Source organism: Dryobates pubescens, chromosome 6, assembly GCF_014839835.1.
Source record: "Dryobates pubescens isolate bDryPub1 chromosome 6, bDryPub1.pri, whole genome shotgun sequence".
NCBI classification, from domain to species: domain Eukaryota; kingdom Metazoa; phylum Chordata; class Aves; order Piciformes; family Picidae; genus Dryobates; species Dryobates pubescens.
The window spans coordinates 34,612,582-34,856,374 of record NC_071617.1 but is presented as its reverse complement, the minus strand read 5'-3'; the positions used below and the strand labels follow the sequence as shown (position 1 = coordinate 34,856,374).

The following is a 243,793-nucleotide window of genomic DNA, read 5'->3' as shown; positions in this document are numbered from 1 at the left end:
CCACAATGTTAGAAAAAGCTAAAAAAAAAAGGTTCACTCTGTCCAAGGGCAGTTAGGTGCCTAATTGTCTATGAAAACAGCATGAGCTGTTGAAGATATTGACAAGTGTGATTAATCTTAAGGGGACGTGACATTCTCCTGCATTCTCACAGCTTCTCCTAAACCACGACCCAATATTGCTGCTATGACCTATTCCACAGGCGGCTGAATTATCACGCAGATAAGCTATGCGCCAAACACTCTGCGTCAGCAGTGGGATATCACGTTTTATAATTCCCATTCAGCAAGGTGGCTTTAAAAAGGAGTTATTAAGGAGCCACAAGTGGAATACTTGCATAAAATGACTATAGGTAGGGTGGGCCCAGCCACTGACACTGAGGAAACTCAAGATCAGAAGTCAATCAGCAGAAGTCAACCAGTCCAAGGTGCCAGATGGAAAATATGCTCAGGAAAACAGAGAAATCAAGGCTGCCCCAAAGGAAAGAGCAAATCAAGAGAAAGGTCAGGAAACCAATGAGATTACACTGCAAGTCTTGGATAAAGATAAGTTAGAACTAAAATGAGATAAGGCAGGTTAGTCAAGAAGTCAGGAACCATGCAGAACCAAAGGGGATGCAAGGCAGTGAAAGTAGTTTGTGAGGCTGCCCCTTGTGCCTCAATCAGAAACATATGCAACACTCAGATGTTAAGGCTTTTCAGGATACTGATCCCCCAGGAGAGTACTGAGCTCCTGGATACAAAGCTTGGCTGCTTAGTCAAAGCCTGAAAGAGAAGAACAGGTGCCTAACCCAATGCAAATAATATTTGTTCATTTAGGACAGCTATCTCAATTCAGAAGCAGGGAAATTTGTGTAACAGAATCACTAGATGTCTCAGGTTTCTTCTTTTCCATCTTATAAAACTCTGTGGATCATGTCTTGGGACAGGAAAGAGGTTGGGTTGTGATGGACTGTTCCATATCTCAGGCTTCCGTTGGCTCTTTGGCTGTGCTACATCCTTCATGCTTTCTGGGCACTCCTGCCAGATGTGTTCACAGATCAAGAAAAGCTCTGTATTCAGGGCTGCAAATCAGAACTGAGTTTCTGTTACTGCAGTGACAAAGAGATCGTGCTTGCTGTGAAGAAGATAGGCAGGAATTGTTGCGTTTTTTTCTCAGTGTGAGACAAAAGACACGGATTACAGTCATTCCTGAAGTGTGGGCACATCAGAAATAGAATGCAGTCACAATATCTGTAGATTACAAGTAGATATACACTTTAACAGCTTGCTAAATTACAGGCTCTGTAATTGCCAGGGGACATTAAAAGGTTAGTCTGCTAGTTTAAATACAGCATACAATAGAAGTTAGGCAGTCATACTGGAGGAAAGATGTAATAATATCAGTAAGAATGTGCTTTATGCTGATATTGCTAGGTAACTGCTATCTGCAGCATGTAACTACTTTAGTTTTGAAAATCAAAACAAAACCTAGACACCTAACTAAAGTATTTTTTAATGGCATAAAATTCTGGACCAGAGGAAACAATAAGCATGCTATTTATTTTTTATGTCAGATCAACACCCTTTTCAGTTCTTATTAACCAAACAGTAAAAAAAGAAAAAAAAAGAAGTTGTTTTGAGTCCAAAATGTTACAGTTAGCCTTACTATTAGATATGTGGAAGGAATACATGTGAAAAATAAGTCTTAATCAAATAGAAAAAGTAATATGCCTGTTTTAAAAACAAGGCATGTGATGAGAAAATAAAAATTATTTATGAAGTCAAACGACTTTTAAATCTTTAAATTCCCCACATACCTTCTAGGATTATAGTAACCTGTGGAAGGTCATTATTGTTATAAGGGAAAAGATTAAATAAGCACTTAAGCAGACATAAATAAATCAGACAGGTTAAAAGCTATTAAATTGAACAAGACTAGAGGGGAAACCTAATCAGTGTTGCAAAGGAATCTAAACTAAGAAAGAAAGAAACAAATGCAATGTTGAGAATGGCTAATGGGTAGTTATGAAATCCCAAGTCATCTCTACTGCAGAAAGTTTTTGGGTTATATGGAGGAGCACAAAGAATTTATGACAGGAAAACTTCTGTAGCAAGTTCAAAACTTTTCCCCAAAATACCACAAAGCTGGAAATAAAATTTGCATAGAGATAATAAGATGATAAAGTTGAAAACTAGTAGCTAGAAAGAGGCCAAAGGGAACAGCCTGCCATTGTGTTTGCTTCAACAACTGCTCAGTTGGAGGGCCACACCCCTTCCTCTGACACAGCTATCCATCTGTCAAGGCAGAAAAATGGGTGGCTGAAAAAAAGGGCTTGAAAGTAGAGTGTGATTCAAGAGCAAGCATTCTTCCTAGAAAAAAAGTCAGAGTGAAGGAAGGCACCACCTTCTGACTTAGGAAACACTGAAAGGCAATCAGCCAGTCATTTGGATCAAGAGTGTGTGGGAAGAAATATATCTGCTGTAGGGGGTGTTGGGGAGGTGACGGAGATACAGTGGCTGCTGTGATTGTTGGGCTATGGCTAGACATGTAGCTTGATCTCTAAACTGGTAATCACATTTCTCCCAGGAAAAAAATAAATAGGCAATATGTGGAGAAAAAAATATGTTACAGAAAAAACCCCAAGATATATTTAGGTATTCTTGTGTTCCAGAGCTGGAGTCCACTCACTTCACTGAGGGATGTTTTTCCTAATAAAGCTTCTAAAATGAAGGATGGATTGTACTCCAAGTATGCATATTTCTAAATATGTCTGGCTTTATATATTTCTCAATATTTTCCTGACTTTTGCCTGAACAAAAAAAAAAAAAGGCAAACAAACCCATTTTTTTAACTCATTCTGTATGCTCTGAAGAGACAACGTGTGTCTTCTAGGGAATGAAAAATAGCATTTGTTGGGAAAAATTAATTACATACACAAGAAATTAAAAATGTTATGGAGGTTATGACTTAAAAAAATTACAGGCTGCTGTCATGCAAAGATACCTCTGCAACTTCATTCCCTATTTTAAATCCTACAGTCTACAAATTTGGATAAATGATAACTTGTAATGGCACCTGATGTACCAACAGGCATACACACCACTTAATTCAGCAACATCAGTTAAATGCAGGTCACTGCATTAATTAAGAGTGCATCTGTTATAACTGATCAATTTCTTCTCCCTAGTTTTAATAAGCGATTTTGCCAACATGTTTGCTGGAAATATTACAACATCTTCCTGCACTGAGAAAACCCAAAGGGCCTATTTATCTGGTTCAGCTGTATTCTTGTTTAAACAGAGGGTCATACTGAAACCAAAGGATTGCCTTTTTGCCCAGGAGACAGGTCTAAGATTTGACTGGACTACAGTGCGTCTGCAGGAAGAATTCTTTTTCACAGACCACTTAGTCATCCTGGGCGAAAAGAATACTAACATCAAAGATGACCCAAAGAATGACAATCACCTATGCTGTGACTGAATAACCCTGGATTCAGGAAAGGAAGGCTTAGTGTCCCGATTTTGTTTTCTGTGCATGCCGTGATTTGATTTGTAGTTAACCAACACGGGGCTTGGAATCCAAACAGTGTGAGTAAAGGAAACTACACTCTGGCAAAGAATGCTTTGTCCTACTTCAGATGTAGTCCTTAGGTGACCAGGCGTTGCATGCTTTTAATTTTACCACCTAAGGATATTTAAAAAAATGTTCTAAGAACAAATGTGTCTGAGTATTAAGCGTGACACAAAATGTCATGAATGCTTAAAGTTGCAGATCCTGTAGGGAGAGAAAGATGCGGAGAGGAGGGCGTTTTGTCAGATCCAGGGAGAGATGTCCCGGTATAAACAACAGGCTCGGGATTGGACGTCGTACTAAGGAAGGGAAGGTGGCGGGGAGCAAAAGAAAGAAGGTTCGAACTGCCCACCAGGTTGCGAGATTAGAAGCTGGCAGGGAGGAGAGGATCTGCAGGCGAGCGGAGCGTGTGGGGCGGCGGAGGGGAGGCGGGCGGCGGGAGGGCAGGCCGGTGTGAGCTGTTCGGCCACCGGAGCCAATCGAAAGCTGGGGCTTGATCCTCTCCTCGGGCAGTGGCTGCGCGGAGCCAGTGCCGAGCTCCCCTCCGCCGCCGGGAGCCGGCAAAGCCGCCTCGCGCTCCTCGCGCACTGCTCTCCCCCGCTGAGCGCCTATGGGCATCTGCAGCCAGCGAGGGCTTCGCACCACCGCCATCAGCAGCAGCAGCGGCAGCAGCGGGCGACGACCGCCACCCCGATTCATCCCCCCTTGGGATCTATAGCTGGCTGGACAGAGCGCGCTACAGACCCTTCCCCGCCTCCGTGCAGGTATGGGGCGGTCGGGGGGCGCCTGGCGTCCTGATCCGGCAAAGCTTCTCTTGCGGCCGGTTTGCACCCTTCCTCCTCCTCCCCTGCCCTCGTACATTGATCGCCCCTTCGCAAGGCAGCTGTGCGGCTCGCCGGGCGGGCGGCGGACAGGGCCCGCGGGCGCTGTGACAGCACGGGGACGCCCCGTAGAACCTCTGTCTGCCGCAGCCCCGCCACGGCACCGCTGGTAGCCCCGTCGCTCCGCACCCGTCATGGTGACCATCCTGCCCGTCCCCACGCGTGATGCCGCCGGCCACAGCGCTGGCGGCGGCGGTTGTGGACGCCTCGGCGGGGAGTAGCGCGCCCGCGCTGCTCGCCCGTGGGGCGTTCCCAGGAGCACGGAACTAAATGAAGGACAGCCGGCTCCCCTCTCGGCTGCGCCTGAGTCGCGGTGCTTTGCGCTGGCAGCCTCGGAAGTTACCTGAATGGCCGAATCTCTTTGGGTTTGAGGCGCGGTGCGCACAACAGTAAAAAAAAATAAATCACCTGGGGCTTAGAACCTGTGCCCCTTTGTACCTTTTTTCTTTGCTTTGGGTTAATAATGATGGTTTGTGATTATGAAACCCCACGAGGGATCAGCTCCAAGCGCAAACAGCATTACTTTAATTCGTGAATTGGAAAAACAGGTATATATGTGTATAGATACACTGGGGTGGCTTTCTGTTTGTGTGTGTTTGTTTGTTTGTTTTTTCCTTTGCAAACAAGGATTATAATAATACATACCCACAGCAGCCTTACAAGGAGCTCCTACTTGACTTTCTGCTAAAGCTAAGGAAATACTTGCACTTCCACAGGTCCACAGAATTGGAATCACAGGTCTTATAAAAATTGCAGTGGCGTTTGGCTAAACAACTCTTATTTTTAGCATACTATTGTGAAAGCGGTTATATAACTTTCTGTGGATCTTTGAGGACAAAACTAGCAGCTCATTAATAATAAGTTAAACCCTTATTTTTTTGTTCCTAAAGGAGGAGATAGAAACTGAATGGAAGTCCAGTGAATAGAGTCAGGAGAACTTCAGCCTCATAAATAATTTCCTAACGAAGAAGCCCAGATTAAGAATCCCACAGTCCTGAGAATCACAGAGCAGCAGGTGCAGGACCAATCAGTGGCTGTGCAGAGCCACAATTAGCAAGCTGGTTATCAGACCACTTCAAAGCTATTTCTTGCTAAACCAGGGAAAAATCAACATGATATTAGAGTCTTATCTTCTCACTACTGTCAATGCAATACAGATACTGTGTTCCCTTAGGGAATTAGTTTGTTGCTTGAACTCCAAGAAGTACATATAGCCTGAAATACGTGCTTGGTGCTTAGTTCTCAGCCTGGCCTTTAGTCATTTATTTCCAAAAGCTGAAGAATAATACCCTAAGATTTTAAAGAAATACCTTGAGAAAATTATTGAGGAACAGCAATCTGTTTATTACTGAGACCCAGGACGTGAGGGTTGTGTGTCAGTATTCAGACTCTGAGCAAGGGATCTCTTTTTCACTTTCGCTGCATGGTTGTCATGAGCTGCCATTATCTAAGGCATACAGTGAAATCCTAAATTCTAAACATTTGTGCACAGTGCATCTGAAGAGAGCAGGCCACTCTGCTTAATCTCTGTTGTAGAATACATGAGAAGCTTAGCAGGTAGAATTTTGCTTTCTTGCCTCTCTTGCAGCCTAGTGTTGGTGCAGAGCTCTTGTGCACAGGGAGAAGGTATGTCTGGTTTGCTCAGCCTTCCATTGCAGCATGATAAGTAAGTGAAAGATGTGCTAGTGCAAAACATCAGTAAGACCTGTAAAAGAGTGCCACACAAACAAATGCCATTAGCCTAGATTTTTGAACTGGTGGATTTAGCTGACCTATTTGCTTCTTTTAATCTTTCAAGTAGACTGTGCTGTCATGAAACACGTCTTTCAATGTGAAATAGGGCAATGGTATGAGAAGTTGAAGAACTAAACTCTTGAGAGTTTTGCTTCTTTCCATAGTTAGCGGGGGAAGGTAAAAACTAATATCTGAATTGCCCACTGAACTATTTCAGTGCTTGGTTTCAGTCACTGTTTGTCAATGCTTATGAAAGTGTAAATCATATAGCTCCTTATCACCCTCTTGTATAATAAATAATTTAGTCCTGCTGTGGTTTTGCTTGATAAATACGATGTGGTAGATTCCAACTGCTCCGTTTCATAGTTCTATATGCTACTACTGAATTCATGTTGAAATAATTCTAATTCCAGCATCAGAAACTGGTAAGTTCCAAATTTTCCCAAATTTATCAAGTAAAATCTACCAATTCTAAATTGTAATTTATCAGTTTCTGACACTCGAGGTAGAATTACTTCAATGAGCAGTTCAAGTCACTGAGCAGGAACTCAGAAGTTCAAGTTGCTGTGTAGTTTTACTGACACCCAAAGAGTCTCTTCAAAAGTGACGCGAAAAGGTCTTTTCCACTCCGCTCTCACAGATGCTCATGGGTGTGGTTGTGCATTTATGTTACTGTTGTGGTTTGTGTCAGGACTGTACGTTTGACGTGAGTCTTCCAGTTGTTCCTACTTACTGCCCATGTCTATATACCTCATGGTGGGCCAGCTGGATTCCTTTAAGATGAAGATGTGCTTGACTCATTGCTGGAAATTTAGTCCCTGGGACCAGACCAGGGCTAGCCTGGTGTAAAACCATGTGGTGTCTTCTGCTCTTAAGTATTTTGTCCTGTGTGTCTGTTCCTGTTGGGCTGTGCTAGCTGCCAACATAGATCTGGTCCGTTTGCAGCAGACTAGTGCTGATGCACCTATTGCGCAGTTTGAAGCTAATCCTATCCGTCTTTTCCAGTGGTGTGTGCTATCCCTGCTTCTCTCACCACTGCCTGCGCATGTGTTACCAAGAAACTCCCATCTCAGGAGAGCACAGACCTACTGTGGCTGTCCTACTTGTATATACCCACATTGAGATCTCTTCAATTCTAAATAAAGATGGCCAATTATTTTTTGATAGTCTGGCATGCAACTGTAGACTACATTTTGAGTGGGAACATTTGATTACGTAGCCTTGTGCTTGTCTACTGAATGTGAATGCAGCAGTTGCGTTTAGGAAAGGACAACTGGTGCTTCTTCATGGTTGTTTGACTATAGTAGTCCTTTTGCATATAAAAGTTCACAAGGCTGTGTTTACATTCCTCATTGCGTTTGGGAGAGGGCAGGTATGTTGACGTCAGACTTAAGAACTGTCATTTAGAAACGCTGTGCTGTGTTTCCTGGGTGCAGCATTGGTGCAGACTACATTTCCCACAAGACACCAGAATTGCCACTTTTGAGAGGGTGTTGCCTGTGGTGGCAGTTCTGGGCACATGATGGGAAACATGCTCTGGCCCTGGAGTCCAGCTGCCCCGGGCAAGTGGGAGTGTGTGATGCCCATGGAGATGTCCAGAAACATCCACTCAAAGCTTCTAACTAAAATCTTAAACCACCTTTTTTCCTGCAGTTTTCACTGTAAAGCAAAAAAAGAAAGAATAATTCCATTCTCTGTTGTTTGGTGATCTGGCTGAATTTTTGCAGTTTCATGTTTTTCTTTAATTTACTTCTTCTGGGGAAAATTCTTCTAAATAGAAAAAATTAATTTGCTAATTATAAATTATTATCCTTTGTATGAAAGCATTTCTAACTAGAAAGCATGTTACTGGAGCAATTAGGGATCTGATTCTTCATAGTAAGAGCAGATGATCATCACTGCTACAGAAATTTGGCTTCTTACTGGTTCTTCAGTTTACACACATTTTCACAGGATGGATCGTGATGGAAGTCATGGAGCTGCATGTGTATAGCAGAGATCCTCCTTGTTCTGGGTCATTCTGAGTGCTCCAAGACTGCTTTTAGATCATAGAAAATGTTGCGCTATTTGGAACAGCAGGAACTGAAAAAGAAGAGAGCTTTTCCTTCTCAGATGACTCTATTGCTAGAGGTTGTCTGCTTCAAACCTTATTCCAATGCATAGCTGGTCTGTGTGAAGGAGTGTAGATTTTAACATGAGTTGCATAGATTATGGCTGTATCACTTGAAAGGCTAGTATACCCTGTTCTCACTGCATGAAACCATTTATTGATATTTTTTTAAAGAAGCATTTTGAAGCCTATTTCAGAAAGGGAAAGGGACCATAAGAATCTTTGTCCAGAACGTCAAAACAGAGGGCACTCGATATCTTTCCATATCCAATGTGATACAATCATGGCAACTTCACTTGTAACCTACCTTTGTCAAAAACTCGTCCTACAGCATCTACTTTTCATATCCCTTTTTTTTTCCCTTTGGGCATAACTATACTTGTCTGTGAGATTCTGCTTTGTTTGTTTGTTTTCCCTTTGTGGTTATCTACTTCATATCTGTTACACTGATAGCAGCATATTTTAGATTATTCATAAAGCTAAGGAGGATTAAATAAGGTCAGTTTTTCATAGGGGCTACACTGCCATATAGAATTAGTTATCCTCCATACAGAAATATTCATGCTGCTGTCTTTACTACAAACCTCTTTATAGAAAGGAAAAGGTAAACTTATCTCTCATTCCAAGCTGTTTAAAAGTCATTGTTGTTTAGGAAGTGAGTATTTTACGAAACCATAATTTGTAATGAAACTGAGAGGAGGTTAAAACTATGACACACTGAAATACAAAAAGTCTCATAACGATTTAATTTCTGCCAATTTTGTGTTAAGGAAGTGGGAAAAGTACACTGGGAATAGAAAATATATTATTTACCCTCCAAATTTCATTTTGAAACCATTTTTTATTGAGTGTGATGGGCAATACAAAAATACAACACCAGACTGTGGATTTAGCACCAATAAATCTTTAATATTTCCTGAATTTTTAGATTGTCTTAAAATGTGGGAGCACCATTTGTACAGCTCAGAACATGTTGTTGTCCTTGTACTGTAAAAATGCTTGCTTGAGTTGGAAAACTGTATTGAGCTGGTGCTACAAGTGAACTAGCTGCTCTCTTCACTTCTGTGCAGTTTTATTGTGGTTTCCTGCCACGTCTAGTCTATCTTATTTACTCTGCTTAAGTGCTATTATGGTAATGCCAAATACCCTGATATTCTAAATATTCTACAGTAGCGACAACAACAGCAAAAAAAACCCAAACCACCACCAAAACACCACCAAAAAACCCCAAGAAACCAGCATTGGTAAATTTCTGCATGACCATTTCTGGCATGAAAGTGCAGGTTTTGTCCGGGTGCAAATCTCAGACCTAATCTCATTTCCAGTGAGGCCAAAACACTAGATTGGCTTACAGTTAAGTGAGATACTGACCATAAATCTGGCCAGTGTCTATACAGATAACATCTGGAAAGCTGTCATTTAAAAATATGTGGGAGAGTTTGGGATAAGGGTGTAAATAGTGGGTCAGAGCTTCTATCCAAAAGGAAAACATCCCAGCTCTCAGATGTCAGACATCCTTGCTCCAGGCATGTTTTTTGTTATGATCCATTTATCGTTTGTCAGTTTCTGTTCTGTCAACATAATTTGAAGCTTAGTGTCCTTTGCAAGGAACAAGGGGAGGCTGACAGGCAAAGACAGGGAATATGTGAACATGTTGAATGACTTAGTGGATACATCCAGTAAAGCCTAATAAAGAGAAATGGCTGTCACTTCTATTACCATTTAATTTGTTCTCTGGCTGACACCTTTCAGATTACTGTGCACAATGACTTTATTGATTTTGGTCTATGTTCTTCATTAATGAAGCCCATGGAAATTTTGTCTGATGCTTCAGTGAGAAAAGCTTTTGATGAGATATTCTTAAGAGTAAGTACTTGCAAAGTAAACAAAGTATCCGTACTTTGGGTGCTATGTCAGTAGGGAAAGATTGTTGATCAGCCTCTTTAGTATTTCCATTCCTTGCTGAAGCTGAGTGTTAAGTGAAGTCATAGCCTAGAACCTGTGATTTCTTAAGGCTGGCTGAGGCTGAAGATTCATGGCTGGACTCGGTGATCTTAAAGGTCTTTTCCAACCAAAACGATCCCGTGAAATGATTCTATGATTTAAATACCCCATAAAGTAATTGTTAGGAAAAATGTATGGTTTTATTAAGGAGTCAGAGGAGGTATATGGAAATAGCACCATTGTTTGCTGTTTTTGTTACATGTACCTTTTTTTCTTATTTGAGTTCTGAAGCAAGCAAGAGAAGTGCACACAGTTGGCAATTGAGCTAGTTTCCAGTCATCTGAAACTGTCTTACGTTCAAAGTGCTTCCAAAGTCCCTTCAGTCACCTCCATGAAGTTATTCAACAGCCCACTCCATGTTATTTTTTTTTTTTTAACTGAGACAATTCCCACCTTTGTCTGCCATAAATTTCTCTGAAATGGAGAGAAGTTTTAAATACAAATTGTACCATAATAAATACCAGTTGGTTTTCTTTAGCCACCTTACTTTTCTTTTTTAAAGTCGTCTGCACTTGATGTTCTTTCTTCCAGAAGAAGAAAAACTCCTTCACCATCCACAGTCTGCTGTTTTCTGAATTCTACATCCAAAATGCCAGTTGCTTTATCCTTCAGCTCAGGTAGACTGCTTCCAACTAGAAAAGTATTTTTATGTCAGTGTTTCAGAGTAGCTGACCTTAGAAGTACCATACAGGCAAACACTGTTTTCAGTACCTATCAGAAATTGCCAACCTGCTCTTTATAAAAATAGTCACCTTCTTATTTTATTTTTTCCCCCTCAATATAAAATCAAATCAAACTTAAATTTCTTTGGAAGCAAGTATATTGTGTCATTCCAAGTTGGGCCTATTTCTTTTCTGGACATCTCTAAGGTTTCTTTAAAAGAAGGATATGATATTACAGTAAGAATGTTACTCTTGTTTGCCAGAGAGCTGTGCTATGTTTACTATAATAAGAATAAAGGAAATCTGAAAGTCAATGCCAGCACAGTGGGAAACTGATAAACACACGTTGTACTCGCAGGAGCACTCTGCCCAGTGGTATTAGGAAATTTATCACTGTTTATTTAGCAGTTCAGACTTTATCCAACAAACAGACTTGTCCAGACTATGCCAGACATTGAAAGACTTAACAATATGAATGTGATTTATGGAATCTGAACTATTATCCTGGGATAGCCATCTCATGTGGCTTAACGTTGGGACTTTCATACCATGGACTCTCAAAATAAGGAGTTGGTAGCTTATGGATCCCATTGCTTTCTTAAGTCAGTGGTTTGATTTCTGGTTAGGTCAACTATTATAGCCACAATCATAAACAGTGATTTTCAGAATCTGAGCAAGCTAGACAAGGGTGTAGCTCCTTGGAAGAGTTATTCTGAAAGAGACAAATGCAGCAGTGGATCCGTATCTGGCAGGGTCTACTGTTGAGAAGCAATGGCTGTCCAGTCTTGTATTTACTAATGTTTGTTTATTTGTGCCTTGGCCAATATTTCAACTGGAGAGTGAATTCTGGAGAAAGAAAAGGGCACTTTCCATTCCTAAGTACATGTTAAGAGGTCATTTTTAAATGAACACAAATGCTGCGTACAGATCAGTAAACAAGAATGAAGTGCTGCTATAAAGTGCTGCTATGAAATGCATATAGGAAATTCTTACTGAAATATGAAGAGGGGAATGAATAATCACAATGCAACATATAAGATACTACTCTGTTTCCTTCACCTTGAAAAATGACAAATATCTTGCTAAAGTGGGTAGCCACTGACTGTGTACTTCTGAGCGCCAGAAAATGCCAGTGGACTATTCTTACCATGTGTTGGCAATTAGTAGGAACTGCAGGATAAAGTCACTAATGATTACAGATAGTCCTGGTGTGAGCTGTACATGCTGTATATGGTAATACAATTATTTGATAAATAAGTAGTTAGGGAAATTAGTTAATTTTTAAACTGCCCTCAGCTTTGAATTTTTTTTTCACTGGAAATGACCTTTCACAGCCAGCTGAGTTGTCATTTCAAAGTAGTCCATACCTCTCTATTGTAACCATGGCATAGTACAGTCCAGTGTGTTATGGAGCCTTTGAGGCTGCCAGTGACCACAGGAATTTTTACTTTGATTTTAGGGGGTCTGTTCAGAAAGTGCAACTGCAAATGCAAAGGTGTGAAGTCTATACCAAAGGTTTCCTGTCTTAGGGGAGGCTGTTGTGTATCTAACTCCAATGGCAGTCCGGGCTTCAGGTCATGGAAGGAGTGGGGGTGAGTTCTGCAGATCTCTCCTGGTTAACTTCACCTGCAGTTTGAAGGAATCTCTATCTTGCTTTATAGTTAGTTGAAACAGAATACTGACTATCTGAATTCTTCTGATCAGCTTCATACATACAGAGAGGCTGAGAATCAGAATGCTTGCAGTTTGCTCCATTATATACAAATAGTAACTCAAGGCTGCAGCAACTTGCCAGTTTATCTCTCCCCTCGGATGCCAGCCCCTTTACTCATATAAATTATATAACTGGATAGCAGACAAATGGGATTGTCTTATGCTGTTACTTGTTCTCAATGTATAAAATACCAAAATTCTAATGTCTTGCTCATTTTGGGTTCTTCCCCACACTGAAATTTAGGTGTATTTGTTGAGAGTATTGAAATGCATTTGTCATTGTTTTTTATCATAGGTTTAGATTTGTCTTTATTATTTACAGGAGAATGCAAAATTATTATTTTTTATTGTCAGAATAGGTATGAATAGACTTACTGTAATTAAAGAGAGGCTTAATTTCTTAATAAAAGTGAACTATAATTTAAGACACTTCCATTATCAAGTGTTCCAAATGAGATTTCCCCCCCCGCCCCCCCAAAAAAATAAATTCTTGTCGTTTGGGCCTTAGCTGGAGTTTAAGAGCTCAGATGATAGCAAACTGATAATTCCTCCCTGCCCTCCCCCTCCCCACTTTTCACAGATAAGGAAAAAGGGAAAGAAAAAAAAAAGGGGTAGGGAAGAGGGATGGAGGTAGATATACAAAAGAAGAAGTAATCTGGAGTCAGTTTGGAAATAAAGTACATTTTTAAACAATATATATATAGCAGTAGCAGGGAGGGTTTGCAAGGGTAAGGATAAATAGGAAAATATACAAAACCAAGCCTGGATGGCCTTGTATTTCCCTGGATGTTTGTGGATTTGAGTCCTTTTAGAGAAGCATGGATACAGCAGGGAGAGGCCAGGGCTGACCACATGGAAGAATCAGGAGACTGGCTACAAAGAGGGGCAACAAAGCTGGTGAGGGGTTTGGAGCACAAGCCCTATGAGGAGAGGCAGAGGGAGCTGGGGTTGCTTAGCCTGGAGAAGAGGAGGCTGAGAGCAGACCTTATTGCTGTCTACAACTACCTGAAGGGAGGTTGTAGCCAGGTGGGGGCTGGTCTCTTCTCCCAGGCAACCGGCACCAGAACAAGAGGACACAGTCTCAAGCGCACCAGGGGAGGTTTAGACTAGATGTTAGGAAGAAGTTCTTCATAGAAAGAGTGATTGGCCATTGGAATGGGCTGCCCAGGGAGGTGGTGGAGTCACCATCACTGGAGGTGTTTAGGAAGAGACTGGATGGCTTGCTTGGTGCCATGATTTAGTTGATCAGATAGCATTGGATGATAGGTTGGACTCGATTATCTCAAAGGTCTCTTCCAACCTGGTTAATTCTATTCTATTCTATACAGCTGTTGTCCTTTCTAGCAGGTGAGGCAGGACAAAGAGAGCAAAGGGGCAGCAGTGTCCTCCTTTTTATAGGCTTGCTGGACAGGAGGGGGAGTGGAATAGACCACCTTTGACCTGGGGGACTCCTCCTCCTGGGAGGGGGAAACCAAGTCCCTCTCCATTCACCTGGATCAGGTTTCTTTTAACCTTCAGGAGGGGAGTAAGGCTCTCTCAGCCCTCCACCCAGGATCGGTGTAACCCAGCACACCCCCCAAAATTCTTATTTTTCCTTCAAAAACGTTTGAAAACTGATGTGTTCTACCATGATGAAGGATAATGCCTTTGTTTGGGCATTGGTTGAACTGTAATATTTATGCTTCTAGATGTATGATATGAACTGTTAACATATATAGCAGTTAGTCAGATAGCAATGCTGTTGGGATTTTTTGGGTGAGAGTCTTGCTTCAGTTTTGCTTTTACATAAATACTGTCTTGATAATTGTAAACCCTTCCTAACATTTTTCTTGTGGGATTTTTCTTTCATTGCATGATCCTATTTTCTTTGATGTGGCAGAATCTAATAATATCTTAAAAGTACTAATGGTCCAGTGAGTATTCCTGTGTTCTCTTTGCGTTTCCATGGAACTTCATGTGCCTCAACTTCCATCCATTGCCCCTTGTCCTGTCATTGGGCATCACCAAGAAGAGCCTGGCTCCATCCTCTTGGCATTCACCCTTCACATATTTATAAACGTTAATGAGGTCACCCCTCAGTCTCATCTTCTCCAAGCTAAGACCCCCAGCTCCCTCAGTCTCGCCTCATAAGGAAGATGTTCCACTCCCTTAATCATTTTGTGGCTCTCTGACTCTCTCAAGCAGTTCCCTGGCCTTCTTGAACTGAGGGGCTCAGAACTGGTTATAACATTGCAGATGTGCAGATGCAGGCCTCACCAGGACAGAGTAGAGGGGAAGGAGACCCTCTCTTGACCTGCTAACCACACCCCTTCTAATACACCCCAGAATGGCATTGACCTTCTTGGCCACAAGAGCACATTGCTGGCTCATGGTCAACCTTCCATCCACTAGGAGTCCCTGGGTCCTTTTCTGTTTTATGACTCTCCAACAGGTCAGACCCCAGCGCATACTGATACCTGGGGTTCTTTCCCAGGTGCAAGACTCTACACTTGCCTTTGATTAATTTCCTTACAGTTCTCCCTGCCCAACTCTCCAGCCTAAGTCTCACTGAAAGAGAGGTCTAAACTTGTGCTGAAAGAGTCAATTTGCCTTTAGCTCTTCCCCTGGCCACTAGGTTGTTTCTTAATTCTGTTAGACTTTCTGCTGCCTGCTATGTTTAAAATGGTGCACTCAACATTTATTGGAAACTGGCTTAGAAACTGTGCTGTAAATGTTGACATAAATCACAGGATCACAGTGTTGAAACAACACTATTTCATCTGCCTGACAATGTTCATAAGTGCAGGCTCCTTGCATGGTGTCTTGAAAACCATATTAGTACTTGTCTGGCTTTAGTAATCTAGACAGGCTCAGCTGCTAAGTGTGGAAGATCTTTGAATAAGGTTACTATTTAAGAGACAACCTAAAGATCAGCATTCCCAAATTATCTGAACAATGAGACAGGCTAATAAGGGTGGTAAGACACTGGAACAGGTTACCCAGAGAAGCTCTGTATGTCGCATCATTGGAAGTGTTCAAGGTCAGGTTTGACATGGCTTTGAGCAACCTGATCTATTGGAACATGTCCCTGCCAATATCAGGGACAAAAGCAGTTGGACTGGATAATTTTTGAAGATCCTCTCTGATGGAAGCCATTCTGTGGTTCTATGATTGTATAATGGTGTCATCATTTGAACAGCGCCTTATGGGTTGCTTTAAAGGCTGTAAAAACTGTTTCTGTTGGTGAGCACTTTATAGTTAAAGAGAAAAGGGTCAAATGCTACTATTATAAACTTCTTATTGCAGTGTCATACATGTGTACATAAGCAAATACAAATAGTATGTAAAAGAGCTTGCCATGACCTTATGTGTACTGCAGAGCTGTTGTGGTTTAACCCCGGCCTCCAACTAGGCACCAAGCAGCTGCTCACTTGCTCCTCTCTGGTGAGCTAGGGAAGAGAATCAAAGGAGTAAAAGTGAGAACACTTGTGGGTTGGGATAAAGACAGTTTAACAGGTAAAACAAGAGCTGTGCATACAAGCATAGCAAAACAAGTAATTTATTCACAACTTTCCATGGGCAGGCAGGTGTTCATCATCTCCAGGAAAGCAGGGTTCTGTTATATGTAACAGTTATTTGGGAAGACAAACACTATCACTTCTAATGTCCTCCTTCTTCCTTCTTCTTCCCCCAGCTTTATATACACCTTTGGTCAGTTAGTGTCAGCTGTCCTGGCTGTGTCTGCTTGCACCTGCCTCTGCACCCCAGCCTACTTGCTGGTGGGGTGGTGTGAGAAGCAGAAATGGCCTTGACTCTCCACAAGCGCTGCTCAGCTCATCCCTGAATTGTCAACACTGTTTCCATCACGAATCCCAAAGGTAGCCCCACAGTAGTTTCTATGAAGAAAATTAACTCTATCCCAGCCAAAACCAGCGTAAAAGCTCAGAAGGATGTGAATTATAGCACACATTTACACACGTGGGATTCAATTAATTCCTGCACAGAGGAATGGAAAAGTCTATTGCTTCAAGACAATGCAAAAATACTTCTATAGTTTAAAAAACCTGGCATGTTAACCATACCTTCATTACAGTGGGAATTCATGCCCTTGGTGTATTACTCTGCTGTCTTCATGATTTGACATTTCTAACCTGTGACATTCAAAGCTTTTATCTGTGATTTACACAATGTCATCCATAACTTTTCCTTTCTTTTGGAAAAGAAAGGAACAACAGGAGCAGCTAATTGCCCTTATTCCATTCTCTCTTGAAGGAGCATATATACAGGTTGGACTTGATGATCTTTGAGGTCTTTTCCAACCTTATTGATTCTATGATTCTATTCTATATAAACCCAAGTACTGTAAAGTAGGGAAGAAAGGATTAGCTTCTGCTGAACTGATTTATTTCGTACATAAATTGTCTAGAATGTTTCAGTTAGACTTTTTACACTGGATGATTTTGGGGTTACTTGTGAGTTGACATTATATTTAGATGGTAGCTTTCAAAATGGTTATATTAGTGCTTAGATTTTATGACAAAATTCACATGATTAAATTCTGTAATTATTCCACCTTTTTTGTGACTTCAAATTAGAGTTAAACTAGACTAGCTTCTTTAAGATACAGTTAGACTATCAAAGATCTGTCCACTAAAGAGTTGACATTAGCACTCCAAAACTTCATTCTTTAAGAGTCACCTTTCAGCTCTAATTCTCGAGTGGCAAAAATATTTTTCCAGTAGTCTCAGTAATCTGAAATATCTGGGAAACCTCAGAGGATCCAGTTTTTCAAGAAGTTAGGAAAAATTAAGGGATGTTTATTTACAGTCTGCATTTCAGAGTATACAGCTGCTCTTCGCACGTTTTAGGAGGATTCATAATTTCTTGTTGTTAAATAGAATGTTTTAAACATCATAAGCAAAATTTTCACAGTTTGTAGGACAGATATCACACCATGCTAGGAATATATATGAGAATTTGAAAAGTATATTAAAGAAGAAAATCCAGACGGAAAAATGCTTTGCAAGTATTCACTGCATGTTAACTCTCAATAAATGAAATTGCTTATTCACTATTGACTTATCTTTGACAGAGGATTTACTTTGTACTGTTTAGTCATCTTCATGCTATGTTGGGACTGAAGCCTCTCCAAATCATCTTATGGCATGCAACTTCTTTTTCCCTGATAGAAAGTTGTAGTTAAAGGTCAGGGGAGGGAACCGGCAGTGGAAAAAGGAGAAAGACAAAAGCTGGCACCTTTCTAAATCTGTGTAGGCAAGGAGGAGGAATATAAAATTGTATCTTTTACTTGCTCCTGTTTATTGGGCTGCTCTCCAGCTAAGGTTGTGGGGAGAGACAGGCTAAATATTTAGCCTTTTTTTTTCTTTCACTGTTTTTGCTCATAGGATTGTGTTATTTTGCCCCACAGAAAAATAATGAGTCGAGAACCACCATGACATTGCCACTCAGCCAGGGTCACCTCATATCAGTTTATCCTTTACTTACATATAGTATGCCTGTTAGCTCAGTCTTGTGTGTGTGTATGTATATATATATTTATATGACTTGCAACAAAACCTTGACATATGTATAAGTTAGTGAAAGGAGCATTTTGCTTCTATTTTAGATATTTCAGTATCATCTCTGAGTAACTTAAGAAGAATCTAAATGTATCAGGCCCTTCTGGCACTGCTTAGATATGTGGAGGGTAAAAGTAGCCTTTGCCTTCTTTCCTTCCACCTATTTTCACTATGCAGAAGACTAGCCTATTATGAAGGTCAAATGAATTCTACAAATAACAATGTCTGGAGTGCTAGTTTGGGAACATGGAGCCACAAACTTGTTTCATGTTGGGCAATTCTCCTTAAACCTGTATCTTGGAGCAATTAGACTTTCCTCTGCTTAGGTTTACAAAGACTAAGAAGTTTGCAGGATCCTCACTCAGTATGTGAGGCCGTGAAGATAAATTAGTCTGACAGAGTCTGGACTTGAAAAGCCTTGCAGAGAAGCAGGAGACTAATAGCTAAAGTAAACTGTTTTGTGGTAACATGCATGTTTGGCTTCCAAAGAAATTGAAGTGCTCTGTGAACTGAACTGCAAAGTGTTATGGGAGTGCAAGTCCTGAGTTTCCAAAGCGGCTGCTTTTGAACATGGAACTGGCATCAGTAATTTCCATAATTACAGCAAACACCTTCACTGTTTGTGCTATGAATAGGGAGAGTTTGTGGATTAGACTTATGGTGTACCTCAGTCCATGTGCTGAGGTGTACAATTATTAAACTGCAGATAATATTGAAGAAATGAGTGTTTCCAAAGCCCTATCTCTCATGAGTGGAGGCTCTCACAGAAGTGTTGTGGGGAAAAAAGGTGGAAGAAAAAGAATCAAGAAGTGGTGCAAAATGCTGCTTAATGCACCATATTTGAAGATATCTGCTGAGATTTTCCTTCTGTAAGGAAAAGGTGCAACTGAAGGCTGGGTAGGATAACTGTGAGGGTTCCATGCATAGGTTAAATTACACTCTTGAACTAAAGGTGATAAAATCCTTAGAGCTATAAGAAGATGTAATTAGATCCAAAGTACAGCCTGGCACATTACCCCCTCCCCTTTACTGTCAGACCCATTACATATGGAATGGCCTGTAGTACCAGTAGTCAGAATGTCACAGTTCAGAGCTAGTGAGCCTTTCAGAGGCTGTTGGGATTTCCTAGAACTTTTGAGGATCATTGAATGGAATTTTACTTCAAGATGAGAAAGTTATGTACAGAACCAATTTTACAAGTCCAAAGTTCAGCTGGGAGCTGTGCATGCAAAGCAACACAGATACCAAATTCATTCTTGATACTGTATGACCATTGCATGCGGGGCCCTTCTTCGCTTAAATGATTTGCCTGGTACTGTCAAGTGTCGGTAAATAGGTCCTTCTAGCCAGGAAATTGTATCAAACAAGACACTTGTGTTATGAAGCCTACGATTAACGCTCATACTGAAAAGTTACCATTAGCTTTAGAAAAAGTTAGTTATCTCCACTGCTGAAACTGAATTTAATGACTTCAGATGGTCTGACATTTCTGAAGTAAACCTTGATCACATCTTAATTTGTTTCTAACCGGGAGAGTAAAGCAATGGGGTATGGCATGATTCCAATTACACTTCCACATTTCTTGCTTCAGAATACATGGCAGTCATGCAAGGAAGTCTTAATTTCTTTACATTTTGCCTGCACCAAAAGTTGTATTACAGCTCTTTCTCCCTCTTCCCCTGTGTCAGTATTTTACTCACAAAGGCCTTTCAGTGAGTTCTTACTTGATACCAGTACCTAAGGTTAAGGAAAAAAAGAACATTAGGAGGTAATTAACTGTGGTGTGTTATGCGTAATAATAGTTGGCTCAAACTTAGAAAGGCCCTTCTTGGATATCCCTTGTGAGCCTGCTGGGCAGCTCTGCTAAATCACGAAAGTAAGAAAAGGCAGAAAAGTTGAGTTTACCATTGTCTCACATAACTTTGCTGGCCTGGACATGTTAAGAAAGAATGATACTGTTCTGCTTTACAGACACTTTTGAGGAATACCTTTTTAGCCATGGTTTTTAGAAACTGTTCAGATACTGGTGTTCTTGTCAAACCAAGGGCTCCTGTAGCCTAGATTAGGACTAACTGGGCTGGGTTTATTTGGTGTAATACACTAGGCAGAAACAGACATTTGTGGAGGTTTCTCATTCCTCATCCCTTTGTCTCCTTTTATAGCTAGATGAAGTTTAATTAATTAAAAGTAAAATACAATGTTAAATTTGCAAAATAACTAGTGAAGAAGCATTATACTAAGTACAAGTGAAAAATAATTTGTACTGGAATTACAAGATATTCCTAGAACCTAAATGTTGTTAATCTGTTGTTTTAGATTACTTCTGGGTAAACTTTTCTGGCTTTTTTCATCTGTCTGCTGTGACAATAATTTTTCTTTAAGTGTTTGCTGATTACTCCAGACTGATTGTACAATTATTGGCTCCATTTAATTCAACTATTTTTTTCTATTCACTTTAATAAAGTATTTATAAGATAAATGCTCTGAATTAATTTTTTAATGCATATTTGCACACAGTCCTTCCTCCATACTTCCCACCCCCACCGAGCTTGCAGGAAACAGTGAAAAGGTGTTGGTAGAAAGCAATGCAATATTGTCTAGCGTGTGAAAGCCTTACAGCTTCTTCTCATCTGCTCTACTAATCTCTTTCAGGATTCTGTCTTGTATTAAACTTTCCTTTTATTTCAGTCCTACGGCAATTACTTGGCAATAAGTGATGTACTCTTTATTAGAGTCTGAGCATATCCATCTGATCAGTGCATTGCAGTGGGTTACAAGACAGTATAAATGCAGTATTGCTCTAAAGAACATACCAGAGTAACTGGCCTCTCTCAGGAATAGTAGCACTAAGAGATACTGTAGTATAGCTACTAAATAACATTAAATAGATAGCATCAAGAGTAAGTACTAGTAAACAAATAATCAGTATTGGTGTTGTAAGTTGATATTAGGTGAATGACTTTTCCCTAACTTTTAGGAAACCACACACAACAATATCACCCCACTTTTTCATGTAATCAGAAATATTTGACTATATCTAGGTAGGGGAGCAGTTTCTCACAGGGAAGATGCTGAGGAGATGCTTTTACTCTGTACATTAATTTTAGGGAATTAGCAGCAGCAAGTAAACCAAGTTTCAAAACTTGTATTGATTTGGAGAAGATAAAGAAAGCAGATTGGAAACTGGAATTTTATTCCAGTGTGCATTCAGTTTCTGTTTGAGGGCAATTTCATTTATTTATTTATTTATTTGTTGTGCTTTGTGGGAAAGGGACAATTGAACAGTGGATACATCTTCACAGGTTATTGCTTTGCTTGTAGGACAAATACTATAACTTCACGATGACAGCTGTTGACAAACGATTCCACACCTGTTAATTACAGATGTTACAAACAGAGAGGAATTCAGGTGTTTACTGTCACAAGGACAGTATAGATGTTTTAGTCTGTGCAAACCTCAGCAGTTTACCTTAGATCTTTGAGTATGCAGTTGTTTCTGGGTCTGTTCTGCCATTGAGTTGCTAGTGGTGGATTTTCATTGCAGCAGCACTGTCACCCACCATCTAGCTTAATTTGTCTGTCACTCTGGCTGTGAAGGGACCAGAAGAAAAAAACACGGTGTTAGCATGATACAATATTGTCTGCTAACACTGGTTATTTAAGCAGGTTTGACTTCTCTGCCTTGAAATCTGTCCTCAAAGATGGTTTAAAACTGTGCCCAAGTTAGCCCTATGTGGAAAACTGTGTGCGTGTTTTATAGGTATTTAAATATGTTTCAGGAACCTAATGTATTTTCTAATGATTTATTAAAGATATTAATCTTCTTCAACAAATAAATTAGGCAGTGTTTCCTCTAAATAACTTAAATTTTGGAAAATCCAGTACATTATGCAGAATTAGTCTTGGCCTCCTGCCAGCAGAGGAGCATTAAACAGATGTGTTCTGCCTACAGCAAAAGAAATCAAACTTAGTCATTAATCCTGAAAGCATCTGATACTATCTGCGTTATAAACCTGATAGGTTCACAGTTAGCAGATTGCAGAGTGTTAAACATAAGGCTGGCTTTGAGTAGCAGTTCAATGACCCTGTAGCAAATTTACCTTAAGCTATACTGCAAAAAAAGTCAGGTAATTTTCTTGTGATAGCAAGCACAAAACCTAAAACCTTAGAAAGATAAGAAGAGAGATGACAGAAAACCAGGCCAAAAGCTATTGCAAAGATGGCTCTTTGGAGGCCAATAATTGTTCTGTGTAATATATACATATATAAGTTTACTTAAAAGGGAAGTAAAAGGAATCTGAGAAGTCACCTGACTAATCTCTTGCTTTTTAGGATCCATCTGTGGCAGATGTGATTTATTTTTTTTTTCTCTTTTGCACCACTATCTTCTTAATAATTCTGATAAGTCTACAAACTTAGACAAATGAATTCCACTGTCTCTCTCTCTATATATATCACAGTCCTTGCTGATAGGAATATTATCTGAATTCTTCTTTGCTGACATTATTGTATTTGCATTCGTTAAGAGTAAAAACATACTGGTTCACTCTTTGCAATAAACTTTTATGCATTTGAAAAATACCAACATCAGTCCTCTGGCCTTTTCTGCTTTTCTTTAATCTTCCCACATTCAGTTGTAGTTTTTGTGCATATAAATGTTCTTGGTTTTCTTCCTTGCCTCCCCTCTAGAAATCTTCATGGCTTTCTTGAAGTGTGCTGCCCAGAACTGGCTCATAAGCTACTTCTTTCCATTCTGTAGTTCTGCAGCTATATTTTCAAATCCAAAACCAGAACCTTAATTTGTCCTTAACGTCCTTAGTGTTCCATCAACAATGTGTGTTGGGTGTAGATCTGCTGATAGATTTTTGTATCTTTTTTTTAGATTTACATGCTTATTGAGTTAGCTTTTAGATTATTTCCCCCCCCCCACTTTCCAGGTGCTGATGAATCTCTTGTCTTAGTGTGGAACACGTTCATACAGAAGGGTTACTATGGTGACCATTCTGAGAGACATCAGTACATAGAGACAAAATATTTCAGGGGGGAGGGTGACAACAGGGGATGATGTGTATGGAAGCTGATTTATCAAAAAGTGAAGTACAAAGCCTAAGGCTTCCTTTAAGAGAAATAAATATTGCTTGAGTCAGTTTATTAAAAGTAAGAGCTATACATTTGAGGTGGCAGACAGCTTGCTGTGTTTAAATGCCATCTGATCCAATCTGCAAAATTATCCAACCTTGGTATAATTTCCATCTCTTCATTTTAATTACAAGTTGGTAGGGTGTGTTCCCTGATGCTTTTGGCTTGCTGGTGTGCAAGGTATGTTATGCTTTTTGTTTAAGGTCTGGTAACTTCAAGCCAATTAAAGAAGCCAATTAAGCATTTGCTTAATTGCTACAATGTTAGTTTAAATCTGTCCTCTCTTAACCGGAGTCCTAATTACCTGAATATTGTGAACTCATACCTGAATGAGAGCTTAGTCCTGTCTATTGACCATTAGGCAGCTGTAGTTAACTGGAAGACATTCTCCCATGTGGTACTCAAAATCATCTGGGCTTTTGGAGAATGAAGATGACTTCATTCAGTGACTTGGGAGAAGCTTAATACACAGGTTCTGCACATAAGCCTATGACCTTTTGATGGCTAGTCACTGTGGTGTTTATCACTTTGACTAGGTGCTCTTTAGCATTGAAGGCTTCATCTTAGACCATGTCTGCTTAGATGCTGTTTCAGCTTTCTGCTGAATGAATGCTTTTGGAAAGTTTTGTCTCCTGTTTTGCTTGTTGAAGTACTAGAATCATCACTCCATTTCTTACCATGTCATACACACAACTTACACTTTTGCCTAATGAAGGGAAAAATCCATGTGAAGTCAATAACCAGAGCAAGTGGCCAACTTTTGTTACAGTTCTGGTACTTCTGGTGCTCTGAAAGGGAGGTTGAACAAATATTTGCATTGAAATTGTGCTATACCTTCCGACAGTTTTCTCCAGGTTATTAACCAACAGATTGGTTCTGTCTCATTAGCGTTATTGGCTCACCTGTTACCTGGAAAGATAATGGAAAACTATTTCCTTCACCTGCTTTCACCAAACGATATTACTTACTTGTTTGTTTGTCCTTAAATTCAGGTTTGCTTAATTATGCATTTGTCTGATTGCATGGGTACTTAGCATCTTCACAGAAAGGAAGAAAATCTACTTTGAAACAGCTGTTAATGGTAAAGAAGCATGGAGAATCCAGCAAGGGCAGGTGGTTAGGACAGAAGGGGTGAGTAGGACGTATGACTAGTGGAGAAAGAGTGAAACAGAGGGCATCAGCGCTTCATATATCATGTAGATTATTCCAGTGCAGCCTAACTAGTGGTTGTGTTTAATCACTTAAAACCCAAAATCCTTGGTGGTAGAAAGCTTTGCACTTACAAGGCAAGACACTCAAAAAGTCAGACAGTAGAATGAAGCACTTAGGAGTACATTTTCATGGTTGTTTTTCCATGTTTAATATTTACTTTTGCACTACAGTTGCAGAGCACATTTTCAAGATAAGATAAAAGATCCTCTTTTCAAGTACCCCATATCCATTGAGGACTTGAGATAAATGGTGCATACCGCTTTTGGAAATCTAGTCATAAGAATGAACTGTCATATTTAATATGCTTGCAAAAATCGAGTCTGTGTCTTTAGAGCAGAATGAGGTGGAAAGTTTGTTGCCTCAACAGATGTAGAGAGAATGAGGTAGAGAGTTGGTTGCCTTATCACTTGTGCCTGTTTGAATACTCCACATTGATCTGCTGGCTTCCAGTGGCCACTGTGGAGGAGTAAGTATATCCCATAAGGTCTATCTCTGATGTGCATATACAAACCTATTGGATGCCCTTGGGCATCATCATCTTGTATTTTAAAAAAAATCATTATTATTATCATTATTATCAATTCCCTCTCAGCACTGTGGTGCGGACTGTGATCCTAACACCAAGCCATTTAGATATAAGGACCATGCATCTTATATAGGAAGCAAAACCATGCAGTTCTGTCACTCAACACCAACTTATCAGCCACGCCCTTCCACTTACATTAGCCTCCTCCACCCTGAAACAGGTAAGTTGGGTGACAATGTTCCCAGGCCCCAGTTTTGAAGGAGTATCAGGGTGTGGCTTTGCAGCTGGTAGAAGGCAGCCTGCTTATAGGCTGGCACTGGCAGGGCAAAGCAGCCCAGTGCTGGCACAGGGGCCCCAGCAGCATTACTGATCCTGCAGGCAGCTGGAGAGCTGGCCCGCAAAACAAAAAAACCCCTTTTCGGCTGGATCAGCAAACTCTTCTTGCTGACCATGTGGCTGCATGGTTGTTAGTGCTGGCACAGAATGACCAAGGAGTGTGTGGGGCAGTGTATGCATGCATGCTTCGGTGTTGGGTTGGGGAAAGGTGGTGCCAGTGGGGGGCAGGAGCTGGGGGACTATGGCTGAGAGTTTAAATGAATCAAACTGCACCCTGGACTAGGTGACAGAACATGAGATTTACCTCAGAGGAGAATGGGTTGCAATTAGAAATATATCCAGCTGACATTAATTGCTGCTTTGGTTATTTCTCAAGATAGAGGGTTTCCTCCATGCCATTGCCTTACCTAAACAAGCAGTTGCACTATTCTGGAGTGAGTATGGAATATATACTTGAACCCACATCCTGCAGTATTCTTACCAGAATATAAAATTGAGAGAAAAAGGCATAGGTTTTAATTCTTTTGATGAGTGACTATTTTCATTTGGATTAAAAAACATAGTTCAAATGACCTTCTCCAATATGTTGGTGAAGATGATAAAATTGAGGGAGCTCCAATAAGGACCTCACCCTCTACAGCAAAGCTTAATCACAGAAAATAATGTTGGGTATGGTATTATAATTTCCTTCAAGTTCCAGGAATTTTATGTTTATGTGAGTCAAATTAACCCAAATTCACATGGATACTGAAACTCTGAGCTTATGTTCATAAATGAGGAAGATCTTGGTAATTGCAAGAAAGATAAGTATCATGCTCAATTGATTAAATTTTTGAATGACTGGTAGTAATTAATGCTGTTCATCCTCTATTGAGTGGTGTTGGTTGGGTGTATGGGAAACATATGTGATGAAGCAGGAGAATTGGGGAACTGTTAAGTGGCTCCCAAGCTTTGTCTTCTTTCTGTGTGAATGACAGCAGACAGCATTGCCACCTACCCAGTCAGTTGTATGCACTGTGCAGACGCACCAGTATGTAGATTCATAAGCAATGTCACAGCCTGAAATGAAACTTGAGGCTTTGTAGGTGTGGGAACGGGAATTTTCTGAATGGCTCATGCTGATTTAAGTGACATGTATGTCCCTATCACGTATTTCTAAAGTTTCTCTAAATCTCATCTCTGATTTCTGTTAGATGCTTTGCCCTGGATTTGGCAAGCAGCTTTAAACAAGTAATATCTGTTTTTTATAGGGGGGTGGAGTATGCTCATAGAGAGGACCTTGTTAAAACCACGGTATCTAGATGAGTTCTTTTTTTCCTCTGTACATCCCCTCAGTAGCTTGTGTTTTTGGGGTCTGTTTCTATTAATTCACATGCACCTCTCTTGCTTCCTGTCCTGTTTGTCTGCAGTACCATTGCGTAGTCTGCCTAAACCATATCGTTTAATGATTTAATTCCCACTCCTCTTTTTCTTTTTAGATAAGCTTAAGAGTCCTCCCCTTCAGCCTTAGAACAAATCTGTAGATATGAAATTGTGTACTTGCTCTGATGTAGCCTTTTATGTCATTCATATTGTAAAACAGGACTTTGATTTTAGGGGTGGGAAGTGAGAAAAAGAACCACAAATGTGTTCTGTGTTTTTAACAAGCAGAGTTTTGCCAAGTGGCAATTAGTACACCTCAGTGTTTGTGCCAATTAGGAGCTTCTTAGGGTCCTCTAAGAAAAACAGGTTTTGCAAGGTTAGCAGATTTTCAGACAGGTGAGATACTTTCAGCCTGATCTTTACTAGGTGCATTTTTAGTAGTGTATTTCCTAATTGTTGCTCTATTTCTAATTGACTCTGACATCATCCTTCTTGTTATGCTGCCTAAATCACTGGTCTGAGCTGTATGGAACTTCTCTACTATTTTGTGCTGAAGAAAAATTACAGAAGCTGAAATAATCACTCAAAGCAAAAACTGTTGTTCTGAAACTAAGGGAAGAGAGGAAGCACAGTCATGTTTTGCTAAGCCAAATTCTTTACTGAGCCTCCTTTCAAAACACAAGCATAAAAAATCCCATGAGGCTGTGGTTATCCTTGACTCATTAAGGACCATCATGCTGCAGGAATTGTGGTAACTGGCCCCAAGGGTTCAGATTTGAAACTTTTCTTTTTTTTTTTGCTGTGTCTGTCCACACAGCGGGCATGAAAGTTTTCAGGAGAAATCTTAGCTAGTATCCAACACTGTCGTCATGTCAAAAAGGAAGCTGTCATAGCCACTTTGCCTGGACAATTCATTACTCTCAATCAAGTCAAGCATTGATACCAAATAGAATTGTGGTATCTTTGCCCTTCTATGTAGTAACAAGAGGTCATCAAAGATTACCAGAAATGTCATCTCTCACCTCCAGATTCAAGGAATGGCTTATTAAGTCAGAGCTGGGAAGGGGCCTTGAATAGACCTGGAAAAGAAATGGAGCTTGCCATCTCACACTGAAATTTATAGCTGGATGTTGGCTAACTTTTTTTGAGATACCTCCCTGACATTTCTGAGAAGAGCTTTCTGAAGTAGCCAAAGAGAAGAATCTTCAGATTTCTTTTTTAACTTGCTGTCTACATCTATAGAGCATGAAAACATGAGTAATGGAAAAATATTCAAACCTCAACTGTAGTGACACAGTATGAATGGCTTATGACCTAACATCATAAAAAATCAAGGTCACATTAAGTTATTAAAGAACCTGTAGGTGCTGTTTATCTTCTGCTTGTGTTTATGTGAAAAGGGTCTCCAGTTACTACCAACCAAAAGAAAATCCCTGGCCCTAAGTCCTCAAATTGGAATCCTTCCATTCTTCAACATTGAAAAATGATAAATGCAACTGAGGTTTCATGACTACGAATGATCCTGAAATTGCCTACAGAAAGGGAGCTCTGGCTCTTTTCTGTGGATTTCTGAGCAGAAGTGATTGGTAATTGCCTCTATAGGCTTCTTCTCTTTTTCTGTATAAGGGGAAAATCCTCCCTGCCATTGCTGAAATGTATGGACTCATTCCACTCCAAAGTGCACCAGTATGATGTGTAATTCCTTGGCATTTATCTTTCTGGGTGTTAAAATTGGATTGGTCCATCAAACTCTGAAGGCTGAACTTTCAGATCTTGGTCAATTCATCTGTTTGTCACGCATCACTTCATTTCCCAAATCTTGTATTTGAATGTCAGCTGAGCTCTGAGACTTCATTAGCTCCACAGTTTAAATCATTGTTAAAGCTACCAAATGAAAGCTTCACCTTTCGAACAGTGACAAGCTACTTCTTAAACACCCATTGTTAGCTTTGCCTTTGATTTACTAGTCTAGTGGCACACTACTGAATCTCCTTTCATTCTGTGAAGAGAACCTGAAGAAACCAGCTTGTGTGTTTTTAATTATGTGTTTGTTCAGCCCTCTGAGGATGTCAGGAGCTGTGAACAGTAAATGCCAAGTGATTGCCAGGAAGAAAGCTGCTGACTGCAGTGCATCGTATACACAATCCTTCTGTGTAACTGCCACTGCCTTGCCATGCACATACCGACGATATCTGATTTTGATTATAGTCTCTCCTCTGAAGATAGTGCTGTCTCGGGTTCTCCTGCAGACAAAGTCTTGGTCAAGTGGAAACATAAGCAGCGGTGTAGTCAAGGGCAAAGTCAGTCTCCCCCAGATTCCAGCCTGTTGACTCTTTTTTTTCCTTTTCCTCATTTGAAGTGAACTGCAAGGCTAACAATCCTCCTTCAAATGATCATAACTTGCTGTATTATGTTAGTCTAGACAAAGGAAGTCAAATTAATTAGCAGAAAGACTGCAAATGTGCTGTGTAGGAGGACCTGTCATTAAAGTACCTCAGCCAGGCTCCTGTGGCTTGGTATGCATTCAGAATGATAGCTCTGGTCATCCTCTCAGCAGAAGAGAAATAGAATAATACTAGGCTTCAATTAGAGATTGAACTATAATTCAGTCATGGACAAGGACAGGGGGAGGTGAGTAGGAAGATTGCAGCTCTGCAAAGCCAAAGTCATAAAACATAAAATCCCAGTTTATGTGTGGCAACAGATCCTTCTGTGATTGAATTACAGCTTTCATATGCAATAATGGGCAAAATCTGTAAACCAGAATACAGACAGAACAAATATTTACATTATTTAGGCAACAGCAGAAGAATCACCAAGCAGAGCATGAATCAAAATCACAAGAACGTAGATGTGAGGCAGTCACGAGTTGCCATCAGTGTGAATTGGGAAGAATGGAGTAAGTTTCCAGTATTTAGATATGAATTTCCTGTAGTGCAGGTCATCTTGCAGCATTTCACTGAAAATTCATCTTTTAGTTAAGTGACACATACTGCCAATAACAGTGAGTAAACTGTAGTTTGTCCATTCATGCCATGTGCTGTACATTTTCCAGTGTCTCTAGAAAGTGATATTGAAATGTTTAGGTATTTAGCAATGTTTATGTTGTCTTGCATATCCAATTACAATTTATTTGTCTTCCTGACTTTATAGCACCTCATAAGTTCTGCACTTTTGACAGATGTTGAGCATCAGCTGCTGATACTTATTTTGGTCCAGCTGACATCTATGACAGTCATAAACATTACTGTCAATTTATAAATATCGATGGACATGTAGTGAAATAAGTAGAAATTCCTTTTGTTATGCTAAAAAAAACAGCTTAAAAACAAGGGTCAGAATAGTTCCACATTGAAGAATTTGCATCAAGACATCAACTGAGGCTAGCCAAGAAGCCATATATAATTCTGGACATTTTGAACTCCAAATGTCAACTTTGTTTATAGACTTGCAAATGCACATACACAAATAACTGTAAGAGCATGTAGTTGCTTTGCTTCTTACAGGTCTGAATTGTATTTCAGTTGCCTACCTAACTTTTCTCCTGTGATACCTTGAGTGAACAGACTTTCTTTTAGAGCAAAAGACCACAGCTTCATTAAACATTCAAAACAAAATGATTAAATGGGAATTCTGATAGACTATTAGTTAATCACAAAACAAAGTAACTGTAAAAATAAGATATGCCTGATGTTCTTAGGGAAAGAAGAAAGCCTCTTGCAACTCTCTAAGTTTGTGAACAAAAGGGGATACAAGATAATACAGGATCCACTCAAGGGTAATACCATGGGTGGCATGCAGCAGGTTACTGCCTGGCTTCTTTTCTACACATAGAGCAAATAAGTTTTTTGACTGTTGGGCCAGCTTAAACACTGAGCAAGATAAAATATTAAAAACTGAGGTGTCCCACTTGTTGTTTGAAGGTGTCTCATGTTACACATGAACATTCATTGCTCATGAACTCTGATTTTTCTATGGATGTGTTCAGTGTACAAGTCTACCAACCCTAAACATCATCGTCACTACTTACGCCTCCTGTGGTACCAAACTGTGATATCTTTGATTTATCCCCTCTTCCTTCCACTTCCTTGAAATGCTTTTCATGCCTTCTTGTGTAATGCAATAGGAGTTTGAAAAGCTGCCTTGCTGTCCAACTTGAAATATGGTCAGTGGATTAAAAAATGTGATTATGAGGAACTGTCAGAAGTCTAGCTGCATATTGCTTATTAACCAAACAAAATGCAAAAAAAAAAGATTTCCTAGAGAGAGCCTCACTGAGGAGAAAAATGCTTTTGTATAATGCTCTTAGTAACATATTTGAGAGATACAGACCTGTTTGTGGCTAACATGATGAATAGGCTTACTACTTGTTCTATTTACTCATTAGCATAGGTCTTCTTCGCTCTGTTCCCAGAACTGTGGTAAGTTTTAGTCAGGAGGACTGATGCTTTGTCAGGAAAATATAAAGAGAGACAAGTGTAAATGAAAAACTCTTGAATCTATGACATTTTTAGGACAACTTTATGATAAACAGCTACAATGGGCCTTGCAAGTGGTGTGTTGGGAAATAGTGGGATACACAGCTGAATTTTTGTCTGTGTGTAATAGAATAGGATATTGAGGTAAGAGCTATTCTTATTTGTGCCATTGGTGTTGCAGCTCTATAAATAAAGTATTGGCTTACAAAACCTCATAATATAAACACTACACCATTGTTAACATTCTAGATTTTTCAAACAGGAACTTGAATACTTAAGAGTCATAACGCAGTAACTAAGGATTATGTTCTGAATAGTGAGCTGAAAGAATACAAGCATCTGAATCTACCAGAAAATCTGGAAAATTTAAATTGCTTTTCTGTTGAATAATTTAGTGTATCATATATACAAGATTACATGCCATCTGTTGAATTTAGAAGTAATTGTATTTTTCTGACCTTTAAGAAAAGCAAGCAGAAATTCTTCTGAGTGCTTTTACGATGTCTTAATCTACAGGCCTTAGTTTTTTTCTAGAACAGATCTCATCAAAATGTTTGCCTAAGGGTAACAAATCTGGGTCATTCGGCGAAAAGAAGAACATTGGTGCCACGTGGTGCAATTGAAGGATGCTGGAAATGGTCCATTCTCGGTTAATTTCTGTCCACCAGTAACTCACTTCCCCTCAGTGCTCAGTTCTGTTCCCACCATATGTTGCTCACCAAGTTAGTCTACAAACACTTGAAGCTGTGTTGCTTAGTCAGACACTGGTCTTGGATGAGATTTCTGTGTTCTGTTGTAATGCAAACAACAAAAATATAATGGAGACTACTCATTGCAAAATAGTCTTTTGTAGTATTGATTCTCCAGTGAGGAAGCAATGAATTCAGCTATTGTATTTAAATGCTGAACTTTCCCCATTCTTGTGTTGACGGTCCTCTTTTCCAACAGGCTGAGGGATAGTCACAAATGAAGACATTTGCTTAAGCCACTGCTTCCCTTCAGATTTAGTTTTTAGTTTCCCAAGGGCAGAGTCTGCTGTTTTCTCCTGAATGAAATGTTGCCAAATGGGAGGGTACCAGCTGCCTTCTGCACAGAAGAATGAAGTTAATGTAGGCTATTATTGCTTGCTGGACAAAATGTTCATGTGCAAACAGAACTGACTTGCCTCTTTGAGACTCTTTATCTTGTGCTGAAAAGCAGAGGAACACTGAGAAGGAGATCAAGTATTTTTCAACCTGGTTCACTCTTGCAAAGAGCCATTTGTTTAGAGAGGAGTTCTCACAGGAAAACTAACTTTCAGACCTTTCCAAAAGGCTATTCTTGTATCCAAGGAGTTTTCTTTTATTTATTCTTTCTACCTCCTGGCTGTAGCATTCTCCAGAACTAGGTTGGGAGGATGAAAGTCAACCTCATGGAAGACAAGCAGAAATCTGGTTTTGTTTTATGGGTTTTTCCCAATTCCCACTCCCCGTTTTTTCCCCTGGTGTTACATGTGCTGCCAGTACTGATGACTACACAGACACTTCTGAGTAGGACATCTCACTCTGCTTGGGACAATTCACATGTGCTCACCAGGCAGACATTTTTCTGTGGTTGGCTCAAAACCCACAAGTTCCTGAAGCTAAAATTGCAACAAAATTTAAGAGTTTTAATCACGACAATAGTCCAAAAAGCCTTTGTCCAGCTACCTGTTAGTATTCACAGTTCTGTGTATGTGTGTTCCCCTAATAATGGCATTGCTGCACTACCAGAGCTACTGTAGGATGATTTCACTTTTACATTACTTTCAGCTTTTGTTCCTCCTCTGTATTTTACTTTTCCTGTGCTAAAATGATAGATGCTGACAGAGTTGTGGAATGAAATATTTGCTACTGATAAATATAGGGCAGAGTGAAGTTGATAACGTCTTGCTTCACTGTATTATCTGGCTAACATTTAGTGTGAAAAGAAAAGAAAACAAAGCCAACATTGGGGTATGGTTTCCTTCACTATGTTCTTCTAATTGAGTAATTAGTAATTGAATTTTTTATAAATGCATGTATTTTTTGGGGAAGCATTGGCATTTGTCATAGATATAAGTGTTAGTGGATGTATCTCAAAGAAAAATACCAGCATTGGCTTCACCAATACATGCCCCCTGCCCCTCCAGTCTTCTGAAACTCTGTTTCATATTGTGGATATAATAGATAAAAATCTATATCTCAGCTAATTAAATCTTCAGTGACTCTCTTCGCAAACTCCTTGTCCTGGCTTGAAAGCACAAGAAATCTTTCAATTCCTCCAATACTAATAGCACTTATAAAATGAAGCACAGGTTTAGAAGCTATGCAAGATAAGGATTCAGCCTGTAAAGAGCTTTACACCATAGATCAGTAACACAGTATTTAAATCAATATACTTCCTGGCAGGATGTCAGTGCAAAGAGGAGCATTGGAGTAATGTGATCTCTTAATTCTGGTGAAGTGAGCAACTGCATTCTACCCTGTTTCAAATGAACTTGTGTGAAGTTCCTGAAAGAAGGAACAATTCAATGGTTATATAAACATGGATTTCTGGAGGCAGTCAGGTAGATAAGAAAAGTAGAGAACAACAACAACAAAAAAAATTAAGGAAAAACCCATAACTGGAACTGGTTTTGTTTAGTGTCAAGGGTGAATGTACCTTGAAGTTTTCTTCATAGTTGTTCCTGCCTGAAAAATAATGTATCTTACGCATCACACATTGCTGGATATGATGGGAGTTATTGGTTGAACACTTGGTTGCTCATATTTTTGTCCATGGACCAAGATTTTTCTAAACTCTCAGCCTCTTCAGACAAAATTTGAGATAAAGCTCTTGGTTGTAGAAAATTTGTAGTGAGAGCTAAAATTAGTATGAAGCAACATCCTCTGAGTTGCTTTCGATAAGTTTTATCTTAGCATAGACTGTCCCCACCAATGTCTTTGCTGTAAGTACCTTGATTTTGTCTGTTTTTCAATATTTAAACTTCAGTGTCTTCAGGAACTGTCTTGACAAGGAAAAGTTCTAAGTTCTAGTATTATGAGGAAAATGCAGTCCTCTCCTGTGGACCGCCATCAGTGAAACCCAGCACCACCTTCCCCTTTCCAAAACAGAACAAGAGCCCTAAGAGAATAGTACAGTTCCTGAGATGTCCAGCATGCAAGAAAACCTTTCCTGCTTCCCTCACAGCCTCATGGTGTTCCCTGTAGGCATGCTTGTGCTTCTCTGGGACAGAGATGTTGGAGTAAGGAAGATGTAAAGATGGTTCTTCTTGGTGTGAGGGAGAGCAAATGATGGAGAAGAGGAAGATCTCCATGCAGGTCAGACTGTGAGGCTATAGGGAGTTTATTAAGTCTGAACAAAATATTTTCTCCCTCTGCTGCCAGAGTTTTAATGGAATGAAATAGCTTTCCTGCAAATCACTATAGAAGATTCTTAGAGGGCATGAATGGAAAAACTTCGGGTTGTAAATGCATTGATTTTTAAATTAATTTTAAAAAGCAATTCTCAGTATTCCTAGTACATGGTAACTCTACTCCCAAAATGCAGAAAATTTATATCTGAATATCTGAATAGCACATTCTTGTTCCACTGCTGGGTGTTCTGAGATTCTTAAGTTTGGTCCCCCCACTGCAGCCTCCTGCATGTTTTGTTGTTGTGGCTGGCCTCAGTCTTGGGAATTTAATCATGAGAATCTGTTAATAATGGTGTGATTTACTAGAGACATGTCTGCAAAACTAAAGATACAGTGCAGTGTTCAGTTATTGCTGACGTTGTAGGGAAACAGGAGCAAAGTTTCCAAAGAATCCTTGCAAGGGAGAAGTTAGCACCAAATACCTCCTTTGCGCAGAGATGCATCCTTTGTATAGTTTTTATTTGAACACTGTACCATTAGAATCATGCCTAGCCATTAATAAATTAAATAAATAGCATTTTTGGCTTTCTGGTAGAGAATCTGCTATTTTCTGGCTTCCCACACGTGCTGCTGAAGCCAAGTTTTAGTTCTTTGAAAAGTTACTGCCTGGCGTGTCTTCAAGGAACACTTCTTGTGTCCCATCTTAAATGCTGAGCACCGACCATGTACACTGTGTTCTTACATTAACATATGTACAACTGGTTTACACAGATTTATTTATTTTTTAAGTGAATCTAATACAAAAGTAAGCGGGTAGTAATGTATTTTTTTGTAACAGGGATTTCCACAATCAGCTGAATGGATGATCCTAAAGGAGAGCTCTGGTGTCTCTTGAGATTTGCCTGACGGAAACTGTAAAGAGTGACACAGGTGGTCAAATGTGACCACATATGTACCATGCTATAGAGTTGTACCTGATGTAACTTAGCCTGTAATTCCTGCCTTTTGCTGGTAAGTGAAGAGAAGCTGTTTTCCAAGGCAAACTCTTCAGCTGGTATCTAAATTAAAAATTTGGGAAAAGTAAAGTGTCTCCGAACTTATCATCTTTATCATTGGCTTTTACAATACTTTTGATAGATGGACAGCTTTATAGTACTGAATCTTCCACATATATTTACATTTTTATATTTTCATATTTATATTTCCTATGACTAAGGCTCTCAAGTTCCATGGAAAGACAGGCTTTGCAGATGTATATTTTTTCTTAACCTTTGGCTGTGGCTTTCTTTTCTGAATGGAAGGCTTGATGAAGAAGAGATGATTATGTGACAGAGCTGTGTCAGGGAGTCGGGTGCTTCCAGGAATGCTGATAATGCTGATTTCCTGAGCAGCTAACATAAAATATTACAGCAATCTCCCAGGTACCTCCCTCTCCCTGTCCACCTGCAACCACGAAGTACAAAACTGAATTTCCTAGTCAGAAACTTCATCCTGAGCTTAGAAACTGAACTCATGCCTTTGAAAACAAGAGGAAACAATGGAGTCACTCAGCACAAACAGGCACTGCCGTTACCTACTGCCCTGTCTTTCAGACTACGGCACCCACTTCTATGTTGGGGAACTGTTCCAGAAATGATGTACTTGAATTCTGAGGTCAAATCCAATGCTCCAATTGCCAGAGAAGGGACCTAACCACAAAACTATAGGCTATTTTTTGGGGTTACACTGCTGCCTGTCCTGTTCCAGAACTGGAATGCTTTCAAGAACGCATGAGTTACAGGGCCAGAATGTCAGTATGCAAGAGAGAGTATGCCTTGGTAGATACTTTATGTTACACAGTAATTGGATACAAACAAGTAATAAAGCAAAGGATTGACACAGTGATCCTGGATGTTCCTCTCCTAGCTGAATACCCTGACCTCTCTGGATTATAGAGCTGGATCTTGGCATTCTTGCCACCTTGACTGAATATTTTTTTTACTCCTGGGTACCTGATAGCCCAGATCAAGCATGACAGGTTTGAAAAGTTTATGAACTCATACGTAATGCAGATTTCCTTATCTGAAAGAGATTAAAAGTTTAGCATGTAAAATGTAAATGTATCTAGGCCTTGTTTGGTGTCTAGTCTAGGGTTATTTTCTGCACCAGATCACACAATGAACAAAAACCAGTGTGGGGATAACTGGCAGCAGCTGGCAATGACACTTGAAGATGCTGAAAAGTGTCACCCAGGAGCTTCCACTGGCTCTGCCATGGGGAGACTCCAGTGCAGTGGAAACAATGGGCCCTGACTGGCATCTGTGCAGGTTTCACTGACACTGGTCTCTTGAGGCAGTTCTCACTTGCCTGGTCTCAGCAGTGACATCTAAGTAAGACAGAACTGGCCTGTTCTTGCCAGAAGCCAGATTCTTCTCCAGTACATTTTATGTTTTTTCTCATCCAGCTCTATCTGCAAACAGGCAGCACTCACCATGTTGCTTTGCATTCAAGAGTGAATTCACCAAAGTGTTCTGTATTACTGAGAATACTGAGGTTTCTCGTCTCTTTGCATGTGAACACCAAAAACATATGTAGTCCTTGGCATGTTGCTGGCACCAGGTGACCTTGTTTGCACCCTTACTTGCTTGAATAGGGGGTTTGTGTGCCAGGGCTTAGAAAGGAGTGATTTGCAGGCTAGTAAGGGGTAACCTTGTGACTAGAAATTCCATGATCTGACAGGATGCACATTTGACCTGTTAGTGTAAAATAGATTATCCTATTGTGTAAAGATTTTTAAGGTACAGGTTTGATAAAGATCAATGACAGAAATAGATGATGCATTCCCACCTGTCTGTAGAAGGTGGGAATGCTAACATGTTCAGCAGCATTTATTTGGTTTACAACCTTACAATAGTGGCTTTGATTAATAATGCTTTATTAGTTATAAACATAGACTTACTGGGTAAATCCTACTTACTCTTGAACAGCTCTCCATGCCTACATAAAACTATTTCAGTAATTAGAAAGCTACTATAATATTTCTCTATATTGTAGATTTTAAGTTGTTTGTTCCCTGACAGCTTTCTTGAGTTCCTACATAGGATTCTGTTTGACCCCATCCTTCACACGACGGGGAAGCAGTTTCAACTTGCATTTTGTGAGGAGAAAGTGTGGGACAGAAAAGAAGGGGTGGAGGGAAGACTGCGTCTCTCTTTCTGATGTGTCTCTGGACCTGCACCAACATCATCTCTGCCAAGATCAGAGAAATGAGACTGGAGAGGCAATATCCCTGGTGAAAAGGACCAAACTCCCTCTCTGAAAGACAGTGGTTATCACAACTGCTTTGTGGGCTTGTGTTTCAAAAGATGAGTAGAAGAGTATGCCTGAGGAGTGTTGGCATAACTCACTTCTGTCTTTTTCTAGCATATAACTCCTGTCTACTCCTGTCTTTTTCTCCCCTTTCTATATAAAACACAAAGCTGTGGGAATCAGTTGCTTTATCCACTACTGAAATACAGCCATCAGTGCAGAATAACATGAGAACAGTTTGAAAGGAAACGTGGAACACTATATTCAACTGAAACTAATTACCTGATTAGATTTTGGCTGGCCGTAGTGGGTTGACATCCAATGGTCTTGGCGACAATACCTGCAAGCAAAGCCAAGTCTAGTCTTGCTTCATTTAAAGACTCTGGACAAAACATCTGGACTTGTGTGCTGAATGCTAAGCAGTGTGAAAATAGGCCACTGATTTAAAGTACCCATGCCTATAATGGGTATCAGTGGGCAGCTGGCATGGTTTCAGATGAATTAGCTTATTTGGGTTTTAGAAATACTAGTTTCCATTTGAAGGTGGTTCTGTTTCAAATGTGGTGAAATTTAATTCTGCATCAGAATATCCTATGTTCACAGTTAGAGGATTATCACTTCCCTTCCTTCCAGCACTCCAGACTTCCCCCCTTTTAAATTTAGTCAAAGTCTGACACCAAGATCTTGTAAACTTAGAAAATCACCTAAAGGGGATGCTATCTCACCAAGTCTGCTACAGTAGATCCTTCTCTTTATCTCCGTAGGGATTAAAGACATTAGGTCTGTTTCATTACATGAGAATTATTTCTTATTGCTGTTATTGTTTCCTCTTGCACCTTTCCCACTTTTTTGATCTCTTGATGTCATTGTTTGGAAAATGGCATGTTTTCATGTTAAGGATACTTATGTACATCTCAAGTGTCTATGGTGGTAGTTATATTTACTGGTGTGATTGTTGGTTTTTTGTATTGGCATCACTCTCATGGGAAAAAAAAAAGTTGAGAAGAGCACTTTTAAAAAACTTGGTGTCTTTGCCTCTAAACAGGAAGCTTCAGAGCTGCACTTACTTCTAGTGCCCTAGAGAGTCTCTGTTCTCCCTTCCCAGGGACAATAACATGAAAGGACTGGTCACAGTATCACAGTATAACCAAGGTTAGAAGAGACACCAAGGATCATCAAGTCCAACCTGTCCCAACAGACCCCACAACTAGACCATGGCACCAAGTGCCACGTCCAATCTCCCCTTGAACACCTCCAGGGACGGTGACTCCACCACCTCCCTGGGCAGCACATTCCAATGACGAACGACTCGCTCGGTGAAGAACTTTCTCCTCACCTCGAGTCTAAACCTACCCTGGCACAGCTTGAGACTGTGTCCCCTTGTTCTGGTGCTGGTTGCCTGGGAGAAGAGACCAACCCCTTCCTGTCTACAACTACCTTTCAGGTAGTTGTAGTGGGCAATGATGTCACCCCTGATCCTTCTCTTCTCCAGGCTAAACAATCCCAGCTCCCTCAGCCTCTCCTCCTAGGGCTTGTGCTCAAGGCCTCTCCCCAGCCTTGTTGCCCTTCTCTGGACACGTTCAAGTGTCTCAATGTCCTTCTTAAACTGAGGGGCCCAGAACTGGACACAGTACTCAAGGTGTGGCCTAACCAATGCGGAGTACAGGGGCACAATGACCTCCCTGCTCCTGCTGGCCACACCATTCCTAATACAGGCCAGGATGCCATTGGCCCTCTTGGCCACCTGGGCACACTGCTGGCTCATGTTTAGGCAGGTGTCAATCATCACCCCCAGGTCCCTCTCTGTTTGGCAGCTCTCCAGCCACTCTGACCCCAGCCTGTAGCTCTGCATGGGGTTGCCGTGGCCAAAGTGCAGCACCTGGCACTTGGACTTGTTAAATGCCATGCCATTGGACTCTGCCCATCTGTCCAGTCGGTCGAGGTCCCTCTGCAGAGCCTTTCTACCCTCTAACTGACTAACATCCGTTCCCAACTTGGTGTCATCTGCAAACTTGCTGATGACTGACTCAACCCCCTCATCCATATCGTCAATGAAGATGTTGAAGAGGATGGGGCCCAGCACTGATCCCTGGGGGACGCCACTGGTGACTGGCCGCCAGCCGGATGTGGCACCATTCACCACCACTCTCTGGGCTCGGCCCTCCAGCCAGTTCCTAACCCAGCACAGAGTGTTGCAGTCCAAACCACGAGCTGACAGCTTAGCCAGCAGTTTACTGTGGGGGACGGTGTCAAAGGCCTTGCTGAAGTCCAGGTAGACCACATCCACAGGCCTCCCCACATCCACCAGACGGGTCACCTGATCATAAAAGGAGATCAGGTTGGTGAGGCAGGACCTGCCCTTCCTAAATCCATGTTGGCTGGACCTGAGCCCTTGGCCATCCTTCAGGTGCGCAGTTATTGCCTCCAGGATAATCTGCTCCATCACTTTCCCTGGCACTGAGGTCAGGCTGACTGGCCTGTAGTTTCCAGGTTCCTCCATCCGACCCTTCTTGTGGATGGGCACCACATTGGCCAGTTTCCAGTCGTCTGGGACCTCTCCAGTGAGCCAGGACTGGAGGAAAATGATGGAGAGCGGCTTGGCCAGCTCATCTGCCAGCTCTCTCAGCACCCTAGGATGGATCCCATCTGGTCCCATGGACTTGCGAGTGTCCGAGTGGCTCAGCAGGTCCCGAACTAATTCCTCATGGATTTCTGGGGCTTTACACTGCTCCCCGACCCTATTACCCAGCTCAGGAGGCCACTCATCCTGGACTCCTGCCTTGCTGTTAAATGAGTTGTGGCAGTTCACTGGTGAGCACTTTGTGAGGAAGTTTAGTACATATATTCTGATGTCCAGAAAGTACATCAAGACACATTACTAAAATGAATTGGACAAGTCGTTGATGAAAAGCCAAGAGCTGGTAAGAGATGCTTCACAGAACAAGAAATCCTAATAGACAATCATAGGAAAAATGCTTTTGCCAACTGGCTTATGCTCTATCCTATTCCTTCACCTCTAAAATGAATATTTAATTCTCTTCTGTTTACAAACTTTCTTAAGCTGTTTGCCTAGGAGGCATCGTAGTAATGAAGCCCTCAAAGTTGTATTTAAGCATTTCCTCTTGCTGCAAGAATAAATCCATCAAGTTTTCATCCTCCTACAGAGATAACAAGTGCAATCCTGTAAGTGCCATAAAAGTCCCAAGGAGCTTCAGAAGCAATTAAAAAATAATTGACACTTTTGGAGACTACTTCTATGTGAAAAGAGGCTGAGCCACATGGGGGCTGGAGAGGTAGACTGGAGTTCTCCTTGCATAATCTGCTGTTCCCTTCTCCTCACCCCTGATATCTCCAGATTGGCAAGAGACTCCTGAGTCTTTACTAGCCCAGGAGTTTGCCCAGGTCTTTGGCCCAAGGTTTCACAGAGAAGGAGGAAGCTTTTCTGTCTGAAGCTTCTGTAAAATCACTACTTCATTGATCAAATTAGCAGTGTCCCTCCCTATTAGGAAAAAAAATTGAGTAACTGAAGAGCTTGGTGGGGGGTGGACAGGCACAGGTGAGGTGACTTTTCACAGGCCTCTTCATGATAAATAATCACCCCAGGTAAAGCTAATCTCCTAGGAAAAGTGGTGGGATTAGAAAGGCAGTAAGATCTCTACTTCTAAAAGCATGTGTAAAGTTCAACTCCACTACAGCTCTGTGGTTTGAAAGTGCGCCTCTTCTAACAGCTACTTCTGTTGCCGTTGCAGGATGATTTGGAAAGTTGCCTTGTCCATTTTTCTGATGGCAGTGCTGGTTCGAGTAACAGACACCAGGAAAAACCGTCCTGCAGGCGCCATTCCCTCCCCTTACAAAGACAGCAGCAGTAACCACTCGGAGCGGAGGCAACAGCTGAATAAGGAGGTACTGGCCTCCAGCCAGGAGGCCCTGGTGGTCACTGAAAGGAAGTATCTCAAGAGCGACTGGTGCAAGACACAGCCCCTGCGGCAGACTGTCAGTGAGGAGGGCTGCATAAGCCGTACCATCATCAACCGCTTTTGCTATGGGCAATGCAACTCCTTCTATATACCACGACATGTGAAAAAGGAAGAGGAGTCCTTCCAGTCCTGTGCTTTCTGCAAGCCACACAAGGTCACTTCTTCAACTGTGCAGTTGGAGTGCCCTGAGCTGGACCCACCTTTCCGACTGAAGAAAATTCAGAAGGTCAAGCAGTGCCGATGTATGTCTGTGAATCTTAGCTCAGGCAAACTGTGAGAGCCAGCATGTAGCTACTGCTTGGTGTTGCCCCCGTCAGATTTCTGCTGCCTCTCTTCTCCTGCCGAGCAGACTGTCCATTTTGTTGGTTTGTTTCTTCCTCCTATTTGTGTGTTTTGTTTTGTTTTCTTTCAGGAGGCATCTCTCCAGCAAGGAAAGGCTCCTTGTCACTTGCCTACTGGAATAATGCTTTTTAATGGGGTCTGTTAGGCACTTCACCATAAAGTTTCATTGTATTTCCAGTATCATCTGGCAGTTGAATCTTATGGAGTGAAGCGGGCTCCCAGAAGTTAGGACTGATCATCTAAGTGACCAATTGGCTGAATCCAGCATTAATTGTTTCCACTGTGTGGAGTAAAGCCCTCTGCCCTACACTCCAGTCCCCTCCACAAGACAAGAACACCTTCCTCGTGCTTCAGTCTGGAGCTTGCCACACCCACTTGGAAGTGCTGGAATGCTGCCCAGGACTGGGGGATGCAGATGAGGGAGAGTAATGAGGAGCAACGTGCAAAAGCAAGTGAGGCTCTCCGATGAGGCTCATCTCCTTAAGACTGCTTTAATTGTGCAATGACAAATGGTTCCTGGCTTGTTGTCTGAACAGCAGATAAGAAGCAATGGGGAGAGGGTGAGGCACTGGGTCAGCCACCATGACCACAGAGCAGACTGAGGGTGTGTTTTGATGCTGTTGTGGTTAGAGTATATTGAACACATGGTCTCTGCAGTGTTTATTTTGTAACCTAACTGTAGTAAACAGATGTTTAAAGTATTACAGACCTAGCCATGTATATTTTTCTTGTGGCAGAATATGACAGAGATTAAAATACGATGAGTAAGAGACTTGGTTGCTAGATCAGCTGCCTGGCTTAAAATGGACATGGTTTAACTAAGCTTTCAGTAGGTTTTTTTGTGTTAGATATGCGTGTGTATTTCTTACTCCAAAAAATTACAGCATCCATTTGTGACCTTATATTTATGCCTGCTCAGACGAGGGAAGATGGGAGGGTAATGGGAGAGGAGCTGAGAACACTGAAGGAATGGTGTTTCCCTTATGGTATAAAAACACTGTCACATAAAGGCCAAAATTTGGTCATTGCTGGACTGAATACAAAAGCCTCATCATTATCACCAGGTTTTGGGAGTGGTGTCTTGCCAATGATTGGAAACAATGTGTTAAAGGACAAACCCATCAGGCAGTGCTGCTGGAATGGGTTGCAGATGTAAGAGCAGGGAGAGAGTAAGTTGTAATTGCTATACTAGTGGTGGTCCACAGTTTTTGAGTCCTACATAATCAGTGTTGGTGAACACTTGCAGTTCATTTTAAGTCATACTATGTTGTTATTCAGTTGATGGAGTTTAGCATGTCCTGTATATCCCGTTTGTTATAGTTCTGATCTGTATTAGTCACAGCTGCATTAAAATCCCACGTCTCAAAACAGACCAGCCCCTTCTCCCAAACCAAAGCCCATGCATGCTCCATTGTCTGAAGCTTACAAATTAAAAATGACACGCCAGCTCCCTGATGCATGTCTCACAGTTCAGCATCTGCATCTAGTGAAGCCAGCTTGCTATGGGAGCTCTTTCCCATCAGCCTCTTCACATGTAGCCACTTCAAGGGGTTAATGTGTTTAGCACTCTCACCAGCCCGGGGTTCAGTGCCACAGGTCTCTATTATGTGAGACAGGCTGCTCTAAGAGGCTTTCAGGACTGAGCTCCACGAGAGCTCACCAAGCGGTTTATGGGGATTGGCACAGGCAGGATGAGGTTGGTCAGGTCTGTTAGTCCTATTACATGAACAGCCAGGGCTTTTCTGTTGTGATCTTTCAGTATGTCAGGAGTAGACAGGGAGAATCCTCGTGGAGGAATCGCTTTAGAGGCTGTTGCTGCTGTACTGCCAGTATTGTGCCAGCCACCAAATGGGAACCATTCCATCTAGGCTTGAGAATTTTGGTGTGAGTGGCTTGAGGGAAGGTGGCGATAGCTAGTCTACTAAGAGTCCAGGGATCTCAGTCTCCCCTTGAAAGAAATGAACTGAAAGTCAGGCATTTTGGACTAGAGAGAGAAAAGTACCCTAATAACTTCAGATAAGGAAAACGTGCAAGAATCTTTATAAACTGTGTCCTGCCTGTGTTTTTCACCAGTTTGCAATATGAATATGCTGCAGCTTAAAGCTCCTTTTAGGAGCTGTGTTTATGTAAAAACTAAGTTGAGCTTGTAATGGATAAAATTGTATTTAATTCTTGTTTTATAAATGAAAACAAAACAAAACAAAAAAAAAGAAGAAATGCTTTAAGTATAATGTAATTATTTTATAGGTCTACTATTAAATTATAGATTAAATAATAAAGCTACTTTAGGGTTATATGGCATCCGGTCTTTGCTTCAAGACTTTGTGTCCAGCTGCTCTCTGATCACTACATTCTCTGGCTTCCTTTTGACCCTACCAGATAAAGGTAAATGATGGCTAAACCTGACAGCTTGGGAAAACCTATCTCCTTCTTCCCTAGTCCCTTATTCTCCTCAAAAGTACCTGAAAGGCAAGAGGGAAAATGAAATTGCACGTGTCCTGGATTCTGGAGTTGATTCTGCATGTACAAATTCTGTTGGGTTTTTTGGGTTAGCTGACAAGAAGACAACCAAAGCTCCACCACTGGCTGGCGTGCTGGCATCATTTGTGGTAAGAGAAGTAACTATTACCCTGACTTAAAGGGTTTTGTTTAAAATATAGCTCGATCTTTGTGTAACAGGTAGGAAGAAACCTACTCTGGGGGAGTGGGAAAGGTGTATCTTAAAATACAGGGAAGCTTTAACAGGTGCTGTTGGCTCCTGAATGATGAGTACACTGTGTGTCTCTCCAGAGGCAGGGTAATGGTATGATGTTTTAATTTTTTTTTCCATTCCCAATCCAGAGAAAAGATACTTGCAAAATAGTCTTGAGGGAAAACTTCAGTGAGGAAAGGCAGTGCTCACACTGAGGAATTAACCTCCATGTGACCAGAAGAGATGCCTGTCATGGGTCTCGAAAGAAGCAGGAACATCTAGATTAGCAAGGGAGGGCTGTGTCCTTCACAGCACTGCAACTGACACCTGCAGGTGCTTTCTTCCCTTCCCCATCTGTTATCCAAATCCTCCCATGGTTCAACAATTTAGTGAGGTTTTTTGTTTGTTTCTGGAGGTTTGTTGTTTTTTGGGGGGGTTTTTTTGGTAGCTATTGGTTTTGGAAGTTACTGCTTTGCTTATCTACTGAAGTGTGCTCAGGGTCATCTGCTCAGAACAAACAACTGCCACTGTCAGTTGGCTCAAAAGGAGCTCAGGAAGCTATCTTCTCCAACATCCCTCTCTCATTCCCAACTGTCTTTTAGGCACTCTTCTGCTTCGCAGGTAGCTCATTGTCCAACACCTACCTGAAAGATTCCAGCTCTTGCTTCCTGATTTCTCAAACCTTCCTACCAGAGGCCTATGCACCGGTCCAAAAAACTCCCCCTTGTGGAAGCAATCCAGGAGCACAGCAAGTCCCTCGGGTTGAATGAAAAAAGCTTCAGATTAAATAGATCCTGTATTCCTTAAAGTAGAGTGCTGTTATGGGACAGGGCAAGCAGAGGAGCAACTAATGCTGAGCTCTACCACCATGGAACTGCTGCATTGGCAGGGCCTCAGTTTGGGGCGAGTGACAAATGAACGTTCTGAGAGCTTATATATTCAGATGCAAATGGGAATAAATGGGAATAAATGAGAAAACAAGTGCTGACAAAACAGGGAACTTTAGAAAGACACCATCTTTTAAGGCAATGGATTTACTGCTGAATCACAGGATCACAGTATGTCAGAGGTTGGAAGGGCCCCAAAGTGGTCATCGAGTCCACCCCTCCCCCTGTCGTCCCCCCCCGCCAGAGCAGGACCATACAATCTAGCTACAGATGAGCCTTGAGAAAGCCTCCAGAGAAGGATACTCCACAACCTCTCTGGGCAGCCTGTTCCAGTAGACTGTGATGCTTACAGTAAAGAAGTTCCCCCTTTGTGTTCATGGAATAGAATCATAGAATAGAATCATAGAATCAACCAGGTTGGAAGAGACCTCCAGTCTCCAGTCCAACCTATCGCCCAGCCCTGTCCAATCAGCTAGACCATGGCACTAAGTGCCTCATCCAATCTTTTCTTGAAGATCTCCAGGGATGACAACTCCACCACCTCCCTGGGCATCCCATTTCAATGGCAAATCTCTCTCTCTATGAAGAACTTCCTAATATCCAGCCTGAACCTCCCCTGGCACAACTTGAGCCTGTGTCCCCTTGTTCTGTTGCTGGTTGCCTGAGAGAAGGGACCTGGCTACAACCTCCCTTCAGGTAGTTGTAGAGAGCAATAAGGTCTCCACAGAGCCTTCCCCAGGCTAAGCAACCCCAGCTCCCTCAGCCTCTCCTCATAGGGCTTGTGCTCGAGGCCTCTCCCCAGCCTCATTGCCCTTCTCTGGACACATTCAAGTGTCTCAATATCCTTCCTAAACTGAGGGGTCCAGAAGTGGACACAGTACTCAAGGTGTGGCCTAACCAGTGCTGAGTACAGGGGCAGAATGACTTCCTTGCTGGCCACACTATTTCATTTCTGATGCAGGCCAGGATGCCATTGGCTCTCCTGGCCACCTGGGCACACTGCTGGTTTCTGTCCAGCCCGCTAGCTACTGGGTCCCTTTCTGCCTGGATACTCTCCAGCCGCTCTGTCCCCAGCCTATAGCACTTCTTGGGGTTGTTGTGGCTAAAGTGTAGAACCCTGCACTTAGCCTTGTTAAATCTCATCCCATTGGCCTCTGCCCACCCATCCAGCCTGTCAAGCTCATTCTGCAGGGCCCAGATCGACTCCTGCTCCTAACTTGGTGTCATCTGCAAACTTGTGGTGGAACCTCTTGTGCTGCAGCTTACATCCATTGCTTCTTGTCCTATCACAGGGAACAAGTGAGAAGAGCCTGTCCCCTCCCTCCTGACACCCAGCCCTCAGATATTTATAAACACTTAGTAAATCCCCTCAAAGTTTTCTTTTTTCTCAGACTAAAAAGCCCCAGGTCCCTCTGCCTCTCCTCATCAGTCACATGCTCCAGTCCCCTAATCATTCTCATTGCCCTCTGCTGGGCCGTCTCCAGCAGATCCTTATCCCTCTTAAACTGGGGAGTCCAAAACTGAACGCTTTTACAAGTAGCTTGAATGAACATCAGGAATAGCACAGGTACAGATGGGTCTGTTACAAACAAGAAAATGTCTTGTAAAACCGATTCTGTAAAGTGAATCCTATTTGATTGATGGGTGGCAGGTCTGAATGGTGTGGGGCATGGTTTTCTGTCCCCTTTGCTGACCCATTCATGCTATCTTCAGAAAAACCCAGCTCGATCAGTTTTCATGTATTCTGTCCATAACAGTTAAAAATTGGTGTAACCTAAGTCTGAGCCAAGTCCAGTGTATTAGCTACTTGACTTTGCTTGTTAACATAGAGTATGCAACAAAATAATTGTAATGCAAATACTTGCTAGATCTTCCCTCAATGAAATTAGTAACTGCTTTCAACTTTTTAAGGTGATCACTGAAAAACTAGACAAGAAAAATCACAGAATCACAGAATTTTAGAGGCTGGACGGGATCTTGAAAGATCTAATCCAATCACACAGTATCACAGTATAACCAAGGTTGGAAGAGACCCCAAGGATCATCAAGTCCAACCTGTCCCAACAGACCCCACAACTAGACCATGGCACCAAGTGCCACGTCCAATCTCCCCTTGAACACCTCCAGGGACGGTGACTCCACCACCTCCTCAGGGAGCCCATTCCAATGACGAATGACTCGCTCGGTGAAGAACTTTTTCCTCACTTCGAGTCTAAACCTCCCCTGGCACAGCTTGAGACTGTGTCCCCTTGTTCTGGTGTTGGTTGCCTGGGAGAAGAGACCAACCCCTTCCTGTCTACAACCACCTTTCAGGTAGTTGTAGAGGGCAATGAGGTCACCCCTGATCCTTCTCTTCTCCAGGCTAAACAATCCCAGCTCCCTCAGCCTCTCCTCATAGGGCTTGTGCTCAAGGCCTCTCCCCAGCCTTGTTGCCCTTCTCTGGACACGTTCAAGTGTCTCGATGTCCTTCTTAAACTGAGGGGCCCAGAACTGGACACAGGACTCAAGGTGTGGCCTAACCAATCCCCCTGCCAAAGCAGGATCACCTATACCAGATCACACAGGAACACATCCAGGTGGGTTTTGAATATCTCTAGGGAAGGAGACTCCACAAATCCCCCTGGGCAGCCTGTTCCAGTGTTTCATTACCCTCACAGTAAATTTTTTTTCTTCTCATATTTACATGGAACTTGCTATGCCTCAACTTCCATCCATTGTCCCTTGTCCTGTCATTGGGCATCACCCAGAAGAGCCTGGCTCCATCCTCTTGGCATTCACCCTTTACATATTTCTAAACATTAATGAGGTCACCCCTCAGTCTCATCGTCTCCAAGCTAAAGAGCCCCAGCTCCTTCCGTCTCTCCTCATAAGGAAGATGTTCCACTCCCTTTTTTTGTGGTTCTGTGCTGGACATTTTCAAGCCATTCCCTGTCCTTCTTGAACTGAGGGGCCCAGAACTGGACACAATATTTAAGATGTGGCCACACCAGGGCTGAGTAGAGGGGAAGGAGAACCTCTCTTAACCTACTAACCACACCCCTTCTAATACACCCCAGAATGGCATTGGCCTTCTTGGCCAGAAGAGCACATTGCTGGCTCGTGGTCAACTTTCCATCCACCAGAACCCCCAGGTATTTTTCCCCTTCACTGCTCTCCAGCAGGTCAGTCCCCAACCTATACTGGTACATGGGGTTGTTCTTTCCCAGGTGCAAGGCTCTACACTTGCCTTTGTTGAACTTCATTGCATTTCTCCCTACCCAACTCTCCAGCCTGTCCAAGTCTCAATGAATGGCAGCACAAACTCCTGGTGTGTCAGCCACTCTACACAGCCTTGCATCATCAACAAACTTGCTGACAGTGCTCTCTGTTTCCTCATCCAGGTCACTGATGAATATATTGAGCAGCACTGGTCCCTGTACTGACCTCTGAGGAACTCCACTAGATACAGGTCTCCAACTAGACTCTGTCCCATTGACCACAACTCTCTGACTTCTTTACTCCAACCATTTCTCAGTCCCTCTCACTACCTGATCATCCATACCACACTGCCTCAAGTTAGCTGCAAGGATGCTGTGGGAGACAGTGTCAAATGCTTTACTGAAATCAAGATAAACCACATGCACTGCTCTGACATCATCTATCCACCTGGTTATGTCCTCATAAAAGGCTATCGGATTGGTCAGACATGACTTCCCTTTGGTAAAACCATGTTGACTACTCCTAATGACTCTCTTGTCCTTGTTATGCCTAAGGACGTTGCCGAGGATAAGTTGCTCCATTACCTTTCCAGGGATGGAGGTGAGGCTGACTGGTCTATTGTTACCTGAGCCCTCCTTCTTACCCTTTTTGAAGATTGGAGTGACATTTGGCCTCCTCCAGTCTTCTTGGCCACCTGGGCACACTGCTGGTTCATGTTCAGCCAGCTGTCAACCATCACTCCCAGGTCCCTTTCTGCCTGGCTGCTCTCCAACCTCTGTCCCCAGCCTGTAGCTCTGCATGGGATTGCTGTGACCAAATCGACATGAATGTTCTTAGCTTCTCTTAAAAAACCAGACTGTTACTCTGAGTAAATCACATCTGCTGCTCAGGTACGAAAGCCTTTATTTAGCTGTTGCATTAAAGGTGTTGTAGTGGTCAGCAAAAGTTCACTTGTATGACTACAGCCAACTCAGAAGCATAGTATGCTTGATTTTACAGTCAGCAGTGGGAGAGAGGGGGCTGATGAGGTGTTTGATCTCTTTAAACACACAAACTAACAAAAGAACATTAGTCCAACCTTCTGCAATATCCTGAGTGTGGCATGGGGTAAAAAAAACAAAAACAAAAAGAGCAGCAGTAAAACTTATGCAGGGAATTGACTCTGAGAGTGCTATGATTCAACTTTCGTACTGCAGGTCAAGTTTAGTGTTGCACATATTGGGCTACTTTGTACGGAAATCTGAAAGCAGGCTGGAGAGGAGCTGTAGAGAAGAAATACAGGTTCAACCAATTAGGATGGGTCTGAGTAAAATGAAAGGGGAAAATCTATATAGCAGCTTGTATCTGAAGATCATAATCTTGGCACTATCAGCTGCAATCAGCCATTGACACTATTTTTCAGAGGGAGAGGTTTGCAAACAACTTTTGGCATCCATGTTGCAGTTGCAGTGAAACAGGTAGTATGTACATACGTGAAAGTCCTGCCAGGTTGCTGGACAACACTTTCATGATACAAAGCACATATAAAGACATTATAATATACAGATAATACTTTATAATGGATATTTTTGCCCAGATAGCAATTTCTTGAGATTGTTATATAGGCAGTGTTAGTAGGGCTGGTAAGTGAGCTCACTGTGGTCCACAACTTCCTCAATGAGGGCAGCAGAGGGGGAGGTGCTGATCTTGGTGACCAGCAATAGAACAGGAGTAAATGGAATGAAGCTGCATCAGAGGAAGACAGACTGGATTCCCCAGGGAAGTGGAGATGGCATCAATCTCGTCATTCAAGTTGCTTCTAAGAGCATCTAGATAATGTTCACAGTCCTGTTAGTTTTATGTAGTCCTATGAGAAGCAGGGAGTTGGATTCAATGATCCTTATGGGTCCCTTCCAACATGAGATACTCTGTTACAATCCTGAGCCAAATGCACAAATGAAAAGCATGCTCAAGCCAGAGAAGTGAATGATAGTCTGACTGGACAAGGGACTCCACCTCCTTCCTACCACCACCTGGGGAAAAGATACACAACATAACTGGGAATTACTGCCACTATGACTCCAAAAGGCAAGGAAAGGGAAGCTCTGTTTCCACCAATCCCTTCACAAAGGTTTTTCCTTGATCACAGAACCCTTGATGGGATGTGGTTCTTAGGAAGCAAATGGTTGCTAGCAAACAGCATAGTCTAACAGTGAAGAGATAAGTCAGTTATTTCATTATTATTCCTTTTATTTTCATATAAATTAACATTCTAAAAAAAATTGAAATAGAAACACTAAATACAGTATTGCACATAGTGATCTTTGTTAGATGATCTATTATTTCTTTTAGTATAGTAATATACATACTGTAGGTACTGAAGGGAACAGGAAGGCTACAAATTAAAACATGCTACTGAATCCTTGCAGTTAGGAGCAAAGTTAGGAGGAAAAGACTATTGTTTACATAAATACAAACATGGATTTGAATCGGTGCCATTAAAATAGTTTTATTTTTAAAAGTTTTTTACATAAGTTAGTTGTAACAGCAAATAATCTCTTCACTTCCCCAAATAGTAATGTTACTCCCATCAACGCAAAATCTTAGAACTTCATTCTCAGTAATTTATTTCCCTGCTAGGAATTATTACAAGTACAGATTTTCACACAGGTTTGTCAGCAACAGGAGACTTGCTTTTCACATAGTGAAAAAAAAACAACCATCTTTTCTAGTGCTCGGTATATGTGAAGAGTAACAGATTCCTGAGGTCATACTTCACGCTTCCTTTTATGACATTCTGTAGGATGTATTAGCCTCTGGACAGCTAGAAATGTCTCTTGATGTCCTATATTAGACAGGGAATAAGCCAATCCAGCACATCAGAGTTCATTTGCCATACCCCAGTGTTTTTTCAGGCTCCAAGGTTGTGAGCATGTGCATCCAATTCAGTTGTGCACACAGTCTGCTTTCAGGAAAAGTGCTCTTTGAAAGAAAAATGTTATCAATCAGGCCGATTGGTTTGGGGCTCTTAAATTAGAACAAGAAAAAGGGGTTGGTTTTGGTTAAGCAGATCAAAACTGATATAGTAAATTCTGCAGTGCAAAAAGGAATTAAACACATGGTCTAAAATGGAAGCCCTAAGTTATAAATTTCAATGATTAACCTCCTAGTCAGGCACACTGAAAGCCTGGAGGAAAAATCTGCAGCTCTGTTAAGTGTGAAATTGATGTCAATTAGTTGGTAGTCTATGTTCTGTCACTAGAATTTGCTACTGTTTTTCATAAATGTCAGTCCCCATGTGCATCTTTTAATGGCTCTCTAAAGGAGTTTTAAATTAACTGTAAAGCTAATTCTGAAAGGGAAGCCATGTACATGTGGCCAAAAGCCTGATTTAAGCGATCAGTAGTTAAATCTATACTATACCTTCTAACGTTCCTGTAAAAGTATTAGCTGCTTTATATATTAACAAACTATAATAGCCAAATATCATACTCTCTATCATACTTCTGTGCTTTCTGTATTTTCCTGCTTTTTACCTAATCATTTTCTTTTCTTTTCCTATTTGTTTAATGCTGGATTTCTGACCCCCATACCACCTGGCATTCACTGTCTGGCAAAAGATGAAGTAAAAGTATGCTGCTTTATTGATTTTAAAGATAGTTACAGTAAACATCTTGTTCCACAAATATTTAGTCATGGAGGGCAACCAAACAAGTTGGGAAAGCATTGATTATACTGTATAAACAGCACTTAACAATTCAAAATACAAACTACAAATGCCAACATGAAACAGATACACACAATTCACTAGGAGAAACATTTCTTTCCCTAATCTAAGTGCAGTGCCATGAAGTATTTGTGTTAGACAGATGTTGCCAGTAGGAATGGAACCGTTTTCCTGTGTAGAGTTGCATTCTTATGAAGTTCAACTTAATGCAGTTTTCAGCATGTTCAGAACTGATGCAGACACCACTTTTTATGCATGCTGACTTGGCCTATTTGTAATATACCATACACTTTACAAAATACAATTTTTGAGTGGCAGAGGAGATAAGAGTACAAGGAAGGTGTTTCTAGTCCATACCTAATCTATTGCTGGGCTCTCCATTAAAGTGATGATGTTTGTGAATGAATGTACAATAATACATTAATTGGTGGAAAACTCCAGAAAATAGAAACTGAATTCAAAGAGGCCAAGAAAGCAAACGATCACAATGATGTAGTTTCCTTCCCTCTCACTCTCCACCCACAGGCATGTCGAGTTTTGGTAATCAGGTAACAACAGCTTCTGCTTTTCTTCTCTCAGATTTTCATACTTATCTTTGCTTTCTGAAAAACAAAATAAATTTTAAAAGGCAGAAAAGTGAGTATAAATTAAACCGCCTCACACAAATACACAGAAAAACATAGGCTAATTTTCAATTATACTTCTTGCAGAATTGACTTTGCAAATAAATCAAAACTAGAACTGAGGCAGACTGCAGCGATATACTGCTTGTGTTTTGTTTACTTTCCTTTTAACTCTATCAAATTTGGTGTTACTGAAAAAGTCCCAGTTTCAGCACTAATAATAATAATGATACCAGAATAATTATGCCTATGGTTTTGGGGGGTTTGTTGTTTGTTTCAAACAATCTTGATGTCTCTGTTCAGCAAGATATAGGTGAGATAGAGAAATCCAAATTGAGAGTATTTTTTGTTTGGTTTGGTTTTGGTTTGGTTTTTTGTTTGGTTGGTTTCATGTGTTTTTTTTTTTTTTGGGGGGGGGTGGTGGTGGTCTGGTTTGGTTTTTTTGTGTTTGTTGTTCTTGTTTGTTTGGGTTGTGGGGGTTTTTTGTTTATGTAACATATTGATCTGGTTTTAAAATAAAGTCAAATCTAACTTATATCATTCCTAAGCAAGCTGATACTCCATTTACATTTCTTGTGGCTCCGCAGAGTCACAAGAGGGAACCTCCGGAGATCATCTAGTCCAACCCCCATGCTAAAGTATGTTCATGTAGAATAGGCTGCACAGGATGGCATCCAGGTGGGTTTTGATATCTCCAGAGAAGGAGACTCCACAACCTCTCTGGGCAGCCTGTTCCAGGAGACTGTGACACTTAACAGTAAAGAAGTTCCCCCTTGTGTTCATAGAATAGAATCATAGAATCAAACAGGTTGGAAGAGACCTCCAAGATCATCCAGTCCAACCTATCACCCAGCTCTATCCAATCAACTAGACAATGGCACTAAGTGCCTCATCCAATCTTTTCTTGAAGATCTCCAGGGATGGCAACTCCACCACCTCCCTGGGCAGCCCATTCCAATGGCAAATCTTTCTCTCTGTGGTACTGTGTCAACCTCAAAGCAAAGACAATTTTACCTATGTTCAGATAGTATTTCCTGTGTTCCCGTTTGTGCCTGTTGCCCCTTGTCCTGTCACTGGGCACCACTGGAAAGAGTCTGGCCCTATCCTCTTGATAACCATTCACCCAACCACAGCCAACTTTCCCTATATATTCAGAATAAGAAACAATAAGTGCAATATTATTTCTTCCTATTTCAGATTATGTTAGTTAAAATATAGTAAAAGTTACCACCTGACTCATCTCTAGGATGTTTCATAGTAACATAGCTATGACTACAAAGCACAAAATAATTAAATCATGCCTGGAAACAGATGGATGTGGACACAGGAAAAAAAATCATATGTTATAACATTTTATAAAATCTTATAAATTATATTTGTAAAACATAATCGGTTTAGATGCTTCAGGTATAATTTCAATGTGAGGTACCAGATTAATTTTTGACTAGAGGAGTATTTGTTATCTGTAAAACTTGTCATGATCCTAGCAATGCGTAGGCAATTGTAGTGGAAAATTTTCATTGACTAAAAGTACTCCTCTACTATCATTGAAGGTATTTATCTATTTTTGGAAGAATGATGAAAGGACAGTATTATTTTTTTTTAGGGTTTCTATTCCAAACAAATCCACATAAGTGGAGTAGAAGCCACTAATATCTGATACAAGGATTCAACTTGAAAAATGTATGCCTATCACAGTTCTTCATTATATTTTTTAAGTGTAGAAAACAGTGAATACAAGCTGAATAAGCTTGAAGCCTGGAACTGCCTTTCTGGCTTCCAGGTGCATCCCACATTAAGATTGAGATGTAGACAGATTGGCAGGATGAGGCAATAATACGCTGCTTGTGATGTATCTCTTGTGGAGGAACATTCACAGGCATCATTCAAGTTTTGTAATCTAACATCTTTCATGAAAATGTTAACATTAAACAGAAAAAACCAACCAAACAAAAAAACCAACAAACCAAAACCAATAAACAAACCCCAAACCAAAAGGGTACATCAAGAATAACATACCTGCAAATAAAATACAAAGAGGGGAAAAGAATGAGCTTTGGGAACAACAGTATTGCTACAAATTTTTACTTACAATTCCGGAGTCATGTTTTGGCCTTATATTGTATAGCGACTTCCCCTTCTTCTGTCTGCAGACTTCCTCTGCTTCTTTAACTCTGAAGGGAGACAAAATTTATAAAGATTCCAAAATAATTTTAAAAGGTAATGCAGTATATAACTAATAAATTTAGGCCTGAAGACACAAGAATAACTTTATTTCCCATATTTTCATTAGCACACTCGACAAAATAGCCCGTGTATTCTGTGGCTGTTGTTGCCATATCATCAGTCTCTGGCAGTTTCAAGGACAGGCATAATTGATGATGTGACTCTATAATCAATTGTAGTTACCAAAGTAATTGGTACTTACTGTATGAGGATTTAAAATACAGAGCCTTTATACCAAACACTATTAAGAAAGCTCTTACTGCTGCTTTAAAATCATTCATTCCCAAGCTCAGTACTTCAGTTTAAACAAAGTTTCTCACCAACCTATTTTCTCTTTCACCCATTTTTGTTTGCATTTAAAACAGAAAAATAGCTTTATCTAGATTTCCAGTTTTCACTCTGCAACTTACGAGTAAAAATGGAAAACTGCCACAGAGCATGATGTTTACAACCAAGGTGGTGCACTGTGCACGTGTCTTTGAGAGTAACCTGCAAGGCTTACAAGGACAACCAGAGATGGATGCACTTGGGATGTCTGGATGTGAATAGGAGAGCATATTCCAGAAGCCAGGTGCCACTTCCTAGTGTGTCCTGACTTGGCAAGTTGCACCAAATAAGGGCCTTGTGAAATGTCACCAAGATAAATGTTCTTTTTTTCATGTGGTTAAGCACCAAACTTTGATAGGCAGAGGATTATATTCAGACTGGGAGCCTACTAGAACCAGTCAGCACACAATAAAATCTTTTACCTTTTTACTCATTTTGTAGATAAAACTTACAAACATACCTGTTTATTGAAACACTATTAATACAGATTTAAGTAATGAAGCTTTAAAGACTTACACAAGACCTTTCAATATGATGGCATTAAATACTATGAGATGTGGTGTTTTTTTTACAAGATGACAATATTATTTACAAATAAGAAAGTAGAAAAGAAAAATGAAAATATTAAATTGGCCTGCTCTTGCCACCAATGCAGACTTCAGATGGCACTTTGCCTTTTCATCATTATCCAACAGTGAAAAAAAGAAAGAGTAAAATGATATTGAAGAAATTATATATCCTTGGCTAGGTCTTTGCGGTTCATCTCTTCCAGACTTGCATGTCTGCTGTTTCATTGAGGCTACACAGGGCAATGTGAGAATCAGGCTTTGTGTTACTATTTTTTTTTATATATTAGGGTTTTTTTTGTGTGAAAAGGGGCAGATTTTGAACGTAAGACTCCATCTGGGTCTGCTAAGTGCATTAGAAATAAAATGCCTTCACGTCCACCTCTCCTTTATCCAGCTTCACCAGACACACCTTGTTCTTTCCATAAGTTTCAAATTTATACTCTAAAAAATTAGTTTAACCATAATTTCTCTTCCAGCACTTCCAACAAGCTGCTCTCTTTGTTTGATGGCCTTATATCTAAGAAGACGTCTATGTGTGCAGGAGGAGGGGGGGAGAAAAAGCCTTTGAAATCTATTATTTTCAAGCTATTACACTTCTTATCTGTCAAATGTCAAATAGCCAAGTAATTCACCTTCAAAACATTTAAATAGATTCAGTAAAAGTGGCAGCCAAAATGTGGTGATAGCTTTAAACACATAGTTATTGGAATGACAGAGAGCGTAAGGACATAGCCTTTTTCCCAAAATGCCACCTTTTCTTGTGATTTGTGTCTACTTAGTCCCAAGCTCTTTTCCAATGAGAAACATTCCAGTCCATCAAAAGGCACTCTTACCAAATCAGATATAAAATAGCATGTCTATTATATAATTTCATTTTTTCAAACACAGCTACAACTGGATAGCTTCACTGTTAGACATTACTTAAATTAAAAACTGGAATGTTACTTTGGAGTAAATTAGTATCAAATCCTGGGGACTGCACAACTACTATTGAGGTTATCAAAATTACCATTTTATAGAAGCATTGTAATACATGCAGGCACTCAGACACATTGTGCAGATGACAGCATATATAACATTTAAAAAAAAAAAATAATATTTACCAAACCAGTTGAAACAGATCAAGATGTTATTCTCAGGAAATGTCAGGGAATCTTTAGTTCCAGTCTTTGTCCCATCTAAATATCCCTGTTCCAAGACAGATTATGCACTGCTGGCCTAAAAGACCAGGTTATGAGACAGCACAGCTCTCTGTAGGTCTCATGTTAATTCAAAACAAAAATCCTCACGTGGAATGGAGCCGTTGATAATGCAGTGATAGGGGTTATTTTTGAAAAGGCAGATCCCATTTATTGTCACTGTCAGCATAACATCTGTAAATGTTCAGCTTCTATTAGAAAAATAGCTATTTGGAGAAAAGCTGTTTCTGCTTGAAACAGCAAAAAGCTAAAAACAACGCCCTCAGTTTGAGCTTGAAAAAATGATACACATCTTCCAGACTGATAAATGAAAATTTTAGACTTGTACTACCCATTTTTCTGAGATTATGTAAGATATTCTGGTCTTACTAACATGGTTGCGGTCTTCAAGTTTCTTAGGAGAGAAACTTTTCTGAAATTCCTTGGAGTTTCAGCCTATTTATTCATACCAAAGTGAATTCAGGAGTATTACTCGTTAATGCACTGAAGACAAAGCTGGGAGCTAGCAGCCACTTAGTTCCAGTTCCAACCATATCAGTGACTCACTGTGTGGGTTTGGGACAGCTCACTGTCTCCAGCCTCCATCCTGATCTCAGTGCAGGAAGGTTCAAGTGGTTGGGTAGGGCCTCACTGAAGACAATATGACCTATACCTTTGTTTCTTCTGCAAGAAATGTCCTTAGAAATGTCAAGATAGCACACACCAAAGGCTCATTGCTAGGAGGTTTAGTTTATGACCATGTTAAAACTGGAATCATGGACATCTCTATAAATTTATAACTGTATCTATAGTTAAAGCCAACAGACTGATGCAAAGGCAGTCAGCAGCTTTCCACAGTGCTAAATCATAAACCAGCAGAACTGGTATTAGTTTCTATAGTGTGAAAGACTTACCAGTAACCTAAACTAGGCTTTTATCAAGTGTAAAATTAAAATAACCTAATCCTGAAAGAGCAAAAGGATCCTATTTTGATATGAACAACAGTACCCTTTAAACACCAAGATCTAGAGAAGCAAATAAAAGGTAACTTTTGAAGTAAGGGCAATAGTTGTAATTCAGTTTGAAAATAACTTTTGACTGCCACTGGCTTAGGCTTTTTTCACTGCCCCTGAATGATTTTTCATCGTCCCATCCAGGAAATTAACCAGATTTAGGTAAATTCACCTTGCTTCTGTCAACTCATGCCGAGTTCAAGTTATATTTCTTACAGTGGCAAACTCCTGTGTACCTTCCTCTTGCTCGAATTTTTCCTGAACTACTTCCTACTGGCCTCAGTGAGACCCTGATCAGTGTGGAGGTGCAGGATAACCTAAGATCAAAAGGTGCACAAATTGTACAAATGTTAGTGGTCATATCTGAGGAAGACTGGGCTAACTATTCAGCTATGATGAGTCATTAGAGTTTCATTAGTAAAATAATTAATCTTCCCTGAAAGTCCAGAGGAGGATATTTGTAGAAAACACCACAAGAGCTATAAACATGAGCCTCCCAAAAGGCATGAAAGGGGAAGCAATGGCAGACAATGACACACTTCCAAGCTCCAAGCCAAAATTACACTGCTGGCTCTGCCAGTGAAGAATACAGCTAGCTCAAAGAGTAGGAAACAGTTAAAAAGACATAAAAGACATTCCCAAGAAAGAAGTGAAGACTCAGTTGTCAGGCCCTCTGTGGAAAGACAGGCTGCCACAGAGGGAGATTATGGAAAAGGAGTTGAGAAGGTGGGTGTTCCCCATTTCCTTACACATAGGCAGGCATGTGCATACATTGATTATTCTGAAGATCTGTTTTCACTTAAATTATTATGTTCTATGTTACTAATATTTCTTGTTGTAAGGACTATTTGGACACTTTATAGTGTCGCTGCTCTTAAGTGCAACCAAATGCACAGAGGCAAACTCAAGCCATGATCTGAGAGTGGGTAAGGTGGAGGTGACAAAGGGACATGCTGTGCTCTTGAAGAAGCCAGGTGGTATGGTTAACTTCATAAATGTGATGAGACTAATTTTCAAGCTTACTGTGTGCTAGGCTTCTGTTCTAGAGTGATGTTCAAACTATCTCATTTAAGACTTTTCAGATGCTTCTCAAACTTTCTGTCAATAAACCACATTTGGTTCATATACTATCAACTCCTGTCCCAGCTCATGCCAATTCTGGCTTAAAAGTGAGTGTGTAAGTTTCATAGGAAAGATAACATCAGCTCCATTACATTTAGCAATTTTTGCACATTACTTATTTTCCCAACTAACTTCTTGATTTTATCTGAATGAGAACATAAGACAGTATTCTACAGCTTCTACAAATACTTAGTAAGAGTGGTCATAATCAAATCTGGACAAATATATCTCCTTAAATACTGGATTTAGCTTAAGTATTGCTTGCATTATTTCAGAAAGGATATTCTTCTAAACAATCCCAAAACCAAGGAAACATGTAGGGTATAGGCAAAGAGGCCATCCATATATTAGTTAAAAATACTTACAAGTGAATTCACAGTCACTCACTTGCCAAGCCCAAGAATTAAGGTCTCAAAATCTACTACTTAGTAAGATTCATTGAGTCTAAAAACTGTAATTGGTAACAAAGAAAGTAGTTTCTTATTTCCATCATAATAAAAACTCTTCTTCAGCACTTACTCCTCCTTCTACCTCACATTTATTGTGAGACAAACATATACAAACTATGATTTAGTATAAGGACAGTCTGTAAAATGAAGAAGCAAATTACACTTTGACATGCACACAGTAAAAAGGAACCAGACATCCTTACAAATGCGAAAGACTGAGTATCTTTATGTACCTTCTAGACCAAAAGTGAGCCTGGCCACTACCTTCTCAAGGCTTAAAGACTTTCTGTCATCATTCAATCCACTGATGGGGAAAGCCACTTTCCTGCCACTAAACCATACTAATTATGTCTGAAGTATCTGTGGCAGATTCATTTCCTCCTGGCTCCATCTAGGCTTGGTAGCCTTACACTTCACAAGCAAAACTGTGACGTGACAAGTGTAAGCACAGTGGGAAGGCTGAAAGATATGCCATAGACAGCAGAACTGCTCACAAAAACTTCAATGATGAACTCAGACATTCCTTCTACAGGTTGACTGCATAGTTTCTGAAACCCAAAATGCATTTTTATGCAGCTATTCTGAACTTTTTAACAAAAAACCCCCAAAGCTAAGGCCAATATCCTTACACTACTAAGTACTTATTATCAGATAAATAAAATGGGTGCTACCAAAGTATTTTATGTATGCTTCTCTGGGTTGGAAAGAACACATTTGTAATAATAATAGCAGTACCTTCACAAATAAAAATTAATTAAAAAATCCTAAGTAAAAATATCAAGTGCCAGACATCTGTAAGATTTCAAGAGCAGAAAACTTTTAAACAGTGTTTTGAAAGCTCTTCGAGTAATGTGCCTATGTTTTCTTCTTTGACTCAGTTACTAAAATATAAAAGGGTTTTTTTTGCTAAAAGAGTTTAGAAAAACAAATAAACAAACAAAACCAGAAAAGAAAATCACATTTTCCAGCATAGAAGTAGAGCAAAAAATGTGGAGTTTTTACTTTCGCTCCAACAAGGTTGAAGTGATGACACAGATATGATTCAGTAGCTGACTGCAAAGACTTTATACAGATAAGAAGCACATTGTAATGTACCTGGTCCCATCAAACTGACTGATGAAACCTAAACTCTGCCTACCAACAAAGAGATTATGTATTAGACTGTTCTCACATCCCTGCCAGCTCTTTGCGTGGTTACTTCAAGGACCACAAAGCAGACAATGGCTGTCTGAAAGACACAGAGGACCAAGGACAAATGGATTAAAATGTTTTAATCTGGCTATTTAACACAGACTAGCCTGTAGCAGGACGCTGAAAAAGGTCCCTCCTCTATCAACAGTGTAGAGCACACTTTGGGGAATACATTTCAGATTTTCTTCAGTATGCATCATGTCAAACCCTAAAATAAGACTTTGAGGCCAACTGAAATTGGCCAACTGAAATTGGCCAACTGAAGTGACAGAGCTTTCCATTTGCAGTCTTACTGTAATCCACAACACTTCAAAACATACTGAAAGAATTTCAGTTCAGAAGTACTCCGTTTCACTCAGTTCTATCTGGCAATCATATTCTTCTTGATCTAGGGATTCTGCTCTTATTTGTGCAGAACTACACAGATATGGAATAGTTTTAAAGTGGAAAACTCCAGTGTTAAAGAAAAATTCACTTTGAGAATGTAATAACATAAAACATTAAACTGTTATGGATGGCTATGATTCTAATAACATGTAAATGTGTGTATACCCACTTCAATACATTTCCTGACTTCTGCCATCAAATTAGGTTGGGAGTTTTTCCTGTTAAAGCAACCTGTATTTTAGGCTATACCTGGCTACCTTCAGGCAAGATGGAGATAACTTTTCTACAGTCTTTGCGTATGAAAATTGAGGTTGCTCTAAGAAAAGACAGTCATCACCTCCCATTGTTCTTCTTGGAGCTGAAGCTGGGTTGTTTTCCAAGAAGCTGGCTGCATTCTGGGCTATTTGTTTAGAAAATTCAACAGGAAGTGATAAGGGAAGGGAATAAGACTGGAGGAGAGTTAAAACCTGTAACATAATCAGCAAGCAAAGGAAAGGAAACTCGTGAGATAATGGAAATATGAAACTATATGCTTGCTGTAAAATATTCTTAAGCAGCAAGTGGGTACAAAAAGAAAAAAATGCAACCTGTAAAAAAAAAATGAGAAAAGTCTGTGAAGAGACTTCATGGAGAAGGAGACTTGCCTTAAAGAGGATATGGAGACATACCCTGGTCAGATGATTTGCTACATTTGGGTATGCTGGGGCTACTACATTGGAAAAAATTGATAAATTACAAGATTGACAGTATAAGCAAAGATTAGGATTGAGTGAACAGATCACTGGAAAAAAGATTGAAAAAGTGTATGTCATCTGGAAAGTCATAGTGCTAGAGATCTGCAGTGCAGGAAATGGAAAAATAGGAGGCCTTCAACTTTGCTGCATCTGGTGAAAATAATATCACAAGATGTCCATTCATAATTATGTAATGACTCAAAATGACTGCAGACAAAGTGAGGATTTTCCCAAAAATGTTAAAAAACTCCAGATCTGAGACTATTCTCTGTATTCATACCACATTATGTCATCTCCATGCACTAGTTTGGCAATCTCTCAGCAACCAAGGAATATATTCAGTAGTTCCGGATCAGTCTGGGTTACAGTAGGTTTTTAAGTCTTTGTAATAATCTCAAACTTTTGGGAACTAATTTAATGACAAATGCTATTCATGGGTAAAATATTCCAGTATTTTATTATAGCTCAAATGCCAAACTAACCACTTTGCCTAGGAATGAAAACATTTCACAAGTACACAAAGTGTAGCAACCCTTGTCAAAAATTCTGTTCAAAATCTTTAGTGGTGGTTTTTGTTTTGTTTTTAACCCCCCACCAATACACAAGTATCTATTGTATATGTTGAGCTCATTTTTATCACAAGCAATTGTCATTCTGTTTCTCAAGAAGTGGTAAATATGATAGGATTTCATTCCTACTATATTGTGTGTCATGTTTTTTTTAGTACCACACTATATCCTAAACTCTTCATGCTGAGTCTGACACTGCAACTATGAAAACAGGCTGCAAACTTCATTATGGTGTTTATCTCCATTTATGCACAACACACATACTAGGATGCAATGTAACATGCCAGCATAATACAACATCATCAGGTAAATAAACTGCTGAAAAACCCTTCCACTGTCTATGTGGTGGCCTTCTGGAATCTGGCCTCATGTAACTCAGAAAAGGTCACAGGTTTTGAGTTAATTTTTCACTAGATCAAGTTTACTACTTGTATGCACCACCTGACTTACAGTTTCAAATGGAAATATTTGTGCCCGCCTTATAAAACACAGTATTAATTAAAAATGTTAAACTATTTGAAAATAACTTACACCAAAGATCTACATTGAGAAACTTATTTCCAAATGCTTTATTTTTCCCAAAATTTTCCCCCAAAAGCAATGTTATAGATGAAATTTATTGCTCTCCTTTAACCAAAGGATTGCGTTTTCATCGAGAAAAGGACTAGTTGCCACAAGCGCACAAGGAGGGGGGGCAGGAAAAAGTACTGCAATGTTGGACAACCTTTCTCAGCTGGACAGCAAATTGTGTCTCTGTGAGGCACTGCTTCAAAGGACAGTTCCTAGCTTCCAAATCTGTCATGCATTTGGGCCTCATTTAAGTAGACCTTGTAACACTCTTAACAGTATTTTCTGATCAGAAAGCTATTTCAATTAAAATCTTGAAATGCTCTAAAAATTGAAGATACTTTTAATTATTCAATTCCAAGTCAGATAAATGACATTCTGTTTTAAAATGTCATTATGAGTTGTAAAACCAAGCCTACCAGTATGCAATTCAGTCTAAAGAGTAATAAAGACATCGAGATTAAAGTTCTCATAAAATGCATCTACCCACATTTACTAACATTAACACTTGGTAATTTTATTTCACATTAAAGCAGCATGCCAAGCAATATGTGTCCTTACTAAATAGATGCCATGTTCTCATAATTTCTCTCTCATGTTGCCACTCCGTATACATTTTTCTTCTCTGTCCTTCCATCTCCACATTGCTTTGCAAGAGCATATTCCCATGTCCTCTGATTTCTCACTCTCAACTCTGACTCACTGGTTCCTATTATAAGTGTTAACAAAATATCCCTTAAATTACTGAGAGGACATTGCTTGTGCTATGGGATTCAGTGCCCTCCTCTGCAAGCAGAAGTGGCAGCTTACCAATATGCTCCTCACTGTGCAACGTACAGATATCCAATGCCAGACTTTAAATTGCTCAACAGCAAGTTTTAAATCATCCTGCTGAGGAGTCTGTAGGGAGACATACCAGTCTTTCTGCAGAGGGAGATCAATGAGCTGTGGAGACATGCTGGCCAGGAATCTCCCTTTCATCTAGATATACACAGTGTGACACACCAGGTGCCAGCTTAGCTGCTATTCTTACGGGAATGGGCAAATTTTACATTTGAGGTATGAGTGCATTTTTTTGAGTTTGTAGATTATTTTTAATGTGTCAAAGATTTATCGTGGGAGTTAAAGGGTTGAATAAAGTCAGCCAAATGAAATTCTCAAGCTTAGTGTGATGCAAGATAGCAGAGACTTACAGAATTTTATCATTGTGTTGGTCCTGCTTATGAACTCTCCTCTGCTGACACCCCTGACACAGTGACATGCCTCTTTGTAAAGGCAAGGGCCAGAATGAGCTTGTAAGCAATATATACCATATGCACACATTTACAGGGAACCTCTATCTGTCCCTCTCTCTTTCTTTCTTCCTCTAACTGCCACCACTGTTTACAAGTACAAGGCTTTTTCCCTCGCTTAGATGAATATTTACAAGGTTGCCCAGGCTCTCTGGAACATTAAACATGAAGGAACAGAAACATGTCTATAGCTGAAGCAAACAAACAAGTGTCAGTACCTCACTTTTACCCAAAGAAAAGGAAGATGGAACTGTTCCCTTCCAAACATGTTTCCGCCTCATTAGTGACTTGAACCAGCATCTAAGGCCTAATGATATTAACCTTTGACAGCAATGTAACTTTTCTTTTAAAAAATAAAGTTCTTACAGAACTGACAGCGTTTTGTTACTGTGATGAGACAGGGCATATTTCATAGCTGTAAAGAAAAGATGAATTTGTAGTCCTGAAGGTGGATCATTGCTGTCCACCATTTTCTGATAAATCATTATACTTTTATACACCAAAGATTCACAAATTCCACATTTGATTGCCATGCTGAGCAGTTCCTTAACTTATTTTTACTTTTTATTAAATGGATCATAAACTTTCAAGAATTCACTCTGTATGGTTATATTAGGTGCTGCCTTTTGATCTCTCTTATCCTTTCTGTTCCTAGGACAGTCTACCTTTCCCTGGTTCCTAGGAAAAGCAGTCAGGTCTGGGCTATAGTTCTGTAGACCCAATGGTCTCCTAAGAGGAGTGTGTCCAGTAGAGCAAGGGAGGTTTTCTTCCCTTTCTACTCTGCCCTGGTGAGACCTCACCTGGAATATCGCATCCAGTTTTGGGCTCCTCAGTTCAAGAGGGACAGGGATCTGCCAGAGAGAGTCCAACGGAGGGTTACAGGAATGATTAAGGGACTGGAGCATGTGCCCTGTGAGGAGAGCCTGAGAGCCCTGGGGCTTTTAGTCTGGAGAAGAGAAGACTGAGAGGGGATTTACTAAATGTTTATAAATATCTGAGGGCTGGGTGTCAAGAGGGAGGGGACAGATTCTTCTCGGTTGCACCCTGTAATAGGACAAGGAATAATAGATAGAAACTACAGCCCAGGAGGTTCCACCGCAACATGAGGAGGAAATCCTTCACTGTGAGGGTCACAGAGCACTAGCACAGGCTCCCCAGAGGGGTTTTGGAGTCTCCTTCTCTGAAGATTTTCAAGACTCATCAGGTTGCATTCCTGTGCAACCTGTGATAGATTCTATGGTCCTGCTCTGGCAGAGGGGCTGGACTCAATGATCTGCTGAGGTCCCTTCTAACCCCTAATATCCTATGATTCTTTGCTGGCTGTGAAAAAAACCCCAGCTACTTATTTCTCTCACAAAAATACTAGAGTGGAATAGAGCACTCAATATTGAATCTCTCTACTTAGAAATATATAAAAAACACCAGAGTGTGTGTGGGTGTAAATAATGACAGAGATTAATGAGAAAAGAGTTAATATATGTATATGTAATTTCCTTAGAAGACACTTTCTCTAAGGAAGAAAAAAAAAAGTACTTGAAGGTTGGGGGTGTGATCCCTTAAGAGTTTTCCCAAGAAGATGCAACTTTCATACAACTGATACTGCAGCTGTGCATTATCTGACAATATGCATAGAGAGAGCAACATGCAGTAAATTAAATATATGTATAGATAATGAGGAATTTTTCCCCAAACAACACTGAAAAAAGTATTAGGGGGTATATGTCAGATCATCTTGGCTTTCTTATTGATGATATGTAAAGTGTAAGCTTTACCGTATCTTTCAAGAGCTTCCAAAGTATGACTGAAAAGCATAGATTATAAATGTTAAATATATAATGAAAGGACCATGTTAACAACAGCAACATTTTAAAACTCCAAAGATACCCTGTTAAGTTTGATTGTGGTTTCCCTTTTGTTGCTGTTTTGAAGGTTGGGTTGAGTGAGTTTCTTTGGGGGGGTTATGGATTTTGTTTGGGTTTCATTTCATTTGGTTAGTTGGGTTTTGTTTCTTTGGTTTTTGTTGTTGTTTGTTTTGCATGTTTTTAATATTTGGTTGGGGTTCTCTTTTTGTGGTGTATTTTTTTGGTAATGCTTCTTGATCAGAAGTTATATTAGAATATTTTCACTGAAAAGGATACAACTTTAGGATAGACACAGTATCAGAAATTTCAGCCTCCACAAAACATTTTTGAGAACTTGATAAATAACCCAGATAACTTCTATTGCAATGCTCGAGTTACCCTTGACTGCAGTGTGCACACACACACACACAAAAGTACTGTTTGGAAAACCTTTTGACAGATCTATGCTTCCACTGTAATTTTTAGGTGCATTTTTCTTATTATTGCTACTGTATTCAAAAGTTTGCCACACATAATTTTCTCTGCAGCTGCTGTTTTCCACTTCTGTTTTATTTCAAGTGAGAGAACTGTGTGAAAGCATCAGAAAACTTCAGAAAAATTAATTTGTTTTTAACCTTCCTCCGTTTTTCTTCCTTTCCCCTGCCATCTTCTTGTAACAAAATATGACGTTTGACATTGCATTGTTTATCTTTTGCATATAAATGCCAGGCAAACCAATATACAAGTCAGAAAGCTAAGTGAAAGGTGTTTAAAATAAGAATTAGGTGACTTTTTAATCAATTGGTATGAAAAAGTAGTATCACCTTAGGAAATACTATCTAGGAAAAGCTTTTGGGTAAATTATTGGAAAACATTGACACTCATATTGGCAGAGCCTAAATACAGGAACGGCCTCTATTAACAGTCCATATGGAAACCAGGATATAAAATATTCTAGAAACATGGATCACAGCATAGAACAAACACAAAAGAGGATGGAGAGAACTCAAAAAACTTGGTAAATCAACCAGGCTGTGAGAGAGATGATCAAACTAAAAAATGAAATTAAAATAAAGGTGTACAGTTTACAAATAAAATATGCTTCATGAGGCAGCAACCTGGTAAATAATTAGCCAAAGGTGGCATGCTGCAGTACTTCAAAAAGCAGTCTTACTGTATCTGTCACCTATTTTGGCACCAATGAAATTTAGTTTGATGATTGAAGTTCTATCCGCTCTTCTACTTTAGCAGCAGAACCCCCCAAAACTTTAATGAACATCAACTAAAGAGGGATATCTAGGTTCTTGAAATAATAATTTTTATTTTGGTGGAAACAGATGGATTTTAGATTTGTCGCCTACAGATCTGTTGAACTAGGTGGAGATTTCATATTTGTACATCGTATTTGTATATTCTTGCACCTTCAGGCAACACTTTTCTGTCAATATTTCCCCCTTTCAATTTCTCAGTATCAAGACACCTCCATATCTTAGCATCTTATCTTTCACTAAGGAAAGACAAAATTTGAAATCAAGTGAAAAAGCCTAAAACTTCAGATATCAGGTTGAGCTATGATCAGTGGACTTTCCTGATAAAGACTTTGATCAGTTGTTTTACAAAAGAAGAGTCTTCATTTTCAGCAAAATATTTTTTCTTACTTGAAAAATTGTTATTGCCAATTTGACCAAAGTATTTTAATTCTTAAAAGCCAAGAGAGATTGGCTTTGCCAAACCTGAAACAGCACTGTGCCAAACTTTTCTCAGAGGTGAGCACAAACCAAGACATCAAAAATTTTTGAAGTCTAAACCCTGTCTCAGCTGAACAAACAAAATCTATAGAGAGGAAGATTAAAACTTGATGAGACAAGTAAAAATTAAAATTCAAAGCAAAACTCTACCTGTGGTTTTCGGATGGATCATTTTCAGTCTTAATCTCAGTGATTTGTGGAGTGCAGTTTACAGTCCTGTTTGTCCTCCTGAAAGTCTCTTTTACTCCCATCAGCTCTGAGTCTGTATTTGGGTTAATTTACTGTTTTTCCTATTGATGTCTGAGTTGCATTTCTCACTGCAGGCCCTTTCCTACTGTTCTTCCCATTCCCCATCTCATCCTGCATCTAGAGCATTTTCTAGGTTATAGATGCTTAGTTCCTTCCAGGATGAAAACACCCTTACCCTAGATGGGACTAGTTAGCAGCCACTTGCTTTCTCTGCTACTTCCAACACATCCCCTTTGCATACCCATACACTGAACTGAAAGACAATGAAATGATTTTATCACAATCCCATTCTTCCCTTGAACTTCAGACCTATAAGAAAATAGGAGGAAGAGGTTTTGTGCTTATTTATCTAATGTCTTTCAAAGAAAAATATTTTGCAGCAAGAAGTCTTTGGAGGATTTTTGTTTACTTTTAGAAAAATAGCCTAGTATTTTGGAAATGAAAGGACATTTTACTTAAATTATTTTCTATAAAAATACAAGATTAAATTAACTTGTATTAAGCTAGCAGCTAAATCCCTGCATAGAAACCCAAGGATAGTATTTAACTGTCAAATCAATTACAAAGAGATATACTTAATTACATAAAATTAAGTCAGACAGTCAGTAAAATGAAACAGATCCCTAGAGAACTGCTGTACTGTGCTAACATTTGCACCACACTCTTGCAACAGGTTAATCCAATTTTCTTAACTGTGAGACTGCTCATTCCAAAATGCATCCATTACATTAAACATATATAGTATACATGATATTGATCACATATAGATATAGGTGACAAACGAAAAGTTTTTTAACTTCCTAAACCAATAATCTGATGTCTCTGAAGATTACATAGGGTGAGTAATCTTGTAAAAGAGGCCTGTTCTCGTCAATTTACCAAAAATGGATCAGTATCAACCATCCAGTGACCATAAGGCTTTGATCTTTTTAAGATTGAGGCTCAGAAGTAGCTTCATTATCTGTATACCAAGGTTGCTCAAGTTGCTAACAGATGTAGGATTGGATAACAGTGTTTACAGTTTTCGTGTTTATACTTGTTTAATTTGGCCTTATATGGCATTTCTTACTGATTTAATTTTTGGCACAATTTTTATAAACAAAGGGTGACCACATCACAATATCTGCATGCAGATGAAAGCAAATGCCAAAGCCTTCCTAATACATGGACCAGACATTACGGCTACTATTTCAAAATTACTGTCTCATTTCTTTATGCTGTATATACCACTTGGGCTCACGTCTGTGGCATGTGATTTGCAATACCGTTCAGTCTGAGTCTATTTTAATGCAGGGTCAACTGACTTCTCCCCCCCCCATCTTCCTGCTTCCCTTCCTTTTCCCCCAGCTACACTGGATAAATATTTACAATATGTCATGTCTTAATGCCTTGACTATAGTTTCATTATATATGCTAATGGAAAATCTTGTAATCACTTTTTAGACTGAAATGAGCCTCCCATTTCTTAGATTCATAGTGGCATAGTAGTTACATAATGTGTCAAAACCGTTTAGATAACAAACCCCAAAAATCTTTAACCTGAATTGATATTAATGTCTCATTCAAAAATTATTTGGGACAAGGGGAGAGAAGTTAAAAAAAAAAAAACACACACCAAAAAAACCCACACCAAAACCCCAAACAAACAATGACAACAAAAACAAACAAGCAAACAAACAAAAAAAAACCACAAAGAAAGAAGATCTGAGAAAACTCCAAAAGACATTCAAGAGGTTGTGTGCTAATAAAGTGAAGCTGACTGGTTTCTCTGCAATTAGTCCCAATAACATTCTCTGAGAAAAGCCTTTCAACGAACAAACAAATGTACCTTTCTTGGAGAATAAGTTTGTTTTCCTTTTTCCACAAGTCTTTGAAGTCAGAACTGAATTCATGCCAAATACTGAAGAAAGAATGTGGGGACACCTCTTTCTCTCCCATTTTTGGTTTCATGCAGAAATAGGCTGCAGTTTCCAAAAAGCTGTCAAAAAAAAAAGAAAAAAGCAAAACCAGCGAAGGTTTCAGTATCAGATGTCAAATAAATAAATAGAAAATGGTAACAGTTCTTTGCTCTTTGTATACAAAGACCTGGCATTTATCAGGTTCTGGTTTTGACCAAATTATTTTTCATTTCAAAAGCTAAAATAAGCGCACTGTCCACAACCACACATGCCCATGTAATACTTTTCTGTTGTGTTTAAACCCTATGAAGGACTGTAAACAAAGTTCACAATAGTGTAGATAGCTTATGTTGAAGCCTACACAGAAATGCCAGAACTCAAATCTGCTGTGTACCAAACAAGAAGTGAGGCAACAGAAAATTGGGCCAGGAGCAACTGAGCTAGAAAACAAGTACCCATCATGGTTCTACCAGAATGATCTGATGACTCCTGAGCACAGCAAGTAGCATAATAAACAAAAAAAGCTACACCTGATGTAAGAACAGCTGATGAAATGAAAAGGTTATATTTCTGAGTGAGGACAGTGATTACATTAAAAAATATCTGAGTTTGAAATGCTTCTATTTGATCTCAAATTTTAACACAAGTAGGAATGTCACAGGAAACTATGGAAGAATAATTTAAAAAAAATAAGTGCTTTATCAATACTTTTTTTACTTAAAGTTTTGTAAATGATGGATCTTTTAATATTTTTTCCATCTGATGCTCACATGGAAGACTGGAGAGTTGGTTATTTTACAGAAAATTCTATGGAAAGCTGTATCTTGAAATATAATGTAGATGCTTTGCTCACTGGTCTAGTACAACTCATTGACTCCTGTGATCACAGAATGCCAGGTTGGAAGGGATCTCATGGATCATTTGGTCCAACCTTTCTAGATGATAGCATAGTTTAAATGAGATAACCTAGCACCCTGTCAATCTGAGTCTTAAAACTGATCAGTGTAGGGGAATCCACTACTCTTACAAGATGATTCCAACGTGTAACTGTTCTCAATGTCAAAATTTTTCTTCTGGTGTCCAATCAGAATCTCCCCAGGAGTAACTTGTACCCATTACCCCTTGTATATTCCATGTGACTCCTTGTAGAAAGGGAGTCTCCACTGTCCTGGTAGCCACACTTTATGTACTGGTGTATGGTAATACGGTCTCCCACAAAACTTCTCAAGGATGAACAAACCCACTTCTCTCATCCCTTTCCTCATATAGCAGGTCTTCCAGTCCTCTGGTCATTGCCATGACCCTTCTCTGGATGCTTTCCAGCTACTCAGCATCTTTTTTTGTACAGCAAGGACCAAAACTGCACACAGTACTCCAGATGGGGCCTGACAAGTGCTGAGCATAATGAGACAATGACTTCTTTATCTCTGCTAGTAATGCCTGGAGTGTCGCTCTTTTGGATTGTCAACCTCCCCACCCATTTTGGTGTCATCTGCAAGTTTCATCAGGGTGCTTTTGATCCCAACATCCATACCATTTACAAATAAATTGCGGTGTTGGGGCCAGTATTGATCCCGGAGGGACCCCACTTGTGACTGGCTGCCAGGTTGAGAAAGAACTAGGTACTACCACTCTTGGCATACAGCCTGTCAGTCAGGTCCTCACCCATCACACAGGCCACCTACCTAGGCTATAACATGTCAGTTTCTCTAGAAGGAGGTTGTGGGGTTTGGGTTTTTTATGAAACACATATCACAGTTGTAATCACTTTAATTATGGGGGGGAAAAATGCAATTCCAGGTAAATGGATGAGAATGTCATTTTAGAGACAGAAGTTGTATCTTCATTCATGGACTATCGTAACTGGAGATAGAGTGCTTTGATAGTTGTAATTTAAAGTGTTTAATGATGACAATAACATATGAAGATTCAACCATTCAGAATGGTTAATCTCACAAAGACTCTATCTCAGTTCTCAAAACTCAATACTCCGTTTTCCCCAACATGAAACATAAATGCTTACATAAATTATCTAATTCCTGAATAAAAAAAAAAATTATCTGCAGCTTAAAAATTTAACAACAATTTACCAATCAAATTCTAAACACTTTCCCTGTTAATCTGCCATTCATTTTTCCATCTACTGTTGAGCCACAAAGATAAAGCACAGAAAAAAATAGGGGACAAACCCATCGTTTAATCCATTGCCCTCATACTCAAATGCCACCTCACCTGTGTGTACCATTTCTTCAGCTCTCTCAACCTACTCTGTTCTTTAAGTCAGTAATTGGTTAATAAATGGAATGTCTTTTTGTGGCTGAATTTTGTTATGGGCTTTTTTTTGTTTGTCTGCTTTCAAATGATTTAATAGATGGACAGTGATATTCAAAACTAAAAATATTCCATTTTACTTACCTATTTATATTTTCTCCATAGTTTTATACTGGTAAAAATATTGTGATCTATCCTATGGTCCCATAAAATCACTCAAAAAGCACATTCCTGGCATTTGTCAGTCAGCTGCATTGTATTTTAATTTTTCTGCCTACTTTCACTTATTTTCAACTTTTTTCTAGACTGTAAACACATCATGGAGATCTTTGAGAGGCAAGGGGAATAAGCTGTTTGAGAAATGTGAAAGAGCAGCAATGCAGCAAATTGTTATTGTTAATACACTACGCCTTTCTAATGCCCAGTAACAACACCCAAGACATCATCTGTAATACAGTAAGTCATCAGGGCACAAATCTCCATAAATCAGTTGTTTTTTTCTATATATGCAGATCAAAAGGTAAAGACAATTACTAGATTTTTTCCAATCTTACTTAGCAGTTAATTATCTTAAAGTACATTTAGAAGACATATGGAAAACTGCTTACTGTACATTTGATGCTGTCATTTTTGTACTACAAGACAAAATGGCATCATTCATACATGAAAAACAAAGCAAATAAAGTTAATCCAAATGCATCAAATAATAAGACATGCAGAGCAATAAATCCTCTATATTAGCACGCTCTTTAAATATCTGATTTGGAAATGTTTACGTATGTCCAACCAGGCATATTTCAATGCTGATTCCAGAAGGGGATACACATTTTAAATACAAAGAGAAATTTGGATGACATCGCCATAACCCCAAAACTAGATACCATCCTTTCAGATTTCAGCCAGGAAGCAAATACCTTTTCTCCAGTGCTTTTCACTGGGGCAGCCCATCCAAATTCTCCTGTTGATCCTTCAGTAGATTTTGAAACAAAACATCTGCAAATACCATTGATACTGTTTCTCACTATATGTGCAGGCACACTGACATTCTGAATCAAATAAGGAACCAGAGTTCAAGAAGGCTTTGATTCCTATATTGAAATTAATTTCTACATCATACAACCTTGGGAAACTCATCTGACCTCTCTGGGTTTCATTTCAGCTATCTGCAAAACAGGACTTTTTTTTTAAACCAAACAGATACTGCAAAGCTTGTTTAGTGTTCATTTCTTAAGTGAAAAAGCTCTTACTTTTCAATACACTTAGCAAGTGTCTTAAAAGAAAAGAATGTGCTTTAGAGAAGAGATAGCAGTCATGGAAGAGGGAAGGAAGGGCATGTGAATTATTTTCAGGGATTAAAGGAGGTAAAGGAGGTCACTGGCTTTGCTTCAAACAGCCTGACTTTTCAAGCATGATTAAAAATAAGGCAATGCTCACACTGTCTTATCCTGACATGGTAAAAGCCAGAATTCTTTAAATAGAGTTCAGGCTGGCTCTCATATACTTCATGCTGATTCTGAAGGAAAATTGAGTAACATTAACTCTCTCAAAACAATGGAAGCGTTGCTCACCACAGACAAGTAAAGAAGGAAATAAGATCAAGATAGTTCCTTTCCTTGTCTTCTAATTTTCTTGATTTAAGTATTTAATTCAGCAGAATCACTACAGACTGAGCCGACTGAACTAATTGCTTACTCTAATGTGGACAGCTGATGAATTAATCACTTGACATTTCTGTGTGCTCCCTTGTGTATAGCTATGGGACTATGTAAATGTTTCAGGGTTTTTTCTGTTTTGAGGGAAGGAAGGAATGGATGCATTATCAGCCAAACCAAATTTAATCATATGAGAAAGAAAAGAGGCCATTCACATTGCAAATGACTCATTGACAGTATTTCTAGCTAACAGAATATTTTAGAACCAACTATGGAATATTCAGGATTTTTTGTCATTCCATTCTGAAGCAGTTGCAGGTAATGATTCAGATTCAGGTCTGCTGCATGCACTGCATTGGGAGATTTATAAATGTGTACAATGTATGTTTGTATATATATATATGTATGTATGTATGTGAATGCATGCAGTAGGTTAACCAAAGGAAGAGGGAGAAGAAAGCAGCTGACAGCTACAAAAATACTTCCTTTAATAAAAGAAAAAAACATTTTAAAAAGTCAAATCAACAATACTAAGCAATGGACAGCAGTGGTTTCAGTATCATTTGATCAGGCTTCCTTTTCCTTGGCCAAACTAATAGCAAACTAACCACAGGCACAGACATGCCCTAGCTGACCTTTCTGAGAAACTGTGAATGCATGCACAAACACACGCATCTGGTTTCCCCATACAGTAAACTAAATCACCTACAAGAGTAAAGATTTGTTTCAGTGTGGATTTGAAACCAGAAAAAAATGTTTCTACAGCTTTTGTTTAACAGATTACATATTTTGGTTGAAGTTCAAACCCGGATCTTCCCAACCACTTGGGTTTGGCTTTATAAATTGCTACGCATAATTTATGTACAATTGTGATTAATAACAGATAGTAGTAGTACTGCATTAGCTTTGTGAAGCAATTGTGTTTCAGAAGCAGTGCTGAGTCAGGCAGGAGCTGCAAAGGTAAAATCACAAGTAAAACTTAGAACTAAGCATAGTCTACCAAAAGAAAGAAGGTTAAAAGGGCAGAGAAGACTATAGGTGTTTCTCAGTAATTTAAATCTGACAGGAGTTGTATTTAAAGCCTAACTGATTTGGCAGGTATATAAGCCTGTTCAGAGTGTTGTAGGATTACTTGAGTACAGTATATAGGTATACTTGCTTACCGGAAAATCTAATCATAGAAATTGTCATATTAATTCTTGTTTTGTTTTGTAAAGGAGGAAAAAGCTTTGTACATATTTTGTATTTTCAGTATCTGAAAGCATTAATGAGTGCTAGTATTGAGACAGAGTACCAAGCAGCTCAGCAAAGTCACACAAAATTTATATAAAATTGAACAGAACCAGCATAGTGGTTATTGATACACTATAAGGCTGTGAGGACATGTAATATGCACAAACCCTAAGGCGGCTCTCATTTTACGTTGACATATTTTCTTGAGGGTCCTTTCTGCACTATAGCTTTACATTACTTTCTCCTTCTTTTTTATTTATTTATTTTTTTAAATATCATTGCCTCTCCTCAGTGGTCTCTCTTGTCCTGCATAATAAGTGAGACGATACAAAAATAAGTGGAAAATAAAGATTTAAAAAGTGAGAAAATACAAAAATATCATTTTATGAATCCATGAATAAACATTCATTCAAAATATCTAGTACTTGTGCTTTTAAGTCCTCTTTTCATACCCATCTTTTTGTTTCCCCTTAATCTTTCTTAGATTAAAAAGAAAGTGAAGGTAATATATCAGTCATATGCCATCTTAAGGCAGCTGTCAGAATCATTAATCTTTTCTTTCATTTGCCAGTTTATATTGTGTAACTATGAATTTTGTAATTGTTCCTTAGAAAACAAAGGTCTCAAGAGATTTTTTTTTTCCTTTCCTCTAAAAAAACCTTGCCAAACATTTGTAATATTTTGAATCCTAAATCATCTCCCTCATCTCTAGTCCCTCGCCTCTCATAAATTCTTAATAAGCAGAGAAGTGTTTTATTGCTCCAACTAGATGAAAATTAACAGCTTCAACAACAAAAAAAACCCTCTACCTTTGAAGAGCCATTTTTTTTTTCCCAAAGCAAAAGCCCAACAAAAATCATCTAATGTGAAGAAACAGAAACTGTCTTGACAAGCCAATCTGCCCAGTTCATAAGGATTTTTACACCCTCCCCAATACTAGGAATGCTTCATATTTTTCATGTTCACCTGCAATGACCAACATTATCAGTTATACTCATTGATTAGTAAAACAAAACCACAACTTACCTATTTTATACTTTATGCCATACATGGAAGGTAGCAGATCCAGTAACAGAGCAGAACATATACTGTGACACAGTGTTAAAATTAACGTGTAATATGAATGTAACCTTGCAATTAAAACAAATATTTTAGGAAAGCTAAAGAGTTGTAGAGAACTGATAGACTTAACAATGAATAAAACTGTCACATATTAGATTGTCATTTCAATCTCAGCCCAAACTGTTATTCCAGGCCATTATTTTTACGTCTTTCAATGGGTGGGTATTTCCTCACTCCTGTCTTTCAGGAACAACGTCCCTTATAAGAGAAATAGCAAAGTAGCAAAATAGTATGGCCATAAATAATTTATATTATAGTTTTGTTGGAATGTGAATTTGAGCAGTGCAATTCTGAGAATTTATTTATTTTATAAATTAATTGTAAGATTAAGTCATATCTATTGAGTATGATGAAGAAATTTGCCAAGTCACTTCTTATGAAGTTAACACTACATCTTAAATTCATTCTTCATCACTTTCCTTTGCTGGTTTTATGTATATTTTCTTCATATTTTTATTCTATTCTCTAGAACACCAGGCTACCAGCTGGTCCCTTTATATCTTTGGTTTGGTGGTTTTGGGTTGTTTTTCTATTTCCATCATTCTGATGTAAGCAAATGCTCCGCTGATGTAATGATGCTTTCTTTTATCTGAGATAGCATAGGATTAGGTGCTAATTTACGTCCCAAGCAGGATAGAACTATCTTGGCAGACAGAACCCCTAGTGCTTAAAAAAAGCTATTCTGCACAGACTGAGTCAGCCTCCAGCCATTTGGAAATAAAAAATTCAGGAAATGTAAATTAGTGGTGGTTTTGTTATCTTCACTATATCATGTACAAAGTATTCATCAGCTATAGATCACCCAGTAATTTGGGTTCTTGTGAAGCCAAATTCTGTTATGCATATTTAAAGGTTATTTCTCTGTTCAATAATATTATTCATACTAAAATATGAATTGAGATAATACATTAGCAACCAAACTAAACTTGGGTTCTTTTTTGTCTGTGACAATTGTATTCTAACAGGCCACTCAGAGAAATAAAATAAGGTGTATTTTAGCATGACTCTTCTAATGCGTTCTTAATTTGCATGTGCTTTCTTTTGTCATTTTAAAATTACAATTTTAAACAGGTTTGAACTTCTTCAGCTATATTGATCTTAGCTACCATCCACTATAATCTACATACTTTACACAAATATGTAGGTTCTCTCAGATTTCAATGCTTTTAGTTTTATCTTAGTATGGTATAAGGTCCATGCTTGCCACCTAAGATGTTATGCAGACAAGCGGATAGCTCTGTGCTAAATTTGGCACATAGAGCATGAACATGCATATCATGAAATTATGTGCACTGGAAAGTCAGGCCAGTAACATATCCAAGAGGACACTATTTTTCTTTCTTAGAAAACACTAAGAAATAAGGTGCCAGTAGTCAGTGAAAGAATGAGTTTCGGCAGTGGTTTTACACACAAGCTCTAACCTCAGTGCTGTAAGAAACACCTAAATGCCTCATATTAAAGCCCAACTTGTCTCCAGATGTTTCTATTAGCACATCTCATATTTACTGTCTAGTTCAATGGAGGCCTTCTGAGAAGTCATTATAATTGGAAATGGAGAAAGTGTAACTGTTGTGCAGTAAAAATTGTTTTAAAACTTTTATAAGCTTTTTTCAGTTTATCAGTGTCAACTTCACTCTTCTAATCTGCCTGCTCCCACTCTATAGCTCACTTTTATAACTGAAATCCATGCAGTCAAGGTCAGAGTTATCTAGCAAAATAAGTAGTAATTTACCTTTAAACTAGAGTGAATTATTTAGAAATCACACAGATGCTTTACTGTATTTCATGTACATACTGTATTAACACACAGTCTAAGAATATAGCCCACCATAGATTAAATTCTATACACGCAGACTTACAAAAACAAACTCTAGAAATAAAAAGTGAGATGATTTGGAGTATTGTCATGTATTATTTATATTTTGTTGCTCAAGTCAAACTTCAGTTTCATGGAATAAAAATGCTGTGTAATTCTTGGTTATTATAGAATCTCCTAAGATTATAAATGTTTTCTGATGCGGTTTCATGTTAACCTCTTGGAATTGTTCTAAAGAGCATTCTTATTTCAATAGCTCTCTCAGCACACATGAACACAAGATTCCTTAATATTATGAAAAGCCAGAACAAACAATGAACAGAAGAAATCCAGCCTCTGGAGAAGACATCCAGAGTTTCAGAGCGCTTTCTTAGAGTCAATTACAAAAATATCCCAAGGAAGTAAATTGAAAGACTTCAAAATTTGGTTTGATGAAGCATCAGATTGGAAAGATCTTTGCATGCATTTTTCAAATGTTAGGCATTTATGATTGAATTTTTGACTTATTCCAATACATTCACTTAATTGAAGTGACAGTATCTTTGTTTAGCTGAGTAGAAAGAAAGAGTAAGGATAAAGTTTAAATGAAAAGATAGCAGCCACTGGAATTGGTGGAAAGACTGTAACAAATAACCATATCAGCCTGGATATGTGAATCATTGATATTCACTCCTTTGGCCCAAGAACACTTTTCCACATCTGGAGAAGTTTTTCTATCTGTCCCTTACAACGATTACATGAAGGCTTCATGGCATTTCAGTTTGGGGTAACCACTGTCCTAGGAGTTCCCTTTGGGATAAGAGGGAGCTTTTATCCTCTCAACAAACTGATTAAGATAGAACCATCTCTCAGACAGCAGCTGAGAAAAGAAGTGGGTACGAGTTATCCCATGAGTTTAAGACACAATGCAGAAGGAATCTGGCTCACTAAAACTATTTCTGAAGCTTGTTAAGGACAAGAAGAAACACGGCAATATAGCTGAGGATAAAACCAAGTAAGTAAAGAGGTAATACTATTTCCTAGTCAAAATCTCCATGTATGCAAAGCACAATGGGGTTTCAGCAGTAGGCAGATACAAACCACGTACTGTGGAGGGCTGACAGTAGCATTCCATCAGCTGGAAATTTTTACAGAAGGAATTACCTATATTGTACAAGTTATTACTGAATAGTTCCCACATGAGTTCAGGCAATGCACTTCCCTTCTGTTCTACTTTTCTATTTGCATATATGTGACATCAGCAATACAATAATCCATAAAACAAATCTTAAAACACTGCAAAGAGGAAAGCAGCCACTGTAGCAGCAAATCAACATAAGAGAACAAAAGCTGAAGCATTATCCATATTTAAGTCACCGTCATTGCAAATGCAAACACTGTACTGTGAAGTTCTTAGGACACAACTCAAGTAGACAATATGGTGAAAGAAAAAACCTACAGAACATGATCAGACGCTTATGTGAAATCAAGCAGCACTGGAGCTAGTCATACACAAGCATTTTACTTCAGCTGTACCAGCTCAAGAAGAGTATCTTGAATTTTTGAGGACCATTCAGTGAAACCACCTGCTGGACAAAACAATGTGCCATATTTAATTATTTTAATGTTTGTATTTTTAAGGTTTTTTTTTAATCCTGAATTTAAGACAACAGCATTAGGTTGGGGTATTATCAGATCCCAGTTATTTTAGTTATGTTGTTAATAGGATACTACTTTGCTGTATTGTTAACAGTGCTATTTAGCTGTGCAACTGTATTGGCACTGCAAGATAACATCCTTCATATTTTACTGTAAGATCTACGAGTTGGCCTGCTACATAAACTGTAGAATAAATTGCATAAAGATGAGTTTATGTGGCAGACTATTACCCCAACCTGTTTGAAGCTCTATTACCATTTGTTCATACTAGTACTGAATGTCAGTAAATGAAAACTGATTTGAAAACGACCATTTTAAAATTTCATTTTAAAGCATGTAGCTCAGTATCTTTAGTGGAAAAGATAATTCTCTTCCAGCAAAACTCAATTGTGCAAACACTCAAGGATTTGCAGTCATTTGGCATGTATTTTCAGAAAAGGATTTCATCTTTCATGAAAAATCAGTTACCCATATTTCAGAAGAGACTTTCTGACATAACTGAACTGCTGGCTATGTTTCCTTTACTGCATATTTACAGGTCTTGATATTGTGTGTGACATAGGATACTAAATTAGAATGATGCAATCTATTTAACAGTCTCTAAGCATCTTCAATACACATTTCCTTTGCACATCAATTATTTTCTTTTTGCTGATGCGACTAATGTATACCTACAGTCTGAAATGTATTACTATGAGGAATTAAAATCTGCATGCTGACAGCCACACAGTGAGAAAAGAGACCTAGCAGTAAAGGAACCAACAAAGGATAAAAGGCTAAAGACTGGTGAAAGAGGGAGTCCAATAGCACCGTTTTGCCTTTCAGTTAAAAGTGTTAAGAGTTGTTTTTTTTTAAAATCACATACCTTGCTCCATTCTGAGCTTTTCAGCATTTTACTTCAATGATTAACTGTATCTTCACTTTTGGAAACAATTCAAATCATTGTGTGCAGGATAGCAAGGCAGGAGTAGCATTTACTGTTTTAGAGGATTACCAGACTTAGGTGCTACGTTTCCAGGTGTTGCTTTTCAGCAGCGCCATTGTACCATACCTTCTTCTATTTCTCCAAGCGTCACTGACTTGCCTGCTAATAAACAAGTGTAAAGTTTTGTTCCTCCCTGAATCTCATGTTCAGTGAAGCCAATGGAAGTCTGCAAAGCGTTGTGTCGGGAATACATTCTTCTCCCCCCCCCCCCCCCCCCCCCCCCGGGAATTTAAAAGTAAACATTTATCTTCAAAATTAATGTCATTTGTTGCTACGGCAAAGAAAGCAACAATACAATGCTAAATGGATTATTAAAAGTGCTAAAAACAGAAGAAGTGCCTGGGAGACTGAAGTTGGGAAGCACTTTATAACATAAAAAGCAATGGAATGCACAAGCAAGGGGAAGGGGAGCAAACTATAAAATAAACTAAATAAAAATATCCTGGCATGAGAAGAGTGTTCCACACCCAGACACACACATCCTAAATTCACCAGTTCACACTTCTGTTAGAAGGCAGAAGCCCTCCTTTTTACTTCTTATAAAACAAATATATATCCTCCTCATGCATTGAGATTTACTAAAGAACAGATCAAATTTTTGTACTTGTTAAAGATCAGTGATATACACAAAACAGTCAGTGAGCAACATTTCTGCCTATCCAGCCCTCATTAGATATCAAATCAGTGAACAGTTTTCATGACTTATCACTTTCAGCAGGGTTATAATATCTAAAATGTTAGAAATAAAAGGACCTATAGGTTTTTAAGAGATTCTCAGCATACATTGCCTCATGTAAGAGTGCAGTATAAGTAAACTGAGCAATTTTCAGTGCTACTGCACAGAATTTAGAATCCAGTGCTGTATTATCTGAGAGAGAGCAGTAAGAACTGAGGATCATCTGACTGCATCACAGCTCTAAAATAAACATCTCCAATTCAATTTGTGAATGATTCCTGAGGTGTTATTCCAAGAAAAAGTTAATCATTGCAGGTAGGGTGGAAGAAAAAGATCATTGTAACTATTTCAGTGGGAGAGAGATTAGTGTTGTAGTTTGGACATATTTTCTTCTGAAATTAAGATTCTAATCTGGAAGCATTCCAAAGATGAAAACTCAATCAATAAGGGGTAATGTACTGTAAGAACGTAATAAAGCTACATGCTGTTCCTTCATAGTTATTCAGCTGAAGAGAATCAGGATTTAGCTTCACTGAATATTGTTTCTGGTACCTTTAGTCAGGTTGTTTAGCTATTGCTTCACCAGGAATTAAGTGCAAGAAAAGTAGTAACTAGCTCCTTTCTGTTTACAAACCACCAAGATTACATTGCTGCTATTGCTTTTTTGTCCTAGCACAGTAAACAAGGCATCAGCTATCCTATTACTTCAGACAACAACTTTGATGAAATCTTGATTCCTGCTTGCTGTGGATACTGTGATCAAACACTACTTTCTTCTAGTTGTATTAAGCATAACTGGAAAGAATAGTACTTTAAATTTTTTCCTTCCTTACAGGAAATCACATCTTGAAAGATTAGAAATATTTAAGGCTAGGTAAATGAAAGTACAGAAAACTGAGAACATATTTATTGCTTGGTGGAAAGTATGCTGTTTCCCTCAATTTCCAAAGATACTGAGCTTTACAACTGAAGTTGTTTAAATACTATATTTAGCTGTGTGAATAGTTATATGTTCTGGGACAGAGGACATAAAATAAAATTTAAAACAAACCAAAAGTAAACAAAACCAACAAAACCTGCCAAACTGCAGTCTCCTAAAATACAGAAGAGTCTTTTTCCCTCCTCCTTTCTCTCTCCTGTTTTGTTTCATTCCCCTCTCCCTAAACCAGTGTTTTTCTCTTTAACTTGTCAAGTATTTCACAGTTTCTCAAGTATTTAGCAATGACAATCTAATTGGAAAGCGCCAGGTTCTTTTTTATTACACTTTATCAATATTGTTAAGAGAATGATGTAATTGTTTGGGGTTCAGTGAAGACATTCCATGTCACTTCAGTGTTAATACCAGGCTGGAGCCTTCCTTGTCTGCCTTTGTAGGCTAGATAAACACAGACCTGTGTGCTTTCTTCTCATCTCAGGATACTTACTCAGAGAGATCTTGGAACATATGCCTATTGTGAGCTAAACATTTCACTTTTCATTTTATCCATGTGCCAGAAATCCATTCCTTGGATAAACACTTTACATACTGACACTCTTAAAGTCACTAAACACGATAAATAAAGAGAGAATACATCATTCTAAAACCGATTAAACATTTTCTCACTTGTGACAAATGAACAGCTATACACTGTGGAGTCCCTGGAGCAGACATTCCATTTTTTAAATTTTTTTTTTTTTTGCCTTTATTTTGTGTGGAAGATTAACTTTCCATTTCAGTTCATCTATTGCACAATTGAGCTTTTCTAAAATACACATTGCTGCGTTTTCCCCAAATCATTACTCATTTTAGAAACATTTTTGTTGTTATTCCTGCAAGAGCTTTTCTTTCAGCCTTTCATACTTTTATGGAGATATCAACTTTAATATTTTGTGCCAAACTAACAATTTTTTTTAAATAATAGTAATAAAAAACCCCACAACAAACCAAACCACCCACAGAAACAACTAAAACAAGAAAATTTCATTTTTTACTGGAAAGTAAAAAAATGCTATCATGGGATAAACTTGAGCTTATATATGGGCTGAAGTTATCCAGTTCATAAATTAAAATCCAAGCACATGATCACATTAATTTTGCTCCACCTAAGCCATCACTTTTCCTTGCACTGCATGCTTACCTAGTCACCCTACACATTCTACCTATGATTAACCAAATGTAACTAATATTTTATTTAGCTTCTTAAGCTCTCATCTTCTTTTTCACCTACCCTCCACCAGATAGGTCACGAGATCATAGCAAAATAAAAACAAATGGAACTAAAACTATACCATGTAATTGTCTTCAAAATTTTAACAAATACTACTGATCTGATGAAGAATTTCAGTGGGAAGGTGAAAGAGAGAGAAATGTTAGCTACATAACAGTAAAAATAACTTTGCATTAATGTTGTCCTAGCATAATTCCTCATGCATTCCACAAAAGGTTTTGCGTGTAATGTTACCCTTGCTAGATATTCACAGTAAAGAGGAACATTGGACCTGAATTTTCTTCTTTGGCAAGATATAATGTAAAAAGAGCTGCTGCACTCAACATAGAGGGAGGAGAATAAATTAGGACAAGTGACAATTCAGAAGATTTCTGAACAGATTGCAGATTCCCCTTGTCCTTGGAAATCTGTTAGCTTCAGACATATAATCTAACCCGTTTTGTACTGAAGAAACTTAAAAGAGTAGGCAGAGATTACAGAAATTTCTTCTCCTAATGGCCATTCCTTCTCTCAAGATTTTATTGTGAAGGAGATTTTTAAGGATAAGAATCATGTAACTCAGCAGTTAAACCTAAAAAATTACAGGAATGTCTTTCATATACTTGAGGAAGAGGTCTGATACTAAGCCAAGGCAATACACTCTTTGTCCCATTTTTTTCATCATGATCTTGCATCATTGATGTAGTACTCAAGGACCTACTATCTCTTTACAAGTAAGGAGAGTGCTTCTCCTTGAGTACTGTGTCCAATTCTGGGCCCCTCAGTTTAGGAAGGATGTTGACTTGCTGGAACGTGTCCAGAGAAGGGCAACAAAGCTGGTGAGGGATTTGGAGCACAAGCCCTATGAGGAGAGGCTGAGGGAGCTGGGATTGCTTAGCCTGGAGAGGAGGAGGCTCAGAGGAGACCTTCTTGCTCTCTACAACTACCTGAAGGGAGGTTGTAGCCAGCTGGGAGTTGGTCTCTTCTCCCAGGCAACCAGCACCAGAACAAGAGGACACAGTCTCAGGCTGCACCAGGGGAGTGATTGGCCGTTGGAATGGGCTGCCCAGGGAAGTGGTGGAGTCACCATCACTGGAGGTGTTTAAGAAGAAACTGGATGGGGCACTTGGTGCCATGGTTTAGTTGATTAGATAGTGTTGGGTGATAGGTTGGACTCAATCTCAAATGTCTTTTCCAACCTGGTTAATTCTATTCTATTCGACAGTGGAACATCAAATCTTCCCCTGGCTTCCTTTTCAGTTATTATCTTTACTACATAGCCCAAGGAAAGAAAAAATGTGTACAGCAAAGATGTCAACTGCATTATGGCACTAGAGCAGGTACCAAATTTTGACATGGGACCATAGAATTGCGAACCAACCATAGTAAAGGCTAGAACCAGTTACAGGGATATATTTTACTAGAATACTCTTGAGAGACTTTGCAGCTATGGAAATATATCATGAATATATTAATTAGCATATATTCAGTTGCAGCTGTAGGCAGCACAAAAAGAATATGCTATTTGTAATTAATTTTTTAAATTCTTTGTTTGTTTTTGGGTTTTGTTAGAAAAACAAAACCAGAATGTGAGTATCACTAAATCTGGTTTATGAATGGTCTGACACATATCCTGGTCTTTTGCTGGGACAGATAAAAATCTGTCTCATCTAAACGCTGCTTCTGAAGAACTTCTGCAGATCACTGCCAAAACTGTCAGAAGAAAACGCAAGTTGTGCAATGCAGTGAAGTTCCCAATTTTGAAAACTCTCTACTGCACACATCTGTAATGAAATTCATCAAGGTATTTTGCTTTTTGTCATAATAAACTATTTAAATATCTATTAGAAATTCTGTAAAGGAAGTCATATTTCATTATACATATAATTAGTATATTAAAAGACAGATTTCCATTCTTTATTTTAAAGCAGGCATAAGCACAGGAAGTGATACCTAATGAATAATAGTTGCATGGGGAATGCTATGTGTCTGTCAAATCCCTGTGATTCTGGTGTAGTATAAGCAGTTTTCTCTCAGTCCAAATGGTATATTCTTAATTTACATAAGGTACATACATTTTCAAAAAGACAGGAGTCGTGTGCAATACTTCTCTAAAGGTACGCTGCAAGTCTGTATAGCTTCAATTTTCTGAATTGTCAAATTAAGAATAGTAATAAATAAAAATCACTTGGTTTTCTGAGAGTGTTTCTTCCACTATTCAAAAATACAATAATTCTGGCTAGCAATATAGCAATTCTACCATAACACATTCTTTAAAGGAAGGTTTTGCTGCATTGTTCTTTCCTACCTTTTATGCGCTTCTGTCAGTGACTTCTCTTCATTTTCTTGGTCTATTTTAGCTGTAAAATAACAATCAAAGATTTAGCTAGACGGTAACAGATCAAGACATTATTTCAGGATAATCTTAATTGTAAATGTGTCACGTATAAAATGTACAGAAAACACGTGAGGATATATACATGTACATCAATTCTGAAAGAAAAACAAACAATCCCCCACCCCCAAATTCCAACACCTCCAACCCCCCCATAATTGCATGAAAAAAAAAAAAATCAAAACAAACCAAAAATCTTGCCATAATATAGACAAATAAATCATGAAAGTGATTTAAAAATAAATCTTGAAGTATGATTCTGAAAATTTAGAATAGAATAAACCAGGTTGGAAGAGATCCTCAAGATCATCGCATCCAGCCTATTATCCAACCCACCTAATCAACTAAACCATGCAACAACAAATCCTTCTATAAATATATTAATAGCAAGAGGAGGGGCAAGGACAACCTCCACTCTTCGGTGGACACAGAGGGGAATGTAGTAACAAAAGATGAGGAAAAGGCAGAGGTACTTAACACCTTCTTTGCCTCAATTTTTAATTGCAGGACAGAATGTCTTCTAGGCAACTGGCCTCCTGAGCTGGCAGATGGAGCCAGGGAGCAGCATAGTTCCCCTGTGTTCCAGGAGAGGTAGTTAGACATCTCCTCAGCCACTTGGATCCCCACAAGTCCATGGGACCGGATGGGATCCATCCTAGGGTGCTGAGAGAGCTGGCAGATGAGCTGGCCAGGCCACTTCCCATCATTTTTCAGCAGTCCTGGCTCACTGAAGAGGTCCCAGAAGACTGGAAGCTGGCCAACGTGGTGCCCATCCACAAGAAGGGCCAGTTGGAAGAGCCAGGGAATTATAGGCCTGTCAGCCTGACCTCAGTGCCAGGCAAGATTACGGAACAGGTTCACAAGTATGTGAACCGGTCTACCAAAGGGAAGAAAAACTGAGTGAAGAAAAGGAAGGTTTCATAGCTTCTGTAAAAGTTGTTTGATAGTTATAAATAATAGTTCTCTTCCCTCTCCCTGCACACACATCAGAGAGCCATAGTGGTTCCATATAGAAAAATCACTGGTTTTATACGAGGGAAATTATCATTTGGTCAAGTGAAGGAAATTTAAAATGCAAAATTTTCACCAATTTCATTGGTGAAAGAAAGGGGTCTATTTTCCATGTGTTTTCTCATACTTTGTTTTGTACATTTAGATGGGTATTCTGGAAAACATGAACATGTGTATTAACTTAATCATCATGAATATGAAGAGCAACACTACAAACTGCCACGTGCATTTGTGTTTATGTGAGATTTATACTTATCTAAGCCATTCAGATAGTGCAACTTAAATCCCATTTAAGTTCTGGACACTTCAGCTAAAAAATTTTTAGTCTGGAACCTGCTTCTCTGTTTTACTCTGCTGAGCTACTGGCCTGATAACTTGAAAGAACAATTTTAAGATTCCCAAGAGTTAGCAGCATTTGGGACACAAAAAAGCTTGGAGCTGTCCTGGAAACAAATGGTACAGAAGTCATACAGAAATCTAAATATTAAGAATAAACTTTTAAGCTATTTTTCATTCCACTTTCCCTACCTATCTTTACAATAAGAATTCATTCTTTGTCTGTGTTGTAGGCATACCACCTTTGAAAAAGGAAATATTAGTTTTAAATTTGCCAAAAATGAGAAATGCAAAGAAATTCAGGAACAAATATAAGAGCTACTTTTCTATTTAAATGTTTTGAAATCATCAGCACTTTATGAGCATACAATAACACTAATATAGACATGAAATCTGTAGCAAAGATATGTGAGTAAAGTTTCCCCATTATTTCCCCAATCAGAACAAGGATCAGAGCTATGTCTTATGCTTCAAATGCTTTTTGTTAGTAGTGGTCTGCTGAGTAGGGTGAGCAGTGCCTGGGTGTTTGCAGCCACAAACATTATATTTACTGATCATTACTTGAAGACTGAGACTCAATCATTGTTTTGCTGAAAGAAAAAAATTCCAGCAAACCACAAAAAACTTGAGGGAGAGCTGGGTAAATGTTCTCAAGGAAATTCAAGAGCATGTGAAGCCTGCCTGATTACAGGTTTCAATACTGACTTGAAACTCAGCCCAGATTCTTCAATAGCCTGTGAGAGCCCACAACCCTTTTGAGTGAACTTAGGCCCAGTGTTGAGTGAATCTGGGCTGACTTAGAGTTTTTCTTGAAAGCCTTGCCTTGCTTTGGATGTAAACCCAGGTGAAACCTGGCAGCTTTAACAGAATTTAATAATTGTTTGTTTTCTTCATACTTCAGTCCTGAAAGTTAAGGTATGATTTGTAAAGCCATATGGTGAAATAGAGAAGAAACTGCATACAAGCTCCCTGGATGACAGGAGATCTGGTATCTAAATCCACATAAACACTTTCACTAAGTATCAGTGAATACAACTTCTAGAATAATTATTGAAAAATGTAATTTTGACTTCTCTCAGTTAAACAATGGAAACATCATGTTCCAGCCTGCTATCCATACTTTACATAATTTCAGAGAGATTAGGTATTACACTAAAGAATCTTGAGAATCCCTGCATGATGCAGGTGAACGTAACAGCGTATTTTTAAAAATAAGCACATATTCCTAAGGCAGCTGCTATACCTACAGAGACGGATTTCATCCTGCATCTGTATCACTTCTTGGCATTAAACAAAGTCTTGCAAGTAAAGAATTTTCTCTATAAGAACTCCCTTATAGTCTGTTCCAAATAGGTGATGACACTTCTAAACCTTTTGCATATTATCAAAAGGATATTATTCAAGTGTAAATCTGACTTGCAATACATTTGCTTTCTCATTTTTCCAGACATAAGTTAAAGCACAGTAAGAAAACAATTCTGCTTTTACAAGCTGAAAAGGGGCACCAGTGAAAGTACAGATGCTATGTACACACAGGGGTCTGTCTCTGTGCAAAGAAAATATTCAGATGACTGCTTTTGGACTAGTCTCTAGCGAAAATCTGAAAACTGTGGACAATGGCTAGTCAAAGACACACATTAAGATTTATCCATCAGGAGAAGAAAGCCTCCTGTTATGAAAAACACAAAAGTCTTACTGTCACCTAGATAAATCTGAATAACTATTAGCTGTTGATGAAGCTGCAGGAACTGGCCACTAATGTGATCACTTGATATTTGTGGTTATTGGTATTTAGCTCTGTACTAATTGTGCCTTTCATAAACTTTTTTCAACTGATTTTTCTGTGCTTGAGCAAGGGAAGAAAAATCCTTCAGGGTTATAACAGATTCAGCTGAAGTGTCCCAGATCGCAATAGATTTTGCCATCTTATTCAGTATAGTCCACCTATACTGTCACGTTTTCCTCCAAAGCAGTTCATCCCAATGGTAAAGAGAATGCTCGAAAGGCATTTTTCCTTCTTGGCAGCCCCTATCAACTAAGTGTTAAGTACCATCCACAAAGTGTCCACCTGAGGAAAGCAGTCTTGGCAGAAAAGCGCATTTACAAGAGAAAACTCCTCCAAAAGGTACATTTAAAAAGGAGAAAATCCCTACCAGCTCAACAGTGATCCTGCCATGGCAATGGTTGATACAGGAAAATTGTTAATTTCCAGGGATACCATGGCAGCTGAGCATATTTGAGTGATCAGTTCTGCCACTATAATGTCTCTCTATCCTCAAGAAGGATGATTCAGAAGGTCTTAGTGATTTCTTTGAAAAACATTAAAATAAGTCTTGTAGCCATCCAGTAGCCATATCTGTTTTCATATACGTTTAGAATCTGTCAGCTTACTGTAACAGCAACTGCTTACAGACTTTTCTGACAGATGACACATCACAGTTCCTACTGTGGGGTCAGTTATCTTTCCCAAATGAAAATATTCCATTTTTTATTGATTAATTTTTTGTATCTCTGCCTGCATGCACTCAATATATTGTAAAGCTCTATATGCAGCTCTCATGACCCTGCAAATCTGCTTAAAAGAATGCAGTTGAAAAATAACCTCAAATCAGTGAAAAACAAGCTCAAGTCTTATTGCAAAATATTGCCATATCAAGAAAAGAACATTTTAGAATAAAAGTGACCTCTCATGCAGCAAACCTGCCTTATCTAGTATTTGAAATTTATACTGAATTAGTTACCTAAAAAGTTATCTTTATACTTTTTCTTTTGAAAGCATCTTTAATGCCTTCTTGTTGGATGATGTTCCACTATTTGCCTGTTTTTTTTTTTACTAGGATACCTTCAGATTATTTAAAGAAGATCTTCCTTTAGAGCAAGGTCTATACTTCCTAAATACTTTACATATGTGGTCAAAATTTACATTTTTCCTCCCTACATGATTCCTTACCAAGCACAAGGATGGTACTATATCAAATCCATTATTTTAACTACAGAGTATGTGGATTTTTTTTAAATTTTATTGACATCAGATGTTCTAATTCTAGCTCATCGCTGTTTTATATTCACTTAAGTGCACTGTTTGATATTTTTTAACCAGGGGATAAAACTCAATTTCATACAAGTCAAACTGAGCTTTCCAAAAAGCCCTTACATACAAAGTCTAATTAACTCAATTCACTAAACCTGTTAACAGCATATACCTGCATTGCAGCATGATACATGCCATTGTGTGTTGGCTCTTCCAGTTCTTTTAGAGTCCTGCAAAGATTACATATAAACACATGCAAAGGCACATAATTTAATAGCCACGGTAAAGTGACCAATGCAGTTATGAAAATCTGAAGCATCTCACAAAACTGAATGGGAGAATTATATAAAGGCATTCTAGACAACAGTGGTATTTAGAAGTACAGAGTAATTCACTTTTCTGCAAACAGACCTTTTTTTTCTTTTTAAGACCCCAGGAAGATGAAATGAAATTAAGAGGCCGTAAAAGCCATTTTTTGACCACAAGTTGTCTCCTCTGATCTCAATGGCAAGTGATATTTCAGACCTATTATGTTAAACTCTCTGCAGGAACCAACCCACTCTGTAAACTAAGAACACTGTCAAGTATCTTTAATTTTCAATCCAACAAACATTGAATATTGGTCTCCTCCAAATTTAACCCATTATGCCTTCTGCTTTGTCTGATTTTTATATTTTTTTTTTAAATATTTACAGGACTAGATCTACTTTTTGTATGTACAGACAATTTTCTCTATGGACAGATATTGCATATAGTATCTGTTGTTTCCATTATTGGTTGCTGCAATTTCTTGTTTAAAAGTGTGCCATCTAACTCTGTATTGTGTCTTCCAGAGGATTTTAAAATGTTAAAAAGTAAGACTAACTGGGAGGTCAAAGACTTAGAACACTGTTTTGGACTGGGACTATTTTGCCCCCATGCTACATACATACTACTGAAAAGCAGTGGAATTGTTATAAATTCTTTTTACTGAAAAAAGGAAGCAATTTCTAACACTTCTGCAACTCTTCCTGCATGTTTACCAGGATCTTTACACACGACATGCTTTTTTTTTTCACACTGATGTGGAGTGAATAGCAGCTGTGATTTCAAAAATATGCCAAGTATCTCCTCTGGTAGAGTTACAAACTTCAAAACAATCTCAACAAAATTAAAGTAAAAACAAAAATTGAGGGGTACATTTTCTTTCACAGTGCATGGAATGTCAAGCAGTTAATCTGTCAATGCTGACCTAGCTCAACTAGGATCTGAAGACCTCAGGTGCCTGACAGAGGCCACAAGGATACCTTTCGTAGGTATCTCATACTTGTGACTAGGACAGAATCTAAGTGAATATAAAGAGAAGAAATGCTGGATGAATAGCCAACCAAGTACAGTAGGTGCGCAGATATTAGAGTCTAAGGTTCAAGTTTACAAGCTCTCTTGACAGAGTTCTCCTTTAAATACCCCCAGAAAACACCAAAATAATACAGCTATTTTATTTGTCAGCCAGCATACTACCCAATATTTTGCTTTGAAATACTTTGAAATACCAAAACAGAAAAGCAAAGACAACAGGATCAATAGAAAGCTCATGAGAAAAATCCCTTTCCTTCCTGCTTTAGACTTCTGAATATGCTGTGTCTCATTTTTTAAATTATTATTTTGTTTTTTGTTCTCTCTGAATGTTTTATTTAATATGGCAAACCTGGTTGGGGACACGAGTGGTACCAGGAGGAACTAAGTAGCCAAATTAGATGCCAATCATCAAAAAAGAAAGCATATTTGATGGAAGATTGTAAAGGAAAGCTTAAGATGATCATTAATTTTTAAATAATGGCAAGGGGTCATGCTTAGTGGCTTTCTTAAAAAACACTTAAGCCTCAAATGAATATACAGTAATAGCAAGAATTTTAGGAGAAAAATACACTCAAATGTGTTTCTCTGTCCTTTTTGTGCAAGTGTCACAAAAGAGTTGACCCTTTGGTCACAATTCAGAAATTATACCAAGTAGACTTTGTACATCTACTCAAACTGCATTCAAATGTCCTCTCAGAACTTTTACTCCTCCAGAATACTTTGCTGTTGGTTTGTAATATGATCTTGACCCAGTGATTACCATCTGTAGTCACCACCTGGCCCCAAACCCTGCTGCAGTTTAAACTATTTCTGCTGAACAAGTTTCAAGGGGCTGTGAGTAAGAAAGTGCACTAAACTGCCATGAATTCTGATCTCCTGATCTCTCTTAAGGGAATAGCACATCTTCTCAGGTAATTGAATACAGGAATGATCTGAGTAATTTCAGCTGGAAGGCAACAAGAATTCTTTCATCTTCTTGTCTATGTCCTAAATCTTTTTGTCTTTTTCCTCTTTTTATTTAAAGTGTTAACTAGTATTTGTTTATAACTATGAATGTGCTTTCCAGTAACTTTCAAGTGGAGCCAGGTTTTGGGTTTGGGAGTTTTCTTTGACAGATAGAATGCCTTTTCAATGAGTCAGTAGAGTTATATTGTTAAAGTTTTGAGAATTTCTATTTATAGTTAAACAAATCATGTACATTTGGATGGTTTATTGTCAGGGACATTCGTGCTAAGAAAGCTCTGCAAGGGAAGAAAGATTTCTTCTGGGAATCTTAGCAAGATGCTGTGAGTGTGAGGAATACCCACTCCCTGTAGGGGAAGATTTGCCTTTGCTCAAATTAGAATTTGGTTGGATGTGTTAGAATATTATTTTGTTATTTTAACCTATTGTACACATTAATTACACACATGCCAGTAGAAAATAACCAATTAAGATGTGACACGTATGCTTTCTAAGAGAGCATATAACCTTGCTGTATAACATAATAAACATCTTTGCCTGGTAACATCTTGGCCTGAAAGCTGTGCTTGTAGTGACTCTAGGGTGATCAAATACCAAAACCACACTATAACAACTCCCTATCCCTCATTTTCTAAGATTTTCATCCATATATAAAAAGGACCATTTAAATGTTTCAGACTCTGATTTCTTGAAGATAACTGGGGATAGATCATCTAAGATGCTGGACATTTCCCTAGTTTTATTGTTTCAGGTTTTTGAACCCCTATGATAAGTTAAAGACACAAAGATTTATACTGATTCTAACCAATTGCACTTCACAATGAAATTACACTCTTACATAACAGGAGAAATTCAAATTATGTGGTAGCCCCATAGATTATGACCAGGATCTATGGAACCACAGCTTAAACTCTCAGTGAGTATGTGAGCACTAAAAGTTGATCATCATTAAAAGTTAAAAAAAATAAAACATTAACAACAGACTCTGTAAAAGACAAATGATTTTTTTAAAAATTAAGAACTATATTAATGTATAATAACAAAACCAAAACCTCAGCACTATCTACCATTCCTACGTGCTGTGTTTCAAGCCATGAACTCTCTCCCACAGTTTTCTATTTATGTCCTTTTAATCCATATCAGGCAGCAGTCTAGTTAGAAGACATGACATCTGCTGTCAACCAAATGGAGGGAGAAGTGGGACCCAGATACAACACTTTTAAAATGCCCAAACAATTACTGCAATCTCTCCATCATACTTAGTTACGTGCATTCAGCAACTGCTCACTATAATGCTGACACATTTCACATTCACAGAAGTAAATACATTGTCTTCCATGTCCTTGTCATGTGCAGCTTTGAGCTCCTCATATTCCTCACTACTCATTCTAAAATCCTACACTGCTCAAACGTCTCAGGACAGGACTAGGCACTAAAAAGATGTGCAGTTATGTAGCATACTTGGGACTAAATATATGTTAATAGGAGCTGTGAAGATACTGCAAGAGATTTCAGGTCTGATTTAAAAGGAAGGCTGTTCAGGTTTGAGCCTGGACTCCACAGTGTTGGAGAACATGTCATTAGAGCTAATGAAAAAGCTAAATACTTAAGCTTTAGTGTCTTAACTCTTGTTTTTCCTTCTCTATCCCAAGAACTATGTGGCAGAATCAGTATAATTTGAACACATTTTCAATTTGACTGGAAAAGAGACTTAATATGTTAATTTCTTCCCCACCCCATAACCATCCATAAGGTTTTCAGTAATTTGCTGCATTTAGTCACAGTAGAGTAGATGACTTATACCATACTATTGTGACAGTCATGCATTGATCTGTTGCCAAGTGATACCTTTTTTTACTATACCACACCTGTGCAGCCTGCAATCACTGTATTGATATAATTGTATTGAATACAAAAACAATTAAATGAGGCCCTATGCCAAAGGCACAAACTGCTGCCAGCCTCAGTCTTAAAGGTTTGGCCTTTCATGGACTTTGAGGCAAAGTGAAGCTAATTCAGTGAAGCCTGTTTAGTGCTGCAATCTGAATTAGGTTTATTATGTTGTAATGCACACCAACGGAGGTGCTGACATCTGAAGTAGCGAAAAGTTTATACAATACTGACATTAAACTATTTATTAGCATTAAGACGTCAGTATGAGATTTAAAAACTACTTTCGGCACTCAAAGAACAAGTTTTTAAAGCTTCTTCAATAATCCAACAAAAAGAATACTAACACAAAATGTAAACATTCATGGAATTAAATTATTTAAGTGTGCATTCCCGCTTCTTTTGTTCTAGTGATTTTTTTTTTGTTGCTTGCTCTTCATATCCTTCCAACACTTTTTTCCTAAAATAAAACCAAATTATTTCTTAAAATCTTAGCAACGGTATGATAACATTTTGATGATAATAATATTTAACATCTCCACAAAAATCTACCAATATCCAACTAAAAAAAAAAAAAAAAATTTGTATATATTCCTTATGTTGTTATAGTCACATTTTCTCAATTTGTTTTTAGAAATATTATGAAGTAGTGCTATGTTCTCTCTTAATCAAATTATAAAAGCAATGTTTAAAGAAAATAGAATCTGCAAAATCAATCATTCCGTGTTAGAAAATGCCAGAATTAAGATTACCCTAGCAGCATTCATTTCGCAACCATCTACAGTACTTCTGGAGCCAAGAACTGAACCCAGCCATCCAAGATTCAGTCTGATGCTTTAAACTCATTCACAATCCATCATCTGATGATGCACAGACTTTTGCTGTTTGACCTAAAAGAACAAGTCACAGCCAACTATCTGGTTGCAGCTACAGTGATAAATGCACGCATTTTGTGATTTATACATTTATTTACTAACAGTTAAAGAACTGGATTCCTGAATGCTCTTCCTGGCAAAACCAGAGAGATGGTTACAGACGGTTCACCCAAGAGGACAATTTTAGCATCTATATTCTGCAAGACCAGGATGATGTGCTAGAATTTGAGTCTGGAGAAGAGTCTGTGTTCTTTTGGTCCAGCAGAATGAAATGAAATTTTTCTAACAAAAGCAGAAATGCAGAATTTTGCAAAATAAGACTTGAAGGAACTAAAGTTTGAATGGCTGCTTACCTTGTGCTGCCAAACTTATGACTGTACTGGGATTGTTCCCAATGTTTTTAGATGAATTAGCTAAACAGCAGAAAATTATATTTTTACTTTGTCTTTTAAAAGTGCATTCTAGTGCTTGAGTTTCCTGCATCATAATGCTTTTTTAAAACTAATTACATTGGTTTGGCTTCTGAATAAGATACCTGATGACTTGCTCAGGGTTGTAGCCTTACTGAAAAAGCTGTGATCCCAACATATTGCTTCTTCCTGGTTACCAAACCAGACCTACTTTTCGGAGGCAGTGATAGTTGCTGCCTCCTATCATGAGTTTTGTGCCTTATCAGGCTGAAAAGAATGTACAGCCTAGCTGGTGTCCCAACAGAAAACATCCAAACACTACTTGTCACTGGAAAGTTAACCATAGTTAAGATGTGAGGACTGAGATTTATTAGTAGTTCATGCACATACAATTCTTTCAATGTGAGCTGACTATCCTGTCAAGTGAGGACATGGCTAATAAGGTTTCTAACTGCTAATGAAATTCCTCTATGAATTGCATTGTGCCATCGATATTTCCCCACCATCTTGTGGGTCAGACATAGATCTCTTGGGGAGGGGGGAAGTGATTTCTCTAGCTTTCAATACTGGTAATGTGATCCCTGATGCATTTGGGTCCTTATCTGTCCACAACTACATATGCAACAAAGGAGACAAGATTCCCCAAATGGTGTCTTCCTTTGCAATCCCTCATTCAAATTGTGATAAATTGTGGGGGCCAACTCAAAGACAATTGGAGAGATACAAATAGTACTTTTTAAATTCCTACAATTCGGTCTGAATAACTTTTAACTGGGAAATTCCACACTTGTATTTTGTATTACTCAAATACTGAAAGCCCTTAAAGAAATGGTTAGAAAAAGGTAGCAAAGAAAACAATATATGTTCGAAAGGTTGTATTCTCTGAAAAAAATTCTCTAACCTTGTTTATACCCATCCCATCTTCCTCTTCCCTATTTAAATCTTGTTGCTATGGAGAATCTAAGGAACAAAGTTATTAACGTGTGAAAATGAATGAACCATATTATATACTTTGTGACTGATGATTTGAAGTGCATAGGACAAAGAATGCCTGCAAATATCCACTAAGCCAGTGTAGAGAGGCTAGGACAGATAGTTTGATCTTATGTGAAGTAGAAGGATCATTCTATCAATGACCTATCTAGTCTATCAGGAAAAGTGCTGGCATCCTTTCACTGATTTTCATACTGTAACAAATATGCTGATTATTTATCTTACTGCCTAGGCTGGCAAGGCAAACAATGAACAACCTCAAATGTATGTATACCACTAGCATTTTTGTCTACAATGTTACAGCTCTGAACATATTTTCACACAAGAAAGCTAATCATACAAACTCTTTTTTCCTCTGATGAATCTAATAAAATAATTAATGCTTTAAAAAAAAAAAGTACTAATACATCAATAATAACAATCAGCTAGACTAGTTACAATTAACTTATTTCAAGTTATATAAGTGTGCCAGACAGTAACTATTCTTATAAAGCAGTGCCTTTCTAAGCCCTTGCCAAGGATATTTAATTTGATATCCAAGCTTTTTTGCCTATGGGAAAACCATTTTCCATTTTAGTTGCTAGCAAAAACCATAAGTGAGTATGCTGTAAATAACTAGCTACTTTGAACTTTTGGGTCCTGTTATGCACACAAGTTATCTACTCTGAAAAGGCATCATATAAACATGTCAAATTACTCAACTCTATGAAAAATGCTTTTCATCTGAATTAGAAGTTAAAACTTTTTCTGACTTTAGAGAAACTGGAACTTGAAAAGATAAAAACTTTAAGCTTGGTTTTTCTTTGCCCAGAGCATATGTTATATAAACACAAATCCCCAAAAGGTGCCAAGAATTGTCCCTCTGTTTTTCTAAATGATCATGTGTGCAGTCTAGCTGAAAAGACTCATCGATTATGTCTACATAAACAACAAAAGCCCTTAGAAAAAATATCTAGATCAAAAGCCTGTCAAACACTGAACAGGAAAGAGAAATCCTGCTTTAAACATGGCCTCTTTCAAGTCTGAATTCAATCCCATGAAGTAAAAACAAAGGATTTCATAATGAAAGGTATTTAAAATTACTTTATTTTTGGAACTTGACCAGGAATTCTTTTTTTCTATATGTTAACCTTTATCTTTCTTACATTGGGACAAAATTCTGCAAAAGGTACCTTATAGTTTGAAATAAATGCAGAAATTGTTTAGTCATAGTCCAGTGTTCATAGTACATACTTCTAAATATTTTCATTAAAATGTGAGAATTATAATTTACTGACATGATGAGTTTCTGTTTTTGTCAGCCACCCAATAATATCCACTGTTAACATGGGGACATAGCAAACTTCTTAACAGATTAAATGCATCTTTTATGTATTTTTTTCCCTTTTCCCTCACTTTCTTTAGATAGTGAGCATTCACAAAGTAAGCTGAAGTAAGGAGTCAGATACTTCTAAAAGTAGAGTTTCAAGAAGAAAAGAAATTTACCAGATATATATGCCTGATGAAATATAATCCTCATGTTTGATTTTCTACTCTGCTATTAAGGTTAATACACAAACATATGGCATGATTTACAGCATATCATTAGTGATGTCTTTCAGATGAAGTTGTGATTTGATTGTCCCATATCACTATATATATAAATAATAATATAAACCTAATGTAAAACACTTGTTACATGTTTAACCATCTCACTAATGTACATTTTCGTCAACTACACAATCGGAATCCAGTTTCAGAGCAGTTCATGCCTACTATTGCTGGTGACAACATCCTGTTTTCTGGGTTTGGCTAATGGATATTTGTCTTAGAAAATATCAGTTCCCATTTGATGTTTCAAAATGGTGGTTTTGCTCAATTTATTAATTTTAATTGGGAATTCTATAGCATGGATTGCCATATACTAGAATACATATACTCTCTTTCTTATAATACTCAGTGAGAAGTTCATCTTGGATATTCTAAGAAATAAATAATTGCGTACATGACTGGCCTCTCAAAGTACATTCAGCTGACAATGATTTCTATGCACAGTAGCTCACACCTCCACTGAATCAGCGCTAGAAACAAACTTTACACAAAACTTACCTGTTTAAATGTAGCGTCAAGGCAGGGAGCAGCAAAATGGTCAAGAAAGTCAAAATTATACTGGTGAACTCATCAGGCAATTGTTACCCTGATTCACTGAATTCACTTGTGTCAAAAGGTGAAGTGGTCAATACAGAGTGTGCTCTTTTAAAATAGTATTACAAGAGATGCTCTGACAGACAAAAAATAAAGTTATCCATTCCTCCTTGAAAAAAAAGGGTCTAGAAGAGCACTGGAAACAGTCTGATCATTTTTAAAGTATTTTCCTTCTGGCACTCAGGATGCCAGGTCATTGTGGATATTTCTAATATATTTTCTCTTGCAGTGTTTTCCACTAATCACATCCAAGTATTTCATATGGAATTGCCTTATATCTGGAAAACCTTTAACAACTTTTGCTATGCTTACTCCATGTTTTTGGCACGTACAAAAGAATTATCTCTTTGGAAAGAAATTAATGAAACAGATCCAGCCTCAATTTTTCAAGGAACAAAGGTTGTAAAATTGTGTTCTACTGGAATGTTGAACTTATCAGAAGATCACACACTCAAGCCAATAGCATTTGTCTTCACTGTCATGCAAAAGAGAATGAGTCACCTACAATACAACAGAATCATTTTGCAAATCTTTCAGAACTGTGTGGCATCTGATTAAACTAATCCACATCTTTCTATGATGCCAAAATAAACAGTCCCTTTCCCACAATGTATAAACATTGTTCCCATAACTTTCCTTTGAAATGTCATGAAAAGGTTAAGTGACGTTTCATTATTTACCTTGACTAATGAATTGCTCCATGCTGTTTTTGAAAGGCTGGAGGTGCTCCTCTAGTGATAGCTGATAAACTTTTGCTGCTTCTGTCTCACATACTGAAAATGAAGAAACAGATTAGTTTAAGATGACATATTATAATACAGATCTGCATATGGTAATAAAAGACAATGTAAAATTAATGCGCAGTCAGTGAAACTGGTGGAATACTTGCCTCAAACACACTACTTCAAACACAAACACTATGATATTCAGGAACAGTTATGTCCCCAGTCAAATGTTTTTGACCAAAATATACAGATAACATGGCCAGTATGTTAGTTTAAATGAACAGTCACAGAAACAAATTTATTTCATCGTCTTGAATGAGAAAGACAAATTTAAAGGATTGAAAAGAATGGGAGCAAATTATAAACTCAGATACTAGGGTCATGTTGATAAATCTGGCCCTAGGTGACAGTGCTTGAATTAAAAAAAAAAAAATTAAAAAAAAAAAAGGTGCAAAATCTGCACCAAATAGTAGGAAGGACCTCAGTTTAGTGAGTAAAACCAGATTAGGGGTTGCTGATAGAACTAGAGGTAGTGAAGTGCCTTGCATTACTGAGAACTAAAAGCACAAAATTGTTGAAGTAAATGATTATAAGAGTATATTTATCACATCTTGAAATTGAAATCAAACTAAACCAACAAACAAGCCAAAACCCCAACAACCAACCCCCCAAAAAATCTGTAATTTTTAAACAGAACTTGGTCTACACATCTGAAACAGGGAGGGGATACAAACGACCATGCATTTTCTTTCAGCATATGATGGACAAAAGAAATGGAGAAACTATGCACCATTCTGCAAAAGCAAGAATTTTGATGGTAAACAGACAGAATTTCTATTATTCTTTTCTCATATTCAGAGATAAGTGTCAGAGCTCAATGATGCTATAGAATCTACCATATGATTTAATACCACACAAATTCCACACCTTTTTCTAGAACAAAATTGTACTCTTGAATTAATGCCTACAGTTCATGATGAACTCCTGATCTCTCAGCTGATTCAAGATAAGATAGTATACTGTACTATACCCTTGCCAATAGACTGAAACAGTTCCTTTTCAAAGTCTATAGGAAAATGAATGGATATACTATCCTTTACATTCAACTTGCTGTGGAAAAGAAAACTGTGTAATACTGTCAGAATTAAATGTCTGTTCTTTAAATGTTCAAATATTGGAAGCTCTACCATGGTTGATTTGTTTGTGTGTGTATGTGGGGTGGTGAGGAAAGAGAAGACAGTTAATGTTTCTCCAGGTTTCGGTGGAGTATTTTGTTTGTCTGCTTGTTCCTTTCCTCCTCCTGTTAAAGACTAAAATCAGTGTTGTTCAGAAAAATTGTTGTTCAAGTCCCATTTCTGAGCCTATTCCCAAACTGCAAATGATGTCTAAGTAATTTAAAAAACATCCCTTTTTCTTGCTTTATACAAACTAAGATATCCTATGTAACATTCAACTTTTAAGAGAGATTCTGTCATTGTTACCATACTAGTATCAGTATGATGATGCCAATACTAAATTAGTTCATTGGATGCTTTCTTCGTTAAACAAATTAACAGGCTTGTAAGCTCTTCATAAGTTTCAAAATTCTCCTGGGCACCAAGACTGGTATTGTGAACTCCCTGCACAATTTGCTGGATATAGCACCTGTTTATCCTGTTCTGTAATTTGTCACAAGAATATAAGCGCTGCTATTTGGATGACATATTGTTATTCCTGACTGTAACTGAAGAAATTAAAGTACTGATCATATGAAAGGAGTACCAAACACTAGACTGCAATTGATATTTCTGCCCATGTGAAGGAGGTTTCACTTGAATTTTGGGCACAATGGTGCACTGGAACTGGATGCCCAGATAGGTTGTGGAGTCCTCTCTGGGGTCAAAAATCCACCTGGATGCATTCCTGCAGAGCCTGATCTAGGTATACCTGCTTTAGTGAAGGGGATGGAATAGATGGAGGTCCCTTTCAACCCCTACCATTCTCTGATTCTGTGAATAAGATACTTGAATAAATGTTTGTGTCAGAAGAACATTTAATAATTTCTAACCAATGTCAAAGCAAAACAAGCAATGGAAGGAAAAAAAAAGTGAGAATACCAACAGTCCAACACCAATTTGACTTTTTGTCTTTAGCTTCACAAACACATTTCTCACCATGAAATAGCCTAGATAAAAACCCAAGAAATGAAAGGAAAAGCCTGGAAAAGGGATCTACTGTGATGAGTTTGGGAAAATTTTGTATGAAACAAAAGCTTGTCCTTTTTTTTTTTTTTTTGGTAACAGACTCAGAATTTGCTCTGTCATCATCCCTCTTCTAACAGGGATGTATTCTCTCATCTTGGGAGACATGCACACAAATAAAAATCTTAAGCAAAGCAAGCATATTTCTAACTTCAGTTTATTTTAAGCAGATTTTAAATTTTCTTATAATGAAAGAACTGAAAGGTGTTCAGGCCACCACAAAGATGGTCATGTATGAAGTCAAAAAAGCCAAGTAGTAGGAAGAAGCTTATCTTTCAACATGGAATTGCCCAGACAGGAATAAAGAAAGATAAAATCTTCATAATGCTTTGAAGCAAGGTGAAAGTTTCAGTTCCCTGTATTTTCAAATACTCAGTTCTCATGCACTAATCTTATGGATTGACCTTCCTAAAATCTCAGATCTTAAACAGAAGTTGGTGTGGGCAGATAGCCCTCTTCTCTACCTCTCTAAATCGATTTCAACATATAGGCAGTATCTCAAGAATGGAAGAGAGCAGTAGTCCAACTAATTTAATGCTCCAAGAGATTTTTGCAGACAACCAATACAAGTGGATTGTTGTGGGAAGACCTTTTAAATTACGTACAAAGCTTTGTGCCTGTAGATAGATCTGTCAAATTTCTAGATCAGTAGCATTGATGTGAAAAATCTGTGTTCAAAACCCGTTGAAAGCTTTTTTTAAATTGCAATTCCAGCTGTGTTCATTATTTCAGGAATCTCATTCTCCATTCATATGTTAAAATACAATTAATTTCCATATTAAAGGTACTGCTAGCTTACTCATCCTCTATTTTTAAAAATTGTGTTATTTTAAGTCAATCTAAAATAATAGAAAATTCACAACAGCAAACATTAAGAGACATCTATACATAAAAGGAAAAGAAGAATCACAAAGTGTTCTGTGCATTGCACTAAGACTTCTAGTAAGCAATGCTGGGTAATGTTGCATTCAGTCTCGTGAAAAATAGGTGCTTAACTTTTTTTCAACAGGAGGGAAAAAAAAAGGTTCAGAGTACCTTTTTAATGCATGTTTTCCATCTAGTTCTGTAGGATACTAAATTTCAGCCCTTGAAAACAGATTTCTTCTAATCCTAAAATGTGTCTTTCATTCAACAAAAGATGATTAGCTGGTCCTCAAGCTTAATGTATTGTCCTTGGTCAGGATAATTATGAGCAGCATGAACTTTCTTTCAAATGCCCTCAAAACATTAATAAAAGAGCAAAAAAACTCCGAATAAACCAACCCAAAATCGGCAACAACAAAAAACCCAAAACTAAACACCACCAACCAAAACCAAACAAAAACAACCCCCAGCCCATTAAAAAAAAAAATAATACAAAAGCAAGCAGAAATGTGAATTATCTTGGATGAATAATTAACAAGACCACTAGGTTGTTTCAGTTAACCACTTCTGAAACCACTTATCTGTAGAAGTCCTATACAACTTAGGTGGATTTTGCAAGACTGTTTAAGGTATCTTAGAGCACAAGTTACACTGAGATTTGAAAGACTATTTGGTTTTAAGTCTTTAAGGAGGTTCTGAAATTATATCCTTAGTCTTCAGAGGTCCTGAGTACTCTTGAGTATCACAGATGATGTGCCTGTGTCCTTGCATGAAAAGTACAAAGCTGTGTAACCACTGTTCTTTGGGATTTCCTCAGTGTTTTCTGGAGTCCTTACAACTGCAACCTGTGACTTTAAAAGAAACCTTAAACTACCTAGAGGAAACAACAGTGGCCTCATCAAAAGACAAACTGATGAACTCAGCCATGAGTAGAGAAAGAGCTCTCAATTTTATTTATTTTTTGGGGGATTGTAAAGACTTACACTAAGAACTGCTGAATCTTCAAGGGCTTCCATAGACAGCTCCTTGTTTGGAGTTTTAAGGACAGTAAAATATGACTCAGATTGACTGAAAGCCTGGCTTTAGTTTACATCTGGTTTAGGTTTAGGAGTCTGCATGCTGCATAGCTGCAGCAATTAACCCTTTCAGTGACAGCTGAACAAACAGAATTTGTGGATGCACTGCTGTTATTGAGTAGGCAAAAGTAAAGATTTAATTTGGTTAAAAACCTACTTGTTTCTGTAAAGGTAGATTGTACAGATAACTGTAGGACTGACCAAAACTACTGTTGCTGTATTGTTTTGTTAATAAGCATCTTAAGAGATTTGGCATTTTATTATAAAGAATTTAAAACATCTTTTTATCAGAATAGGGATCTATGGATCATATAAGAAAAATAAAAGATGTATTTCTTAATACTGAAAAATCTTCATTTCTGTTTATATCAAAACTATTGACAAAGAACAACAGAAACACAGACACTGCAAAATATCTTAACAGAAAGTTTTTGGGACACTGATTTAAACTCTCTATGAATACAATTTTTTTTTCTTCATTTCAACTCCCTCTCCTCCACAGCTCTGCCTTCTTATCTTGAAACAACTTGGAATATATAGAAGTATATAGAGTATAGAAGTGTATTTTTAAAAATACTGGGGCTTCTTAAAACCTCATAGGATGGACTATATTTCATCAAATTTTATCAGACTAGGCTCAAGACCTTTCTCAATCAGTTTTAGGATAGCAATCCCTTGTTTTCTGTTATCTGTAGTGGGATCTGGATGGCTTAGGCAGTTTAACTTTGTTAACTGAAGTTGAAATTAATACTGCTCTTGCTCCTGCGTGAGAAGTGGCACCAAAACGTTGACAAAGTCTTAGTTCCATAGTCAGAACTGTGATGGAAAGAGCATCTCATGAACACGAGAAGAGACAAACATGTATGAAAAAGAAGGGAAGATGTGCAAACAGTATGGTGCCTTTTTTTTCTTTTTTCCCCTCATTGTAGCCTGCAAATCACAGAACTGCAGAATCACTATGGTTGAAAAAGACCTCCAAGAAATATTACTGTTACCCACGAAAGAAATAACAATGGGTGCAATCTTACTTTGCAAAGTCATCCATGTACCCCAGACACAGTGTTGGACACAACAAGAAAAAATCTCATGTCAAACTACACTTCAGCTGCACTTTTAGAGTCGGGGCCTCTTTCTAGGTGTTGGGGATAACAATTGCTGAGGCAAGATGAATAATTTCTCAAAAGCTGAAAGTTATAACTACATGAGAAATAGTAAGGAATCAAAGCATAGCATGTCTACTACTATCTCATCTCTCCAAATTGTGTTTGGAGTTGTCTCATTCTATTGCATACTATGGTATTTCCAATGCTCTGATTTACACAGCAGGTATTAAACCCTAAAGCACATACCAGCTCTACAACTACCAGATCCAAGTTGAATAGACAATTTTAGGTGACTATAAGCAGCACAGAAAAAAGAGGGATCTTGTATTTTCCCAAGTTACTGTGGGGCTTTTCTTGGAACATACTTTTTAAAATATCAAGTGTTCTGCAAATGCTTAATACTTTATAAACATTCTCAGTCACAATTATATCAAATCAGAGAGATGTACTGGACCACACATTCTAGCTTTTGATCGATGGAGGATTTTCAATGAGTTGTAAACACTCACAGTAGAAAAATAAATTGTCACTAAAAAAATATTTAATTATCATAATTATTATACGTAATAATTTTTCAATCAAATACATGGTATTATTCATCTCTTCAAAATTCCACTAGTTGCATTTATTTTCTGCCTGACATTGTTTCTATTTCTTTTAGCTGAGATTTGGTGAAAGTTTTGCAATAAGTGACAACTAATGAATTAGCTTTCGATTTGCAAGAATAAACTTACTGTTGTAAAGCTAAAATGTTAATAAGTAGCCAAACCCTAAACTCTAAACCGTTTTAACTTGCCATAAGCACTTTAAAATATTGTAACTCTCACTGCCATTTTAGTGTCCTAGTTCTTTCCTAAATTAAATACATCTTGAAGAATTTAATGGGCCACAAATCCAACATTTTCCCAAACTACAATTGTACCTCCACAAAGTGCCAGAGTAGAGACAATTAAAACATTGACTCAATACACATGATCTTCCACATCTTTCCACCCCACCTCTAGTATTCTAAGGCACCTAGAAAAATATACTAACAGATATACAACACAGGTTCTAATCAGTAAGAATCACGTAGCAATCTTATGGCCCTGGATACCCAATTTTCTTTACATGGTGAGTTGATTTAAGTCATGTGGCAAGCACTGAAGTTTCTTCTGTGGAATGACATGGGAGTAGAAGACATTGCTTGGCATGACTGCATCAAGGAACGCTGCTGACAGCTAGGGGAGATCAAAAGCAGATCAAGTTGCTTAACAAACTATGTCACTGAAGCAAAAAAAAGGCTAAAGTGAGAATCCTGGAGAGCTGTGAAATCTGGCAACAACAGATGGAGCCAAACTCATTTGGTTTGTTAGTAAAAGGATCTACCATTACTTGGTCTTCTAGTAAAACAAACAAACAAAGCAATAAAAACCTAGCATATGATCTTTATCCCTGAGGTGTATATTATTTTAAAAAATAAAACAAAAATTGAACAGTTTGCAAGTTTGATATTACACGGTTAGAGTAGCTTCCACTATAATCTTAAAGGGAAATTTGATTTCTCAGTTTCAGAACAAATAAATTGTAAATTTCTGCCTTCTTACTCTTGGAAGACCATGCTTTCTAAAGTTCTTTTGAACTTACACTTCAAATCTCATCTTTGAAGAGACTACAGTTCATAAAGTCTGAAAAATTAACAGAAGCTTCCACAGTCAAAATGAAGAAAGCAAATAAATTTGATCATCATGAATATTTTAACTTTTTAAGCAATCAGCGTAACAACATTAATACAAACAAAAGCCCAAACTCAGAACTGTGAAGGAGCATGACAATTATTTTACAGAATCATAATGATTATATTTGCATGTCTCTGTGTATGCTACTGACATATTTAGACAGAAAAGGAACTGCTATTGTTACAAAATGGGTTGGGATTATTTTTCTTTTATAATAGCCTTAGATATTTTGTTTGTTTTTTAAGCAGCTCCACAATTTTATGAAAGGAGCCTTCTGTGATGAAGCTTATGGAAATTTTTTTAAGACAGAATTAAAATATTTTCAGAAGCTTTTGTTCCTGGTGGACAAATAGCCCCTTCCTCCATTATAATGTGATCTTACTGTGCATGGCTTGCAGCATATTTTAAACTAACCTGTATAGAATACCCTTGAACTTTTAGTATTGCCTGTATCATTTGCCTTATATTCAGCCCAAAGCCCACAGGAAAAAGCAAAGCCTCTCCTCCCCACACCCCTCCCAGTTGATTAAATCTGCTCATGAAAACTTCCATTACTGATGAGAACAGGTCCAAGATTAGAGTCCCCATCTCAGTATAGTACTGGAATGCATTCATAAGCATCTATTTCTATGACTTTAAATTTAGTATTTCCCAGAAATACTCAATATTCATTTACTCTCACTGACTTCAAAAGGAGAGGATCATATTCAGGATTTTGTTAAGATTTGGTAAGCATCTTAGAGTCTTCTTCCTGCTCATTTATTGAGGCACTTGCTAGCTCTAGTAACTCATAAGGTTCCAGATGTGCATTGGCAAATCTGGTAGTGTGCTTAAACTAAATGCAGAAGAAACACACTTTGAAGACACTCACTTTGAAGTCATTTAATCCACTAAGCTAAAACTTGTACTCTCTTTAAAAAAGACCATCATTAAACTTGGCTATTCTGGCTCACTGAAAGCATTACAACAATTAAGCTACTGCATACCCAAAAGTTTTAGTGAATGCCCTTGCAGTCAGTCATAATGTTTTTTTAAACACAGATAATTTTTATTTTACAGTGGCACTGTCCTTTGGAAAATGCACAAAGCATTTTTACATGACTGAGGGCTAATTGGAATCAATGAATGAGACTGCAGACTGGTATTGAAACTGTTTTTTCATATCCAGGAGAGAATGCAGAAGGAGGCTGATATTGTCCTCCAAAAAGTTTATAGCAAAGGGAATAGGGAAAGAGTGATATCTGCAGTTATTCTTCAGTTTTGTTAACTACAGATCAGACTGACAACAGAAACTCCAGCTAAGGCTTGGACTGGAAGCACAAAGAATTTAACTGCAGTCCCATGGCAGAGCAAAGCGTGTAATTTCCATTTTTACAGAACCTCTGCTTTGATCACTGCACAGTGTGGATTTATTCCATAAGAGATTTATGCCTGCATGCAAATTTCAATCCTGATCTAAAAATATTTAGCCTTTTGTCTATACAGAAACATTTTTAGTGAACCTGTGAGGAATGATGTCTGCCTCAACAGATGTTCATAAACATGCATCAGAATTCCAGTACCTTTCTTCAATCAGACCTAAGCATCTTTCTTCTCTATATGCAAGCTGGAAGAATATCCCTCAGATTATCTGAAAGTTACAAGAGTACAGAAATATGAAAATATGATTTCATGGCTGAACTGCATGCCCCCTAGATTGTTCAGGGCAGAAAGTAGATGGTGCTGCAGTTTGCTCCTCAGTGGCTCACTTTGATACAACTTCAAACATTACCTCTAAATGGTAAAAATACATTTTAAAATATCCAAAAAAGAAAGCTCGATAAGGACAAGACAAAAAAAAAAAAAATCAGATATCATCTGGTAACTATATTATGGTTTTGTTCTAATAGAGAATATTCCATTATAGGTTGTTCATGAACTAATGGTTTACCAAACTGTTCCTTGGTCTCTAGATGCATGGCATTTAAAATCAGCAAGGTAACAAAAACATTTTAGTCCTTGATTTGAATCCTTGTCTCCAAGATTTAGCATAATGGATGATCAGAGGTTTGGAGCACATCTCCTGTGCAGACAGACTGAGAAAGCTGGGGCTATTCAGTGTGAAGATGAGAAGGCTCTGAGAGGACCTTACTGTGGCCTTTCAGTATCTCAAGGGGGTCTGCAAGAAAGCTAGCAAGGGACTTTTTAGGGTGTCAGTTAGTGATAGGATTAGGAAGAATAAAAAAAAAATAAAAATGAAATGGGTAGATTCAGATTGGATGTTTTCACCATGAAGCTGGTGAGGTGCTGGAACAGGTTGCTCAGGGAGGTGGTAGAAGCCTCATCCCTGGAAGTATTTAAGGCCAGGCTGGATGGGGCTCTGAGCAATCTGATCTAGTGTAAGGTGTCCCTGCCCATGGCAGGTTTTTGGAACTAGATGATCCTTGAGGTCCCTTCCAACCCTGACAATTCTAAGATTCTATAGCTGGCCAGTCTAGCAGAGATTTTTATCAAAACTAATGAAGATCATGGTTATTAGTCACTGTTTGTGCAAACTGCTCTTGCTTAATCTACGCACTGAGTTTAAGAAATGTATATGAGACACATGTTCTTTAATATAGTCCAGCAAATACATTTTTTTTTATGTTTGTTAATTGAAGTAAATCATTCCACAAGTAGGAGAAGAAATACTTCCTTTGTGTATTATTTTTAAGTCAAGTCAGATTATTTCAACTTTCTAACAATGTGCCATAGAGATTATCTGCTAGATAATATTTAGACCTAATTATCAACGTCCCTTTTTTTTCGGTCATGGTTCAACACTTTGTACTTCTTTTCATGAAGACAGACTTACATCAAGAAGGTTGGGGCAGGGGAGGAGAGGGGAGGATTGTTTTGTTTTGGAAAAAATATTTATCCTCACTGCCTTGACATTTTTTATTTTATAACCTCATACAAGCTACTTGCAGAAAATTATGAATTATTGCTTAAAATGTTATCAAAAAGTGATTTAGGGAAAAAATAGCTATCGAGGAGTCAAAACCACAAAACAACTCGTATAGTATCCTTGAAGTTCTCAAAATGATACAGACAACATCGTGGACATGTTGGTAACATATATTTATCACTTAATCTGAGTACCTCTCAAATCTTTTTTCATTTTGCGGAGATCTTTTTGAAAGTCATCAAACTTCAGCTGTGAAGCCTGAAAGAGATCTTGTGGGTCTGGAAGAGGAAAGATGCACTGTTCTTTTCCAGCGTCCTGACAAAAAACGTACAGAGTTACATGATGCTCATTACTTCTTAATGTAGTAACATATGTAACTGAAAGCATAAAGAGTATTTGTGCACGTTTCCTCATTTTGGCTAGTCAAAGAAAGAATTTTGCAATTTGATTTTTTTTTACCCAAATTTAAAAAAAAAATATTAATTCTCACCTCGTCGAAATTACGCAAATAGTAGGAGACAATGTAAGATAGAAGACTTCTGCTGTTGTCCTGTAGAGAAGAATAAAGTTTGCTGTGTTACTGAAACTCACCAAAAAAGAAAAAGAAATCAGAAATGATAATTCAAGTAAATGAAATATTAAGTGTCAAGTATAGGGAAATACTTTGCTGATTTGGTGCCTTAGTTAAAAAAAAAAAAAAAGGCACAAACAAACCAAAATAAACAAAACAAGATCCCCACAGAAGAAAACAAAACTAACACCCTGAAATGCCATTCAACAGAAAATAGAAGACATAATACACATGTAAGCTGTGCCTGATTTTTTAAATCTTAACATTCTAAGTTTCCCAAGGTGGAGAAGAGAAATTGTTTCTAGGTTGATGCGTGAAATTTGTTTCACAACATTGAGATTTTTTGAATCTATACAACCAAAACCAAGTTAAATTAAAAAAAAAAAAAGTTATTTTTCTAAATGAAATTTTGCTACTTCTGGCATTCTTTAGGGTAACTTCCTCATTCTTTCCCCTCTGTAATCCTTGTCATAAACTTCAGCAGGGAATTTTTAATTTGCCGAGCATTTTTTACAGAAGTATATTTTCAGACAGTTCATGAACACTGGTGTGTAATAACTTTTCTGACTGATCAGTAGCAAATAAACTGAAGATATTTCTTGCAATGCTAAGGTCAATGGTCATAATACTTTTAGCAAATTATGTACTAAAGACTTAAGTCATCAAAACAAATTTAATGTTCCTAAATGTTCCAATGAGTAGTTTTTTTAAAACTGGTGATCTATTCAGAGCCAACCAGAAGCTTCAGCTGAAGTAAGATGCCCTAAATGCATTGTATTAAGGCTTCATTCATATCATCAGTCCCTTAAGAAACCAGCATGCCAGAATGAACTCTAGGTCTAGACCTGTAAAGACTAACATGGTCTCAGCTCAGGTTAAACAACACTCTGCTTACAGTATCTAACCCAACAGCTAATGCAGGTATATTTATTGACTGACTAAGCAGGGTAACAAGCTGTTATTTTTCTGTAACTTTTACAATATCAGTGACTCATTAGATAGATGTAGGGACCAATATGAAGTCTCTAGAATTATTGCTACAAACAATTCTCATACCACTGGCCGCATACAGACGAGCGGTTTCATCACAATCATAGAGACTCAAAGATTATTGTTTCCTTGGAAATAAAAGCAGATTTTTGAATATAACTCCAATCTAAATAATCAAAGGGGAAAAAAAAAATCTGGCAATACATAAGCTCCAGTTTAGCACTGAGCAAGAAAGAAAACTACTTAAATGACAATACTAGTCATCTTAAATCAGCACATACTTGCTCTAACTACCCTTTGCTTGGATGGTTCCATGGTCCAATATGAAATGCACACTCTGCAATCATGAGGTATATAATGAACAAATTTTGGGTTATCCCAAATGCTCAGGAAGCCTACTCAACCATTTTCAGGAGTGAGCTGGGCTTTTTTTCTCACAAATATTTTGAATCTGCATCTAATCACAGTTAACTTTTCTATTCCAGCTTTTTCCACTTCTGTAATAAAGCTTTTAAGTGTAAGGATCATAGCATTGTTTCTGAATATTAAGAAAAATTAGAACTATACAGTGTAAGTTAAACATTATTCACTTTCTTTTTTCATGCCCACTAATGAAAAGAGGTAATTCTTTTCTGTATTTCTACAGAAGTACATTCAGCTCTAGAAGTGTGATCAGCTAAGCATGGTAAGGAAACAATTCCCTTTGACATCCTCCTTAAATTTCACATCATTTACTCAGAAATGACTAAGACAAAGTAATTTTCTTAGAATATAACATTCTCAAGTCTGCACAACTCTATGATCAGCTTACACTGCTTTTGACATCTTTAAGTTTTGGCAAGATATCTAGTCCAAATCCATCAGCTTGTCCTCGTGTCCTGTTTCCACCATTCATGTAATTTCCAAAGGCAAGAACCAAACCCAGGACCTGCATAACTCCTGACCCATTTTTCAATGTCTACAAAATAAAGAGAAACAAACCATTGTCCAAACTTACACTAATACTTATGGTCAACAGTATTATTGACAAGCAGATTGATACTGTGTTTAGAAATAATACTTTATATAAAGGCTGAAATAGAGGGAATTAATAACCTTCAACAGCAAGCGTAGAAGAGGAGTAATATCAATATGTAATTTGTTGTGACTGAAGAATGTTATCTCCAAAATTGATAATTAGAAAAAAGAAAATAAAAAATAAGGTAGTTATACAATACTATCAAAGATGAACTACTGAGCAAAGCAAAGTAATAATTCCTTAACTGATATGGATAGTGTGAACAGTGTATTTAATTTAGTAGAGGATTCTAGGAAAAGTTCATAAAAAAAGTCACACGAAACAATGAAAACATGAGTCGAATATTTCAAATCTTTCAAATAGTAAACCAAAGAAAATTATTCAAATAGCATTCAGCGATGAAAATACTGATGAAACCTGCATTTTAAAGCCATGCTTTTATTTTGCATGGGACCATAAAACGGTATCTTCTAGCTAGAGATAACTTTACTATTTCTAGCTGATTTTAGGTATGAGAGATATCGAGTTGCACACTACCAAAATCCAAGCAAATGCAAGGCGGACTGAATTGGTATTCAGGATTGAACTGGTATTCAGGATATTCACTGTGAAGAGTGAAGATTTTGCTGTACCAAAAGGAGAATATACACTATTTTCCAGAAAATTGTATACATTGATGGCATAAATAGTGTATTGTTCAAATACACTATTTTTGCGTATTATATACACAATAGTGTATTGTTCAAAAGCTAATCTTAAAATTTGCTTTTATGTTGAAGTCATAAAATGTTCTATACTGCAAACCTTCAGATATAAATTAAATAAAGTGAAAACTTTTGAAATATGACTACAACTTAACAAGATTAAATATCAGAAATTTAGCTCTACATTTTCACAGAGCATAACCTACCTCACAGAGCTTCTGTAACAACTGAAGTTTGCGCCGTATTGAACAAATGCTTTCTGAAAATGTTGATTGGAACAGAATGCAAAACACACGTTCTGAAAAGTTTGGAATTAGTGAAAGTTCATAAAGGAACCTGTAGGAGTGATTGAAGAAAATTACGAGAGACTGTCAGTAGGTATAGTATTTTATTTATTTAATTTTATAACATCTCTAGATAGTTTAATATAGCTGGGGAAGTTTCTGAAGTGAGCAAAACTGCTCTTTCATAAGTATGTTCTTACTGTTCAGGCTTATCCAAAGACTTGGCGTTTTCTTTTTCCTTGGATGACTTGCTATGCTTTTCTATTTTTTCTAATTCATCTGATTGTGCTCTCTGGAATAAAAGAAAAAAAGCAATTAAAAACTTTTCATTAAAAACCTAGTCAAACAATATAGATGAAGATGCCCCTATTAAGAAATCATATTCACAGATTTTTTTTTTTCATTCTAGCCATCATCTGCTTATGGTGCAACTACTTAGTACACAGAGTGCTTTTAAATATAAATACATGGAAAATAGAACAAATTCCAAATAATATTATCGACTACTAGTAACCTGCAAAAGATTTATTCATTCAACCATGCACTTAGATAAAAATCTTCTTACCCAATGACTTTTCTTTGGCTGTTTATAAAGTCCTTAGACCAAAGAACTCTCTTCTTGAGCTGTATTTCTTTTTCCAAATCTATTGGGCTGCATTTGAATGCAATCTGATCTTTAAATATGTATTTAAATAATATCCTTTCTAAAAAAACTAAAGGAAAATAGGTTTGTATTGTTTACTGCAACATGAATGTTATCCACTATTTAGAAAACACTGTGGAACAATGAAAAATAGTTGATTTATAATAGAACTTTAATACATACCAAAATACATGAGAACTACTGCAAGCTTCTTTGAAGTAAAATTATTTTCATTTTTATTTTAATAAGAAAAAAAAAATTGCATGTAAACTGTCTAGTTTCTTGGAGAACCCTGTAGCACATTGTGTGGTCTTTTCTTCAAGCTTCCAATCAAAAGAAACAGAGCCTCACTTCTTTATGTGCTCCATGCTACAGTGAAATTATTTTTTCCAACTGGAAAATGGAATGGCATGTAAAGGAATAAAAGTGGAATGGAAACTTCTCCTTCTGACCCTTCTTTCGACATATACAGTGGTTTTCAAAATAGATTCAAAACCTTAAATTGTGCAAGAGTGAAAAAAAGTAGTAAATATATCTACCTTTATCCCTCAAAGAACACTCTACACACATTTTTAACTTACTCAACCACAGAATATGAAGACAGCAGTGGAAAATCAACTACTTAAATAATGGCAGAGAAAAGATGCTGCATCTGCATTTTTCTTATATGCTTTTGCATAATTAGCAGAAGAGGTATGGAACTATCTCAAATAATTCTGAGAGCTCCATCAGCAATCCAAAACCAGAAAGTCAAGTTTGGATGGTTCTGAGGTTGTAGAACATCTTTCCACATGCAAATGGAGAAAATACTGACTTGAAACAGAAAGATTAAGGAGTTAGAAACTCAGAAAAAATAAAAAAAGCCCTTCAGAGTTTCTCTGATTATTTCAAGAAGTCTGGGAATGACAACAAGGTCATCTATCTTGAATATTACGGCATCCTAATACTTAGCTAGTATTTCTGTGGATATTCTCCAAGGGTCATCTTCTCTAAAACAGTCTGACCTTATTTATTAAATACTCCAAGAGACAGGAAATATTGCTAAACGCTTTTTTTGCACCAACAATAAACTTTGTTCTTGATGCTAATAAACTACAGTGGTGCTAGTAGTACCTGTATCACAGATTAATAAGAACAGCTGAGGTCTGAAAGGACCTTTGGAGCTCATCCAGCCAAGCCCTCTGGCACAAAGTAGAGGCAGCTAGAACAGGTTTCTCATTATTTCAAATCAGGTTATGAGTATCTCCAGGGATGGAGACTTCATGAACTCTCTAGGCAGCCTGTTCCCATACTTTGGACACTTGCAGTAAAAACAAGAGTTGTTTTTTTAAAATGTAATTTCCAATATATCAGTTTCAAGAGGCCCACTACCTCTTCTCTTTACATTGGGTATCAGAGTGCTCTTTACTCCCTCTCCCCAGTCAGATATTTGTACATCTTGATAAGTTTCCCCTGAGCTTTCTTTTCTCCAAACTGAATAACCTCAGCTCTCTTAGCTTCTCATTGTATGATACACTCTCCAGGTCTTTAAACATCATTGTGGCCCTTCACCAGACTTGCCTCAATATGTCCATGTCTGTCGCACTGTGGAAGCCAGAACTGAACAGAGCATTCTAAATGTGGTCTCATCAGTGCTGAAAAAAGAATAATCACTTCATTTGACCTGCTTGATACTTCCTTGATCTACCTGTGTATACTTTGTCATGTCTCTCTCAGTTAGCAAGGGCTAGGCTGAGACAAATTTGCTAGTTCTTAATTTCAGTATACTGGCAGTGGTCCATCCATAACACCTCAGACTGCAAACTACGAGGCAACTGCATCAGCACCAGCTAGCTCCATGCTGTGGTCTTCGGAAGAGAAAAGGGGGCTCCTGGACACAGAGAGATCAAGAAAGAGAGTGGGGGTGGAGAGGAGACCCAACACAACTTGGTATCTCTTGTGAGGGTGCCTGAGAGGGTGACATGGCTGGGGGCATTGCCAGAGAAGCCGTGGGGGATTTAAGCCCAGAGAAACTGAAAAAGGCTGCAAATTGTGAGGCCACCCACAGCCTTCTTGCTTGCTGGAATCCAGAGAGCAGAGCATGAGAGGGAAGGGGCAGACAGCTGGGAGCATGTGGCCCTTGGTACAGGCAGCCAAACACACACAGGGAGAGAAAACAGTGACTGACTGTGCCCTGGGAGCTCCTTTTGAGTCAGCTTGGTAGTTGGCATGAGCAGGGTGTGTGGGCAGGATGCAAAGTGCTACAGTTTTACTGAAGGAATGGTGGTGGCTACTCAGAGGAGGAAGATTGTTTCCTCTGCATCCACCAAAATGGATCCTGGCATCCACGCCACAGGCTGTGAGGAATGCCACAGCCTTTCACTGGCAACAGGGGGCAACACTGACTATGGGTGTGTGCAATGTGAGCAGGTTTTTGACCTGCTCAGCCAGGTGGCACAGCTGCAGGATGAAGGGCACCAGAAATCCAGGATGTTCCTGGAATGCACAGATGACAACTTCCTCCTCCAAATGGAAGAACTAACAAGAAAAGTTGTTCTGCTGGACCTTGTTCTCACCAATAGGGAAGGGCTGGTCATGAATGTGAGGCTTAGGGATAGCCTTGGCTGCAATAACCATGAAGCGATAGAATTTCAAGATGCTCAGGGCAACTAGGAAGATGCATTCCAAGATTACAACCCTGGACTTTAGGCATGCAGACTTTGATTACTTCAGGGATCTGCTGGGCAAATTATTGTGGGACAAAGCCCCGGAGGAAAGAGGGGCCCAGGATAGCTAGTTCAAGATCACCTTCCCTGTGCCCAGGATCAAAACATACCCACAAAGAGGAAGGCAGGAAAGAATGCTAGGAGACCTACCTGGATGAGCAAGGAGCTCCTGGACATGCTGTCACACAAAAAGAAACTCTAAGGAGTGGAAGAAAGGACAGCTGGAATGGGGGCATATAAGGAAGCTGCCTGAGCAGCAAGAGACCTGGTTAGAAAAGCTAAAGTTCAGTAAGAATTAAATCTAGCCAGGGAGATCAAGGGGAACAGCAAAAATTTCTGTAGGTATATTTATGGTAAAAAGAAGAGTAGGGAAGGTGTGGGCCCCCTCAGAAAGGAAACAGAGGAACTGGTGAGAAGTGACACAGAGAAGGCTGAGGTTCTCAATAACTTCTTTACCTCAGTCTTCACTGGCAAGGGCTCCAGCCACACTGCCAGAAAACAGAAGATACTGGCAGGGACTAGAAGAAGGAACTGCCCATGGTGAGTGAGGATCAGGTTTGTGACCATCTGAAGAACCTGGAAGTGTTCAAGTCCATGGGACTCAATGGGATACATCCACAGGTGCTGAGGAAACTGGCAGATGAAGTTGCCAAACCACTCTGCATCATATTCCAAAAGTCCTGGCAGTCTGGGGAGGTCTTCACTGACTAGAAAAGGGGAAACATAACCCCCATTTTCAAAAAGGGAAAGAAGAATGACCCAGGGAACTATAGGTCAGTCAGTCTCACCTCTATGCCGGGTAAGATAATGAACCTCCTGGAGGCACTGCTGAAACAGAAGAATAACAAAGAGGTGATTGGGCACAATCAGCATGGCTTCACCAAGGGCAAATCCTGCCTGACAAACCTGGTGGCATTCTAAGACAAGGTCACAACATTAATAGATGAAGGCTGAGCAACTGACATCATTTACCTGGAGCTGAGCAAAGACTTCAACGTTGTCCTGCATGACGTCCTGGTCTCCAAGATGGTGCAGTATGGGTTTGATGGATGGATTCAGTGGATAAAGAACTGGCTTGATGGCTGCACCCAAAGAGTGGCTGTGAATGGGTCCATGTCCAAATGGAGTCCCTCAGGGATCAGTATTGGGACTGGTCTTGTTTAACATCTTTGTTGGCGACATGGATAGTAGCATTGAGTGCTCCCTCAGCAGGTTTGCTGATGACACCAAGCTGTGTGGTGCAGCAGTCATGCTGGAGGGAAGGGATGGCATCCAGAGGGACCTTGACAGGCTGGAGAGGTGGGCCCATGACAACCTCATGAGGTTCAACAAGACCAAATGCAAGGTTCTGCATCTGGGTTGGGGCAATTCCACACACCAATATAGGCTGGGCAGTGAATGGCTTGAGAGCAGCCCTGAAGAAAAGGACTTAGGGGTGCTGGTGGATGAGAAGCTCAACATGACCCAGCAGTGTGCACTTGCAGCCCAGAAAGCATATCACATCCTAGGCTGCATCAGGAGAAGCATAGCCAGCAGGTCGAAGGAGGTGATTCTCCCCCTCTAGTCTGCTGAGACCCCACCTGGAGTATTGCATCCAGTTCTGGAGCCCCTATTACAAGAAGGATCTGGATGTGTTGGAACATGCCCACAGAAGGGCCCGGAGAATGATCAGAGGTCTGGAACACCTCTCCTATGGATGCAGACTGAGAAAGTTGGGGCTATTCAGTCTGGAGAAGAGAAGGCTCTGAGAAAGACCTTATAGTGGCCCTTCCAGTATCTTAAGCGGGCCTGCAAGAAAGCTGGTGAGGGACTTTTTAGGGTGTCAGGTAATGGTAAGACTAGGGGGAAGGGAGCAAAACCAGAAATGGGTAGATTCATATTGGATGTTAGGAAGAAGTTTTTCACCATGAGGGTGGTGAGGCACTGGAACAGGTTGCCCAGGAAGGTGGTCAGATCATGGAAATCTAGGTATGAGAATGATTTACAAGACCTATCCTATTCAATTTACACTTTATAAAACAAAAGTTCTCATGCAAACAGATTTTAAATTAAGTGCTATTATTTCTTGTCAACCTGTGAAGTATGTTCTCTGTTAAACTGAAAGCATGAAACTTAAAAATTTTTAATAACAATTAAAGAGGAGAAAACATTTTAGTAATGAATATAAACTTAAATGGTTCTTTGCAAATTCTTTAGAATAACAGCTAGAGAACTCTCTCTTCTGACCTTCTACACAGAGTTAAGTATTAGAGTGCTTATCACAGTGATCTTTATATACATGTATGTTCAAGTTGTTAATGTTTCTACACCAAATCCCATGGGCAAAGGTTAGACAGACCTACTATTCCTTATTGAAGCCATTAGTCTCAGATTGTGTATGCAAAGAAATAACAATTGGCAAGCATACAAAGGCTAAGCATGATCCAGTCATAGGCAGGCCTGAGAAAACCTTGAGAGATGTTTTATACTATCAAAACCAAGAGGGTCAAGATCAGAAATAAATCCAAGTTAAAGACACTAATTTTGCCTCTGATATCTAGAAGTATGTTGTATAGTTTACATTATGAAAGAAAAAGAATAAGGCTGACATGCCTTCTGCACAATTATGAAGATTATTTCTTAAATTTATCAGCTAGCTTTACAGTTGATGTTGAGGAAAGGAAAAAAACCCAACACTTCTCTATTACCTTCCAACATTTGTATTAAGAAACAACATATTAGCTAGATACTTCTTGTAAAAATCATTAATCTGATTGCATTAGCACCTCTTTTAGCACCACTTTATTTCCTTGAATTTTTACCTATTATATAGTGTTACATGTGGAATAAAATAGCATAGCAGAAGTGGAGATTAACAATATCTAAAAATCAGACAGCATAAATCTGAGGGAAATTACTGAAAAAAATTCCAGTGATCTATTTTCACTCTTTCCTCACTTTTTCCAGAATATGAACTCAACCTACATTTAGTCATACCAAAGTTCATAAAGGCCATTTTTGCATTTTGCAACACACATCATACTTTCACAGATCAATTTTGTTTTCTTCCAATAGAACCTTAGCTCTGAATTTAGATCAGTCTAAATGTGCGTTGGTTTTAAGGTTTTGGTGTGTATTTTCGGTCCACTTGATTTTCAAAGTTAACATTGTATAATTAAAACACACTGAGTGATGGTGTAAACAATATTGTCAAAAGTAACTGAAACAACAGGGATATACAGAGATGCTCAGGTAAATAACTATCATACTTTCTTAAAGCTGGGTGTTATATCAGAAATGAGGTACAATCTATAGCCTTTGCAGAAAGATGTTAAGACATCACATTGTAATTGCCATTTAAAAAACAAACAAAACCACCAATCAAAACAAAACCACCACAACAAAACAAAACAACAAATATTTCACAAGAAGGTCTGAATCTTAGTAGCAGTGGAGGCATGCTCTTCAGATTTCAGAATGGGTGCCTTTCACTCCATGTTTCAAAAGCACTGGCTTAAGTCTTTTAAAGCAGAGACAGGGTAGACAGTTTACTAGGGGTCAAATTAAGAAATTTCATTTTGTGATTTGAAATTTGTAGATCAAACATGAGCTTCTGATGCTATTTTTAATCTATTTTTATACAGTTATTTTCACAAATACAGTTAAAATGTAAGCAGGAGCAGGCTCATCTTGTTGTAAACAGTAATATTTTAGCTACCAACTCAGTTGCTAAAGGCTGTTTTCAAAGTAAACATTTGCTTATTTTCAAGTAAGTACATTTCTCATCACAATCAGTATGGGCTAACCACATATAGCAAATGGGCAATTGCACTGAATTTTATTTACCTTCTTCCTCTTTAACTAGAGCTGCCACCTGCAACCATTGCTATTAGGGAGTTTGTAAAATCACATTAAATAAGTGCTCCAAATATAATTTTATCTATTAGACTCTCCTATTAAAATTGTCTACAGTTTAATAGATAGCTCATTATCCACACATATTTAAAAACCTTTTTATAAATCAAACTACTCAACCATGTGTAAGAGCTATGTGACTGTACTATACAGAGCAGAGGTAAAGTCCTCACTTGATGCAGTACTGCTTAATGCTATTAAATAATTGAGGGCTTGAGTCTTTGTTGGGGTATGGGTTTCTTCATTTATAAAAAGTCACTAAGATGTATACAACAGCTCTGGGGTTTAACAAGACTTTAATTCCTCAGTAAACAGGAATTGAGCCCTCAGGACTGTGGCTTTTGAAATTAGGGTGTGTTTAGGTTTGGAGACTGCCCAAATTTCATTCACATTTAAGAAGGGAAAGCACCATGCCAGACACATGCAATCAGAATAAATTATTACATTCTGAGGGAAGACTGTAAAACAAATGCTCCCATATGTTCCATAGAGATCAAATAGAAAGGCTGAGAACTAGTGCTGTGGTATTTAAATATCCAGAAAAAAAATCCCAGTCCAATAAATAAATAAATCCTAAGAACTAAAAACTAATGGTTGTGAAGTAGCCAAATGAGACAAAGTTGTTCCCACTTACAACAGGATGAGTCTGAGAAAGAAGGGAGGAGTAAAACATGGCTGGCTCTCTGGTGTCACCCCTTGCTTACACTTTGTATTTCTTGAACAATCTAGTTTTAATTAGTGAAGCTACCAAGGGAAGCAAATGCAAGGTTTTGACCAGATGTAATGTAATAAAATAAAACTCAATTTAAAAAAAATATGGGTTTTGTTTGTTGGTTGTTTTTTTTCCAAGACACAGCTATATCAAGCAGAATCCAAAATTCAATGTCCTTATAAAGATTACTTCAAATAAACTGTTGGGGTTTTTTTTATGTTCTCTAAGTTTTTTGTTTTGTTTTGGTTCGGTTTGGTTTTTTGTCTTGTACCCAAGCAAATACAGCAATAAAGTGGGGCTGGTCTGTCTTCTATTCAAAGCAAATAAATATATTATTGTTATTCCAACTTTTGAGTGTCTTGCTTGAGATCAACACATGGTATTTTCCTCCATGAGGACAATATTTGCTAGACATTATCTGTAATTCATGAAGCTAATGACAAAAGTAACAGAATGGCATTTGGTCATTTCAACGAACCACAAATTTGTAGTTAATGCTTTGTACTGGAATACCAAAGCATATTAAAGATGACATTAATAAAGCATTGGAAAAGTGTCCTATTAGTACACTAGCCACACAGGAGGCCTATTTTAAAAAACTAAACTAAGCTTTGGGAAAAAAAAGACTAAAGGAGGGAAGTATGCAAAACCTAGTGAGGGCAGTATTTATACTAACTACTTCCCCCAACACAATCTCTCACAATCATGATACATAATATGTAAACAACTTTAATTTTTTAGATGCTAAAAAATATATGAAAAGAGACACAGCTGTGCTATGGAGCATACCAAAAATAATGTAAAATGAAGATGACACAGACCAAATCAGAATTGCTATAGTGTATGGATGAAAATTGCTTGAAGTGTAAAGATTTTGAGGGCGTTAGGTTTCCATTTGACAATTATCTTTCTGAACAGTGTTGAGTGAGTTAATTCTTCATGGTTGAATAAAGAGTAGAAGAGTTTTCTAGTTCTTGTCAGATTTTTGTTTTTTCATTTTACTTAGATGATTTTTTGTGTGTCTCTGTAAAGTGGACTAGACATTACTGTCTCTCTCTCTTCAGGCCCCAAAGTGGATTATTTATGAGAAATCTCACAAATCAACAAATAATTCTGAAGTAGGCCATAGAAAAAACAGAGTCTAAACCCCCAAGATCTGAAAGGTGTAAAAGCAATCAACACATTATTGAAACTATAATATCAGGGAAATAAAATCCAACACAGTATCATACATTGGCCTTCGATGCCATTTGTATTTTGCAGCAACCCTTTTCTTTTCAAAGAATTATAATTATTTCAGAGAAATCCCTGAAATAATAATAATTAAAAGATAGAGTTCCATTAATGGGATGATTGTTACTAAAACAATTTCTTTATTGTACAATATTGTTATATTAGTAAAGCCACAAATTGAAGCCCGAGACCTAAAGTGCAAGGTCTGACACCTACTGAACAAACACTGCCCCACCCAAGGTGGGGGGGGGGGGGGGGGGGGGGAGGCAACAAAACCAATTTCTGTATAGTCATTTAGAAGTTACATTACTTACATTAAAATGTAGGCATTATATAGAACACACAATAGCAATTAATACACTATCAATTATTAAATGCTTACTATTTTTGTTGCTTTGGGGAAGATAAAGTCAATTAAAAATAGAACACACTATATAAGCTTTCTGAATATTACTGATGCAAGCCAAAAATACTTTCAATATGGACCTAAGTATTCCTACATTATATGGACTTCCTCTGATTACTCACATTCTCATACAGGGCTTGAAGGGTCTCTAGGTCAACAACAGAGTTGTCCAAGTTCACAACAGCTACAAAAAAAAAAAAAAAAAAAAAAAAAAGACAACAAAAAAGACAAAAAAGAAATAGTTGTCAGGATGGTAATCCAGCTGTGAAAGACAGACTGAGCACAATACCCAGCAATAGATTTTATGACCTATTGGTTGTACAGCTTAAAGGTTTTAACTTTATTAATGCCTTGAATAGCGCCGTTCCTCAGACCGTAAGCTAGAAACCTGGTAGGGCCAGGTGTCAAGTGTTAAAGAATTCATCTCCCTCCCCCCAAACACACAAACATGATCCCATGAGTATGGCCATAGCCAGAGATCAGAGATAAGCTCTGCATCAGACTTTCATGGTCCAGCTGAAAGCATTATAAAAATTTGTAAATCTGCACCACAGCCACACACACACACTCACATAACAAAGCTCATTCCTGTCACTGGTCGGCTTCAGTATTAAACTGATTAATCCATAAGTCAGCCAGTTAAAACACTTCAAAACACCTGACAAGGGTCAAGTTTTCTGTGCACTAAGCCGACACGTTTAGTACAGATACAAAATATGCCTTTTCCTGTTCCCAGCCAATTCTGGTGCCACACACATACTGTATTTTTTCATCACCCAAAAGTCAATTCAACAGCACAGAGTGAGTGATTTGTCTACCTGACCAGGACTGAAAAAAAGATAAAAATAATTCAAACAAGCAAGCAAGCAAGCAAGATTCACACCTTTAGGAGCACAATTCTGACTCCCCACTTGTATTAAGAACATTTTATGTGGCATAGGAAATGCTGGTGCAAATTAGAAAAAAATTCTTCTCAGCTAATACAAAGCATTATTTTGAATGTAGTACTTTTTAGTCTTCCTCTATTTTCCGCAAGCTCACTGATCATTCAAAGGCCAAACAAATCCAACTTTCCTCATCCAGATTTTAAATCTTGAAAAAAAAATTTAGAATGTTCATTAGAATGTATGTGATCGTAATGAATAATTTTTATCACTTTATAATAGGCTTCTTCCCATTTTACACTTAATTTGTATTTATTTTCTTTTTCTTCTTTGTAATCGGGCTCTGCCTGTGTGTGCACTTGTGCAATAACTAAAATAATCCCCTAGGCAAGATTAATCTATAAATCATAACATTGATTAGCAATAGAAACCCACATTTAGGTTATTTTATGTTCTATAAATCCGTGTCATTAAACGTCACAGAGAAATTCTGTGTATACATATAAAAACTATAGACAATATAATTCATCCTCATGTGTTTCCGATTGCTCTAAAGCATTTAGATACCACTCTGGGTCTGGGATTCATCATCTTTCCCCTTTCCAGGCCTGAGACATAGTTTTAGTTACAGCATAAGAAAATTAAAAACAAAGAAGTGTTGATTAAACTAAGCAGGCTACACTATATCTCCATCCAGGCCATGAAGCTAACTCCTAGGATTGAAACAAAAAAATAATTAAGGAATTAATTAATTTTCATAAACAGTATTTCAAAGGACTTTGCCCCACTGTTTTTCCATTAGCAGAAAACAAGAGAATCTGAAAGATAATGGCTATGTAACAGTTATCATTTCAGGAAGCAACACACTTTTGTTTTGGCGGAGGTGACACATGCAAAAATCTGCTACTAATTATTTGTCATATTTTGAAACTCCTGGATTTTTGTTTCCCTGTGAGCGTAATAATTGTTGCAACAGAGACTTAAAGATGCTCTCTCAACATACTGTAGTATATGTTGTATTTACTAATCCCTGTTGCTCAATAGACTATCTGCATGCTTAAAACATGCCAGATTTGCCTTGTAGAACTGATGACTAAAATTAACATGCAAATAGAAACTGGATCCAGTTTGGTTTGAGAGTTCTAAGAAAACACATATGCCAAAGCATATATACAAAAGGCTTTATTAAAACCAGGATATATTATGAAACCAAATTTGTATTATCCCTACACTTCAGCACACTTGTGCAACATTTTCATATATGAACACATTCCCAATGCTTTAGCTATTTATTTTGAGTTGTGGCTGCCTTCTGCTGCCCCTCTCCCCCTCCCCTCCCTTCCAAAAATTGCCTTGCACTGAGAAATATGACACAGGTTCCTGCTCTGACTTTTGCTCAGTGTTAGGATCACACATGGATTACTCGAGGAGCAACAGAACACTTTTGTTTGAATGCTTGTAGGAGATAAGAGAACTCCTAGCAAACACAATGGTGCCAGGACTGTGTACTTTCAACAAAACAGGTATGCAGAAGAGTGTACATACTGCAGGGAGCTGCTTAAAACAAATCAGTCTGAGACAAGGACTTGGATAAATTAGATCCTAGTATATATATTTCAAATCTCCTCCTCCCAAAACCCAAAAATATATAAGTTCAGAAACACCAGTATAGCATTCCACAAGGATTTTTCAGTGTTCGATACATTATCCCCCTACTCCAAGGAACTGGGAGATGAGCTTCTGTTGGCAGTACTGCAACACTGCCAAGAAGAACATGATAGCTGGCAAAATAAATGATGAGAGTTGCATATCTAATTCTGTTATGTAGACTATTTGAATGGTAAAAGACAATTATGTTTCATTATGCAGTCAAGCTTACTAGCTAAACGTGCTCTCTCCCTACAAGCACCATGATTACACAAATATGTAATGGAAGGATTCCATATGTGGTGGCAAAATAATGAAAAAGAAAATAAAATATAGACAAACATTAATTTCCTCATATAAAAATATACTGATCTATGCAACAATGTCAGTATACTTTTATACAAATACCTGTAGAAGGGTTAATAATAATCTTGTAGGTGATTTCAAAAGAGTGATCTTTTTCTGACTTGTCATTGCCACTTCCTTGCCTTGACTAGTATGAAATGACCTTCAATAACCAACACATCATCCAGCCTTTTTGACACATTCATCAGATAGCAGTGAAGAATCTAATGACCACAACTTTCTTTTAATCACATCAGACTCAAGCATTTAGTTGTTGCTGTCAAGATTTCAGAGTTAAATTTTCTTGCTTTCCTTTCACTATTCACAGAATCATAGAATCAATAAGCTTGGAAGAGTCCTCAAAGATCATCAAGCCCAACCTGTCACCCAAGACCTCATGACTAACCAAATCATTGCTTCAAGCGCCATGTCTAATTCCCTCTTGAACACCTCCAGGGATGGTGACTCCACCACCTCCCAGGGCAGCGTATTCCAATGTCTAACAACTCTCTGTGAAGAACTTTCTCCTCACCTCCAGCCTAAATTTCCCCTGGCACAATTTGAGACTGTGTCCTCTTGTTCTGGTGCTGGTTGCCTGGGAGAAGAGACCAACCCCACCTGGCTACAACTACCCTTCAGGTAGTTGTAGACAGCAATTGCTGTAAATAAAGCCAGCACTAGTTTCAAGCCTTACTACTGTACACATATATAAAAATGCATGTATATACACACATATGTAGCTATGATTAAATATAATTTAAACTAAGTATGTCCAGATACACACACAAATAAGTACATAGATAATAAAAGGAAGTACCAATGATTTTTATTTTGTCTTAAGCAAGCACTGGTTAACAAATGATTACAGAATAGCCACTCAGGAAAGGGATCAGCAGAAGAGCAATCACCACAAAGAGTTGCTTGACACTATAAAGGGCAAAGATTTGGAAGAATTTGTAGCCAAACTAAAGGCTTCATGTTCTCATGATGTTCTCATGGTTCTCATTGGTTTTGTCACAAGCTACACGGAAAATTATACTGCTGTCTTTGAGACAGAAACTGTAGCTGCAAAATATAGAAATTTTGGCAAAATGGAAGTTTTCTATTTTATTCTGAATTTCTATGATAAAAATTGAATTAAAAAGAAAAACTGTGCAAACTCACAATAACAAAGGAAATTTAGGTACTAGTTTCAAACTGAAAGGCTGATAAAATATATGCTGAGAGACAAATAGTTACTATTCTTAGTGATATCAACTAATTTTGAAATCTGGCTAGGGATCTTAGAAGACACTTCACCTGACAGGAGGATAGTATCACTGATAAAAAAGCCAAGTAAGATTAGTATAAAGCACACAGGTATATTCAGAGGCATACTTGAACTCTGAGAACAGACAAACCTTCTCCCATACACATAAAGGCCACAGAACACAGACACAATTAAAAAAAAAAAAAAAAAAAATAAGACCAACACCATGAATAATCACCACATGTCTTCAGGGGAACCCGGTATGTAACCAACCCACCAACATGATCAAAGACTAGCCAGCATATATAATTCTGACGAAAAATGCATGAGAAAAAAACAGCAGGAAGCTGGACGATGCACAGTGTATTCTCAGGAAGCCTATAAAGGGGAGTAATTGTAATTTTAATTTTTTTTTTTATTGTGAGACAGACCATTCCTTTTGGTTATTGATATCTCTAGGAGCATGTGAACTACCAGCTACCATGAAAACGAAGCCAATATAGACACCAATCTATAAGCCGATACTTGTCTGAGGTTATCAATCTAAATCCACCAATAGTATCACTTAAACTGTTAGAGAAAACACAAATTCCTAACTCTACCTACTGCTTGGAAATTCTATTCTATTTGCAAATCCAAAACTCTGAAATTACCTTTTAAAATGAAAAGGCCAAAATTTGCCACACTTTCAGAAAACTAGTATTCCATCCAAATCTTCATCTTCCCTTTCCTCAGAACAATTTTAAAGTCATGCGCCTTTCCCTGGTCTTTCCAAGCACACTTCCTAAGCTTTTCTGAGTCTGGACTCCATCTAAAAATGCATGTCCTTTTCTCGAGACCTTCCAGAAGCACTGCTATTCTCCCCAAAACCTGACTGAGCAGTTTCCAAATCCTGCTTGACTGATAACAGATTACATTTTAATTCCTCAGAAAGAAGCAATAGGTGAAGCAAAAGTACCTCAAATCTGCAAAAGGAATTCTAAACTGATCCATGTTTCAGGGAGATGAACATGCAAGCCACCCACTCAAGTTCTTCATCTGATTTCCACCACAACTTCTCCATGACTGTATTAAAAACAAACAAACCAAGCAAACCAACCAAACCAAACCAAGCCCCTCTCCCCAACCTCCCCCTCAAAAAAAAAAAAAAAGAAAGGTAATATCACTCCAGAAGGTCACTCCTTTTTCCCTCTTGCACATATTTGGCTTTCCCTGTCACATCTGCTCTCTTTCTCCAGAAAAGCAACAAGAGTCGTTGCAAGACTTCATATCCCCTCTGACAAATGGCAGCAACAGACAGTTATACTGGCAAATTACAAACCACTGGCAAATTAAAAATCTGGATTGGTGGTTCTTCACTGAATGAAGGATATTCTGCTTCTACGGCAGATAATCACAATGTGGGTCTGTGCGGGGCAGAGATTTTGGACTTTCACAGATGCTCTGCCCATCATGCAACTCTAAACATGCAATACTACAGGCTACTAAGAAGTTACTAAATTCCAAGTCATCCATATTTTTTTTCCTGATATCCATCCCCAGATAATTCTACTCAGTGCTAAAATTAAACATCTATATCCCAAGAATATTACCTCCAAGTTGAAGAGTGAAAGAAACAGAAAAGTTATAAACCAGACTTAGTAAAAACAAAAAGTCCATTTTTGTTCTAAAACCCAGTATCCATATTATATAGAAACCATAAGATGTAAAAAGAGTCTCAAAATTACTACATAATTACTATAAAATTACTACCTAATTTTGAGGAAGAAATGTAACATTAAAAGTCATTCAGTCTTTTAGAAGGTTTTCAACTAACCGTACTATCAAATTTGATAGACATATTCCTTTTCAAATATCTAAGAAGGGTATTTGGAAAGAAAAAAAAAGACAGACATGAGCAGATGAATAGGTCAACTCTGCCATGCTATGATCTTCCTTGAAAAATTATTTCACCGTACACTAAAAGAAAAGAAAAAAAAGAAGCTGGTCCAAATATGACACGTGGATAGTAAACCTCAAATGGTCAAAATCTAACACAATTACAAAACTAACATACTTGGAAAACCTTAAGGAATTAAACAGTCTGGTACAAGGAACACATCAGACAAGATATGGCCTAATAAACTTCTGAAACGCATCATGGAGATGCAACAGAATGGAGAACAAGTAAACATGTTTGTTTATACACTGAATATAGAATGGAAGCCTTCACTGACAGTTATCTCTGGAAGAAAATACACCACCACCACGCAAGAAAATACAAGGAAACCAGGGGGGAAAAATTTAGGCAATGTCTCAATGTAGACAATTTCATCAGGTTCTTTGGAATGACTTGACAGCTGACCTACCTAGTTTACAAGAAAAAAATACCTGCATCAGTGTTCTCAACAAAAGAGCCAAGAGAACCTCAGAAGACAATCCAATTACTGTAGCTTCCTTTGATACTATGAAGATTACAGTATGATGTAATATCAAGTTATTTGCACAGTAAAGCCAGCTTTAAATACAACTTAGAATTTATATTTTAGAAATCAACTGAACTGCAAAATTTGCAGTCATTTATTGTAATATTTTATCGGTTAGACCAAATCCACATCTTCAGAGATTGCTGTCATTTGCTTCTCCGACTGCCCTGCATTGTGAGCTTATTGGCGTCATTCATTTAAGAGATACCTACCACACAAGGGTGTGTTTTTGTCTGTGATACTTCCAACTTCGTAACTACAGCTATTCTCTTGAGTTTCTTCTTTATCTCAAATAATAGAAATGTGAATTTCCTAATACAGAAAGTTAAATCTTTGAAATAAATGTTATGTTTACAAAAATATGGAAAACAGTGGTAAAAAACAAATGTTCCTGTGCTATTGGGAGCTGAAGCAAAGGATCACAAGAATCACAGTTGTGTAATTTCTAAAGAAAGTAAGTGAAATGAGAATTTTAAAAAAGGAGTATATGGATTTGCAAACTTGCAGGAAAAAAAAAAGAAAAAAAAAAGACAAAAAAACCCCAAATCCTGTTGCTAATGGGTAGGTACTGGGTAGAGTTGACATAAATGAAAACAATTTTGTGTTATTACCTACCTGCTTGCCCTCAGTACCTTTGTGATAAGTTTATCTATTAGCAAACACTCTAGCCTTCTCAGGATGAAAACATTAAGTGCACAAAGCACAATGGAGACTGGATCTTCAGCACAAGTACATGGATCAGAGGCAAGAAACAACACTTAGAACCACTTGCACACAATTTTACTGTAGCAGTAATTCACCTTGATCTAAAGCTTCTGTAAGAAACCAGCACAGTATACAAAATTTCCAAGCAGAAGCCATGGATTAAGTTTAGCTGTTGCTTTAGATTGGTTTTAGAGGATGTAATATTTTTGGTAATACACTCAAGAATATGCACTCAAATTTCTAAGAAGCAATAAAATAAGAATCAGTTAAGCAAGAATATGCACATGAAAAATTTTAAGTAGCAGAAGTAGGCAACTTCACCATAAAAAGGCAAAACTTTAGTATCATTTTGTACTGATCCTTCTTTTATAAAATCAATTCAATTTTTTAGGCATTTGTCCATAGCATTCCTATTCCCTAATGGTGCATCCCTAACACATAGTGACAAAATTGTATCAATGGAGGTTTTTTTACATATACAGGGAAACATACACCACCCCCTCCCCCAACCCCCAAAATATGTAACTAGATTTTATGTGTAGCTATGCATAGTAAATACAAACAGTTACCTTGCATACCTTTCAAACAACTGCCTACTATGTTAAGGACAGCAGTTACTGATTATGTAAAGTCTAACTTCATACACCTATACAGTTTGTTTATAAAAAGTGTGCAAGTTCAGTTCTTAGAGAACAAATATATTTTGTTTGACTCAGTATGTCGCCTTCTTGTCTAGGCAGGAAAAAAATGGAGAGCAATGCTGTAATCCTTTCAGAATAAAATGTTTAAATACAAACATGATTGCCATTGTAGACTGTTTAATTTAGAGAGATTGTATTTCAGCTCTGGTTTTGAGAGGTTTGCTGATTTGACTATGGAAAGTACTTCAATGCTTATCTTAATTGTTTAGATAAGATTTGTTTGAATTTGGCAGGTGAAAAAAACATGGGTGTGGGATATAGGATGGTTGAGAAAAGACTAGCATTTTACCAGTATATGCTTATTTTAAAACTGTAGTCCACAGAGGACCAACTGGTCTAAGTGAACCTACCAGGGGCCGATCTTTAGGGAGTAAATTTGAAGCACAAGATTGACTGGCAGAATTCAAGATTTTCAATAATCTGGAAAGGATTACCATGGTAACTCCCAAAATGCTACTTAAGGCTTAGCACAGTACACAAATGTGAATAATATGACACATCTAAGATTTAAAAAAAATTAAACTGTGCTTCATGCCTATAGTAGGGGGTTTGTTGTTCTCCAGGTAAACTTCCTTCCCTTAAATGTATTTTTAAAGATGTTTCAGAGTGAGATTTTAATACAGAATTAATTGTTGGCATATGACATGCAAGAAATTCTGCTAAAGAATATCAAATTCCTGCTACTAAAAAAACCTCCCAATGCTATTGGCTTTTACTTCAATATCAGCTTGTATTAAGTTTTTTCACCTCCTGGTTAAATTTGTACAACATGCCACAGGCATTCTGTTTAGAGGTTCTCAAAAGGAAACTTGCCACATCCTTCAGCTGTATTACTTTTGGTGGCAAGACTGCTAGAATAGGATATCCAAGGAATATATATTTGGGATATTTATGTGACAGTATGTATTTACAGCACACATTAAAAAAACAAACTGCACAAACACATCAGCTGCAAGGTACATATGTAGTATATCTGACATTGTGTATCAATCTGTCCTCAGACAGATGTGATTCACAGCTTTGTATTCATGAGTCAAGTGAAATAAAGTTTGGGGTTCCTGTGTACTAGTGTTTGTCTTTTGTTTTAGATCCACGCAGGCTCTAACGCTTTTAAATCTTTATTTCAATGGCATTATGCCAGGAGTTCCACCGACTAACTGTGGAACAAGTGATGATGCAACCATGACAGTCAAAGGACATATGCAAGTCAAACTTCAGAGAACAGGATAGAACTGTTACTAGGTGCATCTGGAAGAAGTTAGCAAGACTTGTTTGGAATAAAAACAAGGCTTCAAACTAATTGAGACTTAATTACGTGTGGATTTTGTCAGAATTTAAATTTGCTGGCTTTTGGGTTAATTCTACTTTATCTACTTTCATTAGAATAGCTCAAAGTGAACAAAGTCATGGCTAACTCACAAAGAGAGAGGCTTATTCTTTCATGTGTTAGAGAGCTCATTTGAAATGATTAAATGAAAGAGGAGGAGGTAGAGGGGTTTTGTTGCCCTTGTTTGTTTGGTGGTGGGTTTTTTCCCCAGCCACTTAAGAATTCACTGGAAAAGATGAAACCTAGAATTAAAGTACAGCAAAGCCAAGAATAAACTTAGGGTAAAATTATTCCAGCTGTTGGAATAGTAATTTATTGCTTATTCTAACATCATCATCATCACTGGAAGGATGTTAACTATTTCAGATGAGATAGCTCAACTATTTGCTTTACTCTGCGACCTGCAGAGTTCTGAACAATCCCATGTCTTTCCTTGTTCCTTATACCCGTTACACTCTCTAATAACTTTTCTAGTCCAGCACTGAATATCTTGATTTTTTTTCCCCTATTATATTTATTTGAGATGAAGAATTCATTCCTTATTATGTTCATAACAAAGGCAAGGATATACTAGTTTTATACAGTTCTATAACACTCTGAATAGCTGTTTGATAAAGATAGCAGGGTTGATACCATTTAAAAAAAAAAAAACAACGTATTCTATCACAGTATCACTAAGGTTGGACAAGACCTCAAAGATCATCGAGTCCAACCTGTCACCACTGACCTCATGACTAGACCATGGCACCAAGTGCCATGTCCAATCCCCTCTTGAACACCTCCAGGGATGGCGACTCCACCACCTCCCTGGGCAGCCCATTCCAATGACGAATGACTCTCTCGGTGAAGAACTTACTCCTCACCTCTACCCTAAACTTCCCCATTATTAAACAGCTAAGTTAGGATAGTAGCTCTTGTGTTCTGAGTTTATCCACAGTTAATATAGAGTAAATGGAGCTCCAGATATGTCCAGTTGACACTTTAGAATACTTACATTTAGTATTGACACTTAAGTAACTTAATGAGTTAACAACTGCCTAACTCATACACTTGATAATTTAATGGCTCATGAAACACTATGAGAAGAGTGTCTTCTGCTTCCAGAAATTGAACAAATCTTTACTACACCAAAATAAAAACTATTTAAATTCATTATTAATCCTCAGCAAAGTCCACACGGCAATGCTAACAGCAGAGCAAACTAAGCAAACTCAAAGAACTGTCTTGATTATACCCTCAGTAACCATGATCAATAAATAAGACTCCTTGTCTCTCAAGGAGTGAACAGAAGTCAAAACAATCTTCAGACTAGTTATAGCTGGTGGTCCAACAAAGGAAATAGAATAACCTCAAGAACATGTCTGTTGAGCCGCTTGATCTCTTTAGCTTATACAGAGGAAAGGCTTGATCTCTTCAGTGCATATGGAAGAAAGTTGAGAAGTACTTATATACATATGTGCATGAGAGGATATCTGAAAATAGATGGCTCTGTAGTTTTGCAGACCAAAAGCAGGACAATAATGAAGGATGTCTGTAAATTAATTTGACAAATTCACTATAGAAAGAATATTTTAAGTGCTGAAAATGAGGGAAATTTGTTTTTTTGAATAAGGTTTCATGTGATAACTTCTCCATAATTTAAACTGTTTGTATGAAATCCTAGATTCAAAGTCAATGGCAAAACTATCAGTGACTTCAAAGGAAAAGGCTGAAGGATCAGAATTTCATCTGGAGCTAAAATGACACTATTTTTACAGGTTAACTGTTGAAGTAGAAATTAGGAGGCAATATTACCCGACTTGCTTTAAACAGTCTAAAAATCTAGAGTTGAGCTGAATGTTTGTCCTTTGCCAGGTCCTTCTGAAATTCCCAACTATTCTTCTCTAACATTAACAAGATGAAATAATTGTACATAGACTACACTGAATATTGCCACGTTCTGATGATGTACAATGGAAAGTACTGCAAGTTCTTTTAGACAGGAAGACATGCACAAACATTCAGAGAGAAGCTCTCCTTACAGTTCAAGATAGCAAAGTTTGTATGATACTGATATCCATAGCAGTACAGATAGTTAGAAAACACTACATGGAAATTTACAGGGATTCAGAAATCAGGCCAAGCAAGACCACATTAGCTATCATTGCTGTACAGTCAACTTGCTGCAGTCACAAGTCAAAATACAGATTTTCTTGCTCAAGAATTAGAAATGAAAAATATTTGAGAGGTTTCCTTTCAAAAGCATCATTCTCTTTTTCTCTGTCAGATGGTAGACTCCCACTGAAATAAAATTACACGCTCTCAATTTTCTCTCTCAGTCAAATTAAAATTTTATTTTTGGCACAGCAGGGAGCAGTTTATATGTAGCCTGGTATTCTACATGTCTGCCGAGACTGATGTCTGCATAAACACCAGGGATTTAATCATACTAACGCACGTTAAGCCTTTCACCAAATACTCTGAAGTTACAGTATTAAAGAGCTACAGATGCTAAGAAAGTGATGTAATGATCTTGTGATATTTAGTCCATGTTCGAAGTGTGGTTGGATTACAAAAATAATGAAAAAAGTTTTTTTGGCTAGGTAAGTGACAGATGACACAGCTTTACTAATTCAAATCACAATACTGTGATAACTGAGGGCAGAAGGATGCATGTTTATGGTTTAAGTTCCATCTTTTTTCATGCACCAAAGTGTTTCTCAAAAGCTGGTATTAATAACTCACGGAAATAAGGGCTTGAATTGCAACAAAACCAAATGTCTTCATGTGTGGAAAACCAAAATAAATGCATTCTAAGAGAGAGAAATAATCATATGTATTTTGGAATCACCTATGTGTATTTATTTCAGTATCATGACTGGATTCAGCCTATGTTAAGATTACGAGAGATTAAGATTTAAGAGGACTTTTAAGATTACAAGAGGTACTCTATATTGCTTCAGTTCAATGTCACGGAGCTATGCTTTGTGTCCAGATAGATAAAGTAATCACAGCTTCCCTAAAACCGTAAAACGTGTTACACTGAAATAGACTACCAGGTATTGCTTGAGGACGTTTACTGTGGAACAGCAGAACAGTAGAAATAACCTTGACCTTTCCTTGTCTAGGGATTGTGACCAAACAAGAGAAAGAAGCAAGCAAAACGCAGGTACCTCGGAAAGCAACAGGTACAGGAACACACACAACGGCCTCAGTATGAGAAACAACAGGCTCTCATACTAAATGTTTCACAACTTTTGCAGTACAAAACTGTAACTTCCCCTGCACTGTTTCTTACCCTACCTACCATGAATGACGGATAGTTAACAGCGAACAAATTACTCTCCCGTTTTTGCACCATCCTTTCTCTTCCTTATGCAGTTTTTCAAGAAGGGCTATCCGCTGGCTGAGCAGCACGTCGACAAGCGGCTTCTCGGTCACAGCTGTATGAACAGTGGGGCAAACCCACATGGTCGAGCACCTTGTCCGTCAAGGTCGACACGGCGGCGTGGCGAGCTCGGGTCTGCCACCAGCCCGGCCGGCATCTCTCGCGAGCGGGGCGCGGGCCGCTATTGCCACCTGCTGCTTGAAGCGTGGACCCGGAGCCAGCCAGGGGCAGCGAGGCGCCCGGAGGAGCGCGTCCGGCCAGAGCAATGCACGGCAGAGGTGCGGCCCCTCAGCTTTCAGTGACGAAGAGGAAAACGGTGTGGCGATGAGGAGGGGAGTCCGAGTGTAAACTAGAGAAGACGAGTAAGAAAACTGACCCAGAGAAGCAAACCTCAACAGACCAAACCCATGCTGTGTGTATGAGTTGTTCCCGTATAGTTTCCAGACATCGCCCGTTTGCAGCGGGCAAATTCACATTTGCTGACGGATTTAATGGTTGCTCCAAACGTAACAGAAGACGACAATCGGTGTGACACTAATAATAGCGTTCTACATGGTGCCGTAACTGGTTACTGCAGAAGAGCAGTAACGAATACTGAAGAAAGCATGAGTTAAGATAAACTAGGTTGGCTACATTCCCTGTGCTGGGGGAGTTAAGTGTTATGTAAAGAAAACACAGTACCCAATTTCCAGTCACTCAAACATGTTAATCATGACTTCTAACTGTTAAAAGCTTTAAAATATGCAACACAGAAAACATAAGACCAGAATGTTTAAACTGTTAAATATACTTCTCAGGTATTATGTAGAATTCTAAATTTTAGGGTTTAACAAATATTTCTCAAAGCAGCTAGCCAGAAAGGCCAAAAGAGTAGAAGCAACACTTCATTTACTTCTGAATAGTGTACACAGCAATTGGAAATGCTAATGGTCTCAAATGAAAGTTCTTTACAGGATACTATGATACTATGGAAGGATTTTTTAAAATGACACCGCCTTACAAGGAGCAATTACATTAAAGCAGGAAGCCAGGTTAAAGGGTAAAAAAGCTTCAAGGTCAGAGGGAAGTTTATAGGCAATACATTAGAGGTTCAGAGAGCAAAAAAATAATTTACTGAAAAATCCATAAGCACTTTTTTTTTTTTTGCTCCCTAATCTTTTCACATCCCCAGTATTCCTGCTCAAAACCACATAGATGATTAAATGTAAAAAGCATGGGGTACACCTGTAAAGCAGAAAATCAGCCAAAGAAAATAGAAAAGCAAAATGTTCTGTAAGCTCAATGTAAATTGGTGGAGAACAAAAAAGTCTAAATCCAGCTTGCCAAACGCATAAAGCTAGCAATAAAACTTCTTTCAAACACATCAGATGTATGAAGCCTGACAGGAAACAGTTGAGCATGAAGATAATCTGACTGTAAAAGCACAAAAGAAAGAGAATAAAAAAAGGTTAAACAAAGCATTTGTGTTAGGATTCAGAACCACAAAAAAGGTCAGAGAGGTTCTCAGACAGATTCTGTTCTTCTTAAGTGAAACAGTTTAGGCACAGTCTCAAACTGAACAAGTTTCAGAAAAAACAAATAGAAATTTTAAGAGGATTCCTGAGATGATCCTGGAAATTACAAATCAGTCAGTCTGACTTGTGTGCTTGGGAAATATCTATGTATTATATGGAAGAACAGCTTTTTAGAAGTACATACAGATAAACTAACATAATGAGAAAGCAAGGTAGAACTTGATTTTGTAGTAGGTATTCATGAGCAACAAATTAAATAGTATTGCTTCAATGGACTCAACAAAGGCATGATGAGACACCAGATGGATATTGGATTTTCAAAAGGCTCCTCACAATCCTTACCTAAGGCTTCATAAGAAAATATGCTGTCATGTCATAAGAGGAAATACCTACTTTGATCAAGAATAAAAACTGTTCAACTGGAAAAATAAAATAGGAGATGAATTTCAAAAAGAAATTACCAGCTATCAAAGCGTGGAGTTGTAGCAGGGGAACCTTACCAGGATCTTTGCAGGTTCCTCTGCTGTTTAATCAATGTTAGGGAGTAATGCTGGCAGGTACTAAAAGCTAACCTCTTTAAAGATGGCCACAAACATGTTCAAAAGTACCTCTCAAATATTCAGTGTCAATATATTCAAAGTTAAAAATGAACCTAAACTGTAAAAAACACAGTGATGGATGTAAAATTAGCAACAACTGCCTTACAAAAGAGACTGATTTTTTTCCCCACACTTCTCTGAGAACATAAGCTGAACAATTAGCAACAGTTAAAAGGGCAATTTAAAAGTCAGCAACAATAAAGATAAAAATGGAGCCTGAGAAAGGAGATACGATACCATGGCGTAGGCATATGGTATATATAAATCTTGAAAACAACGAACAGAGTCTTGAAAACAACGTACAGAGCTAGTCACCTCATTTGTAAAGAGAACAGAACTATGGACCAGAGATTGCTGACAAGGGGGAAAAACAGATGTCAAAAGATATATATTTTTTATATATTTATATATATACACATACATGTATTTGGCATAACTTTCAAATTGAGAGAAAGACTGACTACTTCAAAACTCCATAATCAATATCCATTAAAATATTACATAACAAGCAGTCAAATGTCACTCATTTTGCCAGAGGTTGGTGTTTGTGTGGGGTTTTTAAATGTGCTTGTTTTCTGAATATCAGAAAGGTGACCAAGTACTTAGAATCAGATATTTGATATCATATATCTTTAACTGCCTCCTTCATAAGAGGAATTAGAAGGAGAATGGACTAAAACTAGGCTCACTAAGCATAAAAAAACCCAACACACAGAAAAACTAAATTGATTCACCTTGAAAGTCTTCCTAAATTCTCATTTTTACTGCTTTGTATTGAAATTAGATTTTAATGGCTGTATATATGTGTCATTAATTTTTTGCCTACACAAAAAAATTGTATAAATGTATTCAAGTCTAACACCCATCAACAAGTCACAAATGGATTGTTGTGGCAAACATCCCTTTCTTCTAAATCTTTTGACTTAATGAAAAAAATGTGTGATTGTGTTATTGGAAGGTCATAAGCAATCTAATATGCTTGCCTTAATTTTCTTAAAATCTCTCTGTAGTTCAGCAATTTATAAAAACATGACCACTGAAAAATATTTCTGCTATGGAAAGGAAACTAGGTGCCTTTTTTCTCTTTTTTTGCGTGCCACTGATGCTAATAGCTTTATGCTTAGAATGTTGTAATCATCTCTCTCATGAATGACTACATGGTACACAAATGAGAAATAACAATACTGCTTTTGGGAGGACAGAACTTTCCTGAACCTTCTCTCTCAAAGTTTCAAAGTTAATCAGACTTCCAAGAAAGAAAGAAAAAATAATAATAATAATAAAAAATCCAACCACCAAACCAAAACCAAAAAACAAACAAAACTGTTTCAATTGAAACAACAGACAAACAACACAGCTACAGATTCTTACAAAACTCCCTATTAAATTACATTCATATGTTCTTTACAACAACAAAAATCTCTAATTATCCAAACTATCCAATGTGGCAGTAATTAGTCTTTGCTGATTCAAATATTGTGAAAAAACTCAGTATGATTTTCCTCCTTAAAAAAAAAAAAAGAAATTAAAAGTCTTTAAATGTAGTTTATACTATGGAAAACTACTACTACTATGGAGCTGCCAAACAGAGAGGGACCTGGGGTTGCTGATTGACAGCTGCCTGAACACGAGCCAGCAGTGTGCCCAGGTGGCCAAGAAGGCCAATGGCATCCTGGCCTGCATTAGGAATAGTGTGGCCAGCAGGAGCAGGGAGGTCATTGTGTCCCTGTACTCTGCATTGGTTAGGCCACACCTTGAGTACTGTGTCCAGTTCTGGGCCCCTCAGTTTAAGAAGGACATCGAGACACTTGAACATGTCCAGAGAAGGGCAACAAGGCTGGTGAGAGGCCTTGAGCACAAGCCCTATGAGGAGAGGCTGAAGGAGCTGGGATTGTTTAGCCTGGAGAAGAGGAGGCTCAGGGGAGACCTTATTGCCCTTTACAACTACCTGAAAGGTGGTTGTAGCCAGGAAGGGGTTGGTCTCTTCTCCCAGGCTACCAGCACCAGAACAAGGGGACACAGTCTCAAGGTGTGCCAGGGGAGGTTTAGACTCGAGGTGAAGAGAAAGTTCTTCACTGACCGAGTCATTGGTCATTGGAATGGGCTGCCCGGGGAGGTGGTGGAGTCACCATCCCTTGAGGTCTTCAAGAGGAGATTGGACGTGGCACTTGATGCCATGGTCTAGTCATGGGGTTTGTGGCGTCAGGCTGGACTCGATGATCCTGGAGATCTCTTCCAACCTGTGATAATTTTTTATTTTAAATTTATTTTTAAATCTAAATTCCCAAAGGATGTGTCACATTCAGTTCCTTTCTTGGTGATATGAATATTTCTGTGCTTCATTATCTTAATATATTGCATGCATGCTTAAATAAAATGATAGCTGGTGTTTTAGTCTTTCTTTAACAACTGCAGCTGTTGTTTTATTGGCCTTTGGTCACTGTGAACTAAGCTTCAGAAAATATCAGAGGACAGAAAGTGGACTTGAGGCAAGCTTTCAGTACTGGCTTTCAGGGCCTTCATCCACAAGTCAGGAGCTACATCCATTAGAAATTAAATCTACCTCCAAGAACCTTCATTATTCTTCTTTATGAGCTATCTCTGGCATGAGTCACCAGACAAGGGCTCCATAATCACTTTAGGCTCCTCAGTACATGGGGCACTCTAACTCTAGTCTGTTTTTTAACAGTTATTTTGTGTATTCTATTATTTTCCTTACCAACAATTTCACAATCTGAGTTTGTAAAGTATTTATAACCAAATAAAACATCTAAGCTTACAATGTAACAGCAGGTATAATGTAATGAATATGGTAGTGCAAAGGTAAGAAGAAACAGGAATAAAACTGAAGATTATGGTGTGAAGTTTCAAGGAAGTGCTAGTTCATAGGACAGAAAAATACTGAACTAATCAATCTCCCTGGTTCTCAGAAGAATCAAAATACATTGGAAAGGCTGTCAAAGGGAAGGATTTACCCTTTTTAGGTGTGTAAATGCACAATATTTGATCAAGAAAAAAATAAGGTTACAGAAGTTCAATTCTCAATTAATAAACCAGAATAACAATTGAAGTAATTAAATACCAACAAACCCAGACTTGTTACCTGACAGAAAAAATGTTCTATGTATCTTCCTTTATCCAGGATTGTTTTCACAACTTAGTAGGACAGAAAATACAATTTGGGGCAGCTGAATTACCTGGCAGTTCAACAATGCCCAAAGAATTTGATCCAATCTTGTTTTGTCTTCCCAGCTCCTTTAAACAGCAAAATGTCTTTTGGAAAGATACTCATTCTTGATAAATATTTCAGTATTATGACTTTCAAATGATTATGCTTATACACATGTATTGATTTAAAAATAAATAATGCTCAGATCACATCTAGACATTCCATAAGATAAATTATCATGAGTTATTTTTCTAGATATTAAGTCATTCTTTCCTGATTGCTTTCCATTTAGAGTATCTCTTGGACCTATGATCACTGAGACTGTGATACTTCAATGTGTGAAGAATTACTCTACAGAACATTTAAATAATGCAGCATAAAAGACATTTTATCCACCCCTTCCAGTGAAATAAGTCAGTTAATATTTGATGACATCTCTCCTAGCACACAATTTCTAGGTGTCAGTGTAAGAAAACAAGAATCAAGATTTTATCATGTTTCATTGTCATCCATAGTCAAATACTGAAGAATAAGCATTTATTTTGCCCACTAGCATTTAAAGTATGTTCATTTCCTGCACATCTGTCGGGAATTTAGGTCAGAAGACCTGTCTGTTGTTTAAAGTTGTACTTCTGATAGCAGAGCAAGTTTTGCAGCAAATACAACTTTCAATAAAATTATCCAACATCCAGACTAAAAAGCTGGTCTGTTACGCAGATCTTCCCACCCTTTCCATAACTACTTTTCCTATTACATTCCTTTATATAGACTATGTAGCCAACAATGAGCTGAGGGCTGTAATAAAAAGGTAGCTTCGTAAATTCTGTAGATTGCCAGTGTCCAGAGAGGATGGAAAATTTGCTTATTATATGATATGACAAAGGTGGTCCATGAATTCAGAATTAGGAATCTCCAAACTGTTTCCAGCAGAACCAGGGCAACTACAAGATGCTATGCAAAATCTTAAGGAAATACAGTAAGAGTGTTGCAGCCATGCCAGAGGTAACACAGTGCCTGAAGTGACAAACCTTATTAAGTGAAAACTACTGGATTGGAAAAGATTACAGTAAACTTACAGATAATTGCATACACCATTTTTACAAGACTAGATAGAGAATTGAATATGGCATTACCATTTCAAGGTAACTAACATGGTTTTGATGAACAGAAGACTAGTTCCCATGCTGGAAACAAATACTAGATATGTATTTGACTGCACTGTAAATGTAGTGTTTATCTTACATTAAATATAAAACGTTATTTTCTTCTGCCTGACCTCTTCAGTTTAATTTTTGTCTTCTATTTTTACATACAGAGAACTTTTTTTGCTATTTCTACTGCAATTGTTGAGAGCCATAAAAGTTTAAAGCAGAGAGGAAGATATGTTTTATTTTTATAACTAAGGGGATTGGGAAAGGCATTAAACAACTGTTATATGTATGTTATCTCTCATGTGATGACAGTATTAAAAAGAGGGATCTGGGTTTTTTTTTAGAGATTGATGCAGACATAGGTTTAATTTGCAATTATATATTAATGTATGGGGTGTCCACCATAGATTACTATATGCCATTAACTGGAATATTGTTGCAGCTCTAATTTTAGCACAAATCATTTCTCTGAAATATTAAGAGAAAACCTGAACTACTAGTGTTGAAAACAGAATCTTTTGTCTCGAAAGAAAATTTGGGCTAAAAACGTAAGTACTTGATTGGCAGTTCTCAAGTGCTGGGTGTATCATGTAGCCAAATTTTCAGTGGGAATGGAACACTGGATAAGGGACATTTGTAATACAGTGAAGATAAAAAAAAAACCAAGCAAAATGGATGAAGTGTTTTGCACAGTAGAGATAGAGGATTGTAAAAACAAACACACACACAAAAACGAGATCAGTAAAACCCTCTGTGAAACCAGAGAAACCATAGGAAGAGGACCCGTTTTTACACTAATAACAAAGAAATTGCACTGCAACAGTTCTTACAGTTCTACCCTAGACTGCATAAAACAGCTCGCAGTTATCTTAGCAATCAAAATATTCTAAAAAATACCCCAAACAACAAGAAAGTCAACCTATTCTCCTTTTCTAGTATACTGTTAGAAATGTGTACTAGCATTCAGTACAAACATGCTCCCATTACTAGAACTGTTCTTTCCATACTAAAAGTATTTTTGAAAGCAGCTATGGTTGTAGAGTTTATGTTACTAAATCTATTTCAAAGTCAGGAACAGACAAATGTAATTCTACATGCAGATACTTAACTGGGATATCATCACCATCAAAGAAAGCTATTTTGCATATAGTACAATCTTTGAGATATTCCATTAAATGCATCTGATCACACATGCATGAAAAAGTAGCTAAGTGTTCCAGATTAGTTAACAAAATATCATAAATGATTCAAAATTCCAACTTCCCCAAAATTCCCAAGTTCTTTAGTCGAGGATTGTGTCTTTCAGACAATATTTCACCAGTGGTTTGTATCTTAAAAAGTAAACAAACCCCCCACAAAAAAGTCCAAACAAGCAACAATTTACAGGGCATTAAATACAATATTTGACCAAGTTATTTTAAGCACTTCAGTTAAACACTATATGAATTAAACCTTGAAATTCTAAATGTATCACGTGAGTCAATACCTAGAGCAACTGTTTTCTCTTTTGTTCCTATAACACTTCTGAATTTATCTAAACCATTAGAAACATAAAACACAATAACATGCAAACCAAAGAATGGACTGAATACCACCTGACAGTAACAGTTTCTCCCTCTTTATATGCAATATAGGGAATATTTACAGAAAGCCTATAAAGAGAGTTGCCTAGTACGACAAATTGTCAGTGTGTGGGGAAAGTTTCATTTGACTGCCTTACAAATTAATGAAAAAAAACATTTCTTGTTTTGCACCCAGTGAGGTGTGGCTAAATGCTCATGCACATTAAACATGGCAGAGCTCAAGACCACCACTAAAGTCCTGAGCCAAGGGACAAAACACAGTGATTACATTTTTTTGCTGTAGATATTGTCATACCTCTTACATCTTAATGCATAAAGGTGAAAATACAGTAACTGTCTAGATAGCTAATGTGGGCATTCTTTTAAATTATTTTAATTTTTAATAGTACTTTCTTACTGCTGCATGGAAATTGCAACAGATAAACCAGCAAGCTATAAAACTGAAAAATGTGTAAAACTTACTTTTTAGCAAGCAAGTAAAAATAGCTCACATGTAGAACTGAAACTAAACACTTGGGCTTGTGACTTTATAATTTCTCCACAGGCTTTATGTTTAGATCACTCAGAGAACTCTGCGTGGAGTGACCTATGCCAGAAACAGTTGCTGAGATCTCTATTTTCCTTACCCACACCACACAAATTTCTTTCCTGCTCCTCAACACTTTTCCTCCATGCATATTTTATGTTTGGTAAAAAAAAAAAAAAAAAAAAAAAATTAACACCAGGATGTTCCAACCATTTCCACAAATTCCCTCACCAGACAAAAGTTCTCCCATGTTTGTTCAGTCTCTTCTGCACAAGAGAATAAGAGCACTATTAAATTCCCCCTTGCAAAGTCTTGGTTTTAGAAAACAGCTATTGAAAGAGGAACATAGAAAAATCTGCACAGAGCTCATAGATGATTATGTGTGATTAGTATTGTAATAGGATAAAGGTTAAGCATAATATTGTTTGACCCCTTCAACTACTGACATTCATGCCATGTTATTGTTAGTGTTGCATGTTAAGCAAGCAAATTTTCAATGAACTTGTGTTGGCTTTACCACAGACACAGATGTTAGGCGGACTCCTTTGTTCATAAGGTTCTCATTATTAACTGAAACCAAATTGAATATTTGACTGAAGGAAAGGACCATATCATTGTTTTCAGATTTTGCTCTATGACTTAACTGAACTACATCTGCCAGCTTTAGAAATACCAAGTACTTCTTGGCGCCAGTACTGGCGCCTTGCTCTATGACTACCATCTTAAGTGCTTCAGCTTGAGGAAGTCTAGCAACCATCAAAACAGTTTAATAAAAATTTAAAACTGTGATTAAGGATTACTCACCAGCTGACAGAGTGCTTTGAAATTTGTTCTATTTATGAAAAATATCACAAAATAAGCAAATCATAGTAAACTGAATACATATCTGTAAATACATAGCCTAGGAAGTTCACAAGATGTTTTTGTGATTTATGAAGTCTGTGTTATACTTGAAACCACATTTATTTAATAGATAAGCTGGCACTTCACAGGATAATTCAATCTGCTTCAAATCTAACTAAAGCCTTTGGGAAACATAAGGGATGCTCTGAATATAAATGCAATTCCACTTTTCACCTTTTTTGTACTACTGTCTCTATACATAAATGTGAAAAGTATTACACTCCCCCCAAAGAACTCCCTTCACAAAAAATGCTGTTCAAGATGAAAGAATTCCACAGTTTGTGCTAACCCAAACAAAGGAGCTATTATATATGGCAACTCAATTAAATATTGTAATTCACTTCTCTGGATATGTACTAAAGCCGGTTCAAAAATCAACAACACATCACACTTTCTTCTTCAGTAACACCAATATCGAAATGTCTATATTGTGTACAGCTTAGATAACTGAAGTCAAAAGCTGTAGCTGGCTGCAAATAAACATTTTATCTTCTATGGAGGATAAGGAAATATGTAACTAGCATAGGGAAAATAAATGCTGGAAGAAAATATTTTCATAATAATAGAGTGCAAAAAAAAATCCTCTTACTAATCTATTTTAGATATCAAAAGATAGACTTAATTGACATTTTCAGATTATTAATTATGTGATCTGAGCCAGAATCAATAATATTTCTTTCACTTACCATGCTGAATGTCCCTCATGTCTAAGTGAAGGCTAGACATTAATATTCCAACAGCTTGAGATCTTTTGTTACTTAACAACTTGACAACCTGCCAAAAGAAACCCAACTATTAATATTCATCTGCAGGGAAATGTACAGGATAATTCACGTTACTAATGACAAGTTCAAGAAATAGGACCTTGTAGTCTATATATATACACACACATATATTTTAAAATGAATAATTTTATTAAGTTTGTTTTTCCTGCATATATCCATCACAAGTGTAAGTAACTGTCATCTGGCTGAATCTTAATCTTAGAAAAATCACTATAAAATTTACTTTCATTAGGATGATCTTTCAACTTCTCATTGATGTTACTAAGTGTATGAAACAGGCTGTCATATATAAATAAAAAATTCAACTGTGTCTATCTTGGAATTGCTTTGGCTTCCAAAACCACACAATGATTTCCATCTTTGATGTAAACTAAAACTGTGAGAATTTGCATTTTATTTGAATGTTTGACGTAGTAGGCGCCAATATGAATTTTATTTTAAAAGCAAAATAACCATGTACATATTGGGTTTTTCCTTGATTGCTTACAGGGAATATAAAAGGTCTCAAAGCTTCTTTCTTTTTCCCCCCACCCTTTCTTTTTTTTTTTTTTTAATTAAAAAACATTGAGCCATCAAAACCTCCTGCTTTAGGGACTTGAAATTAGCTACTGCAATACAATTTTATACATATTTCATAGCAAGCACAAGAGCAGCAGTTCACAGACTGTCTTCCACAGGACTAAGATATTAGAATTCAGCCCACTGGAAATGATGTATCATTGGTATGAGAAGCAAGTAATGCCAAGAAAAAGACAAAAACAACCTTATCTTAAAATGATATGATTCCAGATAAATTACTTTTCAACACAAGGCTACCACTATTGCATAGGTGGAAAAAGTTAATATTTAAGCTATTCAAGTTGATGAGCTTTACACTGTAGTAAACCCACTGAAGAAAACCTTTGTGAGTCACTTGGAAGAAAGAGGTGTAATATCAAATTCTTTTTACACTGAAGTTAAAAAGCATACACATTTTTTCGGGTTGCATAGTTTCTATCTTAGCACCAAGGTTCTGTATCATCTGGCAAAATTTTCTAGAAGTTAGTTACTAGAAATGAGATTAGAGAAAGAAGAATTAATTTAAGCAGAAGAGAATGTCATGAGCCAATTCATATCTTACAAAATACACATGAAACTACACACAAGTTGTTTACCATGTGGTGAACTTTGATTCACTTCAGTTTTCAGACACATACAATCAGTATTTCATTCTTCTTTCCTTATAGATTCCTGACTAGTTCCAGTGAAGTGAAAATACAAAATTCTGCTCATGAACTGAAAATTTTAAATTTAGAAACCAAATATGCCATAGCCATTAACCACAAAGTTAAGGACCAAAATTGAAGGCATTGCTATTGATGTCATCTGTTGGACATTAGCAAGAAATTCCTATGCAATTAGTTCATGTAATTTATCATTAGGAATTTTAAACTGAAGTGAAATGGATTGAAATAGGACATAATATTCAGATTGTCTGAATTAAAAGGAAAACTAATGTAATTCAGAAAAATGTAATTAAAGTATGCTACACTGTCAATCTTAATGATTGTTAATGAACTATAAATCTCATTTAAGCCTGATACTGAAATAAAGCAGAGGCAAATAATATGAGATTTTCTTGTTGCAAAAAGAATCACAGAATGTCAGGGGCTGGAAGGGACCTTGAAAGATTATCTAATCCAATCCCCTTGCCAGAACAGGGTCATCTAGTGCAGATCACACAGGAACGCATCCAGGCAGGTCTTGAATATCTTTAGAGAAGGAGACTCCACAGCTCCCCTGGGCAGCCTGTTCCAGTGTTCCATTACCCTCACAGTGAAAAAGTTTTCCCTCATGTTTACATGGAAATTCCTATGCCTCAACTTCTACCCATTGCGCCGTGTCCTGTCATTGAGCATCACTGAAAAGAGCCTGGCTCCATCCTCTTGGCACTCACCCTTTACATTTTTATAAACATTAATGAGGACACACCTTAGTCTCCTCTTTTCCAGACTAAAGAGACCCAGCTCCCTCAGTCTCTCCTCATAAGGGAGATGCTCTACTCCCCTAATACATTTTGTGGCTCTGCACTGGTCTCTTTCAAGCAGTTCCCTGCCCTTCCTGAATTGAGTGACTCAGAACACACTCAGACACAATGTTTAAGACGTAGCCTCACCAGGACTGAGTAGAGTTGCCTCCCTACATCCTCTGACAACCATCTTGTACTCCTCCCAAGTGGCCAGCCCCTCCTTCCATGATCTGTCGACTGTTTTCTTACACTTGAGTTTGCTTAGCAGTTCCCTGCTTAACCATGCAAGTCTCTTGGCTCCATTTCTTGATTTCCTACTTGTTGGGATGCTCTGATAATGAGCTTGGAAGAAGTGGTCCTTGAATATTAACCACCTATCATGGGCCCCATTGCCTTTTAGTACCCTGTCCCATGAGATTTCTCCTAGCAATTGCTTGAAAAGGCCAAAGTTGGCCTTGCTGAAATCTAAGGTTGTTATCCTGCTTGATATTTTGTTCCTGCCAGGCAAGATCCTGAACTTCTCATAATCACTGCAGCCAAGGCTACCCTCAACCTTCATCGCTTCAGTTAGACCCTCCTTGTTAGTGAGTATCAGGTCCAGTGCTCCTCTCCTAGTTGACTCATCCACCATTTGCATCAAGAGGCTAGTATGTATTTACTTACTTGCAGATACAGAAGTTTTACAAATAAAATAGATCTTGGGTAGCCAGATATGGATCAATACTTTCTAATGACTACATTGCCATGTAAATCTCCCATCACAACCATGCAAATAGCCTGCATTACACACACACACATATATATAGCAACAACAACAAAAAGTGTGGACAAATCTTAAAAAAATAAAAATCCAGAAACTGTTTAACTGCTGTTGCTATCAAAGCATGTATCCAGAAAAGGCAGAGCAACACAAAGAAACAATGTAGTATGTTACATAAGAACAGCTCAAAAACTTCTTAAAGCTGCCCACTCCAACACTAACCAAACTGAATTTGTTATGGAAGATGTTAGGGAAACTATTGATTCCAGTCCCTGCCATTATTCTCAAATTAGCAGAATAATTTAAGCTTGGTATTGTCATCAGCATATAGAGGGAGTCCTTTGTTGCCTTTGTTTTGAGCAAGAAAACTATCCAAAAGCTGGCCAAAGGAAAAAAAAAAAAAAAATTGTTTAAAACCCAAATGCAAACCCATTGCAAAAGTTATATAAAAGAAAGAACTACGATCATACAAAATGGCAAGAACTCGTCTGGGCTATGTGTGTGCATTTCTGTCACATTCTGCCAAAATGAACTAGAAATGGAACTCCTAGCCAACTACTATGTTGGCTAGGAGTAAAGCTAAACAAAAGAGAACAGGAAGTAAAATAACTTTGTTAAGTGGTCTTCCCCAAAACAATACTGTAACAGCATTCAGGTGTGAAAGTGCTTCAGAAGAATCCACATCTTGACCTTTTCAAAGGAAGCAAATCTAAGCTGCACTCTCTTGAAGACCCAAAGAGCAAGAATCTGTTCTTTGGACTCTCCTGCTTCTAATGGTGTCAGCACACATGAAGTAGTATATTTGCCTCAAATTGTGAAATTGCCATTTCTAACACAGTAGAATACATCAGAGAGCTACTGAGATCAGGTCTACAAATACAGCAAGGGGATGAACAGTAGAGAAGAAAGCAGCAAATAAATAATGTTGCTATGATGTAGTCTAGAATGTGATTTCTTAAGCGGCACAATTGGTATAGGACCAGATTTAGTGCTGTAGCAAATCCATTGAAATTCTGTGCTCTAATATCAATCTGGCCTAAAAGTTTTCAGGAAAAAGAGAAAAAGAAGATGCTTTTTCTGAAAGTGAGTTGAAAGTGAGCAATTATTTACTGAATGTCTCAAGTAATCAGAGGAGGAAAAAGGAAAAAAATAGGAAAAATAGGTTGTCTTTGTTGCCAAAATTCTGAACCACAATGATGCAGAGAGTACTGAAGAGCTTGACTGTCAAGTGAATGAGTGCAGAACAGCAACAGATAAAGTGTTTTCATGTAGCAGCTACCAGTTTTGTCTGCCTTTATTTTAAATGTAGGGTTTATGTCAACTTTAATACTAATTTCTTCCAATAGAATAACAATACAACGCTAATTCAGAAAATACGAATGTTAACGTAAGTGCCTAAAGCAACTCCCACATATAAAAATAAAACAATAAAATAAATCAGCTGCATAGTCTGGGCCTACAGGCTGCAGACGAGTGACGCCGTTTGAAGGTGGAACAACAAACAGTTGATAAATCCAATCTCTACAAGATCTAAAGCCTCAGACACAATACACAGCTCCTTTTTTGTTTAGATTCTGGAACTTCACTTAAAACAAAATGTTAAAAAAAAGAAAAGGAGGTTAGAGATATTATCTGCAGCCTGACGTCTAGCACAAACTTTCTAATTATTGAGTAGTCCTCATTGTTAAGCAGCAAACAAACTACATGCCAAATTTATTCTTGATTGTATAACACAAGCAAAAACAATCAAAGAGATATTTTGTGAAAGGTAATTCAAGACATGTTTGGTGAGAACCCTGAAGCAAAAATATGAAGATTCCCTTTCCTCAAAATAATATTTAATTAATGCATGGAATTGTGCAGTGATTTTTGCTCTCTGGTTCCGATTCCAGCTTCCATCACTAAGAACAATTATTCTAAGGCTCTCATTGGTAAAGAATAAGAAAAGTATGTTACAAAAGGTCACATGCAGAAAACTCCACTGTACAAAGACTTGTAACAAAGGATGCAGAAACTCTGAAGTTCCAAACCAGACAGGATCAGGGTAGTGAACCAGTCAACCTTTTCACTAGGTGTTGTATCAGCAGATCTTTTCTGCAGATTCAAGTATATTTTAAATGTAAAATTGTCAGTCACAAAACTGGACACCATATCTTTTGCAGGTGTGTCCTTGACTTCTTGTAGATACAACAGAATAATGTTATGCTTTTATGAGTTGTGGGTTTTGTGTGGTTTGGATTGTTTCAGGTAGTGAGGCCATTAGGTATAAAAGGAGATCAAACATTTCTAATTAACACTTAATAAAACTTAAATCAACCCCTCCAAACAACATCCAGTCCTGTCTAACAGTTTATCTGTGTTTATCTGGCACATAATGATTTAGCCAAACTCAACTTTTACCACAGAATGTCAATCACAAAATTTTGAGCATACCTGTCTCATAATCAAACATGGAATCCCCCACAAGCTAACTGGTTACTTTCTCCACTGAAGAGTCTCACAGTCTATGAGGAGAAACCTATGTTTTCAAAATTCTTTTTGTCATATACTTCTAGAAAGAAGTTGACAACACGGTATGCAAATGAATGCCATTAAGCTGTTGGATCTGACAGTTTGTTGATGCTGTAACTTAAGGGTTAATATTAAAGATAACATTTACTTTAATTTTATCTGTTACCCTACTATGCTTTTAATGATGAGAAGCCATTCATGCCTTGTTATGCTGTTTTATCACTAAAATAGTATTGTTTGATGTAAATATCACAAAACTGGTACCACAGAAGATTGATCCCCCAGTTAATATTTCTCACTTATGACATTAGAGGGGAAAAAAAATTAGTTGCTTATATTCAGATATACAGTAGTAAGTGGATGAGCTTTGTATTCCTCAACAGGAGCCAGAACAATAGTAAAATATTCCTTAATAAAAAAATGACAATAATATTCTAACTTTAAGGACTGGAGTAGTGGATGGAGATAATGTTTAAATTCTTTAGTTGCAGGGACTTTTGCAAACTCTTGCTAAACATATTGCATGCCCAAATATATTTCCAATCAACAGTTAATTTTTTATAAGAGATTAGGATATCAAATCGGGGGAAGGGACTAAGAAGTGAACAGAACACACAACAATCCCCCAAACCAAAAAAATCCCAAAGAAATGTGGTAAAGAAGATACCAATAACAAACTGATGAACCCTTCATGCTGTAAAAGCTTTGGTGTTTGTACTTTTAAAGGGTGACATATAGTTAGTCAAAAGTAGGGCATTATCCACTGTACCTACTCCAAACAAGTATAAGAACTCTTTCGTTCTGTCTGCACAAAGTAACAAAACTATAAGCAAAATACATGAAAATCAACATTTCTCTAAAAATAATAATTTTTTGAAAAATTAAGAAACCTTAAAACCTTTTTTTTTTTTTCCAGGCTGACAATAAAAATCTTTTACACTTGTAAGTCAGGTAGGAGCTGAGAGTAATGCAGACAAGTATATTTCCACTTAAGTTAGTGATTTCTTATTAAATCATCATGACCACTGTACTGAACTTTAATTTCTGGGTGAAACACATTCAATCTGTTTGTAATCTCTATGTGATTCTCAAGTAACTTAAGTTTCTTGATAACATTTAAAAGCAATTGTACTGAAAATTGTTGCTTCTTGACTCCTTAGCAAAATCCAGACAGAGAGATGGGAGAAGAAAAGTATACTGCTATCTTCACATTTTCTTCCCTTTTTTTTTTTTCCCCCTTCACCTATGTCATCCAACACTATATTCATTGCACTGAGGGTATCAGAAGCACCATGGAAATATGGAGAAGAAAGCATTTGAAACATAGAACTACTGGCTATGGAAATGTGAAATCACCAACTTGCCTGGAAAGCTGGCTCTAAGATGCCTCTATAGCATCGGGTACAGCTGGGGGTGGCTGAGGTTCAAGATTTAGGTTACATTTTTTAGATACACAGCTTTCAGTTTTACAGAACAGCTGCAGCTCACTTGCTGTGATCCAAAGTCTGTTTTTCCTCTTTATCTGAACAAACTTTCAGTAAGACCTTCCCCTGCAGAGGTCTTCCAGAACTCAGACAAACATGAAGCCATTGTCATACACTCTACACAGCTCCAGTGGCTAAGGAACAAATACAACCTTTTTCACCTACACAGAATTTGTAATCAGAAGCAATAGCATCTAAAGAAGGTTGTTTCATCAGCAGAACCTTGCAATGCTAGCAAGGATACATGAACAAAATAGAGAAACTTCAGAGCTCTTAGAGCACAGGATGAGTTTGCAAGGTTGTCATGTGTTTACGTTTAATCTTGCAGATACACAATTCAAAGAAAAGAAAGCAGGAAGGAAGAAAGATTGAGAAATGCATATGGTTAACAAAGACCATCAGCTTGGGAAACCAGAACAGGTACTTGTATTTGATATATAGATGCAGTCAGTTACAAGCTGCATTTGTAACAGAGAACTTTATCACTACAAAACAAGTATAACTATAAAATATGCAATAAACCATACAGAGATCACATTCATACATCATGTCACAATAGTAATAAGCCACATAAGTGATATATCTAATTTAATAAATTATGAAATTAATTATTTGTATAAATTAAAAAAACCCCATCACTCAAGTCCTCTAAAATCCTTGTGTGGTGGGGACAGGAGAACCCCAGCTGTATCTCTACAGAGTACCTAAAATCACAGCAAGTGGTTGTGTCATTGACACAGGTAATTAAGTGTGGATACAGAAAGGTCCTTAAGACAGTGCCTCCACTGTTTACAGAGGAAATAAACTCTTGTTCAGAAAATTATTTTCCCCTTTATGCCATTCCTTGTTAATAAACATGAATAAATTTCTGTTAACTCAACATGGCATTTACCTTATTTACCAATGTTTACTTATGTGCCATTTTATTTATAGAGGTATTCTATTACCACAACTTCTTTATGTTCAACCTAAAAATTAAAAAATACTGAAATCGACTAAACTGTTGTGTTTTTTTTTGATACATCTTGTTTGCATCTCAGTCTTTTAAAACAAAATGGAACTTTTCTGGAGTAGAAAGAGATTAAAATCTTAATAGGTTAATAGTGGGCTTTCCATATGAGAATTTCTTTAACATTTTTATGTCCTTTACATGACAGATTACAAACACATGGTCTGTTCTTGAGAAGTTCACTGTGGTTACGTGTATATTCTTTAAAAACTAACCCCCCAAACAGTTAAAAGATTATCAGTAAGGCTTTTATTATGACTATTCAAAAGTTAGGAAAGCAATCTATGCAAGTCAGCTTAGCCTCTTTTTGCATACTTCTTATGCTGAGAGCGATATCAAGATTATGTATCATTTTTCCACTGAACCCATCCAGCACACACTGGCTATACTTCATTTACTGTCATTCTTGAGTATATGGCTTTAATCATGAGGCCATCTTTTTATTCCCTGCTTCACTAGTTAATATGGTTTCTAAGTGCTGCAACAATTACTAAAAACATTTCTTCCTCAGGCAACATCTTTATTTCCAAGCAATCACTACAAACTGTGTTTATTCACAGTATCACAGTATCACCAAGGTTGGAAGATTCCACACAGTCCATTCTACTTATGGAAAGGGTCCTGTGAAAAATATTATCCAGTCATGCGGCCAGAACTAGTATTTTAACTACATGGCATGGCTGAACAAGACATTAAAGAGTCAGTTTTCATCCTTTGCTTAGATCACACACCATAGGTTTGATGAAATCTACTGTTGCTGAAAGGAACAGTCAGGTCAAGAATACCCCAGGCTCACAAGTTTCTGAGAGAAATTACTTTAGACAGAAGAAGAGGTGACACCGAATCAGACTTATTATGCTCTATATTTCCACCTATCAGATCTTCTCAGTTCTTCACTCCCTTCCAAGTTCCTCCTCTTAATCTTTCTTTGCCTGTCTCATTTTAGCTCCTGTTTTCAATGTGCCACTACAAGGTTAGAAAAAATTCTTTAAAATTATACCTGAAATGTCTTCTGAGCAACAGGAACTGAGTTATAGCCTGCAGAGTGGCAAAATTTAAGAAATTCTTCACACCACTAATAAGACATATATTCTGATAAAATTTTCTGTATTTCAAGTCTAGGAAACTATGCAGACATGAGCAAAACTAGACTTTGTTATCTTTCTTAACATTGGTAAAATGGAGTAGACATCGATCGTGGGGGGAAATAAAAACGTGGTCCAACAACACTTGCAGCCTAAAGAGCTAGATTTTGGCAGTTATAACAACAAGGATTTATAATGAAAGCCAGACCACTTTAATAGGTAGCAATGGCAGCCCCACCTGTATTATAGGCCATAAAGAACTTTCTTTGAAGATTTAGTATCCATTCTTATTGAGTGAGCCTGCACACATTTACAGCGGCTGAGAATTTGACATATACCTATTAACGCAGTAAAATAAATCACAGCTTTTACTGTAGCACCAAATAATGGAATAAAATTATCTGCATTCACAAATAAATAACAATACGTCACCTTTTTCTCTTTCTTTAATGTTCTGGAATGGATTTTAATGTGGCCTTCACTCAGCTTCATTCAGATGTAATATTACTTTTTATAATAAAATACAAATCAATAATAATTTTTAAAGTTATTTGTGCATGACCATGACAAAGAAAAAACAATTAGAAACAGTACTTGGATAGGGTGCAATTAGTTTGGTTGTTCACAGCATTCAAAGCAACCCACAACAATATAGGTATTTTCACTACTTAAAAAGGGATAACCATTCAGAAATCATTATGTCATGTATATTTATATATGCAGAAGCAAATATAGGCATGTAGTCCATACCATATATCATAAATAATGCTGTGTCCAGTGCAGCAGTGAACTCCAAAATATTATTTCTTTCACACACTAAAACATCCTGAAACTATCCAGTCTTTCTTCAGATTAGCTAGAATTTTCTCCTCCCACCACCCTGTGGCCTCGGCTGTTTTTATTTCAGTTTACAATAGAAGTATTGTTTTACTAAAGTCAAATGTTTACATAGAATACCAAATATTTTATGCATTTGAAAGTTATTTGGGCGTTTTTTACTGACTACTGTTTCCATAGTAGCTAGTATTTTACATCCCATCCATCTAAGCAGTGCATTTGTTCAACATGCATGAACACCAACAAGAGGAGGAAATCCAAATGTCAGACTAGAGCATTTCTGGAAAGAAGCAGAGTTGGCATTGTGGGTCCTGATTCTGTTCTGTACAGTGCTTCTCTGTAGCTCAGCAGGTGACAGAGCACATCTGCTCTGCATAACATATCCCTGTAAAAATCACTGCAGAAACACCATTTGTAAGATCTTTACAGCACCTGTAACTATCACAGAAACCATGTAAGTCAGTAACCACTTAAATAGCACTTGGTGCTTCCTATAAAATGTGGAATTACTGCCATGCATTCCCTAAATAATTGTTTATTCTGCTAAACATTGATCAACTTCATTATCCAAGTGTTTACTCTGGTATGAATGGGGAGAACTTTAAAAATTAAGGCCTGCATTCCAAAGTGCTGAGAGTGTGTACATAGAATATATTCATGAAGATGTTCTACTTCAGGTGTTTCATGTCAGTACTATGAAAATCCAAAGTGGATTTGAAGACCTGAACACTTAACTTTGACATCTTCAACAAATAGCTTTAATTGTACTTCAAATGAAAGCCTGTGATTATCCATCTAGTTGATATATTTTCCCCAGTTCAACAAATCATACATCTCCATTAGACAATTTCTCTCTTTTGGAGAGCCATGCATTTAATAAATCACCAGAGGAAGAGAAACATGCAGTGGATTCTCTTCTGTCATTTCAGGTAGCCTACAGGAATGATCATTCTAGATAATGGCACTTAATGAAATTGCCTTAAAGTTCCTTGTGTGGAACTTTTTGTCATAAACAACTTGTTCTTTCAAAGGAATAAAGACCAACTGGTCATTTTCATTTAGTTTTCTCTACATTTTATTTATTCACAATGTGTCTAAATTTTTAATTGCAAGAAAAATATATACTCCTGGTATGAAAATCCACATCTAATGTTTATTCATCATCATTATCTCTAACCATTGTTTATATAAAACAGTCATAATTTCTACTCTGTTTAGAGATCTGTATCACCAAACTCCATGAATTGTGAATAGTCTGACAGTGCATAGGCACAGTATCACTTTTTCTTTTTACTTGAAGAGCTATCATACTAATTTAGTTAAGCATAAACATTAAAAAGGGCTTTTCCTAGAAGGAGGGAAGAGCAACAGAAGTCTAGAACTTTGCAGATTTATTGCAGGACAGCAAGGTAGCTGCAGCACTGTTACCTTTCCTCTCATCCCATTAGCACAGCACACTGGTACATGATGAATAGACACATGAGCATGACTGCACTGTCCTTTCCATCCATCCAGATAAAGGTTTTATCCAACATCTTGTGATAATCTTCTTATTTAACTACGAGTTCTACTGCCTATAGCAAGTTGCTAGCACTGTAATGAGTGGCTGCATGTTTATATTGCTGACCACTATGTGTGTGTGGGGCAAGATCACTACTAGGTGAAAAGGCCATATTCAAACATAAGGTCTGCTGCATGAAGATTTTGAAGACTACTGCCATATAACCAGTGTGGTAAAAAACCCTGTATGATAAAGATGATGGAAACAAACCAAAACAAACCAGTCTTGAACTGAGTACAGGAGTGTAAGGATGAGATAAAACAAGAATTGTAACTGCTCTTTATGATTCTTCTCTGAAAGATTAATTGTAAATTAGTTATTATACCACAACAATTTTATTTTCATGCTGATACCAAGAAGATTACAGATCTCTAGTCACATCAACATTTAGATTCAATTCTCTTACCACAGGATTTAAGCTTTCACATTTAAAATACGCTTCCTATTTTTATTTTACTGTACACCATTCTATTTCAAGAAAACAATTTGGCTAATGTTGGATTTTTTCTAGCTGTGCCTGTCATTTACAGTATGGATAAACTTCATATCCGTTATACACAGAGACACAAACTTAGAACTGTTACAACTGGTTTAACATTAAGACTTAGAATCTTAAACAAAATTTTTCTCTAAAGTCATGGTAATTCATATGCAACTCAATATTAAATTTAGGCAGAATAATTTATATACTACTCATTGCATGTGTGCAGACAATTTCAAAGCATCATATATGCACCTAATTATTTTAGTTTTATATTTGTTAATTTTGAATTGGATAAAGAAAAAAAAGGTTAAGAAAATACAATGCTGAAAAGTAATTTATATAAAAAATTTCATCAGTTTTTAACACATAGAGCTTTAAAACCCATCCTACATTCTCTCCTTTTACTGTAACAATTCCACATCAGGCAAAATTAATCTCAGCTGCATGCAAAAATACTTCTTTATACAAAAGCCAACCTAGAAAAGATCTGAAATTAAATGAGTACTCACTTGTTTGCTCTTTGTTTTTGTAATGGTGTCCGAAATGGGTTTCTTCCTCTCTTTAACAGCTGTTTTAGAAAACAGTTCTTCAAACTCATGATAATCTATGGTAGGCTCTTCAATTTTTTCCCACACAAGTGAAGCACTAGAATCTCTAAAGTTAAGCAAAAGACCTATGTAGGGCAATGTCAAACTAAATAAAGTCATAAATGGAGGAATGAAGAAATAAAATAGCAGCAATTTAAAAGGTGTTGCCTGACTTCTACTAGCAGCATTTTGATAAGACATACTATAGATTCTCCCCCATACTTCTTTGTTTATACACGATAATGGTCAAACTCACTTATATGCACCCAATTTTCATACACAGGAATATAAATAAGCTATAAAACATATAGACACAGACACAAAGAGAAGTAGAAACAGTTATCTGCAGACCACCTGTGTAACAGTAGCAAGAACCTGAAAGAAGAAATTCATCACTACTCAGAGGCATAAAGAAAAGATTAACAAGGAAACTTCTTGTCACAACCAAGAATGGCACTTTACAAGCAAAAAAGCTTCAACTACTAAAACCAAGTATGTCAAAGTGATAGTAAAGTAAGGGCTACCAGAATACATTTATGCTGCCAGGCAAACCAATTGCAGTTTGAATCTGCCAACTGAATGTATAAGGGGGGTGGGGGGTGTTAAAAAAAAATAATATAAAAAATAGATCTTTAGGACACTGGAGAAGGAAACTGGAGGATAAAATGCATTCAGCATACATTCATCTACAAGGAATGTGCTACCCAAACTTGCAAACTGCTATGAAGACAGACCAATTCTATCCTGAAAGCTGCGGGGAAGCACAAAAATAACATACTAAAAATCACCTCACAGAATGCTTTGTGGCACATAGTCACCCCCAGATCTCTGATCAGCACACAGTATGTAACCCCAAAGGACAGATGAAAACACTACCCTTGGAAAGCTTTCACATGTAAATAACATTACTCAGAGTTTCTGTGCTTTAAGGAAAACAGGTATCCCATTTGTATACCCAACTGCAAATAAAATTGTGTTTGTGTTGAGGCTCTATCAGAGACCTGCCTAGCAGTAAGAGGCTAATAACACACAATGCTATCAGGACAGCCATAAAGTGAAAAAAACACCCTCTTTACAACTCTATCACTTACCTTTTACTGTGAAGCTGAATTCTTGTCCAGTAAAGAGGCTTCATTGGCCGAGAAGGTTCTATCACATGTTTCCTGCTCCCTTTCTCCTGATTCATCCCCATTGCAAATAAACCAGCTGGTAATGGAGGAGGAAGAAACCCACATCCCTGTGGGACTGTTGGGTATGTGCTTCCTTGGGCTGATGCTGGAAGAGGTGGTGCTCCTCCAGGCAGAGGTGGTGGGGCTGGAGGTGGAATTCCCTGCCCTGGCAAAGGAGGTGGTGGAGGAGGGACACCTACACCAGGCAGAGGTGGTGGTGGAGGAGGGACTCCTGCACCAGGCAGGGGAGGTGGTGGAGGAGGGACACCTGCACCAGGCAGAGGTGGTGGTGGAGGAGGGACACCTGCACCAGGCAGAGGTGGTGGTGGAGGAGGGACACCTGCACCAGGCAGAGGTGGTGGTGGAGGAGGGACACCTGCACCAGGCAGAGGTGGAGGTGGAGGAGGGGGGACACCTGCACCAGGCAGAGGAGGTGGAGGTGGCGGAGGGGGGACACCTGCACCAGGCAGAGGAGGTGGAGGTGGAGGAGGGGGGACACCTGCACCAGGCAGAGGAGGTGGAGGTGGCGGAGGGGGGACACCTGCACCAGGCAGAGGAGGTGGAGGTGGCGGAGGGGGAGGAGGGATGCCCCAACTGGGCAGAGTGGGTGGGACTCCTGCTACAGGCAAGGGTGGTGGTAGAGGTGGTTGTGGGACTCCAGCACATGGGAGAAGAGGGTGAGGAGGCAGAATTGATGTCTCCTCACTTGGCAATGGTGGAGGTGGAGGAGGGGGTGGTGGTGGAATTGGGAAAGTGTGGTCCAGCTGTGGTACTGCTGAACCAGAAGAGGGAGTGAGTCCTGAGCTCGGCAGGGGTGGTGGGGGTGGCACACCTGCCATGGACATGGGAGTGGCAAGGGAAGGACCATGAGCTCCAGGCAGGGATGCTGGCAGTGATGAGGGAATGCTACATGTGGATTCTGGGGGTAAAGAAGGGGGATGTTCACTACAAGTCACATCTACAGTACTTGAAGAAGCTGCCATTTCAGTCTCTCCTTCAAATGCAAGGAATGAATTAATTTTGGGTCCTGGAAGAGGTGACTGTTGCATACTCTGTATTGATTGGCTTTGATCCAGGGGCACAGAGATTAGTTTCGGTGACAGAACTAAAGAGATTTCAGAACAAAATGTGGGCTGTAGTTCTAGAGCTGGCAGTTTCTGAGTTGGCCCTTCACTTTTGCCACTTTCTGAGTGTGGTAGAGCTGGTGGCTGTGGCAGTGCATTGGCTGAAGGCATTATATGTGTTAAATAATCCTCCATTGGTGACGTTTGTACAGATCTTGCTTGTGACACAGTCTTGTGTGTGGTCTCCTCTTCTTTTGTATGAAGAGTCATGCTGCTGAGGTCCCTGCAGACTGCATGTGTGTGCTGATTTTCCTGCTCCTTCACAGCAGTTTGTACTTCTGCAGCAGGGAACTGTTTCTCTAGTTCTGCAATTTTGCTTCTCAGATCCTCTATAGTTTGCTCAAGTTGCTGGATGACACTGGCACGCTCCTCAGATTTCACTTCAAAATCATCCTTTGAAAGAAAATAAGTACAAAATAGATAACATTCATCACCATGTAAAAAGTAGATTTATATCAAGAATATTTGTACTCCAGAAGTTCCGACATATCCAGTTATTTTAAGTACTTGTAAACAAATATTTTTGGCTAGCTGCATCTTGCAGTGAAAGAAGATAGTTTAGGAAAACTGCTTACTGAAACATGAAACTACCTTCAATCAATAGAAGCATGTTTTAGACTGTGATTATATTTGGGAAAATACAAGAATCACCAGCAACCCTCCCCTTCCCCCACACAGCTTCACCAAGAAAACAACTAACAACTGAACACTGGTACTGCAAGCGTTTGTGTGCACAAGCATATGCAGACATGGCAATGAGAAGGACATAGCATTTGTTTAAGTCTGTTAACTGGATATATGTTAAACATTTCTTCAAAGGGATGCAATCTATGTAAGACTCAACATACTGCTGATCTCTGGATTGTAATATACAGTCTAGTGATACCATACAGATTAGGAATGCAGAATACAACAAATGTTCACTTTTTGAGAACAGCTAATCTAAGAACAGAGTAATTATGCTTTTCTCCATACAGTATGCTTGGGAGGGAAAAGAAGACAAAACTAAAAGAGAACGTTCTTCCTACCCCAAATATGAAACTCCTCTGCCAAGTGACAAACTGTTAACAAGTAACATTAAAAAAAGCTTCCTGTCTGGAATGGTTGTTCTGTATTTGACAATTTCTACCTTACAAAAAAATCTTTCATGGAAACATGTGGCCCTGCCTGATGTAGTCTGAGTAGAGAAACCATTAGCTTTAAATGGCATAGTAATTCTTATGTTTTTAAATAAACACCAGTAACAAACTCTACTTAAAGACGTTCCAAAAGACATATCCTAGTCTGAAAATAGCCATTTGTGCTTATTCAGGGAAGCTGAACAGGAGATAGAACAGAAATGACTTTGCAACACAAAACCTTTTAAGAAAGTTTCATAACTTACTATTTTCTAGCTAGACACATTTACTATTTAGTACTTTCTTTGTTGTTTTTAATTCAGTTTATTGGTCATCACTTTCAGCATTTAGTTTAATTAAGTTTGCCATGCAACCAATTTTCCAAATGGCTTCAGCAAAACAGGTTTTTTGTGCCTTTTTGTTCCCTTTTATAACATTGCAAGCTTCATGGATGAGACTATAACTTACTTATAGGAAATCTTTCAAATATTGAGATTTTACAGAGATACAATACCTGATACAATTTCCTTGATTTGTTTCAGGAAAAGATGTTCTTCATCTCATCCTTTGACACATTAATCATTTCAAAATTGGAAAATTAAGTTGTAACTTCCAGGACTATCAATCAAATACATGTTCACTAATACTTAAAAACTTGTTTCTGCACAGGATTGTTTTTCAAATGTGAAACTGAAATTTTCTGTTTACCTTAGAGTTTCCTGTATTTCCTAAAGAAATCCTGTAAGTAAAACAGCAGCTGCTACATTTAAACCAAATACTGTTTGATTCTGAAACACTTTTTGTCCAAACTTACAATGTGGAGTATCTACATTGTCTGAGCTTCCTGGAACAGCAGTTTGAATTGGCAGTTATGGAATACACTGGTTTCCCTACCAAACTTTGAAGAGAAATATAAAACAGAGAAAGGAACTTTTTTTCTTCCAGTTAATAGTGAAGCAATGAACATAGCAAATGCATTAAGAAACAATATAATAGCAAGGAAAAAAGGCTGAAAAAGACATTTCCACTAGAAACTGATGATGCTTCAAATCCACTCGGATTCCTTTAATAATTCAACACTTTATAGTAGAAACAGTTTTTGTGAAGGAGAAAGGGAATATTCTATTTTCTCTTTGTTTCATCTGCTCTTATCCTTCTACTAGTCACCTGCAAATACAGTAAGGCCTATCAGTTCTTCAAAAGGCAACATTATCAAAGCAAATGTGTTCCTATCATTAACTAAAGCAACAGACCCATTTTCATTTTTTTTGGAAATAAATCCATTTTCTCCACACTGTAACTATCCTAAGCTCTCATTTTACACTGTAAGAATACTTCGCAAGAGCTTTTATGACAGATACAGGGTTCCAATTCTATTTGAATTGGAATTCTATTTGAATTCTATTTGAATTCTATTTGAATTGGAAGATTCGTTCCTGTCACAATCACACTGAAATCAGAAGAATTAGATACCCTATTAAGGCAAATTTCTTCAGAACCATGTCATGATGGCTGATTTCAGAACAGTTCAGCACTTAGACTCGTATAGGTGGAGATTGCATTAAACTTTTCACAAGAAAGAGAGAATACTTGAATCCTGAAATTCTACCTCAATTACAGACAAAAACTTGAATTCATTGTTGTACAAGAGAGTTTACCCTGTAGATCATGAAATTTCTTTCAAGAGATGATGTATTTTTTGAAGTTAAAACAAAAAAAAAAAGGAAATCAAGTTAAATAATTAAGCAATTCAGATAAGAAACCAAAGCGTATTGATTAAAGAAACTTTTACCGTGTGTCCTAAGAAACAAGTTTTTGATTGTCTTTGAGACATGGCATTTAAAACATCCTAGTGATATGCTATTATGTTGTTACCTAACAATCATTGGTATATTCAGATTTTCACAGAAACAGCATATTATGAACAAACAAGGTTTTACTGTGAATGCAGACATACATATCCAGAGGAAATTACATACATTTGGCTTAAAACCCAAACAAATCAAACAAAACCAAAGCCTGACTATTTATATGCTTCAGTAATTATGTAGAGATATTTTTAATTTTGACTTTTAAGATGCCCTCAGACTAGTTTAATTAGATTTCTGCATTTTACCTAGAAAGACGTTTCCTCTAGATCAGAAAGGACTATGTAAAAAAAACCATAATCCACAGGACATTTGCACTATCCTCAACAAGGGAGAAATATATATTTTAGATTAAGTCCAATGAGAAATGAAAATTAGACAATTCTCTTAGAAGAATAAGCAAAGAAAGACTTAATTTTTCATACATGTAAAAGATGGTCAAAAGCAGTTGACAAGAACCAGATGACCCAGGTAGAAAATGAAAAGAAAACAAAAAAACCCTAAGTCACATAATGAAAAGAAGGTTAATTTTTAAGCCAAATGACAATTCCAGAGCAGAAACCTACGGGGTATAAAAGAGATATGAGGGAACTCTGTCTTGCCTAGAGTTCTTACCCAGGACCCAGGTACTGTGGAACAGTCTTCTTTCTGTAAAGAAAGAAAGAAAGAAAGGTGGAAGCTTAAGCCTTGCTTTGTCCAGATGACTTGTGCGTGAAAAATGTATCAGGAAAAACATTCCAGAGGTGGCTATAGAATGATGTCCAGCATGTCCCACAGAAGTTGTACATGTTCCATATCTAATGAGTTGAATGCTCAGTCTGGAACTGCTGACCTGACTGCATTTGTATTGCACTGATAGGCTTGTGTGTGTACAATATCGAACTGATCTAGAAATATTGCTGGGTAAAGGTTGTGCACTTGAATATGCACACATACCAAAATCCTGTAGGTTATATCCAATTCATTCAAATGTCAAGTTTTCCACGTGCATAGCAGATGTCCACCACACAGCTGACCTAAATAAATAGAACACACCCAGGGTCTCCAAACATAAAAGCTCAGATTCCTGCTACCTACTCTACTGAGTCTGACATCCTAGTTTCTCAGATGAGTGACTTATCTAGAGGCCCTTCTATAACTAAATTTCCAGGCTTAAAAATCCCACACATCTCTGAAATTTAGTCCCAGCCTATACATACGTATACACACACACGTGTCTATATATTCATCTATATCTGTCTCAAGTTGTGTGGTATTATTCTGAAAATGAACAGAATGTCAGTTCTTAATGTTAATTCTGGAATATTTGGAAAACAAAGACATACTAGAGTTTAGTTTTAGAAGGTAATGTCTTACACTAATCTGATAATTTTCAGTAATTTGTCACTTAGTGTCATGAAATTGCCTGTCTGGGTAGAACACATGTAGATGATCTTGGGCTTGCCTTGTTTGTTTGATTTTGGTGTTTTTGGGTTTTTTTAAGCCTTAATCTTTTAGTTTCTCTGTCAGAATTAATGAATCAGAGTCTATGCTGCGACATGACTGCAAGCATTCACAGAGAATAGTAGCATATAGTTAAACAGCATTAAAATGGCAATGTAAGTTTCCTCAGGTGTTCCAGTATGTTAGCATCTGGTAGTACTAGCATCATACAATTGCTTGGAAGGATAATCTTCCCAATTTCTTTGTAAATAGATGCCTCTCTTCTACACTGAGTGTAAAATGTTTGAACACACATGCCCACCAAATGGCATAAAATAGTGCCACGGTGAGTATTTAATTCAGTCAGAGAAATGTGAACTTTATTCAGGTTTCTGTCTTTAACGTTGTCTCATTTTCAAAGTTACTTCTCATAACTGCAGATCAGCCTTAAGAAGAGGAGAGACACTATTTTAACAGACATTTTCAGCATACAGAGATTGTCAGATTAGAAGTATTGATGGACACTTGATTTACATTCAAACAAAAGAGCATCCATCTAATTAATTCACGCATTTCACTTATCCCCCATGCTCATTGCAATGTTTCAGTTTTACAGCAGTAGAAGCTGACTCACAAGCTACCGAACTTGTCAACAGCATCAAGGGGAGCTTCTGAAGTAGTGGAATTAGTACTGGATATTAGTTTTGTCCTCAGACTACAAGAGCAAATCTTGATTGAGTAGCTTTTATTGTACTCAAGGTGCATTCTTGCAATAATCAATATTTCTTCTCACAACCACAAGAAAAAATGCGCCCCAAGATAGCTCTGAACGAAGAAGCCCTGAAAATAAACAGTGTAGTGCACTGCATTGTCTGAAAGGTGGATGTGTGCTGATCTCCCACTCAATGACACAGTACAACAGATGGATTACACCAGCCTGTGCTGTGCTGGCAGTTGGATTATTTAGATCTTTTTATCCTCAAGAGTTAGGACACATCTAATTAACCAAATCATTTTGTCATAACCATGAGGGTGACCAAAAGAAAAAAACACAGCAAAACACAACCCCATACACAACCAAAAACCAAACCCCATGCAGAAATAAATAATTTTTGCAATTCAAATAGTTTCAATAAACAAACATAAGATCAGCAGGGAGCATGGCTCTTTGAAGAAAGATGCTTGCATTATAAATGCCAGATTGTAAAGCTGTAAGTAGAAGGGAACCATTAGGTATTCAGATTCAGTTTCTTGAAGCCAGATTGTAAAGCCATAAGTAGAAAGAAACCATTTTATTCAGATTTAGTTTCTTGAAGCTTCTGCTCCTAAACCATTTGAATTCCTTATCCCTAGGCTAAGTTTGTTTCAGAGAATAGGAACCCAGTTCTTTTCAGTTTCCATTTTAGTTAATAAAAAGTAAAAACCAAACCCCAAAGATGGAAAGTTTTCTCCCTGTATGTAGTAAGACTCTGAACTGAGCTAAAATATAATCTTAGGTCACCTGCAAGTTCTGCCATAATGGGAACGTCAAAAGAATTTCTGTAGACTAGAGACAAGAAAAATAAATTAAAACAGTCTCTCAGAACTACTGACAACCTGAGGAGTTACACAGCAGTCACTTATAATTACTGTTGTCTTATATATTACTTTAAGCCTGCATAAATAGCACTTTTAAGCCTGATTGCCTGCAAAGTTTTAGACTTGATATATTTTAAGACAAGCAAAGAAATCAACAATGAAAAAAATCCTTCACATCTTGACAGTTTCTCTCCTGACCTAAATGAAATATTATTAGAGAAGCATGAAACAGTAGAGCAGTAGACAACAGACTTCAGAAAAGTCTTAGCCTTCCATATAGCTTCATTTATCCCAGAAACTAGTTTAACTGTTCTATCATTAACCAAGTGTAAAATAAGTATGTAAATGAGAATGGGCACAGAAATAAGAGAAAAAAAATAACATACTAATTTTAGCATAACCTTATTTTGCCTATTTCTGTTGTGTGTTTTGTGTTTTTTGTTTATTGGTTTGTGGGTTTTTTTTCAGGTGTTCCGTTCATCTCACAGACTGTTAGAGCATGCTGCACTCAAGTATTTCGGCAGAATAAGAGATAACTAAAACCTTGCCATCTATGCCAGCGTAAGTCTTACGAAGAGTGACTGAGGGAACTGAGACTGTCTAGCTTGAGGAAGAGTAGGATCAGGAGAAACCTTATTGCTCTCTACAGCTATCTGAAAGGACAATATGGAGAGATAGGAGTTGGTCTCTCCTCAAAAGTAATTAGTGATAGGACAAGAGGGAATGACCTCAAGCTGCACCAAGGTAGGTTTAGGCCAGACATTAGGAAAATTTTTTTCACTGAAAGGGCAGTGAAGCATTGTAACAGGCTGTCCAGGAAGGTGGTTGAATCACCATCCCTGGATGTGTTTAAAGGTTGTTTAGATGAAGCACTTAGAGATGCAATTTAGAATAGGGTTAATGGTTGTACCTAATGATCTCAAGGGTATTCTCCAGCTTGAAAGGTGTGGACATGGCACTTGGTGCCATGGTCTAGTCATGAGGTCTGTGGAGACAGGTTGGACTCGATGATCCTTGGGATCTCTTCCAACCTTAATTATACTGTGATACTGTGACATTTTTGCTGTGTATCCTGAACAAGGCAACCATCTATCTCATCTTGTTAAAACACAAAATAAGTTCTGGCATACTGAACATTACCACACTGGCATACTATAGAAAGGAGCTGAACTTTTTCATACCAGACCTTTTCCTGATTTTCAACTACACGCTGTGTAAATTACCTTATTCTGTTGTTATTTCTGTATCCTTTATATACAGAAACTCTGTGAGGTTTTATTCTGGAAATAACAGTAAGGATTCAATTGCCCCAAATACTCACATTAATTATTTAAATTTGAAGGCTGAAGAATGCCTTTAATATCCAGTACTGGTGATGAAAAAAAGCTAATGATTTTCCAGGTGATTCTTACTGCAACCTGATAAGCGATCATGAGGAGTATGATACTTATACACAGTACTTGCCCTTTTTATCTAAGAGTTCAGCCAGACCACAAAATGAGAGGTTCACATGTTGCTTTTGTTTCAGGCTTCCAGCAGGCAGTAAGCAGTAAAAAATAACCACAATAAGAATAAATCTTTGTAGAAAAGAATGAGCAGTCTTCACTACCCTGATGTATGACCCTATTACCCACAACCAAAAAAAGTTTGGAGAAATAGAATCAGCCTTCACAAATATCCCCAATGAATATGCTGAATGCAAAGTCAGCTTCTCTAGCTCTTTGAAAGCATGAAGTCTATATTAAAAGCTGTGTCATTCTGACTGACAGAACATCAAATGTTTGGAGAGGTTAAGTAAAAACCTTTTGGTATCATGGTCATAAGAAAAAAAAATATAAAATCATTTGTCTCTTCAGAAAAAGCTGGATATTGAAAACAAAGGAAGTAATTAAATATTCAGAAATATGCGAATTAATTTTTATCAATAGTTTTATGTTTATTCTCTATAGAACAAAAAAGGAAAAAATATGTATTAAAAAAATTAAATTATGTTTTACATTTCTAAGTTCTAGTTTTTACTAACAAAAGTGGTTTTTTCCTCTCTTCTACACATAGAAACCTGTGAAAATTTTTCAGTATCTACAGAACTGTAAAACAGCACCTTTAATGCTGAGACAAGTAAAAGAATTTTACATTTAGAATATGGCTTACTTTTGACTGGATGAAGACTTTCAAATAAGTTAAGCAAGCTTGGCAAAAAAGCTCAGTCTGTCCTGCTAGGAATGTCACAAGAAGAATTTTTTCTTTCACTGACCCGATGTTCTTTGGAGACACATTTTATAGAATGTGCATCTGTACAGGTATGTATATGCACACAAACTTATATGCACCCACTTTTTCATACTACTCTCTTGTATTTAATAATACCTCTTTACCTGTTCAATTCAGCTTCTGTGTTGTTTTTTTTTTGTTGTTTGGGGGTTTTTGGTTGTTATTTTGTTTGTTTGGTTGGTTTTTTTACGAAATGTTTGGAAGTTATATATGTAAATACTAAAATACCTAAAATATTTCATGTCATTCAAATATATGGTACCATTAACTATAAAAAACTTCTGTGTCCCCTTCTCTCCAAAAGGTGAGAGGAATAACCAAACAAATAACCAAACTTTCTATTTAAAACGTATCTTAGGGAGAAGAGTTTGTGGATTTTAATCTAAAATAGGATTTCTGTTTTAGAGAGAGAATTTTAACTGCATTTTAATAATTACCAAATACAGCTCTGATATAGATTTCACTCTGACCATGAATTCATAGATGGAATGAACAATCTTAATTTACCTATTTTCACAAGTAAAAAGAGTGAGGAGTCAGAGGAAAAAAGAAAACAATTCCAAATTAAATTTTCAGTAAGTGCTTGCCTATAATACATTTCTATTCACTGCTCCTTCAGAGGAGTAATAGTACTCTGTTAATATTTTACATGAAGCTCACTACAAAAAGCAATAGAAGATATATACTAATGCTCAGAATCACACAAAAACAGAAGTAGTAATTCTTCTTGTGCAAGCACTGTTGTGTATAACAAACCATCTCTTGAGAATGAAGGAGAAAGTGTCTTGTGCTATAGCCAAGAACATTAAGTATCACCAAATAATTCTGGTTAAAATTAATAAATTCCTCAGTTTTACTCTTATTTCTCCTTGTCTTCCTGTCAATGACAGAAGGAGGGGAAATCCGTAAATTTTAAGTTAAATTCCATTGGATGGAATTTGCAAGCACACTATTCAGACATTACTATTGCCTGAACCTTTAGCTTGGTGCTAGTCTTCAAGGAAGTTGCAGCTAAAATAACATAAAAAGGTCTGGCTGGTTTTGTCTATAAAATGTAGTCAAAATTGAAAATGCATAATACACATTATGGCTACAAGTTGCAAAATATGTAATTAAGCTCTGACATATTCTCATAAAATTCTGTGATGTGAAAGCTGTGAAACTAGATGTATCACTTGAACTCAGTCAGAAGCTTTTAATGAATTTTAATCAAAGTTTGTAAGGACACAGTATTTGAATTAGGAGAAGCTCACAGGTCATAGATGTGCTTGTAAAGCACACATTTTTATCTCCTTAAGCCGTTATCAAAATAACGCAGTGGAAATGTAGCAAGACTTACCATTTTTACACTGACCAGGCAAAGCAGGAAGTACATGTGAGGATTACCACATACTCATCCACAGAGATGACAAAGTTATAACAAAAATAACCAAACATCTAAGCTAGCCTTGCTTGGAAAAGTTGGTGATGGGGAAGGGATTGGACAGCATCATCTCCTAATGTCTATTCATCTCTAAATCATGCTATGATTCTCATGTATTTTTCAGAGCTGTAATTAAGGTAGCATGCCATGTGTCACAGTGGAGAACCAGAATAAAGAGCCTTTCAAACTGAAATGAACATATATTTAAAACTTCATCTTGGCATTAACATCAATAACAGAGATTAGAATAAAACAGATTTTAGTTTCACCACAGACTGGAGAAAGAATGCAAAAATGTCCTATTGTCACTCCACTGAAAATTATACCAATTTATTGTTCTCCTTAAGAGAAGCAAATGCTGCCTTCAAGCAAAACAAAAGAAGTCAATCCAAGTATTGTGAAGTCTGGATATAATATAAAACACTAACATTTGTTCTGAGAATTAACTGCTTTTATTTTTCTACCACACAGGCTTGAAGCATATACTCCTATATTTACTTTAACTATGGAGTCTATGATTCATATTCTGTGTATGTCAATTAATTACAAATAGGTCTGTCACATTTTTATCTTTTGTCATTGTTTTCAGTTTATCCCTCACCAGAACTAAATGGAAAATATTCAGGATTGTGATTAAAGAAATTAATTTCATATATAAGAACTGACCTCTGTTTAAATATTGGCATTTCAATGGTAAAACTTTAAAATTATTACTACAAAGACAGTAATCCAGAAATCTTGTAGACCACATAAAATATGGTCTAGTTTAAAACAAAACCCAAACAAATAATAAAAAAAACCCAAAGAAACAAACAACCTCACTGAAACCCCCACAAAAAACTCAACCCAAAACCCCTAATGAAACAACTCATTAACTACCAGAAAGCAACCCCTCCCTGACTAAAAACAAACAAACAAGCAAACAAACAAACCAACCAAATATAATGAAAATTGAAAATTCTCACTGTAGGTAATCTGCAGAACCCCCCAGGAATGGCTTTCAAGTGCCCTGTATGGCCCATTCAGAAATACTTGACTGCCATCTACTGGCTGAGTAGGCCGACTTCTTTAAGGTGTCTTTCAGGCTCTAACTAACTTTCCTTCATCTCTAATATTTCTGCTTACGTTCCCCTTCAGGGCTTAAGAAATCATCACCTTATCAGAAGACAGTGTTTTAATCACAAAGTTCAGTTACTAGTCATATAGGAAGAATAAGAGACTGAAACAGAAATCTACTACAGCTGTAGAAAATTAAATATCTATTAGTGCTTATTAGGCTTTCTAAAACCAAACCAAAAAGAAACCGTAAAATTGCAACATATTTAATTGGAAAATTAAGTTCTAATACTAAGAATCAAAGACAGCTTTCCAGCAATAAAAAATTGGAAACTTGTGCAAACCCAGTATGACTATGAAAATAAATGTAGAGTAGACCTGACTTGCACTTTTCCTGTCCTGGGGTGAAGTTTGATGAAGTTTAGTCTGCCTTTTACTATTTGCACTGTTGCACTTCAGCAATTCCTGTGACCCTAGCACTGATGTCTTCTGACAGGTTCCTATCACGTACTGTTTTAGACAAAATTTTTTTCTTCCCCTTTCCTTTCAGTACATTTTTCTTAAAACATAATTCAAGGCTAATATATGCTATAAGCCAACATATGCTCTAAGCCTACAGATGCTTCCTGATACTCACAATTAGAACATAAGTTCCCTGACATCATACATTGCCAGCCCAGCTCTCTCCCTTTTTCTCACTCTCTTTTTCAAACACACACACGCACACACACACACACCCCAAGATAAGGGGAAAACAGATTTATACCTCTGAAATTTCTTAATTTTTTTGTTTTCTGAGATTGAGGTATGCTGGGATGATGTTGCAGGAAGTTTACATTGCTAAGTTCTCCTTAAAACAACATTTCCGATTCTGTTTGTCAGGACAGAGATTGTCGGTTAGCTGTAGTATTTACTTTGAAAAGTATAATAGGTGCAGACTTTGCTGTAATTCAGTTCATATGGAAAACTTCCAGAAAGTTTGCTTCTTTCATACTCCTTCCTTTCATCAATGAGACAGCTGAATATAGTAGATGCTCGTGAATTGCTCATTTTTTATTTTTAAACAAATATGTACATTTTCCCACCCTACTGGAATCTCAGACTTTAGCAATCACATTTTTCTAGGAAAATAATAGTTTTACAGGAAACTGTCTTGTGTCCCCAGGCCTTCTCTTCCACCTTACAGAAAGTAACCTGGCAAATAGTGAAGGGATGGAAGAAGAGCAACTCATTCCCAGAATGACAAGGTCCTTCTGAATGAATATCTCAAGAAAGAATGTGTGAAATGAAGCAGTCTAAAAAGAGCCATTGCGGAAGAATTGCCAATTACTTTTTTTCTGTTGAACTCCATTTTTAACCAGCCTCATCTACATATTGCCTTGACTATGAAAAGCCATGTAATATCAAACAGGCTTAAAAAAATTCCCTTTTAGTGTTATTCTTTTTGCATGTGTAGCAGAATCATTTCACCTTTTCAGACAAATCTTACATTTACCTTCCATGTGTTACACTCACTTGTAAAGAATCATCTTTATGAAATTTCACTTAAGAGAGGATTTTGACTAGCATGCAAGACAAAATCTATATGTGACATTTTGTAACAATGAAAAGTAACTCCCAATCCTGCCAATATTTTCTCTTTTCTAAATGGACTGGTTATGACTATTAAAAGATTTCATAACATTTTTTATTATATTACTGTCAAAACTAGAACAGCTGAAATGCCACTAAGTTATTACCCTAAGGAGTTATAATAATTTGTAGTTAAAGAGTAGAGTAAAAAAAGAGGTCCCAACTGAAAGGCTGAGAGAGGGGGTACCAACAAAGTGCAGTAGATAGGAACACTCTTTTAAAAGAGACACTCCAAGAGCCACTCTTCCAAACCAGAAAGTATATTCAACATGGCAAAAATGTATCCTGTAATTTAAGATTTTTAAGGCTAGCATTTTAACTCTATGATACTATTGAAAAGTGCACCAGTAGATCATGCAGTAGAAATCCGTTTTCAGTTCCTGAGAGCTGCTAAATTTGTCTGGTTGTTACTACCAGTTGAAATATGTGGCATTCCAAAAAGGCATATAAATTTTGGTGGAGGGATGATCTGTTGGTTTAAATTAGGTGGCTCAAATCAAACTGGGACAGAAACATTAAAGTCACAACAATATTTTGATGGCAAACTTTTCTGCTGTAACTATAGTTTAAATACTCAGTGTGAACTATCTCATAAGTGAACTGCTAGAAACTGGAAGAGTCTGTCAAAACCTCATCTTCTGAGAAAGGTTTATGAAGACTGGGCATCCTCGATGGCTTTAAGAAGAATTCATTACATCTGAATGCTTACCTTTAAATAAGGATAATGAGGGCTTGTTTTTTAAGTTCATTCGATACTTACAACAGACACTTATAAACAATCAAAAAAAAAAAGAGTAAATTTGAAATATCTTGATAGTAAGGTCTATAAGAGAACAAGCAATTTAGATGACTTTCAAGCAACTTTAGGTTTTTGGTTCTGTGATGTCCCACTACTAACCACAGTCTAGTTTTTATGTACTTATTTTATATTTACTAGATGCGCTTCTTTTTTCTTACTGCTAAAACTCTGGTTTTGTCTACCACGTACACAAAACCCAAGCAAACCTGAAAACTGTGTTAAAATGCAGAGAAAATTGCAAGGGTACCACAAAGATCAGGAGTATAAAACAGAGGAAATTGGCTTTTGCCTCGAAATGAAGCTGTCAAATCTAAACATTAGAACATTCAATTTTTCTCTTCTTCCTTCACTAAAGGAGTGAGGCCTTACAAAGTGTTCTTTGTTCATACTGGGAAGGCTAAACAAACATTGATCCTCTAGCATTTCAAAACCAGTACTTGAAATTGTTGCCAGTTTTTCTTATTTTTCCTCTACTTACCAATTCCTGTGCTAAACCTAAGCACAGGATGGACCCCTATTTTTAGCTGTCGTTTTTTTGTACTCAAAAGAGCAGGCTTTAAAACTTTAGGAAATATTGCAGCAATACAGAAAAGTTATGTCTAATATTTTAAAGAAAAAGAAAGATGATACATAAAAAAATGGTTCTTAAAATGGCCCAAAAATGTAGAATCCAGGCTTTCTGTGTTACTTGTACTTTTAATGTAAAATTATTCTGAATGTTGTCATTAACTGTCATAATTGAGATAAATTACCAGCATCATGTTACATATGTGTTTGTGTCAGTATCAACCATCTCCAGTTATTTAAAGAGCATGTGGAAGATGTCTTTTCCCAGAGAAAGGAGACAGAAGGCAGCTACAAGTAGACTTAATCGATCAGCTTCAAAACTTACATTAGGGCTCTCTTCCTTTGTCAGGTATTGAAAGAAAAGAGAAGAATCACCTATGTGGCTAACTTCAGGCAATGCTTGCTTTCTTCAGAAGAAAAATGGATAAACTGCACAATAGTAAAAGAGTATAAGCCTCCAACAGAAGCATTTCACAGTATTTTATTACTTAAGGAAAGTACAAATAACACAGGAATTATCTGAATTCTGTCAAGGATTTACCTATAAATGATAAAAATGTTAGTGTGACCATTCTACTTTCTAGACACTTTTATAGATTCAAATAGATATTGATAGGTAGAACACGCTCAGCTCTTTGGGACTGTGTAGAACTAAACTGAACATATGAAAACATTTTATTGACACAAATTCTCAAATTAAATAACGTCTGCTATGATTTTCAAAATAAACCAGAGTGATGATGGCAAAAAACTTGAGATAATTTTCTGTAAGGTAATCACACACTCACGAGAGTTATTTTTGCTTCTCTTTTATAGAGTGGGTTGGGTTAGAAGGCGTCTTAAAGATCACCCAGCCCCAGCACCATGGGCAAGGGTGCCTTCTTCCAGGCTATGTTGCTCAAAGTCCCCATCCAACCATTCACTGACAATTAGTAGTATAGAATGAAAGAAGTTCCCATCACTGTTGTAAGAGATTAACACTGAGCAGGAGTGATGGAAGGCTCTAACACCAGCAAATGCAACTTAGTGGTTGGACAACAAAATAGGCTAATTTTTAAAATAACAAACACCCCCAAACAAAACAGTCTGAAGCAAATGTTTGGTTGGTGTTTTTTTTTCAACTAAGCCAACTACTGTTGATGTACACTTCAGTGGAGAAACAGAAATCTTTGCTACTGTTCACATGAACATTTTTATATTCGCTAACACAAACAGATTTTATTTTACTATTCCTTAATAACATCTTCAGACCTCCAGAACCAAATGTCAGCTTTCTTCCATGTGAATTAACCAATAGAAATTTTACAAGAATTACTTTTGGCAGGAACCTCCAGTCTCTATATATAAGATACACTGTGGAGCATGTAAGTATTTTGAAATAAAAATTTAGAATCAAAAGCACACTTCCAAATGTTTTCATTCAGAACATTCAGTACATAAAACTGTTTTTAAAATGTCTGAATGGCTGCTTTACCCATCTTTGTAGAAAACTATAAAACAAATACATATTTTAGAATCTTACCTGTACCTGTTGAACACCTCCTGTGTATTGTTTCTCTGTTTCAAGAACAGTAGATTTCAACTCTGAATTCAAAAAGAAGATACAAAATTTAAATGTTTTATATATTAAAAACATTAATCTTTAACAATAGACATTAAGAATTACATTTAAAGATAGTTAGAAAGAAAGCAATGTAAAAAGTCCCATTTTCCAAATTATCCGTCTAAAATTAATGGAACAGTTTATATTCATAAATAAAGCCAGCCTGAACTCAAATTGTGATATATGTATTATGACTCAACATTAAACACTATCATCTTGAAAGAAGTCCATTTCTATTGTCACATTTTCCGATTCAGAGAAAAAAGTTACTTATGGTTCTATAAAACACAATCCACAGAAGGTCAAGGGAAGGTTCTGACACTTTTTCTTCCCATCCAATACCATTAAGAAGTATTTCTGCCCTAGGGTCTGTTCACAAAGGGCCAAAAGAACTCGTGAGCAGAATGACTGTTTTCAGCTATTCTGTCTTGTGCTTATCCTCTTAGTGTCCCTTCTCCGCCCTAATGTCAGAATTTGAAATCTCCACAGTAAGACAGATAATGATACAGACCTAAACTCACATTTTAAAAGCATGTTCGATTGCAACTGGCCTTACTATTGCAAATACATTTTGTGAAATTTCAGTTTCATCCTAGCTTTATTAGTCACCGCGTACAGCATCTCAGGCTTACAAAGGAAGAGTTTGAGACAGTACACTTATTGTGTAAGGACACAGTCAGAGCTTCCCAGAAATTGGGTTATTCCAGCCGAGGGTATGAAAATAATTCACCTTTGTCTTGAATTCTACATTTTCTCTTTTGGGCAAAGAACCAGCATTCATCTGACTTTTGAAATTTTGATGACATTACTCATTTACATTGAAACATGAAAGAGCACTTCATTCTAGTTGTTTCTTCAATTATTTTCTATTTTGCAATAACTAATGTGTCCTACTTAATATCTAAGTACTCACTCTCTTAATTACTGTTTTTGATAAAGAAAAATAAATATTTATGCCAGAATTATAGTTTTTAAATGGAACAACGGCTGTCACTGTGAAAATGAAAAATAAAATAGTGGGACTATGAATGTTTATCTGCACACTTTACCCAGAAAATGGACATCAAAACATAAGACACCCATCCCAACCCTTCTTTATATTAAAATATGGATAACAATTATTCTGTCCACCAATACTAATTTTTGAGACCTTTTTAAAACAAACAAACATTGCAATGTAAACCAAACTTAAGCACGAAAGAAATCACATTAAAAGCCTGATTGTGCTAATACATATTTCAGTGAGACATGCATGCTGTACATTCCTGCATTTTTTTTCTACAGTGCTGTATTTTGAGTGGCTGAAAAATAGAAGAAATTGCAGATTTTGTGCTGGAAATCACACAAGCGTGTAATATGGTAAATCATTGTAGAGAATAATGAAGACTTTATTTATGGAAGAAAGTGAGTATAATTGTTCAAGCACAGGGATTGAATTAAAAGCTGTTTTCTATTCTGAATTTTCCACAGGTTTCTTCTCTGATCTTAAAGAGCAACTCTGCACCTCAATTTCCTTGACTGATAGGAGATAACTAGAAAACAAAACCTGCTGCAAAACATCCAAAAAAATCAAACCTAAACAAAAAGACTCCAGCACCTACATGGTACAAAGCTCTCTAACCATCTTAGTAGCTACTGCTGCTCATGCCTCCTTAACTAGTCAGTCTCATTTTGCACACAGAACAACAGAAGTGATTTTCATATACATGCTCAGATAAATTGTGTCTCACATTCTTCTAATATCTTTTAAGGATATTAACATAAAGCAGACAAAATTATTGACCATTTGCAGGAAGAGCGAAACAGTTGTAGTCCAGAGCCTCTGGATTCAGAACTCCTAGACATTTGGCCTCCTCACGGCTTTCTGACAATCCTAGTTCTTGAGAAGTTGGACATGCAAGAGGCAAGTTTCATTGCCAGTTGCAGTTATACTGCAAGGCTATCTCTTGAAAACTAACGATCCTCCATCTTTATTACTTTTTAAATTGTTTACTAAAAGAGAATTTCCAATCTCCTCTGACAGAATTGTTCCCAATCAGAAAAACCTGGATGAAAATGGGCTGTTGTTCTAAATTAAAGCCAGGTTCAGGGGACAAACCCAGTTAATTTTAAGGTTAGCTTAACAAAATTCACCAAATACAAATCGATCTGCAGCAAACAGATTCTTGGTTTCCCAAAACTAAAACAAACCTCATCACTGCAACAAAAGAAAACAAACAAACAACTACAACAGAGTTAAGGAAAGGGAAAAAAGTGGTACAGGACTAATAAAATCTTCCCTTTAACCCAGACCAAAAATTTGTATTCCCCCCTGCCGCCATCATTTTTAATTAAAATAAATGAAATAAATATCTGGACAAGTCTAGCTTTGTACTAGACTAACTTAGATTTAAGGGTGTAAACCCACATGTTTATTGTGTTGAGACTGTTTCATTTTGCAGAAGTTGAGCCTCTGCCCAAGTGATTCAGACAGTTACATTGGAGACAGACTAGGCTCCAGTGCCTGCATACGTTAGTTTTCCTATATGTGGAATAGTGTAGTCAGCAAAGCACTAAAATATCTCAATTTCAAATATTCTGTTGTGTATAGACTTGGGCAACATGCTGGGGTGTGAGAGTGCTAGTGTCAAATACTATTAGAGGTGACAGAATGATTTTGGGTATTCAGATGGAACATTAATGGCATACACATTGAACTCACTGATATTGACTCATTTTCTCAAAAAACTTATCTGACTCCAGAACTGGAAAATGGTTTTGGCATAAGTATCTGCTGATGTGAGCCCTAATTCATATTAGGTATTTCCAAATAGCTGTTCGTTAATAAATAGCCAACTTAAAACCCAAACCAAATTGACTTGATGAAAAAACCCAAAACTCCCTTGACCACATTAATAGGCCTTTTTGTTGCACCCAACAATGCTCCACATGACAGAGCACACAGCAAAACTAACACATACTACATTAAATAGATTGTTAACTAGTTAGTTAATTTAGGAACAGATTACCTAAGACTTTGTAGAATTTTCTCTTGCCTTACTTAAAATGTGAAGGCCTAGCACTGTCCTCATGGTAACATGTATAATGAAAGTATAGACTCTACATCTAGAAAGCCTGTTACATCTCTTTCTGTATGAATGCTATTGGCTAAAATGGATGTTTTTGCTTAGAAACCATTGTTTGTGATGTTAATGGGGAAGGGATCATGCCCCTGTACTTGGCACTGGTGAGGTCACACCTCAAGAATTGTGTTCAGTTTTGGGCCCCCAACTACAAGACAGACATTGAGTTGTTGGAACACGTGCAGAGAATGGCAACAAAGATGGAGAATGGTCTCCTCTGAGGAGTGGCTGAGGGAGCAGGATTGGTTTAGTATGGAGAAAATGAGGCTGAAGGGAGACCTCATTGTTCTCTACAACTACCTGAAAGGAGGCTGTAGTGAGGTGTGTGTGGGCATTTTCTTCCTAGTATCAGGTGATAGAAGGAGAGGAAACAGTCTGAGATTGTGCCATGGAGGTTTAGACTAGATATTAGGAAAATTGTTTTTATGGATACAGTGGTCAGGGAATAGAATAGGTTGTCCAGGGAGGTGATGGAGTCACTGTCCCTGGAGGTGTTCAAGACATATAGCTATGGCATCCTGGGATATGTTTTAATGGCCATCCTGATCTTAGGTTGTCAGTTGGACTTGATGATCTTGGAGGTCTTTTCCAAACAAAAGAATTCTGTGATTCTATCATAACTGTTTAATCCATGCAGAAATAGCTACACATAATGCAAAATACAGCTACTCTGCACACAATAATTTAGATCCTTTACAGATGTTTACCCTCTCTACCTTTCAAAAGGCACTTAAACATAATATAGTTACAAATCTTGGGGAAGGTGTTTATCCTTCAGGTTTGACATGAAACGTGACTTACCTCCATGTTCTTCCAGATGGCATGCATAGGAACAATCAAAAAGTTAAATTATTTTTCTGCCTACATAGTAAACAGAACAAGTATATTTTTTTCTGTTCCCTCTATGCCCTGCAGTGCAAATTCAGGCTGATTAACCCAAAATTTCAATAATATTTTTATCAGCACCTCAGATAAATTTTGAGGGCTATGTTCCATTAACAAACAAACAGCCACAATACACAATTTCACATTAGACTTCTATTTTCTTAACACTTTTGCAGTTTTTGAGAGGGCAGTGGTTAAGATAAGGAACAGGCAAGTACTGCAAATACTACATCTGTGTAGTAGGTATAATATTCAATAGAACAACATGGGATAGAAACAAACCATGTATAAAATGAATACACTTTAAAATTATTAGCATTATCCTCCTGGTGGATATACCTCTCAGGGTATATGGCAATTAGTTCTACCACAATGACAGCACTGTCACTGAATACAGCATAAAATAGTAGATTACACAAAAATTTGAGTAGCCCAACAGTCCAGTACTGCAGCATGCCACATTCTCACTTGTATCAGTGAAACGGATGCAGAAATGTTTCCTTGACCTCTATTAAAAGCTGCTTTGGTAAAAACCACAGCATAAGCAGAATAATATAGTAGTATTGCAGTTCTGCCTGCATCACTTATTTTGCTTGTGAAAGTGGGAATGAGCTATACCAGTAAAAGTAAGGTGACGCCATGATAAATGGTGTCCAGCACAGAACACTTTGCTCATGTCCCAGAGGAAGTAGTAGAGAGGTTCCAGAGAGAAGCAAATCTCAAATTAACTCCACCCAAAGCCTATAGGCAATGCAAAGAGATCTGCTGAAATAATTACTTAATTCTGCAAATCTGAGGGGGGGGAAAAAAAAAAAAAAGTAGTATGAAATGGAAACTTTGAAAACACCCAGTGGCTCTCCACTGAGTCATGGGGATCAGTGCAGCACAAAGTGTTGAAAGCCAGTGAATAATAACACAAAGCTAAGCCTCCAAAAAGCTCTGGTGTTTACCCATCAACACTACTCAAAGAAAAAGTTGGAAATTCTCTCTAGATTCCTCTGTTTGCTACAACAGGGTTTTGTCTTGTTTTTATTTCTCAACTTACAAAGCTTTTAGTGTGTGTATATAGAAGGTTTCAGAAATTTGGCTGGTAGAGTAACCTTACAAATTTTAAGATAAACTGACTTTGTAAACAAGACCTCAATTTGGTGTTCAGATATTCCCTTCCTACCTCGCTGTCAGCAGGGAACGGCTGAATCCACAAAGGAATACCTTGCACCACTAGTAACTTTCAGGATACCATCAGATTCTAAAACTTTCCCTATTTTTAAGAAAAGTCAAGTAGCCATATTTCATGGCTCTGAGGGTATGTAAAAGAACAAAGGTCACACCTAGTAGATGTCAGGTGCACATCTTGGTTGTTAACAAAAAGCATGTTTTTTTGATGAATTTTTTTATTAAAGTCATAGCAGCTAAAATTTGTGATACTAACCTAAGATCTTCAAAATCAGGTATTTGTTAGCAGTTAATATCTTAAATTTATATTTTGGATTCTAAAAGACACCAGCTCCCCCCCCCCATGCCATACAATAGATCTTGTCTGTGTCCAAAAACTATACCTTCTCCCTTAATTTTGAGTCTTTGTTCTTCATCTGGAGGTTTGGGTGGGGGCCATGCAGAAGGAATTCTTCTGGGAAAGCTTCCTTCAATGTAATCTGATGAATGTGTGGGTTGGCTAACTGCAGCCCAAGTATAAAGCTGGTCTTGCTGTGGTTATTAAAAGAAAAGAAAAAAAAAAAGAGAAAAGAAAAATATTGAGAATTTCATATAGCAAGATAAGCTCCAAATAATACAGATTTTGTTTCTGATACAAATAGTTCAATATCCACTGCTGTACCAAGGCAGATTCTTTATATGCTCTTCATCTCCTGACAAAGACTTAATATAAATCTATATTAAAAGACTTCAGTGTTTCAGTTTTTGAATTACCTCTATTAACAATAGAAAATCTAATCTCTTAGTTATTTACAGCACAACAAAATGCTAGAATACAGTTCAGCACTTTCCTTTTGAGAATGAGGAACTCTTTGTCACTTCTTTCCTTAGAGAGATAACAGGTTCTATCCATCATGACTGTACTTTTTTTACATATTGTGAGCTTATAGGTCAGGGGAAAAAAAAAAACATTTCAGTCTGCACTCCATTTAATATTTCTACATCAAATACAGAAGCAAGGAAAAGAAACAGAATTATTTTCTCCCCATCCCTCCCCCCCGCCAAAAAAAAAAAAGTCCACAAAAAACCCAACCAAATGAAAAAAAATCCAAGAGCTAAAAGAATTATCACTCCTCTGGGCTCAAATCTGATTATATCTTTATCACTCAACAGCTTTGAGTTTGATTCACTTATTAAAAGTAGGAGACATCCAGGCAGATGAGAGCTAGGGCAAAGATGCTTTAAGACATCAGAAAGGTTTTAGATGATGACAGTTCAAGTAGTTATTCTTGTGACTCCCAGTAGGCATCCATATGTGTATCTTGTGATTAAATATTTATAACATTGTAAACTCCATAGGGATCAATCATAGTAACTGCATGAGTAACCAGAGAAGTGATGTGGAAATATGCAATTATACTACAAAACTGATGCAGGTAGAGTCATATCATATGGTAATATCTTCTTACCAAAGTCATGTTCATTACACCTTATTCATGCTATTAATAGCTCAAGTAAATAATTGGTGGTTTATAGTGTTGCATTGAATATATCATATTCTAGTTGGTTTTTTTTTTTTTTGGTTTTTTTTTTTTTATACAGATATCACACATTAAATAGACATGCATCTGTAAGAGCAAATAATTTAAGGCTTTTTTGGGGGTATAATCACTAGTCCATGTGCCTAAGCTTCGGCTCTAGAAATGAATTGCAGTAAGAACTACAATATTTAATTGAGAAGTTAGAATAGACAAATACTGGTTACAAAGTAAAAAGGTTTTTTTTACAGAGGGTATGTCAGTCAGGATCAAAGGCAGCACATTAGATATTTCCAGCACAAAGGACATGGCAAAGATCCAGTCATGCACATGGACTTTAGATTTTTATATAAAGGTAAGAATACGGGACAGAAAGGTTAATAAATAAATAAAATCATTAAATCATGGGCTGTATGTGGTCCTGAAAAATATGTTCCTTGAAAAGCCTATCCTTTTCCTATTGCTATGCTACTACATGTGAACATGCAAACAGGCTTGATTAATGAAGTTCTTTGAGTAAGTTAATGTTTTCCCTTTGTGTAATTTCATTTTTTAAGAGGATCCATATTTTTGGGTTTCTGTCTAGTTTCCAATACTGTGGAAGTAAAAAGGATGTGATCATATTGTGTAATGAAAAAGCACTACATTTTGCTTTTTGTCTTGTTTCTACGCCATCGAAATCTCAAAGACACAGATAAAAATAAGATTAAAAAGAAGCCATCAAGCAAACCAGAAAAACATTGGTTTTGCCCACTCTTCTAACTTACAGCATCCAGGGAATGGAGGGAACAACAAGCTCTACAGGGGGTTACACAGGTAAGCATAGTCAAATTTTCAACTGGATTACAAGTAGGGTTATAAAGCACTAAAACAGAAGACAACAGGCTGTAGATAATACTGACATAGAACAAATGAGGAAGACAAATGGTTAAACTGTTCCTGAACATGGTATTTCACCACGTCAGCTCCTGAAAGACATAGTACAATCATTTAACAATAAAGTTTTGAAGTATGATTAGCCTACATGAATTAATATATCTGTATTTTAAAAAATCATGATGTGTCTCAGAATTATTGTACAGATGGGATGATGCATTATGAGAGTAATATAATACATGAAGCACCTATGGTTTTGCTGATAGAATTTATGGAATATGAACTATTAACCGTTATTAAAACGGACATCATGCAACTTCACAACAGACTCCAAATCCAGTGTGTGAGATTTACAAATATACAAATGTGTATTTGTTGTTTGTTTGGTTGGTTTGGTTTTGGTTTGTTGTTGTGGGTTTGTTTTGGGGTTTTTTGGTGTTGTTTTATTTGTTTGTTCTGGGATTCTTTTCAGTCACTGTTCAACATAGAGAAGGATAGAGGAATAGACTTGTCATGTAATAGAAATCTACAAAGATAAATAGAAACTTGCAAAAGTTCCTTGAAGGGACTTGCACTAGAGCCAAAATGTATCCGTGCTCAACTTATAAATAGGGTGTTTAACAACTACTACATTATGTACAAATTTAAAAACTTAATTAAAAAAAGAAAAGTGGAAAAGTCTCAGGACAGAACAGTAGAAGGTCTGGACTTCAAAATGATAGTCAATAAACTATCCTAAAGATGTAAAAGGATTAAGCCTGTCTCTCCTTTTCTGCCCTTCAAAATAAATGATCAGTTTGAAAGTTCTAATTTCTACATGTCCTACTGTTCAAGATCAAATTCTCTATCTTGTGTCTTCAGCTCCTTGTCACTTAATATATTAACCCATCTAATTTCTCCTTTTCCAAATCTGATAGTACCAGAAATGTGTATGATTACTAGAACATTTTGAAGAAATATGTAGCCAATTATATATTTAAGTACAAGTAAAAGAAACAAATTAATTTTTTAAAAAAATCATATTTCTCTTTATTCTCACCCACATACCTGGATTGCCACATCAAACTTCTTCCCCTTTAATCTTTTCATTTCAGACGCAATTTTTACTAGGTATCATTTTAAGTACAACCAATGAATACTCTTACCTTGATCAAGCCTGGAATGTATCTATATTTTGCACTTCATCTTGCTCAGATGTTTAAAGCGCTTCTTTTTTTGAGGGGGGGAAAAATAATGATCCCTGTTTTAGTTATTCAGGCTCATGTCTGGGCAGAAATTGAAAGCTTAAAGCTGTTTGAGTCCAGCACACCAAACATGATGTCAAGATGAGTTTTCATTTCCACACATCCTTACACAGCACTTTCCTCTGGTTCTTAAAACTGCAGGGCATTTGTGCATGGGCAAGGCAAACTGCCTGCAGGATCTGATGATACCTAATCAATAGACATTTTGCCACTTATGGGTGATGGTGTTTAGAGTTACAGAGAGTTAGGTCTATAGTTTAATTTGCTCTCTTCCCAGCCAGCTCTCAGTAGGCACAGAGAATGGCTTTTTGTTACAAATATTCATTCTCAGGTACCACAGTATTAAGTTTCAGGTACAGGTTATATTAAATATTAATAACATTTTATCATTGCTTGAGCTAAAGATATGCTTTCCTGCTAATCTTTAAAGATGCAAGCCAATGCTGTAAGATATTCAAAGTGGGAGCCTCAAGCAAATTACATATAGAAAGAGGCAGGCAGACTCAGAACTAGAGTCATGAGCTAGACTTGCAAACATCAGAAAGCATAATACCAAATCTTGGGCTTTCAGAAAAGAGGTCACATGTTTTTCACACAGAGAGACTAGGTTTTTTCCAAAGGCCAAAGTCTGAATTACAGATTACTATATCCCCCACTGCAGGAATGTAATGTGCAATTTTGAACTTGTGCTTTTAGAAGCTGTATTGCTCCTGGAGATACACAGGTAATATGACCTTCTATTCAATACCACTTCTGGTTTTAGTCAACTTTATCTGCTTCCAGTTAGCCATTGTAAGAAATGCTTAAGAGAGGTACAAGCAATAAACTTATACAACTGTCAAAACTGGCTGCAAAAGCATAAATCAGCAATGTGAAAAATCAAGGGGGAAAATCTGAACAGAAGTATTTTGACAGTTTTCAAGGGAAAAAAAAAAAGTGCAGTCAGATCATGTATGGCGAGATAGGAAGTGTGGGACAGTACAGAAGTACACTGCTGTTAGGAATAGCATCTGCTCTTCAGCCCAGCACATAAGGGGAAGCACATTAGCAGTTCATATACACTTACTCACGCTAATGAACTGGTGCTAAATTCCTTGATGGCTCCTGTGTTAATCCAGGATGGAATCAGGTCCTGTCTTGCAGAGCATTTATTTTCAAACAAAGAATTGAGCATTTTTGCACTAGAACCCCAAATACGCAAATTTATTCTGGAGAGGGGAGGACAGGAGGGTTGGCATATCCACAGGCAGGTACAAATAGGCTAGGTGTAAAGACATAAAGACAGAGTGGTAGTTACAAGAGGGTTGCTACTCATCAAATTCAGTCTGGATGTGGACAGCCTTCCAATGGGAAGAGTGAAGAATGGAAAAAGCATAACTGTATTTAAGATGGAACTAAATAAATTTTTTGGAGCTACATTTTATGGTACTTGCAATAAGCAAGGTCCAGACTACATGACTGGTGTTTTCCAGACAGAGAGCTCCAAAGAGTTTTCACATTTTTATGTACAACTACTTGTCTTTTAAACTGCTTCAGATGCATGAAAGAGATATTTTTTTCCAATTCAGGAAGTTGTACACAACCTCTAAAAATCAAAGAAAGCCAACTGCGTGTTCTCACTGCATATAAATACTTAATTGGACAAGCAAGGTTTCGGTTGGAGGAATTAGAGACAGGCTACTCAAAATGCTCTTATCAGCAGGAGACTGCTTTATTTTAAGCAGCTTTTAAAATAAAGAGATCGATACTATCAAGAACAGGGAAAGTGATTTATTTTTGATGATTGCTTCAGTAACAAAGCTCTGTATGACCACTGACAAAATCAGTGATTAAATGTAACACTTAGCTTGTACCTTTGGCTGTACTAGTGAGCACAGATGTCTTCCAAGGCTGAAAAACAGCAAGTCAGTCAAAATATTGTAATATATGTCTGAAGTAACACTTTATCCTCATGAATTAAATGTTATGGTTGTGCATTGTACTTCAGTAATTTGTAATTTTTTTCGGAAAATTAATTTTAGAACACTTCAATTATCAAAACCCCATTCACAGCCTTACAGAATAGTAGAAGTAGGAAGGGACCTCTGAAGATCATCTAGTCAAATACCCCTGCTAAAAGAGCACCTGACCAGATAGGTTTTAAATAATTCCAGAGAAGTCAGCTCCACAACCTCTCTGGGAAACTTGTTCTAGCACTCTTGTCACCCTCACAGTAAAGAAGTTTTTCCTTTGATTCAGATGGAACTCCTCATGTTCCAGTTTGTGCCTGTTGCCTCCTGTCTTGTCAGTGGGCACCACCAAAAAGTCATTCCTCATAAGAAAGATATTCCATTTCTCTAATCATCTTCATAGCACTCCACTGGACTCTCTCCAGTTCCTTGAACTATTTCTTTCCCATTAAATGACTTCAACCTCTCGAACAAAACTCGTTTATCCCATCAAACTTTGCTCAGGGTTAAATGTCATATCCTGGGTATATGACAGGCTAACAGAGTCAATAGTCCTGTATTTAGGCCCTCAATGCAAAAGACAATCAGGAAACTAAATTTCAAATTTCCACATCTGTTCTCATTCTGTTACAAAGTTATTGTTTTGGTTTTTATATTCTCCAATAAATTCTACAAATAATATAACTAAATAGTTTGAACTAGGAAACTTATGACAAACTTTCTTTGGAAAAGGAAAGAAAGGGTAGCCTTCTATACAGAATACAGAATTAACCAGGTTGGAAAAGACATTCAAGATCATCAAGTCCAACCTATCACCCAGCACCATGTAGTCAACTAAACCATGGCATTATGTGCCTCATCCACTCTTATTTTAAGCACTTCAAGGAATGGTGACTCCACCACCTCCCTGGGCAGCCCATTCTAATGGTCAAGCACTCTTTTTTGTGAAGAATTTCTTTCTAACATCCAGCCTAAACCTCCTCTGGCAAATCTTGAGACTGTGTCCCCTTGTATCACAGGTTGCCTGAGAAAAGAGACCAATCCCTCACCTGGCTACAACCACCCTTCAGGTAATTGTAGACAGCAATAAGGTCTCCCCTGAGCCTCTTCTCCAGGCTAAGCAACCCCAGCTCCCTCAGACTCTCCTCACAGGGCTTGTGCTCCAAACCCCTCACCAGCTTTGTTGCCCTTCTCTGGACACATTCCAGCAACTCAACATCTTTCTTGAATTGAGGGGCCCAGAACTGGACACAGTACTCAAGGTGTGACCTAACCAGTGCTGAGTACAGGGGCAGAATGACTTCCCTGCTCCTGCTGGCCACACTATTCCTGAACAGGCCAGGATGCCATTTGCCTTCTTGGCCACCTGGACACACTGCTGGAACAGAAGAATCCCAAGATCTAGCTTCATTACACGTCCTACTTGAGCTCCCATTTAGATCACATCCCAAAGCCACTAGGGGATACAATCAGGTAGCCTTTCTCCTTCATTTTTCTCCAGAAAATTTAAGATGAGGTGTAAAGAGCTAAATTGTTCCAAGAAACAATTTCTTGTCTCAGCCTTGTTCCAAGAAACAGTCAAACAGGATGCCTCGTCCTAAACTTCGATCTGAACTTATCTCTGCAGCTGTGGTGGGTTAACACCCATTCTGAAAAAACAGGGTGGAGGGCTTGTGAGTGCTTTGCCCTCCCTGCAGGGCATTTTCCCCCTGGGAAACTGAGTCTGTTCCACTCCCCGCTCCCTGCCCAGCTAGGGTATAAAAGGGAGAGCATTTGAGTCATTAGTTCCTTTTTGGCTCCTGCCTCTCCTGGACAAGAGCTACTGCAACTGCCTTCGTCCTCCTCAGCCACGTAGTCGGGCCTGATCCTTCTCCCTGCTGCCTCTGCGCCTCTTCAGAGAGAGACTGGTTTTGTATTCTTGGGGGTTTTTTGTGTGTTTGTTTTGTTTTGTTTTTTTTTTTTCTTTCCCCCTCCCATCCATCCTTGTTCCTTGCCCTTGTGAACCTTACCTGTTATTGTTATACATATATATTGTTTAAAGAAAACTCTTTACCTCTCTAATTCCAAGCCAACTCCAAATTATTTCTTGGTGGATTTGCTCCTTCCCTTTCCCTTTTTTTTTTCCCTCTCTGTTGGGAGGGAGGAGGGGAGGAGTGGGGGAGGTATTCTCAGCCTTGCCCCCCCATCTGAGCTCTTAACTCCCAGTTAAGGCTCAAACCACTACAGCAGCTATGAGGATTGTGTACCTGACAAGTTGCTGTGAAAGCCACAGTTCACTGAGCCAGTTCCTGAAGTATACTGTGCAAATCTCATGGAATGTGTCAGGGGTCTTCAGGTGGGAAGACCCCTCCCCACAAATTGCTATCACAGGCACAGTTTGGAGCTACACATTGCACAGAAAACGACAGAATGGCACTTGGGCAAGAAGCTATGGCAAACAGATAAGGAAGTGAGAATGCATAAAAGATTGGAAAATTATAAAATTGGGAGAGCAGCTCCTGGACATTTGGAGCTCCCCCACTGCTTGAAGTCTTCAGGATTGGTGAAACATAGCTAGTCCCCAGTGGTGACTATCCCTTGGTTTATTGACTATTCTTTGCTTTTCCTCCTTTCCTACACATCTAACTTTTCTCTTTGCACATAGAAGTGAAAGTATGATTAAAGCATCTTTCTTAACCAGCAACTTGGTTCTGTCTTGGTTTCATTCAGAGGATCCTTAGAAGAACCTTCTGTCCTATGACAGCAGGTTGAGAAATGAGGCAAGATCCATCATTAGTTGTTTTTACACAGTTCTGCAAGAAGTTAAATTCTGAAAAATTTAAATTAAAAAAAAAAAGAACAAAACAAATCAGCTTCATTAGAAACTTCTTTTCACCTCTGTTCCATTAGTAAAGGTGATTATTACTACTGCATGAATTTTTGTGAAGGTGATTATTACTAACGCATAAATTTCCTCTTGAAAATAGAGATGTGCAATGTACACAGATACATCTCTCATTATATTCTCAGTTCCAAGCTAGAAGGAAGACATTGTGTCATGGCTGCCATTTTTAAGAACATGAACTAATGTACAAAAAGTCATAAAACGTAGTGATCTTGAGGTGACCACCACCTTCACGCCATGCACAATGATTCCAAAAAGTTTAAACAGGTGGTGTGACTTTAACATCCAGTATGTGCCTCTTGAATCAGTTTTGCAACACAGCAAACACATAATGTTCTCTGCAAAAAGAAGCATGAAAACCTAGCAACATCCTACATGCAATATTCCTCAATTGAAAGCCTGTACAGTAGTATCATCACAAGGAAGTGGTAAAATAAAAAGAAATAAAAAAGAAGGCTAGAAGACTGCAGGACCACACCAAACAACTATAAAATAAATATACAATGAAAATACATTTAAAAAAAAAAAGAGAGAGAGAGAGGAATTCTTCAGCCTAATGATTGTCCAGCTGTTTCCATTTTAATACTCTCAGGAATATTCAGACTTGCTCACACAGAAGGCAAAGTGTCACAAAGTAGGATTGGTTAGTGGAAAAGGAAGGCTTTAGTTTAGCCAAACTCAACTGCTGTGACAACCTGCGTGAACAATCTGTTTTCTCTGCTTTAGTCCATAATTTTCACTTTGCTTGTAAAGTCTTATTCCCCACTGACATCCACTGTATTGCTGTGACAAATTTCCTAAGATGGGAGTACATACAGTCTCACACATTTTATTCCAGAGCATTGAAAATATGCTTGAAGAAATGATGCATTGACAGCTTTATGCAGCACTTTGCAAGAGGATTTCTCCTAGCGGAAGGCAATTCTTGAGACAGTTGCTCTTTGGAAGCCAGCCAGTGTTATTTTGGCTCTCTGATTTCTGAGAGTGAAGCCTGTCTGCAATCCATTTAACAACTAATTTTCAAGACTGGTGTGAACAGTGCAAAAGTTAAAAATAAGTGAAATCATCACGTTACTGATGACTCCTGCATCTTACCTGCAAAGTCCCACCATATGGTACCATCCATCCATAAAAACAGCAGTGTCTTTATTGCTTTAAAAAGCTTTTACATCACCACAGGTGGCCAGGAAATAATAGGAAAAGAGCCATTTTTACAGCATTTCCCATTTATGCTAACTGACTCTCTGCTTCCTTGTGGAAGTGTTATTTCAGAAATGGAAGACGACCAAGTCAGGCATCATGACTACAAATCGCACAAGGAACAATCACCATCCCAAACTGTTAAACATACCTTTCCATAAATTCGCATCGTATAACAGTAAAGAATATAACCATTGAGCTTTTCCACTGTAAAACATGCTGAAATAATTTATAAACGTTGAAGGTATTACAAGCAGTAGTCAACACAGTAACAACATTAGAAAAAAAAAAATTAAAAAGAACTATCCCAACCCAATAAAGTGATATCAGAAATAATGACTAAAGTTTATTATGCATTTCAGACACATATGGAAGAAGATAATACTAATTAGTGTCACCTTAAAGTAGTTGTTGAACCCTCCAGCGTGCAGTAGAGACTAAGTTTCTCAAACCAATTTTATGGTATGGATACCAAAGTATGCTCAATTTTCTTCTCAAAAGAACTTTCAATATGACAATAGAAATATTTTATCACAAATGAATTTCAGTTCTTGGGTGTTTTAAGAGAATTTGAGTTGTAAACCTAATGTTCAGAAACAGCACTCAAAAGTACTTGGAAAGCTTGTCAGAAGGGGGTGAGGGGGAAGGCAGGAATCTGCAAAGAAAGGGTCCATGGCTTAACATTGTAGTGTGAACTGCAAAGTGTGAAATTGGAAGTCACAGAGACTAGACATCCACAAGTTGTAGTAGTTGCAACTGCTGAATGAAATACAAGCACCAAGTACAGTCAATATTACTTAATAGCACTATGAAGGTAAATAAAGTTTTCTTACATTGACTGGCAATTGCCACCTGCTTCTGTTGGTATATGAGCAGTTTAAACTCTAATGAAAGATGATCATCTTTCCAAGCCTATCAATCTTCTAGCTTCTGTGATACATCATTAGCAGAGGAAACAGCAGATAAAATCTCTGCCTACTGAGAATTGTGATCCTCTGACAGGTGGCTGCAAAACTGCCTGTGACCACATTCTTGCCAAAGATGCACTATTTAGTCAACTCAGCCTTGTGTTTTACTCTAAAAAGGTAATATGCTAAAAAGCCTAGAACTACACATTCACTACAGAAATGATGTTATTTAATTCCATAACAGAGTCATTTGGGACTGGCAGAGTTTTTCACAAAGTATTCATTTCTTACATATTAGTCAGTCAGATGGTATTTTGTTTTAATCTGAAACTTCAGAAGTTCTCTTGAACAAGTCACTATTGGTGAAAAGGAACAAAATGTTGAAGGCAAGTAGGCAATAGTTGTTCAAAAGGTAACCAGTTTGTCAGAAAATACTCTTTGAATAAGCCTTTGCTATTTTATCTTTCACATTTACTTGCTTGGTCATTCAAAGCAAATTTGATTTTTAATTTTTATCTTATGAAATGCTAGTGGAAGAATGAGAGACTGTAAAGAGAGTCTGACAAGTAAGAAGTCATGACATCCACGAGGCAATAATTAGCTGCCTCTCCAGGAGATGAGAAAGTAACAAACAATGCGTTGTATTTCTAGACAGCAAATTTGCCATGGTATGTTTACTTCCTAAGATACTCTTTAGATTGTAAGACTAGGGAAGAGGACCCACAGTGAAAATTTCCAACTCCTTCCCATCAGCAAGCATCGTAAAAATTCTAACCCTGTCTACTTCTTACTTTTAAAGCTTTGTTCAACTTTTAGTTTTCAGAGCTAATTTTTTATTCTGGGTTTCTGCCACAATCTGTTTCAAAAGAAGGAACTGATAAAATAGGTCAAATGATAAAAATGCAGAAGTTTTCTCGTAAGTACCTCAAACATTTTAAAAGTTTCTATTCTTTGAGCTATGACTTGGAATTTGATGGGAAAAGTCAGAGATACTGCACACACCATTTCCAATCATCATTAAACCTGTAAAAAAATCTGACCAAGTTAAAGGCCTGTGAAAACTGGATACTATCCTCAGCATAAATGTGATGACAGCCACTAGTTCTCTGAAGATTGATGCTTTCATTGGTTATTGGTCCTTCATGTGTGCCATAAACTAGCAAAGGAACAAACAACATGTCCACAAAGCATAACCTACATCAGAAATACAAGTGCTAAGAATTTAATTTAAACTAGCTTCCAGAAGCCATTATAATACTAGCCCAGGAAAAGAAGAGCTGTGAAAGTTGTCTTTACACTTAATACGTTGCCTAGTTGCAGTCAAACAATGTGGAAGAGAAAGAAGCAGGATCCAGTGAGAGAAGAGGTTGCATAAAATTATTTAAACTGATGAGGGAGAGGCCAACACTGAAGCCTGGAATATCTTGTAAGAAATAGAAAAACCAGATCTCTTGTGTGTTACTGACAAAACAGACATCAGGTTTGTATATATGATTGTAAGACAGGGAGAACTCAGCATTAGCCATGTTAAATTAATTAAATTCACTGGAGAACTTCCATGAAAGGAGATCTGAGTGAGAGAATAGGACTGTTAAATAGTCTGTTTATATTCATCTCAAGCCATGAGCAACAGATCATAGCATGGACAAAACTCACTGAATTGTTATACCTAACATCTTTAAAAAACACAAAGCCTGTTGGACCACACTTAAGCAAAAGGGGAATAATGGATTTTATTTAACATAAAAATAATAAGTTAAACCTCAGAAATGGGATCAGTCACAATAGGAGAAAAGAGAGGATTCAAGGAAAGATTTCAATGGAAAGAATGTTGACAATTCCAGGGGGGGGTGGGGGTGGGTGTACAAAGCTAATGGAGTGAAATAAAAAGCTTTATAAGACCCAGACTAAGTAAAAAATCAGAACAGTCAAGTACATCACATCACAGAACAAACAAGCATCAGAGCTGGAAGTAGGAGAAAGGACAAGAAAGTTGCAGATAAACCTGTCTGGGACCTAGACAGAGTTGCAAGAGCTTTGCTGGTGGCAGTTTCAGTTGAGTGTAAAGGGTTAGAGGAACTACTGAATGATTTTGTAGATAAGATAGGTAGTCTAGAAAAGCCTCTTTGTTTTAAGAATTCATTGGACAAATTTATTCTACCTATTTTCTCTTCACTGGTTGTGTGAAATAGTTCTTGACAAAAGATGAAAAAGATCGAAAGAGTTAAAAAGACTGATGTTATCTCATGTCTATGCCAATCATTTTTTGAGTATTTCTATCCAAGCTTCAGCTTGACCTGTCGAATAGGGATGATAACTGTTCCAGTAAGTTATTAATTAGATTTAATATTTGCACATTATTTTGAAGTTAATAAGTCAATAGAAAAAAACCTGATTATCTTCGGTCACATAAATCAATACAAATAAATGTCAAAGATAAAACTTAATGACAAAGATCATAAAAATAAGCAGACTGTAAAACTTTATGGGTTGTACAGTATCATACAATAGAAAGACAATCTAATGTTGAATTCATTATCCAAGAGGAAGGAAAAGTATGTTAAGTGATGTTGACACAATGGTTTTGTAACTCTATGCAAACACCACCAATAAAACATTCTGACCAGATATCCCAAAGGCACAGATACCACTGCAGCTGGAATGCCAGCAAATCTGCACAGATCCCTCCACTATTTTGTATCAAAAGTCTTTTCGGGGGAAAAAAAAAAAAATTATCTAGTGCAGGCATCACATTTGGATTCTGTAAAGTTTCATGACATGCTGTTTTCTGTTGTTCCTTTAATTTATATTTTTGGTGAAGCAGCTACAGGATTGAAATGTTAGTAGTCCTATAAAGAACTTTGCTTCAAAGAAATAGACTTAATGAAAGCAACAGATAAAAACCACTATAGAAGACTAAGATACAAGTTTAAAAGTTAAGAAATTAAACCTTTTAAAATGTTTCAGTACTTACATCAAATGTGGGTGTGCTTTGCTGAGCACTCTGATTACATGGTTCTCTGAAGCAGTCAGTGAATGGAAGCAAAAGACCCATTGCAATAATGCGAGAACATAGCTTTTCTGCTTCTTCTTGTGGTGCATTTTCCTGCTGGCTGAAGAGCTTTTCCAGCAGAGTTCGTCCTGTCAAGGTGATGAAACAGATCCATAAGAATTTGTAGCTGTCTACAGAACACAGATTAAGGCACTGCAATACATATAGAAAGCCTCAACTATTAGAAATTTAAAACATGAAATTAAAAAAATAAAAATCTTTGACAGCTGTATCTCATAAGCCTTTAATATAAAATGTTATTATATAATATTTTGAATGGTTATGTACCTAAATAAGATATTTGAAAAAAGTACACATTGCGTTGACTGCACTGGGGAGTAGGAATGAAAAGCATGAGATGCTATTGTAACATCAATCTCTTTCTGCTTTATATTACACAATTCTCCTGATGGGAAAACTGACATACTATTGAGAAAATACGTTTTTAACAAGGGTGTCACAGCAAATTATTACAGAATCAAGTCTCCCAAATCTTGGAACGAGTCTTTGTTTTTTGAATGATAAAATGATGATAATTTTTAAGAAGTTGTGCTCTATTTCTTTGCAGAAACTCTTAATAAAAGAATAACAGCAAAAAGCAGAATAATAGCCAAAAGCTCCAATATGTATAGTGTTTAAAATGGCATTTAATTGCAGAGTGCTCCAAACTAAAATGCATTGCCACAAGAAGCTGTTCAGAGAAGTAAAACTTTTTAAGAGCAAGAAGAGACTTATTCCTATTGTTGGGTTAGATTTTGTGATCAAGGTTTTTTCTTCATTATCTCACCAGAGCATGAAAGAAGGAATAAGTTATAAACATCTGGATGAAATTTAAAAAGGATATTGAAGTGATGTATAGCCCAAAGTTTCTGGGTTTTGTTTGTTTTTTAATTCATAGAATCATAGATTAGTTTGAGTTGGAAGGGACCTCCAAGTATCATCTAGTCAAATACAGACTAAAATAAACAATACAATAAAATGTTAGAAGTTATTTCTAAGATTTTGCTCCCTACATCTAAAGATCTGATAATTTTCAATGATTAGTCCAAGTTGCCTAGCTTTTTATATAGGCACAATACAGCCCATTCAAGTGGATAAACTTATACAAGTTTTGTTATTTCCTGATTTTCCTCTGTTCCTTGATTTTACTACCTATAGAATGATGCTAACATAAAACTCTTATTCAACATATCCGTCTATTTAGCTAAAGATACAGTTTGGTTGTTAAATTTTCAGAATCATTCATTAATTTGAGACAGGCTTTCTTACTTGTGTTAAAAATCACGACCCTTATCCATCAATTTACCCACATCTGTAGCAACACACAGCAATCTCCTTTGTGAAGAAAAGCAACGATATGAAACTGTGGAGGTGAAGTGTAGATAGTGAGCTGTCTGCTAACAGGTGGTTTTGTGAATTGTTTTAGTGATTTTTCTTTTGGGGTAGTGGCTGCTAATGCTTAGCGGTGCTGTAAAAGATAACTAAAAATAAACTGCCCTAGCTACTGCCCCCTCTTATGCAACTAATGGAGTTCCCTAGCTAGAAATACTGAGTTCTATAAATACTGAGTTCAAACTATATAAGCAAGTTTTAGAGGCGAGGCAGGGGGTGGTGGTGGAAATGTACAAAACTGTCCTCACACTGGCACCAGAGAACCAATAGGAAGCATCTCTGTGGTAACGCACGTCATGTTACCATAGTATCACCTTATGTCACTGAGTAAAGAATCACAGAATCACAGACACTGCAAGTACTCAGGATGGATGGGGAAGTTAAGGCTCTAAAGTGCACAGAAGGAAACATCAAAATTAAAAAGAACAAACACCACAGGAAGAGCACTCTGAACACACAAACACACACACACAGAGGATTATGCAAGAAAACCACACATTTTTTTCTGCTATGTTCACTATTCAATCTTTTGAATGTCAGACTTGATATATCTATTTTTCTGTCTGGATGTTTCAACATGTAAATAATCTTCTTATGTTTACACGGGCTGCCCCTGCACAGCCAGAAGCAGAACTTTAACCTGATTAACAGATGTAAAATCTGCAAATAGAAAATGAGCCCTTTGTTTATCTTAATCTATCCATTAATTTGGTAATTTTTATAGCATTTCTTCATATTCTTGCTCGAGATTGAATACTTAGTTCAGAATCTTAGCTGTCATTCAGTTTCAGTTTAATTTGTGCAGTTGTTATTGCTTAGTCATTAAGCATTGTCTAAACATTTTATATTGTCTGAATACTAAAGTAAGCATATATGTTTTGAAAGACTGTAAAGAACTTAATTTGTCTCACTCTTCTCTGCATTATTTGTATAGTTTTGTCCATCTGAACCTGAAGTGTTCTCTCCAATGTATTGGTAGTTTTGGAATAAACAGGGTAGTAAAATATTTACTTCTATTACCTGTAGGTTTTTAATCTAAAATAATAAGTTGCTTAACTCTAGTATTATTAATCTGTCATTTGAATCAAATATGTATAGAATAATAAATAAAAGTTCTCAACATATGAGTAATAATATTTAGATGAAACTGTGCTCTAACGTAGCTTGCTATGAGGATCTGAGAGCACAGAAATCTGAGTGACAGAAATACATTTTGCCAGTTCAGTTAGCACATTTTACCATATGCAAGCTGAAAACAGTTCATTTTTCTGTGCATAAAGAAATAACTGAACTGTAAACAGCTATGAAAAACATCTTTGTATCAACAATGAAGGAGTTACACATTTAGAACATATACTAGGCAGAATGTTAAGCCACTGAAGTTTTGATAAGCCCTAGCTCGTTAGGTCATCAAATTCAGTGGTCATTACATAAGTTAGAACCACCCATCAAATATAAAAAGTAGCCAAAGTTATTGAAAGGACAATATAAATTTTCCTTAAAGTGGAGTGAGAAGGTAAAAAAACCCAAAAAAACCACAAACAGCAACTAAATAAAATGTACCAACACTTGAGAATGACACTCCTTTCCTTGAGACACCACCAACCATACTGCACTGTCCAATGGAGTCACAGAATCATAGAAGGGTCTGGGTTGGAAGGGACCTCCAAAAGGTCATCTAGTCCAACTCCCTCTGCAGTAAGCAGGGGCATCCTCAGCTAGGTCAGGCTGCTCAGAGCCCTGTTGAGTATCACCTTGAATATCTCCAGGGATGGGACCCCAACCACCTCCCTGGGCAACCTGTTCCAGTGTTCCACCATGCTCATGGTAAAAAACTTGTTCCTAGCATCCAATCTAAATCCGCTCTTCTCCAGTTTGAAGTCATTGCCCCTTGCCTTATCACCACAGGCTTTTGTAAACAGTCTCTCTCCATCCTTCTTGGAGGCCCCCTTTAGGTACTGGAAGGTCGTTATTAAGTCTCCCCAGAGACTTCTCCTCTCCAGGCTGAACAGCCCCAGCTGCCTCAGCTTGTCCTCATGGCAGAGGTGCTCCAACCCCCTGATCATTTTCATGGCCCTTCTCCAGATCCACTCCATAAGGTCCACATCCCTCCTGTGCAGAATGCTCCAGACTTGAACACAGTACTCCAGGTAAGGTCTCACCAGAGCAGAATAAAGTGGCAAAATCACCTCACTCAATCTGCTGGCTGCTCATCTTTTGATGCAGCCTAGGATGGGTTTAATGTTTCCTTTCTTCCAGTTAGCGGGGACTTCACCTGACTGCCAGGACTTTTCAAATATCATGGCAAATAGCTTGACAAGAAATTACTGGAGTACTGTATTTCCCGACAGATGAAATTATTTTATATGGAAGAAAAACCTTTGAAAGGCACTGTTCACCAAGTAGTTCCACCCTCATTAAGGGCATGTGATATGTCTTTCACCTAATTTCAGTTTTTACTACAATGGAAGCAGTCAAGCTCTGAATTCCTCCACAATTTATGGAGGCTGGTTCTTCGCCTGCCCCTGCCTCACTGCCCTCTGACCCTGCCTGTTCCTGTACTGATGTCAAAGCAAAAGATGTTTGTGAAGCACCAAGAATAACATTTATGATTTTGATTCATGGTAAGATAAAGATTATATTTTTGTTTAGGTACTGCAAAATACCTCATCACTGGACATTGCAGGCTTTGAACTACTTCTGTTTGAAACAAGAAATGGTTCTCCAGCACTTTATCTGCACTACACATACTTGGAATTAATTCAAATTAAAAGTACTTTGTCTATATGCATGAAATTGACTGTTCAATGCTAAGCCCTGAATCTGTCTGTTAATCCATAAAACTATAACCACAGCCATATTTAATATTTAGGCTAAATTCCAGGCAGCTACATCTGCAAGATTGAGCTACAATTTTTCATCTTTGATTTATAAATGAAATGCAGGGAAAAAAAAAAACAAACCAAGAAACCAACATTCCTCAACCATCATTAATTTCCTTATATTTGCAACTCACCTACAAGAGGTGAATATGGTTGCAAATAACCTGGAATAATGAAATTATTTCATAATTATTAAATTGTCAGATTGTTTATGCTACCATTAAAATGCAATGATAAGTAACTTTCTTTGCATGTCATGAAAATAGTAAAGAATAAAGGTCTCTCAAATCTCCTTATTTTCCCCTAAAACATTAAATTCTCATTTTTTAATATGTTAAAAAACCTTTTCTTCCCAGAAAGCTAATGAAATTCCTGAAGTCTATTCTTATATTTTCCCTAAGTATTAATTTGGTGAGAGATGGAATGCATAAGAAGTTTTGAATTAGAGAAGAACTGCAGTTAGGTATGAGCTTTAGATCAAATCTTGCCAAAACCCTTCAGCATATAATATGAACATGAGATCATAAGTTATTTTTCAGCAGCTCAGAATGACTTACTAAATCCCAAAAGACTTTGTTTTTTGTTTTGGTGGTTTGGTTTTTTTCCTTGCAAATGATTACACCATTAACTAACTGAAAGAATGGAAACATGAAGTTAAGTTTGGCAGTATCAGATACTCTGGTCTTCCATGGATATTTTATAATATGTTTACTGCCATGGCTCAGTTTAAGTCTTCTGGCTCAGCTTCCAAATTCCACATTCTCCACTTCCATGACATTGGCCACTTCCTCCCACTCCCATAAAGATGAAACACTATGATTTTTTTCACCCCTGTATGACAAAGATTACAGGTCTTCATCTCACCCCTATGACCAAGATGTGAATAAGACTATTCACCAAAACCGTATCTGTAGAACACATGAGCAGTTCCCTGCACAATGTAAATTCACAGGTTATAGTATGGTTTTCATTCACATGATCATCCTTTTTGAGGAATGCGAATAATTGTATTCTTGAATGATCATTTTCAACTTTAGATTTACAACAATCATACTTACTCAAATGCAAGGTGGGGGAAAAAGAAACCTATCCCCCAAAAAAGTCATTCTACAAACATTATTTCATATAATAATGGAACACTGTAAAATATTAACTATGTGGGGTGTGTACATACACATAGGTATACACACAGTATACTACACTATACTTTCATATAGTATGAAAGTATAGTATATATATATATATATATATAGTATATATATATGTATATATATATACATATATATATGTATATATATATATATATATATGTGTATATATATATATATATATATAGTATATATAGTATACTTTCATATAGTATGAAAGTACTTTCATATAGTATGAAAGTATCACTCAGTATCACCCTGACATGGCCACAGATTCTTCCTTGGCCTGGAGAGATGTATGTTTGTGTGTATTACGCCTACTTCCATATGGCAACAGCTGCTACAGACCTTGGCCATCAGTACTGATAATCCGAACCACTTTGTCATGACCTGAGCAGTGAATCACTTTGGATGGGAGAGCTTGCCTATTTTAGAAGGAAGCACAGTAGTCTATCACAACTTTCATATATTCCTATACAATATAATGAACATATTGCTGGGTTTGTATTTGCTTAATTATTGAGAGGAAGAAGAGGCATGAATTGAAGTGAAAACCAAGAAAGCTACAGCAGTCACAGCCATACTGAAAAAAAACCCACAACACAGACATGAATGCACTAAGGCACTGCACTAGAGCAGAGCTTGCAGTAATGTTTGCCTGAGGATTATGCTGCTATAACCTCACATTCATCTTTAAAGATAGGTCTGCTATCCTCCTTACCCTATATTTGCAAAAGCCTTGGAGCACAGCTGTCAGTGAGCACAAGTAGAGACTAATGATCAAAATGAATTGTAGTGCAAAATCTCCACCTTCTGCCAGTCTCCCCACAATTCTCTCTTTGAACAGACAGAGCACTAAATTACACTTTCACCATTAGCACAGTAGCTGCATCAGCACATTTTAACCTACACAGACTGGAGACAGACTTATTTTTTTTCCTAATTTTCCTAACATTTATTTTTTTCCTAATGCAGTCAACCCCTAGTATAACACCAGTCCTGAATGCCCTGTTCAGTCACATTGAGGGTTACCTTGGCTCAAGCATGTTCTGCATACATCCTCAAGAGCTGAAATCCACTTGCCTTCTTTTCCCCAGTTTACTCCTTTTTTCCCCTCTTTACTGAGATCAGAAATGCTCACACAGCAAATAGATTTCATAAGCTTTGAAGCCCAAAGTATCATAGGCCTTGTTCTATTTTTGGAAGACAGTAGAATGGAGAATAAGGAAAAGGAAGAAAAAGTGGACAAAATGGTGAATTTCTATTTAGAATGTTTCCTATTAGTCATGCAAAATACAAAAAGAGAATTGTAGGATTCCAAGTATGAATATAATTCTATAAATTCAAAACAAGAACAGAAGGGAAAAAAGAAAAGACAATTCCTACAGCATTCAAGAGTCAGGAAATACTCTGCTTCAAGTATACTGATGCTCCATAGAAGTTTAAATCATACCTTGTTTAGAATTTTTTTTGGTGCCTTTTTCTACACATACTACTGTTAAGGTCACAGGTAAGACAGGCCTCAATCTTCCGGCCAAAAGCCTGAATAACGCAGCACCAAACATTTCCCAGAATGCCAGAAGATAAGAAACATGTCCAAGAGACAGAACTACTGCAAAGATTTCCGTATTTGTAGATAAACTATTAATTGCAACTGCATGCAATTCCTTAAATACTTTGCAGTACAATTTTTTCTTATTCATTATATTCTCCCAAGCTACACAGCAAAAGCTTGCTGAACCATTTCCTAGGGGCAAAAGCAAACACACTTCACTTTCACCTTTCTGCTGTTTAATGTATTTTCTCAAAAATACAAAGCAATGAATGACTAAAATTTCACTTCAAGGACTAAGACTATTACATTTCTTCAAAATTTCTCTTTCATTTCATAATAATTCCAAATTTCAAGTTTTTTAGATAATCTGTACCACTCAACCTAGGCAGGATGTGTGACATGTCACCACTGAGAAAGAATTTCAAAGGTGCACATGGAATATGGGGAATGAAACACAATAAGAAATTGCCATCTCCTCTTCTTTTCAAATAACAAGCTTGCATCCCACATAAATGCAGATTAAATATGCCTTTGGGCTAAAATGTAACAAATTAATTTACTCCCTTGCTTGCCTGATGGCTGACCTGGGAGATTACACGCAATATTCCAAGATTAGATTGTTCTTTTCACTGCAGAATTTCTAATACTCTTCTGATTTTGATTGGGAAATTGTTCCAGATCTCTCATCCTGTGAGGCTTTTTTGGATTTTGTTGGGTTGGTTTTGCTTTCCTGAGACTATGTGACAGTTTTCTCACAGACTATTACATAAAATATGGGAAATCCACCAAACAACAGGCCTGCACAAGTAACATGCTTCCTTAAAAAAACAAAAGGGAAAAAATATTCCAATCCTTCTATTCTGAATAAACATAAAATATGTCACAAGTTTGATTTCCAGACAACATAAACCTTAAAAATATCAAACTCTCTCAAGGTGTTGGATTATGTAGAAATTGTTATAATTCTGTCATAAAGATATTTCCCATTTTTCTTCTTACCAGTGTAATAGCTAATATCTGTATGCACTGCTTGTATGTAAATATGTTTCTAAGGGAAAAACCCCAGAGGTTCTACATTGATTTGTTTATATATTTGTAGAGTATATTATATTATCAATATTATATATAAATTTTATATATATATATACACACACGCTTATATTTTAGTATTTCTAATATAACTAAATTTAGGGATGCGGAAAAATGCCTGAAGAGATTATCCTTTCTTCTCTGACATTCTGTCTCCAGATTTCCTAGCTCTGTTCACATGCTTGGCATGAACAGAACCCAAATATCATCTTAAATTCAGAGGTCATAAGCAGAAAGTCTGTCTAAACAGCAGAATTAATAAAAAGATATCTCAGCACTGTGTCCCCTTGCTCCTCCAGTTTCTGTGTCTGCCTAGACACAGTTCAATAAAATTTCAAAGTCAGAAATATATATATTTATTAGATTCCAGTAAATGATGTTTTGATTGATGGATTGATAACATACATAGGCTCATCAACTAGAATAAAACTATCAATTACTAATTTCATATCTGCCAGTCCTGTGCCTGATTATCACAGTAAACACTGTACCTTATTTTGGCAAGATGTCTGAATCTCTTGGCATCTCATTCTCCCTCCTTTTACACCACCTTGTCGAATAGTATAGAACAGAATAGAACAAAACCAAACCAGGTTGGAGGAGACCTTCAAGATCATCGTGTCCAACACCACCTGATCAACTAAACCATGCAACCAAGCACCCTGTCAAGTCTCCTCCTGAACACCTCCAGTGATGGTGACTCCACCACCTCCTCAGGCAGCCCATTCCAATTTAGCACCCTTCTTGACTGTAAAATGTTTCCATGAAAACTCTTGACTGCTCTAAGTTGGAATCACAGTATATCAACCTCTGTGCAACTCAAAGTTAAAAAGAAAAAAAAAGTTACTTGCTTATTTTTTACCCCACAATTGTCACTGATCATTTAAACAGTTGTCAGATTGTGCAAGATGACATGAATAATGATATCATTGAGATTTCAACTCATTGAGCTGGAAAAAGCAGTTACAGAATCACATACTGCTAAGAGTTTCCAGGGTTCAAGACATTCAAAAGAAAAAAGCCAAGGAATACATGTGTGCATGCTCCCTTTTTGAAGCAAAGGCACAATCTGTTGCTGGCAAGAGAATCCTGCTGCTGCCCTTGGGGCCACCATGGTGCACACAGAGCAACTTTGCACCTCAGAAAAACATCCATTGAATTCTTCCTCCTGAAGCAGAAGTCCAGAAAATTTTCAAAATGGGATCTTCCAAAACTAAAGGCAGCAAGGAAACATCCCAGCCTTTATGAAGTAAAAAGTCACCCCAGAAAGGATGTTATAGACTAATAGTTTTCAACAAACCCTCATCGCCCCCAGTGCAGACCTACTCATCTTTCTCATAATTTCCTTGTTAAGGTAGACATGCCAGTCCCCTAATCATCTCAGGGGCTCTCCTGATACAGCTCTGCTATTAATTATGAAATAAACTTCCATAGCCTGATAACATCTATCACAACACTAGGCAGAAATAGTCCAAAATGAAGTTGTTTCTCTGTGGTGACAGTGAATTAACACAACAGACTCCCTTCTCAAAAATCACTTTCTTCTTTGGGTAAGTGTTTTTGCGATGTTGCCATTTTGTACAGACACTCAGATCAATTCCTCCCATTCTTGCCTGCACAGAAGTTATTAACATAGCCTCACTGATCTTTGATAAAACCATGTACATTTTGGTTTATTTCAATTTACCCTTTTTTCCATATACCAAATAAATAGCAAATTACAGCGTATCATTTCCTCCTTCAAGATTTGCTCCAACACCTTGCTTGTTGCTCCAGTAAAAATTAATTAGAAATCATTTGCAATATGATAATTTGCAATAACAACAATATTTTCTCTAAAAATGAGATTATAATTTGTCACCAGAGCTTCAAAATATTAAAAAACCAACCAACCAAACACCAAACCAAACTTGTGATGTCCTGTGAAAATGCTTTCAGAATTCTTGCAAATTGACAAGTCTTTGAATGCACTTCATATCCCTTACTTGAACATTAAGCTCCCTGAAATTTTGACAGATGTATAACAGGAGGAGACAAAACATTAAACCTTGATTTAATTAGAATAGAATAGAATTAACCAGGTTGGAAAAGACCTTTGAGATCATTGAGTCCAACCTATCATCCAACATTATCTAACCAACTAAACCATGGCACCAAGCACCCCATCCAGTCTCTTCCTAAACACCTCCAGTGATGGTGACCCCACCACCTCGCTGGGCAGCCCATTCCAATGGGCAATCACTCTTTCTACAAAGAACTTCTTCCTGACATCCTGCCTAAACCTTCCCTGGTGCAGCTAAAGACTGTGTCCTCTTGTTCTGGTGCTGGCCACCCAGGAAGATGAGACCAACCACCATCTGGCTACAACCTCCTTTCAGGCAGCTGTAGAGAGCAGTAAGTTCTCCCCTGAGCCTCCTCTTCTCCAGGCTAAGCAACCCCAGCTTCCTCAGCCTCTCCTCACAGGGCTTGTGCTCCAAACCCCTCACCGGCTTTGTTGCCCTTCTCTGTGCATATATAGTGAAAAATAAGAATATATCTTGTATGTCACAAAATATCTTTCAGAAGCAGAAGGTTTTAACAAACAATTCCACAGCTGTGATACAGCAGAGGCACAGAATACAAAATACCTTTCTGAAAATATATACAAGATGCAACCTCCTACAATATTATAAGGCATGCCTCCTGTCATCATGATTACTCTTCAGGTTCTAACACAGTATTATTGCAGATTGCAGGGTTATATTGCTAAAGCTTTCCTAATTATAGCGGTTTATGATGAAAGAGAATCTGTATGTGTCTGTCTACCAAATCTTTTAGGCAGCATATGCATCATTGGCAACTTTCATACTGCGTTTTCCAGGTGCTTGAGTTCTTCTCAGCAAGTATTTAATTCTCCCTATCTTTACCTTTTTGGTTTCTGTGGTGATTTTCTATGTGAAGGCTGTATTCTGTGCCAGGTTCTCACAGGCTGCTGGAAATCCACAATTATCTCTGTCTAGCTTGTTAAAATAGGAAGCTCCTCTGATGTCTTTTGGGGCAGCTATTACTAACAACATCTTTTGTCAGTCCAAACTGATACACAATGTTCTTTACACCCAAATCTTGTAACTCTTTATCATTGCCAATGTTTGTTGGGTTTGTTGTGGGTTGTGGTGGTTTGTTGTTTTTTTGTTGGTTTTTTTTTGGGGGGGGAGGTGTTTTGTTTTGTTTACTCATTTGACATTTAATGCAGTCTGACCCATGTGTACCTTAGAAGTTAATCCAAATATTTGTTCAAGTACCCACAGGTCACAAGACACAACTGAACTGTACTAGCAAGCCTCTAAAGTGGGGCACAAAATACAAATATCTTCCAACCTACTCATTAGAGCTTCAGCAAGCCTTAGCTTTCTTTCCAGGACCTGTGCACCCAATATCTGTCAATCTCATCTGACTTTCTAGTATATATTTAAAACATATTTTCTTCTTTGTATCTGTAAACAGAAACTGGTAAGATGAAGAAAGGGAAAGAACTACATTCCAAATAAAAACATATATATGGACACCTATATACTTGTGTAAATACATTTTTCTACACTTTGTCTAAATAAAACTTAAGCACATCTACCTTGTTGTAACTTGATCTTCCTGTTCTTTCATTGATGTATGAACTCAACTATTTCTCAGCATACTGTATTTTCTTGGACTGTGGGACATAATAGTGTCATAATGGTCTTTGAGGGTTTGGTGGTTTATTTTAGTTTGTTTGTGTTTTGGTTTGGTTTTGCTTTTCTCATTTTTATAATGAAACCCACATTTTCACATTTCATGACTGCTAGCAGATGTCGTAGAGTTACTGACTTCTGTTGCACAGTGCCTTTTTCCTTACCAGCATAAGAAAGAGGAAAGGAGTTATTTTCCCCTTGGTGTACACTACTTACTATGCATTTTCGAGGGACATCTCAGACAGATATCCACATAAAATTCTAAAATGAAAGCTGCCTCATATAATTAGCTCAAGTGTAGTTATCTAAGCTTCCTCCTGCTCCAAATCCATACCAGCTCCAGAGCTCTGGCATCCCTGATAAATTTCATGTAAATCATAAGACTACACAATTTATAGCTTTACTGACAAGTAAGAACATCTCTGATAAATCCCACTGAGGAGTCGACTTTCCCGTCACTGTTTATCTACATATGTCAAGACACAAGGAAGATTAAATTCTTAAGCATTTTTGTACGTCTGTATTTATATATTTCCATTTATTTCTTATGTATTTTAGGGTTTACTTCAACAAAAGGGATGTTATTTACACACAAATGCAGTCTCATAACCACTGTTTCTTACTGTTGCAAAACTTATGACTGATTTAATGGTTCTATCATCTATGCATCTATAGATGAAAGAAGTCATTTTCTATATTTGTCTGGGAATAAAGCAAGGGTTTGTATTAGAAAGTTTAACCCTCTTCCTATTCATGGTCAGAAAGCCTAGCTATTTCCATTAATGTGAAAAACTTATTCTGGACAGCAGCAATGTGGAAATAACTTCAGAAATAGTAATTTTTTACTCAAGGTAACACAGATCATCTCTCATTGTTCCTAACTTTTTAAAACATGAATTACAAGGTAGTAATGATTGCAGGAGGTTGTGGCTTCTTAAAGTAAATAATAGCAGCACAGCTCCTGAATCCATTTTGCTGCCTCTTCAAAATCACTTAATGAAATGGAAGTGGCCTTCTATTATCTTATGAAGAGGCGGCAAGAAGAAGACACAATGCAAAACCCTCCCATCTTTCCATTGCTTTCCTTTCACAGCTTCTCACTGCTTTTGCCCTTTTCCCCATTTTTCAGCTCACCTTATTACCCGAAGGGGTAATACAGAAAAAAAAAAACAAAACAAAAAACAGGGGTAATACAGAAAAACTGTATGCATAAAGGCTTCCAGAAACTGTTATGTTCCCTCTAACTGCTACAGAATATTATTTTTCAATGTACCTTAAAATAATGAAAGCCACAGTCACAGAACCACTACATATATATGCTTCATCACCACTGTACCTTATGTAAGTTGGCATTTTGGCAGAAGTAGTTTATAAGGAACACATTTGGTCATGCCCTGATCTTGGATAAACTACAGCACAAACAAAGTAAAATTTGCATTTTTATATTGCCCTGATTCACATTAGAACTTGATCCCTTATATATGGCACCAGCCCAGAGGAGGACCACAAGAATTATCAGGGGGTTAGAGCACCTCCGCTACAAGGACAGGCTGTGGGAGCTGGGGTTGTTCAGCCTGGAGAAAAAGAGGCTCCAGGGAGACCTGACAGCAGCCTTCCAGTACCTGAAGGGGGCCTGCAAGAAGGATGGGGAGAGTCAGCTTGCAAGGGCCTGCAGTGACAGGATGAGGGGCAATGGCTTTAAGCTGGAGAAGAACAGATTTAGACTGGATTTTAGGAACAAGTTCTTTACTATGAAGGTGGTGAAACACTGGAATGGGTTGCCCAGGGAGGTAGTTTAAGTGCCTTCGCTAGAGATATTCAAGGTGAGACTCAATGAGGCCATGGGCAACCTGGTCTAGTTGGGGATGTCCCTGCTGACTACAGGGAGGTCAAACTAGATGACCTTTGGTGGTCCCTTCAAGCCCAGATCATTCTATGATTCTATACACAGGCAGTCTAAAGTATTGCTAGAGATGCTTTCCAATTCCAAGTTTATTTTTCTTTATACACCACAGCATGAGTAAAAAATACCTATGAGGCCTGCTTCAAGAAACAGAGTATATTTTTGCAAAGAAGAGACCCACACACACATGGGGGTGGGGTGGAGAGTGTATTCTTTTTCAGTTTGTTTGGTGGTTTTGTTCTGGTTTGGTTTCTGTTTTTAATAAAATGTATATAAAGCACCTCTTTGAGCTATTAAATAATTACTAAAAAAATCACCCCACAATTAGATGCAAAAAACATATTCAACATTGAATTCCACACAGCTATTCTCTGACTGCAAGAATTCACTGCTCTTTTCACAGAAACTAAGTTACTGACACGCACAATGTCCTCCAACTACCAGTTCTAGCCAGGTCCCATATGTGAGGGATCTTATACTGCAGAGTTGCATAGACCTCCAGCTATAATCTGTCCCTTTTCCTTTCCCTTTTTGCAACCCAAAAGAGACCATCAGGAAAACAGGACAGCAAGTTTCTGCCCCAGACACAGGTCAGGCAGCCAGTCAGACCTTACAACAGGACTGCTTCTCAGAAAGAGATTGCTCCTCAGAGATGCAGCCACTCAACCCCATGACCAAAGCTTGCTATTCCCAATGAAGTTCTAGATAAAGATCAAAGCATTAATCATGAGACCCCATCAAAACAAGCCTGTGGCAGCACTGCATTCCAGTGACGTTACTCATGTTGCTCAGATTCCACTGAAGTCAATACTGGCACAGCAACATTAAAGCAACTTACCAGCACTCAGAAGCCTTTCAATAACATATTGCAGCCCATTTTCAAACACATTTTACTGTTGTTGGGGTGTAGCATTACAGCCTTTTTCACCCCTTCCCCCTTCCCCTTTGTCCCCTCCACCCACAATTTTGGGTTTACTGGGCAAAAAGAGGAGGGTATTTCCCTTCAAATGCTTACTAGGAACACTGTGGTGTTAGAATGTGATTCCAAATAGAATAGAATAGAATAGAACAAAACCAGGTTGGAAGAGACCTTCAAGATCATCATGTCCAACCTATCATCCAACACCACCTAATCAACTAAACCATGCAAATCACATGAAAGTTTGCTGTTGGGCAGTTCCTTTAGTTAGAGGAGACTGCACTGCCCCATCATCTGATGAAAGAAACTTTTGTATTACTGCTGACAAACATCATCAGTGAAATAGTAGTCTTAAATAACAGTTGCAGAATAAGTACTCTCATCTGGAGGCCAATAGATAAAAATCAATATTGTGTGTATCATCACATGAAGCAATGGGGAAAAAAAAAAAATGTGTCTAAAAAGATCTATTTTGTCCCAGAAACAAACTTCCATCCTCTTGTTCTCAAGTCTTCACATACTTGTCTATACTAAGACCTTTGTATATGCCTGCAGACACTGCACTGGAACGGCAAGTGGGTGCAGATGACATTAGAACAGTGAAATAAAGTGGCCTTTTATGAGAAGCAGGCCAGTCCTCTGTGGAAACCAGAAAGCAGCCATGAGCACGCAGGCATGGGTCTGACTTCAGGTTTTGTCCTATAGTAACCCAGACTTTTTGCTTGTTTGTCTTGTGCTTACAGCTAGAGCAAGAGAAATAAAAAATCTCTGAAGAGAAATGTAAATATAAATTATGTGTGTGAAAGATACATGCAACAAGTGTATCACAGCCAACCAACAGAGATTAGAAAGGGCATGAGTTTGTCTCAGTCCAGTTTATTTACCATCTGGGGCAGCTGACAGGACTCTCATTTGGTTTACGTAACATTAGCTTCTCTACAAACTCTGTACTTCAAATTAACTCAAAGATTAACTCCTTTTTACTAAATGTATTAACGTCTCTGTTTCAGTTTTGCTGATGTTCAGAAACATCAGTTTCCTAGCAAGATACTAAAGTGAGAGAGCCAACCCTATTCATTCAGGTTCTGCTCTTGTCCTCCTGGTATGAAACATAAAAGCCATGGCTCCACTGCGCATCAGGTAATCTAGAACTTGTAATTACTGTCACTGCAATTTCAAATGCAGCTGTCTTCATCATAAGAGAAATAGAACTGATGCCTGAATTACAAAGCAACCATAAATTTGTCCACACCATGTTCTTAGCCAAGATATCAAATTCTAAATACTGTATTTATTTCTTATCTAAACCAAAAACTAAAATATGCAAAGACTCTACCATTCCAGTTGTTGGCTTCCATCTGCATTTTATATTTAAATGGCCTTAGAAGAGTTCATATGGATCATTGTGAAAAACCAAGTGGCACAGAGCCAAACCACAACGAAGTGCAAAAGTAGGACAGCCATTGCGTAGACCCTGCCGTCATTAGAACTGAAGAGTAAAGCACTGGGAAATATTTGATTTGATTCTAGTTAGAAATACAGAACAACCCTGCAGTCACTGCACAGCAAGATGAGATTTAATGCTGTAGGCAAGCATATGATAATTTTAAAAATAGAAATAGGCAATTTCTATAAAAAACCCAAACCACCCAAAACTGTAGGCAATGCTATTTCTAAAAGCCTGATAGTAATCCCCATCTTGATACATCTGATGCATGCAATTAAAATACATTTATCAAAAGCAATATTCAAATGACAAGGAATTCTTTTCCTGAATTTTTGTGGTGCAGACTAGTTTAAATAAAGAGGCTTTTCTGCTCTTGCAGCAATGACAGCCACTCTGTGGGAATAATTATGTTAAGTTTAATTTCCCTTTTTTTTTTTATGTACACTAGTTGCCATTTTTATGTTCTTGATAATTTTCAGCTTGCAAATAGATTTTTAAAAATCAGAATGATCAAAAAGAGATTAAGTGTTATCATAGCATTTCCACTTCCCTCATTCCAAGCTTTTCTGCATGAACTGAAAGATATAATTGTCCTCTGCCCGTAAAGACAGCTGGTATGTATATGCAAATAAGGGTCACTGTATTTTTCACAGGAGAGAGAACTACTGTTGCATTGGTAATTTGTCCCTTCACAATTACAGTCTAAAGTGTTGTTGGGAAAACACAATAAACAAAAAATTATGAATAAGTGAAACAAAACCTTGTGAGGAAAAGTGAGAAAGTCCTTTTAATGGAAAACTGGTCTCTAAAAAGTAATTCCGTGTTACTGCATTTTGTCACATACAATATATTTCCATCATAACACCACCATAAAGAAAGTCTATTTAATGATGATGCAATTTAAGGATTTGTATTTTGCTCCGAGTTGTTTATAAGCTGTTAATTGTCAATAGTGGAAAAAAAAAAGCTATAAATCTGATGATCACCTCAAATTGCAAAACCTTGAAGAGAGATATCTGAAATTGAATCTAAGAAAAGAGGAGCAAGGCACTTAAAACATACCAAAAGAGAGTCAACTCACTTAACAGGGGGCTGGTGTCCTTCAGAAGGGGCTGGCTTCAAAACTTGAATTCTAATTTTTCAAGACTAAAATCAGGCATTTCTGTTCAAGACTACTGATGAATGAAAGTATTCTTGTGGTTTGAAATAGGAAAATATAGTTAACACTGGCTGCTAATTTATTGTTAATATTGCCACTAATTTTAATGTCTGTTTGGAGACAGGTTCATTCACCAGTGTTACTGGATTGTAAATCAGAATAGAATGTACACAAAGGAAGCAACTATGAATGTAGATGGTATGTTATATAACTTTTTAAATAAAAGAAGATAGTCTTTCAATGCAAAACTGTTGTTGATAGCTTAACTGTTTTCTTACTCGTTATTTTTATATCATGTCATTGTTCCCTTCATAAGCTACATTATTTGGTTTTGTTTTCATAAAAGCACAAAAGAATTCTCATTGCAGTTTTTTGCAGATAGTTTGGGTACATTTGGTTTCTGTGCTCATTCATTTACAACAGACCTCCATGCAAAATAAACATGATTATAGGTTAAAGTGTTTTAGTCTTGTAATAGGCATGTTCTTTGCATTTTCTTAGCTCTACACTTTTCTTAAATGAAAAGTAAATGGATTATGTTGCTGTGTTTCCTCTGTATACATACCTCCTATGTGTCAGAGGCCTTCTCTGTGACTACATTAACTTTACACAGAAACTTCAGCCTGAGCAGCTGCCTACCACAGCTACCAAATTGTACTAACCACAGTTTCCCCTCTCTTACCCACTTTATACTGCATTTTTAAGTCATTAACATTGTTTTCATCTCCTCTTTCCCCCTTCTGAAGCGGGGAAGCATACATGGCTTTTTCCTTTTTGTACTAAACAAAACCTCATTGCAGCCTCGGTCTAACACCAGGTGCAGCTCTCAAATATTTACAGTACATCAGAACTGTGCCTAGTAGAAGAAAAGCCCAAACAGGGCCACAGTTACAGAAAGCTTCACATCTGAAAGACCTATATATGCAAAGAGCTGGTCTGTCTACAACAGTGCACATCTCATTTTTTTTTTTCAACAAGAATAATTTAAGAAATTCAGACTTCTCCTACAGGATTTAGACAAAGGAAAAAAGCAGAAAGAAAAACTTCAAAGAGTTATGCACTTCCTTTGCTGGCAGTACTGCCAGGCTGACGCTGAATAGAGAAGCTATGCTAATTAATGAACTGTGATTGTTTTTGCAAGATCAGGCCTTTGATTTTGTAGCAGTCAGCATAAGGTGGGACAACAATACATGCAAAGGACCAAATGCAAGTATTTAAAATACATTTTCAAAGACCCTCTGGGAGAAAAAAAAAGACCAAAACCCAAACACTTAAAATATGTCACTCACCTGAAAATACATTGGGAAATGTCTCTGTAGAAGCCTGTACCCCTGAGGACTTTCTTGAATGAGTCAAAGGCACTCTTTCCGTTTGAGATTTCTCTCTCAACCCCTTGTGCTCTAAGTAGACTGCAGAGCCCACCTTCTGCGTTATATCACGATTCTGATTAGCTATCTCATCTGTCCAGTCTGCAGAACGACTAAATAAACCTGTCAAACTAACAGACCGCTGCTTCTTGGTTGAGACTTTTTCTTTTTTGGGGAAGGATTCTTGCCTCCTTGTAAAATGTGGGCTCTGAGATGGAGAGGGAGAAGGTGAATGGTTGGGAGAACTCAGCTGCCTTGTTGTGGTTTTGATGTAACAAGGATTAATTAGATAGGGCTTAAAGCATCGGGAACCAAGCATTGGACTGCCTGCTGTCCCCTCAGAGGACAAAATGCCGTTTTTAATTTCCGTGGATAAACCATTATGCAGGTCCTCTTGACTGGCTGATACAGTGTTCTTCCCTTCCTGAGTATCAGCAGTATGATCACGGCCTGCATCTGAAACAGCATCCTCTGTTACTGATCCCTGCAAATCAACAGCCTGCACTTCAGCAATTTTAGTCTCAGCATCTGCCACTGAGGTTGAAAAAGGTTGTTTGGAACTGCATGTCTGAGACCCATTTTCTACCACAGTTCTATTTAAATCATCTTTTAGTTCACTAGCTACAGCATCCACTCCAGCAACGAGCTGTTCCTGTTCCTCAATCAATAGCTTACGTTCTTGTGCTTCAAATAAACGGTTACCAGGAGAGCCTGTGCCATTTTCCACTTCTTTCACTTCACGTTCAGTTGCACAGGAGACGGGAATGTTTTCTGCAATTTCAGATACCTCTGGAAAAGCCCCCTCAGTGTCTGGGCTCCTTTCTTTGTCAGTGGTAGTTACTGAAAGAAACCGTTCAAAATCTAAGGGGGCTGCCTGCGAATTAGCCATGTGACGGCCCATTGTTTTGGTGACAAGGTCCTCAGTTCCAATGTTAATTGCCCCCTGCTGCTGCTGCTGCAGTCTAATAGCTTGCTGGATATCAGAAAGCAAATCCTCTTGTTCTGTGGCTGAATGGAAACTGTATATATCTGTATCAGAGCCAGAGCTGGTTCTTTGTCCATCCTGTGTCTCTGCAGCAGCTGGGACAGTTTCATTTCTGATTTCAAAATGCTCAACATCTGTGTCAGAGAGACCTCCTTCATCTGCAGAGATGCTTATATCTGGAGTTTTGGTAACAATTGAATTGTCCAGCTCTCCACCCCGCAAGGCCTGGCTTTCCAAAACATCCTCCCGTGAACTACTGTTCCCATCCTTAGCCTTGGAGAGATTTTTTCTGATCCTCAGATTTGAAAACACTGAGGCCTTAGAGTCTGACTTACCCTTCTTCTTACCAGATTCACTTCCTTTTGCATGTTTCCCCAGCCCCCTTCTGCTTCCCGATACCTTCTTTGTGCCATCTGTATCCTTCGGCCCAGAGACATCCTCTCCTCCTTCATGCACATCACCTGTATTTTTCTTTAGCTTCCCATCTTGATTCCCCATGATTTTTTGCAGTACACTTTCAGCAATCAAGCCATGCTCCCGGTTTTCATTCCTTTGGCCTCCTGGCGAGATCTCCTCTAGCGATCCAGGTTTGTTTTCAAGCAGTACTGATGCAAGTGAAGCAAATGCTTGCTGTGCCTCTCTCCCATCTGCTAGAGCTGCCTTTTTGCATAATGTGCCGCTTGCACTGCTCTCCGCTGGGACATGCTCAGTACAGCACTGAGAGCTGCAGACAGCTCCTTCCAATGGCTGCTGTTCACGGAGCCGTCTGCTCTCTGGGCTTCTGCTGCAATCTCGTTTCTTTGAGAAGGATTCTGTGAAAAGTGTTTCCTTTATAAAAGTCACTTCTTTTTCCACAGTTTTTATTGCCTGCATTGTAAGATCAGCTTGTCATCAAACAACTCGTAATTTCAGGACTTAATTGTTCAAGCTCCTGGAGGGGGGGAAAAAAAAAACAAGGGAAATAAGTTAAAACGAAGTAATTACTCTGCAACTGTTTAAATGGTTATGCTAAACTAATAACCTTGGAAAGACAAATAGTATGATTATTTAATAGTTTATAAGGTGCTTAAGCATATGTTACTTTGACAGATTAGACAGCACCTCTGGTGATTTACATGTTTACTTTTTAAAGGGCATCAAAACACGATACACAATTTTAAAAAGGAGAGTCACTCTGAAAAGAGATAGAAGATAAGAAACAAAACGTTCTTTCTGCAGTTCTAAAGAGTTACACATTAAATTCAATGCATTATAGTAATTAAACTACAAAAACCTCCCACAATTTGAATTCTGAGAAGGCAGATATACTATTATTCCCAGGAGAAGAAACTCATCAATATTAAAACACATGACAATTGTTTTCCCCAATAAGAACATCTGATATGAAACAAGATAAACAAGGAGAAGAGTGGTATTCAAATGCTACTAAGGAAAAGGATACAGTAAAGCAGTCCTCTATTTCACTCTGTATGTTTAATAATTGATTGAAACACCATTACTTACTATTTTGAAGTTTGTGCAACAGTTTTAATCAGTTGCTGCTTCTCCATTTTTGGTTTCTATGCATAAGCATTGATGCTTCATAAATACAATTCCAGACAGATACTCCCTTTTAAAATTTAGATTTAAAAGAACCAGAATAGAAACAAAAAGGCATGAAAATGCCAAAGAATTGAGTAGGATCAGTTTAACAGTTCAGTTTCTTGGTTTGATATGAACCAAGAAGTAATTAGACAGATTTTTGTTTATGATGTAATATATCTAAATTGCTGGGTCTATTAGGTTCAGTTTCTGGGAAAGACAATAGATTCCTCATGACTTTGAGATTCTTTACAAGCAATTTCCCTTTCATCAGCATTCTTTTAAAACAACACATCATACCAGGGAAATGCATCCTACTAGTTTACCTAACTCTTACTTTTGTTATCATTGTCCTCCTACCACAGGTTTCACTTCCTTTCCTCAGTCTTAATATACATATAAGAAGAAAAAGAAGTGTATCATTCACAATTTACCAGAACAAGAGGACACAGTCTCAGGCTGCGCCAGGGGAGGTTCAGGCTGGATGTTAGAAAAAAGTTCTATACAGAAAGAGTGATTGCACATTGGAATGGGCTGCCTGGGGAGGTGGTGGAGTCGCCATCACTGGAGGTTTTTAGGAGAAGACTTGACGGGGTGCTTGGTGCCGTGGGTTAGTTGCTTGGGCGGTGTTGGATTGGTTGATGGGTTGGACGCGATGATCTTGAAGGTCTCTTCCAACCTGGTTTATTCTATTCTATTCTATGTATTCTAATTTAAAAACTATGCAGGCACCCACGCACAGAGGTGTTGTTTGTTTGTATCAATGGATGCTAAATACCTGTACACATATAGGCTGTGGTCATTGATAAATAATTGCTATTAAATCAGTTTAGAAAGAATAGCACAGTCAATAATCCATGCAACAAATTATTTTGAATCACACAGAATCACAGAATCACCAAGGCTGGAAGAGACCTCAAAGATTGTCAAGTCCAACCTGTCACCACAGACCCCATGACTGAACCATGGCACCAAGTGCCACATCCAATCCCCACTTGAACACCTCCAGGGATGGCGACTCCACCACCTCCCTGGGCAGCCCATTCCAATGGGTCTCTCTCAGCGAAGAACTTTCTCCTCACCTCGAGCCTAAATCATCATAACTTCTTCTTCATGCTTCTTGGTGACTTAGTGCTCTGATGTAAGTTCTGTCCTGAGGGGCCTGTGGCTTAAGCACCAGAAGCATTCTTTATACAAGTACGCAAGTGTTTTCAGTGATTCAGGTGATTCTGTACACTCGGTGACATTTTTCTAGTTTTCATTTATCTAATGAAGAGAGTCATCTTTCTGTTATTTTTAACATTGAGCATTCATCAATACACTAGTAAGAACGAGCGTAGCAAAACCTGCAAAATCATATTATGTAATTTTACTTTTTGCCTCCACTTCTGCTTTTGCTTTCTGTTATGCCTGCTTAGTTTCCAATTTGGTACAGTATTTTACCTCTTACAGCATTGTTACATTCTTGCAAAAGGCTTTTGAAAACTCAGGTAATTTCAGGCCATTTGAAGATACACTGCAAGAATTGCCTAAGGCACAGTTTGAGGGAACCATAGTAGAAGAACTCTGCCTTGATGGGTATTTTCATTGACTAGAATGCAAACCTTGATTACAATTGGAGTACTTGTAGATCCCATACTCATTTTAAAGCTCTTCACCCACTAAAGTCTGCCAGAGATTAACATAGTTCATAAGCAATACAAAGAAATTGTAGACTGAACGTAGAAAGAAAATGTAGAGTTACTGTGGTGTTTTGAAGCATTCTGTTTCCTTCCTTCTCTGTAAATCTGCTTTACAAACTCAACATGCTGCCATTATAACTGATGATAATTCATCAACAGTAATTACACTGCAAATTGTGCTGCAAAACCAAGCCATCCACAAAGCCGGCATTATAAGACAGTCAAGTTAATGACTTATCTTTTTTTTAATTAGAAACTTATAATGGTTTAAATCATGTATCTGCACTATTTCTTAGAAGTTTTCATACAACACATCCCAATGAGTAAGTGCTTCAAAAAACTTCATCAATGTATAGCCAAAAATATTACCTGAAAATATATTATACTAAAAATGATTATTTTTATATATATATATTCACAGCTGTAATCATAAATGAAAAAGAAAAAAAGTTTACAAAAAAATCTCAGCAAATAGTTTTCTAGATAGTCTCTCTGAATGTGTTTTCCTAACCATCATGGATTCTGACCAGGATTTCTGATCTGAGGAAAGAGCATTTCTCAAATGGGCATGCTTATGAACAGAGGTATGCATGTGAACATCAAAGAATTTTCTCTAGTTATTTTATATAAAGCATACAAAATACATTTAAACAAACACCAACACCAACACCCCCAACCAACAAAAAGCAACAACAAAAAACCCAAAAGCAAAAATAAACCAACCAACCAAAAACCCCAAGTATAAGGGGACAACATACATTACTCCAAAGTGGCAGTGAAAGATACAATTCTCAATCAGCACTTGTGGGAAAGTACAAAAGGGTAGCATTAGCCAAACCTAAACCCAAATATTAATGCTTTGGGTTTTGTTTCTTGGTTTGCTTTTGTTTTTATTCATTCTCACAAGCACTTAGCTTCTGAAGAAAAACATATTATTAGAAACCAGAACTTTTAAACATCAGTATAACCTACATTTTAAAAGCTAAGGATGTATTCCATATCCTACACTTTCACCAGAATGTGAACACTTTCTGATGCTAGTCCATGAGACTGCCTACCTACTTAATTTAGTATTTGCCAGTGGTCAGTTAAAAATACCAAGGCATGAGATTGCAGGCATAAACCTGAGATTCCCCTCACCTCTTGTTCTTCTCCAAAGCTCAGGAGACATGAAAGGCAATATAAAGATGAGAGTCAAAACTTACAGCTCATGATGCATTGCCCTTGAGCTTCCAAAGACATTCCTGTTTGAAAGTAAGCCTCTGTTAGGAGATTGCAATTATTTTCAAGAAGACTGTTGCCATTTACTGCAGCCTCTCTGGAAAAGCGACCAGATCCCCTCAGCACTGCCAGACTGTGTGCTTCCTCTGCTGGGAGGGTATGAGCTGCTGGCACCACCAACTGCCCACACCTGGGTGCAGACCTCAGCCTCCTGGAGGAGAGCCAAGGCAGCCTACTGCCCCCTAGGCTGGGCTAGGACCCTAGTTAGAGAGTTCTCAAACTCCTCTCAAAAAGATTGGGTGATCAGTTGATATCCTGGTATTTTGGGCCTTCTGCTATCTAGGCTGCCTGCAGGGAGTGAGGGGTGCTGTGAGGAGACACAGCATTCTTGATGTGAAAGAATTTTCACCACACTTTATTTACTGTAATATTTCATTCTGTTCTGGATACTAGTTGTCAAGCAGGTGAAGGTAATAATACCCCATTACTGCAGCAGACTAGTACTACTGCAAACCATGCCTGCTAGGGGCTGAGTCTTTGGGGCTTTGGGGCTTCACCAGTACAGTCCAAGGGAAGGGTTTCAACCACAGAAGTGCTGACAACACACAAAATAGCCAAAACAGCACACTGGCAGTAATCCTGTACCTACCAGCACAGAAGCACCATCACTACTGTGCAGTAAAGATGAAGGGGAGGGGGAGGAAAGCAAATACATCTGCAGAATGAGTTATGTGTCCTGCAAGTATGCCATATGATCCTGCATAGTTACTGAGGGGCAGGCATTGTAGCTTACCCAGGCTCCTTTCAGGGCTACTGCTTGTAAAGGGAGACTAGGGACAGCTGAAGGGATCTTTACCACTGCCATACACACCCTGCTGAGATTTGGGTTTTAATTAGTGGCTAAATCTACACAGGCTTGGGTTGGAGATAAAGGCACACAGATTAACAGGACTGTTTTAAAGTACTCTAGTGTCACGTTACTTGCTGGGATACATTAATCTAGGTGTTATGAATAAAGGCTTGTTTAAGCAGACTGGGATATTGCCAGACATGCTCGCAATTAAAGCCTGAATTTTCATAATCAAGCAGAGGGCTTAGTCTCATTCAGTACAGTGGTGGAACTAGGGGCTTGTCCTGCTCCTGTCCCACAGGAGCCCTGCTGTCATGTGGCAGGGGGGAAGAATCCCCCAAGCTGGCAACCAGAGCATGCTGAAAAAGTTATACCCCCAGAAGTCTTCAGCTACTACCAAATACTCCCTTGTACTGCCAAATTCATGCAGTTGAAAATAGTTTCCTTTTCCCACATCTCTTGTACCTTTCAACTGTAGGGAGAACTGTCTTATGTGACTTGACCAGCTCTAACACACTTCCCCTCTCTGACTGGCAAGCCAGAAGGTCACAAAATATAGTGTCTTAAGAGACCATAGTGGCTAGAGATAAAGTTGGTCCTGCCCTGCCCTCATTGTGTTTCTTGTGAATAAGAGATTATTCTGTTTTCTCTTTTAATACTTCTCTGATCAGTATGAAGTCATGACTCATGAATTGTATTTATATTAACATGAGGTGATCCAATTAATGAGACTCTTATTTTACCTATTGAAAACTTTCTTTTATAAGGAGCTTGAACCTAGAAAGCAATAATCCCAGGTGAGTGTTTGGTGTGTCTTGGATCTTTTATTAGGTTGGTTCATGAGAAAACAATGACATGGAATTTCCAATGCCTACTGCATAGTGCTGAACTTGCTCCCACATAGTTTCTAGTTAGTGGGAGCTAACATTTAATATTAATCTATCTGAAGAAGCAGGGTCTCCAGCAATGCAACATTTGCCAGTTACTATACTGAAGAATGCCCACTAGTTAGGAGCCAAAATCTTTGTGCACAGTTTAGCTTCCCAAATTTATCACCTAAACACAATAATATATTTATGCATTGTGAAAGCTTTTTTTGCTTAAAAATATGATCAGCCTGTCATAGCACATTCCAACAAGCCATTTTATTGTTTTCCCTTAATATTTCCACATCCTTGCTGCTACTTTATTATAAAGTATACTTTTCAGCAAAAAAAGTTATATAGTACCTTCCATATTTACTTACATAGGATGTGTTGGCTGAGCAGCTATGCATAAAACCCTGCCAGAATTCCAGAGATGTAAGCATTCACCTCTGGGTCAGGTCACAGAAATAGTCTCCAAAACCAGGGTTCTGCAAATACTGCAGCCAGGAACTCCCTGTATTTGGAGCATAAGCTGCTATGCTAGTACTATAACCAAACCTAAATAATAGGGAAGTCCAAAGGTCTTCTATTCCCTATCACAGACTGAAAAGTGAAGTAGCCTGTGGCACATCTCTGACTTTTCCTTGCACAAAGCTCATTCCAGGCTAATTTTATTTTATAAGCAGGTAGGCAGCAGATGTTTACTAGTGAATGCCAAGCAAATTCAATATAACACAGTGTAGACTGCATCATGAGTGAAAAAAAAAAGTATCTGCTGACTAGGCTATCAAAGAAGTTCAGAAAAGACAGTTTCTACCATTTAAACCACTATAAAGTACTGTGAAAAATTAGAATAAGAGTCCAACTTATATATTTTTATTTTCTAAGGCAGTGAAATTTATGCTATAAGGGTGTTTCCAGAGAACTCATAATAGCTTTTGAACACAGTACAAAACATAACCAAGAATTTAAGATTCAGATTGCTAAATCCCTGCAACATTTACAAACAGAGAGAGAGTATTTGGGTAGAGGGGAGAAAAGAAAAGCAGAACTGACTGTCAGTCAGTCAAAAAGGATTCACACAGGTTAGGACTACCCAACATAAGCAATCACTTCATAGAGAAAAGTGAGATCAGACGAGATTTATTGTACTAGTGGACAGAGAAAGGAACAAAGAATAGAAATCTGTAGGAAAATGGTGATCTTCATTTTCATTCCTTAGAGAAAAGTGTATTCTGTTAAATTAAGCAGAAAATTTCATATTGTCTTTTCAGTATCCTTGGACAACTCCCAGAGTACTTAACGACAGCGTTGAAAACTGTGGACCTCTATCATATCAGCGGAAACTTTTTGCTTGCAGAGAGCCTAAAATGCTGCTAAACAATGGCAGATTTTTCAGACTAGTCCTTTCCTGTAGGATACAAGGGACTAATTTAAGTAGTTGGGGTTCTAATTTTATCCTTTCTACTGCAACAAGCATCTACCAGTATGAAGGAAAAAATTGAGAAAAATCAAGATTTTCCTGAGATCTGTTTTTAAAAATTCAACCAGTCAGATGGATTGCTTTTAAAAATATGTGGAGGGGAAACAAATATTCTTTTTTTTTTTACCCTCTTCTTTTGGGCACGTGTTTCTGTTCTGTTGCAGACATTCACACACACACGCAGATGTGCGCAATTTGGGTCAAGTAGAAAACTAGTGATCAACTTTCGGTTCTGTTTAAAACAGCAAGCATCCTCCTATCAGTTGGCATAAATGTGTTCCCTGTAGACAGAACGACTCAGTTGGAGCTCACATTGTAAACAACCTGGGAAGTTCCCAAAATGAGATGTTTTGGAAGATAAGGTGGTAATTTTGTACAAATTTGTTGCACTCTATCAAATACATTTAATGATTAGATATTTTTGTAATAATATCTAAATAATTAGGTTTGGGATGAAATTAATCCAGCCTGGCAAGATAGGGAGAATTTTTCTTTCTAGTCATTAGCAAGGTGAACACTCCTTGTACTAATGAAAAAATGTGAATGTCCCTATCTGCACAGAAATCCATAGGATGAAAGCTATTGCAGCTAGAGAGCTTCCAGTGCAGAAAAACATAAGTTCTGAGAAGCCAGAAAAGAAAGGAGCTCTGAGGAACCAAAGGAAAGCTGAAGTAGTATATATCACTTACATAATGTTAATGTCTTGTGGTTTTACTACCTCCTACTGTAATCCTTTGCTGTTGTCACAAGATGATCAGCAAAAGCCATACATGTGGGGGTTCATATGCTCTTTTCATATTTTTGCCTTTATTTATCTCCATAGTACTGTTCAAACTGAAATAGCTACAGCAATTATAACAATCCAAGTTCATGCCTTAGGTAGAGATCAAGGGAAGCTACTGCATTGAATAGTCTTGACAGGTGCAGTCTCTACATATATACTGCTAAGGACTGCTGATGCACAGGGAATAGTATTCTCCACATTACAGAATTTTTAGTTGACCCTACTTCAGTAAAGTCCTTACCCAAAACTTTTGTTCTAGGTTTTTATACATTTTCATAACAGGTGAGAGATCAGGTAAGCGAGAGGAATTTATGAAACCTGATCCAAGGCCTTGAGATCTATTGTTTCTGGGCTTCTTACGTAGAAATAAAGGCTAGCTATAGAACTATAGGGCATCTAAGTTTCATTTCCTGAACCAAATAATTTCCTCAGAGGACTAGTTATTTCCATTAAGTTCCCATGTAAAGGGCACAAGCAGAGCAGCTTTATGAATACCCCTCTAAGTACTCCAAAATTGGAAGTCATTATTGGTGCAATTAATTTGATCTGTATTCCAGTATTTTGTCATTTTTCTGTTCTGTTAGTTCTGCAAGCGTAGTAAAGCAGTTGGCTTGTAGGACAGCAATATCAGAGGCTGCCAGCTGGGCTACAAATATGCCTAAATGCAGAATTTGTTAAATGTCCAAGCAGTTATGACTGCCTGACTAGGCTGAACTAGCTCAGGTAAGACTTACCTACACTGACAGGTGCTACTACCTAAATTGGGATACATCCATAACTTTTGTCTTATATCCTTGGCCAGACCATGAGGCACCCAAAGCCTAATTAGCACAGTGAATTCCTACTCTTTCTGTAGGCAAAATCATTTTCCTTTTGTCAGCTGAATAGTTATTATCATAAGCCAAGTTGTTGTGTTGATTGTCCTTATAAAAGCAGGTACATTGCAGATGAACAGCTGGTAATCTATGTGAGTAGAGTAAGACAAAGAATCATGGTGCAGCTGAATAACCTAGATGCTCAAAGGTCAGGAAATTCAATGTGGATGATAAAGTTTTCATATCAATAGGATTATGCCATGCATAGAGGCCACCACTGAACTATTTTTATAGGGCAATTAGTTTGAGAAGGAAAGTCCCTCCCTTGAGCAATGGCAAGTTAAAATCTTGCCACATCACTGTTTCTGCTTACTATACCTATTCCAAATCTCTCATATTTTCATTCCTCTCTACAACTTTAATATCTTTGTCTGACCCAGTATCTAATATCAACTGTCCTACTGAATTTCTTGTGCTGAGAAACTCTCCTTTGATTTCATCTCCACCACTGTATTTAAGAACATTCATAGATTCATAGAATGGTTTGGGTTGGAAGGGAACTCCATGCCCCCTGCAGTGATCAGGGACATCTTACACCAGATCAGGTTGCTCGGAGCCTTGTCAAGCCTGACCTAGAATATCTCCTGGGATGGAGTCTCAACTACCTCGCTGGGAGCAGGTTCCAGTGTTCTACCACCCTCATCATAAGAATCTTGTTCCTAATATCCAATCTAAATCTATTGTTCTTTAATTTAAAACCACTGTCCCTCATCCTATCACCATAGGCCGTTGTAAATAGTCAATCTCCAGGCTTCTTGTAGGCCTCCTTCAGGTACTGGAAGGTCATTATTAAGTCTCCCTGGACCCTTCTATTCCCCAGGCTGAGCAATCCCAGCTCCCTCAGCCTGTCTTCATAGGAGAGGTGTTCCAGCTCCCTGATCATCTTCATGGCTCTCCTCTAGATCCATTCCATCACATCCATGTCCTTCCTGTGTTGAGGGCTCCAGAGCTGGGAGCAGTAATCCAAGTGAGGTCTCACCAGAGCAAAGTGGCAGATTCACCTCTTTTGATCTTCTGTCCACATTTTTTCAAATGCAGCCCAGGATGTGATTGGCCTTCTGGGCTACAAGTGCACACTGTTGGCCCATGTCCAGCTTCTCATTGGACAGAACGTCCAAGTCATTTTTCTCAGGGCTGCGTTCTAATACCTTATCCTCCAGCCTGTGTTAATAAGGATTGCTCTGACCAAAGTGCAGGACCATACACTTGGTCTTGTTGAACCTCAAGAGATTCAACCCCTCCAGCTTGTCAAGGTCCTTCTGGATGACATCTCATCCCTCTGGCATATCCAGAGCACTGCTCATCTTGATGTCATCTGCAAACTTGCTGATGGTGCACTTGATCCCACTGTCTATATCAGTGATAAAAATATTAAACAGTACAGGTCCTGGTATGGACCCCTGAGGGACACCACTTGTCACTGCTCTCCATCTGGACTTCAAGCCATTGAGCACTACCCTCTGGATGCAACCATTCAGCCAATCACTTATCCACTGAATAGTCTGAATATGATGTTGTGGGGGACTGTGTCAAAGGCCCTGCAGAAGTCCAGACAGATGACATCCATAGGTTGTCTTTTGTCCACTGACATAGTTACTCCATCATAGAAGGCCACTAGCTCCATCAGGCAGGATTTTCCTTTACAGAAACTGTATTGGCTGTCTTTGATTATGTCCCTGGCCTCCATGTGCCTTATCAGAACTTCTAGGAGGACCTGTTGCAAGATCTTCACAGGTACACAGGTGGGGCTGAACGTTGCTAGTTCCCAGGGTCCTCCTTTCTGCAGTCAGGTGCTTCCCCTGACTGCCAGTACTTTTTCAAATATAGAGAGTGGCTTGATGACTACATCAGCCCATTCCCTCATGACTCTGAGATAGAATCATAGAATCAATAAGGTTGGAAAAGACCTCAAAGATCATCAAGTTCAACCTATCACCCAACAACTCAGGACTACTAAACCATGGCACCAAGTGCCACGTCTAACCTCTTTCTGAACACCTCCAGGGACAGCGACTCCACCACCTCCCTAGGCAGCACATTCCAATGGCTAACAGCTCTCTCTGTGAAGAACTTTCTCCTCACCTCAAGCCTAAACTTCCCCTGGTGCAGTTTGAGACTGTGTCCTTTTGTTCTGGTGCTGGTTGCCTGGGAGAGGAGACCAAACAATCCCAGCTCCCTCAGTCTCTCCTCATAGGGCTTGTGCTCAAGACCTCTCCCCAGCCTCGCTGCCCTTCTCTGGACACATTCAAGTGTCTCAATGTCCTTCTTAAACTGAGTGGCCCAGAACTGGACACAGTACTCAAGGTGTGGCCTAACCAGTGCTGAGTACAGGGGTCAATCCACTGCCTTTTGACTGCAGCTGTGCCCCAGGAGACTGACTCGATGAGGGCTCAGAATGGGAACTACTGGCAGCAAACAACATCCAACAGCCACTGCTTGCTGCCCCATGCACCTTCCACTGCTGCAGGCCTGTGCCTCCATGCTGTTTCCAAGCCCATGTGAAAGGACACAGTTGCTACCTACAGTCTCCTTAGCCTGAGGAAGAGTCTAAGAAATAGCCTCTGGCTCGCAGCTCTTACCAGGTCTCATAGACTTATGTATGTTCAGGTTCTTCAGGTGGTGACAAACCTGATCTTCACATACAATGGGAGGGACTTTGCCACCCTTATTCCCATCTTGTGATTTTTAACCTGGGAGGTGTTGGAAGAGAGGTTGCCAGTGAAGACTGAGGAAAATAGTTGTGAGCACCTCAGCCTTCTCCTCATGTGTGGTTACTAGCTCACCATTTGTGCTTTTGATGGGGAATATGTTTTCCTTAACCTTCTTTTTTTTACCATTGACATACCTGTAGAAGCCATTCTTGTTATTCTTCACATCACTTGCCAAGTACAGCTCCAACTGTGCCCTGGCTTTCTTGACCTCATCCCTGCACTATTGGGTAGCATCCCTATACTCAGCCATGCTGACTTCTTCCCTTCCTTGCTAAATGTCTTACATCTGGGAAGTGAGATCTTTCGCATTCTATGGAACATGTCCTTAAAGATCTGCCACCTTTGTTTTGCTCCCCTGTCCCTGAGAACCATTTCCCAGGGTGTCCTGTTGACTAGCTGCCAGAAGTGTTAGAATTTTGTTTTTCTGAAATTGTGTGATACCTCACTTTGTTTAATTTCTCCAAGATCATCTACAGGTCAAGAATTCTCAATATGGTGGATGGCATACTTCTAGATACAAAATGATATTTTTTTCTCCTGCACTTATCTACACTCATTTATTTGTCTGAAGTTGGTGCTCACTTTAAAGACCTAAATTATTCTTCCAGTTTCTAATATACTGTTCCTTGCAGTGCCATTTCTTCTAATCATCCACATTCTCTCCCATACATGTTAACTGTTTTGTCCTTATATCACATCAATCTCTTTATCTTCTAATAAAAACTCCTCTTCACTGTATCTAGATTCACATCTATGACTATGAAAGAAGGGGTACATTAATCTCTTGATAGATAGGCAGCAATGGGTGGAAGCACATAGGACTAAATATTACTTTCTTTCACCCATTATTATGGGTAGGGGATACAATGAAATTATCTCACAGGTTTACAACTGTTTTACTTTTCCCTCCCATAACTTTGCTATTAAAAATTAATGCCCAAGTCTTTCAAATGTTGTGAAGTCATGACCGACCATATAAAGGACATTTTGTATTAATCATCTACTTTATCTGTAATTAATGTACAATTTATTTTAGCTTTATGCATCAGATTTATTTCACCTTTGAGGGAACCCTTAGCTGAGTTCCAGACTTCTGAATCACAAACCAGGGGAGGTCAGAAACCAGTAGGAAAGAATGAAATATTTACCTCCCTGTCTTTTTATAGACAGGTTCCACCAAGAAAACATGTCAAAAAAAGATTAAGAGAATTACATTTAACTACTCCAAGTGTCATTTCTGAGAAAGAATGACAAACAGGGTGGATAGTTACAAATCATTAAATTCTTACTTCAACTCTCAAGGTCTTAATTTCTGTTAAAATATTTTAGTTTAAAATGTCAGCCTAGAGTGCTTTAGGAAATCATTTATGGAATCTGAAGTAATACAAAAGCATTGATTTATGCAACAGTGAGAAAACTTTCAAGCAAATGTTTTATTATGCTCTGCTCTCCACCTTGCCAAAGTCATCATATTAAAAGCTTACATAAAATTATTCAGAAAATAAAGTCCTTCCTGACATTTGTCAGCTTCAGTCGTCAAATGACATGAGATATATCACTCCTGTGTCACTTATGTTCAGGGAAGATGTTCAAGTAAAGAAGATTGAAAGGAGTAGTCCTGCTGGAAAGTAGCCCCATGGAGAAAGACTTTGGAGTCCTAGTGGACTCCTAGTTCTCCATGGGACAACACTGTGCCTTTGTGGTCAAGAGGGCAAATGGCATCCTGTGGTCATTAAGAAAAGTGTGTCCTGCAGGTCTAGGGAGGTTCTCTTTCCCCTCTACTCTACCATGGTGAGACTGTATCTGGAATACTGTGTTCAGCTTTGGCCTCTCCAAAAGAGACAGGGATCTGCTGGAGAGAATCCAATGGAGAGCTATGAGTATGATTGCAGGACTTGAACATCTCTCCTATGAAGAAAGCCTGAGAGACCTGGGGCTGGTTAGCCTTGAGAAGAGAAGGCTGAGAGGAATCTTATCAATATCTGTAAATATCTGAGAGGTGGGTGTCAAGATGAAGACGATAGTCTCTTTTCAGTGGTGCTCAGTAATTGGACAAGGAATGATGGGTACACACTAGAACAGATGAGGTTTTGCCTCAATAGGAAGAGTTACTTCTTTATGTTAGGGTGATGGAGCACTGGAACAGGCTGCCTGGAGAAGTTGTGGAGTTTCCTTATCTGGAAGTTTCCAAGTGTGTTCTCATGTGGTCTGCCACAGGTGATCCTGCTTTGGCAGGGGGATTGGACTCAATGATCTCCGGAGGTCCTTTGGACCCTTAGCATTCTGTGATTCTGTGATCATACTGAAGAGAGCTTACAGTAGACTCATGTGTGTAGCCTTATTGACTCTATTATATTTGTTGACACCCCTCTGCCCTTCATTGCTTTTGATTTTGCACCACAGTGCAGTGGAGAGGCATTTGATAGAAAATTGTGAAATTATGAACTTAAGAAAGATTCTTTATGTGGAAAGGACTGATATCTTGGTTTAGTAAAATTAATTGGCACGTGTAAAGGCGGAAAAGGAAAGAATGCTAAATCTGTTAGCACTTCCAAAGGGCAGTAATATGCAGAAAGGCTCAGAACTGTAAAGAGTTTACTTGTCACTGACATGGGATCATTACTCTCTCTGATGTGATAGTCCAGCTGTGTCCCAGAAAAGAAGTCAGATTCTTTTGTGCTAAACCGTAGTTCTCAAGGTTGCCCATAGAGGCAAGAACAAGTCATCTGGAAATAGCTGTAAATCAATGTCTGTTTGTAGCGTATAGGAGATCCAGATTTCTCTGTAAATAGATGTCAAACCAAACATACATATTTTTTTTAATGTAAGTTTTTGCTTCTACACCTATAGTCCTCAGCACATAGTTCCCTAAAATGACATCAGCCCAAACAGTTTATTAATAAATGCTTTTGTTGCCAACTAAAGCCCTAACTGTATAGAACATTTCAGAGAGACCTTAAGGCAAAACCCACACAAAGTTCTATTTATTTATAAATATATATGAATCTAGATACATCTGGCTTTTCCCCCTCAATTATAGTCTGCTCCAGCTGTGTGCTAGAACCCCTGATACTCCAGTTGGTGTAGCCTGAAATAAATAGACCCTGCCCACTGATTTCTGAAGAAGACATACAAAGACAGAAATACCTCATCCATGATGTAGAAAACTACTCCTTACACAGATACTAATATGTAGTATAGCTTATGTAGGTAGAATGGAGGAAGAATGTCAAGTTACTTAAAAATTCCTTTAATTACAGTGTCTACTGTGAGTCATTCTTACTCATGTTGACTGTGTTTCATTCCACATTTCCTTCTGGTTTTGTATGAAAATATGTACAGAGGAGAGAGCCTTGAAAAATTTATAATGAATATATATAAAGGCAGCTTTGAGAACATAACTTTAAACTCTCTGTTGAAAGGGCAACCTGTATATAAACTGCTGTGCTACAGATTAGAACATCAAAGAAATAGTCATAATATTCTGATGGAAAAGATAATGAAGGTGTAGGCTGTTGCATGAAACAGAGAAACCTCCGGATTAGAATGTAATGATTTAAAGTATTAGAGAAAAATTAATTCAGCACAGTCAAACCAAGGGTTTTTCTTTGTTCATATGTGAAGACATAATCATAAGGAATTTAACATCAATAAGGATTAAAATTTTGAGCATATAAATATGCTCATTGATGATATGGATGAGGGGGTTGAGTCAGTCATCAGCAAGTTTGCAGATGACACCAAGTTGGGAACGGATGTTAGTCAGTTAGAGGGTCGAAAGGCTCTGCAGAGGGACCTCGACCGACTGGACAGATGGGCAGAGTCCAAGGGGATGGCATTTAACAAGCCCAAGTGCCAGGTGCTGCACTTTGGTCACGGCAACCCCATGCAGAGCTACAGGCTGGGGTCAGAGTGGCTGGGGAGCTGCCAAACAGAGAGGGACCTGGAGGTGATGATTGACACCTGCCTAAACATGAGCCAGCAGTGTGCCCAGGTGGCCAAGAAGGCCAATGGCATCCTGGCCTGTATTAGGAATAGTGTGGCCAGCAGGAGCAGGGAGGTCATTGTGCCCCTGTACTCTGCATTGGTTAGGCCACACCTTGAGTCCTGTGTCCAGTTCTGGGCCCCTCAGTTTAAGAAGGACATCGAGACACTTGAATGTGTCCAGAGAAGGGCAACGAGGCTGGGGAGAGGCCTTGAGCACAAGCCCAAGGAGAGGCTGAGGGAGCTGGGATTGTTTAGCCTGGAGAAGAGAAGGATCAGAGGTGACCTCATTGCCCTCTACAACTACCTGAACGGTGGTTGTAGACAGGAAGGGGTTAGTCTCTTCTCTCAGGCAACCAGCACCAGAACAAGGGGACACAGTCTCAAGCTGTGCCAGGGGAGGTTTAGACTCGAGGTGAGGAAAAAGTTCTTCACTGAGCGAGTTGTTCGTCATTGGAATGTGCTGCCCAGGGAGGTGGTGGAGTCACCATCCCTGGAGGTGTTCAAGGGGAGATTGGACGTGGCACTTGGTGCCATGGTCTAGTCGTGAGGTCTGTTGGGACAGGTTGGACTTGATGATCCTTGGGGTCTCTTCCAACCTTGGTTATACTGTGATACTGTGATACTGTGATTTGTTGACTTCAGGAAGATACAAAAACATTTGATCCAGGTCAGGGGAGTGTATACGTTCAAACTGTCTGCAAAAGTCTTTGTATATGTTCAATCTGATGAACTTTGAATACTGCTGGGTTTTGGAATATTTTTCAGTTGTCATCTGATGACATTACAGATATTATGTGGACAACAATAATTTCAATAATTAATTAATTACAAGACTGTTTCAGAGCTATCTAAAATAAGTTCTCACTAATTAAATGTTTTCACCTAGCAAATATCTTTTTTTTTTTTATTTTCTAAAAACACCTGTCTAGTGGCTACATGCAAGTGCATTCAAACACACTTCTTTAAAAATATTCTTAGTAAAACCTCAAATATAAGGTTTTTCTGAATTCTTCTTTGGTTTTGAGCACAAATATTTTCTACAGGCCCACAGATATAACTGGACTATGTAGCACTAGTTATTGCATTTGTGGCTTTTGCACATATTTCAGACTGTTTCTACTGCTAGAAGAAAGATTGACAGAAACTGAGTTTGTATTGTCACCTCATTTATCAACCCAAACCATATAAAACAAGTCTCATGTACTAAGCCACCTACATGTATGATTATTTTTATACCATAAGGGTATATCTACTTGACTTTCATAAGACTACCACCCCACCCCCAACATCCTCCTGACATCTCTAGACAACCCCACACTCTGTATCAGGTATAAATGATAAGGATCCAGCTTAGGGAGATCAGCTGCAGACCTTGGAAGGCTGAACATGAGCTGTTATTACACGTCATTATCTGCTATTTATTCATTTAACACACTCATCATGTTCTTCTTGGAAGATTTGTGCATAAATCAAAATCCACATCCAGCACAGATAGGGCAAGTACAAATTGTTTGGCACTACACAAAAGCTATTTTGTAAACACGATGTAAGCTTCCTTTGTCAAAATAATCGAAGACTTATTTTTCTTAGTTTACCACTTCCATGCCCCCTCTTGAGAGTACACCATGGGAAAAAACATTTTGTGATGAAAGGAAAGGGAAAAAATAATCTATCCATTCAAGCTGGTATCTTGGGTCACATGATTCTAAATTAGTCAAGTGTTACATGGACAGTCTAATGACTCTGCCTTGTAGTTAGATCAGAACAGAAGTGTTGTGCTGCTGAAGTAGCAAACCTCCTGTGACCATGGTGGAGGTATGGCATAGCTGCTTCTTTGTCACATTCCTCTGTTCTACATAAGCACACACTCTAAGCAGGCTACAGAAGAAAGAGAAGGGAAACAAAGTACAAAAGACTATAAGAGCCAGGAGCATGCAAATAGTTGGGTAACAATAAGTAGCTGGAGTTGAGGGAGGAGTGAATTACTATTCCTTGTTCTTTTCTTTCAGTAAAGTACTATCTTAATATTTCATGCACCCCAACTACCTGCCATAAGCCAGGTAGTTTTTTTTTTCTAAATGACAGATGAAGTTTAGAATACTCATCTGAGCCTGTAAGTATAATCAACCTTTTTTATGACAAAAACCCTTTTCTCTCCTGGACTGGGAGCTTCATAGGAAATTAGGGATTCAGTTACATATTTTTTGCTACTTTTTAGACTTTCCAGTTTCTCTGAAAGTATGTGCATATGTCAATGAGTTACACTGAAATATATTTAGCCACACTAACACCTTTGAAGGTAAAATGCAAATGTATGTCTTACAGCTGCTCCTGGCTTAGGCATCACCAGCTGGCATACTTTTCTGTCTTTTTCTTTCTTTAATGCCACCCATGTGGTGCTGCGAATAAGTCTTCTTCACAGGTGCATAGAGTTCAATTCATCTCTCTCGTTCTTCATTGCTATAAATGCCCTTTACCCTTGTGCACAGCTGTCTACTGTACAGCATTTCTTCGACTTAGAGGGTGGGAAACCTATTAAGAACATAAGACCATTCAGAATACTCCCTGGGGTGGCTATAATCTAAAATCCCAAATTCACCCTCCTTTCCTGTGAGATAACTCCAGTATAATCACAGGAGAGTTCCAGCAACATAGAAGGCAGCTAGCCTTGTGTCCAGACAGAATCCTTATTTAGCAGCCCATTGACCTTTTCTTGAGGTCTTAGACCATTTCTAAAGCATATCTTTAATAAAAGAAGTAATGAAAATAATATGGCCATAATGCAACCTTACCTTATTTCCTGCCAAAATTTATTCTGATGTGGATTCAGCAACTTCAGCTCATGTTCAGTAGCAATATTTCCACACAGACTATACTTATATGAGAGTCAGTGTCTGGCTTTTTAGCTTTGGGCACCATTTCCAGTCACATGAACTGGGAACAGCTTGATTCAGATGTTAACCACCAGTGACATTTGCAGGAATGTTGGTTAAAAAAAATTACAAAACAAACCCAAACCCCATAAATTACTTGAGAAATTTCAACATTCAAAAGACTTATCAGAAACATTATTGAAAATATGGTACAGATTTTATTTGTAGGAAACAGTAGAATTTTGTAACTGTTCATGGTAACATACCACATAGCTATATAGTATGTAAAGGAGAAAATCAATTTTGGCTAAAGTTCTGTGCTGACTTTCATGCCTTTACAAGGTTGCCAAAGCAGGATGTGTGCATCAGGGAAGTATCTGACTTTTTGATTGTAAATGGCTGTCAGAGTTTGAGAAATTAAATGGGATGGATTCCACCTCTGGATGAAAAAAATGTGATGAACTAGAATATGTGATTGGCACCTATGCTTCCAGCAAACTCCCTTCCCTCTCTTCATTCTTTTTAAACATGTTCTTCAATTTTGTAAAGGTGTTTATTTTTATTGTCTTAGATTTGAAGGAGCTCTCCATCAGGTTTGCAACACTGGTGGGTGGTGGGGGTGAGAAGAAAAAGACAACAAAGTTATGGTTTATATTTCACAGAACTGCAGTAATAGAGACACTCTGAGTTCAGCTCTCATTTATTCCAATTCATTTCAGTCTCCAAGGAAGTCTCACATTCAGAAGGGGACCTTAAGGGCATAGATATGTCCCTGAATCACTGTATTAAGAGGTAACTGGGTCCAAGCATCTGACCGAATCTTACTCTTTTCTGTGTAACAGAAATTACACGGATTATTTTAAGCCTTCTTCCTACCCGAGATGCTTCCTTTCTGCATTCTCTGAAGACCTAAATCCATGCTGGCTGGGCCTGATCCCTTGGCCATCCTGTAAGTGCTGTGAGATTGCACTCAAGATGACCTGTTCCATAATCTTGCCTGGCACTGAGGTCAGGCTGACAGGTCTATAATTCCCTGGCTCATCCAACCGGCCCTTCTTGTGGATGGGCACCACGCTGGCCAGCTTCCAGCCTTCTGGGACGTCTCCAGTGAGCCAGGACTGCTGAAAAATGATGGAGAGCGGCTTGGCCAGTTCATCTGCCAGCTCTCTCAGCACCCTAGGATGGATCCCATGTGGTCCCATGGACTTGTGGGGATCCAAGTGGCTGAGGATATCTCTAACTAGCCCCTCCTGGAACACAGGAAAACTATGCTGCTCCCTGGCTCCTTCTGCCAGCTCTGCAGGCCAGCTGTCTGGAAGACATTATGTCCTGCTAGTAAAAATTGAGGCAAAGAAGGTGTTAAGTACCTCTGCCTTTTCCTCATCCTTTGTTACAACATTCCCCTCTGTGTCCACCAAGGAGTGGAGGTTGTCTTTGCCCTTCCTCTTGCTGTTAATATATTTATAGAAGGACTTTTTGTTGTCCTTCACAGCAGAGGCCAGTCTAAGCTCCAAATGTGCCTTTGCCTCCCTAATTTTCTTCCTACAAGACCTAGCAACATCCTTAAACATTCCATGGGTTGCCTCCCCTTTCTTCCAAAGATGATACACCCTCTTTTTTTCCCTTAGTTCTTTTAGAAGTTCATTACTCATCCAGGCTGGCCGTCTGCCCCGGCGGCTCATCTTCCGGTGCATTGGCACAGCCTGTTCCTGCGCCTTCCAGAGCTCTTCCTTGAAGTAGGTCCAGCTCTCCTGGACCCCTTTGCTTTTAAGGGCTGTTTCCCAAGGAACCTTCTGAGTTAGTTCCTTGAGTAACCTGATGTCTGCCCTCCGGAAGTCCAGAGTGGAGGTCTTCTTGCTGCCCATCTTAGCCGGACCAAATACTGAAAATTCAATTATCTCATGGTCACTGGCCCCTAAACACCCTCTGACCACCACATCACCCACCAGCCCTTCCCTATTGGTGAAGAGGAGGTCAAGCATAGCCTTACCCCTGGTAGGCTCACTCAGCACCTGGGATAAAAAGCTGTCCTCCATGCACTCTAAGAACCTCCTAGACTGCCTCTTCTCTGCTATGTTGAGATATGTTCCTTCTCCTGAGCCAGTAGTTGCTCAGATCTTTTATACAGTTTTAACGTATGTATATTCCAGAGAGTATTGATAGCAGTGGTCTCTGCCCATTTCCAGGACAGCTGCAGTCTGGTGAGCAATCGTTATCTATGCACCTTCCCAAGAGTTGTTCCAGTGGCATCTGCCCAATACACATCAGATATTGTCTGGGGAAGCAGCAAAGGTGATTTTATCTTTGTTGAGTCACATCAACAGAGACAAAATTTAGTCTCTCACATACTCCTAGCTGGATTTTGTTTGGCTTGGTTTGGGTTTGTTTTGTTGTTTTGTTTTTGTTTGTTTGGGATTTTTTGCTTGTTTGTTGGGGGTGGTGTTGGTGTTGTTCTCCCTCCCCCTCACACCCTCCTGCTAAATCTAACAGCAATCTAATTTACTGATCATATTCCTCAAAGATTAATTAGTGTCAGGGAACTCCCTGCTGATATGCTTTGCAGGTGCCTGTTAGATTGAACGACCATAAGCTACACAGCCAGTGCTGGTACTCCACAGCAATGGCTGAGTTATGCAGTAGTTTGTTTGGGGTTTTTTGTTTTGTTTTGGGTTCTGGGTTTGTGGGGGGGTTTTGTTTGTTTGGTTTGGTTTTGGTTTTGGAGGTTTTTTTGTAACAGTTCTATCTATGCAGAGTAGCATCTACACTGGCAGATCTGTCTGATTCTTGCCAGTAACTGAGAATAGATGTAATCTTGTAATTTGATTTGAAAAATTTACTGAAAGACATGCAATGCTCATGAAAAAAACTGATCTATTATAACCCCATATATAGATCCCCAAAGCTACATGTAAGACATTGAGTAGAACAGTTGTTTCATTTAGTTTGAAAGATTAAGAAGGTATTACTGGTTTTTGTCATATTTTTAGTCTAGATTACAGTTAAAGAATTAAATGTTCCTCAAACAAAAATTACGTAGTTTTAGTCAAAAAAATTGTGACATTTCTATATTCCAGAAGGAAGCAAATGGCTTTCAAATGCAGCCATAGGAATGTCACAGTATTCCTGCTTCAGGAGATTGCTTCTCTAACCTGAGATTTAAAGGAATAGACCTAAAGAAGCTCACTCTTTTATCCTCCTCCACATTGACTGCATCATCCCTATCAAGGCACTAAATTAGACAGAACAAAGACATTATAACCATCTGAAAACTCCACAGTCCAAAAAAGGGTGATTTATGATGCAGATTATTATGACAATTAATTTCAGATTATTTCATGAAGTAATAATGATGTAAAGATACTTGGAAATAAAGAAGATGATGCAAGCAAGATAAAAGCTACAGAAGGGCCAGAATGCCTCATTAAAAAAAACAACAGAACAAACCAACCAACAAAAAAAATCTCCCAAACTGGTATGATTGTTTTTAAAATGGAATGGGAACACTTCCTTTTGAATTCCTTTTGTCTGTAGAACAGTCACAGTAGTACCAATTAGAGACTGAATATGCTGCAATTCACCAGCCTGCAGAGCTCCCCACCTTTCATTTATCAGACTGTGTGGGATCTCTTGAACTCATGATCCAGGTTTCAGTCCCCCAAGCTAGGCTATGTACTGATCAGTCACATATGCCAGTGAATTTTGTGTCTTTAGCACTCCATGAAGTAATTTAACTGCAGGTGCAAGTCAGAGAAATTGTTCCTTAACCTATTTTCCTCCAATTATCAAATCATTCTATCTTAATGTTACAACAAGGTCAGTCAAAACTGGTGCTCTACAAGGAAAGCACCTACAGGGAGGTGTTTTGCTACCAAACATCACCAAGGTTCTAGTCAGTCAAGAGGGTGAAGTGGATTTTAATTTGTTGCTTCTACCAATCAGATAAAAAGAAGATAGTGAAGTTGCCATGTTTAGTAGTAGTGTCTAGAATATTTTTGTGTGCATGAGCTTTGGTGAAATATAGATAAAGACAGCAAGCATTAAAATCATTGCTCTGCAAAAATTCATACCTAAGGCAGAAATATGTGTGTTTTTTCCACTGTCCAAAGTTGTATCTAGGATGAGATCCAATAAGAGCACCTGCATTTTTCCCTCCATGAGCTTCTGAAGGAAAGCTAGAAATGGTATTTCTTGTAAATTGACTCACCAGGTATAAAAAGCTTTTGTGAAGAAGAATCCTGCAGAAGGTTGTCAATACTTAGAAGACAGAACTCCTCTTTTTTTTTTTTGCAGCATAGTCTCCTCAGAGGATATGATTGTTACGGCTGTAATAGCCTTGCTTTTAGCTGACCATATGCTGTAAATGAAAAGTTTTGTTTGACTTAGAAGGAACTATAACGTTCTAATCCTACTCTTATTACCAAAATGGAGCTTTAGGACTGAGAATCACACAACATGAAACTTAAGAACCGTAACTGAGAGCACATTGCTGTTTCAGAAATGCAAAGCAGCAAGCAGAATAATTTTAGTACAAGGAAATGTGCTTAGTAAGTAAACATTCTGTTGCTTGAAAGTTCAGCACAGAGCAAGCTCTTTTGCTTTCGAATCCTTTGACACAATATTTTAATATTCTTTTTTTCTGCTAGATGTGTGATGTGCCAGTATTCTTGCACATGGAAAAATTAAGCATTTTAAACCAAGCTGCTAATGATGATTGAATACATGAAGACATGAAGATTTGTGTTTCCGTTATTACTGCTTAGAAGTGTATCTTGCTTTACACATACAGGGAGTGAAAAATCTCACATTATCCTGGTTTTTAATGGATGTTTTGTCAAGTCAATTGTATTTATAGCACATAAATCCACAAGAAATTAAGTGATACATCTCTATAAATTTGTGTTTGGGTTTTAACCTTTATTTCATCTTCCGGTCATTATTTCAGACCCACTTACTGAAATACTCTGCTTCTACAGAGTGCTGTGTAAATTAAGGTATCTATTTTGCACAAGCAGATTTTATTTTTTCTAAATGTGATATAAAGCATCCACAACATGCTGGATGGATATTATTAAATTTTATGGTATTCCTGTACAGAGATAGCAGCCATTTTTTTTGAAAACAGAGTCATAAAGCAATTAGCCTTTACATCATATTCCGTGTTTCAAAGGCAGAAACAGAGTTCCCAGAAAAGTCCTACATTTTGGGGAGACATGACTATTGTTGAAAGCATAAACTACTACCTTGGAAAAAAAAGAATAAAATAATCCCATCAGACAGGGAAAATGTACAGAATATATCTACAATAACTCTATTACTGGGAAACATGCAACTGTTGCTCTCAGTCTCAAACAGCAACTTCATTGCTCCACTAGCTGTTGTCAGCAACAGGAAAAAGCACCATGCAGGATTTCCTGTGGCTTTTCCATGTATGTAGACCTGAGAAGAATCATATTCCCAGTGTACAGGACAGACTATATAACCTCAGAAATTAGGTGCATATCAGTGAATATACTTCTGGTGTTAACACTCTTCCCACTGGGTCAACCATGCAGCATCCAAAAGAGAAGAATCTGTGTAATGAGAGAAAGATAACAAGCATGAGAAGAGAAGATAAAAGCTAGACAGATCATTAAGAAAACAAAGTTGTTGACTTTGTTTACAAGAAACCATAGAGTGGTTTTCTAACAACTGCAGAGACTGGGAAAGTGTTTCAAAGTTCTAAATTAAAATTAATTCTAGCATCTGTTATCACACTTAGATGTGATCCCAAGGGACATATTTTAGCACCAGACACAATGATCTTAAATGTTTTTTCCAACCTAAACAATTGTACAATTCTATGATCATTTTCTGGTCAGATTCTGGGTAATTCACACACCCACCTGAACCTGTTAGTAATGCTTTGTAAGCTCAACAAGCATATGAATCAGGAGGGATGTAGCAACAGCATCAGAAATCTCATGGATATCTTTGTATTGTTGTGTTTCTATTACAAGCTTGGAAGCACAGACAATGTACCTGCAATTAGGCAATGACTGCCTTGAGGTCAAGGCCTATTCTGATGTGACTGAAGACCACAATCCTTAAAAGCAGCTCATCACTAACTAAAGCTCTGTCCTTGTTTTGGGGTCCCCAGCTGGTCCTCAGACACCACTTCTCAGGAAGGCCTAGCTGTACCTGCTTAGTAGAGGAAAATGCACCAAATAAGACAGATATTCTATGTAAGAACAAAGAAAGAAAGACTTGGCTGCAGATGCAACCATTTCCTTTTAACTGCTCCTCAGGTAAGAGACAAAAAGGAAACTCTCTGTGTGGGTGGTCACATAGAAATATATTCTCTAACATTTGTTACAAAAACATATCCTACCTAAAGCTGAAGCTACAAGTGCTGTGACAGATCTTCTCAGGCTACCTTTCAAATCAAACCATCAACCCAACATTTGCTACTGATAAAAGCACATTGTTTGGATGTGCAGTTTGTATGTTAAATATATGTCAATCCCTACATATTGAGTTGTTTTTCTTTACTTCATGCTCAGTTTCTTATTAAAAATGCAGATTTTCTTATGAGCATGATGCATGAATTAAGTGTTTCCATGATATTTCCATTCTTGAAGTCAATAACCTTTCTGTGTTTCAGTTTGAAATACAGTAAATCACATTTTGCTTCCAATTAAAAGGTTTCTATCCTTCATGTGTAAACATTAGCTGTATAAATAACATGGTTAGAAGCCCCCCACAATACTTCTGTCTGCAGAAGACTTCTTGCAAGGCATCTTTTGGACTTGATGATCTTTGAGGTCTTTTCCAACCTTATTGATTCTATGGTGTAAATACAATTTAGAGATAATGCTGGCTAAGAATTATAGAAATTAAAACCCCCAAACATTCACACAAATGTAATTAAAATGAATATATAAAAATACTTGTCTTAAAATCCAGCACAACTATGAGAAATTCACTAAAATGACAGAAGACTTACCTTCTGAAGAATTAGCATGGATCTTGTTTTTTATTTACCTTGTACTTGATCGATGCTTATAAGAAGACTTTCAGCTCATTTCCTCCTCTATAGTTGTCAAAAGAAAAAAAATTAGACAGCCCTAATCTCAGCACTCATCTCAAGCTTGACAAACCTAATAGCAGTAACCTCTGGCTTTTTGCCTGAAATTAATTGGAGAAATGTATTACAGGCTGTGCTCTTATCATGAACTGCCAAGAAGCATTTAGATAATACTTCTTTACAAGAGAGAGAAAAAAAAAGGAAGATTTTTCTTTTTCTTTCCAGAGAAATGCATATACCAGATAACAGTGTCAAGCAGACAACAATTAAGAACTGATTGATGAATATCAGACAAAAAAAGTTATGCTGTTTAGTTTTTCCTTTTGAAAATGCAATTCTAAATGCAGAGGGAGGCAATTAAATTACCCTATGATTCCAGAGTCAAGAAGTTGGCTGCTAAACAACTTCAGCTGTGAGACCCTTGGCCTAGTTGTCTTCTTTGAGCATTGAAAGTCAGGCCTAATCTTTTCTCTTCCTAGGTATCATCATGAGAAAACAACCTTTTTGTAGGGCTGTGAAACCACACCTGTGTTTCTTTACCATCCCTCCTGGCACTACCACAGATGTCCAAGTGCCTATGTCAGTGCTATGTTAAGGCTGTCAGCAAAAGACTTACATGTACAGTTCTCCATGGGCTGTGTTAAGACCCTACACGGAGGAACTGCAAAATGCTAAAGACTAAAAAATTCAGGACAAGGGTAAAAAGAGAAAGCTCCCTGAAAAGTTGAAAGTATCTGTTCTGCTAATGACTGTAACAATTTACATGCTGCACAGACATCAGGGTAATCCCTATTTATACTCTTAAGTGAACATACATGACTCTTACACTTGAATAGAGGCAGCTGAATGTTGTGGCAGGGAGTAAGGACAGGGCAAAAGAGAAAATAGCTGAAATACCATAAGGTGAAAATGAAGATAAGCAGGTAAGGGAGAAAGAAAGTATAAAAGAAGACAAAAAGAGGGTAGAAAGAAAGAATATGGCGCTAACTTTTTTTTTTCTCTTTTTTTCCTTCTGTTACTTCTTGCATCACATCACATGACAGGAAAGGTCTGGAGTAGCAGATATTCTGTGAGGTTTCTCCCCAGCTCTGGACCAGCCATGTGTTTGCTGTGGCTTGTAGGAAATCAGGGCTCAAGCCTGGCCAAAGGAGATGCACAGCAGGAGAGATGTCTTAGCACACTGCTAAAATGATGGGCTGTGAGGCTTCAGGGAACAATCACACTCAAGCAGGAGTGAATTGTTGAAAGGCTTCCCATAAGATTTACAGTCCTGCTGGCAAAAGGAGGTTTTGCCTCCTCACTGGCAGCATATCCTCTCTGCTCTGCCTGCATGGTGACACATAAAACTATGATGGCTGACACTGAATCCTTCTGGGCATATTTTTGGCACAGCAGATGTAAGACAGCTTCACAGTCCAGCCATGTAGGCTGGCAAAACAATTACCATGGTAGCTTTATAATCCCAAGTCTTTTGGCATTTACACTGATAAGCATTTCTCCCCATGCATACAGTCTTTTAAATCATCACTGCAGAGTTTACCTTGGGCTGGTCTGGCTCCACTGGGCTGATAAAAGTTTATCTCAAGACACAATGACATCTGGTGTATGTTCTGTGGTGCTAGAGCTGTGCTTGGTGAAACTCAGTAAACTCATAGCTATGAACCAGAGGAGGTGCTGCTTTATTGCCCTCTACATCTACCTGAAAGGAGGTTGTAGCCAGGTGGGGGTTGATCTCTTCTTCCAGGCAACCAGCACCAGAACAAGAGGACACCGTCTCAAGCTGCATCAGGGGAAGTTTAGTCTCAAGGTGAGGAGAAAGTTCTTCACAGAAAGAGTAATTTGCCATTGGAATGTGCTGCCCAGGGAGGTGGTGGAGTCACCATCCCTGGAGGTGTTAAAAAGAGGATTGGATGTGGCACTTGATGCCATGGTTTGGTTAGTCATGAGGTGTTAGGTATTAGGTAATAGGTTGAACCTGACGATCTCTGAGGTCTTTTCCAACCTGGCTGATTCTGTGATTCTGCGATTCTGCCTGGATAAGGAAACTGGATGCAGTATCCCACTGAAGGTGGGAAACACCTGTGGCCTGGCACAATAATTAGAGCTTAAATAGAGATTAATCCTCAGGAAAATCTTTCTGTTTAGTCACTGAAAAATACTTCATTTCAATAAAAAACCCCAAAACACAACCACAGAATGCTCAAACGCATATACCCAAATTAATTTTTGAGAGCATTTTACTATACCATCAATCTAATAATTTGAGATTTTTGTCCCAAACTGCGATTGCAAATGAACACACACCAGGATTTTCCACCAGCACAAATTCTGGTTTAGTGTCAGTTAACTGAAATCATTACAAGCTCAGCCATGAGAATAAGGGCCATATCCCCATTATGAGAATATATATCAACTCAACTTATCTTTTAATCAGGTAAGGTTTAAGCATTTGTATAAATGCAAGCATATGGATGGTTTGTTGAACAGAAAGAAGGCTGTAGGTTGGATATTGCTGATTATGACTCTCAACTACTCTTTCATAAGGAAGCAGTTATAGTTAAGCTGTGAAAAGCTGTGAAGGTTTGTGTGGTTTTGCTCATATAATGCATACCTGTTTTGTTTTCACATGCATTTGTTAGGCTTTTCTGCATAGTCTCTTTAGCAAAATATCATCTTGGTAAAAATTAAACAGTCTGTGGACATGGGGTTTAATTCACATTTATTGATACAGCAAACTAATTAAATGGAGATAGGCTTAGCTACCAAATTAAATATCTAATGCTGAAATTGGGAATCAATCTCCCTGTTAGTATTGGCTTACGAAAGGGTACATAGGCCTGCTTACTGTTCAGTGTTCTACTCTCCTGCATCTAAATAAATAAACATTGACTAAGCTAATGATTTCTTTAGAATAATTACTATTGGTCAAATACAGCTTGCAGATTTGGAAGCAAGTTTTTCTCCCTTTAGCCATGCAAACATGACCTTTCATATTTAGCTATCCAGCTCCAAAAAGCAGAGTACAAAGGAAGACACCACAGTATATTAACAACTCCACAGAAGCTATC

The 243,793-nt window shown here is 37.9% G+C and overlaps 2 protein-coding genes across 5 annotated transcripts; one reads left to right on the top strand and one right to left on the bottom strand.

Annotated features, from left to right (window-relative positions):
- The first annotated feature begins 4,077 nt into the window (after window positions 1-4,077).
- On the top strand, window positions 4,078-44,531 carry GREM2 (gremlin 2, DAN family BMP antagonist). 3 transcript variants are annotated; one of them, XM_009909165.2, is made up of 3 exons: window positions 6,021-6,097; window positions 41,658-42,127; window positions 42,298-44,531. In XM_009909165.2, coding segments are annotated over exons 1-3 (510 nt in total). In that variant the 5' UTR covers window positions 6,021-6,059; the 3' UTR covers window positions 42,300-44,531. The 3 variants fall into 3 exon arrangements, with proteins under 3 accessions (XP_054018286.1, XP_009907467.2, XP_054018285.1); XM_054162311.1 differs by lacking the exon at window positions 6,021-6,097 and adding an exon at window positions 4,078-4,314 and having other exon boundaries at window positions 41,658-44,531; XM_054162310.1 differs by having other exon boundaries at window positions 41,658-44,531.
- Window positions 44,532-51,698: 7,167 nt separating this feature from the next.
- Window positions 51,699-215,453, bottom strand: FMN2 (formin 2). 2 transcript variants are annotated; one of them, XM_054162300.1, is made up of 19 exons: window positions 213,687-215,453; window positions 195,122-195,288; window positions 181,953-182,100; window positions 176,306-176,367; window positions 164,651-164,683; window positions 159,848-161,442; window positions 158,679-158,823; window positions 146,332-146,419; window positions 123,633-123,694; window positions 114,118-114,209; window positions 113,840-113,969; window positions 112,723-112,869; window positions 110,841-110,900; window positions 110,545-110,665; window positions 100,379-100,471; window positions 86,581-86,632; window positions 70,624-70,773; window positions 55,426-55,507; window positions 51,699-53,312 (listed from the first exon to the last, which is right to left on the bottom strand). In XM_054162300.1, the coding sequence occupies exons 1-19, from the start codon at window positions 215,245-215,247 to the stop codon at window positions 53,286-53,288; spliced, it is 4,815 nt and encodes a 1,604-aa protein (XP_054018275.1). In that variant the 5' UTR covers window positions 215,248-215,453; the 3' UTR covers window positions 51,699-53,285. The 2 variants fall into 2 exon arrangements, with proteins under 2 accessions (XP_054018275.1, XP_054018276.1); XM_054162301.1 differs by lacking the exon at window positions 164,651-164,683.
- Between the last annotated feature and the right edge of the window lie 28,340 nt (window positions 215,454-243,793).

Excerpts from the sequence above, each read along its gene's own strand:
- GREM2 (XM_054162310.1), top strand. The coding sequence starts at position 6,060 with ATGTCTGGTTTGCTCAGCCTTCCATTGCAGCATGATAA. Across the intron at positions 6,098-41,657 it reads CTTCCATTGCAGCATGATAA|GATGATTTGGAAAGTTGCCT; the intron begins GTAAGTGAAAGA and ends TTGCCGTTGCAG.
- FMN2 (XM_054162300.1), bottom strand. The coding sequence starts at position 215,247 with ATGGGGAATCAAGATGGGAAGCTAAAGAAAAATACAGGTGATGTGCAT. Across the intron at positions 112,870-113,839 it reads TGTTACAGAAGCTCTGTGAG|ACATTGAAAAATGGGTCAGG; the intron begins GTAGGTTATGCT and ends TTTATTTTGTAG. Across the intron at positions 110,901-112,722 it reads TTAAAGATGTCAAAAGCAGT|GACAACAGCAGAAGTCTTCT; the intron begins GTAAGCTGATCA and ends TCTTCTCTACAG.